Raw genomic sequence first — 288,358 nt, forward strand, 5'->3', positions numbered from 1 at the left:
CCCCATTTTCATTTCATATAGACATTTATGACATACACAACATACATGACATTTATGGCATAGGGACATATAGGTATTTAGTACTGATACATTTGTGACATAAGCGGTATTCAAATATACAGTACTGTTACCCCTAGATCCTGACAGAGTATATACATATGATGGGGAGGGGACTGTACATTAGGAGGGGGTGGGTGGGTGGGAGGGAAATATACATACGGCGGGGAGGGAATATATATGCGGTGGGGAGGAGACTGTCTATTAGGAGGTGGTGGGGGTTTTGGGCATTTACGGTGGCCAGTTTCGAATTGCAGCCTCCCGTAGGTGCTCTTTAAGAGCGGTTTTGAATGTGGGCAGGGATTCACATTCCGTTACAGCTTTGGGTAGGGCGTTCCACATACTGCGGTCAAGTGAGCCGTCTTTTGTTTTTGCGTGGTCAAGTGAGCCGCTCTTGTTTTTCGAGTGCGCGATTAGTTCCAGGTTTACGGTAATGCATTAAAACAAGCCTGGGACGCTGTTGTAATGAACCGACGTGACTTTTGAACACAGTCTCACAAGTAGATCTTACAGAAATACTTAATATGACATTGAATGCGCATCGAATCAATAGGACGTTTAGTCTAATCAATAGGACGTTTCGTATGTGCAGTATTATTGAACATCGAATCAATAGGACGCGCAGTATATTCGATCACTAAACTAAAGCTACAGACAATTCCACAGAGGAACACTTCCGGTGAGAATTTCAAAGTAAAGGATGGCATGTGGTTCATTTCTATTATTTCATAAGTAGTTTATTACACTGCCATGTTTGTACTTAATACTTCTCAAGACTACTTGCACAAATAATATTAACTACTTTTACTGTGTACTTTGAGTAATTTGAGTTTCAAAGTCCTTTTTATAGAACAATGAGTATTTTCGACTAACTTTGATGTGGGATAAAAAAAGATTTTCCCATAAGCACTTTATGAAACTGCCATGGTTGTACTTAGTACCTCTTAGACTACTTGTACAAATTATATGAAATATTTTTACTGTGTACTTTTTGAGTAATTTCAGTTTCAAAGTCCTCAGAATCAGCATTTTCGACTAACTTTGATGTTGGATAAAAACAATTCTTCCCATAAGCACTTTATGAAACTGCCATGGTTGTACTTAGTACCTCTTAGACTACCTGTACAAATTATATGAAATATTTTTACTGTGTACTTTTTGAGTAATTTGAGTTTCAAAGTCCCCAGAATCAGCATTTTCGACTAACTTTGATGTGGGATAAAAAAAGATTTTCCCATAAGCACTGGTTGTACTTAGTACCTCTTAGACTACCTGTACAAATTATATGAAATATTTTTACTGTGTACTTTTTGAGTAATTTGAGTTTCAAAGTCCCCAGAATCAGCATTTTCGACTAACTTTGATGTGGGATAAAAAAAGATTTTCCCATAAGCACTTTATGAAACTGCCATGGTTGTACTTAGTACCTATTAGACTACTTGTACAAATTATATGAAATATTTTTACTGTGTACTTTTTGAGTAATTTCAGTTTCAAAGTCCTCAGAATCAGCATTTTCGACTAACTTTGATGTTGGATAAAAACAATTCTTCCCATAAGCACTTTATGAAACTGCCATGGTTGTACTTAGTACCTCTTAGACTACCTGTACAAATTATATGAAATATTTTTACTGTGTACTTTTTGAGTAATTTCAGTTTTAAAGTCCTCAGAATCAGCATTTTCGACTAACTTTGATGTGGGATAAAAAAAGATTTTCCCATAAGCACTTTATGAAAACTGCCATGGTTGTACTTAGTACCTCTTAGACTACTTGTACAAATTATATGAAATATTTTTACTGTGTACTTTTTGAGTAATTTGAGTTTCAAAGTCCTCAGAATCAGCATTTTCGACTAACTTTGATGTGGTATAAAAAAAGATTTTCCCATAAGCACTTTATGAAACTGCCATGGTTGTACTTAGTACCTATTAGACTACTTGTACAAATTATATGAAATATTTTTACTGTGTACTTTTTGAGTAATTTCAGTTTCAAAGTCCTCAGAATCAGCATTTTCGACTAACTTTGATGTGGGATAAAAAAAGATTTTCCCATAAGCACTTTATGAAACTGCCATGGTTGTACTTAGTACCTCTTAGACTGTACAAGTAGTCTAAGAGGTACTAAGTACAACCATGGCAGTTTCATAAAGTGCTTATGGGAAGAATTGTTTTTATCCAACATCAAAGTTAGTCGAAAATGCTGATTCTGGGGACTTTGAAACTCAAATTACTCAAAAAGTACACAGTAAAAATATTTCATATAATTTGTACAGGTAGTCTAAGAGGTACTAAGTACAACCATGGCAGTTTCATAAAGTGCTTATGGGAAAATCTTTTTTTATCCCACATCAAAGTTAGTCGAAAATGCTGATTCTGGGGACTTTGAAACTGAAATTACTCAAAAAGTACACAGTAAAAATATTTCATATAATTTGTAAAAGTAGTCTAAGAGGTACTAAGTACAACCATGGCAGTTTCATAAAGTGCTTATGGGAAAATCTTTTTTTATCCCACATCAAAGTTAGTCGAAAATGCTGATTCTGGGGACTTTGAAACTCAAATTACTCAAAAAGTACACAGTAAAAATATTTCATATAATTTGTACAAGTAGTCTAAGAGGTACTAAGTACAACCATGGCAGTTTCATAAAGTGCTTATGGGAAAATCTTTTTTTATCCCACATCAAAGTTAGTCGAAAATGCTGATTCTGAGGACTTTGAAACTGAAATTACTCAAAAAGTACACAGTAAAAATATTTCATATAATTTGTACAAGTAGTCTAAGAGGTACTAAGTACAACCATGGCAGTTTCATAAAGTGCTTATGGGAAAATCTTTTTTTATACCACATCAAAGTTAGTCGAAAATGCTGATTCTGAGGACTTTGAAACTCAAATTACTCAAAAAGTACACAGTAAAAATATTTCATATAATTTGTACAAGTAGTCTAAGAGGTACTAAGTACAACCATGGCAGTTTCATAAAGTGCTTATGGGAAAATCTTTTTTTATCCCACATCAAAGTTAGTCGAAAATGCTGATTCTGGGGACTTTGAAACTGAAATTACTCAAAAAGTACACAGTAAAAATATTTCATATAATTTGTACATGTAGTCTAAGAGGTACTAAGTACAACCATGGCAGTTTCATAAAGTGCTTATGGGAAAATCTTTTTTTATCCCACATCAAAGTTAGTCGAAAATGCTGATTCTGGGGACTTTGAAACTGAAATTACTCAAAAAGTACACAGTAAAAATATTTCATATAATTTGTACAAGTAGTCTAAGAGGTACTAAGTACAACCATGGCAGTTTCATAAAGTGCTTATGGGAAAATCTTTTTTTATCCCACATCAAAGTTAGTCGAAAATGCTGATTCTGAGGACTTTAAAACTGAAATTACTCAAAAAGTACACAGTAAAAATATTTCATATAATTTGTACAAGTAGTCTAAGAGGTACTAAGTACAACCATGGCAGTTTCATAAAGTGCTTATGGGAAAATCTTTTTTTATCCCACATCAAAGTTAGTCGAAAATGCTGATTCTGGGGACTTTGAAACTCAAATTACTCAAAAAGTACACAGTAAAAATATTTCATATAATTTGTACAGGTAGTCTAAGAGGTACTAAGTACAACCATGGCAGTTTCATAAAGTGCTTATGGGAAAATCTTTTTTTATCCCACATCAAAGTTAGTCGAAAATGCTGATTCTGGGGACTTTGAAACTCAAATTACTCAAAAAGTACACAGTAAAAATATTTCATATAATTTGTACAGGTAGTCTAAGAGGTACTAAGTACAACCATGGCAGTTTCATAAAGTGCTTATGGGAAGAATTGTTTTTATCCAACATCAAAGTTAGTCGAAAATGCTGATTCTGAGGACTTTGAAACTGAAATTACTCAAAAAGTACACAGTAAAAATATTTCATATAATTTGTACAAGTAGTCTAAGAGGTACTAAGTACAACCATGGCAGTTTCATAAAGTGCTTATGGGAAAATCTTTTTTTATCCCACATCAAAGTTAGTCGAAAATGCTGATTCTGGGGACTTTGAAACTGAAATTACTCAAAAAGTACACAGTAAAAATATTTCATATAATTTGTACAAGTAGTCTAAGAGGTACTAAGTACAACCATGGCAGTTTCATAAAGTGCTTATGGGAAAATCTTTTTTTATCCCACATCAAAGTTAGTCGAAAATGCTGATTCTGAGGACTTTAAAACTGAAATTACTCAAAAAGTACACAGTAAAAATATTTCATATAATTTGTACAAGTAGTCTAAGAGGTACTAAGTACAACCATGGCAGTTTCATAAAGTGCTTATGGGAAAATCTTTTTTTATCCCACATCAAAGTTAGTCGAAAATGCTGATTCTGGGGACTTTGAAACTCAAATTACTCAAAAAGTACACAGTAAAAATATTTCATATAATTTGTACAGGTAGTCTAAGAGGTACTAAGTACAACCATGGCAGTTTCATAAAGTGCTTATGGGAAAATCTTTTTTTATCCCACATCAAAGTTAGTCGAAAATGCTGATTCTGGGGACTTTGAAACTGAAATTACTCAAAAAGTACACAGTAAAAATATTTCATATAATTTGTACAAGTAGTCTAAGAGGTACTAAGTACAACCATGGCAGTTTCATAAAGTGCTTATGGGAAAATCTTTTTTTATCCCACATCAAAGTTAGTCGAAAATGCTGATTCTGAGGACTTTAAAACTGAAATTACTCAAAAAGTACACAGTAAAAATATTTCATATAATTTGTACAAGTAGTCTAAGAGGTACTAAGTACAACCATGGCAGTTTCATAAAGTGCTTATGGGAAAATCTTTTTTTATCCCACATCAAAGTTAGTCGAAAATGCTGATTCTGGGGACTTTGAAACTCAAATTACTCAAAAAGTACACAGTAAAAATATTTCATATAATTTGTACAGGTAGTCTAAGAGGTACTAAGTACAACCATGGCAGTTTCATAAAGTGCTTATGGGAAAATCTTTTTTTATCCCACATCAAAGTTAGTCGAAAATGCTGATTCTGGGGACTTTGAAACTCAAATTACTCAAAAAGTACACAGTAAAAATATTTCATATAATTTGTACAGGTAGTCTAAGAGGTACTAAGTACAACCATGGCAGTTTCATAAAGTGCTTATGGGAAGAATTGTTTTTATCCAACATCAAAGTTAGTCGAAAATGCTGATTCTGAGGACTTTGAAACTGAAATTACTCAAAAAGTACACAGTAAAAATATTTCATATAATTTGTACAAGTAGTCTAAGAGGTACTAAGTACAACCATGGCAGTTTCATAAAGTGCTTATGGGAAAATCTTTTTTTATCCCACATCAAAGTTAGTCGAAAATACTCATTGTTCTATAAAAAGGACTTTGAAACTCAAATTACTCAAAGTACACAGTAAAAGTAGTTAATATTATTTGTGCAAGTAGTCTTGAGAAGTATTAAGTACAAACATGGCAGTGTAATAAACTACTTATGAAATAATAGAAATGAACCACATGCCATCCTTTACTTTGAAATTCTCACCGGAAGTGTTCCTCTGTGGAATTGTCTGTAGCTTTAGTTTAGTGATCGAATATACTGCGCGTCCTATTGATTCGATGTTCAATAATACTGCACATACGAAACGTCCTATTGATTAGACTAAACGTCCTATTGATTCGATGCGCATTCAATGTCATATTAAGTATTTCTGTAAGATCTACTTGTGAGACTGTGTTCAAAAGTCACGTCGGTTCATTACAACAGCGTCCCAGGCTTGTTTTAATGCATTACCGTAAACCTGGAACTAATCGCGCACTCGAAAAACAAGAGCGGCTCACTTGACCACGCAAAAGCAAAAGACGGCTCACTTGACCGCAGTTTCCACATTGTTGTGGCATAATTGCGAAACGTGTTTAGTCCCTTGTTTGAGCCGAATCTGGGTTTAACATGATTTGTTGAGCTTCCTCTGGTGTAGTGGTTGTGGTATTCACTGACCTTTGGGAAGTATTTTGACATGTACATGGGCACTCCGGTCGTATAGTGTATCTTGAAGACCAGGCCCATTGCAAGTTGCTGTACTCTGTCGTCTACTCTAAGCCATCCTAGGTTGTCAAAGTGGGCAGGGGTGAGGTGGGTTCTGGGGTTCAGGTCAAGTAGTAGTCTGACCAGTTTGTTTTGTGATGTTTGTAATTTTGTTTTAAGCGCCTTTGAGGTGCTTTGGTACCATGAGGTGCACGCATAGTCATAGTACCCTTGAATGAGTGCTCCTGCCAGAGTCTTCAGGGTATTCTTGTTTACCAGAGAGGAGATCCGGTACAAGAATCTAGTTCGTTGGTTGACTTTTTTTATTACATTGGATGCCATTTTGTCACAGGAAAGATTTGCCTCTAGGATGGAACCCAGGTAGGTCATTTCGTCTTTCCTTGTGACAATATTGTCACCCACTGTAACTGAGAAGCCGTCGGTCTTGCTGAGTTTGTTATTTGAACCGAAGAGAATGGACTCTGTTTTGCCCATGTGTAATGATAGTTTGTTATCAGCGAGCCATATGCAGATTTTGCCTAGTTCCGTGCTGAGGGTTTTTTCAACCTGCAATTTGTTCTTGTCAGAGACCAGCAGGGCTGAGTCGTCCGCAAACAGGAACAATATAGCTTTCTTAACCAATCTATCTATAGAGAGTTCATATCTTAGAAGAATTAATTTAAATGTTTGATCTGATTTAGGTCTAAATATACGTTGTGCGATTTTTATTTTATTTAAACACAATATGATTTTATTACAACAATAGGATGCATGTCTGATATGGGTTACTATCTTTTATGGGTCGGGAGGGTGGCATGGGGGTTATGAAGCAAAATAGGCCAGTTAATTGAATGGCTTTTTCTGCCACCTAATGGCATTTTAAGCACACTACAACAATAGTCAGTGTCCAATGAATGAATGAAAACTTTATTTAACAGATTGCAGAATGGGTACAATACAGTACGGCTCAATACACACAATTGTTAAGGGAATGCAGACCAGAGAAAGACGTTTGTCTTGTTTACAACAATAGCCAGTAACTTCAATTGAGCTGTATTTATGTGTTTATGATGAATTGAAAATGGGGGACTCTGATGTAAACAAGACGAAAGTCTTTCTCTGGTCTGCATTCCCTTAACAATTGTGTGTATCGGGCGGCTACGTGGCGTAGTGGGCAAGGCGCTCGCCACGAATGACGGAGACGCTGGGCTTGCCTGTTTGAGCCCAGCGCTCCACATTGCTTTCAGTTTAGCTGGTCGTTCATACTAATACACATTGGCCGTATTAGGGGGTGGGAAACTGATGGGTGGGGATCGGGCGTTGTGGACAGCGACTCCTACAGGTCGGTTGGTGCGCCTGCGCAGTAGAATCAGGAAGTGTCGGGGGCAGCGTGAGCCTCCCACGCGTTACTCCTCGCCACTGAGAGATCGAGCTGCGCAGGTGAAAAGATGCGACTGCTGTTACCTCAAGTACCGGAGGGGACTTGTGCTATGTATGACTTAGTCCACATTGCAGCCGGCTTGTGGGAGGCAAGAAACAGCGTTCGTGACAGGGGAGGGTTGAATTGGATGATACGAAATTGGGATGGGAGAAAAATATTAAAAATGGGAAAAAAAGTGGATAAAAAAAAAAACAATTGTGTGTATTGAGCTGTACTGTATTGTACCCATTCTGCAATCTGTTCATACAAATTTCAATCAATCAAGCTATTAGCTCTATTAATGTATTGTGGTCACACCAACCACGATGCAATTATAGATATCTCATTAAAAAAAATATATATATATATATATATACATACAATAGTTATCTTTTAACTGGGTCATCCTGTTTTTACATAGGCAACATTCATTATATGAATGTATTGTGTCACTGGTCACACCAACCACGATCTGTAATTATGGATATCACTCATTAAAAATACACTACACACACACATCCTATATCATTCTATTTCTTATTTTAGTTTTATGTCTTAAAAGACATCTTTGGTCCAAGCTATCAAGACAACTTTACTTATTTTCTTTGTTTCATTCTTCTTGATGAACCTGCTCAACAGTACTGTATGTGTGTGTCTACTCACTGATACGACTGGGTAGGCCTACTCACTGATACGACTGGATAGGTCTACTCACTGATACGACTAGGCCTACTCACTGATGCGGCTGGGTAGGTCTACTCACTGATACGACTGGGTAGGCCTACTCACTGATACGACTGGGTAGGTCTACTCACTGATACGACTGGGTAGGTCTACTCACTGATACGACTGGGTAGGTCTACTCACTGATACGACTGGGTAGGTCTACTCACTGTTATGGCTGGGTAGACCTACTCACTGATACGACTGGGTAGGTCTACTCACTGTTATGGCTGGGTAGGCCTACTCACAGATACGACTGGGTAGGCCTACTCACAGATACGACTGGGTAGGCCTACTCATTGATGCAGCTGGGTAGGTCTACTCACTGTTATGGCTGGGTACTAGGCCTATTCACTGATGCGGCTGGGTAGGCCTACTCATTGATGCGGCTGGGTAGACCTACTCACTGATGCGGCTGGGTAGGTCTATTCACTGATAGACACTATACACTATGTAACAACCCATCATCTACACACACTGCACAGTGCACACACATCCACATGTACACACTCACTTTAAACAAACACTCACCTTACCACTCACTTTATTCACTTTAGATATGATATGATATGATAAATTTATTTATATTACGCCCCTCAACCAATAGTTACATCGGCCCGGGGCGCATCCCGGGAAAGAAAGAGAAACAAAAAAGACAGAAACAATACGAAAACAGAAGAAAATACATGCAGTCCAACCAAGCAGATAGAGAACAGACAGACATAATACACCAGTCATACTACAATACAAGATACACTACACGACCAAGGTACCCATGTACATGTCAAAATACTTCCCAAAGGTCAGTGAATACCACGATCACAACACCAGAGGGAGCTCCACAAATCATGTTAAACCCAGATTCGGCTCAAACAAGGGACTAAACATGTTTCGCAATTATGCCACATCAATGTGGAACGCCCTACCCAAAGCTGTAAAGGAATGTGAATCACTACCCACTTTCAAAAACACTCTCAAAAAACACCTACGGGAGACTGCAATTCGAAACTGGCCCCTGTAAATGTCCTAACACAACCCCCCCCCCAATGTACAGTAAATTACCAAGTATGGTCTTGTCAATATTCCAATGTACAGTTTTGCTTGTACAGTTGTGCAGTGTCCCCCACCCACCCCTCCTACTCCTTACTCTGTATTGTATATTGACTTTACCTACTTTTTACGTCTTACATTTTTTGTACTTACTTTCTTTTTACTGTATGTAGCACACTCTCAGGGGCTCATACAGAAACAAGCATTTCATTATAAAGTATTCTGTATTTTGTTCTGACAAATAAACAAACTTGAAACTTGAACTTGTGAGAAGTGGGTTTTAAGCACAGCCCAATCGCTGAACACAGGATTGGAGAATGGAGCGTTTCAAGGGGTTTTAATGGTATTCCCAAGCAGACAAGTATTACATCCAGAAATGTACAACAGGTATGAATGGGGGGATAACGGGCAGGCGCACTCTAGTGCCACTGCAGACGGGAGACACTGGAAATGTACAACAGGTATGAATTGGGGGATAACGGGAGCAGGCGCACTCCGGTGCCGCTGCAGACGGGAGACACGGTTTCGTGTTTGAGAGAGAGCTGGAACTCCTTGGTAGCTCCAGGGGGGTCCAGACAGGAACACGCTGGCACGGAGGTCCTGGGCACAAGAGAGGGAAGTTAGTACACGGATGATCACACGGGGATGCCTAGCAGGTCTTCAGACTGAGGCGTCGTACCTAGGTAATGATACTAACACCACGACGACTTCTGGTCAGCGTCGTCCGGTAGAAGTAGGGTCTTCATCAACGGGGGATGGGATACAGCTGTGAGGAGTGAGGTGCCTGACAGCGTGTGAATCAGGGGGATGAAGTGCAGCTGGGCTGAGTGACGGGAGGTGAAGGGATGCTGGCCATATAAGGGCGTGAGGCTTCCGTGGTGGAAGGGAGGATGAAAAGGAGTGCGTGGTGGATGGAAGGGAGGATGAAGAGGAGTGCGTGGTGGATGGAAGGGAGGATGAAGAGGAGTGCATGGTGAATGTGAGGGGAAAAGGAGGGGGAGTGAAGTACGCTCGTGCTGTGATTATGACAGAACTTGAGGTCTACTCACTGTTATGGCTGGGTAGGCCTACTCACTGATATGACTGGGTAGGTCTACTCTTTATCTTTATGCTGCATGTTGGCTTTATACTTTACCCAGCTGTTACATCTTCTTTCCTCATTTCCCCACAAACCACTTCCATATCAAAGCCTTGACCTTCTCCCGGCTCAAAGAAAAATATTCAATAAAAGATAAAGGAAACCTTCAAATTCATCCAACTGAAAAGCTATATTAAATATAGATTTGCATTACCAATGGGAGAGGAAAAACAAAACTGATTACCTCATTGGAAGAACATACAGGGCAATGTTTAATTTCATATTTCAAAAGAGTGTATGATGATTGAATGGAGTGAAGATCTAGAATGTGGCAGAAAGGTGGAAGAAATGTCTTAATCTAACCAGAGACATTTCTGTATGAATATAAGTTAAAGAATACACTACACTACAAACTATATATCTGCACCACCAAATGCTGTACATAAAAGGACTCTATTCCACATATAAAAGTCTTCTCTTGTGCTTCATGCAGTAAAAATTATATATTAGAATAATGCAATATGGTATTTAAGCCATCTGTATCGTCTCCAGGACAACACAGAGCTCAGATACCCGTTGGGATGGATTGCTATTTTCTCTTCATTGTTCATGAAGAAGCTTAGGAAGACACTGCCAAGGAAAAATAAAAGATGGTTGATTGATTGATTGATTGATTGATTGATTGATTGATTGATTGAAAACTTTATTAATAGATTGCAGAATGGGTACAATACAGTACGGCTCAATACACACAATTGTTAAGGGGATGCAGACCAGAGAAAGACTTTTGTCTTGTTTACATCAGGGTCCCCCATTTTCAATTCATTGTAACATTTATGACATACACAACATACAGATAAACAGTACTGTTACATCCAGACATTTATGACGTACAAGATATACAAATATACAGTACTGTTTAAGAGACAGAGTTTCTAAAAAGAGAGTATACATTTGAGGGGGAAGAAACTGTTGCAGCCTGTGTTGATATGAGCATCGCAACACTGTTTATTAGCAACGATGCAACAGTCTGATGCGGGCGGCTTGGGGAGGATGCACATGGAGCTGCGTGCTCCTTGGCAAGTGCGCTCAGTGCTAGGCCTACACACAGGGGCGTAGCTGGGGGGGGGGGAGCGAATGATTCCAAGGGCCCAGCACTGGGGGGGGGGGGGCCCAGTTTTTTTTATTCTTTTTTTACTAGACATCACTCAGGTGTATTATTGATGCTCTCATTGATACTATGTTTGTTTCTGAAGTGTGTGTGTGTGTGTGTGTGTGTGTGTGTGTGTGTGTGTGTGTGTGTGTGTGTGTGTGTGTGTGTGTGTGTGTGTGTGTGTGTGTGTGTGTGTGTGTGTGTGTGAGATATATAGAGAGAGAGGGGGGGCTTTGGTAGACTATTGCATTGGTCCATTCATTGAAGATGAACGCAATGCGACATCCTTTACTAGGCTCACCCACCAACAGTGCAGGTGCTGAACTGCTGATCCGAATGTATAGGTAAAAAACATATTATGCGTTTTCATCAATAAATAAATGGCTAACCCTAACTAACCTTAATGTCATGCACTTGTCCTAATAAACTAACCTACACTGTAGCACTCAACACTTTGATGAACATTGTTACTCAGCTGATAAAAGTACCTAAAATTGTACCTCATCCCATTTCTGCTTTGCACTAGATAGTACTGTACATTAGTACACTGCATAGTATTGTGTATTGTATATTATATGGTAACTCAGAACATTGTACATATGTCTATACCGAACACTGTGACCTCATTTTCTTCTTCTAAATTCATGCTATATTATGTTATTATGTTATTTGATACTATCTTGTCTAGCACAGTCTCTGGAGCGTAACAGTAAGAAGCATTTTGTATGAAAGTATTCTGTACTTCTGTATGACAACTATTAAAGAACTTGAACTTGAACTTGATAGATTTGTGCCCTTCCTGATGACTTGTCGTACAGAACTTGTAAGTCGCTTTGGATAAAAGCGTCAGCTAAAATGACAAAATGTAAATGTAAATGTATAGCTCGGCCGAGAAAGTTCAGATTGACATGGGATTGGCCCTTCCTTGTTCAGGCGTATAAAAGTCCATTGGATCATGTCTCCAGCACCCCCACAGCCGTAGCTACAACCACTTACATCAAGGCTCTCATCCACATTCATTAATTTTCTCCCCCACTCTCTCCCATGATTTCAGAATACCCAGGGATGTGCACAGGACTTTAGAGGGGCAGGTGCTCAAAGGCTGAAAAGGGCACTATACCTGTGTGTGTTATAACCGAGCGAGCGTAGCACGCGAGCCCATGCTTTTTGGGGGGTTTTGGTGATCAAATATTGAATATTGAACTATAATAATCAGTGCAGGAGCTCACTTATCCTTGAAAGACACTTTTATCACTGACTTAAAAGGCCCATACATCTCCATAAATGTTCAGGGGGGAGGGAATAAGTGCTTACCCTACAGACCCCAAGAAGTGCTGTATATTCTGTATTGTTTAATATAAATGCATTTTTTATTCCAATCCCCATTTGTATTTGAGATTCCCAAATCCCATCGGACTTGACTTCTTCGTGTCCCTCAATGAGTGTAATACCAGCATTCAACTGTATGCGCCACAGCGGTTTCTATTATCATCATCATCATCACCACCCACGCTATGCATAAAATATAGGTCCGCGGAGAGGCACGCTCTCTCTTTACCTAATATTTTGATTATATCCTGACATTTTTCAAGTTGGAAGGGCAGTCTATATGCGTAACGACAAAAAAAAAATCTCAAAAAGGGCACTTTTTTAATGAGGCTCAAAAAGGCAGGTGCTCAAGCACCACTTGGGCTCTATGTGTGCATGTGCCTGAGAATACCGGTAGTGTTGCGGCAGTCTATGGAAGAAGCCTCTATCCTACAGAAACCTTGGAACAGTTGAAGGGTAGACATTTACACAAGATCAAGGCTGTGTACGGTTAAAGTTAGGATGCATACAGTGCTGTGCACAAATCAAGTTCTTATTGGGGAAACATCCCACAGGTTTGTGAAGACAAGTCAGTATGCAGTTGAGTGTCAGAAAGAGGGGGGGGGGGCTCAGGCCATGATGGAGGATGGAGGAGCTGAGGGGAGAGGGTTTTGAAGAAGTGACTTTTAAAAAGATCTTTAACGTAGCAGAGGACTATTTGATTTTATTTCATAAAGGAAACAAACTCTGTAGGATTTGGGTAGCGTTTTCTTAGAAGATAAAACCATTACAACAAGTATATAGGTCACTTGGACCTTAAGCAGATAATGTGTTGATATGAAAAGAACAGTATTCTTATTTCTGACCTGATATTACGTCAAGTGTCAACATTTTGGTTAGCTAGACTAGATAGATGGCGTCTCTCACAGGGGGAACGAATCTAGGAGAACCGAGGTTGTGTTGAACTTTTGGCGCCAGAAAGGGAGATAACCAAAGGAGAGGGTGATAACAAATGGGCATCTCTTTGGTATTTCACCTTGGAGGATAGAGTATGTTCTTTGGTATTCAGACGGAGGATAGAATATGTTAACATTAATTAAAAGTCAACTAAATCTAACAGGTATAATCTAATAGATTTCTAAACTGGAGAGGCAGGGATGCAGGGTTCCCGTTCATGTAGGGATAGAAGGGAATGAGGCAGCAGACACAGCAGGTGAGGCAGCTTTTAAGAAAGAAAGAAATGGTAAAAAAAAAAATGTAAATGTCTGGCAGCAACGGTTGCCAAATACTTACTGTCAAATTACAGTAAAATACCCAAATTAAAATAAAGTGGAAAAACAATTAATGTACAGATATCTTTTTATTTTAGGTGTTTTTACATGTTTTTCAATGTAATTTAACATTCAAGACAATTAAGCAATGGAATAATCGTGTAAAAAAAGAAAAAAAAATCAATGTGCAGATTACAACCTGGTTCATATTCTGATCAAAAGTAATTTACTGTATTTTTATGGCATTTACACTTTAGAAAAACAAAAGTAATCTGTAAAATAATATAGTGACATGAAAGATTTTTTTTAGAGTGTTTCTTTAGGAAGGAGTGAGTGTAGTTGTAACGTTCTGGGTTCTTGGCTTAGGAACCCAGCTGTCATTCTGGAGTTGTGTCACCTGGTGGTTGGTATTTGCACTTTGTTTGTCACGCCCCATTCCTGATGTGTCACTGATTGGAACTTCACCACTGGTTGCTGTCATTGAGCTGTCAATGAGCTGTCACTGTTAATTGATTGGAATGTTGGTATTTGTGACTATTTATTTACTCTCTGTTCCTTTGTATTTTGTCGAGGTTTCAGATATCCGTACGTGTGGGAAGGAGCTTGTCAGATGTTGCTGAGCCACTCGCACTATTGCTCTTTCTCTCTGTTGACGCCCGGCGTCTTTCCTGACTATACGTTGCTCTGTGTGCTTAATAAAAGACACCTCCAAAGAAAGAGCTTACCCATCTCCGTCTCTCCTTGTCTCCTCCACCATTGGACTCACAACTACTCACCTGCATACGTAACAGTAGTAATATATTTAGGGAAGGAATGATCTAACAATGGTAGCAAGAGTGGGAGGTTGACATCAAGGGCAGGCAGTATTTTTCCATTCAACCAAGGGACAACAGATATAGTGTCACCAACAGGGCAGATATTAAACTGACTAGACTACGGCTAGTTATTTTAACTTGTTGCATTAGAGATTGACCAACTATATAGCAATTTCCATGTTGTTGGTATATGTAAATGCTTCCATTTTATTTTCAATTATATTATTTATGCTTGCACTTGAGACCAGAATTCCATAACTCATTCTGACTGCTCACATATTATTGACATACAATTTCCACAATAAATAAATAAATGTATGGATTTGTTATGTTAGGATAGGTTTTAAGAAACATCAGGACAACTGCACAATTCTAATGAATTTTATATTTTATTAATGACTTCAGAATATCACACAGGATCACATCCAGGGTGGATAAATTAAACTGGTGTACATCGAGTCCCGGTTTGATCACATGCACAAGAAATAGATTCTGCCCTCATACAAAGCATTGAGGAAGCAGACGCACATACTATAGGCCTAACGAAGGTTATCCTATAACCCTAGTTACATGAGTCTTTGTGAGCATTCTGCTCTATGGGAATATACCTAGGTATACCACGTTACTTGAAAGATTCCGCTACATGCACTTGCCCGGCCATGCCCCTGTCCGCCTACAATATGCGAGGGGTGTGACCGTACATCCGCCTTCCCGAGTCTTGACCTTTATTAGGAAGACAGTCAGGGGTCCTCAGTGAGTTGAGAGCAGAACGCTCACAAAGACTCATGTAACTAGGGTTATAGGATAAGCTTTGTTACATTTCGTCTTTGTTTAGGTTCTGCTCTATGGGACACAGGACCGGAGCAGGACGCAGAGAGCCCGACAAATGCACCCGCTGAGGTCCCCTACAACCATCAGAACACCAGGGAGGGTCCGGGCCATAGTGAGGGGTGGGGGGGGACAGGACACTGAAAGAGGGGACAGCACCCAACAAACGCACAGGGTGAGCAGACCGCGGGACAGAAGGGCCCGCGACTAGCCCGACCGCGCGCCCCGCTCGCTACCAGGGAACGTACGTGAAGCATAAGCCCACGTTACTGCTTCCACACCACGTGGGGTCGGGTTGTTAAACCCTGACGTTGCCTGTGAGGTGTCCCGCGGGGTCGGGGTTCCAAACCCCGACCCTGTGGGCGAAGCTTTAGCAGCGGGGCGCGGAGGAGGTCCCAGCCCCATGGACCATAGGCTTAATGTAGGACCTACTTCCAGTGATGAAGCTAAGCTAGGCTAACGGTCCAGGCGTTCCCTAAGCCTAATGCATGCAGAGAGATGAAAAAGGTATGTATCTTCTTGTCTAACTCCAGGGAAGATGTTAAATAAGCTAATTTCCCAAAATGTTGGAGTGTTCCTTCAACCCAGGCAGACAGGTAACAAGAGCAAAGCTCGACCTGCGCCCGGAGGACTGTGAACTACACAGGAGCGCCTAGTGGGGCTGACTGTAAAAACAGTACCCCGACGGCCCACCGGCGCGGGGGGAGGGGAGGGTGTTTGGCATGCCGTGCACAATGTCACAATCTCATGGGGTCATAACCTCGCGGGGTCAGTGTCCCGGACATTTTCAACTCGTAGTGACATTTATATAATCATACCCAAAGGGGAGGGTTTATCCCCACCCCCCCAACCAACCTCGCGTAAGCATGAAACATGTATGAGGTGAAACACGGGGCGGCGCTACCAGCCGTGCGCTGTGTTACAAATGAAAGACACCCATAAGCGTGTGCCCGCTTCATTGTTTTGAACAACCAAACACAACAGCTAACCACCAAACCGTGGGGCCAGGCCATTTAAAAGACCTGTTGGTCTCCGCCATGCGTGAGAGAGGAGCGAAGAAAAAGAGAACCAGCCCCTTATGATAGTGCCAGGTACAAAAGAGTACCCAACAAGGGTCTCCATAACGCCTAACCTTGTGACACCCCGGGCCGACCCGGCATTTCCCCCCCGAAAAAACCCAAGTCCCTCAGGGTACCAGAACAGCAGATCTGCATCCCCGGCGGACAAACGGGTTAACTGACCTGGACCAGCGTGACCAGAACCAGTCCCGTGCCCTAACCACGCCGACATGCCTACTCCGGGAGAAGGGGCATATATGCGTGTCGATCAAAAAACATGAAAAGAGGGTGCCACCCAGACGGGCCGGTGTGAACCGTGCTCGGTGGCCCACCCCAAGGGCGTGAGACCCCTCTACCTATGTTCTGATCTATTTCGTTAACATCCCCCAGATATGAACGAGAACCCGTCGAGAACCAGTAACAGGTTCTCGGAAGAGGACAAACCCTCCATCCCAGTTGCTTTATAAAAACGCTGTTTTAACAACAAGCAACCAAGGCGTACTAGCTACCTGCATGATTCTTATCAGAAACACCCCGAGCTAGCACCATGCATGCGTCGGGACACAACCACATCAATGAACAGGCTCATTTAGACCCTTCATTGAATCCTCAAGGCGCCTGGGAGAACGACAAGAAGGGTGTGGTGCTTCCTATACTCCACACTCTTTTATTAAAAAGAAAAGAAGCACCGACTGACATGAATCCCATTTGACACAGCTGAGGATAAAAACTGTTCACATTTTTATATCCAGTCACCCCCACCACAGAGGATTAGACGGAACTCCCCAGAGAGACTTCCCACGTGAGTCATAGAGTGAAAAAGCCATGGCAATCTTGAGTCATGTGACCAACCGACTCAAGTTACACATATATCGAGCGTAGTGGAACCCACGCTCTATCCCGACACTTTGACAACAACAGACCGTACATACAGGTCTAACTCACGGAAGCCATCGTCAATAGCAACGTGCGTAGTGACGTGTGCTATGACGGGGGGAAACCCAACACTCAACGCCTGTTTAATAGGAGCAGAGTCAGGGAAACCCTTCCCCCCCCCCCCCCCTCCCTGCCAAGTCGCCTAACGGCTTGGCCCTGACTGGACTGACAAGAGATGAATAAACCCCCTGAGAAGAGGGAAGGAGGGGTTTATCCGGTACCCCCTCACAAGCCCTTCCCTTGCACACAACAACAACTTTAGCACACGATACCTTTAGTAGCAATGCTAATGAATAGCGCAAGCTAATACAATGCATGCTAACCACAGACAACTGTGAACAGGGTTTACAACAGAACCAAGTCGCGTGTGTGTGTGAATCCTACACCCGCATCCATGTTGAACATAGAAAAACACTGATAGAGAGAGCGAGAACGACTGAGCCGTGGTACGTGTTCATACGAGCATTACTGCAACCAACACAACAGTGTTGTAGCTCAACATTACTTGTGTAAGCAACAGAACATACAAACCTCTACCTTTATGTGGAGACTCAGGCCGAGGTAGAAAAAACCCTTTTTCAACCGAGTGTAGGCTGCAGACCTTGCTTAAGCTCTTAACATGAACGTAACCCTCCTATCAACCCATACTAGTGAAGATTCACACTTTGCAACCCCATCATATGTTTGGTGAAGAAACACACAGTTTGTTAACAAAAAATACAGTCCCCCTTTAGAGGGGACTTTTTATTTCTGAACAAATCATACGGTAAGGCCGGGAAGGGAAAACAGAGGGGACCGCAGGGGAAAAAAGTCACTGGGTCTAGCGGCGCCTGCCGCCTCGAGCCGCTCGGGATTTGCCACCGCGGGGAGCCCCGGAGGGACGGTAAGCAATCGGCGGCTGGTCTCGACGGTCCCTACCGTCACCTCCGGGCATAGATGGGCCGGCTGTAGCGGAGGCGCTCTCTCTCCTCCTGGCCTTCTTCCTCGAAGGACCAGCAGTGGCGGTGGTGGCAGCAGCAGCCACGGCGGAAGACGCTCGACGACGTGGCAGCCGCTGACTCCACCGGCAACATCGGGAGGGGGAAAATGAGGTTGGAGCACGGAGCGTTCCTCCTGCATCTCTCTGCACGTCGAGGTCATCAACTGCAGGGCCTTCCCGAATAGTCCCGCATCGGAGAGGGGTGCCGTCAGAAGTGGAAGCCTCTTCTTCTCCGGCACACGCGCCTGCTCCAGCCAAAGGTGGCGCTGATTCAGAGTTGCCAGGGCGCGCACTTTCCCAGCGGCTATGGCCTGCAGCTGAGTCAGATGCAGGATAGCTCCTGCCGCCTGGGAGAGCTGGTCATGTTGTACATCACTCTGCTCCATGCCGCCCGTCAATATCCCGGACATGAATCTTGCCAGCTGCGCGATGTTAGACGCGGCAGCTAGAGATTGTGTTCCGGAGATAAATGACTGGTCGCTCCAGTATGCCAACCGCCTAGCCGATTTCCCTTGAGGAACCGGCTTCCGTAACGGCTCCCACACCACCTCCGGACAGAGGAGCGCGGCCATCGGCCTATCAAGCCGTGGCACGCCCTCCCTCATACCGTCGACCAAACCCGCCACCCGCGTAACTTGTACGTAGGCGGGGGTGAGGCCTATGATGTGGGACACCACCTGGCCCTGACGAACATAGGCCCCCATTGAGGGGAAAAATTGGTAGACAACGTCCACCCCTCTCACCGGGCGACGCTGCCATAAATGACCTATGAGATCATCAGGGACAGGAACAGGCAGTGGCTGCGGCAGCGGCACGCCGTTTGCGACTGCCGCCACCGCCATGAGCTCGGGAAACAAAGCCTGCAGTTCCCCCTGCAGACTTTCCTCCACCGAGCCCGCATCCCTCACATACAGCAGGCTTCCACTGGTCAAGGAGCCACACTCCGATGTGGCTGATAGCAGGGCATCCCGCCGACGAGTCAGAGGTTCTTCTCCAACGAGGCGCCCCAAGGAGACATCTCACCCCCCTCCAGTGTTACCTGGACGGGTGGGATACCTGTCTCCACCGGGCCTTCAAATAAGAACCCGTCCGCCTCTACCATGTAATCCTCTGTTTCCATCGGGCATGTAGAGACCGACGCATCCTCACTGGGCTCCAGCAACTCACCAAACGCGGGCCGTTCACGTCTGCAAGCCACCATCTTGTGACGGGAGCGAGCCGACGCAAAAAGTTTGCGTCTCAAATCCCCTGGAACCAAAGGAACCGGCCGCCCAACAGCGGACGATTCCTCGGAAACAGAGGAACCAGAGCCAGAACCAGGCCATCGCATAGGCGACGGCACCGGTGCACCAGCTCCTTGGAGAGGCAAACTACCCATCGGACGCCTACCGGGCGTGGCTCTCAACCACGAGAGAGGCAACAGCCCCACTCCAGGACGTACGACGGAGGCGGAAATGGAGAACCGCTGGTGGAGAGTGGCGCTGCGAACACGACTCTCCGGAGTAGACATTATGACTTAGGTTTTTCTATCGAATATATGAGAGAAGAAAAAAATAAGCACAATGTAAACACGTCTCAACTTTCTTCAGCTAACAACCTCGTCAAGTGGGGATCTACCGAAGGCACTTCCTTGTGGTGAAAGTGAAGAAGGAGGCGAGTAGGTGACCACACACCTGCTTATGAAGGTAAGCGGATGGGGGTGTGGTCAGACGAATGTTGGGATGTAAAGGTACATGGTGGAATTTTTTTATTCAGTGCATGTGCACGAAGTGAAGTACAGTGCAACTGGTGCTGAGCGAAGCCATAACGAAACAAAACCAAACAGAAACAAAACAAAGCTTGTCTAATACAAGTCTTTCATGAATTCAATTTAAGTTAATTGAAAAATTTTCAGCAACAAAACATGTTTATTACTGAAGCCTATTGTTACATTGTTTCAAATCTTAACAATAGTATTAAGATATTATTTATTCAAATTAAAATAAAAAAGGAAAAATGACTTGAATTTTCATTATAGGTTTAGGCCTACGGGGTATTCCCCAACAATTGAGTAGTATATCAAAGATAACTCTCTTCCTTCTACTACTGTTACTCTAGTTCTCTATTACTGTTTCATGTTACTTAAATCCTCATCTGATTGATTGATTGATTGATTGAAAACTTTATTAACAGATTGCAGAATGGGTACAGTACAGTACAGCTCAATACATACAATTGTTAAGGGGATGCAGACCAGAGAAAGACTTTCGTCTTGTTTACATCAGGGTCCCCCATTTTCAATTCATCATAACATATATGACATACATGACATACAGATAGACAGTACTGCTACATCTATACATTTATGACATATCAGATTTGCAAATACAGTACTGTTTGTGATACGAAAAGAGTCCAGAAAAGAGAGTATATACATTTGACGTAGAAACTGTACATTGGAGGAGGTTGGGTAGGTGGGGGGGGGGGGGGGGTTGGGTAGGAGGGGTGGGTGGGGGATACTGTACAACTGAACAAGCAAAACTGTACAATGGAATATTGACAAGACCATACTTGGTAATTTACTGTACATTGGGGGGGGGGGTTGTGTTAGGACATTTACAGGTGCCAGTTTCGAATTGCAGTCTCCCGTAGGTGTTTTTTGAGAGTGTTTTTGAAAGTGGGTAGTGATTCACATTCCTTTACAGCTTTGGGTAGGGCGTTCCACATTGATGTTGCATAATTGCGAAACGTGTTTAGTCCCTTGTTTGAGCCGAATCTGGGTTTAACATGATTTGTGGAGCTCCCTCTGGAGCTCAAAGCCTGATCTGTCTGTCGTCTAATACCTTTCCATAGTTTAAAGAAACCCCATATTTTTTCCAGCATATTTTCATTCTTATTAATTTTGTAAGTTACCTTTTCTTTTTTTTATATGTATGTGGGGATGAGTAGGGATGGATATTGGATGTATACTATGGATGGATGGATAGGTTTACCAGTCCAGGATCAGTAACATCTATACTGGTACTCACTCTTTTGTTTATGTGTTTTTGTTTATGGGTGATGGGGGGGGGGGGGGGGGGGGAGTGTCAAGATTTACAATATACGTATGTACATTTGTGTGTGTATGTATGTGTATGTATGAATACATGTATGTGTGACTATGTATATTTTGATTTGATGTTTTTTATTTTCGTGTCTTACATACAGGTGTATGCCCAGCCCATATGGGCTTACAAGACACATAACAATAAGTATATAATAATATACTTGACCAATTACTTGACAAATGACATTGACCAAGATGGCCACAAGAACAAGAAAATACAATAAAACGTAATATAACACAAGCTGTACGCAATGTATATAAACAAAGAAACAAGAGGAATTCAAATACAATTATATAGGATATAGTGTGTTTTGTCTCAAGTGCCATGCTTTCTCCAAAAATCCTGCAAAACTGAAGATGTCCTCCACAAAAAAACAACTCAACATACAACTCTCTAGCCCCTTTTGTGACTGCGGTGCTGGGCTCTACCGCAGTCACTCTCAGGTAGACCGCGACCACTTTCAAAATAAGGTACCAAGCGTGATCGCGGGGCTCGGGCTGGGTCAAAAATATATCATATATGAATTTCAAAGATACCCAGCGTACAATATGGGTTTAACACAGCCTTACAGTGGGGTCTGGAAGCTCGGAGTTGCTAATAAACAGTTTAAAGGGGCTAACAACTCTCAGACTGCCAAAACAAATCCGGATTTACAATTAGAATTTTCTCAAATAAAGCCCTCCTCAAAGCGGTGTACAAAGGGCAATAAAAAACAAAATTATATTCATCCTCCACCACTCCCAGATCACATCACAAGTCCCACAGGAGGCAATGGGTGTCTCACAGAGTGGGGGTTAGGCAGGAAGTAGCAGCATTAGCTGCACTTCATGAATCATGATGGTGAATGCAAAATGGATATTGTAGGAGGTAAAGGATATCAGAAGATGGCGGTAATGCCCCAAATAGTTGGTGGCCGACCGCCGTAAAACCCCAAGAAGAAGAAGAAGAAGAAGAAGAAGAAAAAGAAGAAAAAGAAGAAAAAGAAGAAAAAGAAGAAGAAGAAGAAGAAGAAGAAGAAGAAGAAGAAGAAGAAGAAGAAGAAGAAGAAGAAGAAGAAGAAGAAGAAGAAGAAGAAGAAGAAGAAGAAGAAGAAGAAGAAGAAGAAGAAGAAGAATGTAAAATGGGTTGTACAGTAGGTGGCGGTATGCGCCTTTATGTGGTCGCGACCCGCCATTAACCCCATAGAAGAAGAAGAAGAAGAAGAAGAAGAAGAAGAAGAAGAAGAAGAAGAAGAAGAGTATGATTGTCGACTTAGAGAGTGCCACATTGATTATTTGATAATAGGCCCACTGTGGCGCCTCTTACGTAACGCTTCGGTCCGTTTGAGCCTATTTGCTATATCAATGATGTTAGAGTCGATTGTCTTTCACTCACAGTTGTCCTCCATCATGGAGAAGCTGGTCGTATCCGCTGTGACAGATATAAACAAACTAATGGCTGATTATTGTGCTGTCGTGCGCTTGGAACTATCACGAGAGAAACACGAGAACGACATATTGAGGGATAAATTGAGACTGGCACAAATTAACCCGCAACAAGGCTCGGCGCTTGTTTCTGATTCAAGTGATCCAAATACCCCACTCAAGGAACATCGACAAGCCACTAAAATCGGTAAGCGGCGTGTATACCGAATGTGCGTGATTTCGTCAATCTATGAAACAATTATACTAAGTACGTTACACGTTTTCTGAATTATAGGAAACAACGGAGTAATAAGGCTACAAGCAGACCCGAGACAAAGCTGTGCACAGAGGGGGGGCTCCGGCTGGAACAACGGAGACTCATCGGAGACGCATACTGGAGCAACGGAGGAGCAGGATGAGGTGCGTTTAGCAGAGCTCATCAAACTTTATTGTTATGGTTGGTTAATAAGCCTGCAATAAAATGTATTTTTCTCATTGCACTGTTTACAGGAGGCGGACTGTAAGATTGAATCGGTCACCATTAAACGTGAAAGACTCCATGAAAAAACAGTTCCTACAGGACAACCAGAGATGAAAGGTGTGTGTGTGTGTGTGAGAGAGATTATTTAGCAAATAAAATAATAATTCATAGAATAATTAACTGATTAATGATAACGAATATGATAACCTGCTAATTTCTTATAGGTCATGTGTCAAGAAGGTTACAACACAACTTGTGTCATACATATTACAACATCTATCACTAGTATGTGATAACCTGCTTCTGCCATTACTTCTGCCAGCTCCTGAACAGTCCTCCGCATCTTCTCTGGTATCTCAGCAACAGCATCCACCTGAGCAGAGCACCAGCTTCCAGGCAGAGTGGCAGTTCCACAGTCTGCCCGAGGGGAGCCAAGAGCTGGACGAAGATGCCACACAGCACCAGCTCGACATCACCTCTAGCCTCGACCAGCTTGCTGATGTGGGCTTCTCCATTAAAAGAGAACCAGACAGCCCAAACCTCGACCCCACAACCCTGGATGAGAATATGTCCTCGGAACAAGACTTTGAGCTCCACCAAGGGATGCTGAGCCAGATGTACCCAGACTATGGAGCACTGTCCCTGGATAGCACCTTCTTTGACATCCCTGGGTCTGGATCTTGTACCTTCTCACTCCCATCGAAAACCCAGCACACCTCAACAGCAACAGACGACCAAGACTTGTCGCTACAAAGGCAACGCATCTCGGACTGTGATATATCTGGTCACCATGGCAACCAGACAGGAAGTGGTGGGAACAGTACTTGCAGTAGCAGTAGTAGAACTTCATTCAGGGACACCCGAGTTGGCGATTGTATGAAATACGTTTGTCATAGTTGTGGGAAGGGCTTCCCTTTTCTGAGCACTCTGAAACGCCACCAGCTCACACACACAGGGGAGAGGACTCAGCACTGCGGACAGTGTGGGAAGAGCTTCATCAGAAGGAGCCACCTGCGGCGCCATGAGCTTCTCCACACGGGCCTTCGGCCTTTTGCCTGTCAGTTCTGTGGCCGTCGCTTCTCCCGTAGCTCCCACCTCAATGTACACATGAAAATCCACTGGAAATGACAGGACGGATCACTGCATTTACTAGCAGTTGTGGGGTGGACTGTTGTTGGTCAGTCTGAAAAAGTAAGTGTGTGTGTGTGTGTGTCTTGGGGGGAGAGTATGTCTATTGACCATGTAATGTGTATCACAATATGGTCAATTGAGATATATCAACTAAATCTTTTACTTAATTTACTTTCACTTCAAAGAATTCAGGCGGCAGGTTTTCTTTAAACATTTTAAATACTGAAAAACTTCTGATATAAAAAGGTTATCCAATATAATATCCAACCATTGGTAAATGGCTGCATTTATATAGCACTTTTATCCAAAGCGCTTTACAATTTGTTCCTCACATTTTACCCATTCACTCACACACCGACGGTGAAGGCAAACCATGCAAGGTGCCAACCTGCTCATTGGGAGCAGTTAGGGGTTAAGTGTCTTGCTCAAGGACACTTCTACACACTGCCCGGGAGGAGCGGGAATCGAACCAGGAACCTCCGGATAACCAGAAGATTGCTCTACCTACCGAGCCACTGTCACCCCCTATTGACAGCTAAATGAGAATACATTTTCCATTCCAATGTTCCTGGTATGATGCATGTTAAAATGATCATATAAAATGTTTTTTTTTGTACGAGTGGGTATGTTAAAGATGCTAAAGAAACACTTTGGCACAATCCTGAAGAATGAACAGGCAAAGCAGATCTCATTCAAAATGGGCCGATGTCGAACCTCCGGTTTATGAGCGATAGTGTCCTTGTGCCAAGCCAGACGACACACATGAAAACACGCCGAATATTAGCAGACTTAATTAAAAAATGTCTCCCATTAATGTGTTTTTGTCAATGTCAATAAAAACATGCACAGCATTGACATTTCAACACACGTCTTCAGTGTGCAACCTCTGCATTCACAACAATAAACATGGAGCTGAAGTAAACCTGAATGTTTTTGGTGTAGACCTTTGTTTGGTTTTTACTACAATGAGTTCTAATTGTTGTATGCACCAGTGGTTTCCTAACAGAGTGAGCACAATGGACCTCATGCACCAACATTCTCGTAAGTTTCCTCCTAAAATAACCTCGTAGGAAGTTCGTAAGAGAAAACCTACGATAGTCCCCCCTGGATTCATCAACGCATGGAGAGGTGCTCTTAAGTTGCCAAAATTATCGCAGCCGAACTCGTTGAATGAAGTACATGTTGGCGTGACATCTTATTTAGTAGTGTCAATACGGGAACAAGGCCACCCAAAAAAAGCCGCATGGGATGAGATAACGGGTGCGTTTAATGTGGTGTCAGGAGAGGAGCGCACAGCGGCTGAAGTGAAAGAAAACGTAATGGTGCGCACGTGCCCAAGGTGGACAGTACCTGGACGTGTGGTGGCACAGGGTTTGAGCATCTGGTCCGGCTCCTCAGTGCATGATCAGCGATATCTTCCAGCAGGAGTATATATGCCATATTGCGTATGTGTGTGTGTGTGTGCGCTGAGCGCAGCTGGCCAGGAGCTCGCAGCTCCGTGTGCATCCTCACCAAGCCGCCTGCACTGGTGCATAGTTGCTAATAAACTATAGATTTATTATATATTATTAAATATATAGCCTACATGAAAGGAATGGGGTGTGCTGAGAGCAGAATGTAGATTGCACTATAGCTATATCTGCACGATTGAGTTTAGTTCTTATTTATTTATTCACTCTAATTTGCAGTGTTTGTGTAGTGACTTTATTTATTTTTGGACATCACGATGCCTTGGTATGACTATAAATGTAAAACATAATTATTAATGATACAAATATTGTCGTATTTATTATCATAATTATTTTATTCAGAGGATGTCTGTAGAATCAACGTGAACACAATCACCAAGGATTTCTCCCAAATGAAGCCCTTAAGAACACAGGCGCACAACAGTCTGTCCGACTTACGACTGCCTTTCTGCACTCGTAAATCCTGCTCTTAGCTACGAGCGAATCCCAAACTTTTACTCCAACCTCATCAATAAAAACACTGGCAACTCTAAGCAGCTCTTTTCCACCATAAACCACCTACTGAAGCCACAATCATCTTCATCCACTGAAGCTACAGAAGAGCGATGTAATAACTTTATAGATTTTTTCAGATCTAAAGTAAACATCCGCTCTCTGATGCCCAGCTCTTCCTCTCTGTTTTCCCCTGCCTCTAACCCTTCGCCTGAGAACTTACCATCTCTCCCATGTTTCGCTGAGGTTCAGCAGAGCCACATCGAAATAACTTGGAGGAATGAAACCATCCACCTGCACCCTGGATCCCATTCCAACTGCGCTGCTCAAGTCATACATCCCCATTCAGTCCAATCATCACCCAGGCTGTTAACCTCTCCCTTCAAACTGTCCATATCCCATCTGCCCTCAAAATTGCCATCATCCGCCCCCTCCTCAAGAAGCCCACCCTGGACCCGGAGGTTCTTGCCAACTACAGGCCAATTTCAAACCTTGCCTTCTTGGCCAAGGTATTGGAAAAGGTAGTTGCCTCCCAGCTTCAGGACCACCTCAAATATAACACCCTCCAGTAAAAGTTCCAGTCAGGCTTTCGCTCATCCCATAGCATGGAAACAGCTCTGCTCAGGGTGATGAATGACCTGCTAATGACAGCTGACGCAGGATCACCATCACTACTCATCCTCCTCGACCTGACTGCAGCATTTGACACTGGACCACACCTCCACAACACAAAGAGGTAGGACTGGAAGCACTGCATCCAAAGTGTTGCCTAGTTAATGGTATTCTGGCTAAATGGATGAGTTTTCTTCTTGAAATGCTCTCCTGAACAGTTATGAATCGATACAAGTTTCAAGTTCAAGTTTCAAGTTGTCATACAAAAATACAGAATACTTTTATATGAAATGCTTTTTTCTGTTTTGCTCCTGAGAGCTAGATGAAAATAGATAAGTATAAAATAGAAAGTCAAAAGTACGTAAACAAAAGTGTTCAATATACATATATACATTTACATTTAGTCATTTAGCTGACGCTTTTATCCAAAGCGACTTACAAGTTCTGTACGACAAGCCATCAGGAAGGGCACAATTCTATCAGCTGAGCAACAATGTTCATCAAAGTGTTGAGTGCTACAGTGTAGGTTAGTTTATTAGGACAAGTGCATGACAGTATGGTTAGTTAGGGTTAGATATTTTTTTTCTTTTTAAAATTCAGATAATGGTTGAAGTGCGTCTTTAGTCGACGGCGAAAGATTGGACGTGTTTCGGCTGTCCTAACTGGGGTGGGTAGTTCATTCCACCATTGTGGGGCAAGGACTGAGAATAGGCGACTTCTCTTTGATGACCCTCCCGGAGCTTGGATAGGAGTAGGTCTGAGGCGGCCAGAAGATGCAGAGCGTAGGGGTCTTGAGGGTGTGTAGTTAGAGACCATTGACTGGCAGAGTAGAAAAAAAGTAACTGAGTTACAATACAATATACAGTACAATGCAGAAATGGGATGAGGTATGAGTTGTAGTGCAAATCTCTTTACCAATAAATATAAAGTGTGGTGAAGTGGGTGCTACAGTGAGTTGTTTATTTAAAGTGAGTGTGTACGTGTGGATGTGTGTGCTGTGAGTGTATTTGATGGTTTGTTACACCATATAAACTCTGACTCCATTGCCTACACCCTGAACTATGTTGCCTATACTCAATTTATACCTACCAACCGCTTTCACTGTCTACCATATACTCTGTATGATAGCATGTACAACAGTGCTGAATATACCATATATACCTATCCTCACCTGTCTGTACTTACCTGCACTTAGTCCCTTGCTATCTATATCTGTACATATCTTACTCTTACTAGTTACGCTGCTGGCCAGTAGTAGTCATACTGTCTCTATTTATATAATACAACTCTGTATACTTATTAGCACTACACTCAGTAGTACTAATTTGTATATTTTGTACCCAGTTTAACCACCTACATTGTATATTGCTGTTGCACTTTACTGCCACATTTGCACTCTGGTTGGATGCCAAACTTCTTTTCGTTGTACTGTACTTCTGCTGTATGATGACAATACATTTAAATTTAATCTAATTTATTATGGTATATAACACTTGTATATAACACACAAATCTTTCTCAGATTTATGATGAGAGATTGAAATTCCCAAACAGGATTTGTATAAATACCTACAAATTTGTCACTTAATTTCTACTCTGGAAGGGGCAGGACGACTATCTCTAGGTCAAGTATAGAAGAGATTCTGGAAAGCTCCACATCATTGAAAGGGATCTCTTTTGATTTATAGTTCTATGTCGTTATGGCTTGCTCAGCACCTGTCTGCATATATCTCGCTTTAGCGTATATACACTGAATAAAAAATTCCACCATGTACCTTTACATGCCAGCATTCATCTGGCCACACCCCCATCCGCTTACCTACATAAGCAGGGGTGGGGCCACACACTCATCTCCTTTGCAAATTTCATCACAAGCTAAGTGCTGCTCACATGCCCACTTGACGTGGAGAAAAATATTTAGTCTGAGGAAAGGAAGAACAAGGAGATACGTTGACATCATATCTTTATTTTCTCTCTCACTATTTTCGAGAAAATACGGCGATATTGTCTTCGTTACTGGAGTGTCTGGATCATTCCGACCTTCAACGTTTTTTTCGTATTAGGAGCTCACGCCGCTGACATGCTTCCCAACTACAATCCTCCTTGCTGCGGCTGGATGGGGTTACCCTCCAGCAACACAGCTGGACTGTAGGACGCACCGACTATTGTGAGAAGCGGTTGTTTCCAGGTTGGGTACGTACTGTTTTGCTTACGAGCTCTGGTTGTTGTTGATGCTGTGGGGGTTAGCTAACAATTTATGAAACGCAGACTCCAGACTAGGGTCCTCTGCTTGGCTTAAACGGCGGTCGGGGGATCTTGGTCTGACGCCCATGATGGCTAATCTAGTGGGCCGCGCTAGGTCCTGGTGATCCCAGGATTCTAGAGCGGATGCTTCTCTGTCCCGTGCAGGCCCCATCTTTCATATACAAATGAAAGTATACCCTAACGAGGAAATGTGGGCATATGATCTTATTTATCGGAAGTTCCATGCTCAAAGGGCCCGTGTATGTCTGGACCACCGTTGACAACTGTGTTCTGACATTTCTTTTTATTTTCCCTGTTAGGGGAGGGATTGGGACAGTGGCCTGTCTGAAGTGTGGCTTGTTATGTCATTGTATACAGTTCAGGTGATAGCTGCTTAGCTTGCGTGCTAGTTTGTGGACTACTGTGTTAGCCAGTCAGCTGTTAGCTGCGCAGCTGTTAGCTGCGGCGTTAGCTCGCTGTGTTTACCAGGCTGGTATACGTTAGCTTGTTGCTATCAGCCGAACGGCTGTTAGCTTAATGCTACACTGTTGAACGTTTTCTGTGACTATAACATGCCTTAAACACTCTGACTACGACGTCATCTTTGACAGAGGATGTTAGTCGAACCTACCGGGAGCCCGGCCGACGAGGACTGCGTCAACATGGAGAACCGTAGCGGCTGGGTGGCGCAGCGACGCTGCCCTCGTCGTCAACACAGGAATGCTATGTTTAAACGTCGGTGCCCCGTTAGCCAGATTGCAGTTCGCTTGGCCTGCGCTCACGGTAGGAAGGTCCCGACCGGACCTTAAACACTTCTTCTTCCTTCCCTTCTAAATGTTTTGTAATAACGATGTTTTCCAAAACGGGTGTTGCTGCAATACATTTAGGATACGACGCGTGTTGTGTATGAATTGTCTTGTCACTGGTATAGCTTCTCTCTCCATACAAATCGGGTTGTTGTTTTACATGTGTAAACATGATCTGGTTAGTTGTGTTGAGAACATCATGTGTGTTCAGGTACCGTGAACTCACAACTAAGGGGGTTAATTAACCTATAAAGCTATGCTTAGTGACATATGAGTGAAGAATGAATTCTTTTCTCAGCCTGTAATGACAATGAACAGTGCGTTCACATATTAACAGGGTTACCTGTTCAACTGGGCCGTATCAAGGGTAAGGTAGGAGGGGTGATCCCCCCGGTTCCCTGGGGCTTCCCCACCCTCCTCTGACATGTTGTTTACAATATATTGTGTCACTGTGTTTGTGGGGATACGATGTAACCCTTAGCTTAGTTGCTGGGGTTGTGCTAACCGCTTGAGAAACTATATTTTCCTAAAGAAAAGATTGTTTGGTCGCTTTTCGTGTGTGCTTAGCAAGGCCTGTGGCCGATACTAATCGAGGATTCTGTATTCTCTCATTATGAAAAACGGCGTTCCTCTGTAGCAAGAGTGTACTTGCCATTTTTTGTTGTGATAACGGGTTGTGTGTGTCTTGTGATCTACAACTGGGTTAGGTTGGCCACAGAAGCACATGTGTAAGTCTGGTACCGGGGCTCTTAAAGGGGCCCTCTCTATTCTGTGTTTTTTCCTTAGTAAAAATCAGATAGCAGGTTAGCACATGAGCTGTGTGAAGCTGTTAGACACTTCATGTAGCTGACTATGACTGTGTCATGCTCTTTTTTGTCATTACATCGTATCATGGGTGTGGGGTCGTAAAGGGGTGAACTGGTAATCCTTTCCTCCCCTTTTTGATTGGTCAGGGGTTAAAACCTCCTGTCCTTCAAGGTTCCTGTCACGTTGCTGTTCGGCACGTTACAGGGTAAGAGGGGGGGGGGGGTGGGAGTTTCCTGGTCCCACGCCCTGGAAGATTGGGCGTGTGCACCGCAGAAATTCCCCCACCATAGAGTACGTCACTGTGCGCGTCTCTGTTGGTAAGACTTCCCTGAGTTGTTCAGGTCCATGTGATGGATCTGTTTCAGGGAGTTGTCAGAGCTCCTCCTCACGAAGCTCCTCCTCGGGCCTTCTGTGAGTTAGGACTCTCCTTCCCTGTGAGGGAGCCTCCTCAGAGTTCAGAGCCTCCTCCTCAGATTGTCAAGGTGAGTAGAACTTCAAAAAGGGGTTCTGCTCTATTGTGTGTGTATTCGATTCAATTCGATTATTGAGTGTGTATTGGTTCAGTGCCTCCTCCTCGGAGAGCCCTACCCCAAATTTTACATAGCTCAATGTTGCAATATATTCTTTTCAATCTATACAGCTCGCGTGGGAAGTCTCTCTGGGGATTTCCGTCTCCTCCCTATGGGAGGGTGGTGGGATGTAAAAATGTAAAAAAAATTTACCCTCAGCTGCGTCACAAGGGATTCATGTCAGTCTGTGTTCTTTCTTTTTTGAATAAAAAGAGGAAGGTACATGAAGCACGACGGCTCCGTGTCGTTCTCCCAGGCGACTTGGAGGAACAATGTTTGGTGAGTTGCTAGACTATCCATTGATGTGTTTGGGTCTCGACGCATACATAGTGCTGGCTCGGTGTGTTTCTGTTAAGGAATCACACAGGGGCTAAGTGCGCCTTGGTTGCTTGTTAAAACAGCGTTTTTATAGGGCAACTGGGATGGAGTTTTGTCTCTTCCGAGCGCCAGTTTACTAGGTTGTCTCGATGAATTCTCGTTCATATCTGGGGGATGTTAACGGAATAGATCTGAACATAGGTAGAGGGGTCTCACGCCCTTGGGGTGGGCCACTGAGCACGGTCCAAATGGGACCGTCTGGGTGACGCCCTCTTTTCATGTTTTAGATCGACACGCATACCTACCCCCTCTTCTGGAGTGGGCATGTCGGCGTGGTTAGGACACGGGACTGGTCTGGTCACGCTGGTCCAGGTCAGTTAACCCGTTGTCCACCGGGGATGCAGATCTGCTGTTCTGGTACCCTGAGGGACTTGTGCTTTTTTCGGGGGGAAAAATGCCGGGTCGGTCCGGGTGTCACAGGGTTAGGCGCTATGGAGACCCTTTGTTGGGTACATATTGTACTCTGCACTATCGTAATGGCTTACGGCCATGCCAACCTGTACACGCCCGATCTCGGACGCTACGCAGGTTCGGTCCTGGTTAGTACTTGGTTGGGAGACCGCCTGGGAATACCAAGTGCGGTGTGCTTAGGGCTGGTTCTCCATTCTTTTCGCTCCTCTCTCACGCGTGGCGAAGAGGGGGCTGTTGGGGTGGTCTTGGACCTCCTCTGGTAACCCTGTGCTTCCCGTGCCGCCGGGCCCGGTCCGAAGTAAAGTTTTGTTGATACCGTAGGCCTGGGATAACCCTTTTTTGAAAACTGAAACACTTGTACTGCGGTATAGCCAGTGTATGCCCGCAGGTGTGTTTGAGTTTTTTTCTTGAGGGGTTATAGGAACAACCACCGTCGGTACCAAGAGGGTAGTTGATTCCCTGGTGTGTTGGAGCAGTGTCAACTCCCGGGTTACCCGGTTGAGTGTGCCCCTGCACGTTCATGACGTCTGCCAATCATGTCAGCCTTCTCTGCCTCGACCCCTCTGGGTGGTTTTTTTTTAATGGAGGCTTTGTCATGCAACAACGCCAGCATACGCCCCTTCCGCCGGGGGGGCTGTTTTCAGCTGACTCCTTTGGCGCCTGTCTCGTCCGCAGTGCTCCAGGTTCAGGTTACAGCCTGTTGCCTGGTTTCCCCGGTGCGCTGCCTGCTTCCGTTGGTTAACCTTCTTTGTGTGCTTACGGCCATGCTGACTGCCTGTTCTGCAGGGTCAGTGTGCCAGGCGGTGTGCTATTGGGGGGAAAGGGCCCGCTCTTGGGAGGGCCTTATCCGAATACGCTGGCGATGTGGGGGGCGGTGTCACTAAGTGACCACCTGGTGGGGTCTTGATGCCTGGCGTCATTGACCTCTCCGGGCCCCCATTTTCCAGGGGATCCAGTCCCTTCAGTGGGTCTGGGTCTTCCTTCGCGCTCCGCTGCTACGGCCTTGCCACAGGGTTGGGTTTGCTCTTGACCCCGTGATTTCTGGGGGCAGTAACGAGGTTGTTCCTTCCGTTCGTTCCCGGGTGGCATGCGGGTTGTGCGTGTGTGTAGTCGTGGGGTCAAGCCACGGTCTGCTCACCCTGTGCATTGAGTTGCTTGAGTGCCTCTTCGCACGGTCAGATCCGTCGCCCTCCTGTGAACCTCCAATAGGGGGGGGTATCCTCCATTAGGGAGGGTCGGGGGGGCTCGGTCCTCCCCGGTCTGATGGTTGTGGGGGGCCTCAGCGGGGTACATTCGTCGGGCTATGGCTCCGCTCAGCCCGTTATGCAGACAGGTGCTGAGCAAGCCATAACGACATAGAACGAAGGGTTATGTATATAACCCAGTTCTATGAGTTCTACGCTGCGGCCCTTGATTTTTCATTGTGGTGAAATTTGTTGGGAAGGAGATGAGTGTGTGGCCCCACCCCTGCTTATGTAGGTAAGCGGATGGGGGTGTGGCCAGATGAATGCTGGCATGTAAAGGTACATGGTGGAATTTTTTATTCAGTGTATATACGCTGAAGCGAGATATATGCAGACAGGTGCTGAGCGCACCATAACTCATAGAACTGGGTTATATACAACCCTTCGTTCTTCCTTGACCCCACTTCAGAATGTATGGCAAGAAGATCTGGGATGTGATTTTAGTGATGACCAGAGGACAGTATGTGTCTCTTTACTTCATTGTCTTGTAATAAAATAATTTAACAGACTTATAGATGTATGTATTACCCCGTTTAGGTAAGATATCATCGTCTAGATGTCATTGTTGTAAAATATGTACAGGGTCACTTATCCATGTTTTCTGGGAATGTAGAAAATGAGAAAATGAGAAAACCTGGCTGCCAAGGTTTGGGAAATTCCATTGGACATATTACACCAATATGGTACAGAACTGGACAGGACACTAAACCCCATATCTGTTAAGATAACCATGTCATATATAGCGAAGAAATGCATCTTGCTTAACTGGAACCAGCAAAGACCTCTCAACACTGAATTTGTTCAAACAAATTCTGATCGAAACATTACAACTGGAACACTTATATTTTTAAGAGAATAAGGGGGATATCTTTCCGAGAACCTCTTATGGACCTCTAACCATCTGCCCAGCCCGGTTAGATGCGTCTTGATTCTATGTAGAAGAGATTATGTACTGTGACCATAGTTTAAAAATAATAAAGAAAACATTTATTCCCAATAATTGTGTATTTTATCACTATTATTATTTTTGTAACATTTTCTTCCTTGAGTTTTATTTTCTCTGTACTCTCCATTGATTGTTTGTTAAAATATGAAAATAAACAATTGGAAAAAGTTTGTTGAATAGACTTTATTTATTTTTTGTAAAAGTATATGTAAAGAAAAAGATTTAGTATACATTTAGGATAGTGTTGCATGCAGAAAATAAAACGATATTCTACAGCTTTTTGAGAGCAAAGTATATGACCATCAAAGACAACACATGACATTATGTTGAGTGTTTTAGTTCTGTTCCGTTAGGGGCTCTGCTTGGCATCACTACTGCACTCCCTCGCGTACGTGCACGCGTACTGAATAAAATTCCACAAATATACCTTTAATACCAGTATTAGTCTGACCACACCCCTCATCAGCTTACCTTCATAAGCAGGTGTGTGGTCACCTGCTCTCCTCCTTCTCGCTTTCACCACAAGGAAGTGCCTCGGTAGTACCCCACTTGACGTGTTGTTAGTTGAAAAGAGTTGTGACTGGTTTACATTGTGCTTAATCTTTTCTTCTCTCACATCTGTTGTACAAGAAAAGGTTGGGTCATAATGTATTCCGCGGAGAGTAGACCCGCTAGACCTACTCTTCACCACCGGTTCTCCATTCCCGCCTCCGTCGTGCGCCTCGGTGCTGGGCTGTTGCCACTCTCGTGGTTGCCGACCCAGCCCGGGAGACTGCCGGTGGATAATTTTCCTCACCGAAGAGCCGAGGGTTCGGTGCCGTCGCTCCGGCGATGGCCTGATCTCGACTCTGGTTCCTCTGGTTCTGGGGAATCGCCCGTTGATGAACGGGGGATTGTTTTGGAGCCGGAGGATTTGCGACGCAAACTTTTCGCGTCTGCTCGCTCGCGTCGCAAGATGGTGGCGTGCAGACGCGAACGGCCTGGGTTTGGGGAGCTGCTGGAGACCAGCGAAGATGCGTCCGGCTCGGGATTTCCGATGGAGACTGAGGACTTCATGGACGAGGCGGACGGATTTTTGTATGAGGGCCCCGTGGAGGAGAGCATCCCTCCTCAGGAGACCCCGGAGGGGGGGGAAATGGCTCCATGGGGCGCCCTGTTCGAGGATGTCGAGGAACCACCTTGGCCTCATCGGCAGGATGCCCTACTGTCGGCCGCATCGGATTGTGGCTCCTTGACCAGTCGCAGCCTGCTGTATGTGAGGGATGCGGGGTCGGTGGAGGAAGGTTCGCAGGGGGAACTGCGGGCCTTGTTTCCCGAGCTCATGGCGGTAGCTGCCGCCGCAAACGGTGTGCCGCTGCCGCTGCCATTGCCTGCACCTGTCCCTGATGACCTCATAGGCCATCTCTGGCAGCGTTCCCCAGTGAGAGGGGTGGACGTTGTCTACCCATTTTTCCCATCGATGGGGGCCTATGTTCGTCGGGGTCAGGCGATGTCCAACATCATGGGACTAACTCCCGCCTACGTACCAGTTACGCGGGTGTCGGGGTTAGTCAAAGGTATGGGGGAGGGCGTGCCTCGGCTTGACAGTCCGATGGCCGCGCTCCTCTGTCCGGATATGGTGTGGGAACCCCTATGCAAGCCGGTCCTCCAGGGGAAATCGGCTAGGCGATTGGCTTATTGGGGTGACCAGTCATTCATCGCTGGTACACAATCGCTGGCTGCGGCGTCTAACATCGCCCACCTGGCTAGATTTGTATCGGGGATAATGACGGGCGGCACGGATCTGAACGAGGTGAAATGCGATCAGATCACCCAGGCTGCGGGAGCTGTCCTGCACCTTTCCCAGGTGCTGGCCATAGCCATGGGGAAAGTGCGCGCCCTGGCCACCCTGGGCCAGCGTCACCTTTGGCTGGAGCAGGCCCGTGTGCCAGAGAAGAAGAGAGCTCCTCTTCTGACGGCCGCCCTCTCCGACGCTGGCCTGTTCGGGAAGGCCCTGCAGTTGATGACCTCAACATGCAGAGAGATGGCAGAGGAGAGATCCATCCTCCAACCCCATTTTCCGCCTCCCGTCCTTGCCGGTGGAGGCAGAAGGCTTCCGCGACGTCGAGCTGTCTCCGTCGCCGCTACCACTGCCTCCGCCGCCGCTGCTGGCCCTGCCAAGAGGGCCAGGGGACGAAACGGCGCTTCTGCCACCGCCGGCCCATCCCAGACCGGAGGAGACGGTAGGGAACGTCGTGTCCAGCAGACTGTAACCTACCGTCCCTCCGGGGCTCCCCGGGGTGGCAAGACTCGAGCGGCGCGAGGTGGCAGACGCCGTTAGGAGTGACTTTTTCCCCTCTGTGTCCCCTCTCCTACACCCTTCCCGGCCCCTCTATGATTTTGTGCCTTAACATTATTTAGTTATTTAATAAAAAGAGTTCCCCGACATAAGGGGGACTGTGTTTTGGCCGAACAAACTGTGTGTTTCTTCGAACAAATCATATGGTGGGGTTGTGTATATATGAATCTGCCCTGTTTTACGTTGTGGGGTGAGTTGTGTTGTGTTACGAGGTTAAGCAAGGTCTGCAACGTACACTCGGTAATAGGTTCTATTTAGCTTGATGCTCCACATGCAGTTAGAACTGGTGTTATTCCATTGCTTTAACTAAGTATATGTGTTTTCACAATGCTGTGTTGTTTAGTTGCAGTAATACTCGTACGCACACTTTTCACGGCCTAGCCGTTTACTCTCGTTCAGCGTTTTTTCCTATGTATGACATAGGCAACGGGTATAGGATTCACGCACAGGCGACTTGTGTTTTGTTGTAAAACCTTTTACATTTCTTGTAGGTAGCAGGCATTGTATTAGCTTCGCTATGCTTTGCTTTCTACCGGAGGTTTTTCAAGATGGCTACGGTTGTTTTTCTGTGTGTAGGGATAAAGGGTGTGTTTTCGGGAGGGGGTGTCGAATAAACCCCTCCTTTCCCACTTGATTGGTTTAGGGGATTTTTTATCTTTTCTGCTGAGCCAGTCAGGGCCAAGCCAGTGCTTGACAGGGGGGGGGGGAGGGGTATTCTACCGACTCCTGTTACATGACAGGATCCGGTAGGTTTTTCCCCGCCCGTTGTAGCGTTGTTGCTATGGCGACGCCTTCCATGAGCTGGTGTCTTAAAGGTGTCGAGGTTGGGCGCAGGGCTCACAGGCCTGCTGCGCCCGGTTTATGTGTCAAACTTGAGTCTATTGGTCACGTGTCTCACAGTTTACATATCTTTTTTCTTGACCATAGTCTCATGTGGGAAGGTGTTTCTGGGAGTGTCTGGTCTTACACTCTGATTAAAAGGAGTGACTGGATTAAAATCATGTGAAAAACAGGGTTTTTACTCCCAGCTGTGCAGTTGGGTCATACGGGTGATGCCTTTTCTTTATTTTTATAAAGAGTTGAATGTGTCTTGATGGATTGGAAATGAGGGTCCCTGATGGAAACAAGACTAACGTCTTTCTCAGGTCTGCCTCCCCTTATCCTATTGTGTGTATTGCCGTACTGGGTTGTACCCTTTTCTGCAGTCTCTTGGGTAAATTTTTTCATTCATTCATTCATGGAGTTGATTGCATCTCGCCCCTCTTGTCGTTTCCCTGGGCGTCTTGGGGATTCAATATGGTGGTCTAAACGGCCTATTGTTGATGTGGGTATGTCCGAACGCACACATAGTGCTAGCTCAGGATGTGCTTTTGGGCCATTGGCTGACTAGCGCGCCTTGATTGCTTGGGTGAAACAGCGTTTTTATGGAGCAATTGGGATGGGGGTTTTTCCTCTTCCGACACCCTGTGTGGTTGTCGATGGGTTCCCGTTCATGTCAGGGGATGGTGACGGAATGGGTCTGGACATATGGGGAAGGGTCTCACGCCCTAGGGGTGGGCCACCGGGCGCGGTTCATACCGACACGTCTGGGTGGCGCCTTTCTTTTTTATGTTGGGATCAACACGCATATCTGCCCCTTCTCCTGGGGTTGGCAGGTCGGCGTGGTTAGGGCACGGGACTGGTTCTGGTCGCGCTGGTCCAGATCAGTTGCACCCGTTGTCCGCTGGGGATGCAGATCTGCTGTTCTGGTACCCTGAGGGACTTGGGATTTTTTCAGGGGGAAAAATACTAGGTCGGTCCGGGTGTCACAGGGTTGAGCGTTATGGGACCCTTGTTAGGTGCGTTGTATTCTGCACTGTTGTAATGGCTTACGGCCGTGCCGACCTGTACGCGTCCGATCTCGTCGGATCTCGACCGCTGTGCGGGTTGGTCTTGGTTGGTACTTGGTTGGGTGACCTCCTGGGAATACCGAGTGCGGGGTGCTGGGGCTGGTCTTCCATTTTTACGCTCTTCTCTTGCGCTTGGCGCTGAGGGGCCTGTTGGGGTGGTTTAACCTCCTCGGGGGACCCTGTGCCCCCCGTATCACCGGGCCCGGTCCGGGGTAATGCTCGTTGACCCGTAGGCCCGGGATAGCCCTGTTGGAAACCGGAACGCGGGCTGCGGCGGTGCCGCAGGTGTGTTTTGGGGTTTCTTTCCTGAGGGGTTATGGGACCAACCATTGCATGGGGTAATGCCTGGGTGGTTGGTTCTCTGGTGTGTTGCTGCAGTGTCAACTCCCGGTTCTCCGGTTGAGGGTGCCCCTGCACGTTCATGACGTCTGCCGATCGTATGGGCTTTTTCTGTGGGCAGCTGTCAGGGGCCAAGTGGTCTAAGGATCCCACTTCTGACATGCTGTTTAAAAGCTTGGTTATGCGACAACGCCAGCATACGCCCCTTCCGCCGGGGCGGCTGTTTTCAGCTGTCCTTTCTGGCGCCTGCCTCGTCCGCAGTTTCCAGGCTTGGGTTGACAGCCTGTTGCCTGGTCTTTTTCCCCGGTGCACTGCCTGCTTCCGTTGGTTAACTCTTGTATGTTATTACCATGCTGTCTGCCTGTTGCAGGGCCTGTGTTCCAGGCGGTGTGCTGTCGGGGTGGACAGGGCCCGCTCGGCTGAGGGGCCTTTGTCCGAATACGCTGGCGATGTGGGGGGCGGGGTCACTAGGTGCCCACCTGGTGGGGTCTTGATGCTGGCATCATGGCCTTCTCCGGGCCCCCATTCCAGGGAGTCCAGTCCTTTTGGTGGGTCTGGGTCTTCCTTCGCGCTCCACTGCTACGGCCTTGCCACGGGGTTGGGTTTGCCCTTGATCCCGTGATTCTGGGGGCAGTGACGAGGTTGTTTCCTACGTTCGTTCCCGGGTGGCATGCGGGTTGTGCGTGGGTGTAGTCGTGGGGTCAAGCCACGGTCTGCTCACCCTGTGCGTTGGGTTGCTTGAGTGCCTCTTCGCACGGTCGGGTCCGTCGCCCTCCCGTGAAGCCCCTAATAGGGGGGATGCCCTCCATTAGGGGGGGTCGGGGGGGCTCGGCCCTCCCTGTTCTGATGGTTGTGGGGGGCTGTCAGCGGGGTGTATTTGTCAGCCAGCGGCTCCGCTTGGCCTCCCTTTGTGCAGTAGTGATGCCAAGCAGAGCCCCTAACGGAACAGAACGTTAGGTTATGGCTATAACCAAGTTCTGTTAGTTAGGGGTGACGCTTGGCATCAGACGGCCGCTGCAGCCCTTGACCTCACCTTGTGGTGAAAGCTTGGGTAGGAGGAGAGCAGGTGACCACACACCTGCTTATGAAGGTAAGCTGATGAGGGGTGTGGTCAGACTAATACTGGTATTAAAGGTATATTTGTGGAATTTTATTCAGTACGCGTGCACGTACGCGAGGGAGTGCAGTAGTGATGCCAAGCGTCACCCCTAACTAACAGAACTTGGTTATAGCCATAACCTAACGTTAATGAATGTTCCAACTTCAAAAGTAAAAAAAAAAAAAAAATGTCATTAGCTTATTTGTTGCTTAACAAATGGTAACTCATGACAGAAATACAATTTCAATACAAGACAAAGTACCAGCCAGGTAGTATTTTAAAACAATACTATATGGAGAGACATCCACGTAGAAGCATTTTCAATCATTTCTGGACAGACGTATATACAAGCACTACAACAGACTATAGTAGCCAGCATCACATGGGTTTGTTAGAATCCTGGTCTATAGGTTCTGTTACAGTTAAAGGAATCATCAGCAGTCACGGAAATGTCCTTAATGTATTTTATTTAGCACGGGCAGTCATTTAAATAGCCTCTAACGTTGTGATAGTCTATTTATGTTTTGAATACTCAATTATTCGTTTTCCAGTTAACTATCTGCATGGATTGTCTCTGATCAGTAACCAACATTGCCATCATGGCTCAGGACTCAGGAGATATAGCGCTTGTCCAGTAATCGGAAGGTTCCTGGTTTGATTCTGGCTCCTCCCACCAGTGTGTAGAGGTGTCGTTGAACAAGACACTTAACCCATAACTGTTCCTGATGAGCAGGCTGGAACCTTGCATGGTTGCCTCCGCCATCTGTGTGTGAATGGGTGAATGTGAGGAATAAATTGTATCTTAAATGCAGTCCATCCCATTTACCATTTATGATGGAGCCGAGAAGCAGGTAGATGTTACACTACACTATAGACCTGAATGTAATCAGCAGTACGGAAATTATTATGAGTCCACCAATGTCAAGCATTCACTATATTCCATATATAATATATATGGAAATATAAAAGTAGGTGTATCGTTATGTTAATGCATGTTTCCCCTGGTGTCTGCAAAGTTGTTAAATGTGGAGGAATTAGTAGGGCTGCATTTTACACACATAATACGAGCAACATACAAACTGATTGATGAGACCCATTATGTGCATCAACTAGGGCTGAACAATTAATCAAAATTGAATTGCAATATGGCCTATAGTGCAATATCAAGATCGTAGGAGGCTGCAATATTTGTGAAAGGTGAAATTTGTGTCTACTTGTGGTGCTACAGAGTTGTCCTGGCTTACAAATGTTTGGTACAGATCCCCGCATAAATCACATCTTGATCATTTTCAAATGTTTTTCAATGAAATTGAGTATTATTAGTTATTATATTAGTATTACCTTCCCGCTAACATCATGAATGATATCACAATTGCAATATCAGTCAAAATAATCAGAATTAGATATTTATTCCCAAATCGTTCAGCCCTAGTATTAACATAGAAAACACTTTTATACTGTATATAAAAATGGGTTAAGGCACTAGGACTGCAAGCTACTCTACACATAGTAAAAGATACAGTAAAACTATAACATGTTTAGTTTAACAGTCCAAACGATGAAGACAAACACGCTTTATATTTTAACTCCTGAGAAAGTACAAGATGAGATTGTATGAAACCTCATGAAGTCCATTTGAACCACTATGTGAAGACTGCTACTGCTGCTGCATGTATAATATATTATGTGTGTGTCCAAAAGCTTCCCACTTCTTTTCTCCTTTCCCTCACGATCATTCGCATCCTAAACAGGTTTAAGTAACTTGGAGGAGACGAGGGAGACAAGGAAATTGTGACTTCCTTTGCTTTAGCATTAGAGACCTTTTTGTGTTTTCAGTTCCTTGGTAATGACATCGTTAGGGCTGGGTAATTAATCACATTTTAATTTCACATTATGATTTTGGCTGCCAACGATTATGAAAACAAGATAATTGACTTTGCCAGGTCATGTGTTTGAGCCAGGTCATGTTTTTCAGTTGAATTATATTTAAAGTTCAAGGAAATCCACTGTTAAAAAGACACAATAAATGTGTGATGTTTCCAACGGTAATGAGTAAACGTGTTAAATAATCGTGAGCAGCTCTGGACGTCGTTCAACATATGAAAACAGGAAAACAGCTGACGATCAGCTGATGTGAATAAGTCTGAAATGTTCAGTACAATGAACTGTCTCCATTGGTTTTAGCATCTCACTGAACTATGGCAGAACAAATCGGGGGACAAACATACAATGCAAAAATCAAAGCCTGCCTCTTTCTTTAGGAAACAACAGTGGATGCACTGCCAGCAATTTCATCTCTACTCTCACCTATAACACCGGCTGTTTCATCTCTACTCTCACCTATAACACCGGCTGTTTCCAAGGACTAGCATAAGTGTTGCATGTGGACATATTGTGTAATTGTTTTGAAACATTGAAAAGGTCTCGCACTAGTGTTCTCTTAAATAAAAAAATGCTTTTTATATATTGAGATATATACAATATATATATATAAATTGTCATAAACTTTCAAGATTTCAATCTTGAAGCCATTTACATTTTTCACCAATATGTATCACTTAAAAGTTGTGCTTTCCTCCTCATTGACGATCCAGTTATCTCACAGCTGAGAAGCATGTAATTCGATTGGGCTGTCATGAAATGTGCTTCCTGGAGAGGATCAAGGAGGGTGAAATCAAGGATTTGTCACCAGAGATGTCACTCATCATATCGCATCAAACATTGGGGTATGACACCTGCACAGTTATAATTTGGCAGCATTTCCATCAATTCTGTCCCCCCAACCAGCGCAATCTAAGCATGCACCATACCCCCATTGGATGGATGGCTGGCTGGTGACTTAGCCTACATTTATTAGCCTTGGAGAGGATCCAGGTGGTTAAATGGAGGAGATGACTGGCTGTCATATCATGTGAGAAACAGCTCAATAAAAAACAAGCCTGCACTACCCATTCAATTTAGTACCACTGTTTGAATGTGCATGTCCCATTTGGTGACTCAGCCTCCAGTCTATCAGCCTTGTAGATGATGACTTTAAAGCAGCCTCTCTAGTCTCCTTCACTACTTTGGACTGGAGGCAACATGGTAGCATGGACACCAGTGTCCAGGTCACAGAGAAAAGGAGGAGGTAGTGGATGCTACCACTGCATGTATCTATAGGCAAGGAGTGATTTGGGGATTTTTGGGACACTGTGTATATCTTACTCCAGCACACCGTTACATCTTTTCATCTTTCTTGATCATGGGCTGCCCCATGATGGTGGCGGGTATGCGGTTGTGATGCAAGAACAGGATCTCGTCCAGACACTCTGGTGGAATGTTGGCCCTCTTCTTGTACGTGGCCCCTCCTCCTTCCTGTAGGTAGGCCTGTGCAGCAGTGCCCGCCACTCCCGGGGCAGCCAGGTAGGCCCTGGCCACCTTGGCCAGTAGGGGGAGCTGTCCCGACTTGGTCTTCCACCACTGCAGGGAATCCACTCCCAGCGACGCCCCTTTGTCCGCTCTGAAAACGGACATCTCCATGTCCACAGACTCCTCCACGGAACTCTGCCTGCTCTGAGGGGCAGAACCGAACAGATCTCCCAGTAAGAACTCCATGCCGGAGAGGCCTCCCTGTGCGGAGGGATCTGCAGACTCATTCTCACCCTCTTCCACATCGCTGTCTTCCTCCTCCTCATCCTCGGGTTCTTTGAAGTTGATGGGAGGCGTCTCTTTCAGCCGCTTGCTCCTCCGGAGGTAGTCACTGTCTGGGTCCAGAGGGGAGGAGTCTCTCTTGTTCTCACTTTGTCTCCCAGCTTGGCTCCGCCTCTTGTCCTCCTTGACAATCCTGACTGCCTCTTTCTTAAGCCAATCAAAAGTGGCCGTCTGTTCCTAAAAGACGATAACGAGAAGTTGTCAACGGTTTTCTTTCAAATATATTTTAAAGATTTTAGACAGAAAACTCCTTTAGCTTGAGGCAATCTCAAACATAAACATAAATCACTAGGTGGTGCAATTACACATAAAGGGACAGTTACATAAGGGACTTCCAAGCAATGGGCAGGTGAATAAACAGATAGCAGCCTCTTGGGATTGATGTCATTCGGTCCAACCATCCCTTGGTTTGACCCTTGGTTGCAAACATCAAAATGTCCTACTGCTAAAACATCTTTCCCATCATGTGCCAATTCTGCTGCCACCAATGCTATAACATTACGTCAAGTGTCTATGGGCCGACTGGCACCTGGTTTCAGTTAAATTACATACCTTTAGCTCCATGAATCCTAGGCCATGGAACTGGGGGTCGAGGGAGCATGCCACACACAGGATCCTGTTAACAACAGGGTTGTCATAGCAACTGGCCAAGCTACGCCGCATCATCCTCTTCACCTCTTTCAAGATGGTAGAGGAATCTCCTGGCCGGGAGACTAGGTGGCGGGACAGCAGGCCGGTGAGGATGGGTTTGATCAGGGAGAGACGGGGGAACGCCTCCTTAGCCAGCGTTCGACACGCCACGTCTAGAGGCTTGAGAACCGACCAGAGCTCTTCCAGAACCTTCCACTCAGAACGCCTGGGAACCACAATGGTGCCTGCTGATGACGTGTTGGAGACAGAGTTCTGGCTAGAGTTCTCGGTTGTATTGGACTCTGAAGCAGTGGGATCAGTGGCGTCTCCTTTAGTCGGGGTCTCACCCCTGATCTCCTTTATCATATCGCAGACCAGATTCTGATGTTTGAGAAGGGTGCTCAGCAGACCGTATAGTGTATTCCAGCTTGGTCGGCTGTGGGCCCACGACTTGAGCTGAACCTGTTCCTGCCTGGACATGGTCAAGGACATGTTCTGGATGGACTGTTGAGACAAGCCTTTGTGTTGATAATGTAGAGGGAAGAGAGTTGAGAGGACACGCTGGAACTGGCCGAGGGTCTTGGAGATGACAGGGTGTGACATCAATTCTTCGACACAGCCCTGAGCGGCAGTTAGAAAACAGGCGATGGACGGGAAACCCTCGTTAGACGAATGAGCGTGTTCTAAACCGGTCAGTTCGTCGGAAGACACAGAGTCCTCTCTCTCCAGGAAGGTCGTAGAGTTGGGATGAGGGCCGCTCCCCACAGGCTCCCCGCTCCTCTCCCTCCTCTTCAAACCCGATCTCAACTTTTCACTTCCCTCCCCTCCTAGCAAAACAAGATTGTACTGGGAGATTCCCCACTCCTGGGCCATAACTTTCACTTGGGCCTCGATCGTTTTCAGGTTGCAGTCTCCAGCTCCAGTCTCTACCAGTCTCCGGGTAGTCAGAGCCAAGTTCTGAAAGCTAAAGCTAGCGTCAATGTAATGTACCCAGAGGGTTGCATACCTCTCGGTGTCACCCTGCCAGTCGTGGAACCAGACGTCCACACTCAAAGTGACGAAGTGAGGCACCTCCCTTTGACAGGTGGGAAGTCGACCACGTCTTCTGGAAGTAGTGTAGTCGAAGTCAATGGGAGCGGTGTAATCAGAGACACACTCCTCATCGTCCCCGCTCCCCATTTTCCTCCTCAACAGCTGCACCAAGCTCCTTCTGCCTTTGCTGTGGAGGTCCCTCAGGAGACCCTCCAGCACGCAGGCCGAGGGCAACTCCCTGTAGGAGGGCAGCAGGGTGTGGATCAGCTGTCTGAAGCCTTCCCCTTCCACCAGGGCTGGGGGATGGAGGTCCCGAATGAGGAAGTTGGCAATGGCGTCACTTGTTTGAGTAACCATTATTTGTGGGAGTGTGCCGCCCGGTTTCAGGGAGAACGGAGAGGCCATGTCCACACAGCTGCTGAAGAAAGGCAACTTTTGACCTGGAGACAAAATTTTACAAAACCTCAATTAGTTGAGTAACTTTATCCTCAGGGGGACAGTGAAGTGACATGAAACTGAACAGTAAAGTTGAAGACAATAGTTACCAGGCATGAAGCTCCTTTCCCTTACGTCCTTGATGACATCGCGCGGTTTAATGTGATGCTTGTTGGTCAGGTGATTCTGTATTTCCGCCGCTCCTCCTGCACAGCCCACATGCTCCCCGCACAACTTACACACCACCTTGCGCCGGTCCAGGGGCTGCCCGGTCGGGTCTGGCTCAAACCCGAAAAAGAACCACACTCCTTTCCGAGCGCCATTGGGGTGGCTAACAAGCTTTTCTGCCCCAGGAACAAAGTCGTACCTTTCTAACTGATGTGAGGCCGAGAACGGGGGCAGGGAAGAGGAGGAGGAGACGGGGGCGGAAGCTGGAGCCGAATCGACGACCACATCCGTGTGCGACATGCTCGTCACATCGCTTATGACGGGCATGGGGCTTTGTGATTGGCTGTTGTCTGACCAATGCGAGGAGCCACCAGCTTCGGGGAGAGTGACCACTTGGATGTCCTGAAGGATCCGCAGGACTGTCTCCTTGTCTCCAACGTCACACTTCATATTCTCACCTGTATATTCAAAGAAAAACAAACAATGTAGAGATGACTACATTTTACTTTATGAGAATATCTAGAAAGTAGGGGTTGGAGAAATAATATATTCATCTAAACAACTGTGACCTTAATTTCTGAATCAATGTGCAAAATTCAATAATTTATTTTCTTAGACCAGTTTTCTGTGTTCTGTGTTATTTTTCCCCTGGCTTTTTGTGCTAATGTATACACAGTAACTGAAGTAAATTATATTGGCTCCTTTATTAATTAAGTGTAAAACATTTAAAAATGTTTTTACTTGGTCAATCGTAAATGGTGCATTTATATAGCGCTTTTATCCAAAACACTTTACAATTTGTTCCTCACATTTTACCCATTCACTCACACATTCACACACCGACGACGGAGGCAACCACGCAAGGTGCCAACCTGCTCATCGGGAGCAATTAGGGGTTAAGTGTCTTGCTCAACGACACATCGACACGCTGCCTGGGAGGAGTGGGAATCTAACCGGGAACCTCCGGATTACCAGACGACTTGCTCTACCTCCCGAGCCACTGTTGCCCCACTTAAAGGTCAACCTCCACGTTGTATTTTTGTTCAATAAACAATGTGGACTAGGCCAACAGTGACTTTCATGAAGAATTGGAAAAAAAAGTATTGAAATTGACCCAGTTTTAGCGTTTTTATCAAAACATGTTGTCTGCCCAACACAATCACCACGCACGTGCATATTTTAATCAATGGTTCATAACGTGCACGTGTAATGTCGTCACAACAGGTATTGGTCACCAGGGGGCTCTGTGACCCTACTCCTGGGCCCTATTCCCCGTACCTGGTTCAACTAAGTCGATCAAGAGTCCCATTATCCAGATTCAGTTAACCCGATGTTTGAAGCCGGGATTTTCCTGTTCCTCGAAGGTGGATTCAGTCTCGTTAACTCGAACCAGACTTGAGACCCAGGATAAGTGCGCGCGGCCGCTTCAGTTGAAAAGCCATCACGTATCGATAGCAGAGATCCTGATTTTCTAACGGCATTGATTGATTAATTGATTTAAAACTTTATTAACATATTGCAGTACGGCTCAATCGCCTCGCCGACAAGTTAAATGCGTTATCTATAGGCTAATTTTAAGTCCCTCATTACCCCAATCAATCAGATTATATTTCTTTAAACTTGCCTGCTGGCAGTAGGTTTATGGAATGGATAATCAAATGAGATCTTGCTAGCGAAAATAATTAGTTAAACTGTTATACAGAACAAGGATACGGCTCTCTTACCCATTGATTGATGTATGGTGGATCTTTTACTTATCTACACTGTGGTGTAACGGTTTCTGCTTTTGACTTTCACACAGGCGGCCCGGGTTCGAATCCCACTTCTCCTAGTCTTTTCCTTCTTTTTGCAATCTAGGAATAATTCAATTTGGTGCATGTTGAGAGCTATATAAAGAATGACATCCTCAATGCATGTAGATTTATAATATTTTAACTTAAAACTAGGCTACTTTTGCGTATAATCATTAATATTATATTCCAAAGAAATTATATTGGAAACGCGGGGTTTCGAACACCGGTCGCCCGGTTGCCAGGATTCAGCACTAGCCGCTGCGCCACTGTGCCAGATGGGATATACTCATTGTTTATGCATTAATGGACGAGAGACCCGTGTTTAGAATATTTTTCTTACCAAAAAATGAAGTTTTATCTCTTTATTCTCAAATGCATTAATGTGACGTCAACGGCTCATTCAATTTCTCAAATCCGTCAAACAGCGCATCTCATCAGACATTTTAATCCCAGTTACAATATCACACAAAAACCACAATCCCCGCATAGACACTTCAATTTTATGCTTGAATGAAACACAATCCGGCGCTCCGTTAAGCAAATCTACAGCGGAGATTAATATATGAAACTAATCAGAGCCAAACGGCCGTTCGGTTTCATTCATTAAAAATATCCCCGCGGGATTCACATTTGCAATGAGCCGTTATTAAAATAACCACATGCAGCGTGTATCGCGACTCCGAGCGCCGTATATGACGTGCATTATTTTATTTAGGACAAAGTAAATCTATAGGCTCAATATGATTTATTATCAGCATTTAGTTCTATTATTATACATTTCAAAAGCCCCCTCTAGGAAAACGAAGCACAGAAACGTAATTCAGAATGGTATAATGCAGATCCTAGACTGTGAGAATCATTTCAGGAAACGAGCTGTCACTTCTTTGCGGGGGCGTGGCCATGGTTCATCCGGCTAACTGAACTTAACCCTGCTCCCGACCAGGCTCAAACTTTTTGATCTGTTGTCATGGTGATTTAGACAATCGAGCTTCGGGGAATGGGAAGGTCCGGCTTAAGTCAGGCTTGACCGAAAGTTATCCGGCTAACTCAGTTATCCAGGTACGGGGAACGGGGCCCTGTGCTCTGGGAGTCACAGGCAGTAGCAAGGAGGCAGAGCATTATTTCCCGCGTTGGGTGCATGATGCGCATGCGCTGTGATCACACCAGGCAGCCAACGCCGGAAATAATGCCGTTTTGAGCAGTTTATAAAAAATATTTAAAATGTTTATTAGCAACGCAGAGCTTTCAAACCATCCCGTATCTCTGTCCGAAACCCTCGTGCAACTGTGAGTACATTTGAAATGTCTCTGTGATACTTGTATAACGAACGGTTCGGCCAGAACCAGTCCTTCATGGTAAATCTAGGTTGGTTTCCTATTAAGGAGCAAGTGACTGTGGATTCACTCGGTGCATCAGTCACGAAAGGGGCTATGATGAGCTTGGCAAGCCAGAGTAAAACAGTTTTCATTCAATCAATCAATAACAACATTAACCAGACTCTCGTTGTGTCTATTATGCTAACGCTAACGTTACCTCATTGTGTCTATTCTACAAGCTTTAACGTTACCTAGCCTCTCGTGTCTATCTGCTAACGTTAGTATTAGGCTAACTAACGTTACGTCCCTAACCCCAACAACAAGCGTAACTAATCAGCGATCTTTTTGTCAGACTAAACTCTCCGCTCGGTGGCAAATTGTGTTGATGTCGGTTTTGTTTCATCAATAAATGAGGCAGAATACACAGTGACTGTATCCTTTTTTATTGCACTTGTTTCTTGCTGCAAACATACATAAGACATCCTACGCGAGACATTAAAGATGGCGGCGTTCTGTTTTCGTTCAGACTCCCCAAACAGTGTCTCTCTTCTGACCAATCAGTGGTCTGCAGTTTTTCACGTGACATTTCTGGAGCTCTCATGCTGATCACCAGCAGCCCCGCCTCCCCACACGGAGACAAACTGAGTACTTTATTTTAGTGGAAAAGCAACATTAGATTCGGCTCATTAATATGCACCTGTGTCCTGTTGTGACGTCGGCGTTTGATAAGCTTTTTTGATTCGCGCGTGCATGTTATTCGTGCGTGGACCTTTTTAACTCTTTCAGAGTGGCATTTCCGGTGTCAAATGGAAAAAAATAAATAATGAAATTATATACCAATGATGTAAACTACCCATAATTGATCAGTAGGGTTTAACCTGGAGGTTGGCCTTTAACAGGGGAAATCATTAAAATCACAATGTATTGAACTTGGATCGAAAAAGATTTGTGATGCATCCGGAATCGTTTGATAATCACATCATAGCCCCAATGCCTGTAATCAAATTGACCCATCCCAAGCCCTGTCCTCTTTTCTTGATCCAGAACTGTGAGATTCCCATCCTACGCTAGAATATATTCCATGCCTTGGATCTCGGGGTAACGCTAAGCTTCACAGAACTCACCCATCCCAAGGCCCAGCATGGCGGCGTAATCCTTCCCAATCGAGACCTTTAGTTCCGCTCCTTCCGGGATAGCCTGGGACACCCTGTAGTAAATCTGACGGTAAAACTGGAACACGGTCAGGTTGTGTTCCTCGTCGCTGCTGGCGTATGTCACAAACCTGAATACAAATAGACCCCAACACACACACCGTCCACACGCCACGCACACAAAACACACCATGGATACCTTACAGTGACATACAGGTCCAGTGTAACATGACTCCATGAGACACCAAGTAAAAAGACATTGTAAAAGAAGTGTACAGAATTTGCAATGGTGGTTAAATCAAAATGAGGAAAGAGGCATTGCTTGGCACACACCTCATCCAGTTTGATTTGTTCTCATCAGACGCGTCTACGTAGTAGAAAGCAGCCTCGTCCCTGATCTGCAGATGGGAGCATTGTTTTAGAAGTTAATGTTTCAGATATTTCACTATGACATACAATACAATGTAAACAGAATGCATATCACTATTGTGTGAGAGTGCACTGCCAACTGATGTTATTATAGTTAACTAAATACAAACATTTTAGTTAACTGAAAAAAAAGAAAAAAAGGTTAATAATACTTTAGAACTAATCTAAACTAACTGAAACTACATTGTGTACTAAAACTAACTAAAATAAAATATGAATATAAAAAAAAGGTTGTAGTAGTTTTAATTATTATAGTTTTATTCTTTTGTCAATTTGGTCAAATTTGTCAACACAGCAAGCATGTTCATTGAGACTGGGATGTCGTAACTAATACTGAAACTAATAAAAACTAAAACCGTTTAAACAAACAAACTGAATCTAAACTGAAAACTAACATTTTAAACAAAATACAAATAAAAACTATAATAACCCTGGTGCCAACTCTCATTGAAAATAACAGAACCTGTATTGAAATGATCTTTATAAATTGACAATTAGAGACAATTTCCTTCATTTCAGATTTAGTGATAGTAATATCATTTGATTAAAGTAATATCTAAGTCTTGTCTTCTAAAGAACCAAAGCAGCCGTTGCAACAGTTAAAAAAGAATAGTGGCTGGGGCTGGGGAGATGGCATTGTGGTGGTCTGCTAAGGGTGTTAAATTTACTTTCAATTTTATTTGTTTTACCATCTGGAAATTACGCTACTAAAATGGAGAGTAACACTTATATTATATATTATTATTACGGTATGTATATATAAAAATATCTTTGTTTTATCTTCGTTTTATTTTAATTTTACTTCATTTTTCTTTTGCGTAGCTTTGTCTGCCACATCTGTACTTTTGTTTAATTATTTAAATGTCTATTTTTTATTTTTATTTTATCTCTTTTTTTCTTTTTCTTTTTCTTTTTTTTCATGTATGTTTGTTGTCGCCCTCACTGGGTGGGATGGGTGGGATTAGGGGATAGGAATGGGGAAGGAAATGGAAGTTGTATAATTTTGATAACTGAAATGTATAAATATGTACTAATTCTTCCAATAAAAAAAAGATAAATCTAAAAAAAAATAAAAAAAATGAGAATAGCACCACACCAATGACTGCTATTCTAGGTCAAACATATTTGTCAAAAACATGACTTGCTGTTTAGTTTACCATGCATTTTCAAATCAATTGGATCTGGCGGGTTATATGATAATGGTTTGGCCTTTAATCTAAATCACATCTGTGAAGACATTGGGTCTCATTCACCAATGGACTTAAGACAAAAGATCAGACTAAATTTGCTCTTAGCGCCACTTAAGAAATGTTCGGGCCGATTTTGGGATTCACCAACCGTCCCTTGTCTTGGATTCGGCCCTAACTAAGAGCAGGGTTTAGGAGAGCTGAAGAGCAGTCTTAAGTTGACAGACTGGTGTGCTCAGTGTTCTTAAGGGCTTTATTTGGGATGAATCCAGGGTTCGAAATTAACGGGGGCTTGGGGCAAAATGCCTGTGAAAATGGACAAAATGCCCTCGAAAATCAGTTAAGGGGGGGCACAAAATGCCCTCGACAGTTTACTAATTATATATATATATTTATGTATTATATATTTTTTACCGGGGAAATCTGTTGAAGTCCGACATATTTAAATATCTCCGAAAATAATTCCCTCACGACCTGTGGTTTGCTGATGAGAATGGCTTGGTGCTTAGCGAGAAGCATGCAACTGCAGAGCCGCAGAGCTCACAGTTGTGCCCGCACAGTGCAATACTCCAATTCAGCCATTGGCAATTCAGCCACTGGGTGGGTGGCGCTGCTGAGCGGTCCCCAGACCGGCCCTGAGAGCGCCGCTGGCTCTGCAGTTGCATACTAATAATTAAAATAATTTAATAATAATAATAATTTAGGACCTGCTCCGAGGTCATCAATTGGCACACATACTATACAATTGTCATTGGTTTCAGCGATCACGCAACGTTGAACCCCACGATAATGTTGCCGTCTCTCTCTGCCAAATTTCTCAGTTCTTCGCTTGATATAATTAATACAAATGTCCAATATAACGGAATTCGTTAGCTCATAAAAATGTGATTATAACAGACTGCTGTTAACACTTTGGCTGCCGGAAAACGCCTAAACACGTCATTCCCGGCCATGCTCAAGTTGCCGAAGACGCTTTACAGCGTCTTTAATATCAATATTTCAAAAATCTGGGATCGGATTCATATTTCCCCTCCGCTGGCCTGAGATCCACCAGGAGGACCCACTGAGCTCTCTGGCGGTTCAGGAGCGCCATCTGGTGGCCGATCGGCGCAATCGCTTAACAGGAAGTGCTATGGAGATTGTGCTGGTCGGCCGTATTACTTCCAGGCACTAGCTATAGGTTCCGGGACTCGATCTCGACACACTACATAGCGATCGATTGCCAATAACTCGATAAACAACATGATTTGGACGTATATACCATTATACAAGCTGGAGATGGACCGGGTAAATCGACATCCCATAATGGTAAAATTTCTACTCTACGATGATCGCCCAACGGCGCGCGGAGACTGGGGTGAGTTTTAGCGTGTAAAGTTACCGTCTTCGATACTAACTGCTATTATCAACATTTGACCCACATTAGATGATTGGTATAACGCTGCCCACGGAATTATAAACGCCCCCTAGCCCATCCGGTCAACATCAGATGACGTGTAGTAACTTCTAGAAGTACGTCTAGTTGGAATTTTTTATATCGCGCTGATTGCCATAAAACTGTATTGCATCATCAATATAATGTATTTGGGGCTATAGATCACGTTCTGGAGAAAGCTGCAGAAAGAGATGAAAACATACTTATACATTAGACCATACTTTACTATGAATATGTGAATGAAAAAGTTTAACGTTGCTACACAATGAACAATACATATAGGACTTTGAATGGGCCCTAATAATGGCAATGTAGCAATAGAATTTAAAAAGTTATAGCCCTGCAAAGAAGGGGACTTTCTCTATAGACAAATAGAGCCGGATAATGAATTTAACCCATGGCAGCCAAAGTGTTAATGTTTAGAAATCATGCCTGTGTTTCCTTCCTGGAATTTGAAGAGCCTGCAATTGATATCAAGCCCTGCCCTCTTTTTTTTATCCTCCAATAACAACTGTTTCTTCCCACGGACAAACTTTGCAATATGTCGTTTTTGAATAAATAAACAAATAAAATGAGGGAAATGTATAGTGTGTGTATGTGTGTGTGTGTTTGTGTGTGTGGGTGTGGGGGGGGGGGGGTGTAAACTAAATGAATAAAAAAATAAACAGTTAAACAGTAACTTTTCACTGTTCCTAATTTTCCTCTGAGGACAGAAATTTGTATATTCAATCAAAATAAACTAGATTTTTTTTCACTTCAGAGTTCTAAATGTCTAAGATCAACACAGCAATGGCTGAGTGGGCACGGCTCAAAAAGTGCTGAAAAAATATGCACAGGGCAACTGGTGGTCAAGGTTGTTTGGAACCTGGAAAGAGGAGTTCAAAAATATCATTCACCTCTTCGAAATAATCGAGGTTCTTCCACTGGCAACAGCCAAAGTGGAGGGATCTTTTCCCCTCATGAACCGGGTTAAAAATGACTGGCGAAACAGGCTGGAGACATCCACACTATACCATTTGATGGTAATTTACCTTGAGGGCCCACCTGAGGGGGAGATGAACTTGGAGCCTGCCATTGCAAAGTGGTTCAAGGCAGGAGATAGGGCGAGGAGGCCCAACATTAATAAGCCTTATGGCCCCCAAGATGCCTCATGCTCTTGATTTGATTTGATTTATTAATTATTTAAGGCTGTTACATCTATGTTGTTCAGGCTGTTACCTCTCTGTTGTTCAGGCTGTTACATCTGTTTAATTTAATTTAACCAAACCTCTAAATTTCAGATTTTGACTTTTAACAAAAACAATTGGTATGATCTCTATAATCAGCAAGCATGATGTACAACCCTTATAGCTATTTTTTTTGCAGTATGCTTATCTTTTGTAGGTTGGTTTTATATGTATTCACAATATGAGCTATGTTGTGAATATGAATAAAATAATAAAATGAAGTTAACTGTTTGAGGTCATTAATTGAGTTGTATTTTTTAAATGATACGGATGTTTAATAACCGTTTATCATAAAAATTCAGTGCCCCCGAAATAAAAAAAAAAAAGGCCCTGAAAATCAATTAAGGGGGCAAAAAAAGCCCTTGATTTTTATTTTTTTCTAACCCTGGATGAATCATATAGGCCTTTTCACACCGGCCGGGCTCCGTGCTGGAGCCGGTTCCCAAACGTAATCTCGTTCGGGAAAGGCTTAGCGGGCCTCAACACGCGAGCGCACACACACGCACACTGTATACGTTTGAAATGAATCGTTCCAGCAAAGTAGGCTTCTATTATTCTAATTACTTGTTTTAATGGGTATATTGACATATTCAAGTCAAGTCAAGAGTTTTATTTGTCACGGCATACAAGCATACAGAGAAATGCGGGATATTAGCATGACATCTGATTTATTGATGCCAATACTGGACGACAAACGCATTTGGCACTTGACAGTTAACTCACATTGTAGTCACTCACAGTTAACGTCACAGTAGGACTTACTACTATGATACCCATTAAAACAAGTAATTCGAATAATAGAAGCCTACTTTGCTGGAACGATTCATTTCAAACGTATACAGTGCGTGTGTGTGCGCTCGCGTGTTGAGGCTCGCTAAGCCTTTCTCCACACATTATGTTTACCTCCGCCTGAGTAACGCCCCCGTTGATGACGGAGACGGTGGAACATTGGTTCTGCTTAAATAGGTGTAAACGCGGGCTGGTTCGGCAGAGAGCACCAAGGTTCAGAGGCTCCAGAAGGGAGCTGGAGCTTGAACCGGAGCCCTGCCGGTGTGAAAGCGCTAATAGTGATTCCTTCATGTCAACTCTACAGGCCTCCTTGGAATTAATGAATCATAATTTAAATAAATATGACAATATTTGTATGATGAAAAATTACGTTTTATATTTAAAGTCATGCCTCAATGACGCATTTGGACTGTACTGTACTACTATAGGGCAGCGCAGTATCTGTGATCGCCTAATAAAAGTAATTAGAATAATATAAGCCTACTGCGTTCATTCATTACGCACGTAGACTATACGCGTGTGTGTGTGGGCGCTAGGGCTGAACGATTAATCGATAAAAAAAAAAAAAAAAAACGCTAAATAATATATATATATTTATTTTTAATTTAACCAGGAAGTCCCATTGAGATACAAGATCTCCTTTGCAAGTTGTTGTTATTGTTGGAACGGTTTTGGAGAGGGAGGTAAGGGGTTTTAGATTGTGTGTTGTGAAGTTTAGACTTCAGAGAGGGAGAGTAAAGTACAGAAAAAAGGGTACTGTTGGGTACCGGTATCGATTCCCAGGTAAAAAGAAACATTTTCAGGCTCGGTGTCCCGAACGCCTGAATTCTTTCCCCACTACATTTCCAGTTCCGCGTTCGCCTTCTGCGCTCTGATTGGCCACTGACGTTTCTGGTCGCGCCAATCGTGTGACGGCAAGTTCTTTCGCCGGTTAAGCTTAGGCACTCTTTCGAAGTTGGTTAAGGTTAGAGTTTGTCTTAGAGCAGGGCGATAGAACACCAGCCCTGATTCCAAACTCCGTCTCTAACCTTAACCAACTTCGAAAAAGTCGCCTAAGCTTAACCAGTGATAAACTAGGTGTTAGGTAGTTTGCTGCTGCTCGAGGCGGAAATGGGCGCGTCACGCGATTGGGCGCACATGTCACATGACCAGAAACGTCAATGGCCAATCAGATCGCACCCGGAACCTTCGGTGGCCAATCAGATCGCAGAACGCGCACGCGGAACTGGAAATGTAGTGGGGAAAGAATAGACGCGTCCCGAACAGACCCACCGCGTAGGCCAGATGCAAGCCGCATTTTACAATAAACCTCTGTGGGGCTGCTTAAAAATAATTATAATTATAATCGCAAATTTAATCGCAATCGCAATATCTGTCAGAAAAAAAATCGCAATTAGATTATTTCCCAAAATCGTGCAGCCCTACACTGGGCGCTGCGGCAGGTGGCCACGAGCTGTGTGATGACAATACATTAATCTAATCTCATTTGGATCACGCTTCCGCTACCTATATCGGCCACCATTTCCACACGGCCCATCATAGTCAATTGCATTATAATGAGCTGGACAGGTGTGTCTAACTATTGATGTCATCATTTTAGCAATTTCATTTGCACACGGCTCTGTTGGCTGGCTTTATAAGGAGCTGCCGGAGGCGTATCTGTATGCAAATGAAGCGTTCATGTTTGTCAATGAGTGACATTCCTCATTGTGGGCATCCCAGCTGGGATCATTTTGGCCACTTAAGACAGCCTCTCCACGCGTTGGTGAATCCGGGTGTAATTGTCGGCGAGTTTGTCTTAGGTGGTTCCAAGATGGTTGCCCTAAGAGAAATCTTATGGCAATGTTGGTGAATGAGACCCATTGTTCCCAAGATGCCACACCGCAACCTTTGTGAGAATCAGGTGAAGCCAAGGGGTGTGGGGGGGAAATTATTTAAAACGATATTTCAAAGTGGCAGAAAGTCCAATACGATGATACTTATTGCAGAATTGTTCTCCATGAGTAGCCCCATCTGGATACATTTGTTGTGACTATACGACAGACGAACGCTCATCAGACAGACCGACGGATAAGAAAAGTTTGGCCCCAACGGTGGCACTAGAGGAAAGGTCATGGCGCCACCAAAATCAACAGGGTTCTTTCTCTAGGATGTCATGAATGTGCACATAAAATTTGAGAAGATTTGGGCGGCTACGTGGCGTAGTGGGCAAGGCACTCGCCACGAAATTCTGGAGATGCTGGGCTCGTCAGTTCGAGCCCAGCGCTCCACATTTGCTTTCAGTTTAGCTGGTCGTTCGTACTAATACACATTGGCCGTATTAGGGGGTGGGAAACTGATGGGTGGGGATCGGGCGTTGTGGACAGCGACTCCTACAGGTCGGTTGGTGCGCCTGCGCAGTAGAATCAGGAAGTGTCGGGCGCAGCGTGAGCCTCCCACGCGTTACTCCTCGCCACTGAGAGATCGAGCTGCGCAGGTGAAAAGCGACTGCTGTTACCTCAAGTACCGGAGGGGACTTGTGCTATGTATGACTTAGTCCACATTGCAGCCGGCTTGTGGGAGGCAAGAAACAGCGTCCGTGACAGGGGAGGGTTGAATTGGATGATACGAAATTGGGATGGGAGAAAATATAGAAAAAATGGGAGAAAAAGTGGATAAAAAAAAAACATTTGAGAAGATTTCAATAAAAACTTGTGGTGGCACCAGTTTGGGGTATACGGTATGTAAATAATAATTTTTTCTTTTTTTGATCTACCTTTTCTCCCATTTTTTCTATTTTTCTCCCATCCCCAATTTCGTATTGTCCAATTCTACCCTCCCCTGTCTCGAGCGCTGTTAGGCCATGCCTCCCACAGGCCGGCTGCAATGTGGACGAAGCCTTGCATCACGTGTCCCCTCCGGTACACGAGGAGGCAGCCGTCGCATCTTTTCACCTGCACAGCGCGATCTCTCAGCGGCGAGGGTCTGCGTGGGAGGGTCACGCCACCCTCGTTGCTTCCTGATTCTGCTGCGCAGGCACACCAACCGACCTGTAGGAGTCGCTGTCCACAACGTCCGATCCCCACCCCACCAGCTTCCCACCCCTAACACTGCCAATTGTGTTAGTATGAACGACCAGCCAAGCTGGTAGCAATGCCGAGAGCTGGGCTCGAACCCAGCATCTCCTGCACTAGTGGCGAGCGCCTTGCCCACTGCGCCACTTAGCCGCCCATATGTTAATAATTCTATCAAGCTCTGCCTACTCACAGCCCAGGCATATTTGAGGCTAGTCTGCAATTGTCCTCTGATGATTTCTCCAACGAAAGGTCCAAACATCAAGCCCTGCTGTAGATGGTACTTGGCGTACACCTTCATCCTCCCTGTCTGCTCTTCGTCTGTGTCTCCGGGACTGGTGATTCCACAAGGCGCACGTTCTCTCCACAGTCGCAGGCAGGATGGCACGGAAACCAGGGCCCTGGAGGGACCCCCCTGGAGCCAGAGCTCCCCGGGAGGCAGCACGGCGTCTGGGATGTAGTTCTGGTTGGGTGTGGTCTGGTTGGATGAGGTCTGGAGAGCAGGGAAGTCCTCCATGAAGTCTTCTTGGCTGAAGTCAAAACCTGGAGCTGCAGATGCAAATGAAGAGGTGGTGAGCATCTGAATTTGCAAAAAACAATGTGAATGAACTATTTCATAGATCAGGCTTCAACAGAATTGCCTAGAACAGTGGTATACAAATATATCATCAGATGTTTTTTCCTCTGTGAAATTGGGAACATTTAAAGTCTAAAAGCCCAATTATATCAACTGAAATAGCCTGAAAAGGACAACTAATTATTTGGTGAAAAGATTCACAATCAAGTTCCATGCATTCTCAACTGCTTTTCTGTATGAATCCCCATCATGAAGATGCCAGTGGCAGTATGCCTGAATTAGCAAAGTATTTTCACAGGAAACCACAACTTCTTTGTTGGTAGTCGTTTTGTTTTGCAATATTTGCCTTCAGCTTCTCTACCTGAAACATGTCGCATTGCAACAGGCATTTGCAATCCCCCCACCCCCTCCTAATACAGTCTCCTCCCCACCGCATGTATATTCTCTCCCACCCACCCACCCCCTCCTAATGTACAGTCCCCTCCCCATCATATGTATATACTCCGTCAGGATCTATGAGGAACAGTACTGTATATTTGAATACCGTATGTCACAAATGTATCAGTACTAAATACCTATATGTCCCTATGCCATAAATGTCATGTATGTTGAGTATGTCTTAAATGTCAATATGAAATGAAAATGGGGGACCCTGATGTAAACAAGACAAACGTCTTTCTCTGGTCTGCATCCCCTTAACAATTGTGTGTATTGAGCCGTACTGTATTGTACCCATTCTGCAATCTGTTAAATAAAGTTATCATTCATTCATTCATTTGAGTCACGATGCGGTACATAACTTTTACTTCTTTTGGCACACAAGGACGCAAGAAACGTCCCTTGCATGGTGCTTTGCATTGTTACTTGTGTTTGCTCGTGTAGAGCAGTGGCTCTCAACATTGGGTCCGGGGATGACCCCCAGATGTCCTTTGAGGGGGTTCAACGGGGTCCCCAAAATGTCACTATTTCATTCATTAAGTCATTACGTTAGCCCATTGAGAGCTTAGGTTTCACTCTCTCCACTGTTAACTCCCCACCGTAATTATATCTAACAACCAAAATCTTCTCAGATTCTCTTCTGAGAAAAAAAAAATCAAATAGGGTTCTGTGGTCTGATGTATATCAATGTGGGCGTCCTTTAGTTGACACACACGTACACAAGTCAGAACATATAAATAAGACAGTTTGAGTTGTTGGAAAGTGTAGGCCATTTAATTTTGACAGTGCGCTAATGGTCCGTATCCACTTCCAGTCATAGCGCATAAACTAGCTAGCACATTGCGGGTCTTTCTCTCTGCACTGAACGCACAGAGATGAGAAGGGTACCTAATCTTCTTGTCGGACTCTGGGGAAGACGGTATATAATCTAATTTCCCCAAAAGTTGTTGTGTTCCTTAAACATTTGACACATGTTACACAAGCACTTGTCAACACACACACAAAATCTCAGGCTAACGAAAGAATAGAAGGCTCAAAGACCTTCTAGTTAGGGCAAGACGCAATACAGTAGCCCCCCAACAGACAAATTGAGAGAACAAGACTTCCAAAAAACAAATGATAAGGCATTTCAACTAGACACTTAACTCACAACAAGGTTGACAAGGTATAAAACATAATCTACTTTATCCAATGCAAAAACTGCCAAAATATTATATGTGGGACAAACTTTTTTTTGGCTGTATACTAACAACTGTTAGCTAATATAGTATACATCCAGATAAAGTTTAAGTATGCACACGAAACACACGACTACATGCAATACGTGTGTTAAGTGTGTGTGTGTATGCAGTAGCTGGATTCAAACAAAGGAGATTGTTCTTCCTGAAGAAGCTCAGATCATTCGACGTATGCAACAGGCTGCTCTGCATGTTCTATCAGTCTGCTGTGGTCAGTGTGCTCTTCTTTGCTGTTGTGTGCTGGGAGGGTTGGGTCAAAGCAACAGAGCCCAGCAAAGCAGGCTCAACAAACTGGTCAAAAGGCCAGCTCTCGTCACGGGGCAGAGACTGGACACCCTGGAGGCTGTGGTGGAGGAAAGGACGAGATCCAAACTCATCCCCATCATGAACAATCAGCCCCACCCTTTGTACGACAAGCTGGCACAGCTAAGGAGCACATTCAGCCATAGACTTAACCACCCCCCCCCTCAGGTGTGCCTAGGACAACTTCAGGTGCTCCTGTGTCCCAACTGCGTGTATACCTTCCGCAACGGAATTCGGTTTCCTCTGATTGGCCGCGACCGCCACGTGACCCGCCCCCCTATCCAGCGCTGCCGCGCGCGGCAGAGCAAGCGGCCGTGGACTCGCTCGCTTCCTCAATTTATACGCATGGAAGTATTGACTGAATGAATGAATGAATGAAAACTTTATTTAACAGATTGCAGAATGGGTACAATACAGTACGGCTCAATACACACAATTGTTAAGGGGATGCAGACCTGAGAAAGACGTTTGTCTTGTTTACATCAGGGTCCCCCATTTTCAATTCATATAGAACGACTACGCCGTAACAAATCATAAAAAATATATACCGTTAACTGGAATATGTTGTGCCTTTACACATATGTTGGATTATGTAATTGGTTTGTCATGACAAACAAATTTAAAAATCGCGATTTACCCGCTGGCTACAACAACACTCAGTGACTGCATGTAGTCAGAGCCAGAGCTCAGCGATTCCGCTCGCGGCAGCACATTCTCGCCGCGGGCTGAGCTCTGGTGTCCGTTGGAGCAAGCCAGAGACAGCCGGCGATGCGATATTTTATTTGTTTGTCATGACAAACCAATTACATAATCCAACATATGTGTAAAGGCACAACATATTCCAGTTAACGGTATCTTTTTTTAATGATTTGTTACGGCGCAATCAATACTTCCATGCATTCGGGACCTCCATGTTTTGGGGGTATTCATCAGACAAATCGGATCCGGGGATTCAGCTCCCATCAGTCGGGCACGAACTGCGGGTTTTCAGCCTCTCCCCTCTCTCCTGGAGCTTAAGGGGGAGCTTAGTACGCCTGCCTCGGAGGAGGTGGCTACAACATCAACACACAGTGACTACATAAAGTTTTCATTCATTCATTCATTCAGTCAATACTTCCATGCGTATAAATTGAGGAAGCGAGCGAGTCCGCGGCCGCTCGCTCTGCCGCGTGCGGCAGCGCTGGATAGGGGGGCGGGTCACGTGGCGGTCGCGGCCAATCAGAGGAACCAGGAAACCGAATTCCGTTGCGGAAGGTATACACGCTTCCCAACTGCTATAAGTCTCCAATCTGGTCGCGGGTTCGATCCCCGTACTAGTGGCCACGGATCTTTCCTTCATTTCACTACTACATGTCTCGTGTATGTATGTGACAAATACAAATCTTGAATCTCAATAACATAGTGGGGTGGCCGTGACCTTAGCCAGCTGGGGTGCTAGTCTGTAGCCTGGACTTCACTGGGCCTACACACACAAACTCACTCACACTCTGTTCAGTTATTATTGCTACTCTTGCACACAACTCCTAACTTATTCAGTATTATAGTTTTTATACTTCCCATGCGTTTTGTTTTTCATTTACAGCCTTGCACATAATTTCTCATTTAACTCATTGCCTGTTTATATAGGCTACTTGTTTCATAACTCTGTACATACTCATAAAAGGATCATCTTATCTTACATACTGTAGTGTACATACATATTGTTTATGCTTCTATCCCCAGGCCATCAGGCTGCTAAACGAACAATAAACACTATGCAACAACCATCAAATGCACACAGCACACACACCCACACGCACACACTCACTCAAACAAACAACACACTGCAGCACCCACTCTCCACACTTTAGATCACACAAACACACTTTACACTTTATATTTATTGATAAAGGATTTGCACTACAACTCGTACACCTACTGTGAATTGTACCTAAATTGCACCTCGTCCCATTTCTGCCTTGCACTATATAGTATTGTATATTAGTACACTGCACAGTATTGTATATTGTATGGTAACTACGTCTATTCTGCATCGAACATTGTACATATGTCTAAACTGAACACTGTGACCTCATTTTTTTACTTCTAATTTTACTATGTTATTTTATTTCATACTTATCTTGTCTTGCACAGTCTCTGGAGCGTAACAGTAAGAAGCATTTTGTATAAAAGTATTCTGTACTTCTGTATGACAAATATTAAAGAAACTTGAACTTATATTATCCCGGATCAACTACATGGGTGCTGCTCACCCATAACTGCATAAATGGACACGCACCCCTCTACCTAAAGGAACTTATCACTCCTCAATCCTCCACCCGTACCCTCAGATCTGCAGGTAGCCTGCTCCTTCGGGTCCCCAGTACCCGGCTCTGCACCATGGGGGACCGAGCGGCTCGGCTGCACCACGCCTGTGGAACAGCCTCCCCATCCAGCTGAGGGCACCACAGAGCCTGGACTCTTGGCCTGAAAAAACCTATGGCCTTTGATTGCTAGCTTTTTCTTTTTTTCTTGTGATTTAATTTTTTCTTGTGCTGTTGTCTTTAATTTTCTGTTTATACTATGTTTTTAACTATGTTCTATTTTTTTTAATTAAATTAATTAATAATTATTAAAATAAATTTAACTATGTTACCCTGTAGCACTTTGGGATCCTAGTGAACGAAAAGTGCAATACAAATACAATTTATTATTATTTTAATCTTAAATCTGTTCTTTTATTTGCTGCACTGTGATGGGGAACATAACTTTATTGACCATGGTCTTATCTGTACTTAAAATAGAATTGCAGGCTTGAGAAACAGCAATAGCATTTTATTGGGACCAAATAAAAAGGGACGGGATTGGGGCTTATTTTTCGCCTGTGGTCTTTATATAATTATATAACGTTGTCTCGTATCCAGCAAGCCGCCATCTTAATGAATGCACAGCGCGACCTTATTGGGTAAATATAGGCCGTAAGGAAATAGCGCAAGGGGGGAACACCAGAGAGAAGGCCTTAGCAGGACTCGAACCCACGCCAGCAGGGACACATGTGGCCCTGGCTCAGGCTGGGGGCCCAACCACCACATCGCCCCAGCAGGCGCCACTATATCTAGGGTCCGCGGTTCGAAAATGGGTTGTGCAGCATAGCAATAGCGCCGAAGTCAAATAGCACCCGATGTTTTGTTGTAGCCCACCTTGAGACTCTGAGTAACTTCCCGTTAAAGATGAAATTGTGATTTCAGGAAATTCTGCACGATGTCGACGCTTCAGATGACTTCTTAGATTGGTTGTATTTCCACCTTTCGCTTGTACAATTTTTCTGCATAAACGACAAATCACCTCGCCTGGGTGTAGAGGTTGTCCCTTTTCATCTGCTTTTAAACCAAAATACATCCAAACGGACGATTTACTTCTTGGTTTATTTACAAGATCCATTGTTTTGTTTTTGTTTCGTCTGCCAACGATACCCGCTACTGCTAGCTTTGCTACTACCCAGCTTTTTTTTTTAACAACACAGAATGAAATCGATAGAAAGGATCCTTCCTCGTGACAATAAAGTAGAACTAATTGGGTATGGGTTGAGTCATCTTCTAAGGTTTAGAATCTAAGCCAATGATTATTTCCTTTATGACATTGCCAAACAGTATCTCTACCAGCCAACTGACCATGAGCATTAAGGTTGTTGGGAGAATACCCGTTCTATTTATTAAACGCTATGCTGTTCTGCTGCTTATGTATTTCCGGATAGAATGACGTCGTCATGAGCAACAAAAGAGCGTCGGTGCCACCCACAGTCCGGCGCGCGCCAAATAGGGTTCTATGCCGTGTATATTATAACCATAGCGCACATGGCATGATATATATATTTGTGGATACACATACCGGTACATAGATACACACCTTGAGACCCCGAGGGCGACATTAGGGTAAGTTCGTATTCTGTGCGATGTCGCGATCTCAGATGAGCTCTCATATTGGTTGTGCTCCCACCTTTAACGCGAACTATCTTCCGACATAAACGGCAAACAGGGTCATCAATATCCCGGGGTTTCCCATTTTCATCGGCTCTAAACCCGAAATACACCCAAACTGAGGATGTACAATTGGGTTTATTTACAAGATCCATGGTAATGGTGCCACCGCTGCCTTCACTTTTAACTAACATGGTGACTAGTAGTTGACCGCATGCACTGGCGCCACTGACTTGCCGTAGCTCGTTCCATCGGAGGGGGCGGTAACAGAACAGTGTGGGCGGTGCATTCAGCAGAGCATCTTTGGCAAAGAGCCTGGCCAATACAATATTTTGAGATATTCATATTGATATTGAGTCAATTTGGCAATTATATGTCTCCAATCCTATGTTTTGAACTTGATATTGGGGCCATTTCTATTTAGATTAGATTGTGCTTTGAAAATATAACTCTTTACCCCACTAGTATTACTACTACCCGTACAACTTCAATTAATAGCCCCGGCTTTTATTTGCTTCAAAAACTTAACTCAACTGGCCTATATTTGGGACAGGCGTCTATATGGGGCAGGCCTTTAATTCCTTTCACACAAAACTCTTGAATAGAATGAATATTACTTGTATAAAAATGAGGCTATCAAATAACATAAATTATGAATCATTCATTCGATTTTGCTCCAAGAGGCAACGCATCTAGGCCAACCTCATGCACTGGGAGAGAGAGAGAGCCCCGTATCAAACACATACTTCTGGTATCCACTGTAGTTGAGCCGACCTTATCAAACCACACAGCTGTTTCATCAATAGCTATGATGTTGTGACAAAATGTGACAAAATTCACCAGCTTCTCTGTGAAGTGCCTGCTATCCCTCTGGGAAACAGTTGTAGTTGTACATCTTCTGGCAGAAAAGTTATTGCGGTTGAGGAATCGGTCAAGCCACCCAGCGCTAGCAACAAAGTCCTCCCCATCCCTGCTGTCAGTCATGGTGGCGTAGACTTCTTTAGCCTTCATCCTGATCATCTTGCGGGAGACTCTGAGATGTCGTGCCCGCATGCTGTGGATCCACTCACACATGTTTATCTCCAGCTCATCACTAGCCTTCTTCCTCCCGCCACCACGCAGTCTTGCCCGTTCGCCGTCTTCCTCTGACAGATGTTGAAGTTCAACTTTATTTTTTCTCCATTCTCTCACTCTCTTGGGATCAACAGAGAAATGTCTTGTTGCTGCTTCACCTGAGTTTTGTTCATCAAATTTTACAACGACAGCTTGAATTTCAGGTCGTACCTTTTTCTCTGTTCCGCCATGGCGATCAGCAAATTGACATTTAAATGCAAGTAAAATAAATAATAAACGGCTTTGTAGCATCAATGGCAACCACATAAACCATTAATGTAAACCCAGCTTCTAAATGAGACCAGCCTTTATTTATCAAAACATGTAGCCACACCCAGCCAGTAAAAGGGACAGGCGTCTATATGGGACTCAGCTTTTAATAAAAGTTTTACGATAGTTGTAGTAAACTAGAAGTATAATATAACATAATATAATTAGCTTAGCCTAGAAGGGGTCCTACTAATCACCATAAAGTACCACAAAGTATACCCCAAAATACCACAAAGTGCCCCAAAGTATACCCCAAAATACCCCAACGTACCATAAAATACCCCAAAGTGCCTGGAAATATACCACAAAGTACCCCAAAGTATACCCTAAAATACCACAAAGTATCACAAAATACCCCAAAGAACCTCAAAGTTCCCCAAAGTATACCTAAATGTACCACAAAGTACCACAAAATACCCCAAAGGACACTAAAACTAAAGATAAGCAGAATGAGCTATATTTAAAATTCTTGAAGGTTAAGATGGTACCTAAGGCTAAAACGATAGAATCTAATGATGGGCAGTTGAGCATTCCAGTGGTACCCCAGCTAGCCAAAAAGCCTGGCCAAAATGGGAAACTGCTGTCTACGTCATATGGAAAATGTACTGTTGCTGGTGTTTAAAGACATACTACTCTAAGCCTGTGGGTGTAGGGCTTGCTCCCATCACTCAGAACAGTGAAACGGGTCAATTTCAAAGTTCTGTAAAAATAATAATAAACTAAGTTGTTGCAATTCAAACCGAGTAGATATCCCCCCAGTAGTGGGGGGGATATGAGTTTCAGTTCTAAACATGGACATCAGCTTAAAAAGGTGAGTCAACTCTGTAGGACTTATTGTCCTTCTAGGTCTCGCTTTTACCATCTCATGTCGGGTGATATATATTATTAATTTAAAATATGTCCTCTTGATAATAAATGGTTCATAGATATTATAAATATTATTTCATTCAGATTTCCCTTTTTAAAATGCTCTTTCATTTCAGTTTATTAAAATGAACACACACTGCTATCTATACCTGCTTTTGTCTCATTGGGATAGTCTACCATAACCAATTAATTGTATTAATTTTGTATCCACAAACATCATGGAACTGTCCAAAACGACAGTTATATTCATCCCAAACTGAAGAACAACTATCCCAAATCCAATAAATGTGGTTTCTTCAGCCTTTTTCCATCTACCGTCCTGGGACTGTCCCAAAATAATTTTTTTGTGCCGTCCCAGACAAAACTGTTATCATTCCGAGGATGTCCTGACGCTCTTAATTTCCAGCCCTGGAATATATGAATGAATGAATGATGGCAACTATTTTTTTCAGAATAAAAAAAAATGCTCCTCACAGTATTTCAGCCATACAGATTTCAATCAACAATACTCAAGTCTGCCAGCAGATGGCAGAAGGGCCCAGGCTTCACACTGTTTGGTTACTGTGACCTTGTGCTGCAGCTGTTGGGAAGGCAGCGCTTCTTTACATACACACACGCACGCACACACACACACACACACACGCTTACACACCCTCACTCAAGCACACACAAACACGGGGGAGAGAGAGGAAAACAAGGCAGTAGCTGAACGAGTGGAGTTGAAACTGAAGCAGTAGGAGCGGTTAATTCTGGCAAGGAGTAAGTAAATCAACATAAACATGATAAACAACGTGTAAACCTTCATAAAAGTTTGCTCTGTGTTGCTGTTGTTGGAGTGTTTAGGCCATATCTGTTGTGTTCTGACACAGTCCAATATGGTTTATGTACAAATTGTCTTTTTGTGGCATGTGTGCACAAGACTATAAAACATGTTATAGACTATGGCAGAGCATGGCTCTGATTTCGTCAAAGCAGGTGTGCAGTAGACGTTTCTCAGGCATAATTAGTGGAGATATCAATTACGTGTGTTAGTGTATTTGTTTGAATTTCAGTATGGTATTTAATGCTACAGTATGTTTTGTCTAAAGAGCACTTATCTGCTCCTTAAATTGAATACACGTTACATGACGTTGAGGTTTCACCTTGATTAGGCACAGTGTGTGTTGTAACTCTACTTTGCCAATACTATGGAGGGTCAATTCCCCTTTACTTGTGTTCAGTTGCCTCAAGAAATGCATGTTTACAACATAGAAGGACCTTTCATACACAAGGTTAGAAGGGTCACTTTCAAAACAAAATCACTACAGAGAACTGATTACCTGTTGAAAAGTGGAATCCATCTAGTACTGGAATGCTCAAACTCTCCAATGTAAATCTACTCACTGTCAGTCAGGTTTTTGGGTTACTTTGACACCAGAATCCACTGAATATTCAGTTAAATCCACCATTTTATTCCAATTGACAGACGGTAATTGGAACAGAGTAATTATCAGCATTATTTCAATGTGTAAAATGATCTCACAATCTAAATTACCTTTTCCATGCAAAGTGTTGTTTTGTTAGTTATCCAAAAAGAACACTCCCTCTTTTTATTTTCCTAATCTAACCAGATCACCCCCTCTTGTTTTATTTGGTAAACAACAATACTTATATGTCACCACAACTGAAATGAAGAAAAAAACATTAGAATTGGTCAATTCACAAAGAAGATTCCGACACAGCTTTCAGTGAGACTCCGAGAGTGGCATTTAACCCCCCCCCCCCCCTGTCACGTGAGAGCAGTGTGCGTTCTGTTTACATAGCAGCTTCATGGTGAAATATGACAATTGGCTTCCACTATCAGGGTGGGGTAGCTTCATAATTTGAGACTGTTATGGTCTACAGTACAGTACATGATACACACACACAGAGTCAACATACTAGTAGGAAACGCACTGAACGATGAGAGAGGGACAGAGGAGACTTCAGCCTGTCCTTATAGAAACATATTACACTGCTAGACATTAATTTCAGGCTGGATAATGTTGTGCTATGTAGCCTATAACAGGAGGCAGCGAGTCAAGTGTCATGGCCCTTTTATTAGCTGCAACCAGCAGCTCTATAGGTCAACCGGTCAGTTGGTCTACAAAATGTCTCCACCCTCTTAAATTTGGCATGGAGGTGTCAGTTGTGTGTGTGTGTCTGTGTGTGTTCATCCCAATTGGCTAATAGGGGGCGTGATAATGGGTGTGGCCTATCACAAAAGGTTGCAGCTTTTGCAAATTCGCGCTTGTTCTTATGAAAATCTGTTTTATTTTACTATGGGTTCCCCATGTTCAGAGTGAGGTTCCATTACCTTACCTAAATATCCTTTATGTTCTTGTTTATAATACTTCATAATCATAATAATTGTTTACAGTGTGAGATAGTAGGATTCCTGAGCATGCTGCTGTTATTTGGTATCCTTGCAACACATGGCAGCAACATGTCCAGCTGTATGTCCACCAGCTATATGTAAGTGACTAGTGATGGCCATGACAGCAGTTGGTTAATGATCTCTATACAGTAAAGCTAGTGTGTGTATCACGTAGTCAGCCTGCCTTGAAGAGATATACAGGGCAGACGAGGCTAGCTAGTGGACAGTTGTTATTGTGGCTAGTGGCAGTGTTTGTTTTTAACACTGCAGGAATTCATCTGAAGGTCAGACAGAATGTATACATAACATCCTCATGGTATCTTTGGATACCACATAATAGAATCACATGTATGCACACACACAGACACACACACACACACAGACAGGGTCTTACAGGGTCACATCTCCACTCCCTGACACACAGCACGTGTTAACTGAAATTGCATTCAACAGTGTTCACAGTTCAATTATTTACTCCTAAAGGGCTCATTCAGTAGAATGACATCCCGAGCCCCAAGATGGCACTTTAACTCGACACTGTTGAAAAACAATGAATTCAACCTGCAATTCAAAAATAAACTCAGTGAATTCCTGCAGTTTAATGCGGGTTCGGTACAAGACCCCAGAACTTTATGGATATCGGTAAAGGGTTTTATCAAGAATAACACTACTCCAGCTCACAGCTCCGGTGTTGTCACCAGCTTGGCTGGCCGTTCACACTAATACATAATAATCTGTGTGGGACAGAGCACACGGTCATCCCTGGTCAAGAGAGATGTCTATGATTTTTTCTTCTACTGACTTGAGTATGATTTTTATGAACAATTTGCAGTGTAAGGTTCACATAATTAAAACAAAATTATCAACAATCCATCAGGATAAGTGGAAGGTGGAGATTTTGAAAAAACCTAAACTTAGAAAATATATTGCAATTAAAAATGAGTATTTTACTGAACCTTATGTAATGTTAAACTTAAAGAGAAGACGGAGGTCTCTGTGTGCCCAGTTGAGGTCTGGCACCCTGCCATTGGCTGTGGAAGTGGGTAGATTCCAGGGCCCTCATGCATCAACGTGTTCTACGCACAGATCTGTGCTTACCCTGTGCGTACGATCATTTCTAAGCAAAGAGTGGGATTCATCAACTTCAACTTGAACTTGACTTCGTGCTTACATCTACGCACATTTCAGACCTGGCGTACCTAGCTCCCAGTGGTAGAATATATTATTACAACAAGGAAATGAGCTTCTGTGCATAATAACACCGGCATGTTCTGTACGAACCGTAGTTCATTATAGTTCATTGTAGAATAGCAACAGTAGTGTAATTATGGTCAAAACCCTATAAATAGCATTTGGAATAATAGATCTTTCTCTCAGAATGAATGCAGCATGGTTTATATAGCGTTATCGGAATATACGGGGTGTAGGCTACTGACTGACTGCGCTCCGCGTAGCTTGATTGATTGATTGATTGAAAAGTTTATTAACAGATTGCAGAATGGGTACAGTACAGTACAGCTCAGTACATACAATTGTTAATTGGGGATGCAGACCAACTTTCGTCTTGTTTACATCAGGGTCCCCCATTTTCAATTCATCATAAATCATAAAGCTCAACTCGTTATTATTCTGCGCAGACCGCAGAAACACGGGAACGTTTTGATTATATTTAAAAGGCTTTACGTTAAACGAAACAAGTGGAACTTCGAAGCTGTAAGCAGAATACAAGTCATATTAATATAGTGTTCTTCCCCCTTTTTACTGTATAAGAAAGAATAGAAAACGCATTGCAATGACACTATAGTGGACAGACTATGTATATGATGGGATTCAAGTTCATGTATTGAAAGGCAGGCTATCATACATGCAGTGAGATTCATTGTTCTTGTATATGCTCTCGTATTATATTGTTTATATAGGCTACCCAATACTGACATCAAAATAGATTGTAGTATGCCTCTAGAAATCATATGCAGCAGGTAGAAAATTGACGGGAGATCCATCGCGATTTGGAATAAAATTGAGGAGAACTTTAATCCCTGGGGTATTAATCAAACAACACGGGAAAAGGCAGTCATATTCCAGCGCGGTCTTTATTAGCCGACAACAAAATAGATGCATCTAAAAATCATATAGCCAATCGAACACAACTAATAAAGGCATTCATATTACAAGCACGGTTATAATGACACACAACCAACGGCAAACAGTGGTCAACGAACGGTCTTTATTAGTATTTTGAGCTGTCCAGGCAGAATTGCAGCAATGGTCTTAGGGAGCCGTTGATATCTGACATCACCGTTTACAAGTCCGCCTTTTATTTATCCCATAAATCATAATACGCGATAGTGTCTTCTTGGTTCGACAGCAGTGAATTCTCCGTGGAGTTTCTCGGAGTCCCGCTCGGGTCGGTCCATTATTTCACATCCCATGGGGGGTGTTTCCTCATTTTCATGACCATATATGGATAATCATGCACGAGCATTGACGGTAGAACAAAGTGGTATTCATCAACACGGAGGACCATAGAGCCTGCGTACGCACGTGTGATGAATGCCGACTTCCCTGTGCGTACGCTAGTTCTACATTCCGTGCTTACGTGTGGAAGTAGGTCAAGTTCAAAGTCCACGTTGATGCATGAGGGCCCAGGGTAAACCTGAGGAGGAGCGGCTGTGTGTTCTGTGTGATCTGGGAGTGGTGGAGGATGAATATCATTTTGTTTTTTATTGCCCTTTGTACACCACTTTGAGGAGGGCTTTATTTGAAAAAATTCAAATTGCAAACCCAGATTTGTTTTGGCAGTCTGAGAGCTGTATGTTGAGTTGTTTTTTTGTGGAGGACATCTTCGGTTTTGCAGGATTTTTGGAGAAGGCATGGCACCTGAGACAAAACACACTGTATCCTATATAATTGTATTTGAATTCACCTTGTTTTTCTGTTTTTCTGTTTATTTACATTGAGTACAGCTTGTGTTATATTACGTTTTATTGTATTTTCTTGTATTTTTCTTTTTTTATGGCCATCTTGGTCTATGTAATTTGTTAAGTAATTGGTAAAGTATATTATTATATACTTATTGTTATGTGTCTTGTAAGCCCATATGGGCTGGGCATACATCTGTATGTAAGACACGAAAATAAAAAATATCAAATCAAAAATCAAATCAAAATACAATTGGCTGTATTAGAGGCAGAGGTGTAGCTCCAGATTCTGGGCCCCATGAAAGAATGTATTTGTAGGCCCCCAGTGAATGCGAGTGCGCACAAGCGGAATTTTTTTTGGCAATTCTTTTATTGATGAAAACGCATAATATGGTTTTTACCTATACATGGATCAGTAGTTCAGCACCTGCACTGTTGGTGGGTGAGCCTAGTAAAGGATGAATGGACCAATGCAATAGTCTACCAAAGCCCCCCCCTCTCTCTCTATATATCACACACACACACACACACACACACACACACACACACACACACACACACACACACACACACACACACACACACACACACACACACACACACACACACACACTTCAGAAACAAACATAGTATCAATGAGAGCATCAATAATACACATGAGTGATGTCTAGTAAAAAAAAAATATCTTTTTTTTGGGCCCCCCCCCCAGTGCTGGGCCCTTGGAATCATCCTAAGCTACCCCCCCCCCCCCCCCCAGCTACGCCCCTGATTAGAGGGTGGGAAAGCTGGCGGGGTGGGTCCGGGTCGTTGTAAACAGCGACTCCTACAGTTCGGTCGGGGCGCCTGCTCAGCGCGGATAGGATCTAAGGGGGGTAGTGTGATCCTTCCACACGTTACACCCTCTCAGTGAGAGTCCGCGCTGCCAGGTGAAAAGAAGCGGTTGATTGGCTAGACGTGTGTCGGAGGAAGCACGTGATACCCCCCACAGTCGGGTAAGTGCGCAGCGACCAGGAAGGGGATTGGGAATTGGCATAACGACTAACATTGGGATGGGAGAAAATCGGAGGAAAAAGGAGGGGGAAAAAAGATATAAAAAAAAAAAAAAAAAGGAATAACACTACTATTTTTGCCTCCAACCTCTGCAAGAAACGTCTATCCAAATTGGTAGAACTGGAAGTGCTTCACTCTTCGTTGTTCTCCTCTTTACAACGCAACTACTCGTGTCAACTGGAGACTCAAATTAAAGTGTTGAAAAAGAAGATTAACTCCATCTTAAGACAACAATCTGAATTTCAAATACGCAGAACAAGACAACATTATTACTTTCATGGCTCTAAACCTAGTCACCTACTAGCTATGAAGATACGATCCAGTGAACAATTTGCTGATATCCCCACCATTAAGGACCAACAGGGAATTGTTATTACAGACCCCAAAAAAATCAACGAGACTTTTCGTACGTTTTACTCAAACCTGTACAAGTCAGAAGTGATCTTCGATCATAATAAACTGGATGAATTCATTGATCAAATTAACTTACCTCAACTTTCAAAGGAAGATGCTAAACGGTTAGATGCACCTATTATACTAGAGGAACTTAGGGAGGCTATATCTGAATTGCAAAGTGGTAAAGCCCCTGGCTGGGACGGCATTCCACCCGAACTGTACCTCTCATGTTGGGATGTAATTGGACCCCTATTACTTGATATGATTCTACACTCAGTCAAAGAGGGGAACTTCTCCAGGGATGTCAATATGGCACTCATATCTGTCCTACTTAAGAAAGATAAAGACCCCACCGAATGCGGTAGTTATAGACCCTTAAGCCTCCTCGGAACCGATCTCAAGCTGTACGCTAAGGTACTAGCCATCCGACTTCAAAAGCATATGACATCTTTAGTTCACCCTGATCAGACAGGCTTCATAAGAGGCCGCCTGATCACGGATAATATCAGACGGTTACTGCATGTGATAGATTCCAGCAAGGATACCGCGCCTCTTACAGCTGTATTATCCTTAGATGCGATGAAGGCCTTTGACAGGTTGGAATGGTCTTATTTATGGGCAGTACTTAGAAGGATGGGGTTAGGACAGGGGTTCCCAAACTTTTCAGGCCAGGACCCAGAAAATAAGGCGTCAGAGAGCCGCGGCCCAATGCACATCGTCAGGCTTTTTTTTCTTTCTTTTTTTTGCCAGGCGACCGATTTTTTTAAGACAAATATCACTTCAATCCTATTAAGTTAGTTCAAGTTAGTTATTCATTATTATGTGCTATTTATGAGAGGGCTAACTTGTTGCAAAATAATAATGATAATAATAATAGCCTCATTAAAATACTATTGTTGCTTTGGTTGTTTTCAGCGTTTTATGTGCATAATCTGTTATTTAGTTTGAAATGTTCGTTGAAATAAGTAGATTTTTAGTTTTTGTTTATTTATTAAGGTAATATAAAACCATATAGTCACATTTTAGAATACAATAGAATATAATTTTTTAATACAACTAGAAACACTGTCCTGGCCTGCTTCTAAGTTCAGTGGTCTGACAAAAGAAAAAAGAATTTAAATTTTTTTTTAAAAAGAAAATATTTTTTTTATTTTATTTTTTTTTGGAAATCATCTCGCGGCCCACCTTTGGGTCGCGACCCCGACTTTGGGAACCACTGGGTTAGGAGATGGGTTCATTCATATGATCAAAGTACTATATACAGATCCATCGGCCATGATTTTAACAGGTAAATTCTGCTCCCCACACTTCCCTGTGTCGTGCTCGTCCAGACAGGGTTGTCCTCTTAGTCCCGGACTATTTGCTCTATCCCTAGAACCTTTAGCACAGTATATAAGACAATCCCAGTTCATAGCGCCGATCTCAATTAAGGGCACACAGCATCACATTAGCCTCATCCCCTCCCCCCCCCCCCTATTTTCCTTGCCCTATTTTTTGTCCTGATTGTAAAGCGACCTTGGGTTCTATGAAAGGCGCTATATAAATTTGATCTATTATTATTATTATTATTATTATTATTATTATATGCAGACGATGTAATATTGTTCATGCAAAACCCTACCACCTCCCTACCTCATCTTCTCAAAGTAATAGATGATTTTGGCAATCTATCAGGATTTAAGATAAACTGGCCAAAATCGGCCTTCCACTTAATGTGACTGCGAAGGCTACCACCCTCCCAGCAAATATACCCATGGTAGAACACTTTAAATGTCTTGGAGTTGAAATATTCCCCACTATAAGCCAAACAGTGAAGTATAATTATTCCGGATTGCTAGATAGGATCACAAATGACTTTGGCAGGTGGTCAAAATTAAAAAACTCATTACAGGCCCGAGCGTTAATAGTTAAGATGAATGTTTTACCCAGAGTTAACTTCTTCAGCTCGATGTTGCCGTTACCCCCCCCCCCCCCCCCCCTGTTGGTTACTGGCAAAAATTACACTCCGCTGCATATACATTTATTTGGAATGTACAAACATCCATGAATAAAAAGATCCACTGCACAGAGAAATAAAGCCAACAGGGGTTTAGCCTTTCCAGACTTCAACTATTACTTTAAAGCGTTCTCTTTAAGACCACTGATCACCTGGTTTGATTCTCAACCATCGGTATCCTGGAGACCATTAGAGGAGAACATAGTGGCACCACATAGACTGCAGGTCCAGGATATAGTGTACACCAACTTATCAATTAAGCAATGCAACTTGAGATATGGCCCTCTTATTATACATGTGATCCGGATATGGCGTGACACACAGAAAAAGTGTACTAACCACCATAAATGGCACAGTCATTCTCCCCTATTTAATAACAATTTACTCCTTATTGCACAACAACCTATCAGATTTCCTAGATGGGAAAAGAAAGGAATACACACATTGGGGGATATCTTCGATGACCATGGTTTCTGCAGTTATCAAGATATATTTAACAAATTTAACCTCACCAGTTCCACTCATTTTTTCTATCTACAATTAAGAGCAGCTTTGAGAGCTCACGGAGGCCATTAAATATTCCACTTGAGCACCACAGATTTCACAAATTCTTTTATGACAAGGAGACATCGAGAGGCTTCGTCTCTGACTTTTATCGCCACTTACTTACGTCCTCATATGAGGTCCTTCCCCTAGACTCGGTTTGGAGGAAGGATATCCCAAACTTGGAAGTAGATTTTGATTGGGATGCAGTCTGGGCAAACGTTCGGCTATCATCACGCAACCCAGATCACCAACAGATTAATCTCAATTTTGTTCATAGGACTTACCTGACTCCTAGACGTTTGCACCTAATGGGTCTCAGACAAGACTCTCGATGCTCCTTGTGTTCAAACGGTGCTCTTGGTACATATATGCATATGTATTGGGAATGCCCTCCTGTTAAGATTTTCTGGGAAAAAGTAACCACTCAATTATCAGAATTTTTATCTCTGACCATACCTACACTGCCTTCTGTATTGTTGTTGAATGATGTTTCTCAGTTATCGACCTCTGTACATGTAAAGAGACTAATTTTGGCCGGTCTTACGGCTTCCAAAAAGTTGATAGCGTCACGCTGGATTCAACCGGATAAAATGTGCCGGAAGGTATGGGTTCTTACCTATCTCAATGTGATTTATCTAGAGATATCCACTGCACAAATTTTAGGTGTTAATGAAGCCAGCATAGCAGTCTGGGTAGCTGTGGTGGAGAAGATAAAGGGAAGCATATAAACTTGTAATTATCTGATGTTAAATGAAATAGTGGATGTATAGTCCAAGTGGGGGTCCTGAGGGGGGGGGGGGAGGGGAAGGAAAGAGTGAGGAAGAGCGAGCAAGAGCACATGTATTGTATTTATTATTTTTATGTCTTTTAATCTACATTTATTTTGATTTAATTACTGGATTATCATTATTATTACTATTATTTCTGTCATTGTCCTGTGATTTATCATTGATTATTACTGTTACTGTATTGTTTGTCTAGTTTCATGTTAAAAAAGGGAAAATAAAAAACATTTGTTAAAAAAAAAAAAAACAGTGTTCATAGTGGGGGCGGCTAAGTGGCGCAGTGGGCAAGGCGCTCGCCACTAACGCAGGAGATGCTGGGTTCGAGCCCAGCTCTCTGCGTTGCTACCAGCTTGGCTGGTCGTTCATACTAACACAATTGGCAGTGTTAGGGGTGGGAAAGCTGGTGGGTGGGGATTGGACGTTGTGGACAGCGACTCCTACAGGTCGGTTGGTGCGCCTGTACAGCAGAATCAGGAAGTAACGGAGGCAGCGTGAGCCTCCCACGCGTTACTCCTCGCCACTGAGAGATCGCGCTGTACAGGTGAAAAGATGCGACAGCTGCCTCCTCGTATACCGGAGGGGACATGTGATGCAAGGCTTGGTCCTCACTGCAGCCGACCAGTGGGAGGCATAGTTTAGCAACGTTCGATACAGGGAGGGGAGAATTGGAGGGCGAATTGGCGAGGCGAAATTGGGAATCGAGAAAAATAGAAAAAGTGGATAAAAAAAAACAGTGTTCATAGTGCTGTATGTTGTCATAATCTATGGGTTGCTTTTTGTTCTGCATCAATGTATATGTAAATACACTAACTTTAAGTTTGCATATAGAACATAAGCTTTTTGCAACTATATAATTCACACTGATCGTTTTTTACTCTAGTGTTACGAACTACACAATACAAATGTTGTCTTCGGTTTAGTCTCACATAGCCACACCCAGGCCTCACAAACAATCAGACTTTTCAACATGGAGTAAGATAAAGGATGGGAGCAGAGTATATTTAGGCTGTATCAAGAGCTATGGCAGAGAAAACATCTCTAATCTTGTACTTAGTATTTAGTGTTAGCGAAGGTAAGGTTAGGGTACGAATCAAGCCTTTAATAATACCACTTGTGGTGTCTCGACACGTTGCTGTAGAATAGCTTACATTGCAGTGAGAAAGATGGCACACACACACACACACACACACACACACACACACACACACATTCAAATGTACAGTACCCTCCACATTGATGTGGCAGCTGCCAGTTTAATTGGAAATGTCAATGTGTCATGAAAGGATACAGTGAAACTCTCTCCCCTCTCTCTCTCTCTCTCTCTCTCTCTCTCTCTCTCTCTCTCTCTCTCTCTCTCTCTCTCTCGGAGAGGAGAACAGATGTCTTAGTTGTTCTCGTTTCCTAAGCACTATTCATACAAGCCAATCCTATAAAAAGTCATTATTCAGTGCTCAGCCGGCCTGTTTGGACTGTTGGACAGGATCCCATTTGGTGGTGGTAGTGATGATGTAGTTTAAACTTCTTGATCATATGTGATATCTATGTGGTATGACATGCGTAATATTATATGGTGCTGCTGCTCACAATTATGAGTTGTATGTACTATGTAGATGGCATGCTTTACTTAAAGGGGCACCTTACCCAAAAACAATGCTGATTTATTTTGCACACAATCTCACACACAAAAACTCTAAACAGTTTTGCACACATTGGACCTCATTCTCGAACATGCTCGTAAAAGGTTTGTACGAACAAATTTACTAAAATCCTCCTCCGGATTCCTGAACGCGTGAAACGGTCTTCGTAAGTGGCCAAAATCATCGCAGCTGGGTTCCCATAAATGAAAACGTCACTCATTCTGGAAGTGGTAAAACGTGAACTAAAGCTGTGTAACTAATTGCATCAACTCAAAACATGCTGCAATTTATTTCACATAATTGAGCTTGGGAACGGCCATCATAGGCTTGCCTCATAATGTCCAGAGCCCTTTGACAGGGAAATCTACCAACACACTTCTCTCTCTCTCTGTCTCTCTCTCTCTCTCTCTCCTTCTAACACACACACATGCACACGCACACATATAGACGTCATTCATACACTACCCCCCCCCCCTTTGTCTCTCTTTTTATCACACACGCACACACACAATCGCATACACATAGCCTTCACTCGTATCTCCATGTCCTTACCCATATCTCTCTGTACACCATATCTATAATATAATCATAATATTATGTAACTCAATGCTCCACATATTTGATCTACTATCATGTATAAATACTTTGGTAGCTCGCCATTCTACAGAGAACTAGGCTATAGCTCCAGTGCTGTAAGCTCGGTCTCTGTGTTGCAACATGTAATTCTGTCGGTAAACTTCAAGTTCAAGTTTATTTATTAGTTGTCATACAGAAGTACAGAATACTTTTATACAAAATGCTTCTTTCTATTACGCTCCAGAGACTGTGCTAGACAAAAATAGATAAGAATAAAATAAGTATAGCAAGTAAAAATAGAAGTCACGTACGTGGACACATGTGTTCACAATGTACAATGAGTTACCATTACAATATAATAATATACAATATACTATATATAGTGCAAAGCAGAAATGGGACCGATGAGGTACAATTTACAGTAAGGTGTAATGAGGTATGGGTTGTAGTGCAAATTCTTTACCAATAAATATAAAGTGTGTTTAGGTGTTCTAAAGTGTGTAAAGTGGGTGCTGCAGTGAGTTGTTTGTTTAAAGTGAGTGTGTGCGTGTGGATGTGTGTGCTGTGAGTGCATTTGATGGTTGTTACATAGTGTTATTGTTCGTTGAGCAATTTGATCCTTGATCCTTAATCAAAGACTTTGTGCCTCCATGAATACTCTGGTCAAATTATTCCACATCACCCATCTCTTTACATGCTAAATGTCTTAAAACTGCATCTCAAATAAAATGTAGGGTCCTCTTTCTAACAACGTGTATAACATTTCTACAGTATGTGGCATCTACTGTTGACCTTGTATCACCCCCTAAATATTCTATCCCCCACACCCACCTCAAGAGGCATTGACCATCTATATAGCCTGTGTTTAACCCACTGGCACCAGTCACTCTATACCTCACAAGCAAGCATGTAGTTGAGGGTAAAAACCCACCTAAAATCACATAACACACATTTTCATTTGTGAAATATAATTTGACCAACTAAGATGATATAAATGCTTGAAATCCATACATTAGAAATGCTGTATTTTTGAGGAAATAAAGATGTTTCATACTGTAAATGTCAGGTTTGGGTGAATTCACTGTCAATGCAGTCTATGCAGGGCATGTAGCACTATAGCTATTGTCTGAAATTTTATAACTGAATTAAATAACTTCTAATATTTAATTGATATATAGTATGATCAAGAATAAGTGTCTTGTAAATGAATTGCAGATTCACTAGACATTTGCAATTGAATGATTTTACCCCAACCTTGATAAACAAAGTGTGTTCTGAAACACATGTTGACAAGCACATCCAATATCAACAAATCTTTACCCAAATATGTTGCAATACATTCCCAAAACATCAGCTTTTTGTGGAGAAGAGCACATGGTTTAAGTAACCTTGGTTAACTTGGTTTGCAATAGCTTGGGTGTCATAGTAGTTTTGTGCATTGAGCCATAGGAAAATTACTCTGTATGATGAGTACTAGGTATCCTCCCATTCTTATGTTGTCATAAGGTGTGTGTGTGTGTGTGTGTGTGTGTGTGTGTGTGTGTGTGTGTGTGTGTGTGTGTGGGGGTGGGGGGCGTGCGCGCGGGGGGGGGGGGGGGGGGGTGTACATACTGAGCTGTGGTTTGTATTGCTCAGTAACCAGCCCTACCATCGGCAGCACATGACCTGTTCTGTTGACTGTTCTAAAACCCCATATGGCACGATGACGTCGATGCTTTCTAATCTCTCTCCTTCCTTCTTTCTCTCGGTGAACCACGTTTAAAGCCAGACCACAGCGCACACTGACCGACACAAGGCATCCATCACTCTTTCCTATTAGTACCTGAGCAGCACGCTATTCCAACTTCAAGTTCTTCATATCTGATAGAATAGTGTGTCCCAGTTAATATATAAAGAGATATATGTACGCTGTGGACAAATGATGGAGACCATGGGTAAGAGAAGCTATTGTTTTATATTTTAGACTAGTCAGTAGGTGGATAATGATTCCATTCAGTGCGGTCATTTTAGCTTTATCCTTACATTGCATAACATTTATGGATCTGTTTATTACATGTAAACAAGTCTTCCACTGATGATTGATCAAAACCATCATAAACATTCTTATTTTGAGATAAACAGTGATGCCTTTTTGGAATTCATACAGTGATTCTCAGATCGTAGGGTCATAACTCAAGGCACTCAATGAGTCATGACTGACTAAGTATATAGGCTAGTTCAAATTTGAAAAAATTAAAACAAAACAACGCCATAATTGAAGTTCACTTGCAATGATTTCGACATGACTGCAGCCCTAGATGAGATAGGCTATGTCCTCATACCATTTCAAACTGTGTGGTGTAGTAATAATAATACATTTGATCAATATATAACACTCTTCTGGAACTCAAAGATCGCTTAGTAGTAAGTAGGAAACACAGATTTAATCATGATTCTAATTCTTTGGATTTATTTGCCCAAGCCACAGCCTGGTCACTAGTGTTTGTGTGTGGATTAGGGCTGTTATTGAAATGTACAAGTTTCAAGTTTGCTGTAGCTAATTGTACCACGCTTAGTTAACTATTGGGAGAGGGTGAGGTGTGAGCCATTAATGAGTACACAGAGAGACACACACACGCACGCATGCACGCACGCACGCATTTTGCACATAATCTCACACACATCCAAAAACTCAAACAGTTTTGCACATATTAATTTAGTTTTGACAGTTATTTTTTTATCTACTTTTTCTCTCCATTTTTCTATTTTTCTCCCATTCCAATTTTCGTATTATCCAATTCTTCCCTCCCCTGTCTCGAACGTTGCTAGACCATGCCTCCTACTGGTCGGCTGCAATGTGGACCAAGCCTTGCATCACGTGTCCCCTCCGGTACACGAGGAGGCAGCCGTCGCATCTTTTCACCTGTACAGCGCGATCTCTCAGTGGCGAGGAGTAACGTGTGGGAGGCTCACGCTGCCCCCGATACTTCCTGATTCTGCTGTACAGGCGCACCAACCGACCTGTAGGAGTCGCTGTCCACAATGTCCGATCCCCACCCACCGGCTTTCCCACCCCCTAATACTGCCAATTGTATTAGTATGAACGACCAGCCAAGCCGGAAGCAACTCTGAGAGCTGGGCTTGAACCCAGCATCTCCTGCGTTAGTGGCGAGCGCCTTGCCCACTGCGCCACTTAGCCGCCCGAGTTTTGACAGTTATTGAGAGTAAATGTTAATTACAGCTCAATGAAATGCTGCTGATAATCTGTGTTTCTGTGGTTTTCTCCATATAATCTTAGGGTTGTTGGGGGTGTATTTAAGTTCACATAATTCATCAAGGGGATTTGACTCTGAGGGCTGGACCAGCAAGGGATGGTATATTGGATTATTATTATATAGTGTATACATTTAATAGTATCTTAGCATATATATATAAAGAGCATCTTTCCTCTACTGAGGTTTGGCGAGGTGAGTGGACTTGTTGTTTCTGTAGTTTGACATTCAACCAGCCTGACACTACTAACCTCCACAATCCTTCCAATTCGGTTGAATTAACCTACTTTGGTTTGAGCTGCTGGACTTCAGACATTTCACCGCCAGCATGTATATATTATTAGCATATATTATGCTACATAAACAGATGGTGTCTCTGTGTGGGTGTGTCTTCACAGGTCAGTGGGTATATTAGGTATATATGATGGGTATATAAGTGTGTTTCCACATCATCCTGCACTCCTCTTCACTCTCCAGAGAAAGAAGTGAGATCCACATTAGAGAGAGACATTAGAAACAACCAGAAGTGGTGCTTATAGGGCTGTCTTAAATACTTCGAAGCTTCGTTCGATGGGCATGGGATTCGAATATGAAAATAAAATTCGAATATATAATTTTTTTTTTTTAAATATTGTTTTATTTTTCTGCTAAATCAACTCTGCCTCTCTTTGTTAATTACAACAAGCAATGCTGTTTGTTATTTAAGATGAGGTCGGACTCGGCACTGACAGATTTGTGTTCATTGTGCTGCTTTTATAAAGCTTTAAAAAGGTTTCAACTTTACAGCACTGACAACGTTGAACAAAGTGCTGTACAAGTCCCACAACATAAAAAAAATATTTATTTCTAATTTTTTTTTGTATCTCGAAGCTTCGAATTAAAATCGAATCTCTGCCCCGAATCTTCGAATTCCAAAAAAAAATCGAAGGTCAGCCCTAAAACACAGTAGGTTTCCCTTTATTTTCAGTGAAGAAATCAAAGTCAAAGTTGATTTGTCACATGCACACATGTACAATGGCAGTTGTGTTATTATTATAATACATAATATTGGTTCTGCCCTGTTGTGGTAGGACCCGGACCGAGGACCGGAGTAAGAGGAGAGTGCCTTGATGTACGGATAGACAACGTGTGAATAAAAGCCAGTAAAGAAACCCTAGCCTGTTTATTCCTAGTTAGGAATACTGGAAACAACTAACATAACAGCAGTGACATGCTTTCTCTGTGAGCCTCAATTGACATTTTGCTCTCATGTTATGCTCAGATTGGGATTCCCTGTGTGAATAATGGTCAATAGACTGTGTGTGTGCATAAAATGCCATTGAAATAAAAAATCATTGTCAGTCTATTGAGAATTATTGCTATGAATTTAGCAACTGAATTGCTTAGAGTCACATTCTGGATTTGAAGAAAGTAATACAAATTGACCTGAACAGTAATCATTGAATGGCAACTGTCTCTTTAATGATAGCTTTTCAACTGCTGTGTGAGAAGACACACACGCTGGATCTGGGTCAGATGGTGTTGGTCAATAACTTAAAAGTCTTAACCTTAGAGTATGAGATGGATGGAGTTTACTGCATCAGGACAAATTTAATAGTGTCAAGTAAGTTGTCAGTGATTATTAGGCTGCTAGGTCTAAATTAACTTTAGAAGTGTCTAAGCTTTGTTGGGTTACTGGCTCTAAATTAACTTTAAATTAGTCTAAGCTTTGTGGTACTCATCATTGTACTGTTCTATGTGGATCTGGTATTCCAGTGCTCTTCATACCAACCTTGGCCTTATAGTCACGAGATACCATGACTAGGGCGCTGTTGCACATCACCTTTTCCCAGTATCCAAACATACCCTACATAGATAAAGTGATTTATCAGTGGGAAAAGTTATTTTTATTTTCCAATCCCGTGCCAAGAGTGACTTCCAGACAGTCCCTCGCCCCTGCCAATAACCCTGTTGTGACCTTTGCCTCCTGGTTCTGATTGGCTGAAGGGCTTATAGAGGGAGTATTTGTGGTAGATGGGACAGGATTGGCCCTAACAGGAGCAGTAGTAAGTGACTCACTGGGGTTGAGTCCCATGGGGTTTTGCTCGTTAGCGCTACGGTGGTCAGGTTGAGGTGTAACTCACAGTCTCAGGCTGGCTATGACTAATGTGACCCTCCAGGCACGTGGAGGGAAGGTTCAGGTGTCGTGGAGGGAAGGTTCAGGTGTCGTGGAGGAAAGGTTCAGGTGTCGTGGCTAGGGATGGGTACCGAATTCGGTACTTTTGAGGCACCGAACCGAAACACGTCGGTACTACCGAGTATCGAATGAAGTGAGAAACCAATTTTTTTTTTTTTTTTTTTTTTATACTTTTTTTTGTTTACTTTTTTCTTTTCATGTCAACGTTCACACGCACAATATATGCTTACCTAGGATTTGACTTGATTCAACAACAAAGCAGTCGGAGCAATGACAAGCCGGAAACTGTCGAAATTGTAGTTATTTGAAGTTTGTATTTTTTTTTTACGACTGAGGTAGGTAAATTAAATTTCTTGAGACTAAAGTACCGAAAAAAGGTACCGTTGGGTACCGGTATCGATTCACAGGTACCGGTACCGGTATCGGTTCAAATGTGAAAGGTACCCATCCCTAGTCGTGGCACCACAGACACTAACTAGCCTCCTGGTTTACCTCTGTATCTATCTCACTGTGTGAGGGCAGGATGAACAGCCTGGTTTAGCTCTGTATCTATCACACTGTGTGAGGGCAGGATGAACAGCCTGGTTTAGCTCTGTATCTATCACACTGTGTGAGGGCAGGATGAACAGCCTGGCTTACCTCTGTATCTATCTCACTGTGTGAGGGCAGGATGAACAGCCTGGTTTACCTCTGTATCTATCTCACTGTGTGAGGGCAGGATGAACAGCCTGGCTTACCTCTGTATCTATCTTACTGTGTGAGGGCAGGATGAACAGCCTGGCTTACCTCTGTATCTATCACACTGTGTGAGGGCAGGATGAACAGCCTGGCTTACCTCTGTATCTATCACACTGTGTGAGGGCAGGATGAACAGCCTAGTTTAGCTCTGTATCTATCACACTGTGTGAGGGCAGGATGAACAGCCTGGTTTAGCTCTGTATCTATCTCACTGTGTGAGGGCAGGATGAACAGCCTGGTTTACCTCTGTATCTATCTCACTGTGTGAGGGCAGGATGAACAGCCTGGTTTAGCTCTGTATCTATCTCACTGTGTGAGGGCAGGATGGACAGCCTGGTTTAGCTCTGTATCTATCACACTGTGTGAGGGCAGGATGAACAGCCTGGTTTAGCTCTGTATCTATCACACTGTGTGAGGGCAGGATGAACAGCCTAGTTTAGCTCTGTATCTATCACACTGTGTGAGGGCAGGATGAACAGCCTGGTTTAGCTCTGTATCTATCTCACTGTGTGAGGGCAGGATGAACCGCCTGGTTTAGCTCTGTATCTATCACACTGTGTGAGGGCAGGATGAACAGCCTGGTTTAGCTCTGTATCTATCTCACTGTGTGAGGGCAGGATGAACAGCCTGGTTTAGCTCTGTATCTATCTCACTGTGTGAGGGCAGGATGAACAGCCTGGTTTAGCTCTGTATTTTTTCACTGTGTGAGGGCAGGATGAACAGCCTGGTTTAGCTCTGTATCTATCTCACTGTGTGAGGGCAGGATGAACAGCCTGGTTTAGCTCTGTATCTATCACACTGTGTGAGGGCAGGATGAACAGCCTGGTTTAGCTCTGTATTTTTTCACTGTGTGAGGGCAGGATGAACAGCCTGGTTTAGCTCTGTATCTATCTTACTGTGTGAGGGCAGGATGAACAGCCTGGTTTAGCTCTGTATCTATCTCACTGTGTGAGGGCAGGATGAACAGCCTGGTTTAGCTCTGTATCTATCTCACTGTGTGAGGGCAGGATGGACAGCCTGGTTTAGCTCTGTATCTATCACACTGTGTGAGGGCAGGATGAACAGCCTGGTTTAGCTCTGTATCTATCACACTGTGTGAGGGCAGGATGAACAGCCTAGTTTAGCTCTGTATCTATCACACTGTGTGAGGGCAGGATGAACAGCCTGGTTTAGCTCTGTATCTATCTCACTGTGTGAGGGCAGGATGAACCGCCTGGTTTAGCTCTGTATCTATCACACTGTGTGAGGGCAGGATGAACAGCCTGGTTTAGCTCTGTATCTATCTCACTGTGTGAGGGCAGGATGAACAGCCTGGTTTAGCTCTGTATCTATCTCACTGTGTGAGGGCAGGATGAACAGCCTGGTTTAGCTCTGTATTTTTTCACTGTGTGAGGGCAGGATGAACAGCCTGGTTTAGCTCTGTATCTATCTCACTGTGTGAGGGCAGGATGAACAGCCTGGTTTAGCTCTGTATCTATCACACTGTGTGAGGGCAGGATGAACAGCCTGGTTTAGCTCTGTATTTTTTCACTGTGTGAGGGCAGGATGAACAGCCTGGTTTAGCTCTGTATCTATCTTACTGTGTGAGGGCAGGATGAACAGCCTGGTTTAGCTCTGTATCTATCTCACTGTGTGAGGGCAGGATGAACAGCCTGGTTTAGCTCTGTATTTTTTCACTGTGTGAGCTGTGAGGGCAGGATGAACAGCCTGGTGTACCTCTGTATCTATCTCACTGTGTGAGGGCAGGATGAACAGCGTTCCACAACAGCTTACTAACATAAGTCCTAATGTGACCTAAATACTGTAAGTCATACTGTATAGACCTAATGTGACATAAATAAGTTATACTGTATATATGCGGCTGAGAGGTATGTAGGCCCATACAAGGTGTTATAAGATAGGATAAGATTGGGGAATTATGTTATTGTCTTTTATTATAGTCTTTATTTGTAGCACACATTGCTACATTGTCATGCAGCAAACGCACACATGCAAGATGGGCAACACACATAGGAAAACACACACACACACACGTATATATTTTGTCACAGATTCAATTTCTCATTGTCCCGTCATCCTTCCCCCCAAGGGCAGCCGGGACCAATCCAAGTGCTCCTGTCTGTCTTCATCAGGGATGCGACAGCGTTAGCGATCTGTTCTGAATGTTTCTTCATTGGGTTTATAGAATAGAATAGAAATACTTTGACTTATGGGAAATTCGGCACTACATGTGTAAACTGTAAACATTTAGGTAGTCAGGAACAAAAGTCACTAATTAGAATAAAAATAAGAATAAATAATAAAATACGGTCCGGGATATACATTCTGTTATGTATATACATTCTAAAATATAAAATATACAGTCAAAATATACAGAAATATACAGTAAGTCTATAGTAAAAAGTGTAAAATGTCAATTTAAAAGTAAAAGTCCAGGAAGATTATGTCATAGTACTGTCACCCTGTGCTCGGTGATGCAGTGAGGCACAGTGATGCGTTATAAAGTCTGATGGCTGTCGGAATGAAGTCTGAAGCTGTTGATTTATCTCTTTCTCTAGAGGGGGAACCCTTGCGAGCAAACTCCACACATAAACCACTTGGCTGATCAATACATTTACATTTACATTTAGTCATTTAGCTGACGCTTTTATCCAAAGCGACTTACAAGTTCTGTACGACAAGTCATCAGGAAGGGCACAACAAGTGTTGAGTGCTACAGTGTAGGTTAGTTTATTAGGACAAGTGCATGACAGTAAGGTTAGTTAGGGTTAGATTTTTTTTAATACTATTATAATTTCTTTTAGATAATGGTTGAAGAAGTGCGTCTTTAGTCGACGGCGAAAGATTGGACGGGTTTCGGCTGTCCTAACTGGGGTGGGTAGTTCATTCCACCATTGTGGGGCAAGGACTGAGAAAAGGCAGGTTCTCCTTGATGATCCTCCCGGAGCTCGGATAGGAGTGGGTCTGAGATGGCCAGAAGATGCAGATCGTAGGGGTCTTGACAGTGTGTAGTTAGAGACCATCGACCAGAGGTAGGCGGGAGCGGTTCCCTTTGCCGCACGGTATGCCAGGTCGAGGGCCTTGAAGCGGATTCGTGCAGCAATGGGGAGCCAGTGCAGGTCCCTAAGAAGTGGGGTGACATGGGCCGACTTCGGTAGGTTTGAGATCAGGCGGGCCGCTGCGTTCTGAAATGGGTTGAAGAGGTGGCAGTGGCCGGGAGGCCAGCAAGCAGTGCGTTGCAGTAGTCGAGGCGGGAGATGACTGTTGATTGGACGAGGAGTTGGGTGGCTTCTTTTGTCAGGAAGGGGCGGATCCTTCTGATGTTGCTCAGGAGGAATCTGCAGGTTCTGGTTGTCGCTGCGATGTGAGCGGAGAAGTTCAACTGGTCGTCGAGGACAACACCAAGGTTCTTGGCGGTCGGGGACGCGGCCTCTCTGCATTCTCGACTGTGATGGACAGGTCGGTCAGGGGGTAGGATTTGGCCGGCAGGTGGAGCAATTCTGTTTTGCTTAGGTTCAGTTTGAGGTGGTTGGTCGTCATCCAGGCAGAGATATCGGACAGACAGGCAGAGATCCGCTCAGAGACGTGGATATCTGAGGGAGGGAAGGAGAGGAAGAGTTGAGTATCATCAGCATAACAATGATACGAGAAGGTAGGGCTGGGCGATATGACCAAAAACGTTATTGCGATAAAATTATACAATTATTTTCATATAATTCGATATCGATAATTATCGTCGATATAATGTCCGTCAAGTTTAATTAACTTCTTATTTTGCTGCGAATGTCTCAAGTCGAGTTGATGTCGTCATCAGTCCGCGCACGTTAGTAGTTAGCAGACAAGCGGAGTATCTCATGACAATAAATATGACACTAAAATACTCTCTTCCGCCACAATATATTGAAACGAACTGTATACCCCACACTACTATAAACGTGGCCTCAGAATTCAAAACACACACATACTCGGCACGTAAATATATAAAACATCGCCGTGCAAGCTAATTAGCCTAGCAAGCCTGTAGTATCTAAGCGGTGTATTCCATGACAATGTGCTAAATATTACACTAAAATACTCTCTTCCGCCACAATATATTGAAACGACGTCCACTGTATACCCCCACTACTATAAACGTGGCCTCAGAATTCACGTCACACACATACTCTGCACGTAAATATATAAAACATCGCCGTGCAAGCTAATTAGCCTAGCAAGCCTTGTTGTTGAGTGAGTCCTACCTCCTTCCGGGTATACTTCGCTCTCGGCCATCTCCTTCACTGATTGGTTGTTAGCTGTTGTGCGTAAACACGTCATCACGTAACGTTGGTTGTTGTTAGTGAGTGTGCTGAGCCGAGGCTGAACGGAGCCAAGCTTGGAAAATCGATATATCGAAACTTTGCGACCACGTTTCATGTTTATTTCGAGGAAATAATTTATCGCGATAGTTATCGTTATCGTTTTATCGCCCAGCCCTACGAGAAGGCATGAGACGTGATAATGTTACCCAGAGATTTAGTGTAGAGGGAGAAGAGAAGGGGTCCTAGGACCGAGCCCTGGGGGACACCCGTCCGCAGGGGGTGGGTGGCCGACAGGTAGAGCTGCCGCGGTATTGATGTTTTCCTTACCGCACACATTTGCAAAATATTTCCTACCGCTGCGGTTATTTGAATTTGAATGCATTTTTTTTGTAGTCTACTCTTTATAGCATATAGCCTGCCTCTAGTCTAAATGTCTATCTTTAGAGGATGACTTTGCAGCATGAATATTGTTTGGGATTCGGCATGCACGCATTCGTTATTAAAAGTGAAACACGGATTCGAAGTCTCCCCTCGGTGTCGCGAGCAGGGGTGGTAGCGGCGCGCCCGCCGGTTACCCCCCCGACCCTTTCTTCTTCTTATTATTATAACGTTACTACTTACTACAAAGGCATTCGATTTGTGGCATTAACGTTAGTATAGTTACACGTTCGTATTTACCGGACCATAGCAAGGCAAGCGTTACTCAATTAATATCTAAGTTCCTTTCTTTGCTCAGAGCGTGCCGAGTTGTACCCATTCTGCGGTCTGTTAATAAAGTTTTCAATCAGACAAGTGTATAGAACGAAGGGCTTTTATTTATAACATTTCGTTGCAGTAAAATCATTATGCCTCGTTCCCTGAGGAGCGACGGCGTCGGTAATCCACTCCGGTCTCCGGTGGGAGCTAACGTACTATTAGCCGTGTTGTGATGGCTGAGATTCAGGAAGTAAAAGCACTGCAAGATGCTCCAAGCATGTGACGCGTATCTCTTCTGACCAATCAGTGGTCTGCAGTGTTTCATGTGACTTTTCTGGTACCCAATAGGGTCGCTTGGAATCTCGACAGAGAAGTAGGGTATATCTGCAGAGCCGCAAGCCCAACGAGAGCGTAATAATAATAATAATATAATAAAAAACAGCGGTGATGCCGGTATTCAGCCCAACGCTGCGGTGGGCATGATGTAACAGCGATACCGCGGTAATACCGATACCGCGGCAGCTCTACCGACAGGGTCCCTCTCCATGACACTTGGTAGGAGCGGTCATTGAGGTATGATCATGTCAGCCATGTCAGCGCAGAGCCAGCCACTCCCATTCCTGCGAGGGACGCAAGGAGGATCTGATGGTTGACTGTCTGTGGAGTGGCCAGTCGGGAAGCCTGACTGATTAGGGTCTAGGAGGTCATTCTGTAAGAGATAAGCAGTAAGTTGGTTGGATACAGCACGTTCAAGTGTTTTAGAAAGGAAGGAGAGAAGAGAGACAGGACGATAGTTGCCTATGACGGTGGGGTTGAGTGTTTTTTTTTTTATGAGCGGTGTGACTCTGGCTTGTTTTAGGGAGGTGGGGACCACCCCAGAGTTGAGGGAGGAGTTGATGGTTGCAGTTAGGAATGGGAGGATGTCTGGTGCTATGGTCTGGAGGAAAACTGGTCCAGCTGGCATGTAGTCGGACGGTTCGACGTTACCAGTGTCAGGGTCTCAGCTTCTGTAATGGGAGAGAAAGATGACAGAGTGAAAGATGAGGTTCTCGATTCAGTATTTGGAATGGGTGGGGGTTGGGAGAAGGAGCTGCGGATGTTCTCCACTTTTTCCTCAAAGAAGATTGCAAAGTCTTCGGCAGAGAAAGATGAGGGGGGAGGGGGTGAGGACGGAGGACATGGTAGCATGCAGTTTACGAAGGTTCTTGGCAGAGGCCTCGATCCTATGGTGAAAGAAAGAAGCTTTGGCATTAGTAATGGCTTTGGAGAATGTTAACAAGAGGTTGTGATATGTGTCGATGTCAGCAGTGAGGCATGACTTTCTATACTTCCTCTCAGCCGCTCTCAGGACCTGTCTTTGTTCTCTCACTGCATCCGTCAGCCATGGACTGGGTGGGGAACGGCGGGCAGGTTTCTCAACGAGGGGACAGAGCTTGTCGAAGGAGGTCGCAAGGGCTGAGAGGAGGGTGGAGCAGAGAAGGTGTCACTCAAAGGTAGAGCGGATAGTATGTCAGAGGAGAGGGTGGAGGGGGATAGGGAGGGCAGGTTGGGGGCAGGTTGCGTCTGAGTGAGACGGTTTGAGTTGGGGTGAAGGGCTTTCGGTTAAGCATGAGAGTTAGTGAGAAGGATATGAAGGAATGGTCAGATACATGCAGGGGAGTTACCGTGGTGTTAATGATGCTGGAGTTACGGGAAAATATGAGATCCAAGGAGTTGCCTGCTTTGCAGGTGGGAGGCATGGCAGTGGGAGTCAAAGGATTGTAGGAGGGAGACCACTGTGGCCGACTGAGATGAGTCAGGCAGGTTGAAGTCACCCATTAGGGGGGTACCATTTTCCGGTAAGGAGCTTAGAAGCATGTCCAGCTCATCTGGGAAGTGATCGAGCGGACCTGGAGTAACAGTTATGTAACAGAGTTATAAACACATAGTGTACAGAGACATATATTCAGGTTGGTGCAAAGTAAGCATAACTGATGTGCGAGGAAAATTATACAGTTGTGTGCTAAAGTAGCAGTTCTGACTGAGCAGTGAAGGAATGACCAGGGGTGATGGTGTGTGTGTGTGTGTGTGTGTGTGTGTGTGTGTGTGTGTGTGTGTGTGTGTGTGTGTGTGTGTGTGTGTGTGTGTGTGTTGCGTGCGAACTGCTCAGTCCAGCCTACTGTCAGCAGCACATAACCAACTCCCAGTATGCGTGTCTGTGACTGGTGAAGTGACTGGTAGTGTTTTAATTTATTTTCGGACATCACGATGCCTCTTGAGCAGGGGTGGGCAATTATTTTTCCTGGGGGGCCGAATGAGCAACTGAAAATATGTTGGAGGGCCGGGCCAAAATTCCAAACTCAATTATGCATAATATACATTTTATTTCTATATAAAAAGCAGTAAATGGCATTGTTTTGACCCCTGGTAAGAGTGTATGTTATAATTTGGCAATTAAAAGGTGAGGTTAGCTTTCAAAAATATCATTTATTCAAATAGAATTTATTTCCAAAATGATAAACAAAATGTGAAACATTAACACTTTGATCGCCATGGTTAAATTCATAATTTACCATCTCTAGCCAGCTCTATTTGTCTATGGAGAAGTTCCCCTTCTTTGCAGGGCTATAACTTTTTAAATTCTATTGCTAAATTGACATTATTATGGCCCATTCAATGTCCTATATCTATTGTTCAGGGTGTAGCAACGTTATACTTTTTCATTCACATATTCATACTAAAATACTGTCTAAAGTATAAGTATGTTTTTATCGTTTTCTGCAGCTTTCTCCAGAACTTGATTTATAGCCCCAAATGCATTATATTGATGATCAAATACAGTTTGGTAGCGATCGGTGCCAGATAAAAAATTTCAACTGGAGGTACTTCTAGAAGTTACTACGTATGATCTGATGGGCGGGAGGTCGTTTATAATTCCGTGGGCAACGTTATATCATTCATCTAGTGTGGGTCATATGATCATCAGAGCAGTTTATATTGAACACGGTAATAATAAACGCTGAAACTTACCCCAGTCTCCTCGGGCCGTTGGGCGATCAGCTTGGAGTAGACAGTTTTCTATTATGGGATGTTGATCTAGATGAACCATTTCCAGGTTGTATAATACTATATACGTCCAAATAACGTTGTTTATTGAGTTAGGGCGAGCGATTGATTATCCAGTGTGTCGAGATGGAGTCCTGCTAACGATCGCGAGTGCCCGGACGAAATATGGGTGAGCACTTCCTGTTGTGTGGAGATCAGCAGTATATCTCAGGTCCCCGGAGGAGAAATATGATTTCGATCACAGATTTTTGAAATATTGATATCAAAGACGTGTTACGGCGTCTTCGGCAGAATGAGCATGGCGGGCAATGACGAGTTTCTGCGTTTCCGGCGATTAAAGTGTTAATAACAAAGGGCATGTATGAAAAAGTGCTATACAAATAATGTTATTATTTTGAGTTTCATATACTATTGAAACAAGGATTTTCTTAGCTTTCTAAAGACATCACATCATCTTATAGCCAAAATAAACAAGACATATCACTGAACTGTGTAAAGAAAAGTGTCCCAGTAGCCTTTTTTACTTTACATGCCTATATTAAACATTTAATGTTTTCAGAACTGTGCAAAAAAAAGAAGAAAAAAATATCAAGTGTCCCATTTCAATTGTTATATTTCCAAATTTTTTTGTTCTTCAGCTCTTTTTATTTTTTCATTCAGTGTGATAAATCCAGTCTCTGTTGAGCTTTAACAAGTCCATCAAAGTCAGGTTGCATGTCTGAGGTGGAGATGCGAAGCACAGCTGCCAGATGTTCATCAGTGAGAGAGGATCTGTACCTGGACTTGGTAAACGTCATGACTGAGAATGTCTGTTCACATATAGGTGGATCCAAAGAGAACCAACATCTTCTGAGCATGTCTCCTCATGTTTGGAAAGTTCTCCTCCTTGAGAGCAGAGTAGAACTCTAGCAGTGATGCTGACTTAAAGTGCTCTTTCAGTAGTGAATCAGACTGCAGGTCAATGAGTTCAAGTTGAACATCAGTGGGTGCACTATCAACACTGCAGGTAAAGGGAGAGGAAACCAGCTGCATTTCATCCTCAACCTTTTTGAAATCTTGAAAACGCCTTGAAAATTCATCATGCAGTGCTCCCAACATGGATGAGTACCTGTGCCGGTGATCAGCTGATGGTTTGACTTCTTTCAGGGTTTTCATGCGTTTGAGATTGTTGCTGCCTAGTTGCCTTGAAATTAATTGCAACTTTGTCATGAAGGCTTTCACATGGCTATGCATTTCATGAGCAAAAATGCCCTTGCCCTGCAGTTGTGTGTTCAGTAGGGATGGGTACCGTTCACATTTGAACCGATACGGTACCGGTACCTGTGAATCGATACCGGTACCCAACGGTACCTTTTTTCTGTACTTTAGTCTCTAAAAACTTTATCTACCTATCTCAGTTGTGAAAAAAGAAATCCAAACTTCAAATAACCACACTTTCGACCGTTTTCGGCTTGCCCCGACTGCTTTGTTGTTGAATCAAGTCAAATCCTAAGCGTATATTGTGCGTGTGAACGTTGACATGAAAAGAAAAAAGTAAAAAAAAATATATATATATATATATATAATTTATTTTTATTTTTATTATCATGTAATCTTTCGCGGGCCAGTCAGAATCATCCCGCGGGCCGGATACAATGCCCAGGTCTGCTCTTGAGGCATGACTGTAAATGGAAAACTGAATCTTTTATCATACAAATATTGTCATATTTATTATTATGATTAATTAATTCCAAGGATGCCTGTAGAGTTGACATGAATGAAATCACCATGATTCCTCCCAAATAAAGCCCTTAAGAACACAGCGCACACCAGTCTGTCCGACTTACGACTGCTCTTCAGCACTCCTAAATCCTGCTCCTAGTTAAGACCGAATCCAGGAGAAGGGTGAATCCCAAAATCGGCCCGAAAATGTCTTAAGTGGAGCTAGGACAAAAATGTGTCTGATCTTTTGTCTTAAGTCCGTTGGTGAATGAGACCCATTGAGCATCCTGATGGCCTGGGGATAGAAGCTCCTTCTGAGTCTCTCTGTGCTGGACATGAGACTCCGGTAGCGCTTGCCTGACCGCAGCAGTGCAAAGAGGCAGTTGTTTGGGTGACTAGAGTCTTTGGTTATTCTCTTAGCCTTGGCCCTGCCTTGGCAGGTAGATGATGGCATCGTCCACACCAATGCAGGCCTAGTAGGCAAACCGCAGTTGGTCTAAATAGTTGCTCACATGCTGTCTGAGGTGATCTAGAACCAGCCTCTTCATAATGTGGGATGAAGTCGCTGAGGACACAAAGGCCTCTCGTTCTTGGACACAAGGACAATGCATGGACTTAATGTGATATGATTTGATATCAGTTGACATAGGGCTGGGTGATAAAACTATAACGATAATTATCGTGATATATTTTAATAATCGATATCGATCGATAATCAAAAAAAAATATATATATATATATATATATTTTTTTTTTTACCTGCAACAGGGCAGTTTTAAAACCAGAGACAGTGGACAGACTTGTCTTTCTTGCCTGCAACTTAAAGTAATGGCTTTGCTTGTCCAAATGACAATACTGACCAAATTGAGATTTATTTTTCTCTTGTCCATTTATTTTGTTTGCTTTCTAATTTTAAATACAGTTTGAAACCGTCTGTACACAGTAGGCTATGTGTGCTAGCAGAGCTAGTCTCCAGTCGCGAGTCACGGTGCACATATGCAGTGGTTTGTCCACCAAAAAAGCGCCAAAAGATAGAAAAGAAACTAGCAGAGCCAGAACTATTCAACTCCCCTGGAGCCACAGCCAGCAGAGAAACCTGTTTACTTTCGCTTTCAAACCAGCTGCAGCCTGAGAACTGGAGTGTGAGGGGCTGTAACACTAAGATGGCGGCAACGACAAAGAATTGCTGCAAAATAAACATACATTTGTTGTTTAAAAATACTTATAACAATATCGATAATTATCGATATCGAGTGATATGATAACATTATCATATCGTTATCGTGATATCATTTTTGGCCATATCGACCAGCCCTAAGTTGACATAATAACCAATATTTATATGACTCTGGATATCGAAACATATCCGTTTAGCCTCCACTGCAGTTTTTCTTTAAGCTAAATAACTAACACGTATCCTTTCCTCAGATGCCCACTACAGTCCAAATAGGGCTATGCCCTTGGGGTAGTTTTGAAAGAAAGGCAGTGAAGATGATACTTAGAGTAGCTAAAATCTGTACCCTATTAACAGATCAGTATCCAGAATGGTACTTAGCACATTGTTCATTGTAACCAGCTTTAGTCACGTTACGTAGTGCACGTATCCAACTGCTGCTCAGTGGCTTCAGAAGACTGGCTCTATTAAGCAGCTCCCAGGTGTCTAATGTGTGTAACTGGATGAGTGTGAAGCAGGGCTCTGCTGGAAAAGGGCAGAATGTGCTCAGTCGTCCTCAAAATCCCAGGGGAAATGAAGCTTTAAAGGGGCAAATGGAAGCTTTCACTGTGGTCTTTAAAGGATTTCCCTGCCCTATGGAACGGACCTATCAGAGCAACAGTTGTGATTGGAGGATCAAGAAAAGAGGGCAGGTTTTTCTTGCAAAAGTTATCTGATTTGTAAAAAGCAACTCACATCGACATGCAATTTCTATATCGGTGCCCACGTCTAATAGGCTAGGTATCATTCAGCCCTCATATTTCATTAGGAATGGAGATGTGCTTAAATCACTCTGTCCTCTGGGTGAATTTGGGGGGGGGGGGTTGTGGAACAGCGCCATGACTTGCCTAATAGGGAAGGTGGTGATGGTTTGTGAAGATGAATTATTCACAACTGTTGAATGTCTTCTCTCGCCCCTCTCTTTTTCTAATCTCACCCCTTACCTCTTACCCCTTATCTCTTACCTCTTACCCCTTACCTCTCACTTCTTACCTCTTCTCTTACTTCTTACCTCTTACCTCCCCACACTCCTCTCCCTCCCCCTTCTCTCTTCCTTCTCCATTTCCCATCCTCTATCCATACCTTCTCTTCTCCTTCAGTGTATCCAATGGGTGGTGGGGCCACCAAGCTGTATGGTGTCTTGACCCAGCCGTTTAGTAGTAGCAGCAGCAGCAGCAGTCCTCTCTCCCAGCCCCACCTTGACCCTCACCAGCACCCACACATGGAACTGGATCCAGCCTTCTGCCAGGTGACTCCTTTGTTCAGTCATTCATCCTCTCACCACTGTCGTTGTTTGAAGCAGCTTTAGCAGAATGAAGCAGAGATACCCAACTAGACAGTGGTGGTGGGGAGTGTCGTATAATGTGTTCTTATACCTCAAATGAGCACACTGTCAGACCGTAAGTACTTTTAATTAGCTTTTACTGAACGTTGGTGTAGGGCTGTCTTAAATACTTCGAATTCGAAATTGTTCGATGGGCATGGGATTCGAATGGGAAAATAAAATTTGAATATATAAAAAAATATATATATATATTTCAAACTTTTTCAAATTGTTTGTTATTTAAGATGAGGTCAGACTTGGCACTGACAGATTTGTGTTCATTGTGCTGCTTTTATAAAGCCTCAAATGACGACTTACAATATTTCATGAAATCTCGGCCCCGAAGCTTCGAATGCCAAAAAGAAATTCGAAGGTCAGCCCTACGTTGGTGTATCACATACAACATGCCGTGAGCATACACAATTGCAGACTGAATCCTACTGAAGTCCCGCCCACTCCCTTATGCTATTGGCTTACACCACATCTCCCTTTTTGAACTGTTTGAATAACATTAACATTTCCCAGTTCCACATGAACATCTTTACATAACATTCACTTACAGAATAAATGTGTTTACGAAACTGGTTAAACAATGCACTCTACGTGTACATTAAAACATCAACATTCACTTACAGAATAAATGTGTTTACGAAACTGGTTAAACAATGCACTCTATGTGTACGTTAAAACATCAAACAATGTTCCTCTCACAGATCTAGTCTATGAGGTCTGACTACCTCTCTGCCTGACCTTGTTCTTTTTGTTTTGATCCACTTTTTCTCCCCATTTTTATATTTTTTCTCCCATCCCAATTTCGTATTTCCAATTCTCCCCTCCCCTGTCTTGAACGTTGCTAGACTATGCCTCCCACTGGTCGGCTGTAGTGAGGATAGAAGCCTTGCATCACGTGTCCCCTCCGGTACACGAGGAGGCAGCCTGTCGCATCTTTTCACCGCAACAGCTCGAACTCTCAGTGGCGAGGAGTAACACGTGGGAGGCTCACGCTGCCCCCGATACTTCCTGTTTCCGCCGTCACCCAACCGACCTGTAGGAGTCGCTGTCCACAACGTCCAATCCCCACCCACCGGCTTTCCCACCCTCTAACACTGCCAATTGTGTTAGTATGACTGCCAGCCAAGCCGGTAGCAACGCAGAGAGCTGGGCTCGATACCAGCATCTCCTGCGTTAGTGGCGAGCGCCTTGCCCACTGCGCCACTCAGCCGCCCTTGCCTGACCTTGTTCTGACTGTGTCAGGGGAGACCCGAGGTGAGTCCATACTAGACAGTACTGGTTGGGGAGAACCAGGAGCAACAGGAATGTCCTCCTGTGGTGTATGACCATGTCGGGCTTCGCATCTCTGTTCAGGCATAGGCACTAGGTGATGACTGTTTCGTCTGATTGTGCCATGTGGCCCGCTGACAAGGTAGGACCGTGGTGTGTAATGTGCAGCTGTCACTGTGCCTGGTGACTTCATATCGGTGACCCACACCGGATCTCCTGGTGACAGCTTTGTGAGATTCTTCACCATGTGAAGTGCTTCGAATCCATCCACCTCTTCTCTCTTTCCTTTTGCTGAAGTCTCCTTAGATCGGGAAGCGCTAGCTCCAACACCGCTGGGAAGGTAGGCACTGTTGTGCGCAGACGGCATCCCATGAGCAGCTGTGCTGGGCTGACACCATTACTCAAAGCAGGGCTCGAGACTAACGATGTCCCGTCATCCCGGGGACGATCAAATATTGATTTGGGACGAACAGAAATCTTTGCTGGGACGCAAACGGGACGGAGAGGATTATTTTTTTCACAGGAAATGTCAATTGGCCGACTGTCAGTGCGCGCATATATTGCTGTCAAATGGTGAATGTCGCGTGCTGACTAAATTGACAGAGTTCACTGAAGTCTAAACGTAGCGTGATTTGCCAAATCCAATGACTATCTCCGCCTCCCAATGCAGCCATACGCTAATCCAGCATCAAGCTCCTACCCACCTCATCAGCCAGTCGCGTTGCAGCAGCGTCACACCACAAATGAATCTCGCATTGAAAAAGAAAAACGTGTTAACAGGTGAGGGAAATCTCTCTTACCTAGGCTTTTTCCACTGGTATTTAACCCTGGTTGACACAGTGAATGACAGCTGGTAATTGACAGTCGCACGGCATGAGACCACACTGTACAAGAACCGCGAAAAGATCAGAATGTTATAATAAAATAAAAAACGCGCTATACTGTGGCATCCTCTCAGTGAAGAGATCACCGCAAACATGCTGCGCTATTTGAAGAGGATAAACAGACCCAAAATGACCAACAGGGAACTGCATCCAGCAATACTACCCCTGAGTCTAAGGTAAGGACACATTTAAATCACAGAAGTGTAACGTTAGTCTATTGGAACTGTATACAGTTATCGACGCGTTCTAGTTATAGCTGCTTATTGCTAGCTAACGTTACTGACTAACGTATCAGACTGCCACTGATTAATCCATAGTTCACACTATTTTATTCTTATTTTTATTATTATATTGTTATTCCTATTTTAGTCCTATTGACCTAAATGTTTATTGTTGTTCAATGTGAGCGATACATAGTCTGCTCTGTAGTGCCGAATTTCCCCTCAGGATTATTAAAGGATTTCTATTCGATTCTATACTAACACGTAATGTTACTACCATTGAGAGTTAATTGGCATAACGTTACATTTATCGAAACGAACACGGAGAAATAGACGACAGGCTATAGGCAAACTTCACTTCAGCTACACAATGAATCCATATTCAGTGAGGAGGGCCCGCTGGAATTTAGCAGCAGTTATCAATATCGACCAGGAGGACAGCGCGATCTAAGGGACATGTTTCATTACTAGTCAAGTGTCATTACTTTAGTTATCAAAGGTGGAATCTCTGGACGCAATGACATTATATAATTTAAAGCTAAACTACGTTTTTCTTTCTTGTTAGAAGAGGGATAACTTATTCAGTTAGATTTTATTTGATCTTTATTTATCTCTAACATTTTCAACCATAAACACACACATTTGTAATAACAAAAAAAACTAAAACGAAATAAAATACAAATACATTTAAATATATTTTCCTATGGAAGGAATAATCAACATGGCTCCAATTGGTTGACTATAACAGCACCGTGACCAAATATCCCTATACTAGCACCTTGTTAAAAACTTTATATATATATATATATATATATATATATATATATATATATATATATATATATATATATATATATATATATATATATATATATATATATATATATATATATATATATATATATATATATTTAATCATAATTATTCTTGTGAAATCTTTCCACCTGGGAGCCTTTTGACTAAATCAATTTATTCTCCCCTTCTCTGAATGGTGTTTCTTATGGCAATAACAACTATAGACGACAAAACCAAAGTAAAGAAACGACATTTGATTTTTGGGACGGTTACATTCACTTTGGGACGGTTAAAATTATATTTCGGGACGGTTCTGGGACGGTGGTGAAAAAAGTTAGTCTGGAGCCCTGACTCAAAGGCGTCGCCCTGTATGCGAGCATGGCTAGATATGGATCTGATGATTTCTTCAGCAGGTTTTTAATCGTTTTAACTGCTCGTTCCGATTCGCCATTCGATTGGGGAAACCTCGGACTGCTAGTTGTGTGCACAAAGCCATAATGTGCAGCGAAGGCTTGCATGTCCTGTCCCAAAAACTGGGGCCCGTTGTCTGATATCAAAGTCTCTGGAATTCCATGCCGAGCGAACATCGATTTGAGGTGAACTATGACATCTGTTGATCTTGTTGTGCCTAGTTTGGCTATCTCTACATACCTGGAGTAGTAGTCAACTACGAGCAGATAGTTGCTACCGTTCAGGGAGAACAGGTCTGCCCCCAGCTTCTGCCAGGGCCTGTCGGGGAGTGTAGTTGGCATGAGTGGCTCACGCGTGTTCACCCGCTCTTCGAGACACACTCTACAGTTCAGAACTAGCTCCTCTATCTGACTTCTCAACCCTGGCCACCACACAGCCTGCCTCGCCCGGTCTCCGCACTTGACCACCCCCTGGTGGCTCTCGTGTATCTTTTCCAATACACTGTTTCTCATTGTGGAGGGGATCACTAATCTCGTGCCTCTCAGTAGAATACATCATGCACACTCAGGACAGCGCGCTCCGCCCAGTAGTGCCTCACCGGCCCTTCTAGTCTGCTGCGGTCTGGCCACCCCTGCACGCAGTATTGCACAACCTGTGTGCACACGCTGTCATTGCCCAGCTGTTCTCTGAGATCATGTAAGTAGTTGCTACTTGCTGGTAGGTTATCCATGATAGAGTCGACGTAGATATTGGTGTCCTCCATCAGCTCTTTGTCCCGTCCTGTGCCGCCGTCCCCCAGAGGCACACGCGACAGGGTGTCGGCTGTAGTGAGACTCCCCGCGACGTGAGTGACGAAGTAAGAGTATCTCATGAGACGCATCCGGAACCGCTGTATCCGTGTTGGGAGAGCGTCGAGCGGCTGTCCTCCTAGCAGGCTCACCAGTCTCAAAACGCAGACCCAGGAATAACGTCACTGAACCTCTCACACGCCCAGGTCAGGGCCAGAGCCTCCTTTTCAACCTGGGCGTACCGCTGCTCTGTGGGTGTGAGAGACCTGGAGGCATACGCTACAGGTGGCCAGACGTCGTCGTTTCTCTGTGGCATGACTGCTCCCAATCCGTATGATGAGGCATCTGCCGAAATCTTCAGGTCACGATTAGGATCATACAGCTGGAGAACAGGTGTTGATGAGAGCTCCTGTTTGAGGTTGTCGAATGCATTTTGCTGTTCATGTCCCCAGACCCACAGGTTCTTCTTAGACAGCAAGTCTCTCAGCGGCTTGTCCTTCTCCGCCAGATTAGGAATGAACTTCCCGAGCTGGTTGACCATGCCCAGGAAACTCCTGAGCTTAGTCATGTCAGTTGGCTGGTCCATGTGTTGAACCGCTCTTGTTTTGTCCGGGTCTGACCTCACCCCCTCCACGGAGATAATGTGTCTAAGGAACTTCACCTCGCGCACGCCAAACTCACACTTGTCCATGTTGAGAGTGATTCCGGCCTTTTGCGCCCTCTCCAGGACAACATACACTCTTGCATCGTGCTCCACTTGAGATGAGCCCCATATGAGGACGTCATCCATATGGCAGGCGACTCCTTCGAGACCCTCTGTGACTTCTGTCACCATACGATTCTGGAAATGTTCTGGAGCAGAAGAAATTCCAAATGGTAGTCGATTGAAGTAGTAACGGCCGAATGGGGTGATAAACGTAGTGTAGAGTGCAGACTCCTTCGCCAGAGGAATCTGCCAGAACCCCATATTAGCATCCAGCTTGGTGAAGAGTTGTGCTCCTGCTAGCATGCCGAGGGTTTGGTCAACTGAGGGGAGAATAAACTTCTCTCTGCACACCGCCTCATTCAGAGGGGTTAAGTCTACACAGATGCGGACCTCGTCCATCGCCTTCTTCGGGGCTACGACCATGCCGCAGCACCAGTCTGTAGGTTCCTCGATCCTGGTGATGACCTCCAGCTGCTCCATCCGTTTAAGCTCCGTCTTGACCTTTCCCATCAATGGGAGCGCAACTCGTCGTGGCACACTGAGGCCATGTCCAGACGAAACTGATTTCGGTTGTATCAGGCAAAGTATTTGATCGTATGCACCAGCGTTTCCGTTAGCCGGTAATTACCGGTATTTGACCGGCAAAATCTGTTGAAGTCCGACATATTTAATCTCTCCGGTCTTAATGTCCGGTGAAAATAATTCCCTGAGTCTAAGCACAATTTGATTATTTGAATTGTATTAAAATAGGCTAAAATTAAATAGCCTATGCGATGAACGAAACGATCATTACATTTGTTTCCTCGTTGCTTCTAATAATGACAACGACGTTGTCAGCGAGAGCTTAGTGCTGGGTGTGCGAACTTTTGTGAAGCTGCAGAGCCGGAGCAGCAGCAGCACAATGCAGTATTCCAGCAGTACTCCAATTCAGCCATTTTCAATTCAATGTTGGGTGGGGGGCGCTGCTGTGCGGTCCCCAGAAAAGAGCCAATAACAGCTGAATCAGCTGCTCTGCAGCGCCATACTCTTTGCAAATAAGTCGTTGCGAGGTGGAGAGAGTCGTCACGCAAATCCACGATAATGTTGCCGTCTCTCTCTGCCAAATTTCTCAGTTCTTCGCTTGATATAATTAATACAAATGTCCAATATAACGGAATTCGTTAGCTCATAAAAATGTGATTATAACAGACTGTTGTTTATTAATGTCGGGCGACTGCCCACAGACACCTATTTGATTTAAAGTCGGCAGCAGCACGAGTCTCTGGACTTATTTTATTTGGAATATAATGACTTTATACGCAAAAGTAGCCTAGTTTTAAGTAAAAATATTATAAATCTACATGCCTTGATGATGTCATTCTTTTGTTTTGTTGTCATTCTTTTGCCTATCAATTGTTTTTAAGCTCAATAAACTCTGACCGGAATTTCTGTCATTTGACCGGTAGATTGAAATCTACCGGACACTGAGGCCGGCAACAATTTTTTCTAACGGAAACCCTGGTATGCACCTTTCATCCACACGGAACTGCGTTCTGGCAGCCTGAAGACGCTACTTTCTGAGACCGGCTCCCAGAGTGTGCAATTCTGAAGACGCCCCCCTTGCATCACCATCTTTACAAGCGATACGAGTCTTTTCCTGAACCGATGACGCGATAGCCCACCTCTCCCTTACCCCGCGTGTGCAAACTCCCACATCACAACAACAATGGCATGTACAGAGTAGTTGCGTTCGTGTTACAGAAGCTATTGAGCTTGATCAGGCTTTTACAGCTAAATGTACTACCACCGTTGACAACAGATTGACATCTCCCTTAATCTGCATGCAAACCCAGCCAACAAAAAAATAAACATGATACATATGTCTTATATGTCCTGGCTAGAAGTGTTTATTAAACACCGGGAGGCTACTGTGATGAAATACACGTTACTAGCTAGAGATTAGCGTCACATAGTGGGCCCTTTTCTGAAAACCCAAGTAGTAGCCAAACACATACTGTTCCATAGCATATGCCTTCAGTTGATCATGACAAATCCTCTCTTACCTTGATGATTAAAAAGCCTCCATAATAATCCTCTGTGACAGCTTTCACACCACTGGCTGATTTGCACACTTTAGCATAATGGCCCATTTTACCACAGTTGTGACACACTACATTTTTAGCAGCACAGTGGCACATTGGATGAGAAGGTTTACCACATCTGTAACAAGACTTATGATCCTCTCCTTTAGGAGGCCATTGCCTTGGTTTAGCCTGGGCATGTGGCTGTCCTTTGTTTATAGCCCAGGGTTTTCCCTTGCTAGCATGCACTGCATCCACATCAATCTTGCTACTACTAGTCATCTCACTCCTTGGGTCAGTCTGTTGTCTTTTAATCTCTTCAAACTGCCTCGCTATGTTAATGGATTTAGTCATGGTTACATCTTTGTCTAACTGCATCCTCTCTGATAGCCCTGTGTCTCTGAGACCAACTACCAATCTGTCACGTAACAGTTCATCGTGCAGCCCCCGTACTCACAGTTTTCACATAAAGCATACAGCGCTGTAATGAATGAGTCCACAGTTTCTGACACTTGCTGCATCCTTTTGTTGAACCTGGCCCTCTCATAGATAATGTTCTTTTTGGGAATAAAGAAGCCATCGAATCCTTCCCTCACTGCGCTGTATTCTTGCTGCTGTTGGTCGGTTAAGTTGAGACCACGCAGCACGTCATCTGCTTCATCCCCCATGCAGTAAACCAGCGTGTTAGCTTCGGTTTGGAAAAGTCAAAAGGTTCTGGATGATTTATAGTGAAAGTCGCGGACAGAAGAACTACCACATTTTGCGCAGGTAATGGAGCCGCTGCTTGTGCTTGACCGTCCATTCATCTCCTCCTGTGTAATGTGTTCTTATACCTCAAATGAGCACACTGTCAGACCGTAAGTACTTTTAGTTAGCTTTTACTGAACGTTGCTGTATCACATACAACATGCCGTGAGCATACACAATTGCAGACTGAATCCTACTGAAGTCCCGCCCACTCCCTTATGCTATTGGCTTACACCACAGGGATGGGGGCTTTTCAATGTCTTTGAATGCACACAGGGCCATACGTGGTCATCAATAGTGTCTACAAATTCCAGGGATGCATGGTCTCATACTGTATGTTTCAGTTAATGCTGTTAAATATGTATGGTTAAAAAAAAATAACAAAACAAACGAATTAAATCAAGCTTTTATCACGGACATGCGTCCCCAGCAGGAGTGGCAGCCCCCCGCCCTGTGTCCCCTGGACCCCCTGGAGCTGCTCAGAGAGTGTGAGGTGGCCCTGAGAGACAGGCCCCCCCGCTTCCACAGGACCTTCATCCGTGTCGGGGACGGAGACAGCGTGCCTAGTAGTCCTATCAGAGTGATGCAGTGGAATATACTGGCTCAAGGTAGGATACTGTCCACTTTGTCTCAAAGGATCTACGTATATCAGGGGTGCAAACACTTAATATAGATGGTTGGCTGTGGGAATAGAAAAAGCTATTGGACATTGAATTATTTAGAAATATAACCAATTGCCATTCGATTCTTAGGTGTGATATCATTGTGGTGTTTGTTAATATGCCTTGTAATTCACAATCACAAGTTACCTCAAAATCACTCCTCAAATATTATTAAAATGCATCAAAGAAAGTAGACCAAATTAAATATCTTGTTACTCTCAGGAACCATTTAGAGGTAGAAGAATTTTTTTCCAGATTTTACCTGTGGGTACCTTTGGCAGCCCAATTGAACTTTATCAACCATTAAATATTATAAAACGTGCCTCTTCTCTCTCTCTCTCTCTCTTCCCTCTCCTTCAGCGCTAGGTGAAGGGGTAGACAATTTTGTCCAGTGTCCCCTAGAAGCCATCAGCTGGTCCCAGCGGAAGTACCTCATCTTAGAGGAAATTCTCACCTATCGACCTCACATCCTGTGTTTACAGGAAGTGGACCACTATCATGACACCTTCCAGCCAATTCTGGCTAGCTTGGGTTACCGTAGCAACTTCTGTCCAAAGCCCTGGTCGCCGTGCTTGGACGTGGAGGGAAACAACGGGCCAGATGGCTGTGCACTATTCTTTGACCAATCACGCTTTGAGTTTGTGGATAACATGAGCTTACGCCTCTCTGCCATGCTGATTCCAACCAATCAGGTATGTGGATGTTGACTAGAATGCATGGTTTTCCACCTTTAGGTCTTTACTATCAGTGCTGTAAGATATATAGCTCTATTGACAAGCTTTGTATACATTACATACTGTATATTACATTACATACTGTATATACAAAGCTCTGTAACGAACCGTTGAGGATTCTGAGGGTTAAGTCAAAACTCGTCCTAACTAGGCGGTCAGGTGGCGTAGCGGAGATTGCGTTCGTCACCAACGCCGGAGACGCTGGATTCGCCTGTTCGAATCCAGCTCCCGGCGCTGTCACCACCTTGGTTGGCCGTCACACTAATACAATTGGCAGTATTAGAGGGTGGGAAAGCTGGCGGGGTGGGTCCTAGTCGTTGTAAACAGCGACTCCTACAGTTCGGTCGGGGCGCCTGCTCAGCGCGGATAGGATCTAAGGGGGGTAGTGTGATCCTTCCACACGTTACACCCTCTCAATGAGAGTCCGCGCTGCCAGGTGAAAAGAAGCGGTTGATTGGCTAGACGTGTGTCGGAAGAAGCACGTGATAGCCTCCACTCTCCCAGACCGACTGTGGGGGGTAAGTGCGCAGCGACCAGGAAGGGGATTGGGAATTGGCATAACGACTAACATTGGGATGGGAGAAAATCGAAAAAAAATAAAAAAAATAAAATAAAAATGGCTTACCCTAGGTTTCAGTATAAAGCAATTTTATAGATCGTATAGCTTTACGCTCTTGGAACTATCCCTTTATCCATTCTAACAATGAAAAACTTTCTCCACATGTACACACCTCCGCCTGGCCACACCCACATCCATATAAGCGGGGTCGTGGCCACACAATCACCTCCTTCCCTACTTTCACCACCGAAAGTGTCTGTATACACCACTTTAAGTTTAGTGCCAAAAGTAGTTAGTAAAGAGAAAGAAAGAGAAAAGAAAGAAAAGGAGCTGCGTTGACATTGTATCTTTGTTTTTTCTCTCACTATTTTTCGAGAAAATAAAGCGATAATGTCTTCACCACCGGAGAATCTAGAAAATTATCATTCTGACCTCCACCAGCGCTTCGCATTGGGGTGCGCGTCGCTGAGCAATCCCCGCCGGCATTGTCTCCAGCTCTGCAGCTGGATACTATGCCTCGGGAGGCGGTCGGCTGTGTGAGAGCTGACGGTCTCCCTGGGCGGGTGATGTTTTTGCGACGCAAGCCTCAGGTGTGTCAGTTGTGAGGGGTCGGCTCCAGGCTAGAATCCCTTCGTTGCCCCTCATAGCGGCGTGGAGGGGGTTCTAGTTTGATGCGCCATGATAACACAGTGCTCCTCCTCAGTGAAGTCGTAGCAAGTTTGCATTGTGTTTTGAAAGGGATCAACAGAAAGCTCAAAGAGTCTCCACAAAGGCCGTTGGGGTGAAAACACAAGCCACTTTCTCGGCCGAGCTATAGTAACTTTTTCGCACCTACTCCCAAACTCTGCATATGCAGATTGATAAACCTAGATCTCTGGACAATCCAGAGAGACTCCATGGGCAATCTAGGCATGCGGATTTGGGGAGTAGGTGCGAAAAAGTTACTATAGCTCGGCAGAGAAAGTGCCGATCGACTTGGGATTGGTCTCTCCATGTTCAGGAGACTCAGGCGTATAAAGGTAATTTGGATCATGTCTCCAGCACGCCCACAGCCATAGCTACAACCACTCCACTGGCCTTTGTAGAGACTTTCTGTTGATCCCTTTGAAAACCCAATGCGAACTTGCAATACTTTGTTTGGACGAGTTTTGACTTCACCCTCAGAATCCGCGGCAGTTCGTTATAGAGCTTTGTATAGAATATGTAATGCAAACAAAGCTTGTCAATAGTAAGTTGTAAGTTATCCCACCTTGTTACCACATTGTTAGTTCTTTACCACTGATTAAATCTATGGAGACGGTGACTTGCCACAAATAGATTCGCTATCAGCTCTATCTTTAATCTTTCAAAATTTTCAGTTGCTATCGCTATCAGCTCTATCTTACATTTTTCAAAATGTTCAATTGCTATTGCATGCACTCATCTGTGTTTCACTACACACATGAGTGCATGCTTACCAACTGTTAGTCTGCAAAACTACTATCACCGACATCTAAGAAGGGAGATTCCCCCTTGAATGGCCCTTCTAAGGTTTCTCTCCTCCACACTGCCTGTGGTGCATTTTTCCCTATTGTTAGGTTTTAGTGAGTTTTTCCTTACCTTCGCGTGGGGTATGTCTGGGAGTGCTTGCATTCATTCATTTATTTGCATTTATTTTAAATTAGTTGGACCTTATGGTGTTCTTGTTTTGTTCTTGACTTATTGTTATGTTTCTTCTTGACTTGTTTAAAGAAGACGTGTCCGGCCCATGGGGACATTAACGTGTGTTGTCGGGCCTTACAAATAAATTTGATTTGATTTGATCCATTCAAAAGATTTGTCATATTATCATGATTTTCAAGGAGATCCCCTTTCAATACCAGGAGACCCCATGCAGGGTCGACGTTGGGGAAACCTCTGAATGTTGACACAGTGTTCCTTTACCCACAGGTCGCCGTGGTGACCGTGCTGCGGTGCCGAGCATCGGGGAGATGTGTGTATGTAGCGGTGACACATCTGAAGGCCCGTAGTGGCTGGGAGCGACTCCGCAGTGCCCAGGGTTGTGATCTCCTGCGGCAGCTAGAGAGCCTCATCCAGAAGCACCATGGGGGACCTGCAGCTCCTCCAGGCACCGACTCCGACACCACCGTGCTCATTTGCGGGGATTTCAACGCCACCCCGACTGAGGAGGTCTACCGGCGCTTTGCCTCGTCCCCTCTTGGCTTGGACTCGGCCTATAAAAAAGCAAGCCGAGACGGTTTAACGGAGCCAGAGTACACGACATGGAAGATTCGGCCTACGGGAGAGTGCTGTAGCACATTGGACTATATATGGTACAGTCAGAACAAGTTAATTGTGGAAGCGGTTTTGGACATGCCAACAGAAGAACAGATCGGTCCAAACAGACTTCCGTCCTATAATTATCCATCTGATCACCTCTCTCTGGTCTGTGACTTTAGCTTCAAAGAGGACTGAAAGATGACACCTTTTAAGTGGTGAATGTCTGTATGAATTAGAAAGCGAGATAAATAGAGCAAGAGAGAGAGAGAGGCAGACTGGATGAGAAGTAGCTAAACGAGGACTACTGAGATGGAATTCTGGGAGGTTCTGTGTCCATACTAGCACCAAACTGGTTCAGTTAGGCCACTCAGGTGCCCCAGGTTATCTGACCTTTCAATTGACCGATCTCAAACCCGCCCTCCTTTCTTGATCCTCCAATCTCTAAATCTGACCCGTGGTAGTGAGTGTGTTTGTATGAACACCCTGCTGTATGCTGCTGTAAGATTATCATTCAACAATGTGCACTACACTCCAGAGCCCTCATTTATCAATGCTGCGTACGCACAGATATGTGCGTAAACCGTGCGTACGATCATTTCTAAGCAAAGTGTGGGATTTATCAATAGGCTTGTTTGAGATTGGCTAAGGCCAAAAAACAGGCTTGCGCAGTTTTTACTACCACCTTGCCAAGCGTGTTGCATGGCGGTTAGAATGTCGTCCGACTTGCTCTGGAAATCTGACTAGGCGAGCCACGGAAATCCACGGGAGCAAGCCATGCGCAGTCTTCAGGGCTAGGCGGCGCAGTACCTCTCCACTGACTGCTTGATGCAATGCATGATAGGAAACGACTTGCTGTGCTCTGTGCAAAGCGCCATTGGCTCAGAAAAGTTGTCACCACCCACAAGGAAGTTATGAGACGTCAATCAGATAGACGTCTCATTTATTATTATTATTGGATACAGGAGTGTGTGTACCAAGAGCTTCTTCAAATAATGTTACTCTATCTTATCCATCATTATTCCAAGATAAACTTCATGAACTGTCAGACAGACACCAAATTATTTGTATCAGAGTACTGACATTCACAATTGAACGATTTACACATTCCAATACACAATAGTTGGTGATTGCTTCAAGTCGATTCTACAGACGGACTGTTTCTATCATCGGAATTAAATAATTATAATGATAATAAATACAACAATTACATTTAGCATTTATAGTCATGACTCAATGAGCAATCTGAGCATTACCGCTCGTATGTATAGTACTTCACTAAGCCGTCTGGCTCACAGTTAACCCAATCGTGCGATATAGTGAAATAGACTAGAATAGATGAACGAATTCCATATAAATCTATAGTTCATTAACGATGCAGCAGCTGATACTGTATCCTGCACACACACACGCGCTACAGCAGCGATTCACGACTCCAGATGATAATAATAATAATAATATAAATGAAGACTTGATTCACATCAATTTGTGTGAATGAGTGAGTGTTATAGTATTTCTACCTGTTCTCATTATACCCCCCACATAAAATCCAAAGGATAATTAGCTGGCCAAACATTATCAGTGCGCTCTCGAAATGATAATTAGCCGAAATTATAATATATAGGCTATATCTCATTGCACACATCTTACATGATAAAGCGTCTGCTGAATAATTCTGTTTTGCCTCAATATATACTGTATATAATTCTGTTTTGCCTCAATATATATATATATATAATTCTGTTTTGCCTCAATATACAGTATATTTAAATATATTGATGCAAAAGCAAAACAGAATTATTCAGCAGTGTGTGTGTGTGCATGCGCTGCGGCAAGTGGGCAGGAGCCCGCAGCAAGATGGTATAAATATGGAATATTAATACTGTCTATTCCACTATAGGTATATAGTGTGCTGTGTGATGACAATATATTTGAATCTAATCAAATTTTGATCCGTCGCAAAGCGCTTCCTCGCTACCGTTGAATGTGGGGCAATGCCGAACCTCTATTTCTACACGGCTCGCATTATAATGAGCTGGACAGGTGTGTGTGTGTGTGGGGGAACGTGAACGCGATATCTTATATCTGCCATGCGAGACTAGGCGAGGCTAGTAAGGCTTGTTGTCAACTCTGAAGTGTTTTCTGACTCCTCCCCTGGCTGCAATCGTCTACTCTCGCTTGTTTTCGAGGCAAGCCGAAAGTAATCTCAAACAAGCCCAATGACTTGGACCAACCTGACCCAAGAGGAGCGCAATTATAACGGGCTCACGCACGCACAAGAGCCCTTTAGAGTGCAGTTGGCCTGCTTGTTTGGCACGGGGGGCAGACGCAGAACACCCACAGAGTCCAAAAAACGCGATTAAATATTGTTTAAAATAAAAAAGCTAAATACTATTATTTTGTGTGTCATGTTTCCAATTAACACTATGGTTGCCTAAGGTTAAATTCATGATATACCATAGATTGCCAGCGCTATTTGTCTATGGAGAAAGTCCCCTTCTTTGCAGGGCTATAACTTTTTAAATTCTATTGCTACATTGCCATTATTAGGGCCCATTCAAAGTCCTATATGTATTGTTCATTGTGTAGCAACGTTAAACTTTTTCATTCACATATTCATAGTAAAGTATGGTCTAATGTATAAGTATGTTTTCATCTCTTTCTGCAGCTTTCTCCAGAACGTGATCTATAGCCCCAAATACATTATATTGATGATGCAATACAGTTTTATGGCAATCAGCGCGATATAAAAAATTACAACTAGACGTACTTCTAGAAGTTACTACACGTCATCTGATGTTGACCGGATGGGCTAGGGGCCGTTTATAATTCCGTGGGCAGCGTTATACCAATCATCTAATGTGGGTCAAATGTTGATAATAGCAGTTAGTATCGAAGACGGTAACGTTACACGCTGAAACTCACCCCAGTCTCCGCGCGCCGTTGGGCGATCATCGTAGAGTTGAAATCTTATCATTATGGGATGTAAATTTACCCGGTCCATCTCCAGCTTGTATAATGGTATATACGTCCAAATCATGTTGTTTATCGAGTTATTGGCAATCGATCACTGTGTAGCGTGACGAGCCAGAGTCGCGGGACCTATAGCGAGCACCCGGAAGTACTACGGACGTAGCACAACCTCTATGCCACTTCCTGTTAAAGCGATTGCGCCGATCGGCCACCAGATGGCGCTCCTGAACCGCCAGAGAGCTCAGTGGGTCCTGCTGGTGGATCTCAGGCCAGCGGAGGGGACATATGAATCCGATCGCAGATTTTTGAAATATTGATATAAGGACGCTGTACAGCGTCCCCCGGCAACTTGAGCATGGCCAGCAATGACGTCAAAACACGTTTCATGGCAGTCAAAGTAAGATTGTTCACAACGAAATGCTTTCCACCTTCAATTTGTTGGTTAGATGACCTCCGTGATTGTTACATACCCCAGTAAGGAGACGCAACACAAGGCCACAGACAGGGTAGGTGAGGGTGCAGTGACACAAAACCAAGGAAACAATTTGCAAAATAATAGTATTTATTTATAAAACACAGCAACACAGATCAAGGAGGACTACCAGTGGCACCAAATGAAATATAAAAGGAAATGAAATCCCACCCCCCCTTACAGGCGCTGACGCCCAAAAGTACAGGTGGTGGTGCTCACTCTAAGGCTGGTGTCTTTAACATCAGGTCACCTACGTGATGCAAAATGTAGACCCCAGGGTATCTTCCTGTCCTCAATTGTCCCTGTGTGCGAAACAAAAGATGAATACAAAAGAAAGACAATCACCATAGGCTGGGTGCTAAACAAATATACAAAGGGTTAAGGTTAGACAGAAATGTGCAATAAACTATAATGACCTAAATACAATACAATAAACCAGAGCTTCAGGTACCAGCTCTACACCAAATACACAACACTGACAATAATTCCTATGCTAACAAATAATGAACCAGAGCTTTCACCAGCTCAGTGAAGTTTTATAGTTCGCTTATAGCCATTATTCCACATTCCACAATAACAAGGCATGTTCGCATGGGGGGATCAATTACCATTATATGGTTGATTAGGGGCAGTTCTGTATGCAAATACTTATAAGCGTGCACAAGCATAGACTGTAAGAACAATAGCTTGATCATGTATCAACGCGGACGAGTTTTCTGTGATTAGACATTCTAAATTCCGTCCGTAGGAACAAAAATAGAACACTTTCTATGCATTATTGATAAATGAGGGCCCAGGTGTGCTCACAAACTCACTGGAACCCATGGGATCAGGATTATTTTGCTGCAGTGATTTCTTTATTCGACATGTTTTATGGAACAAATTGAAACATCTCATCACAAATAATTTCAAAGAATATGCTAAAATACATTTGAGATGTTATATCAGCACATCATCCACATAGGAAATATTGTGCCACTGATACCGATTCCAACCATAGGCTGCTTTGTTGTACAGTATTCTGTTGCTTTTCTATGGATGTGTAGTCTATATCACTTCAACACTCTTTCTCTCTCTTCTTTTTTCTCTATCCTTTCTCTCACCATTATCTCTCTGTCTCTCTTTCTATATATATTCTATCTCCTTCTCCCACTCCCTGCCCGTGATTTTCTTCTAATCCCTCCAGCTAGTCCTGCTCTGTTTGCCATCTTCATTACCTATATCACTGGTGCTTTTGACATAATTGATCTAAAATCACTTTCTTTGTTTTTTTATTTCAAGTACACAATGTTCTTGTGATATCACCTGGATATTACAAGCTCATGTATCATATTTTACAAATTAAATAATGGGATAGTGTTACTGCAATGTTTCACAAGGTTAAAATAAATGTGTGAGTCAAAACAAAACCTAAAGCTATTTAATTGCATATATTGGGAAAGTGGTGAGTCGCCATCTAATGGTCTTGACCATTCATTCCATTCCCATAGCGATGCTTTTTTATTATGGATTAAAAATCAGTGAGACATTTTGCAACTGTACATAAGCACATGTGCTTTGTGTAAGATAGAAAAGTGCAACATGTTGCTGAATGAAAGGACTAGATGCTTTTCCACAGTTGTACGGTTCCATCTTTACACATAGCATACAGTTCAAGCTTTCACTGATTTAATACATAATCAAAATGAGTCCCTATGGTAAACTTCTTCCCCCTGCCTGAGCATTCATAGCATGTAGTCGTTTTTAAGTTTTGATTCTACATTCTGTTTGTGCCACTGTGTAGTGTGTACTGATTGATTGGTCTTGATCCCAAAACTGGCTAAGACAGCAGCAGCATATGGACATCTAAGTCGTGTCAGTTTGCACAACACTGTTGGATTTACAGATAAACAGCATCATAAAACAATTGTGTAAAGGCTGTTTCTATATCGTTAAAAAAACATTTTTAATTGTAAAGTTCAGTGACTACACCTGTGATGAGACCAAATATTCATGTTGTGATTTTGCAGTATGGCTGTTATTGCACTTGATTACCACCATTGCTCCGTGACATATTAGGTGCAGGGTTAACAAGATCCTGCGTTGGATTTAGCAGGGGATTTCACCACAGCGCTATGGCTCAGGAGGTAGAGTGGTCATCAGGGCCCAGGAGTTCAAAACGTTTAATCCCTATCTGATTGGATCAGATTTGGATTTTGGGTAGTTGAAAACCAAAAAACAGGATTAGGATCACTTTGATATCCGATCAGATCAGGAAATCAAATCCAAGCTTTAATCTGGATCAAATCTTCAAAACGGGTAGTTCAAACTGACACAGGATTGGGATCAGTTTGATCAACAAAAAAAAAATGGATTATCTTGATCTCACCAGAGGGTGGATTTCCAGTGGATTACCAGAGCAAAATGTACTATACAATTTATTAAAAAATATGTTTCAATATAAATAAGATGGCAAAGTTTGTTAACTGAAATAATACAAATAATTTTGCCTTCATGGCAAATACATTTTATTTTTTAAAAGATTTGTTTTGTGGTGGCCTATTTTGTTTTCAACCAAATGTTGATGACATAAATGTTTATGCTCATAAAGGTATCACAACAAAGATTGTCAATCACAAATGTAATTTAAATTAAAGAGAAAATATCTACAACAAAAAAAAAGTCCATCTGTCATCACCTTCAGCAAACTGAAACCAGAATTCAGCTCCTCAAAGCACGCCTGGATAATCAGCTGGCTTTGAATGAATGTTTTATGTTGTTACCCTAGTGGGAGTATTCTTTTTAATTACAATTCCATTATGATTTTGTTCTTTATGTATTTATCAATACAATTAGACATTATAGATGTCTATGCAATGTGGTCTCTTGTCTTCCTTGTATTCTTTTTCATATCCACTAGATGGAGATCGGTAGGATTAAAGCACTGATATTCAGGATCTAGTCATCTTGAAGTCTGAATCTCGATCAGGGTGATCCTATCCTGGATTGCTTTGAAATACCGGGACAAAATCTGGCAGAGTTGTCTGATCCTGGATCACAAAAAATGGGATTTAAAAATGGGATCGGATCAGATAGGGATTCAAAGTTTTGAACTCCTGGGCCCTGGTAATCAGAAGCTTCCCAGTTCCATTCCAGCTCCTCCCGGCAGTGCGTCGAAGAGTCCTTGAGCAAGCAAGCACCTAACTGCTCCCGATGGTGTACGGTTGCCTCAAACATTGCTGTGTGAATTGGTGAATGCGAAACATAAGTTGTAAACACACCGATTTTGGCCAAAACGGTTAACATTTCTGTTATGGCCGATGTCGATATGATCTGTATAAAATAAATAAAACTAATTTCTATGGTAATCAAGTGTTGCGTTTACCAAAGTGCATGGCCAAAAAAAATAACGCACACACAATGGCAGCTAGACAATGGAATAACCATAAATTGTTATTGGACCAATGCAATCAATATGCCCAGTTTTGCTCATCAGACCAATACCGATATGGTCACTCATATATTGTGCATCCCTAGTTGTAAAGCGTGTTGGATAAAAGCACTATATAAATACAGTCCATTTACCATTTCACAATATTTTTCCCTGTAGGAGTGAATGGATGGGTCATGTTTGATACTTATACGACTGTTTGAACACTACAGTATTTGGGACACGATAAGCCAACAACTCATCCATGTCTTACCTTTATATACCAGTTTTCTATTAACAGATTATATTTGAAAAGAAAAATGTATCAACACACCTGTTCATCAGGTTTTAAATGTCATTTTTATATTTCAGTAAAATCTACATGAATACACTTTGAAACAAGAGTACAACAAAATAGAATACTTCAAATGTTGAATATACAAACAGTTCAGTCTGAACACAAACATCTTCCCTCTTTTTAGATTACTAAGAAAAAGCACAAAAAAACGTAAAAAGGAAATGTAAGGGCAGAGACGAGATGGCAGTGAGAAATCCTATGTCAGCCATGTGATCTTACCTTTCCAAGCACCAGGGAACGTAACCGGGGGACCCACAAAGATGGCGACATTGACCATAATCACACCTCGGTGGGTAGAAGGTGGAAAGAAACCAACCTGAGCACGGCATAAGAACATGGCCACAGTGTGAATATGGTCAATTATACTCAGCCAAGTTGGATATATTGGTTGAACGGCCTCCGTCCTTATCGCCTCTTTAATTCAAATACGGGGGTTAACGACAATTATGTTAATATTTCTAATCTCCTTTTCAATGCGTTTTACATCCTATAAAATCAGTAACCCTATATGAATTCAGACTTTTCTCAGACATTTCTTTTAGCACGTGTTTGCTGCCAGGCCACATGGTGTCGTGGACAGGACACGGTAAGAAGAAGACGTGTCCGAGGCCCTTTCCCTTGTAGAGATAAATCTCACGTTCGCGAGCAGAGATTTTCCCGACCACTGGTGAAGAAAAACCTAAAAGAAGACCTCATTTATTAAAATGGTCTTAAAACCTTTTTGAACACCTTTCTAAAAACAGACTGAAGCTTTAGTTATACAACGGCTGCTCTGATTTAAAGTAGTATATGACCATCTTCCATACAGTACCTTCTATCTACAAATAACAAGTGAACTCCAATTTGAACAAACGAATGAGCTTTGCAATTTCCTCCCATGAATGTGGCTCAATAAGCGTCACATTCTACAAATACACTTGGTTGGACATGATCCTAGATACGCTAATTAAGATATGAAGACTTCAAATTCAATCACTAGGCTATCAGGTTCCTTTCAAGTCCTGAAGGAAACATAGGTTTTCTGGGCTGATATAAAATTATAATTAGGGATGTCCGATATTATCGGCCTACCGATATTGGCATTAAAATGTGATATCGGAAATGATCGGTATCAAAATATATATATATATTTTTTTACATTTATTTAACCTTTATTTACCCAGGCAAGCAAGTAAGAACAAATTTATGATTTTATTTATTGTCAAAAGTATGCATAATGTTGTGTTAATTCCACGACAAGAGATATGTAATGTTAATTACCTGAAATTATTCAGTTTTTGGGGGGGGGGGGGGGACCCTGCATATATCGGTATCGGTTGATATCGGAAATTAAGAGTTGGACAATATCGGTATATCGGTAAAAAAGCCAATATCGAACATCCCTAATTATAATATATAAAAATATTATGGGCCACTTCGCCATAGTTAGTCATTAACAATTTAACCCGACGTAGAGCCACAGCTGTGATGTTTCCACATCGAGTGAAATGTTAAAGATCCCCCTCCACACGTATTTCTAACACTTTAAAAATTGTATATATCGAATAACATTGGTATGGTTTTTCCACAAATAAAATTTCAATAAACTACTGGCAATTGGCTTAGCAGCATCCCTACACCCTTGCCTTCATTGAGAACGCAAGGATGGATGAACACCACCGCCCCCTCACATCTTCCCCCAAGCTGGTTTCTTTTTTCACCCAGACGCAAAACACTTCTTAGTTTACACAATCTTGTTAGAACTGCGAGATTTGAAGAGATTCTTTTGTGCATAGATCACTAGATGTATCAACTTATAATACGAGTTTCACATTGTTAGCATTTCCTGGATCACAAGTGTGGCCAGCTAGAAGAATGAAAACTAACAATTTGTATAGTCAAATTGATGCCTCCAAAAGCAGTAAAAGAAATTCTGAGTGGAGGGGACCTTTAACCACTTTGGCATGATTTCTTTTTATGTACGTACACCACCACGTAAGATCACATTTGATTGTAGGACCATCCTATAAATGAGGCTCCAAGGCATTCTGCAAAACAGGAGCATGCTATATTCATGACAGCAATTCCTATGACCGTTTAACTGCCTGACAGAGGCTGGAAACATAATACAAATGTAATTTGTCCTATTTTCAATAATACTGTGCTTGGTACAAGGTATCAAAAGAAAACAAAACAATTGTCAGCTTATTGTACAGAAAATACATGGGGGGGGGGGGGGTCTAAATTCAAATCTAAGGCTGTTATGTTCTCACCTTAAGTCCCGTAAACTGTATAGTAGAGAATATATATATAATATATACAAGTCCCTTTTTCTGTGTTATATCTCTTTCCTTGTAAGAGCTTGTCTTAGCTCCTCCGTCTTCTCAAGTGTCTTTCTCACTCATACGTAGGACTCTCATAGCACCAGCCACACAAGATCTGCACAGTGATAGTCAAGAAAAACAAAGAAATTGCTGGTTTCAACGTTTGCAGATGCAAAAGAATAAACAAAACAAAAAGAATTCCATACAAAGCACAGCTTCCTTGTTTTCCCAAATCCGACTTGTATCGTTCCCTTGCCAGTTCACATTTTGGTTGGTTCTAATCATTTGCTTTGTTTTGTAGTGTTTCAGCTTCTGTCCATTTTTCAAAGTTTGAGTCACTCAACTGAGAGAGGGCACAAATGTGGTGATCAAGGTTGGTCCCTTCGTTGTGAAGCAGTCCCTTAAAAAGTCTTTGTGTGGGTTCCTATGTTGCTGGGGTTTTGTACGGGCCGGGACTCCGTATGTTAAAGGCTCTACTAGAAGAAGTTCTTGTGTGGTTCTGAGGGAGAACCCTGCCAATACAGCGAGGGTCAGGTCAGCCGGTATGAAATCAGGTCTTAAGAGCTCAAATAAAAGGACTGGGGGGGGGGGGGGGGGTCTTTTAAAGTCTCTCAGACTGTTGCTGGTTTAAAAAAAAAACTCATAAGGGGGGGGGGGGGGCGACTAATATCAGGGATGTACAAACTAACCCTCTCTGACAGAGAGGTGATGGAGGTTGATATGGGGGGTTAGCGAGAGGGGTTTCAACACTCAGGCTCATTCCTCTCCATTTGGATGACCGCAGGGACAGCCTCTACAGCTGCTTCTGGCTGCCTCTGGTTGGGAACTTGAATGGTTTGGAGCTGCACCTGGTTCTGCTGAACTGCCACCGACAGAGGTACGTGGACAGCTTGGACCTGGATGGCCGCCACTTTCATGTTCTCCACCCCGACTCTACCGGCCGCCGGCGCTATTCTTCCTCCCATCACCAGGTCAGAGGCTTTGATGATGCCACTGATAATATGCGGTTGCGCTGTGGTCTGATTGGCCGTCGTTACGGTAACCACGGCCGTTCCACTGCCAACGCTTCCCGCTTGTGACACCAGTAGTGTCTGGTGTTGTGTCTGCTGCTGGTGGGTGGGCATGGCTAGTCTCATCACCTGTGTTCCTGGGGCCATGTTGATGGGGGCCAAGGCTCGGACGGTGAGGGGGCCTCCGAGGAGGCTGATGCCCGCTTGGGTGGCCCCGATGCCATGTCTGGTGGAACCGGTGATGCCTGTGGCGGTCTGGAGCTGACACTGGGCCAGCTGGTGGGCAGGGATGGTGATGATCTTGGCCAGCTGGACGGTGATCTTATCTCCGTTCTCTGCTGTGGCTGGTACCATGGTGGGGATGGTCTGAATCAAAACCTGAAGAGAAGACAAAAGGACGAAGTCAACTAAAGGTGACAAGGACGGGTAGAAAGTTAATGTTCTTTACAATCTCCGCAGAGCAGCAAACTAGCGGAAAGTTGACAAACCTTCTGGTGGGAGTTGGCGCTGCCCGTGGCCGTGCCAATGGGAGAGGCGTTTGCGAGGAGGGTGGTGTGGCCAGTTGCCCCAGTCGTCCCTGGTGCCTGCTGCACAGCAACCGCGGAAATCTTTTGCCCAAGGGATGTCGTCATGACTACTGGCACCTGCATGGCCACCCGTACCGTTCTGTGGACCAAAGGTCAAACAGGAAATGGACTTAGTGATATTTATTCGATATTTCCATTCATTATCCATCCAGGGAGCCTGGTGTCATCATTGGGAATGGGTCTGAGCAATGTTCCCTCTAAGGTGCGCCCGTGCGCACATGGCCAAACGCTCCCGTGCACATCTGAAATCTGTTGCACACAGAAACGTTTGTGTAAAAAAATAAGACGTTTGTTTGGATGCACGTACTCATGATAATTCACACGTTCTGGGGCCCCCAACATAGCGTTCGCTCTAATTGGCTAGCTCTTCGATACGATCCAACCTATTGCGTGGCACCACAGAGAGACATTTTAGTATCGGCGTCTGTGATTTGTCTAAGCGTTTGGCGCTTCCTGAATCCGCAGCAGCCGTAGTGGACGGCGAGTGCGAGACAGTAAAATAATAATGACGACTAGTCAGCCTCCATTTCAAGCGTTCAGTGCAGACTGTGAAAGAGGGTTTAGCTTGATGAATCGTATCAAAACAACATCAAGAAATCGTCTTCAAGTGGAACATCTAGACGAGTTAATGCGAATCAAGTCAAAGCTGCAAGCAGACACAGACGGTGCCACCACCATCAGCCTGGACAAGGTGTACAACCACTGGAGAACTGAGAAGGACAGACGGGAAAAATAAGGTAACATATTAGTTCCTGATCAGATATGTGCGTGTTATACTGTCTGTCACTGATTAGGAATTATCATCTGAATCATAAAGAGCTTGTTTTGATCAGTTGTAGAACTGCTAATATTAACATAATTTTGTTTAGTCATGTTTGTATTTTCTAGACCAAGACAGTTTCAAGACTACAATATTAACACTTTGGTCGCCAGGCTTATATTCTTAATATACCATCCTCCGCCAGCTCTATTTGTCTATGGAGAAGTTCCCCTTCTTTGCAGGGCTATAACTTTTTAAATTGTATTGCTAAATTGACATTACTATGGCCCATTCAACATCAAGTATCTATTGTTCAGGGTGTAGCAACGTTATACTTTTTCATTCATACTAAAATACGGTCTAAAGCATAGGTGTCAAACTCACGGCCCGCGGGCCAAATCCGGCCCGCCACGTCATTTGATGTGGCCCCCCAAGAGCTCAGGTATATAAAAAAAAAAAAAAAAAACTTTTTTTTAACATTAATATTGGGTTAAAAAATAGCAGTGTTAAAATAATTGTGGGTTAATGCGTTAATAAAGCTTTAACTTTGAATATTACACATTCTTACACATACATGTATGTTGAACATCTGAGGTAACAAAGGAAAAAAGCCAAAAGCACTTACTCCTCAGACATTCTTTGACAATTTTACAGCCCAAAATACAAAAAAGATCCAGGCGGAATAGGTAACAAAGGGTTGAAGAAATATTGTCTGAACTGTCAGATGCAAACTGGCTGTGTGACATAACCGAGCATCTCGCTCAATTGAATAAGAAGCTGTAGGGACGCAAACAAGTCCCACCCAAAACTTGACCAATATAGTTGTGAACTGAGACAACCCTTATTTTGTTATTTTTGAGTACAGTTACAGTTGTGTGTTCATGCAGACACATAATAGCAATTTCATTACGAATTGAAAATGGGGGACCCTGATGTAAACAAGTCGAAAGTCTTTCTCTGGTCTGCATCCCCTTAACAATTGTGTGTATTGAGCTGTACTGTACCCATTCTGCAATCTGTTAATTAAAGTTAATTAAACTATCTTCCATTAGTTGGATGTATGGCCTCTGCAAGGTTGTGTGCAGCCATTTGTTTTTGTAACATCTGCTACATCTGTCCCACGTGTTCTTTGCAGCTCACAGTTGTTAGTTCTGCCCCTCTTGACTGTGACAAAAAGGTTTTGAACAAACTTAATGTCATAGCTTGTATTTGATGATATTCTTCTTTGTTATTTACTTGAATGGTTTGATCATTGATTGGTGGAGTAATATGGGGTTCTGATAAACTAAAATTATTTGTTAAAATAACATAAGCTAACATATATTTTTACATTTATGCAAATGAATATGCAATATGTATAACTTGAATAAGTAATAAATACAGAAAAACCATGTTTAACAATATGTAAATGTGTAGCTACATTGATTTTACATTACATTAACATTTATACGGTCTTTGGCCCTTTGAGGGCAACCATAATGCTGATGTGGCCCTCTGTGAAAATGAGTTTGACACCCCTGGTCTAAAGTATAAGTATGTTTTTATCGTTTTCTGCCCCAAATGCATTATATTGATGATCAAATACAGTTTGATAGGAATCTGCGCGAGATAAAAAAAATTCAAATGGACGTGCTTCTAGAAGTTACTACTGATCATCTGATGTTGACCGGATGGGGGGGGTCGTTTATAATTCCGTGGCCAACGTTAGATGATTCATCTAGTGTGTGGGCGATATGATCATTAGAGCAGTTAGTATCGAACACGTTAAAAAATAACGCTGAATTGTCAGCCATTATTCTACTCGGCTAATAACGTTATCTCCCCGCCAGCCACATTGACAAGTACCAGCGCTTATACATTACTGGCAAATGTCTTGTTGCACTTGTGGCAACAAGCGTTGTCCGCATCGACTTTAGTAAAATAGACCCAGACCTTTGAACGTTTTGTTCTGTTCGCCATGCACTCGTCTGTACTCTGCAGCACCCGTGTGTGTGTGTGTGAGTGAGTGTGTGTGAGCACAGCCCGCTCCTCGCGCAGGCAGAGACACCGAGGCAGGAGAGATATAGAAAACGGCCAACAAGATTAGTTTGGGACGTTTAAATTCCTCAAAAAAAACCTCCATAATTTCTCGAGTACCAATAGCAGTACCGATGACGTCGGAGCTTATAAAAAAAAAAAGAAAAAAAAAAAGATTTGATCTAAAAAAATATATATATATACCGGTAGATTAAAAAAAAATTATAATACAATAAATATCGGTTATCGGTATCGGTTATCGGCTTGAGGAGCATAAAGTTATCGGTATCGATATCGGTGTCAAAAAATCAATATCGTGCATCCCTAATTGTGATTGGTCAATAGCGCTGTTACCCGTATCAGCGGTCATTATTGTGCGTTGCCCATGACAGCGGTCAGTTATCGAGAAATAACTGACCGATGTCAGGGGCAACCGAGCGCTATTGACCAATCACAATCAAGCATTTTGGCGAATGTTAAAACGCCATGTAATAAAGCTACATAGTAACTTGTTGACAGCTGTAAGACAACTGCATATGACTAGGGCTGCAACTGACGATTATTTTGTTATAGATTATTCTGTCGATTAATCTATCAATTGGTTGATTAATATACACGATTAATTGACCAGAATAAACTACAACAATTAGCAATTGAACATTTTTAAATGATTAAAGTTTTTCAAGTGCGGTACTATCCTATGGTAACATGGGTAGTTGCCGCTCTGACACCACCTACTGAATACCCAGAGTAGAAGATGAGCCATGAAGTTTATTTATGTCTATAAATGCTGTGTAGTGTGGAGGCCTACTGTACATGAGTAGGGTGAGTAACCTACATGCCATTACTGCTTTTTATCTGACTCATTATAGCTACTTTATCATCTTGAAATAATATAACACCCGCCCATTACTATGACATTGTTTATCATTACATACAATTTATCTATGCTGAAAAACGGGGAACAAAATGTACTTTTTGGCTTTAGATGGAATCACAAACAGTGGTTTAAGAGAAATTATTTATATTTCGAACGTTAGGTTTCAATTTAAAAATAAAACAGGCAGTAATAATACCTTCCGTTAGGGGTGGACGGTATAAACGGTATAAATTTGTGCTACGGTATGGATTTTGACTATACCTTGTGACCGGTAGACTAGCAGCTAAGTCACAGCAGTAGCAATGACGTTAACGTTACTTGACGATTCACTCTGCGTTTGCAGTGGTCGTTGCATAGTGTTTAATTGTACTGAGTTTTTCTCCACTTGTTCACGGACCTTGCCATATAGTTTTGGCATTTCAATTTGGCTAAGGAGGCTGATAGGAGACTTGCTTTAGCACAGCAACGGGCTAACGTTAGCCGCTAAGCTAACGTTCTAACGTGACTCTGCGGCACCAGTTCCATTAGTGAGGAAAGGGGGGGGGGTATATTGAAGAGGCTTGAAAACAGAGGTTCAAAGATAACTTCACATTTATTAGGCAATTCATTTCTTTATATCGCTTTATCCATCAGGCTGCTCTCGTTTCCAGCTCTGTGTGTTGACAATCCTGGTGTGACATCATCACCTACGGCATCTTAGGAAGCTCAAACCTCAAACTCAAACCCATTACCCCTCTCTCTCTCTGTTGTCAAACATGTACACTAAAGTTAAGTTATGTTGGAGTTGTATTGTTTGAGTTGTTTGAGGGAAAGAAACCTCCTGTCCTGCTGTAGTTTTTATTTTCACTTTGTGCCACTTGATTTGATTGTATTTCATGAAAAAAGTGTTTTTCAGAGATGGAAGTAACTTGAGAAAAGGTTTTGCATTTTTCTATTGCAGTTTTGCACAATAAATGTTCTTAAAATAGCTCTGTACTATGTGAAATATGTCCTAGTAATACAAGAGTAAAGTAATAGCTGCCATACCAGTGTTTTACCCCTTCAGAAGCATTTATATAGACATTTTAAGATAAATTAATATACCGCGATTAGGGGTGTAACGGTACACAAAATCCACGGTTCGGTACGTACCTCGGTTTTGAAGTCACGGTTCGGTATTATTTTAAAAAAATTCGCTTTTCATTTATCTATTTATTTTAGGGCCGTCTTAAATACTTCGAAGCTTTGTTCGATGGCACAAGCTTCGAACATAAAAAAAAATAGACGTTTGAAAAAAATAATAATAATAATAAAATACTTCGCTTTGTGTGTGTGTGTGCGCGCGCGCGCGCGCGCGCGCGCGCGGGGCCATTGGGTGGGGCCGTGGGACACATACACTGGAGGAAAGTAACCCAGCTCAGCACTGCCCAAATTATATCATCACTATTGCCTGTTTGAAGGATATCATCCTCAAACACATATACACCTACATGCCTTGTAGAATTCCACACATAAGAAAGAAAGATACTGGGATGAATAAACAAAATAGGAAATAAAATGTAGAAATGCATGCAATACATAAATAAATATGAATCTCCATATATGAAATAGAACATTTAGATAAGGTGCTACTGAGATGTTTTGGTGAGTTCTTTGTTTTTTTGTGGAAGTAGCCCTTCTTACAAATGCATGAACATTCACTGATAATTGGTCTGTAGTGGAGTCTACTAGGGATGCCCCGATCACGTTTTTTGCCACCGATACCGATCGTCGTGAGCCATATCGGCCGATACCGATCCGATAGTTTTTGATTAAAAAGAAATTTAAAATCTTTATATAATTTTTTTTCTTTTTTTTATAAAATATATATATTATATAATTAGACTTGTACTTGTATTATCTGCGAGACATCGCCACCACGCAACAAGCTCCACTGTCTGTGTGTACTCTAGTAGCCTCCAGCTATGGCCAGGATTCTCCGGAGCTGCACCCTATACTCGAGTAGCCTGCAGCTACGGCCAGGATTCTCCGGAGCTGCAGCTGGACCCTATTGATCATATTCAACAACATGCCCTCAGCTCAAATACGTATCGAATGAGTGTTATAAAACATTGATATCAGGAGCTATCTGTGGCTACTGCTGGCCGGCTATATAACGTTGATACAGCGCCTCAGTGAACTATTTAGTTCAGTGGGACATTTCGTTTTGAACAGTGAGCTGGCGTCAGCTAACGTGAGCTAGCTGAGGTATCATACACGTCTCTACTAGACTTGCTGGAGCGTTTGTTGATGTCAGGAGCTATCGGTAGCTGGCCGGCTAGATACCGTTCGGTTAGACAATGCCTCATCATGTATTGGACTGGAAGTGAATAGTTGACTGGGTCATTTTGTAACGGTAGCTAACGTTAGCTCAGGGAGACGCCGTCCTCCCGTCCCACTAGACTAGACCCGTGTTTACATGCGCGCAGGAGGGGCTGGAGGGAGGAGCAGACGCCGCACCACTGTGTGGGAGTGAGTGCAGCTCCCGGTGTCTGAGACAGAACTCAGCAAGTGAGATCGGTTTTGACGATCGGCGAAAATAAAGCATTATCACCGATCACCGATCGCATATTTATACTGATTATCGGCCGATAACGATCAGTGGCCGATCGATCAGGGCATCCCTAGAGTCTACAAGGTCTACATTGCCGGACCATGTAGAATCCGGACCTTGTAGACTGACATAATTCTGTGCATAGTTTAGTCTACACAGGCCATATTTCAAATAATCAAAATCTTACTTCATTCATCTTAAACATTCTTGATTTGGGGGATTGGTAGTTCCCATAAAATCTGAAGTTGTTCAAACGACAACAGCGATCCACCTTGAATTAAATCACACAGCCGAGTGAAACCTTGTTGGCTGCGTCACAGTCACGAAAGGGGCTACTTAATTAATTAATCCAATCCACTTTATTTACATTTAAAAACAACAAAGTTGACCAAAGTGCTGTACAAGTCCCACAACATAAGATTTAAAAAAAAAAAGAAAAAAAAAAAAAAGAAGCTTCGAATTAAAATTGAAGCTCGGCCCCGAAGCTTCGATTGCCAAAAAAAGCTTCGAAGGTCAGCCCTAATTTATTTATTTAACTGTATTAAACAATATAAAACGAATTGGCCATAATTCACTGAGCAAACTAATGCTTACTGCTGTAACCTACTAATAACACTTAAAGTAAATCTGAAGCTTATTATATAACAGATGCCTTGGATAAATCATGGACAACTGTAGCGTGTGCTTGTTTATACATAGCCCCTTTCATGACTGTGATGCAAGCCCTGCTTGAATACAGGGGCAGGGCTTGCATCAGTCACGAAAGGGGCTTGTAGGGCTGTCTTAAATGCTTCGAAGCTTCGAACATTCGATTCGATGGCACAAGCTTCGAACATTAAAAAAAAAATCGAAGTTAAAAAAAAAAAAAAAAAAAAAAAAAACATTTTTTTTTTTTTTACTTCGATTTGTGTGTGTGTGTAGGTGTGTGTGTGTGTGTGTGCGTGTGTGTGTGTGTGCGTGTGAACTACCCATCCCAGTTAGGACAGCCGAATCCCGTCCAATCTTTCGCCGTCGACTAAAGACTCACTTCTTCAACCATTATCTGAAATGATTAAAAAAAAAAAAAAAAAAAAAAAATCTAACCGTGACTAACCTTACTGTCATGCACTTGTCCTAATAAACTAACCTACACTGTAACACGCAACACTTTGATGAACATTGTTACTCAGCTGATAGAGTTGTACCCTTCTTGCTGTCTTGTCGTACAGAACTTGTAAGTCGCTTTGGATAAAAGCGTCAGCTAAATGACTAAATGTAAGTGTGTGTGTGTGTGTGTGTGTGTGTAGGTGTGTGTGTAGGTGTGTGTGTAGGTGTGTGTGTGTGTGTGTGTGCGCGCGCACCTTGTAGAATTCCACACATAAGAAAGAAAGATACTGGGATGAATAAACAAAATAGGAAATAAAATGTAGAAATGCATGCAATACATAAATAAATATGAATCTCCATATATGAAATATAACATTTAGATAAGGTGCTACTGAGATGTTTTGGTGAGTTCTTTGTTTTTTTGTGGAAGTTGCCCTTCTTAAAAATGCATGAACATTCACTGATAATTGGTCTGTAGTGGAGTCTACAAGGTCTACATTGCCGGACCATGTAGAATCCGGACCTTGTAGACTGACATAATTCTGTGCATAGTTTAGTCTACACAGGCCATATTTCAAATAATCAAAATCTTACTTCATTCATCTTAAACATTCTTGATTTGGGGGATTGGTAGTTCCCATGAAATCTGAAGTTGTTCAAACGACAACAGCGATCCACCTTGAATTAAATCACACAGCCGAGTGAAACCTTGTTGGATGCGTCAGTCACGAAAGGGGCTACTTAATTAATTAATCCAACCCACTTTATTTATAGAGCACATTTAAAAACAACAACGTTTACGAAAGTGCTGTACAAGTCCCACAACATAAGATAAAAAAAAATTAAAAATTAAAAAAAGAAATAGTAAAAAAAAATATGTTTTTCTATTTTTTTTTCGAAGCTTCGAATTAAAATCGAAGCTCGGCCCCGAAGCTTCGATTGCCAAAAAAAGCTTCGAAGGTCAGCCCTAGGGGCTTGTTTATACTAGAGGTGGGCATAGATTTTATTTTTTTATCTAGATTAATCTATCTGCAATCCTGGAGTTAATCTAGATTAAAATGGCCCAAATAATGACCAGAGGAGATTTATCCTCTCCTCTTCATCTGAGGAGTCACTAGCTGTTCTATCTCCTTGTTCAACAGCATGAACATGTCTCTTCTTTTTGTAATTTTTGTAATTTCCACAATGCACAATTCACAATGCTGCTGACTGCTTGCTCACACACAGACTGCTGCAGAAGCAGGTTTCTCAACAAATTCAGTGCAAGCTCAGTGTAACAGTTCCATGAATGAATGAATGAAAACTTTATTTAACAGATTGCAGAATGGGTACAATACAGTACGGCTCAATACACACAATTGTTAACACATCCTGCTGTCCACAACGCCCGATCCCCACCCATCAGTTTCCCACCCCCTAATACGGCCAATGTGTATTAGTACGGACGACCAGCTAAACTGAAAGCAAATGTGGAGCGCAGATTTCGTGGCTAGCGCCTTGCCCACTACGCCACGTAGCCGCCCCCGGCACTCACATATTGTTACGGGACTCTAGACACACATCGTGTATATGGATCGCTGCCATAACTCAATAATTGGCGTTTATTATTATTATACAAACCGGAAATGGATCGAGTCGATCGCCGTCAAATAAGAGGGATCTTTCTCCTCCAGTCTCATCGGTGAACGGTAAGAGGACGCTGACGTCATTTTCAGCGCGTTTGTTTATTATTATTCATGCAAACTGCTCTGATGAATATATCACCCATACTACATAAAGCATTATTTTATACAATATTTATATTCTAGACGGTATTTTCGTATGTATCTATGAATGAAAAAGTATAACGTTCCCACATCCTGAACGATAGATAATCGATGTTGAATGGAACATAGTAATGTCAATTTAGCAATACAATTTAAAAAGTTATAGCCCTGCAAAGAAGGTAAACATCTCCATAGGCTTAGCCTGGTGGCAGTGATCATACATTGATGGATATAAGTGTGGCAGTTAATGTGTTAAAGGGATGCAGACCAGAGAAAGACGTTTGTCTTGTTTACATCAGGGTCCCCCATTTTCATTTCATATTGCTCCACATTGTCATCAAACGGTCCAATATTTCCAATAACCCAAGCCATTTCTGTTGTAAACACTCACGATAGTCCAGTCGATCCTTCCTTTAGTGTGTAAAGTGGATTTCCTCCTCTTGTAGATGTTTCCAAGTGCCGCCCGAGCAACGTGAGCTAACATGCTAACTCGCTAAGCTAACGTTAATAAGGTAAACAAAGCTCCTGACAGACTTCTTCTTTCTTGCATTGCGCAGATTCAGACGTCCTCATTGCCAAATTGTGTTATATCCTGAGGACTTCTTAACCTCACCTGTATAACAATGATTACCGGACCACTACTTTAGTTTGACACATTATTCTGACTACAGCTCCGGTACATACTTGTGCAATCACTTCCGGGTACCACAGCGAACTACGGCAAGTATTTAAGGACAATACAGACCCAACTTTGAGAAATAGATTAACGGCGTCAATTGTATTATCGCGCGATAATAGTCTTGCGTTAACGCAGCACGTTAACGGCGTTAACGGCCCAGCTCTAGTTTATACAGAGCTGGTGGTATGACTTGCTGGCTGAAATACGGACGAGAGGGAACTAGGTAGCAGGGCTCTATTACTCTCTATGCTCTATGTGCTTAAACTCAGTGTTCTCGACAACGGAGTATGGTCGCAGATCTGCTGCTATAAAAACACCTATGGCGTTTGTTATTGCTTTGGCCCGGTCTGAATTAATAGCGAGATGCTGCTTGAATGCCACAGGGAGCTGGGTTTGCACTAGGGTCTGTTTCTTCCTTGTACCAGTGATATTCACATTCGGGTGATGCCGTTTCAAATGCGTGATAAAGTTCGCAATAAAGTTGAACAATGCCGGCACGTAGCCCCTTTCGTGACTGTGATGCAAGGCACTAGTCATACTAAGGCTAATATGCTATGCTGAATTACAGCTCTCGTTCAGTGTAGCTGCGTGGGATAAACAAACAACATCCGGTTAGTTGTGCACAGGGAACAAAATAAGTACCAGCCAACCGCCAATGGCTGGTAAAAAATCTGCCTGGCTGGTAGTTTTTAAAATCTACCAGCCAAATGGCTGGTAAGTCAAAAAGTTAAGTTTGTTCCCTGAGAGCAGAGCTACACAGCAGTGCGCCTATTTTGCGAGCCGAAATAAGTCTGTGGTTTTTTCTTCTTCTCACAACGGGTCAAATGCATCTAACATGCATTGCATCATCGCCATTCCTTTATGCCCACATCGCCCGAAATGAACGTTATGTTAGCGTAAGCTAACAAGCTAATCCTGATCAGCGGCAGAGCCATAGAGAACAGCAGACAGTGTGGACTGGGGAAAGGGAAATGGGGGGGGGGGGGGGGGGGCACTCTCCCTTTCTCTGTGTGTGTGCGTAAACTGAGGATTACTGAGGATGCACAGATAATGTTGATATTCAAATATAAAAAGGTTTCGAGAGGAGTGGAAGTTTGAAGACAGACTAGACTACAATATGATGCGGGGGTGGTGAGTTGAAACAGTGTGTGTGTCCCCGACCCCACTTCTATGTTTCAATAAATTATTTGCATTTAAAACTATTAACGCTGACTCATTCCTTCAGTCCACTAAAAATTATGCTAATATTCCTTATGTTGTTTATGATATTAATTGAAAATAGCATATGAGAGTATTATATAGTAATAATAACACATGGCGATATACTAAAAAGCTACTTTAAATTTTTGGCTGTTAAAAAATCTGCCTGGCTGGTAGTTTTTAAAAATCTACCAGCCAAATGGCTGGTAAGTCAAAAAGTTAATTTTGTTCCCTGGTTGTGCACGTTATATTAGGGCCGGGGGGAATTAAGTTCAGCAAAAAAAGGTTCCGTACCGTTGCAATCGTTCGGTGCACAGCGCGTACTGTACCGGAGGACCACATTGAGGCGGTACAGTACGTATTCGCGTACCGTCACAGCCCTAACCGTGATATATACCGTTATCGTCTATGCTTCAAATTATACAGTGATATACATTTTTGACTAGAGTTGTTCCGATACCGATACTAGTATCGGAAATGCCGCCGATACTGCCTAAAATGCTAGTATCGGTATCGGCGAGTACACGTAAATTCTAGCCTCCGATCCCATGATGTAATTTATCTCCTGCCGAGTCCTGCGGAGAGTGAGGATTATAAAATGAACATGTTTTAAAGTGTGATGCTGTGTCATTTTAACAGCAGATACACTTTCTTAAATTCCATTGTCCCCGACAGTGCGGTGTGACGGGGAGCTCGGACGGGAATCGGGATGTGTTTGGCTGGTGTTATGATAGCATTAGCTGGAAAGATAGCTAGTTGGAACAACATCCGCTTTTAACGTTACATCAAATCAGATGATCGCCTGTCCTTTCTCCAGGACCTAACACTGTCCGTGACCGTCTATCAACAATAATGCACCCACGGTGAATTGTATTTAAGTTAAGTAGCTACGGACTAGCGTTAGCTGACTATTACTAACGTTATCTTAATGTCGATGCGGGAAGGCGAGCTAGGTCAGTTAGCTTAGCTTGATAACGTTACCGTGTCTAAAGTTGGTGCTATTCACATAATCCAGCAATAATGGCTGCAGACCTGCAAGCAAAGTACAGCAAGTGCCAAAGGATAAGAGTCTGAGGCGGAGTTTCAAAAGAGAATGTTGAATATTTATTTTGCATCAAAAATCACAACATGAACGGTCTATCTGCCACTAGCTTACAGACTGAATAGGGTATATCTGCAGAGCCACTGAGTAGCGAGTGCAACACCGTTTAATGTCCGTGTGGATCATTGGAGTAGGGTATATCTGCAGTGCTGCAGCCCATACTCATTGATTAATGATACTAATACAAATCTATACAATCACCTGTTGTTGAATAAATACCATACGTTCTAGTTATTACTAAAAAAAACAGTATAACAGTATCTAAAAAAAAAATAAAAAAAATAAAGTATAATTTATATAATTTTTTTTTTTAATTTTTTTTTATGCACCGGTATCGGATAAATATCGGTATCGGCCGATACCCAAAGCTTAGGTATCGGAATCGGATCGGAAAGGGAAAAATGGTATCGGAACATCTCTATTTTTGACCATACCGTCCAGCCCTACCTTCTGTCACTTTTCTATTTGACAGATCAATGTTGCTGTTATTTAGCGCATCACTCAAACATACTTTTGCTGGTTGGGACTGATCCTGAGCTCCTCTCCAGTGTCTAAGGGGTTAAACACAAAAGATCACCACTAGACCCTTCCTTCACATGAAGTTAAATCTACTCTACTACTAGAAATGAAAGTTAAACTTTCAATGTTCTGTACTGCGAAGTCCGTGCACACATTTATATGTTTATAATGTTGTCTGACTAAGTATTGATAACATATTTTACAAATTAGTTAAGTTTTTTTTATTTGATCAATGTGGGCACCAAGCAATTCGGGGGTCTGCGACTGATGATCAGAATCAAGGGGCAGTGAATTTCTCCAGACCTCTCTTGGCAGAGCTTGAGATGTATAAAACAAAGCGGGGCTCGCAACTCACTTGTTGTTCCAAGGTGTTTTAATTGACAAAAAGGCAGTAGATACGACGTTTCGACCGACCTTTCCGGTCTTCTTCAAGCAAGAGCTTGAGATGTAGCCAGCAATAACCTCCCCCCCCCCCCCCCCTCAACTCCAACCCACATATCAAACCAAAACAACAAAGTGCAATACCAAGAGGGCTCTTTTGCCTAGAGGTCGCTGTTTGACTGCATTACAGATTCTACCTGTAATAAGTCATTATGCAAGCAGATAGTGTATATCAAAATAAAAAAATGTGTAATGTAGCCAGCCCTAACCTAAACACAAACACACAGCTTATTGAAAAACAGAAGTCTAACCTGGGCCCAGCGGCAGTAGGGATGATAGCCGTGTGAGTGTGCTGCATTTGGCTCCCGTCTGGCGCAGTGGAAACGGTCACTATCCTCGGAACCCCTGCTGCCACCGCTGCCCCTCCCCCCGCTGCCATCTTGTTGCCCTTGGCAACAGGGGAGTGTACCGTTCCGGGTCTGTTCCCGCCCCTCAGGATGTTGGGCCTCTTGGAGGTCGAAAGCTCCGTCACCTGCAGGAGCATGTCGGATGAGGGCAGCACACGCTCATAGGACGCTACCGTCTCCGAGCCAATCAGATCGTCAGGACTGGGAACGTCGGCTTTGTCGTCGTCGATGATGACGATGTTCTTGGGCATTTCTTTGAACTGGTAGACCAGCCGTTGTCCCTCTACCTTGGCGAGGATACCACGCTGGTAGTAATACCTGAACACAAAGACAAAAGGGATACAAGTCAACCCTCCTCTCCTGCATAAACCCTCTACACACACTCCACCCGAGAGCCTCCACCTACTAGACATACTCACTGTTCTTCACTTGAGTCTCCACCTACTACACACACCCTCCTCATCCGAGAGCCTCCAGCTACTACACACCCTCCTCATCCTCACCCGAGAGCCTCCACCTACTACACACCCTCCTCACTCACCGGAGAGCCTCTACCTACTACACACCCTCCTCTTCCTCACCTGAGAGCCTCTACCTACTACTAGGGTGACCAGATGCAAAAAGTCCAAAAGTGGGACAACAGTAAGATTTTGGTGGGACAAAGTGGGACAACAGTAAGATTTTGGTGGGACAAAGTGGGACAGATAGATAATGTACATTTTTGTATTAGAATAACTGCCATGGTCTTCACTGAATAGATTTAAATCAAAGGTTAAAGGTTAAATCAAAATAAATACAAATTAAATACCACCTAACATCTGTTTTAAATATTCAAACGTCATCACTTGACAGGAATGTCTTGTGTTTGATATTCCCTGTTAACACAGAACTAGGGAAAACAGTGTAGTATAATACAAAAATAATAATACAAATAAATTGTGTTTCTATATTAGAATAACTGCCATGGTCTTCACCGAATAGATTTAAATCAAAGGTTAAAGGTTACCACAGTCGGCTGACCTGTATGAATGGGAGTGTTGTACTGTGTGATAGACACTTGTTATCTCAGCTGCAGTGACCTTGTCCGTCTGGCTATCATTGTTTGGTTTAAAAAGAAACGTATGTTTCTTTTTGGTGAGCCACTTTCAAGTGAGACTCACATCCACTGTGGCGCTTCAAGTCGTATTCTCCTCCATGCGCAATTGAAAATGAACTATGACACAGAAAGCCTGCTGCGGATTGCCTGCCATCTGCCTCACCCAGTCATGTGTCGTTTGCCAGTCTTGGTTGTAACTGCAGGTCCGTTTATTTTTACTGCTTTCCATCTTGAACTAGTTTGCTTGTAATGTTGTTGTGTTTTTTTTGACCAATCAGATTTGCGATATGAGGTAGCGTCACGACTCAGTCTCAGTCACGTCACAAGCAGGCAAGCAGCGCGCTAAAGTACTATAACCAATCAGAGCAATGTGTGTGGACAAGAGGCGGGTTGCTACATTTACTGTCTGTAGGGAGGGGCTTTTAGACACATGTTTTTTTTGGCTTCGAAAAGAGGGACATCCTCTCAATATGAGGGACGCGGGACATTTGGTCAAATGGTGGGACAGTACAACCAAAAGGGGGACACCTGGTCACCCTACCTACTACACACCCTCCTCTTCCTCACCCGAGAGCCTCCACCTACTACACACCCTCCTCTTCCTCACCCGAGAGCCTCTACCTACTACACACCCTCCTCTTCCTCACCTGAGAGCCTCTACCTACTACACACCCTCCTCTTCCTCACCTGAGAGCCTCTACCTACTACACACCCTCCTCTTCCTCACCTGAGAGCCTCTACCTACTACACACCCTCCTCATCCTCACCTGAGAGCCTCTACCTACTACACACCCTCCTCTTCCTCACCCGAGAGCCTCTACCTACTACACACCCTCCTCATCCTCACCTGAGAGCCCGACCCATGGTCTCGTAGTTCATGTCCGGCTTGTTCTTGTGTTTGCCCCAAAGCTTGGATACGGCCTTGGAGTCGACCAGTTTGAAGATGCCCTTCTCTCTTTGGGTCCACTTGATGTACCTGGGACACGTGTTCGTATCCTGGAGCAGGTCCAATAGGAACTCCCACAGGTAGGTGGTGCTACCCGCTGGACAACATACACACACAAATGACCCCTTAGTATCCAGATGCTATGTCACTTACACCTTAAAACTACTTTTCAAGATGTAGTTTGTCCAGATAGAGCAAGAATAGAGAGATGTCTTTTGTACCTTTTCCTTCTCTAGGCTTCTTCTTGATGCCCAGGTCCGGTGAGCCACTGGACACCGACGTCTGGTGCGTCTTTGGCCTCCGTCCGGCTACAAAGAGACAAACAAATTAAGTTATTCCATCAGAAGAACTGACTGATACATGCTTAATTCTTTTGACTAGAAAGGCCAACTTGGGCTGGAACAGCACATTCAACCACCAGATGGTGCTCTAGGTTTGTCTTCAAGGGACTGTAAGAGCTATAGGGATGGCTAGTGTGACGTCACAAATTACTTCCGTGTCCACTAGCATGTTTGGTCTAATGCGGCCAATTTAAACAGCAATGGCTACAGCCCAGGAACCGGTCACCCTTTCTATTGTGACATCCTACTTCGCTGACTTCTCAAAGTCTGTGAAAAAGGGTGTCAACTCGTATAACTTATTTATTTATTATTATTTAATTTTTTAAACAGTAACAGAGGAAAGCGGTAGTAAGAGACTGTTTTGTTGACATCATTTCTATTGCTGCAACATGGGACACAGCACTGCACCATTTTACTGCCTTTGAATATCCCGTCTGGAAGCAACAGGACATGGAAGTGGTGTTTTGGAATATGATGACGTAGTGCCTAGCCATCCCTATATAGGTCTTGGTTTGAAGCGGGAGAGCATCAGTCACAAACCCATCTCCATAGAATTTTCCCTAAAATGTAGAATTTCCATAAACATAGTTTCACATCAGTCAAGAATACTCTGAGGTGATAAAAATGGTGAAGTATTGTGGAACTGCAGTTGAAATTATAAAACGTTCAAGACCTGAGTACTTTGGTGGTGGTGGTGGTGAGAGCTCTTTTTGTTAAAACCAATTGTTAAAGTACCCAAGATTCCTTCCCTCCAAAACCCATGAACCTAGGGCTAGGTGATATGGCCTCAAAATGATATCGCAATATTTTTACATTTACTGTAAAGCACTTAAAAATGCTTGATTTAACCCTTTGATGCATAGTCACGCCAACATGATGATTATAAATAGTCCCTGCAACATAGTCTGCATTAAACAACGAAGATGCTTTAAAAAAGATCTAAAAGAGTAGTCTACTGACAGAAATGTATTAACATCCAAGACAATTTATATAAAAACTCTTGGGTGCCTAAGACTTTTGCACAGTACTGTCTTTTTTTATCCACTTTAGACAAAAATACACACACACACACTACTGTGAGAAAATAATAATAATTTCTATTATCAGGAATGTTATAACATCCTACTGGTAAACAAAACACTGTAAAGGTGTGTGTACATTAGGGCTGTCCCCGACTAAGGATTTGGATGGTCGACTAGGATTGGCCAAAATTTGCCGTTAGTAGACTATTGGTCGACTTCGCTTCTAGGCCTCTTTTCTTTTGGAAAGAATGATAAAAAAAATATATATATATATATATATTTTTATTTATTTATTATATTCGACTAAGAGGTTGGCCAGTCGACTACGGCTCCTTTGGACCGATTAGTCGACTAATCGATTAATAGGGGTCAGCCCTAGTGTACATCATGTGTATTAAATATATATTTACTTTAATTGCATGAAACATTATGATGTATTCTCTTATGCCGCTTTCCCACTGTATGCATGCCCCCCCCTCTGGGTGTGTGTGTGCGTGTGTGTGTGTGTGTATGTGTGCGTACAGTGACGTAAATTAGGCGAATGTGTGTGACTTTTTTCTGTGAGAGGGAGAGGAAAGCGCAGCGCTAAAGCAAGTCTGATCTCAGCCGCGGCGGTTTAGAAACTGACATGACAACATATACTAGGCTTACATCCAAATACAGTGTTTGTGCAAAACATCGCGATGTCCACTATACGTTTCAGAAGTGTATCGTTAAGGCAACTGTACCCGATATTTATTTAATATCGTCATATCACTACATGAACCTCAGTAAAATCGACAAAATAGCTGTTATGAATATGTGAAAAGCTTAGTGAAGAACAGTCTCTCTCAACATGGAGGCTGAAAAATGCATAACCAATGACCATTACAGTAAGATATTGAAAACTATTTCTAAAGCGGGGGAGGAAAGGAACCGTAAGGGAACATCATCTAGGAGTTATTGTGAACACTGCAACGTTGCTCTCTGGTAGAGCCATATGGAATCCGCGATCACGGAAGGAATCGCGGAATTGAGCAATAAAAATGGAATCAACTATAAAACAAAAGAATTACATTTTTTTTTTTTATACTTTCTTTCTTTTATGTTGTGGGACTTGTACAGCACTTTGTTCAACTTTGTCAGTGCTGTAAAGTTTAAACCTTTTTAAATCTTAGACAAACAAAACACTTTGCTTTCATGAAATATTGTAAGCCGTCATTTGAGGCTTTATAAAAGCAGCACAATGAACACAAATCTGTCAGTGCCGAGTCCGACCTCATCTTAAATAACAAACAGCATTGCTTGTTGTAGTTAACAAAGAGAGGCAGAGTTGATTTTGCAAAAATATATATATATATTATTTTTTTTCTTTTTTTTTATTTTTAATAATCGAATTTTATTTTCATATTCGAATCCCATGCCCATCGAACGAAGCTTTGAAGCTTCGAAGTATTTAAGACAGCCCTATTAAATGGACTGTTATATCTTATTAAATTGTGGACATTTATTCATTCCCACTTATTAGACACTATTTCTGATGGAAAAATGAGCGTACAAAGCAAAATACAGAATTCTGAAATATTAAAACGGAAAAAACAGAATTTGGAAAAAAATAAAATGGAATTTGGAAAAAAATAAAACGGATTTCATATGGCTCTACGCTCTGGTTCTGAGAACGGGGCACCAGAGATGTCACTGTCGCACTCGTATAGCACCGACAGTGATGGTGCGTCACTCGTATAGCCCCGACAGTGATGGTGCGTCACGCGTATAGCCCAGACAGTGATGGTGCGTCACTCGTATAGCCCCAACAGTGATGGTGCGTCTCCTTCTTACCTTTCCTCTTCTTGACGGGCTCGGGCTCCTCCAGCAGGCCCACTTCCATCTCCACATCCTCCGTGGAGACCTCCACCACGGTCTCCGACATCACGTCTGGACGCATGGCCGCATGGAGGAAGTCCGGCGTCACGACACATTGCGGGACAAAGAACACTGCTTGGTAGAAGAAGGAGAGACAGAGGTGAGTATGTGAAAGGTCGGCTGTGGTTCAACACTTTGAGGAAAATACTCGACTATGAATTAGGGATGGCACCGATCCGATACTCAGTATCGGTCCGATACTGGCCAAATTCACAGGATCGGATATCAGAAAAACAGGAAGATACATGCCGTAAAGCGTGCCATCATGTGAACAGTAGTAGCGTGACAACGTTAGTGTTAGCTAACTGTGAGTCAACTTGTTAGCAGCACGCTGCGATCATGTCAGCTGTGTAGTTATTTTAAGCGCAAAGAAGAAAAAGGCAAAACAGCCTGTGGTGTTATGTTAATGTGTGTGCGCAAATACGACACGGAGTACAGGCCACCGTACTGGGGTCACGGACAGGTACTCGGAGCAGAGTAGACTAGGAGCGGATAATGACAGATCTGTATGGTGGAACTACGGAGCGAACAGAATAAAGACAGTCAAACAAATACAGACAGAGGACTCGCATGTATTCTAGTGGAATAACACGACACAGCCGAGTGTAATATCAGCAACGCAAGTATTTCTAGCAGCAAACTTCAACACTGCAGATTCATGGAAAGGGAGTATGCAGAGTTCATACAGGCAACGAATGCAAAGAGGAAAAGTTTTTCCGCAGCAGCACAAGAAACTCCCTGCAGACGGTAACAAAGCAAAGCTGATAGAGAAAATAACCAAATTTATTGTGCTGGACGACCAGCCCCTTTCTGTTGTTGAAAATGTAGGTTTCCGATGCTTAGGCTCGCTTCATGTTGCCAAACAGGCATTTTATCTCCGACACGGCTATCCCAAATAAGGACAAGCAAGTGTGCACGTTTATTTCTAAATGTTGAGTTTTTTTCAAATGTAGCCAAGAGTAAAGACCATAAACCAATAAAAACAGCAGTCAAAGTCTATATTTTCAGCACTATGTTTGTTTGCCAATGATTTTAAAATCTCTGCGAGGACAGGAAGCCGTCATGAAATCACTGTAGTCTTATTAACTAAAAGATTTGAACAAAATAAAAAGCAGCAGCACTATTGCATAACATGTATGCTATGCATTTCTTCCTTTAGGCCCTAAAGGAAGAAATACATAGCATATATCAGGGCTATTCAACTGGCGGCCCGCGGGCCAGATCCGGCCCGCGGGATGATTCTGACCGGCCCGCCAAAGATTACATGATAATAAAAAAAAAAAAAAAAAAAAAAAAAAAAAAAAAAAAAAAATCTTTTAATATTTTTTTTTCTTTTTTCTTTTTTCTTTTCATGTCAACGTTAACACGCACAATTGAGCCAAAAGTCACTCAATTAATGACAGATTTCATTGATAAATTGAGGGAAAACTTTGCAAGTCGATTTGATGAATTTGACATGTCCAGAGAATTGATGCATTTTGTGAGCAACCCATTTGCCAATGTAGCTGCTATTTCCACAAAAGGACAAGAGTTCCTTGCATCACTTCACATTGATGAAGGTCTCCTGCAACTTGAAATAATTGACATGCAAGCATCATCTGCTCTGAAGCAGGCACTTGAGAATGAATCCACCACAACATTTTGGATAAAGTGTATTCATGTCAAGACATTCCCCAAAATAAAAACGCTGGCAATATCTGTGAATCCAGTTTCTCTCACATGAATGCCATTAAAACAAGCAACGTGCCTCCTTGACAAATGAGCATTTGCATCACTGTTTGCGGGTAGCCCTCACTTCCTATGAACCCTCTTTCTCTGCCATTGCCCAGTCAAAGAAGTGCAATCGCTCTCATTAGATGTGTGTATGTAGGCTAGGCCTGTCTGCCCCCCACCCCCCTGATGTTTGAGAGTTAAGAGTGGACAATAAGTGCTAATAAGATGCTGTGATTTGCTGTTGTTGCACAGACATGAAGCACTTTTTCATAAGCTCAGCTGCACTATAAATGTGTTTTTTTGTTCAAGTGTTGATGTTAGAATGTTCAGATGCACATCATGCACTTGTTTGTTTTTTATTTTATTTTTATATTGAAATGTTGAAGAGGAGATGTTGCAGTTGTTGCACAGTCATAAATGAAGCACTTTCTGCAGGAGATGTTGCAGATGTGGCACATAAATGAAGCACTTTTTTTTGAAAAGTATACTACTTTTGCAATGTAGTTAAATAAAAGTTGTGAAAATGTGGTTGCGTGTTGTGTCAAGTGTACATATATTCATAGCACAGGGAGGCGCCGTGGCAGTCCGGCCCCTGGCCCCTTGGGTTTCTGACAATGTGGCCCCCTGAACAATTTAGTTGAATAGCCCTGGCATACATGTTATGCAATAGTGCTGCTGCTTTTTATTTTGTTCAAATCTTTTAGTTAATAAGTTAATAAGAGACTACAGCGAAAAAAATGATGAAGCATGATGTTTTATAGATGGCTAGGATAAACATATGTTTTTGTTTAAGAGCGGGGAAGGGGGCCAGTATTGGATGGGTATCGGTAGATACTCGAGGCTGTGATATCGGTATCGGACATGAAAGAGTGGTATCGTGCCATCCCTACTATGAATATCTGACGCACTATTAACCTCTTAAGCCTGATCGGCCTGGTATCGGGCCGAGATTGATTTCACATCACAAATATATCCAATAATACAGTCCGTATTAACGGTTAATTGATGGTGTTTCTTTTTCAAATGTAGCCAAGAGTAAAGACCCTAACCCTATCAAAACAGCAGTCAAAGTGTATATTTTCAGCACTACGTTTGTTTACCAATGTTGTGAAATATGAGCTCATAAAAATCTCAGCGCATTGCATCGGAAACCGGATGATTTAGACGTGACTATGCGAGGACATGGCACTGTCATGAAATCATTGTAGTCCTAAGAAAGAGGAGACCATGGGCTTTTGATGGACGTCAACATTTCATAAAACTACACTGCTCACACCAGCCAAGGGCTGTCTTAAATACTTCGAAGCTTCGTTCGATGGCACAAGCTTCGAACATTAAACTTTTTTTTTGCCTCCAAAATCTTGCGCCTCCATTCCAATGAAACGAAAGTAAGCGGCGCCTTCCCGCCTCCATTCCAATTAAACAAAAGTAAGCGGCGCCTCGACTCCACCTCTCTACAACAAGCACGTGGAGATTATCTGTGTTGAAAACAACAAGGACATGTGCAGCAGACATGTCGACGAAGAAGTCATCAGACGTGTGGTTACACTTTAAAATATGCAAAGACAATGCTCAAAAAGCCGAGTGCCAGATATGCCAGAAGAAAATGGCATATCACAACTCTACAACAACTTTGTCAAATCACCTAAAAAACGTAAGCATCGTTGTACATGACGGCGACGCCACACAAAACATAAGGCTATGCCTATGCTGCTATGACTAATGTGTTACCAAGTTGGCTAATTTAATTGTAATCATCTGCTTTTGTAGGTGCATTGGCCGAAGCTTCGAATTAAAATCGAAGTTCGGCCCCGAAGCTTCGATTGCCAAAAAAAGCTTTGGAGGTCAGCCATGTGACCAGCCGCAGTCAAACCTGCAGCCGCTTGACGTGAAAAAACAAATATTGGCATGAAAATCGTGATTATATCTCACAGGTCGAACAAACCTCAACGTCATTGCCATAAAATAAAACATATATTGTTTCTTTACCTTTCTGTGAACGTCTAGGAAAAAATTACGAAGCTATGGATATTATAATAAAGTAACTGTACTTACAGTAGATTTCATTCACGGAATTTGCTGCCCTGTAACGTGCGCCTGGCGGTACCAAATCCAGATTTAACTCCGATTGAAAAGAGGATCTTTAGATCCATAGATGCATGACTTGGCCATAATAAGGTTGTTTATAGGCCTGATATTCTATATTCATATTTCAAATTGCATGTGTCCGGAACTCTGGATGGTAAAATTCAGTACTGTATCTACAAAAAAACCTGTAAATCATCTGCCTTTTGTTCATTTGCTTAGATTTTTTGTACACTCGATCTCAAGAATATGTTTAAAATAGTACACTCATTTGAGTAATAGAAAAGGGGTAGGATTAAATAAGTGTATACTTCTTCCTACTCCTTTTCGAACATGCAGATTGAGTTGTTTTGCTTTTTGTTATTGTTTGTTTGTATTCATTGCATGTTCGAAATAAAGATTCAAATCAAAAAAGAAGGTGCTGAATTAATAAATGTTTCACTTTGTCAATGTTAGCATGGTGGTCACCGTCAAAGATGGAAAACAAAACAAATAATAATTTATATTTTCCTTACAATTTACTCAAGCATAGTAACAGACACAATATTTCTGACACTGGGAATATATTTCCTGAGGTCCATAGATTGTCCCTAGATACCAAGAACATGCAAATGGACCTTGTAAGAAGTGGAGCAATCTTCCATTTACTTGGGTATGTACTTTTAGGTGAATTTTCTGAAAATATGGCTAGGGCTTAAGAGGTTAACATAACTTTAGTTGTGCCGTTTTGAGTATTTTCAATATGGGTTACCTGGACTGCGATCTCCTCTGAGGCTACAATGTGAGTCCATGTGTAGCAGCGCCTCCGCTGCCTCGATGGTCTTGTCAGAGCAGTGGATACTGCTGCCATGGACAGATGCCTCCACTGAACAAACAAACGTTTATAAAAAATAAATAAAAAAATGTGTCAGTCTACATGGAGAGTGCAAAACAACAACTGGCCAAACCTCTTGGAACAAGTCTTTGGTGCTTCACTTGCCAAATGCTCTTCATTTTATTTACTCAAAACATTTGCATGACAACAAAACATTGGAAAAAGCCATTTGTTAACCTTCACACCTGCAATCCCATCAACATAGTAAGCAAACACTATAGACTAACACTAAGTATTTGGCGCCCCCTTGTGATATGCCTAGTTTGTAGTTTGTGTTAAAACCGGTTTGGTGATCCTCAGAGCCTAGGTCTTTGATATTGTGACCTAAACAGTCAATATGAGCCGCAAACACTTGGAAGTTAGTACCCTGTTAAAAACCTGAATGGTTTAACCCCTTGCCTCCTTAAATTAAGGTAGTAGTCTCTGGACCAGGATATCACAACATGACCCAAATGGGATAATCAAAGAGTCCAAGCTGTACCCGCCTGATGTAGGAAGTCCCAAGATGGTTCCGGGTAAGGTTGTCATAGAAACCACCATGACTAGACAGCTGCCCACTGACATAATTTCATTGAAAAGTAACTGGTGGAAAAGGAAGTAGAACCCAAGTCCAACCCATATTTAACTGGTATGTGCTATACAAATAGCTAAGTTGGAAAATTAAGGAAGGATTCCTTTCTATTAAAATGGTATTCAGCCTGTTGTTAAGGAAATGGTACGCATCCCATCTAGCACACTGAGAAGACACCCAGGGCACCTGCTGTTGTTGTCAATCACCGGTGGGGGGGGCATGATGATATCGCATTGCAAACTACCCTGTCCATGTTTGGCTATCTGACTGAGGCAACGGGAGAGAACAGGGCTATTTATAGGTTGTCCCACTCATTCAGACCTTCACAAAAACACAACACACTAGAGTAGGCACCACAGCAGAGACCCTATAAATTGCAGGGTGGGCCTTGAAACTAGGCATAAGCGCTGTAATAAGCCCACCAATAGGCTGTTAGTAAAAGCGTCCAGTGTATTCACCTATATAGTTGCTAAATGTACAACAAAGTGTTAAAACATATATACAAATATTTTAATAAGACTAATCCTGCGCTTTTTAATCTAACCGTAATGTCCTGACATAAATCTGTTATACGATTGGAAATGCAGAACATATCAATAATACATAAACATATTTTTTGTATCGTTTCACTTGCATTACCATTTGCTAGAATATAAATGGTATCTTGTATAAATATTTAGTAGCGCCAAGAAAAGCAGCAAGTCCGACAGAAAGTAGTGCTGTCCCTTATGACTTCCGTGTTTACACTCTTCATCCTTTCCCTCCAGTTCTCTTCGAAGACGCACACAAACCCCCGTCACTCAACACCCGCCCCGCAGCTTATTGGCTCGTTCCCCGAACAGTACCCGCCTTCCTGCGAGGCTGTGTCACGCCTCCCTCACACTGTTGGACTAATGAGCATGTAAATCACACACACTCCGCCCCCACGCACAGCAATGCTTCCGCCATCAGAATGACCAAAAATACTTGACAAATTGCAATTAAACAATACATAAAACACGTTTCGTTTGCACCAGACATTAAACAATATAAATGCATTCAACTACTATGCGGTTAAATAACACTCGCATTTGCTGAGTTTCTACGAGTGAATATCACCGTTAAAGCAAATTACTTTACGGGGAAGAAAGCAAGTCTGCTGGGCGATCCCGGGATAACGGAGCAGGGCAGACTAACGTAACCGAAGAAATAATAACGAAATGAAACCAGACCCAAAAACAACGCATTAAGTGGACGAAAGGCAGACACTTCACAACAGTATATAATATTATTGACCAATTGTGGTAGCTGTGGGGTCGTTACTATGTAATTATGAGGATTATTACCGTTTACCCAATTTTTTTAAACGTAAGAAACGAGGGACATCCATGACGAAATAATAAAATATGGCAACAATAACAACAATTCACATTTATTTGACCTTCTAAAACAGATACATGTTGTGGGTAAATAGTCCACATGCCCTTCCGACTCAGACAGCGTGGCAAAGACGTAGGAAAGACAACATCTTTGCACTTCCTGGTTTCGCAGTAGCAAACTGAAAACAGTTATTATGAAAAATACGGAGGCGATAAACACCAATTCCAATATGCAGATAGAACTATATGCAGATTACCATCTATACGTGCAGCATGGAAAGGCAAACAGAAAATGTTGCAGTTTAAACCGGGTGTGAAGAATTCGTGTAGCAACGCCATGCAGGTTGCTACCAAGGTGATCACTTCCTGATTGCCCTCCATTACTTCACCAAAGTACTTAACGGAATGGGGCACAGCGGTCGCCGTTAAAAAGCAACCTGTGCGCTTCAACGATCACTCCTGGGACGAGGTTATCAATAAATTCCGATGCGTTACCTGCTCTGATGAGCAGATCGAGTTGGTTAGCGGGCCCCTCATGCAGTGAAGTCGCCATGTTCTCCCCTTGCTGCAAATTCACATCGACTTCTCACTGAATCGCATAGGCAGCTACTAGCTCATATCACTCCGCCGCTAAAGGAAATCTCCTCAAATTCAACGACACTGAACAGCGGCAAGAGAGATATCCTTCCGCTGCCGTACACAGGAAATCCTCCGCCCCCGATTTCTCTCGCGTCGAAAGGACGTCAACAAAACACAGGAAGAGAAAATCCCCAACGCAATCGAGTGGACAATTTTTTTTTTTAAAACTCTATATTGAAATATTTCAATATATTAAACAAAATATCACATTCGAGCCGTTAATTTATATTAACATTTATGGAATGTTGTGTTTTACTGTCCATTATCATAGGTATCCTATTCTGTATCAGTGGAACAAATACATTTGATACAAACTGGCCAAACCATTGCAGGGGGAGGGGGCATCCAGCTTAGCATGTAGGGGTAATACTGTAGTTAGTCTGTGTAATATATTATTTATTTATTTTTAATTATTATTCTGTGGGCAAGTTGACTCAGCTAGAACACATTTTTATTTACAGTAAAACATGTTCTACTTACAGTAATGATGACCCAGGAGGATAGTAGCTGCAATGGGGCGGGAGGGTTCTACATATACATGCCCACACCTGGGACCTATCTGGTACAACCACAGCCTTCTGCCACTGGGAACTGAGCAGCTCAAGTGGAGCAGTTGGAGGTTTAAGTGCCTTGCTCAATGACACACCTTGACACTGGGGGGGGGGCATCTAGATTTCCCCAGTCTTTCTGGGGAGTTAAAACAGGTGACCTTTCAGTTACAAACCTACTTCTCTAAATGCTATGCTGCCTCGCAAAATAGAATAGATAAAGTGAGAAGAGAATCATGGATAGGTTTACATTTATTTGAAAATACTATATATATACACACACACAAAAAATTATTTACATTAGTAGACCCTGGACCAAAAATGGGGTGCGGTTCTATTTCTGACGTGTCCCAACATGACAAAAGCTGCCTGGATCCCACAGAAATAATAGTTTTAAAAGTTTAACAGCACCTAGTGTAGAGATAACCTCAAAGGTACCTGTTAAAGCTGTACTACGTAGTTTTGGGAAGGGAATTTTAACCTCAGAGAAAGGGGTGTTTATGGCCATAACTGAATAAATGATCCTCAGAGGAAACAATCCCTGGAACAATGTTTTTCTTTTTTTTATCTACTTTTTCTCCTCCTTTTTCTATTTTCCTCCCATCCCAATTTAGCCGTGCCAATTCTCCCCTCCCCTGTCTTGATCGTTGCTCGCATGTGCCCCCCACTGGCCGGTTGTAGGGAGGATAGAAGCCCATCACATGTCCCCTCCGATACATGTGGAGGCAGCCAGTCACATCTTTTCACCTGCCAGCGTGGACTCTCATTTGGTGAGGAGTAATGTGTAGGAGGCTCACACTGCCCCCGCCATTTTCCTGACTTTGCTGTGCAGGCGCCCCAACCGACATGTAGGAGTCGCTGTTCACAACGACCAGACTACCACCCTTCGACTTCCCTCCCGCTAACTCTGCCAATTGAGTTAGTATGACGGCCGGCCCAAGCCTCCGCTGACAGCCGGATTCGAGACCGGTGTCTCTTGCGTTGGTGACGAGCGCAATGTCCGCTGCGCCACCCAGCCGCCCTCCCTGGAACAATGTTTGAAACTAGAAAGCTCCCTTGAAATGTACCGTTTCATTGCGTTGTTTACATGCGCAGAGTCTACAGTTTTGTTTGCTATCCATACTTAGTTTATTATACAAAGACACATGTTTCATTATGATGTCTACCGAATTATCATTATGGCAATGACCACAGTGAAACACCAGAGGGGGGGTAGTAGTTTGGATTTATGATGACATAAGCTTGAGTACTAATTATTAAAAATAAAGTCAAATGCTTGTTCCATGAGTAATCTTTCCTAACAGAATTACACAGTTCAGCTTTAATTGAATGGGAATAATGAACAAAATATCCAGCAATGTGAAAATATCTTCTATTACTTGCATGCAATTATTGGAGGTGCCATGATGATAGATACATGCAGTTATAGAACGGCAACAAATTAAGTCACAAATGGTGTTTGTGGATGTGTGAATTCATGTTATATATATACATTGAATATGCAATAATAGGGCCTCCAATCTCAGGGATTTACATTATTGAATGTCTTTTACACACCTATCATGACTGTCCATAGAGCCTTTATTACTCAACAATAGCCACAAGGTGGCAGTGTTGAGCTCAATAATAACAAAACAAAAAAGGCCAGTATCTATCTTTCATTCTCTGTCCCACACTTTACCATTGCTGTGGACCAGTCACCAGCATTTGTGACAGACAAAGGCTATAGTCCATCTCAGTCCAAAGAGTCAATAAACCACAATGACAAAGTGTACAATGAAAACATTACTCATCAACAGTCAGGGAGAAAAATGCACACCTTTATGAATTCAGTTAATTTGTAAACCTGTGATATAGGCCTAGTTTTATGTTAGCCTACCAAATGTTCAATATATCCCTTAAGGTCATGATAGTCTTCATTTTAAACCACAGTTTGCAATCGTTATTCCAATTGCAAGAAATATTGCTCCTAAGTGTTGCCAGAAGGATTACATCATTCAATTCATGACATTATTTTTCTTTATGGTAAGCATTGTTGCATAAGATAAGGTGTAGCTATGGGTGTACAATGAAATACATCAGGGGTAGGCAAGGTAGGCCTGGGCCCACCCACTTGGCACTAAGATCCATTCAAACAGAGGGCTTCTTTTTTAATGAACTAATGACCCTGCCAGCGCAGGATCAAAGCTTGACCTGTCATCAGGGGAGGGAACCAGTTCGGGAAACAAAAATGAAAACCCGATAAAGAACGATACTTTTGTTTGAACGGAAATGTAACTGGGAACAAAAGTGATTTAAATGTTCAGGAACGTAATGAAGGTTATCTTGTTATAACCCTAGTTATATGAGTAATAGCGAGCGCTTTGCTCCATCTAATCATATCCTAAAATGAAAGCTTTCACCACGTGTACACCTGCCCACCTGCCTGACCACTCCCACATCCGCTCCTATAAAGCGGGGTCATGGCCATACAACAGCACCTTCCCCAGTCTTTCACCGCCGAAACGGAAGACCGTGGGGTCCTCAGTGATTCAGAGCAAAGCGCTCGCTATTACTCATATAACTAGGGTTATAAGATAACCTTCATTATATTTCGTTAATAGCTTACGCTTTGCTCTATTGGAACACAAGAGCTGAGCAGAGCGTAAGCCCGACAGATGCACCAGCTGAGGTCCCCTACAACCATCAGAACCGGGGAGGATCGGGGCCCCCCCTAGCGAGGGACGGGAGGGAGATCAGACACGACTGTGCGAAGAGGGTTTAGCGCCTCAAACGCACAGGGTGAGCAGACCGTGGGACTTACCTTTGTTTAGAAGGGCCCGCGAATCCCACACGCCCGCGCATCCCACACGCCACCAGGGAACGGACGTGAGCAAAACCCCCGTCACAGCCCCCAATATCGCGGGGTCGGAGTGAAAACCCCAACCCTGTGGCAAGGCCGTAGCAGCGGAGCGTGGAGGAGGTCCCAGCCTCAGGCCACCCCGGGGCTAGGACCCCCTGAAAAAAGGGGCCTGGTGAGGTCTATGAGGCCGTGGCATCGAGACCCCACCAGACGGTCACTGGTGACACCACATCGCCAGCGTATCGGACAGGGCCTAACCCAGGTGAAGGCCCTTCTCCCCTTGGCACGCCGCTCCGAAGCGCTCCCAAGGAGGTTTCCCCCCCACAATAACGTGGGGCCAGCCGGCGCACCGGGGAGACAACCCTCCAAGGAGGCTGATCCCTCAATCCAGGCCGACAGGTCCCAAGAGTAGAACTCGACCTGCGCCCGGAGCACTGCGGACTAGACAGGCGCCTAAGGGGCTTACTGTAAGAACAGTATCCCGGCGGAAAGGGTGTTCCGGTATGCTGTGCACCATGTCACAATCTCCACAAACCCTGACCCTGCCAATTTATTAATCCCGCGGGGTCGAGGTTCAGAGAAAGAGTTTGACACAATTGGCAGACGTCATGAAAGATGCGGGGGCATAGTCTCGGGCAGCAGGGGTCAGACCCGGGCTCAACCTGAGAGTCGACTCTGCTACCAACACACCGGGGAGACAACCACCCCCCTATGTTTATTATAACAGGAGGTGGGTGCTCCCTTTTTTTTGATCCACTTTTTTCTCCCATTTTCAATTTTTCTCCCATCTTAATTTCGTATCGTCCAATTCAACCCTCCCCCATCTCGAACGCTGTTTCATGCCTCCCACAAGCCGGCTGCAATGTGGACGTGTAAGCCATACATAGCACAAGTCCCCTCCGATACTCGAGGTAGCAGCCGTCGCATCTTTTCACCTGCGCAGCGCGATCTTTCAGCATCAGGGGTCTGCGCTTTGGAGGGACACCGCCCCCATCGCTTCTTGATTCTACTGCGCAGGCGCACCAACCTACCTGTAGGAGTCGCTGTCCACAACGTCCGATCCCCACCCATCAGTTTTCCCTCCCCCTAATACTGCCAATTGTATTAGTACGGACGACCAGCCAAACTGAAAACAATGTGGAGAGCTGGGCTCGAATCCAGCGTCTCCAGCATTGGTGGGGTGTGCCTTGCCCACTGCACCACCTAGCCGCCAGGTGGGTGCTCCGTTAAAGGAAAACTCCAACATTTTGGGAAATTAGCTTATTTGCCATCTTCCCTGGAGTTAAACAAGAAGATACATACCTTTGTTGTCTCTGTGCATGCGTTAGGCTTAGGGAACAGCCGCTCCGTTAGCGTAGCTTAGCTTCATCACTGGAAGTGGGTCAGACTTGTACCCTGACGTTGCCTACAGTGCCCTACAGTCACGAAATACACTCCAAATACAACTCCAAAACGTTCCTGTAAACATGTTGTGACCTGTGTATTTACCACATGGAGAAATAAAAAATAATTGAATTCGACAATTACGTTTTCTAAGCAGATATACTCTGAACTATTTTTTGCCGAACCACTCCTCTCGGGGCGCAGTCAGTGATACGTCAGATACTTCCTAACGTGACGCCGTGTTTGTTTACATTCTCATTTCATTCAAAGGATCCGAACCGATTGAAGTTTATGGATACCATGACTTAAAATCCTCTTACCTTGACGATTAAAAGCCTCCCCAATTTAGAAAACAGTATTCCCATGGCTGGTGTTGATATGCTGCACGCTAACGGAGCTAACCAACAACCGGACACTCAAGCAGATAACGAGGGTAATAACTTCCGGTCGGGGGGGTTCCAAAATAAAAGAGCGACGTCTATAGCAGCGGAAATACGTTTATTTTGTACATTATCTAACGTTAACACGAACCTAAACTAACTTTAGGTTAGTTGTAACGTTAGTTTAGGTTCGTGTTAACGTTAGATAATGTACAAAATAAACGTATTTCCGCTGCTATAGACGTTGCTCTTTTATTTTGGAACCCCCCCGACCGGAGGGAGGGGATGCAGACCAGAGAAAGACGTTTGTCTTGTTTACATCAGGGTCGCCCATTTTTTATTCATATTGACATTTATGACATACTCAACATACATGACATTTATGGCATAGGGACATACAGGTATTTAGTACTGTTACATTTGTGACATATACGATATTCAAATATACAGTACTGTTACCCATAGATCCTGACAGAGTATATACATATGATGGGGAGGGGACTGTACATTAGGAGTGGGTGGGAGAGAAATATACATACGGTGGGGAGGAGACTGTACATTTGGAGGGGGTGGGTGGGTGGGAGAGAAATATACATACGGCAGGGAGAGAATATATACATGCGGTGGGGAGGAGACTGTCTATTAGGAGGGGGTGGGGGTGGGGGGTTTGGACATTTACGGTGGCCAGTTTCGAATTGCAGCCTCCCGTAGGTGCTCTTTAAGAGCGGTTTTGAATGTGGATAGGGATTCACATTCCTTTACAGCTTTGGGTAGGGCGTTCCACATTGATGTGGCATAATTGCAAAACGTGTTTAGTCCCTTGTTTGAGCCGAATCTGGGTTTAACATGATTTGTTGAGCTTCCTCTGGTGTTGTGGTCGTGGTATTCACTGACCTTTGGGAAGTATTTTGACATGTACATGGGTACCTTAGTCGTATAGTGTATCTTGTAGACCAGGCCCATTGCAAGTTGCTGTACTCTGTCGTCTACTCTAAGCCATCCTAATGAGAGAAATCTGTGGTGGTTTTCAATGTATGTGATGTATAGATTGGGGGGAGATGACCGCATCTAAAGGGGCCGGGTCAGAGAGGTCGAAATGTGCATGCTGACGGTTTGAGCGGTGGAAGAATAGCGGTCTAGTGGCTGGCAGTCAGTGTTAGCCAGCAGAATGTTTACATTCCGATCAAGAACACAACAAGCTGATACAGCGGCAGGAGACACAGGAGCGAGGCGGAGAGGTTTGACATCATGAGAAACTGCGTTTTGAAATGTGAAAGGTTATTAGCAGTTGTCATGACAGCGCGTCGCATGACAACCAGGAGAGGGGCGGGGCCGTCGTTGCTATGGCGAAGATCTATAAATCGAAGTGTTTCCGGGTGTAAGGCAGACTAAGGGCAGACTACAATCTGACTAGGACTGAGATCAGACAGAAGAGACTCCCTCCTCTCATCACAGAGAGGGGGGGGGGGGGAAAGGATGTCACATCATCATTAGCTTCGGCTAACACAAGGAGAGTTTTGGCTAACAACCAGGCCTGACCACCTTTGGACTGAATAGCAGAAGGACGATAGCAAGGACAATACAATTTGATAACATCTGATTATGAGGTTCTGTTTAGTTAATAAACAACGCACTTCCAAGAAAGGTATCATGCTGTCAAGGTGTTGAATTCTTACGGGAAAACGTATTCACTATGGCGCGACCCCGGTCAGTCGCCTCTGGTTTAGCTCCGCGACGATTGTGCACACTTTTAGCTATTATGTTTGTTTTTTCTACTTTTTTTTATTAAAACATCACTGGCGGGTACGTCATACCAGACACTTATGGACCTAAACTCCGGACTCAAAGAGGAGTTTGGAGACACTTTATGCCTAGAATGGCCAACGGAGATCAGGCGGGACAACGTCAACAAAGACAAAGGAACCGGCAGGAAGAGGCACAGAGGGAAACGTGGAGGTATCAGGCTGAGGCTAAAAAGATCTGCTTACCGCCCAGCAATTCCATCCATCTTTCTGGCGAATGCACGTTCGTTGGAGGGGAGGATGGATGATCTGAGAGCGAGGGTCCGCTTCCAACGTGAGGTGAGAGACGCTAACATCATGTGTTTTATGGAAACATGGCTCAAGCCAGCGACTCCGGACCGGGGCATCTCTCCCTCGGACTCCTTCACCGTCCTACGAGCGGATCGCACGGCAGCCTCCGGCAAGAGCGTCGGCGGTGGGGTCTGTCTCCTCACGAACAATGGCTGGGTTAATCCCAAAGAGGTGCATGTTCTCTCACGCTCATGCTCCCCAGACATGGAACATCTTTCAATTCTGTGCCGTCCGTTCCATCTCCCCCGTGAGTTTACCGCGGTCATCATGACCGCTGTATATATCCCTCCACAAGCGAACACCGGCAAAGCGCTGGCGGAGCTACATGATCATCTCAACAAACACCAAATTAAACATCCAGACGCGGTGATGATCGTAGCTGGTGATTTCAACCAGGCCAATTTGAAAAAAGTGATGCCGTCCTTTTTTCAACACATCGCCTGCTCCACAAGGGGAGGAAACACACTCGACCACTGTTACACCCCGTTCAGAGCCGGCTACAAGGCTGTAGCGGCTCCACCATTGACGGGGGCTACAAGCTCGTCCGACCACGACTCCATCTTGTTATTCCCCGCTTACAAACAAAGATCACGTGACGCCGTCGTGTCACGTGAGACAAACAAATTTACCGACCAATCAGAGGCCACGCTTCAGGCCGCTCTCGAGGACACAGACTGGGGGATGTTTCAAGGAAGCGCCAGTGACGTCAGCGAGTTCGCGGACACCGTTGTGAGCTTCATTACAACACTCGCTGACAGTATTGTCCCCATGAAAAAGGTGCGGGTCTTCCCAAACCAGAAACCGTGGGTGGACAGTACAATCAGAGCAGCTCTGAACTCTCGCACCACTGCTTACAACCTGGGCAGAGAGTCAGGAAACATGGAGGAGTACAAGGCTACAGTCTATACTCTGCGCAAGGCTGTAAAACTTGCAAAACGGACATATGCTGATAAACTGGAGACACAAATGGCACAAAACGACACAAGAGGCTTATGGCGGGGACTGAAGACAATAACTGACTACAAAGTCAGCGCCCCCTCAATGGGGAGCGACGACGCCTCTCTTGCGGACAAACTCAACTCTTTCTACGCTCGGTTTGGTGTAGACAGTGGCGCCGCTAGCTCAACGGCTAGTGACGTCACTGGCGCGCCGGCTGTTGTGGAGGGGGGGGGGGGGGGGCAACCGCGGGGGGGCGGGGACGCTCTCTCGTTGTCGGAACACAGTGTGAGAAGAACATTTATGCAGGTGAACACCAGGAAAGCGGCTGGCCCAGATGGTATAACAGGACGCATACTTAAGTCCTGTCCCAACCAGCTAGCCCCTGTGTTCACCGCCATATTTAATCAGTCCCTGGCGGAGTCAGTGGTCCCTGCCTGCTTCAAGATGTCTACCATCATCCCTGTACCGAAGAAACCCTCCCCAACATGTCTCAATGATTACAGACCGGTGGCACTCACCTCTGTGGCCATGAAATGTTTCGAGAGGCTGGTCAAGGATCACATTTGTGCCTCCCTCCCCAGTGATATGGACCCTATGCAATTTGCATACAGGACAAACAGGTCCACTGACGACGCGGTCTCCCAAGTACTGCACAGCACCCTCTCTCACCTTGACCGCCAGAAGGGGGGCTATGTGAGACTGTTGTTCATTGACTACAGCTCAGCGTTCAACACCATAGTCCCCACCAGACTGGTGGACAAGCTGATCGAGCTGGGTCTGAGCTCCGCTCTGAGCGCCTGGGTACTGGACTTTCTGAGTAAAAGACCCCAGGCGGTCAGGGTGGGGGGTCAGACCTCCAACACCATCACCCTGAGCATCGGGTCCCCCCAGGGCTGTGTTCTGAGCCCCCTGCTGTACTCACTCTACACACACGATTGTGTGGCCAAGTTCAGCTCCAACTCCATAGTGAAGTTTGCAGACGACACAGTGATGGTGGGGCAACGACGAGAAGGCCTACCGGGAGGAGGTTGAGGTACTGGAATGCTGGTGCCAGGACAACAGCCTGCTCCTGAACATTGGTAAAACCAAGGAGCTGATCGTGGATTATAGGAGAGGACAGCAGGAGACACACACACCACTGAGGATAAACGGGGCTACCGTGGACAGGGTGAGCAGCTTTAAGTACCTGGGGGTCCACATCTCAGAGGATCTGACATGGTCAACACACATAGACTCAGTCGTAAAAAAGGCGAAGCAGCGCCTCTACCACCTGAGACAGTTAAGGAAGTTCAGAGTATCTGGGAAGATACTCCAGTCCTTCTACTCCGGAGCTGTAGAGAGCATCTTGACTGGAAACATCACTGCCTGGTATGGAAACAGCACGGCACAGGACAAGAAGGCCCTACAGAGAGTGGTGCGCTCAGCCGAGCGTACCACGGGTATTGCACTACCTCCCCTGCAGGTTCTATACAACAAGAGGTGCAAATCCAGAGCCTGCAGAATAATGAAAGACCCTCACCACCCCAACAACAGCCTGTTCCAGCTGCTGAGGTCAGGCAGACGCCTGCGAACCCCAGCTACTAGGACAGAGAGGCTTCGGCTCAGCTTCTTCCCCCAGGCCCCAGAGCCTTGAACACTGAACACTGAGTGCCACAGAACACTGAACTCTCCACACACAAGCACACATGAGCACACACACGACACGCACGCTGTACACGCTCGCACACTAGCAGCCACTTTAACATGAGCAAGCACACACTCATGCTGCACACGCCCACACTTATGGCCACAAAGGAAAGGTCACTTTAAAAATAGTATAGCAACAGTAACAGTGTATTGCACTACCAAAGGACCTAGCATGTCCTCCATGCTCTGTAGATAACTTATGTACAAATACCAATATGCCCTACTATGTTACCTGTTTATTGCACAATGTTGTTTTATTGGATTCTATTATATGTTGTACTACTGTATTGCACATCGTTGCGGGCAAGACCACCCGCATTTCATTGTATACTTGTATGCCGTGACAAATAAAACTCTTGACTTGACTTGATTATGCCGCGGATTGCACTAACGGGGAATGATACGGTTTTATCAGCCAGTATGAGGAGACGTCGGGGGAATCAAATACAGAACGCAGAGTCAGTGGATGGAAATGAAAACACAAGCCAAACAGACAACGACATGATACCGGCTGATTGATCAGAATCTAACACTAGGTTGTCAAAGTGGGCAGGGGTGAGGTGGGTTCTAGGGGTAAGGTCAAGTAGAAGTCTGACCAGTTTGTTTTGTGATGTTTGTAATCTTGTTTTTAGCGCCTTTGAGGTGCTTTTGTACCATGAGGTGCAAGCATAGTCGTAGTACCCTTGAATGAGTGCTCCTGCCAGAGTCTTCAGGGCATTCTTGTTTACCAGAGAGGAGATCCGGTACAAGAATCTAGTTTGTTGGTTGACTTTTTTTTATTACATTGGATGCCATTTTGTCACAGGAAAGATTTGCCTCTAGGATGGAACCCAGGTAGGTAATTTCATCTTTCCTTGTGACAATATTGTCACCCACTGTAACTGAGAAGCCGTCAGTCTTGCAGAGTTTGTTATTTGAACCGAAGAGAATGGACTCTGTTTTGCCCATGTGTAATAATAGTTTGTTATCAGCGAGCCATATGCAGATGTTGCCTAGTTCCGAGTTGAGGGTTTTTTCAACCTGCAACTTGTTCTTGTCAGAGACCAGCAGGGCTGAGTCGTCCGCAAACAGGAACAAGTTGCAGTCACAAGCTGACAACATGTCATTTGCATAAATTAGGAACAGTAGCAGTCCTAGTATGCTTCCTTGTGGAACACCACAGCTCACTGTGAGGGGGGGGGGGGATAGAGTACCGTTTACCTCCACCATCTGTTCTCTCCCCTCCAGGTAGGATTGCATCCAGCTCACTGATAAACTATCAAAACCAATTGCTTTTAGCTTGTCAATCAGAATGGAGTGATTGACAGTGTCGAAGGACTTTTGTAGGTCCAGCATGACCATTCCGCAGTATTTGCCCGCGGCCACCTCTTGTTTGATGTGGTCGTTCAAATAGAGAAGGCATGCGTCAGTGGAGTGGGATGTTCTGAAGCCAGATTGGAATTCGTAGATTAGATTTCTTTCCGCCAGGTACTTTTCGACCTGTTCGTAGACTATTTTCTCCATGACTTTCGAGATGGAGGTAAGAATAGAAACAGGGCGGTAGTTGCCTGGGTCTAATTTGCTGTCCTTTTTGTGCAGAGGGGTCACTCTCGCAATTTTGAAGTCCTTGGGGACGTGTCCCTGTTTTATGGAGAGGTTTATTATGTGTGTGATGACTGGGGTGATGGCGGCTGCTGAGTCTCTGAGGAATTTGGAGGGGATGTTGTCATGGCCAGTGGCCTTGTTAGGTTGGAGGGCGCTCAGTTTTTTTTAGTACCTCATCGGTTGTTACCATTTCTAGTTTGAAGTCGTCTTTGCGGACCCCTAGGTTTTTGTAGTATGCTACTATGTGTTCTACCCCATAATGCCCTGAGTGGGAGGGTAGTTTGTTTACCAGTGTTGTGGCTATGTTTGTGAAGAAGATGTTTAAGTAATTGGCTACATCCAGCTTGTCTGTGATGAGCGTGTTGTCCGTCTTTATGTTTATGTTTGAGAATCTGGTTTTAAGTGGGGCGGCTAGGTGGCGCTCACCACCAATGCAGGAGACGCTGGGTTCGAGCCCAGCTCTCCGCATTGCTATCAGCTTGGCTGGTCGTTCATACTAATACAATTGGCAGTATTAGGGGGAGGGAAGCTGATGGGTGGGGATCGGACGTTGTGGACAGCGACTCCTACAAGTCGGTTGGTGCGCCTGCGCAGCAGAATCAGGAAGCGACGGGGGCGGCGTGCCCTCCAAAAACACAGACCCCCGACGCCGAGAGATCGCACTGTGCAGGTGAAAAGATGCGACTGCTGCTTCGAGTACCGGAGGGGACACGTGATGTAAGGCTTAGTCCACATTGCAGCCAGCTTGTGGGAGGCATGGCCTAACAGCGTTCGAGACAGGGGAGGGTAGAATTGGACGATACGAAATTGGGATGGGAGAAAAATAGAAAATGGGAGAAAAAGTAGATAAAAAAAAAGAATCTGGTTTTAAGTTTTTTACTGCAGCCTATTTGATTATTGAGTAATTTCCAAAGTTCACATGGTTTGTTTTTGTTTTCCTCAGTTTTGTCATTGATGACATTTTTTTTGCGGTTTTTATCATGGTGTTTACGTCATTTCTTTGTCTGTTTCTTTGAATTTTTTGTTCAACCACGTGGGCTTGGAGTTCACCGTTTGAGCTTTTGGAAAGCTTTGTCTGACTTTTATGAAGTTCAGAGCATTTTTTGTCTCTGGTATTCATAGCGGCCAGTATTTCAGTGTGCATCCATGGCTCAGTACAATTTTTAACCCTGGTGGTTCTTAGGGGTGCCATGTTGTTGAGTATTGTTGTGCATTTGGTTTTGAATCCAAGCCATGTTTCTTCAACCTGTGTACCACTGAGTTCATCTGACCAGTCCATGCTGAAAGAAACTGGTGTTTTTGGGTGTTTTTCAATGTATGTGATGTATAGATTGGGGGGAGATGAGAGCATCTAAAGGGGGCCGGGTCAGAGAGATCGAAATGCGCATGGCTTGCCTTAGCAGAGGGTGGTGGAAGAGGTGGTTCAGAGTGAGCAGGAGTCACTGAATAGCAGCACACTGACCGAGCGGGATGTTGACATTCCGATCTAGAACACAACAAGCTGATACGGCGGGCACAGAAGACAGGCAGAGCGAGGGAGAGGGTTTGACAGTAGAAACTGCGTTTAAAATGTGTGAAAGGTTATTAGCAGTTGTCATGACAGCGCGTCGCATGACAACCAGGAGAGGGGTGGGGCCGTCGTTGCTATGACGAAGATCTATAAGTCGAACAGTGTTTCCGGGTGTGAGGCAGACCAAGAGCGACTAAGGGCAGACTACAATCTGACTAGGACTGAGATCACACAGAAGAGACTCTCTCCTCTCATCACGGAGAGGGGGGGGGAGGAAGGATGCCACATCATCATTAGCTTCGGCTAACACGAGGATGGTCTTGGCTAACGACCAGGCCTGACCACTATTGGACTGAATAGCAGAAGGACGATAGACTGAACACACCGAAAGATCTTTAGAATAGATCTTACAAGGACAATACGAATTGGTTCCCATCTGATTATGAGGTCTCCGTTTATGAAAATAAACAACGCTTCGGGCGGCTACGTGGCGTAGTGGGCAAGGCACTCGCCACGAATGCGGAGACGCTGGGCTCGCCTGTTCGAGCCCAGCGCTCCACATTGCTTTCAGTTTAGCTGGTCGTTCATACTAATACACATTGGCCGTATTAGGGGGTGGGAAACTGATGGGTGGGGATCGGGCGTTGTGGACAGCGACTCCTACAGGTCGGTTGGTGCGCCTGCGCAGTAGAATCAGGAAGTGTCGGGGGCAGCGTGAGCCTCCCACGCGTTACTCCTCGCCACTGAGAGATCGAGCTGCGCAGGTGAAAAGATGCGACTACTGTTACCTCAAGTACCGGAGGGGACTTGTGCTATGTATGACTTAGTCCACATTGCAGCCGGCTTGTGGGAGGCAAGAAACAGCGTTCGTGACAGGGGAGGGTTGAATTGGATGATACGAAATTGGGATGGGAGAAAATATATAGAAAATGGGAGAAAAAGTGGATAAAAAAAAAAGAAAATAAACAACGCTTCTCCTTGTAAGGTATTACGCTGTGTCGAGTATCGAATTCTTACGAAGGTGGAGAATTATTATGGTGGCGGATCGCACTAACGGGGAGAGATAAGGGTTGTACAGCCAGTATAGGAGACGTCAGGATCATTAAAATGACACAACGCAGAGGGAGTGGATGGAGAGATGATAACACAAGAAGACATGATACTGGCCGATTGATCAGAATCTAACAATGTTCTCCAGTTCTTGGTTAAAGGCCTCCTTAGAGTAGGTTTTGAGGTCTCTAGATGTGACTGTTTTGTGACAGCCAGCCTTCCGTTTTAGCTTTTTGCGCGTACAGAAAATCATATAATCGCATGCTATCACCCCTTTATTGGAGATCATGGACTTGTCAGCAGGGAGCCGGTCTACAAAAGACACAGACACGGGTCCTCACATGACGAGCCTGGGAATAACAACCGCGTCAATTCTGCTCCTTATGTAAGAGGGGAAGACAGCGGTTTTCCCAGAGAGACCTCAACGTGAGTAAACAATTGAAAAAGGTTCATGTAACACATTGGACCAAGACTCTGAGGAGGAGATTCTGAAACTCAGAGGAGGCTCTGAAACTCCCTGAGGAGGAGGCTCTGACCCAATATACACTACTGGTAGGGAGCAGAGTAGAAGACAATTGTCTCTACTACATTGCACAACCTATCCTTTACAATGACAGCGGTCTGCAGCACAGGCCCTGTAACTCACGGACATGTCTCTTGGCCAATAAGAAAACGCGCTTGTGCTTCAATGGCCTCTCGAGCCTGGGAATAAAAATGTGTCAATTCTGCTCTTCATGTAAGAGGAGAAGACAGCGATTCACCCAGAGAGACCACAACGTGAGTAAAAACAATTGAAAAAGGTTCATGTAACAATTGGACCAAGACTCTCTGAGGAGGAGACTCTGAAAACTCTGAGGAGGCTCTCACACTGAGAGGGAGGTTCTGAAACTCAGAGGCTCTGAAACTCCCTGAGGAAGAGACTCTGAAGAGGCTCTGACCCAATATACACTACTGGTAGGGAGCAGAGTAGAAGATAAATAGTCTCTACTGCATTGCATCACCTATCCTTTACAATGACAGCGGTCTGTAGCCCTGTAACTAACGGACATCTTGGCCAGCAAGAAAAAGCGCCTGTGACGTTTTCAAATGGCCGGGGGAAACCTGTGTCCCACCTATCCTGATTTGGTGTGGGAGACAGGAAAATCCCCCCCCCCCCCCGTGACGACAGAGAGAACGCCCTCGACAGGGAGACTGATAGGTAGAAAGGCACAACCTCTCGGCTAATCAGTTTCGTAAGGATATAACTATATCCGGGAGGGGGGAGGTTTATTTTATCCACCCCCTCACCACCTCACCCCTGATACGACACCAAAAGAAAGCAGAGCCACAGGCGATAACCTCGTTTTTGTAAAAAAATAACTGGCTTTATCCACGGCTCTGGCTTATGTGTGAAAACTTGCCACCCGTTATTTTGATCATCACCCTTAACAGTTTGAGTGCCAGCCATTAACATGGGAAACATGGTTAAATGCCAGGACCCACTTCAATGATAGCGTTGTGAATGCATAATCTCGCATAATTATGGCTATGTGTCTAATCTGCCTGTCGTTTATCAATGACTTGTTTGCAGTCAACATTGTCGAAACGGATTTTTTTTTTAATTTAATTTCTTTTAATCGGTTCATTTTTGTTTTATAGCATTTTGAAAAGCCCTCGTTTTTCAGGAAAATATATAGATTCCGTGATAAAAGGCATTTACTGGAATATTCTAGCATACACAAAAACGTTGTCATTTTTCAGCCTATTTATGAATCGTTTTCAAATAAACGCTAGATTATCGATAGTATATGTGTACTTATGCACGCTATAGAAGCGGGCTGAAAAATCGATTCTCTCATTTCCTCATCAGCGATCACAGCCACACACACACACACACATTGATGAAATATGAATTCAAATCGCCAATAAATAAAAAAAGACAAACAAACGCTATATAGCGCCGAGGGCACTCAAAGGTCGGCATGAACTAACGACAAAACGCATCCGTGGCACTCAATGTGTTAAGCAAAAAAAAAATATCAAGCTAAAGAGAGGGACTCAAGGCCCTTGGTCAAATGCCACTATGTACAACTCTGTAGGATAACACCCAGCCAGTTGTAGACTCAATGCTACGTTTCCTAAACGTTACATGAAACACGCACACAACTTCTCATCATACAATAAAAAAAACCAGTTAACTTTTACTCGCGTAAGAAGAACGCTGTTTTTAAGTAGAGAAAAGGACATAAGCCTTGGCCAAGTGCTAGAACTTACAAGCCTTGCTAAGCTATACAAAATAGCGACCAACACAATTTTCAAAGAAAACTGCACAACACTCCAAGCAAGAAAACGCAACCCCAGCATTTGTAGCTGTGAGTTCACATAGCACACGTCGTATCTCCCAAAATGCAGTGAAGTAACACACGTTTTGTTAAACAAAAACATTGTTATTAACCCAAAACATTCGGGAGGGGGAGGAAGGAAGAGTGGGGCATAGTGTAAAGTCCTACCTGACCACCGGACGCAGGATGAACAAATGACTGGTCCACCATGTTGACGAGGCCTCTCGCTGGCAGGGCCAGAAGCGGCGACAGCTGGAGCCTCGCTCCGGCGTGACGGCCACATCCTGCGGCCGGTCATGGTGCAGGCCGACGACATCTTCTGCCAGAGATGACGCTGAGTCAAAGTGCTCAGGGCCCGCTACTTCCTCACGGCTAATGCCAACGGTTTTAGCACAAGCTAACAGCTAACGCCAGGCTGACGGTTAGCATCAAGCTAACGTTTCCAGCCTTAACGCAGCAGCAAGCTAACGGCTTAGCCTAACCGGCTATCGACAGCCACCAACTAACGCAGTAGCAAGCTAAAGCGGCTACTACTGAAGCTGTGTAACGTGAGGAATAGCGATACAGGCCAAACACTTCAGACAGCCGACTGTCTCTTCTTCTTTTTATCCAAAAGAAAAAAGGGAAGGCAACACACGTCCCTCTCACAGAACGGTGTTACCAGATACAGCGGCATCGGCAGATATTCTCCTAATGAAACACTGAGCTTGCATCCTCCACGCCGGGAGCTTTCGACTTGAAAAGCGGGTCCAGCGTGGTGGCAGAGGGTATCCATCTTCAGAGACCGGGGACTTGAACCCCAGACTCGGAATCACGGCCCCAGGAAAACAAAGCTACGACCTCTCTGAGGAGGAGCACTGTTTTATCGTGGGGCATCAAACTAGAACCCCCTCCATACCGCTATGGAGAGGCAACGAAGGGATTCTTGCTTGGAGCCGACCTTATGCAAGCTGCGCAGTTGCCCCCGCACAACTGACACACCTGAGGCTCGCGTCGCAAAACATCACCTGCCCTAGAGAGACCGTCAGCTCTCTCAGCCGACCGCCTCTCGCGGCATAGTATCCAGCTGCATAGCCGGAGCGCAACGCCGGCGGGGGAACTGCTCAGCGACACGCGCCCCAATGCGAAGCGCCGGTGGAGGTCAGAATGATCATCATCTTCTAGACTCTCCGGTGGTGACGACATTATCCTTTCTTTTTCCCATAAATTAGTGAGAGAGGGAGAAACAAAAGAAAATGCCAACACAGCTCCTATAACTAAACTAACTACTTTAACACTTTGAGGGCCACGCCTGGTTTTCCGTTTTACCGCTTGAATGCCACCATCGGCGCCAATGTTAACGTTAATATCACCTAATCTATGTTTTAAATTATGGCTATGTGTCTAATCTGCCCATCGCATTATCAAAGACTATTTTCCAGTCAGTGCTGTGAAGGCAGATTGTTTTTTTATCGCGTCGTTTCCGTTTCAGAGCAGTTAGAAAAGCCCCCGTTTTGATATAAAAAACAGCTCATTCTGGAGCATTCTATGAAAATCGTCTTTTAGTGGAATATTCCACAACGTTGATATTCGTCGGCCTTTTTATGAATCGTTTTCAAATAAACGCTAGATGATCAATATTATACGTGCACGCAAGCACATTACGGCCGCGCACTGATAATCGCTCCGTTGATTTCCTCACAGACTTTTACAGTGAAACCGAAAGAAGACATTTCACAAAACAGCTTATAACTTCATCAAACTTACTCTGATTATCCTACCACTGATAACATAGAGTCCTTACCTGACATCAGATGGTATCCAACTGGTATATTCCAATTCCTGATTACCATTCGAAAAAATCGATAAGTGTATGGATCCAACGCGAGACTGTAGATCTCCATGATCCGCGGGGATCTGAGGCTCCAGAATGAACTGTGGTAACCCCGGCTGGATCAGTGAACTGGAAAATGTGGAGTACCGGATTTTTTCCCCCATTCATTTTCATTGAGTCCATTCCAAAATCACTTATGTCATCTGGGAGACGACAGGGGGCGCTTTTTTCCACAGTGATCACCGGTGCAGCTCGGCTATACTCGGGTAGGCTCGGGTGATGCAATAATTTTTCAGATCGAAAAAAAAAAAAAAAAAAAAAAAATCAGAGAAATCTCGTGAGTGGCATTCTACGTCACTATTAAAACCCAGAGAAATCTCGTGAGTGGCACTCAAAGTGTTAACACTAAACTTAAAGCAGTGCTATACACAGGCTTTGTGGTGAAAGTAGGGAAGGAGCTGTTGTATGGCCATGACCCTGCTTTATAGGAGCGGATGTGGGAGTGGTCAGGCAGGTGGGCAGGTGTACACGTGGTGAAAGCTTTCATTTTAGGATGATTAAAGGGATAGTTCCAATAGAGCAAAGCGTAAGCTATTAACGAAATATAACTTTTATTATTGAGGCAAGCAACCAGTTAATAACGTTTATTTTAGTTTCCAAAATGAATAGCCTACATTGTTATTAACCTCATTAACAGCTCCACTGCTCCCTTTCTCCACTTGAAAGAAAAGCCTTGATGTGTGTGTCGCCCTGCGGCTGCGCCCCTCACTCACTCCTCGACAGAGCCACGACTAATGTTAGCAGCACTACTAATATGAGTTCAGTGACTTCCTGGACGCGTTTTATAGAAGGCATTAGGCACTGTGTAAACAATCTTTGGAGACACCTTGTTATCGATGGAGGCTGTCATCCTTGATCCATTGCTGAATGAATGAAATGAATGAATGAATGAAAACTTTATTTAACAGATTGCAGAATGGGTACAATACAGTACGGCTCAATACACACAATTGCATGCAGACCAGAGAAAGACGTTTGTCTCGTTTACATCAGGGTCCCCCATTTTCAATTCATAGTGACATTTATGACATACACAACATACATGACATCATGACATTTATGGCATAGGGACATACATGGCATAGGGACATACATGACATAGGGACATACATGACATGACATACAGGTATATAGTACCTGTTACATGCTTGGCAATAAACGTTCAGATCTTTCCAATGTTCTGTTGTGATCTCCTGGATAGCTGCCTTTTAACATTAGTCAGCTGTCCTTTACAGTAGCCTACTTCCCTACCGACCTGCATCCCAATAATAAAACTCTTTGCTTGCATCGCGTTATCTTAGGTTTCAGAACCATGTTGGCTCAAATCTAAAGGTACGTTGATTGATTGATTGATTGAAAACTTTATTAACAGATTGCAGAATGGGTACAATACACTACAGCTCAATACACACAATTGTTAAGGGGATGCAGACCAGAGAAAGACTTTTGTCTTGTTTACATCAGGGTCCCCCATTTTCAATTCATCAGGACATATATGACATACATGACATACAGATAGACAGTACTGCTACATCTATACATTTATGACATACCATATTTGCAAATACAGTACTGTTTGTGATACAAAAAGAGTCAAGAAAAGGGAGTATATACATTTGACGTAGAAACTGTACATTGGAGGAGGTTGGGTGGGGTTGTGTGGGGGGGGGGGGGGTTGGGTACATTGGGATATTGACAACCATACTGGGTCATTTACATTGGAGGTGGTTGGGGGGGGGGAGAAACACTGTATAAACAAGCAAAACTGTACATTGGGGGGGGGGGGGACACTGTACAAACAAGCAAAATTGTACATTGGAATATTGACAAAACCATACTAGGTAAATTACTGTACATTGGAGGGGGTTGGGTTAGGACATTTACAGGGGCCAGTTTCGAATTGCAGTCTCCCGTAGGTGTCCCTTGAGAGTGGTTTTGAAAGTGGGTAGTGATTCACATTCCTTTACAGCTTTGGGTAGGGCGTTCCACATTGATGTGGCATAATTGCGAAACGTGTTTAGTCCCTTGTTTGAGCCGAATCTGGGTTTACTTCAAGCTAGCTAACTTTAGCTAACCAGTCCAGTTATAAGGCTAATCTGTATGATGGAAAGTTGACTGCCAAACTAGCAGTACAATGACAGCTGTCTCCAACAATGACCTAGGCTATCTTCAAAAGTAATAGGTAATCGGTTCAATTAACGTCTCCCTCATTCACTCATCCCTGTTTCTGTTTTTTCCAAATGTTTATCAGTTAGTCTAATAAGCTATAGCATAAAATATGCTTAATGTGTTGAGAAGTCAGACATGCTGTCAGGTGGTTGACAGGTTCTAAACAAGCCATTTGATGAAAGAGGAATGTTATGAAACGTGGGTGTATATACTTTGAATATGCAATGGAACCTCCAATCCCAGGGATTTAGATTATTGAATGTCTTTTACACACCATATCATGGCTGTACCATGACAAACTAAAACTAAACTAAACCATGAAGCCTTTATTAGTCAAGAATATCCAGATGGTGGCAGTGTTGAGCTCAATAATACCAACACAAAAAAATCTATCTTTCATTCTCTGTCCCACACTGTACCAGTGCTGTGGACCAGTCACCAGCATTTGCGCCGGACAAAGGCTAAAGTCCATCTCAGTCCAAACAGTGAATAAACCACAATGACAAAATGTACAACAAAAATAGTACTCATCGGCGGTCAGGTGGCGTAGCGGAGATTGCGCTCGTCACCAATGCAAGAGACTGCGGTCTCGACTCCCGGAGTCAGCATTGCCTTGGCTTGGGCTGATCGCTATACTAACTCGTTTGGCTGGGTTAGGGGGAGGGAAGCCGTGGGTGGGAAACTGGCGTTGTGGACAGCGACGCCTACAGGTCAGGTCTGGGCGCTTGCTCAGCGGAGGCAGGACTTGAGGAAGGCAGCGTGACCTCCCACGCGTTACACTTCACCAATGAGAGCCCTCGCTGCCAGGTGAGAAGAGAGCCACTGGCTGTCGCCGCACGTGTCGGAGGAAGCGTGCGGATACTTCAGGGTTCCCTTGTACCGACCAGTAGGAGAACATGCGCACAACAACCAGGTAGGGGAGGGGGGGAATTGGCACAACGACTAAATTGGGACGGGGAGAAAACAGAGAAAAATCGGAGAAAGAGAGATACAAAAAAATAAAATAAAAAAATAGTACTCATCAACAGTTAGGGGGAAAAAAGCTGCAATATTTTCATTCAAATTCACTCCAATTCCCAAAAGTTTTGTTTTTGTTTTTCTTTTAACCGATTCTGAACTTTATCTTAACAATTTAAGGACCAGCCACATAGTGTTTCGGTGCCATGCGTTGTGGACCAGAGGCACGTATATAGCCATGGCAAGTTGTTATTGTTTTATCCATATTAATAACCGGATCAAGATCCCCGATCGACTCTGCAGATCTACCCGCCTCTGTGGAATCGGCAACATGCAATACCGGCCAGATCCTCTTAGGGGCGCCATCGCTCCACTGCAGTATCATTGTGGGCGAATGGAATTCTTTTTTTTTATACCCTCCAACGGAGTATCATATTACTCTGATCACAAACCAACAGCATGCACCGTGTATCACGTTTCGAAGCGGAGATTTCACCATGGAATAAGGGGATTTATCATCAACCAATGGACATATCGATCTACCAGATGCCGACCGATAACGGGGAAATGCTGCCGGGTATCACACGGGCTGACGGTAAGACATTTATCACCTAATTTATAGCCGGATCGGAGCTTGCTGTGCAACGCTAGCAATCGATCTGTGAATGTGGCTACTTACACGGACACTCTATTGGTAATCAATAATACTAATCGAAGTCCCCCGCCGCCCCCCTTTCATCCATAGATGCTCTGGGATAGTCCGGATCATAAGCAGTTTATGTTATTTCATTAGCATATATACAACTGAAATGCCGTTGAATATAACGTTAGTAGCCTTTAGCTCTATAACTAGCTTTCCAGAAAATAGATGATCTGCGATAAAGCTTATATTCACGGTGCTATAAAATGACAACCTACTGATGGATTTTTTTTCCTTTAAGCCATACTGAAGGGACGGTTTATGCACTCAATTGACAATGAGAATGGACAGATAGCAACACTATAAAGTATAGATATAGCTGTTAAAAAACCCACATGTTTGTTTACATTCCCCGGTCCTCTAGCCACTAATTAGACTAAGCCCATCGGTCGTCAAAGTGTTAACACTTTCAATGCCCACCATGTGATAACACGTGTTATCAGCCCGACGCCTGAATGCCCACAACGACAATTAGCGTGTTATTTTTTTATTAGCGATCTGAATTCATATTTCATCAACCGAGTCTCCCGTTGGTAAACCAGCCCCATCAGGAGCTCAGATGTGAAAAAACCGCCCCCTATCGTCTCCCAGATGGTAATGCACCCTTTTGGAATGGACTCAATGAAAATGGATGAGAAAAGAAAAATCCGGAATCCACATTTTACTTCTCAGGCATGTAACCCGAGCCGATCGGATTCATTGTGGACCCTCAGAACAGCGTGGAATACATATGTCCAGTATGCAGCGTTGGATCAATAAAAGCGATCGATTTTTGGAATGGCGATCAGGAATTGGAATGATCTTTTTGGAGAACATCTGATCTGAGGTAAGGAATCTATTTTACAAGTCTTGGGATAATCAGAGTTGTATTCGCTGAGATCTCAGCGTTCACCCTATGTGTGATGGGTCTGTATGTGCGCGATCGCTTTGAGGAAATCAGAGAATCGATTTTTCGCTTATAAAGCGTGCAAACGTACACATATACTATCGATAATCTAGCGTTTATTTGAAAACGATTCATAAATAGGCCGAAAAATGTCAACGTTTTTGTGTATGCCAGAATATTCCAGTACAGGGCGTTTATCATGGAATCTTTTTTATTTTCCTTGAAAACGAGGGCTTTTCAAAATGCTATAAAACGAAAATGAACCGATAAAAAAACAATCCGCTTCGACAATGTTGACTGGAAAACGAGTCATTGATAAGCGACGGGCAGATTAGACACATAGCCATAATTTAAAACATAGATTAGGCGTTATTAACGCTAACATTGAAGTGGATGGTGGGCATTCAAGCACTAAATCGTGCGCCCCCTGCTGGCACTGAAAGGGTCCAAATGTTTGAACCAAAACAAAAAAAAGTCTAACGTTTTTAATCAACCAATACAATATGGTTTCAGTTTCCTCCCTTGCCTGTCATTGAATACTGCTTCTTTGACTACGTCACCAATAAAACTACTATTAGACACATCTGGTTTTTCACCAGATTTTTGAGCGGCAGTGCATTTCACAAATGCCAGTAGCCAGCAAATGCTTCCAACATAGGCATAGAGACAGAGGTCCCACCCAAACCAGAGTGTGTTTGTTTGCTATGTGACTCTTGGTTGTCGCCAGTCTTCTCCCCTTTCTCTCTCCACTATAACCTCTCTAGTAGAGCAGAGATGAAGTACAAATCATGCTTGAAGTGACATTGCACTGTGGTACAAATCATATTTCAAAACACTCGCACTGGTAAAACTTAATGGGTTGTAAAACATCAGACAAAAGCTTCTCCTAATGTACTTGTTCATGGTCACCGCTCGTTTTTGTCTGACTCTCTTTATTGATCATTTAAAACGGATAACATTGCTTTTTGAGAACAAATGCATGTGAAAACTATAAATGTTAGCACAGTGCAAACTCACGTGAATTAAAAGGGAAAAGCAGAATCTCTCACCGGCCTCCTGAGTCTCCACCTCCTGCTCGTCTCCCACATCCTGCATTAGGTAGGCCTCGTTGTCGTACACCAGCACCTGGGCCGAGAAGCCCTCCACCAGGCCGGCGCCGGGCACCTCCTCCACTATGACTGCCGCATACTCCTCCTCACCGTCCTGCAGCTCCTCATAGGTCTCCTCGGCCTCGCACTCGCCCTCCGCCTCCCCGTCCAGCTGCACATCCACCTCACACTCTCCCTCCTGCTGGGCAGAGAAGAGGCATGGAAAGTAGGGATGAATGAGGGAGAAATGAATGAATGAGGGGCTTATTCCTGTCCCAGCTTGACTACGGTGACACCATCTATAGATTTGCCTGTCCCACTGTTTTGGCTAAACTTGACCCACAGCAAGCACTGAGATATATATCAAACACACCCTATATGACTCATCATTGCACACTGTATAGCCTAACTGGATGGTCCTCACTTACCATCACTTACTTACGATGCAGCACTGGTTTATTTTATTGTATAAAGCCATTTTAGCCAAACTACCACTGTATATATGTAATTAATAGATCACTAAAGCAACAACTAGTGGTTTCAAGTCCTGTGATCAATAGATCACTAAAGCAACAAATAGTGGTTTCAAGTCCTGTGATCAATAGATCACTAAAGCAACTAATAGTAGTTTCAAGTCCTGTGATCAATAGACCACTAAAGCAACAAATAGTGGTTTCAAGTCCTGTAATCAACAGCGCACTAAAGCAACAAATAGTGGTTTCAAGTCCTGTGATCAATAGATCACTAAAGCAACTAATAGTGGTTTCAAGTCCCATAATCAATAGATCACTAAAGCAATAAATAGTAGTTTTCAAGTCCCATGATCAATAGATCACTAAAGCAACAAATAGTGGTTTCAAGTCCCGTGATCAATAGATCACTAAAGCAACAAATACAGTAATGGTTTCAAGTCCTGTGATCAATAGATCACTACTAAGGCAACAAATAGTGGTTACAAGTGCCGTGATCAACAGAACACTAAAGCAACAGATAATAGGGTTCAAGGCCCTGTGGGTTCAAGTCCCTGTGATTGGTAAATCATTTACATTTAGTCATTTAGCTGATACTTTTATCCAAAGCGACTTACAAGTCATCAGGAAGGGTACAACGCTGAGTTACAATGTTCATCCTACAGTGTAGGTTAGTTTATTAGGACAAGTGCATGACAGTAAGGTTAGTTAGGGTTAGATTTATATATATATATATATATTTTTTTTATCAAGGTTTTTTTATTTGAGATTTTGTTTTTACAGGTGGTCCCACATGGGCCAAAAGAAAATAAAAATAAAATAAGGCCCTCCCTCCCTCCCTCACCCCTATACCAGACAAAATCATTCTACAATATCTTAGATCGTTTGTTAATCATTGTTTTTCCTTTTAGCTTTTAAATCACCCGACAGCAGTCACATATCCCTTGTATTCTGCAGATAGAGAAGAGGAAAAGTAAGAACATAATAGGAAAAATAACCCGTAACAAGCTGAGACCAGGGAAGCCAGTCAGATCGCCTCAGTCACATTATCCGCTTCCATACCCTCAAAGAAAGTTAGGAAAGGATCCCAAATATTGTGGAATTTTTCGGTACAGCCTCTGATAGTATACCTGATCTTCTCCAATTTAATATGATACATGATCTCTCTCATCCAGTGGCCGAAGACAGGTGGTCTCGGGTCCTTCCATTTGAATAGTATCAGCCTTCTGGCCAAAAGTGAGCAGAAGGCCAACATTCTAGATTCACACCATCTAAAGTGGATGTCCGCTGGGGCCACTCCGAACAATGCAATATATGGTGATGGCTCCACTTCCTTTCCAGATATCTTAGAGAAGGTGTCAAAGATGGTCTGCCAGTAAGTGTGTAACTTCGGGAACGTCCAGAACATGTGGAGCAGAGTGGCTGGAGCCTGTCTACAGCGGTCGCATAGAGGGTCTATGTCGGGATATATCTTAGAGAGCCTGTCTTTAGACCAATGCAGTCGGTGTACAATTTTAAATTGGATAACCGCATGTTTAAGGCAAATGGAAGAGGAGAAAATCCCCTGTATTATTGTAGTGGAAAATGTATAGTTTCTATATCATAAGAGATCATAATTACATCATTACTATCGATCTCAGCCTTCCACAGAACTCTGTAATATATTAACGTTAACAGACCTCTGTGGAGGGCTGTGTTTGTCTGCACCAAACAAAGGCATAATGACATATCCCGTGCAGAAGCATTTGGGTCATGATCATAAGATCGTATGATGTTAGGGAGAGGATACGCCTGTTTAAACTTGTCATGTGATCAACTGTTCTAGAATGTCTATAAAATGTCAATGTAAGGGGAGGGACGTCTCTCTCTTCCTCCTTCTCTGCCGGCGCCGGCTCTATATCAATTTGGTTCTGTATCAATTCGGTTATGTATCAATTCTGTTCTGTACTCTTAAACCAATGCTTTAAGTTGAATAAAACTTCTGTCGATAATAATTAAGACCAGCCTCGTCTGCTTTTCCTTAAGAAGCCTTCCACATTATCTTGTCCCATGTGACCTCTGTGATTGGTTCACCTAAGTCAGTCTCCCATCTGCCCCTGAGGAGGTCTAAAGGTGTCGAGTTGCTTCTATTAAGTAGTTCATAAATTCTGCTTATAGCCTGTTTCTGGATCAGTTTACAGTTCAAGATTGAGTCTAAAAGGGAGGACGGAGGACACACTGGGTAGCAGTCCGAGTTCGAAGTTACGAAGCTCCGGAGTTGCAAGTATCTATAGAAGTGTGACCTAGGGATCTTGTATTTCTGTACTAGCTGATCAAAGGAGGCAAAGTTGCCGTCTATATAGAGGTCAGACAGCGTAATCACTCCACTCCCAACCCAACTGTCAAAGGCCTTATCCATCGTTGATGGGACAAACATGTGATTTCTTGTGATCGGAGCAGCCAGTGATAGTTCCCTGAGGGAGAAGGTTCTTCTAAATTGGTTCCACACTTTTATCGAGTGGATGACAACTGGGTTCGAGGTAAAGCTAGATATAGGCTGTGTGAACGGGAGCTTAGCACATAACAAGGCAGATAGGGAGGTGGATTTAATCGACGCACTCTCCAGTACTGTCCACCAGGGGGCTGTGTCCTCCCCCCTTACCCAGTATAATAACGCTCTTATGTTTGCTGCCCAGTAGTAGTAAATAAAGTTTGTAAGCGCCATCCCACCCATTCTCTGCAGCATAGATCTTTTGATCCGGGGCGGTTTTTTGTTCCAGATAAAGGAAGATATCTGGTTGTTTATCTTGGAGAAGAATGTTTTGGTCAGAAAGACTGGAAGACTCTGAAATACATATAGAAATTTCGGCAATACATTCATCTTTATTGTGTTGATTCTCCCACCCAGGGATAGCGACAGGGGGTCCCAACGTTCAATATCTCTCGCCAGGTTGGACAGTAAGGGTTGATAGTTAGCCATATATAGGTCCTTATGTTCATGCGTGATCCATATCCCGAGGTACTTGAACTTTTTAGGGCTAATTTTAAACGGGAATGTGCTCAGAGGTATCCGATCCGCCGAGGTGCCAACGGGCATCAGTTCGCTTTTTTGAATGTTGATTTTGTATCCGGATATTTTGCTGAAGTCCGCAAGTAGGGTCATCAACCGAGAAAGACTCGTTTGGGGTTGTAATATGTACAGCAACATGTCGTCCGCGTAGAGCGAGACTTTATGCTCCGAGCCCGTGCGCATGATCCCTTTGATATCGGTATTCTGCCTCAGAGCCAGTGCAAGGGGCTCCATTGCGATCACGAAAAGGAGTGGAGATAAAGGACATCCCTGTCTCGTACCCCTATGGAGTTCAAAGTAGGTGGATAGATTGTTGTTGGTGCGAACGGCAGCCATCGGAGACGTATATAGAATTTTAATCCAAGCTATGAGTTTAGGGCCAAACCCAAACCTCTCCAGGGCGTGGAAAAGATAGTCCCACTCCACCCGATCAAACGCTTTTTCCACATCAAGGGAGAGGACCACCTCAGGTGTTCCGGGTGGAGAGGGGCTATTCAGGATATTTAGGAGGCGTCTGATATTAAAGAAAGAGTACCGATTCTTGATGAAGCCTGTTTGGTCCGGCGAGATAATCGAGGGGAGAACCCCCTCCAGACGACGGGCCAGAACCTTAGCGAGAACCTTGACATCGGTGTTAAGGAGGGAAATTGGACGGAATGAGCCACATTCCAGGGGGTTCTTGTCTTTCTTAAGGATTAAGGAGATAACCGCTTGGCACATGGTCGGAGGAAGAGAATTTGTCGAGAATGATTCGTCAAATACGGCTAGCAGCAGTGGGGACAGCTGGGTTGAGAATTTTTTGTAGAAGTCTGTAGGGTAACCGTCTGGCCCCGGGGACTTGCCACTCTGCATAGATATAATCGCTGAGGTAATCTCTGCAACCGTAAGTTCCTCCTCCAGATCTGCGGCCCTCTCCGGGTCGACTGTCGGGACGCGGAGGGTCCTATAGAAATCGTCTAGCGTGGAGGGCCCCACTTGAGAGTCCGAGGTGTATAACGATTGGTAGAAAGTTTTAAAGCTTTTATTAATTTTAAGGTTGTCAGTGGCTTTTGAGCCCCGCTCGTCGTTGATAGTGGGGATGGACTGGTTGGCAGTTCTTTGTCGCAGCTGATGGGCAAGTATCCGTCCGGCCTTCTCCCCATGTTCATAGTACCCCTGTCGCGTTTTAGTAATGAGGTACTCAGCCTGTCGCGTTGACAGGAGGTCAAACTCAGTTTGCAGCGATATACGTTTTTTCAACGTGTCGGTTGATGGCGAGTGGCTATGTAGTCTATCTAGCTCCAAAATCTCGTCCGTCAGTTGCTTAAGGCGTGCCGTGTTTATCTTCTTTTGGTTGGCGCAATATGAAATCACCTGTCCCCTTAAGTACGCCTTCAGTGATTCCCAAATGGTTAAAGAAGACATTCCCGGAGTCTTATTAATGTCGAGAAATAATGTAATTTCCGAGGTGATGAAACTTGTGAAGGCTTCCTCCGACAGAAGCAACGGGTTGAGTCTCCACTGGCGGTGGCCGAGCCGTGTATTCGGGATACTCATTTTCATAACTAAGGGACCATGGTCCGAGATAACTATCGCTCCGTATTCGCATTTGGTTACGAGGGGAGTCTCTTATCCAGGAGAAAGCTGTCTATGCGCGAGAAGGTATTATGGACCGGGGAAAAAAAGGAGTATCCTCTGGATGTAGGATTACGAAACCGCCACACGTCAGCTACCCCATATGATTTAAGAAAGCGCTGGATTGCACGGGACAAGCTAGACTGTGGGGCCTTCCTGGGCGAGCTACGGTCCAGCACCGGGGAGAGTGCACAATTCATGTCGCCGCCAAGGATGAGATGGTGCGAGGTCATATCTGGTAGGCGGGAAAAAAGGCTGGTGAAGAACGTAGGGTTGTCCCAGTTTGGTGCGTAGATATTAGCCAAAATGACCGGAAATAAATGCAGTTTCCCCACCACTATAATATAGCGCCCTGCAGGGTCGGCCTCTACACTTGACATAGTAAATGGCGTGTTTTTATCTATCAAAATGGATTCCTTTGTGTGGAAGTTGGAGTGATACATCTGTCCCACCCATCCTCCCCCCAGTCGAGCATGGTCCGCAATTTTTTAATGAGTCTCCTGTAAAAACGCTATGTCTGCATTGAGTTGTTTTAAATGTGTAAGTACCTTCTTACTCTTTACTGGGTGGTTGAGTGATTTAACATTCCAACTCACGAAAATTGACAGAGCACCCTTCCAGCCCCATGGTATCACCCGTGTCGATCATAGTAGATGAGAGAGGCCATGCATCTGGAACCTATAGAGAGCTCAGCACAACTGCAGGTGAAAAGCAAAACAGACGTCTGATCAGTTAAGCATGTTGAATGTACAAGTCCGGTAACCCCCCCCCCCCCCCCCCCTGACACCTATAAAAAACAAGGTGCCCAAAATACCCTTCAGAAACTAATCCACACATAATGTGCTTATGTTGGAGGTGTTTTACCTATGGAGCCAGCCGCTCAGGCCCCCGTCGAGCCCCTTAGGCAAAAGAAAATAATAAAGAGAAATAAAATAAAAATAAGAGTAAAAAAAGAAAAAAAACGTACTCAGATCTTGGTATTATATAAGGTCTTCAGCTGTCCAGTGGGATACACCCAACCAGGTAGGGTAATATAGGTGGCAGCGGTGAACGGTAAGCATAACAATAATACATTAACATTAACAACCTCACATCAAGCAGGCCCTGAAATAAGGCAAAACATCTTACTCCCGAGCAAGGGCAACCAACATGCCCCGTTAAACACAAAAAAGGGTGCCTGATTGGGCGATATAGAATAAAATAAATTGGAAGAGGTGTGGGAGTGTGCGTGTGTCCATGCGTCTACAAATGGGTGTGTACCTGGGCATATGCCCTTCAGTGTTCGTGCATTTGCGTGCACGTGATCCTATGTGTGTGTGTATGGATGTATCGGGCACAGCCAAGGTGTAAACGTATGGGTGTGTAGGCGTGAGTATGTGGGTCCGTGCCCCCGTGTCTGTATAATGTGTAAATGTGTATGCGTGTCTTAATGTGTGTCTGTGCATGCGCGTAGTGCGCGCCCACGTGTGTGTAGTACGCCTAGAATCTCTAGATAGTGCATCCATTAGGTATGGGGGCGCGTGCGCCATCTTAGGTGTGAGCATGCGTGTACATATTTATATGTCTGTATGTGTATACACACATTGTCCTATTGGGGCCAAAATTATACACTGTTCACATCGTCTGTACATCATAAGTATAGGGCAACGAATTTGCTGGAGGTTGGTGAGTCACTTAGCTTGGTAAATAGTGTCCAGTGGTGTCCTCTCAATGCTAGGCAGACGATGCTACACATAAATGATCACACAGTAGACATTAGTCTAGCCTCTATATATATATTGTCCTGTTGTAGTTAATATGATACATTGTTCATATCGCCTGCATATCATAAGCAGCACGTACACACAGACACATCTCTCTTTCTATGTGGTCTCACCCGCCGCTGCGTGCACAATGTTCTTTCTGACGTAGCTCATTGCCTCCCCTGCATCAGTGAACTCTCTCTTTTCCCCCGTGCGTGATGCGAAGTCGGGCTGGAAAAAGAATGCTGTATCGGATGCCTTCACAGCCGCGTAATATCTTCCTCACCTCCGTAAACGCAGCCCTGGCCTTCGCGACGCCCGTGGCATAGTCGGGGAAGATTGCAATAGACATTCCGTTGACCTGTAATGGAGCCTTAGCTCGCGCCCGTCTCAACACCTCGACACAATCCTGGTAATAGTGGAGTTTAGCCACGATAGCACGGGGCTTCCCGTCTGGCCTCTTCGGCCCCAGTGTTCTATGCGAGCGGTCCACCAGCACTTCATCGTCCATTTGCAGCACGTCTCTCAGTAGCTGTGAGACCGATGCAGTGGAGCTTGAGCCGTCCGTCTCAGCTACTCCAAGTATCCTCACGTTACACCTCCTCATCCTTCCTTCCATGTCGTCACATTTTACCCTGAGACCAGTCATCTCCGTCTTTAGGTCTTCGACTGTGACTTGTAGCGTTGCCACCTCGTCCGACCACCCTCCACGTCCTTAACCGCAACCTCCATTTTGTTCATGTCCACACGCAGTGTCGCTACACAGCTTCGCATTTCCTCCTTTATCGCTTTCAAATCATTTCTGATAAGGTCGAACTCTTTGGAAAGTGCACCTTTCAATTCCGATTGTATTATCTCTGCGATTTCGGATTTCAGCGTGAGGAGAATCTCCGTCTTTAAGGCTGTGGTATCCACGCCGGCCATCTTTGACGGTGTGGTCGGTGGTGGCCCAGAGGCGGAACCCGAGGCTTTCTCAGGCCTACTTGTAGTCTGGACGTATCCGTATTTGCGAAGGTTTGATGCCATCTGTCCGTGTAAAAAATGACCAACGGTTTGAACAAATGTACCCTGAGTAAGATTCACTAAGTTATGTAAATCCGTAAGCTTATTAAATTAAGATAAAACAACAAAAAGTAGAGACTCGACAGGAGCGAGAACAAAAAAGCTTACTACTCCATTGCTCGCCTAGCCACGCCCCCATATATTTTTTTACGTTTTTAGAAATGTCAGATAATGGTTGAAGAAGCGCGTCTTTAGTCGACGGCGAAAGATTGGATGGGTTTGGGCTGGGGTGTGTAGTTCATTCCACCATTGTGGGGCAAGGACTGAGAATAGGCGACTTCTCTTTGATGACCCTCCCGGAGCTTGGATAGGAGTAGGTCTGAGGAGGCCAGAAGATGCAGAGCGTAGGGGTCTTGAGGGTGTATAGTTGGAGACCATTGACCGGAGGTAGGCGGGAGCGGTTCCCTTTGCGGCACGGTATGCCAGGTCGAGGGCCTTGAAGCGGATTCGTGCAGCAATGGGGAGCCAGTGCAGGTCCCTAAGAAGTGGGGTGACATTGGCCGACTTCGGTAGGTTTGAGATCAGGCGGGCCGCTGCGTTCTGAATGAGTTGAAGAGGCTTGGTGGCAGTGGCCGGGAGGCCAGCAAGCAGTGCGTTGCAGTAGTTGAGGCGGGAGATGACTGTTGGGTGGCTTCTTTTGTCAGGAAGGGGCGGATCCTTCTGATGTTGCTCAGGAGGAATCTGCAGGTTCTGGTTGTCGCTGCGACAAGTTCAACTGGTCGTCGAGGACAACACCAAGGTTGTTGGGTCGGGGACGCGGTCACAGCTGCATTCTCGACTGTGATGGAAAGGTCGGTCAGGGGGGAGGATTTGGCCGGCAGGTGGAGCAATTCTGTTTTGCTTAGGTTCAGTTTGAGGTGGTTGGTCGTCATCCAGGCGGAGATGTCAGACAGACAGGCCGAGATCCGCTCAGACGTGGATATCTGAGGGAAGGAAGGAGAGGAAGAATTGAGTATCATCGGCATAACAATGATACAAGAAGCCATGAGACATGATAATGTTACCCAGTGATTTAGTGTAGAGGGAGAAGAGAAGGGGTCCTAGGACCGAGCCCTGGGGGACACCCGTCCGCAGGGGGTGGGTGGCCGACAGGGTCCCTCTCCATGACACTTGGTAGGAGCGGTCATTGAGGTATGATGTCAGCCATGTCAGCGCAGAGCCAGCCACTCCCATTCCTGCGAGGGCCACGAGGAGGATCTGATGGTTGACTGTGTCGAAGGCTGCAGATAGATCTAGGAGAATCAGGACAGAGGAGAGGCCTTTCGCTTTTGCTAAGTGAAGTGCCTCTGTGACCGCAATGAGGGCCGTTTCTGTGGAGTGGCCAGTCCGGAAGCCTGACTGATTAGGGTCTAGGAGGTCATTCTGTAAGAGATAAGCAGTAAGTTGGTTGGATACAGCACGTTCAAGTGTTTTAGAAAGGAAGGAGAGAAGAGAGACAGGACGATAGTTGCCTATGACGGTGGGGTTCAGGGTTGGTTTTTTTATGAGCGGCGTGACTCTGGCTTGTTTAGTTGAGTGAGGAGTTGATGGTTGCAGTTAGGAATGGGAGGATGTCTGGTGCTATGGTCTGGAGGAGTGGGGAGGGTAGCTGGTCCAGCTGGCATGTAGTCAGACGGTTCGACGTTACCAGTATCAGGGTCTCGGCTTCTGTAATGGGAGAGAAAGATGACAGAGTGAAGGATGAGGTTCTCGATTCAGTATTTGGAATGGGTGGGGGTTGGGAGAAGGAGCTGTGGATGTTCTCCACTTTTTCCTCAAAGAAGATCGCAAAGTCTTCGGCAGAGAAAGATGAGGGAGGGGGTGGGGGGGAGAGAGCTTGTCGAAGGAGGTTGCAAGGGCTGAGAGGAGGGTGGAGGTTGCCATCTCTGTGGGGAGAGCAGAGAAGGAGTCACTCAAAGGTAGAGTGGATAGATAGTATGTCAGAGGAGAGGGTGGAGGGGGATAGGGAGGGCAGGTTGCATCTGAGTGAGACGGTTTGAGTTGGGGTGAAGACCTTTCGGTTAAGCATGAGAGTTAGTGAGAAGGATATGAAGGAATGGATACATGTAGGGGAGTTACCGTGGTGTTAGTGATGCTGGAGTTACGGGAAAATATGAGATCCAAGGAGTTGCCTGCTTTGTGGGTGGGAGGCATGGCAGTGGGAGTCAGGTCAAAGGATTGTAGGAGGGAGACCACTGTGACCGACTGAGATGAGTCAGGCAGGTTGAAGTCACCCAATAGAAGGAGAGGGGTACCATCTTCCGGTAAGGAGCTTAGAAGCATGTCCAGCTCATCTGGGAAGTGATCGAGCGGACCTGGAGTGTAACAATGGTGAGATTGAAAGGATTAGAGACAGATACTGCATGATATTCGAGAGAGGAGAGTGACAGTTCTGGGAGTGGTGTTAAGTTTGTAGCCCATGAAGGAGATGTCACGAGGCCAGTGCCTCCACCCCGTCTGGAAGGTCGAGGTGTGTGAGTGAAGTTATAGTTTGTAGATAAGGCTGCAGGTGTTGATGAGTTATTGGGAGTTATCCAGATCTCAGTTAGAGCCAGGAGCTGCAGATTTTGACTATGGGCGTAGGCAGTAATGAAGTCAGCTTTCTTGACTGCTGATTGACAATTCCATAAGCCTCCCCGTACTGTGACAGGTGTATTAGTGGCTGTAGGAGGGTAGGAGAGATTAGCCGAGTTGCTAGCAAACTGCCGTGGGTGGGTTGAATCTGTTCTGGAGGAGCAGATTGTGGATATAGGTATGAGACACATTGTGGTGTCAAGAGTGGCAGGGAGAAAGGTGAAGGGAGTAGGGAGGAAGCGAGGTAGTAGAGAAATAGCAGAGTGGGAGGGAAAGGACATTTTTTCAGAGTGGAGTGAAAGATAGGATTATGGGTGTACTTAGCACTAGGTGGATCCCATTATGGTGTACTTAGCACTAGGTGGGTCCCTCTGCGAAGAACTCCAGGAAAACTCCTCTTTGTCCCTCGACGCTTCGCTGATGCTAAGCCAGCAAGCCTTTAAATCACTATCACTAATTACTGCTGTCTAACACCTGGCCCTTAACCTGTTCCACCCGACGGGACCGGTACCGGTCCCGAAATGGCATCTGGTCATAAATCAATATGTGTTGCATAAAGTTGCGATTTTAATATCAAACGTATTCAAGTATTAACATCACTAACACTTCACAAAAGCATGTAGAATGTATATTATCATCAATACATTAGTTTAGGAATAGGTTAAAAGTGCCATTAGATAGATTAAACTTTTCGATTTGGTGAAGTCTAGTCGCGAGGGCGACCATTTTAGAACATTTTAACCGTGGGAATTGTAGTCTTTTTGCGGCCATTTTGTAGAGGACATGCATAGCTGTCGATTTTTCGAACTACACTTCCTGGACGTTTATATGGGGTTCAAGGTTCAGAGCTCTGTATGAATTATTTCAATAACTGTTATTATTCAGGATAATAAGCCACAAAAGGTAACGTTTTTGACAAATTTTAAAACAGTTAGTTTCTCTTCCCTATTGTTAACATGTAGGAACAATTAGATCTGAAATTAGTTTCAAAACGGTTGCACTGTGGGGGAAATTAAAAAGTACAGTAGATTTCATTATCTGTTCTTATGCATGCCTGGTGATACTAAATCCAAATTGAACTCGGGCATTTGAAAGATAATATATGTATATATATATATATAAATGTGCGAATTGGCTATAATAAGGTAATTTATAAGCATCATATTCTATATTCTATAATAATATTTCAAATTGCATTGGTCCGGATAGGAGAATTCAGTACTGTATCTACAGAACCTTCGGTTTAATCATCTTCCATTTATTAATTTCCTTAGATTTTTCTTTACACATGATCTCAAGAGGGTACTGAACGAGATCAGTGGCAGTTTTTAATGTTTGGTCATTATTAGCATGGTGTTATTCACTGTCAAAGATGCAAAGAAAAATCACAATTCATATTCTCCTTTGTTTCATCACAATTTAAGCAAGCCTAGTAATAGACACAATATTTCTGACACTGTGAATACATTCCCTGAGGTCCATAGATATCCCTAGATACCAAGAATATGCAAATGGACCTTGTAGAAGTGGAGCAATATTCCATTTACCTAGGTATATATTTTAGGTGAAAATAGTTAATGGGGCACTTAACAAAACTAAATGGCCGTTTTAAACACGCACCTTAATCAAGTCAGCTGGTTCCTGAAGTCTTAGTTTTAAGATTTCACTAAATAACTTAAAATGGCTTACCCTGGCGTTCAGGTGGCGTAGCGGAGATTGCATTCGTCACCAACGCCGGAGACGCTGGATTCGCCTGTTCGAATCCAGCTCCCGGCGTTGTCACCAGCTTGGCTGGCCATTCACACTAATACAATTGGCAGTATTAGAGGGTAAGAAAGCTGGCGGGGTGGGTCCGGGTCGTTTTAAACAGCGACTCCTACAGTTCGGTCGGGGTGCCTGCTCAGCGCGGATAGGATCTAAGGGGGGTAGTGTGATCCTTCCACACGTTACACCCTCTCAGTGAGAGTCCGCGCTGCCAGGTGAAAAGAAGCGGTTGATTGGCTAGACATGTGTCGGAGGAAGCACGTGATAGCCTCCACTCTCCCAGACCGACTGTGGGGGGTAAGTGCGCAGCGACCAGGAAGGGGATTGGGAATTGGCATAATGACTAACATTGGGATGGGAGAAAATCGAAAATAAAATAAAAAAAATAAAATAAAAATGGCTTACCCTAGGTTTCAGTATAAAGCAATTTTATAGATCGTATAGCTTTACGCTCTTGGAACTATCCCTTTATCCATTCTAACAATGAAAAACTTTCTCCACATGTACACACCTCCGCCTGGCCACACCCACATCCATATAAGCGGGGTCGTGGCCACACAATCACCTCCTTCCCTACTTTCACCACCGAAAGTGTCTGTATACACCACTTTAAGTTTAGTGCCAAAAGTAGTTAGTAAAGAGAAAGAAAGAGAAAAGAAAGAAAAGGAGCTGCGTTGACATTGTATCTTTGTTTTTTCTCTCACTATTTTTCGAGAAAATAAAGCGATAATGTCTTCACCACCGGAGAATCTAGAAAATTATCATTCTGACCTCCACCAGCGCTTCGCATTGGGGTGCGCGTCGCTGAGCAATCCCCGCCGGCATTGTCTCCAGCTCTGCAGCTGGATACTATGCCTCGGGAGGCGGTCGGCTGTGTGAGAGCTGACGGTCTCCCTGGGCGGGTGATGTTTTTGCGACGCAAGTCTCAGGTGTGTAAGTTGTGAGGGGTCGGCTCCAGGCTAGAATCCCTTCGTTGCCCCTCATAGCGGCGTGGAGGGGGTTCTAGTTTGATGCGCCATGATAACACAGTGCTCCTCCTCAGTGAAGTCGTAGCCTGGGGCCGTGATTCCGAGTCTGCGGTTCAATTCCCCGGGTCTCTGAAAAACGGATACCCTCTGCCACCGCGCTGTCCCCGCTTTTCAAAACGAAAACACCCGGCACGAAGGATACGAGTTTCATTATGAGAATATCTCCGGGCTCAAGTCGGCTGCAGCCCGCGTACAACGGGGCTTACTGCCGATGCTGCTGTGTCTGGTAAACACCGTTCTGTGAGAGGGACGTGTGTTGCCTTTTTTCCCTTTTTCTTTTGGATAAAAAGAGGAAGAGACTGCGGCTGTCAGAAGTGTTGGCCTGTATCGCTATTTCTCACGTTATACAGCTTCAGTAGTAGCCGCTTAGCTCGCTAGTGCGTTAGTAGGTGGCTATCGTTAGCCGGTAGAAGCTAACTGTTAGCCAAGCTAACTGTTAGTTTTTTCCTATTTTTAGGTTTTAGTGAGTTTTTCCTTACCTTCGCGTGGGGTATGTCTGGGAGTGTTTGCATTCATTAATTTATTTTGCATTTATTTTAAATTTGTTGGACCTTATGGTGTTCTTATTTTGTTCTTGACTTATTGTTATGTTTCTTCTTGACTTGTTTAAAGAAGACGTGTCCGGCCCATGGCGACATTAACGTGTGTTGTCGGGTCTTACAAATAAATTTGATTTGATTTAGCTGTTAGGCTAAGTCGTTAGCTGGCGGCTATGCTCGGCTAGAAACGTTAGCTTGATGCTATCAGTTAGCCTGGAGTTAGCTGTTAGCTTGTGCTACAACCATAAGCACTAGCCGTGAGGAGGTAGCGGGCCCTGGAACTCTGACTATGGCGTCATCTCTGGCAGAAGATGTCGTCGGGCCTGCGCCATGACCGGCCGCAGGAGGGGGGCGTCACGCCGGAGCGAGGCTCCAGCCGTCGCCGCTTCTGGCCCCGCCAGCGAGAGGCCTCGTCAACGTGGTAGACCAACCTGTGTTTGCCGCCATTTCGTCCTGCGTACGAGGTGCAGGTAAGGTGTCCGTAGGACATTGCCCCACTCTTCCTTCCTCCCCCTCCCGAATGTTTTTGGTTAACAACGATGTCTTTGTTTAACAAAACATATGTTACTTCACTGCATTTGGAGATATGACGTGTGCTGTGTGAAAATGTTCTTGGTTCTAGCATTGGCCAAGGCTTATGTCTTTCTCTCTACCTAAAAACAGCGTTATTCTTTACGTGAGTAAAAATGAACTGGGGTTTTTTGTTGTATGATGAGAAGTTGTGTGTGTGGGCGGCTATGTGGCGTAGTGGGCAAGGCGCTCGCCACAAATGCAGAGACGCTGGGCTCGCCTGTTCGAGCCCAGCGCTCCACATTGCTTTCAGTTTAGCTGGTCGTTCATACTAATACACATTGGCTGTATTAGGGGGTGGGAAACTGATGGGTGGGGATCGGGCGTTGTGGACAGCGACTCCTACAGGTCGGTTGGTGCGCCTGCGCAGTAGAATCAGGAAGTGTCGGGGGCAGCGTGAGCCTCCCACGCGTTACTCCTCACCACTGAGAGATCGAGCTGCGCAGGTGAAAAGATGCGACTGCTGTTACCTCAAGTACCGGAGGGGACTTGTGCTATGTATGACTTAGTCCACATTGCAGCTGGCTTGTGGGAGGCAAGAAACAGCGTTCGTGACAGGGGAGGGTTGAATTGGATGATACGAAATTGGGATGGGAGAAAATATAGAAAATGGGAGAAAAAGTGGATAAAAAAAAAGAGAAGTTGTGTGTGTGTTCATGTAACGTTTAGACAACGTGGCTGGGTGTTAACCTACAGCGCTGTAAATAGTGGCATGTGAGGGCTTGAGCCCTCTCTTAGCTTGTTATTTTCTTTGCTTAAGGGTAATGGTAAAAATAACGAGTGGCAAGTTTTCACACATAAGCAGAGCCGTGGATAAAACCTGTTTTCAAACGAGGTTATCGGCTGTGGCTGGCGTGCATGATGTAAAGCTTTTACTCTACAGGTGAGTATGTGCTTCATCTGGCGCGCCATGCACCTGTTATATGAGTATAGCGAGCGCTCTGCTCTATTGGAACTAGGGCTGTCTTAAATACTTCGAAGCTTCGTTCGATGGCACAAGCTTCGAACATAAAAAAAATATTTAAACAGGAGACAGGCCCTTAACATTTTACATATTAACATATTACGGCACGGTGGTGTAGTGGTTAACACTGTCGCCTCACAGCAAGAAGGTCCAGGGTTCGATTCCCGCTTGGGGACCAGGTTTCCATGATGCCAGTTACCCAGGTGGGGTATCTCCCAGGCCTTTCTGTGTGGAGTTTGCATGTTCTCCCCGTGCTCGCAAGGGTTTCCCCCCCGATAAGATAAACCCAATGGAAAAACATGCACAACAATAGATCGCTAACGCTGTGGCGTCCTTGACGAAGACGGACAGGAGCGGCTCACGCTGATGCCTGTCTGCTCCCGGCTGCCCTTGGGGGGGAAGGACGACGGGATGGGTTAATCGCAGATACGAATTGCATGCATGCATCGCATGTGTGCCGATTGATGACCTCTGAGCAGGTCCTAAATTATTTAACACTTTAGCGTCCGCACTCTTGCGGCGATTTATGCCTCAGAGGACAGAGGATTGTTTACAAACCGATGTACTTTCTAAGAGCTATATATATCATTTATAGTATTGCTATCTGTCCATTCTCATTGTCACTTGAGTGCATAAACCGTGCCTTCATAATGGCTTAAAGAAAATAAAAATCCATCGGTTGGTTGTCATTTTATAGCGTCGTGAATATAAGGTTTATCGCGCTTTTCGTCTCTTCTTTTTTTCAGAAAGCTAGATAATAGGCTAAACGTTGGCGCCGTTATATCAAACGCCATTTCTGCTGTATATATACGAATGAAATAAAACAAACTGCGTAGCATCCGGACTATTACAGAGCATCTATGGATGAAATGGGGGCGGCGGGGAACGCCGATTAGTATTATTGATTAGCAATAGAGTGTGCGTTCAGGTAGCCAATGTCAGTGATCTATCACGGTTTTAAAACAATGTCCAATCCAGCTGTAATTTGGGGGAATAGTATCCTACCGTCAGGCCATGTGATCGCCGGCAGCATTTCTTCATTAGTCATCGGATTCTGGTAGATCGATATGTCCATTGGCTAATCATAAATCCCATTATTCCAGACTGAAAAATGCGTTCGGTAACGTGATCAAAGATGGAGGGTTGTTTGGAATCGAGGCTCATATGATCCGCCCACAGACTGTAAAAGAAATATTTTTTTTAAATCCCCTCAATGATACTGCAGTGGAGCGATGGCACCCCTAAGCGGATCTGGCCGGTATTGCATGTTTCGAAAATCAAATATGTGGGTAGGTCATGGATCTCGATCGCGGACTTTAATAGCGTTATAAATATGGAATAAAACAATAACAACTTGCCACGAGTATATACGTGGCTCTGGTCCACAACGCATGGCACCGAAACACGTATATACTCGTGGCTGGTCCTTAAAGTGTTAATGGGTCACTTAACAAAACAACTGCTGTTTTTAAACAGGAAACAGCCCCTTAACACATTGAGTGCCAACGACGAGATTAGTCGTTTTAACTCGCCATGTGTTGAGTGCCAAGGCATGAGAAAACCCGTTTTTTTAATCGTTATTTCTTTTATTAGCAATATCCATTCATTTTTCATCCATCCAGCCTGACGTTATCATTGGGAATGGGTCTGAGCTCGAAAAGGGCAAATACCGCCGCCTATTGTCTCCCGGATTTTATTGCACATTCTCTTTTTCTCTGGCAAGCAGTATCTGTTACCACATTCACTGGGGAGGCTGGGAGCAGCTTTCGATTATGTGTTTGACTATAACGTTGGATCAATAAACGCGATCAATATTTGGAATGGCGATCAGGAATTGGATTAATCTTTTTGCAGAACATCTGATGTGAGGTAAGGACTCTATTTTACCAGTTTTGGGTTAATCAGATGTTTTTTTCACAGCGATCACAACGTGTGTGTGTGTGTGTGTGTGTGCGTAACGTTAGCGATAAGCACGGCATGGATAATCGATTTTTCAGCCCGCTTCTCTAGCGTGCATAAGTACACATATACTATCGATAATCTAGCGTTTATTTGAAAACTATTAATAAATCAGCCGAAAAATGACAATGTGTTTTGTGTATTCCACTAAAGAGCTATTATCGCGGAATTTCTCTGGAATTAATAGAACTATACTCGTATTCAAAACGGTATAAAACAGAAATGTACCAATGAAAAAACAATCCGTTTCGTACATGTTGACTGCAAGCAAGTCATTGATAAGCGAGGGGTGTTTTAGACCCATAGCCATAAGTTAAGATATATTAAGCCTTCGCAAATTTCCCGACCTCCCATTGACTTCCTTATTGGGACGGTAGCCCTATTATGGTCAAAGGGGAGTGGCTCAGGGCACCCTTGTGGCGCATACCATAGTGCCTCGCGCGCCTACACGGCCGACCCGGGTTCGATCCCAGCCCCCGTCGTTATTTGTCGCATGTCCTCCCCACCTCTCCTCCCGTTCGCCCTCTCCTCTGTCGGTCCTGCGTGGCCAATAAAAGCTGTAAAAATGCTAAAAAATTATAAAAAAAAGGGGAGTGGCTCTGAATGTGTTAATGGACACTTAACTAAACAAAATGGCCATTTTAAACACGCCCCTAAACTAAAGCAAAATGTGTTAATTTGTGACTACTCTTTTTAATTAGGGATGTGGGTGATTTAAGGTTTTAAACTGTGTGGATATCAAACGGGGAAGAAAGTGGGTAAAGGCGTTTTTAACCGGTTAAGCCCTAGCCATATTTTCAGAAGATTCGCCTAAAAGTACATACCCAAGCAAATGGAAGATTGCTCCACTTCTACAAGGTCCATTTGCATGTTCTTGGTATGTAGGGACATCTATGGACCGCAGGGAATGTATTCCCAGTGCCAGAAATATTGTGTCTGTTACTATGCTTGAGTAAATTGCAATGAACCAAAGGAGAATATAAATTATTCGTTTTTTCCCCCATCTTTGACGATGAATAACACCATGCTAACATTTATCAAAAGTGAACAATTATTCTTGAGATCAAGTGTACTAAAAATCTAAGCAAATGAACAAAGGGCTTTACATGGTTTTATGTAGATACAGTACTGAATTTTGCCATCCGGACACATGCAATAAGAAATGTGAATACAGAATATCAGGTGTATACATAGCTGTCAACATTGGCAGGTGAAAAAACTTGAACATTTTAGCCCCGCCGTGTATAAATTACCTTATACAATGGCATGCAAATGTCTTGATTCTGATTGGCTGAAACAGTCATGTTAGCCGTTGTTATTTCATATAACACACTCCACGTGACCCCAGAACCTGCCCACAAACGAATTACTTTTCTTTTCTTTTTTTTCTCGAATGACTCCGCCATTCACCCTTTTTCTGAATGAAACCAAGATGGCGGACAATAATCTTTATGAATGGATGTATTGATTTCGTCATAACGACTCATTCAAAAATGATACAGTCAACTGGAATAGGTTAGTTGTTTACACACATATGTTGGATTATGTAATTGGTTTGTCATGACCCATTGTCAAAACAATAATAAATCGCGGGATCTATATGAAGTGTGTTGTTAGATGGCATTCTTTGTAGCACCTCCCTCTGCCTGTTCCAGCTAAGAGGCAAAATAACGACAGATACTTTTGTCTTAAACTGCACTATAACCGGGAATGTTAAACTGGAATATGTTAGTTGTTTACACATATGTTGGATTATGTAATTGGTTTGTCATGACCCATTGTCAAAACAATAATAAATCGCGGGATTTATATGAAGTGTGTTGTTAGATGGCATTCTTTGTAGCACCTCCCTCTGCCTGTTCCAGCTAAGAGGCAAAATAACGACAGATAATTTTGTCTCAAACTGCACTATAACCGGGAATGTTAAACTGGAATATGTTAGTTGTTTACACATATGTTGGATTATGTAATTGGTTTGTCATGACCCATTGTCAAAACAATAATAAATCGTGGGATTTATATGAAGTGTGTTGTTAGATGGCATTCTTTGTAGCACCTCCCTCTGCCTGTTTGTTCCAGCTAAGAGGCAAAATAACGACACAGATACTTTTTTCTCAAACTGCACTATAACCGGGAATGTTAAACTGGAATATGTTAGTTTTTTACACATATGTTGGATTATGTAATTGGTTTGTCATGACCCATTGTTAAAACAATAATAAATTGCGGGATTTATATGAAGTGTGTTGTTAGTAGAGATGTTCCGATAGCATTTTTTCCTTCCCGATCCGATTCCGATACCTAATCTTTGGGTATCGGCCGATAATGATACTGATCCGATACCAGTGTATACATTTTAAAAAAAAATCCATTTTTCTCAACTTTGACTGCCTAAAAACCCTTGCCTCATGTCTGGTCCAGTGCCATTTAGACTACGCCATCAGCTCATGGTACTGGAGCCTTAACAAACCCCTCCAACATAAACTTCAAACAGCACAGAACAAACTAATCAGAGTAGTTTTAGGCCTAAACTCCAGAACCCATATAGGGAAGACTCAGTTTTCACAACTCCACTGGCTACCAGTGGAGGCCAGAACCAAACAGCTACAGCTAGGGATGGTCCACAAGATTTTAAACAGGAGAGCCCCAACATATTTTAACAACCACCTTGAAATGATTGCACACACACACAACACAAGAGGAAGCCTGAGAAATGTAGTCCCCTGTAAACACAACAGGAAGATAGGTCAAATGTCATTTATTATTTAAATTGTTTTTATTGGTTTTTTAAACATTCAACAACATTATATACATACGTACAAACATACATACAATACATGACTACATATAACCGCACAATACCTAAAATAAATGAAAAATAAAGTAGACAAAAATAAAATAAAAATAGTAAAAATAATCAAAGAAAATTGCATTGTTCCCATAGAGGTTGTCACTTGCCATATAGAAATTGCCTATCCTATGCCTGAGCATCCTCTGCCGGGAATTTTAGATTGAAATAATCCAGAAATGGCTGCCAAACTTGGAAGAATTTCTGGGTAGAGCCCCTGGTGGAGTATTTAAGTCTCTCAAGTTTTAGGTGTGCCATCACATCTTCGACCCAGCGTCGATGTGATGGAGGGATGGCTGACTTCCAATTAAGCAAAATAAGGCGTCTAGCCAACAAAGAGGAGAAGGCCACAGCATCTGTTTGAGTGACAGATACCCTGATTTTGCCAGGGAGCACTCCAAAAACTGCAACCAAGTGGTTGGGGCTGATCTCCCTGTCACACATGAATGAAAATGTTTCAAAAACAGAAAGCCAGAATCGGGATAGTGATGGGCATGACCAGAACATATGGCAGAGAGTGGCTGGAGCCTGATGGCACCTGGGGCATGTCGGATCCACATCCGGGTAGATCTCGGCAAGTCTTCTCTTAGAGAGGTGTAGTCTGTGAAATACCTTAAATTGGAGTAATCCATGTCTGATGCAGACAGATGATGAATGTATTCTTTTAATTGCCAATTGCCAAGAATCTTCAGGGATTTCAAGTCCCATATCCTTACCCCATGACTCCCTAATACGGTCCAGTGATGGGGATGCCATCACTCAAATGTCATTTAGATATAGGGGTGCAGTGGAGTGGAACAAACTACCACTCAATATCAAGGAAACCGAGAGTGCTGCAGTGTTCAAATCAAGGATAAGGGAGCAGCTGTTTAGCAACCTGCCACTGTAATGTTGGTGCGACTGTATTATGTGTTGAACCTCTTGTGAACGACGAGTAATGTCTCTATGCACTTTATTGATGAAAATAATTATTGTTTTTAATGCACCAATGAACATGAATGATGCTTTTTATTAAAAAAAAAATTAAACTGAAACATGAATACTACTACGAATGCACTTTAGATTATGCACTAAGAATGCTCAATGCACTTCAGATGCCATTGTGCCACTTGAAACCAGTAACAACAGGGACAACGATGGAAATAAGTCCTGGACTTTTCGTTTTATCCCTGACAAGGCAAATACAAAGGTTGATCTGTACGTTTGATTACAGTCTAGAAGAAGCCTTTACAACCAAAATGTTGAAGTATCAACTGTTAGAGCATACCATATCACAACTGGGCTACAACTGTAAACTTTTAGTCTTCATATTTGGAAGCCTGGGTCATGTTCATAAGTTGGGTGTTAGAGGCCTTCAGATGGCCGGTCTTTCGAAGGGAAGAGCCAAACAGTTGTCAGCTATTATTGGCAGCCGCACAATTTGGAGAAGACGCTGCTATCTGTACCCATGAGCTGTGTGTTGATTGTCAGGTTCATCATCCATGTGTGTGTGTAACTTTGGTTGCCATTGCCAATTTGGGCATGAATGTATCAGAATAACCCACAATGTACAAGTGCACTGATAATATTTGTGTCCTTTAAACATTGTCTTTATGTGGACATAAATAAAGATTCTAAATGTGTGTGTGTGTGCGTGTGTGTGTGTGTATGTGTGTGTGCATGTGTGTGTGTGTGCGCGTACATCTCACCTGCTGAGGGTCCTCCACGGCTGTGACATACTCCACCACGGTCCCCCCGCTGTCGACGAGCACCACCGAGGTCATGATTCATGTTCCCTAAAACAGGAGCAGCTCTTACTGCCAAGGCATCGACACAGCGCCTCCACGTGGTGGCCTCCGGCACTGCAGCCAGTTGACACCTGGAGTCAGAGAGGAGAACACAGGCCACGTTCATTACTTTACCAGCCAAACTGATTTATAGATCAAACAATGATGATGATGATGATGATGATGATGATGATGATGATGATGATGATGATGATGGATGATGATGATGATGATGATGATGTGCCACTGGCTGGTAGAGTAGACACATTTATTAGCCACAAACAAAGATTTAGAAAGATTTAGCTGGTGTTATTTTCACACCCTTGTCTGCTACAATGAATGATGAACTACATAACATTTCTTTAATTGCACCGTGTTGAGTGCCCACAGACCCCTGGCCCTGGAACCACATGCACCCACTTATTCTCTCAAGTTCCACTCAAGTTCTTCTCTCCTGCAGCTAACCTTCCCCGTTCTCCCCACGTTCAGCCTTCCCACTGTCCCAATAAAGAAATTATACAAAGGGGAGTGAACTGCCCACACTCCTTTAATAAAAAGAAATGCACCACTGTTCACAAAATAAAGCAAAGGATAAATATTTGTCTTTTCTGAAGCATGGGCTATTTCCCTGCAGACAAAGCCTTATCTTGCTATTGCTCTTTCTCTCTCACTCAGTCTAACTCAAACTATCTCTCTCTTTCCCTCTGTGAAGACATACTCCCCCTCTCCTGCTTGCTGGGGTCCGCAGGAAGGGCCTGTCTGCCAAGGCAGGAAGTTAGGGCTCAAACAGGAAGCTGAATCAGTCTGAAACACACACAAACATACTGTACCCCGTCCAATTTTTATATAATTCTATGTGTCCAATGGGCGACTGAGGGAGAGCTGAAACCATGGTAGGTACGGTGACAGTTGCTAGAACATCGATCACACTATAAGAAAAGCCAACCTGAGCACCAGGGTAGATAAACATAGGATAAAAATAGAGGATAAAAATAGGATCAAGGATATAAATAAACTTTGGGACGAATTTGGGAGGAGAAAAAAAGCATGCTAGACTAGTGTTTCAATGATTGGCGTTTAAAATTAAACTACACATTTTGTGTAGCGCACACAATTCTTATTAAAGTTCAACAACATACACACAAGGAAACTATAAAAGAAGATAGTTCTTCAGAATCCATCAGAATACGGGCGGCTGGGTGGCGCAGCGGACATTGCGCTCGTCACCAACGCAAGAGACATCGGGTTCGACTCCAGCTGTCGGTGTTGACTACGGCTTGGGCCAGTCGTCATACTAACTCAATTGGCAGAGTTAGCGGGTGGAAGTCGATGGGTGGTAATCTGGACGTTGTGGACAGCGACTCCTACAGGTCGGTTGGGGACTCCTGCACAGCAGAGACAGGAAATGGCGGGGGTAGTGTGAACCTCCCACACATTACACCTCGCCAATGAGAGTCCGCGCTGGCAGGTGAAAAGATGTGACAGGCTGCCTCCTCGTGTATCGGAGGGGACACGTGATGCAAGGCTTCTATCCTCCCTACAACCGGCCAGTGGGGGGCATATGCGAGCAACGTTCGAGACAGGGGAGGGGAGAATTGGCACAGCGGGTAATTGGGATGGGAGAAAAATAGAAAAAGAGAAAGAGTGGATCAAAAAAAATTATAATCCATCAGAATACCAATGTTCTATGCTCTGCTTGGTGCCAGTTCTATTGAAATTCAGAAAAAATTATAATATACAGGCTATCTGAGGAAATATAACTATATTTCATATCAACCGAACCAATATATCAAGCGTTAGTTAACAATGCAACAAATTGCTGGTGATTCTGACATCCAAGGTAATTAACTTGTTTAAACTAGAATGGGTGCTCATTTTATCACATATTATGTCTGCCGCATATGCTATAGTGTATAGTGGGTCAAAACGTTTTATATCATCTCTAGTGGCCTTTTGATTTGAAGCTGGAGTCCCTCCCAAAAGCCATATTATGGCTGATGCATACAAATCTATTCCCCTCCCCCACCTGGGACAATCAGACCACCTCTCTTTGTTCATGCTCCCAAAGTACACCCCACTCATCAAACATGTGAAGCCCTCAGTCAGGACAGTTACAATTATGGCCTGAGGGGGCAGACTCTGAGGTGCAGCAGTGGTTACTTACAACACACAGACTGTTTGCCACCCAGGCCACCCTAGACTCCACACCGAAATTGACTCCTATATACCGCCTCCGTTGTTGACCACATCAATTCCAATATTGATAGTATCACCACCCTTAAACAGATCACTACATTCCCCAATCAGAAGCCGTGGATGAACAAATAGGTCCGTTCACTACTAAAAGGCATGTGACACTGCTTTTAATATGGTGACAAGCAGACCTACTGTGCAGCCAGGGCTAACCTGAATGGGGGAATCAAGCGGGCCAAGCTCAGCCACAAGCTAAGGGTTGAAGAGCACTTCAACAACTCAGACCCCGGACACATGTTGTGGCAGAGCATCCAGGCCATCACGGATTACAAACCCACCAACAACTCTCCCCCAACCAAACACTGACTTCTTCCCTGATGAGCTCAATAACTTTTATGCTCGATTTGACAGAGACAACCAGCCCAAGGCTGCCCTCCCGGCTGCCCTCCCTGCCGACCTCAAACCCCTCACTCTCTCCCCCACTGTGTACTAGGGATGGGCGTTCATCGATTACTCGTAGCTATGAAAAAAATCGGGGGGGGGGGAATATCGAAATTATAAATGTTTGATATTTTTTTTTTACATATCTTTTCACATGTATGTGTAAGATTATAACTGTTGGTTTGGTGGAACTGTGCTGAGCAGCTGTCCGGGGTCTTAACTGACATCTTCAACCGGTCACTAGCCCAGTCAGTTGTCCCAGTGTGCTTTAAAACCACATCCATTGTGCCAGTGGCGCAAAACTCCTCTGCCTCGAGCCTTAATGACTTCCGCCCCGTTGCACTCACGCCCATCATCACGAAGTGCTTCGAGAGGCTGGTCCTGGCTCACCTCAAATCTGGCCTCTCACCCTCACTGGACAGTCACCAATTTGCCTACCATGAGAACAGGAGCACAGAGGATGCTATCTCCTCGGCACTACATTCCGCCCTCTCCCACCTGGATGAGAGCAACACCCAATGTGATAATGCTGTTCATCAACTTCAGCTCAGCATTCAACACCATCATCCCCTCCAAACTCATCTCGGCACTTGGTGACCTTGTGAAAACCAAAGACTTTGACATTAACCCCTCTGTCTGCAACTGGATACTAGACCTCCTAACGAACAGACCTCAGTTCGTTAGGATAGACGATCTCACCTTCTCCACTCTCACCCTGAACACCAGCATCCTGCAAGGCTGCATGCTGAGCCCCCTCCTCTACTCCCTCTTCACCCATGACTGCACTCCTATACATGGTACCAACACCATAATAGTTTGCAAACAACACCTAATCAAAAACAACGATGAGTCTGCCTTAGGGAGGAGGTCTAGCACCTGGTAGGAAAACAGACCACAGTATGAATGCTGCCGTTAGGAAAACAGACCACAGTATGAACACTCCTGGTAGGAAAACGGACCATAATATGAATGCTCCTGGTATGAACGCTCCTGGTTGGAAAACAGACCACAGTATGAATGCTCCTGGTAGGAAAACAGACCACAGTATGAACACTCCTGGTAGGAAAACGGACCATAATATGAATGCTCCTGGTATGAACGCTCCTGGTTGGAAAACAGACCACAGTATGAATGCTCCTGGTAGGAAAACAGACCACAGTATGAACGCTCCTGGTAGGAAAACAGACCACAGTATGAATGCTGACGTTTATAGCAAGTTTTTCTTTTTGTCCAAAACCAGGGTTGATAGACATTCTAAGCTGTGTTTATACTGTATTTAAGTATTAAAAACTTAAGTATTTAAGTTACGGCCATTCTCAGCTGTGTTTCACTATTGGCTATTTGGTGATTTGGAGGAGAGAGAGAAAGGGCTCAGCCACTCACTCACCTATGAGAGAATGCTTTGCATCGATGACACTGCGTGTCCTTGTTTAACGTTATGCTACATCAAGAAAATGCACAGCAGAGCCAGACTCTGAACCACTTAACCTCACGACAACTGCCGCTGCAACGGGGAATTCAACCCAAGTCAATGAGGTTAAGCTTGTTAGTATTTAATGTTACCAGTTAATGTTAGACCGTTTGATGTTAACACTTTGACGACCGATGGGCTTAGTCTAATTAGGGCCCTTTCTCACTCACGTTTGGGGATCGAATCACTGCTCCCGGGTAGGGCTGGGCGATAAAACGATAACGATAAATATCGCGATAAATTATTTCCTCGAAATAAACATGAAACGTGGTCGCAAAGTTTCGATATATCGATTTTCCAAGTTTGGCTCCGTTCAGCCTCGGCTCAGCTCACTCACTAACAACCAACGTTACGTGATGACGTCCTTACGCACCACAGCTCAGGACTCAAGGCTGCTAGGATACTTAGCTTGCACGTCGCTGTTTTTATATATTTACGTGCCGAGTATGTGTGTGGCGAGAATTCTGATGCCACGGTTATAGTAGTGTGTGATATACGGTGGACGTTGTTGCAATGTATTGTGGCGGAACAGAGTATTTTAGGGATATTTACTAGTACATTGTCATGGAATACATCGCTTGTAAACGAAGCTGGCTAGGTTAACTAGCTTGCACGTCGCTGTTTTTATATATTTACGTGCCGAGTATGTGTGTGGCGAGAATTCTGATGCCACGGTTATAGTAGTGTGTGATATACGGTGGACGTCGTTGCAATGTATTGTGGCGGAACAGAGTATTTTAGGGATATTTACTAGTACATTGTCATGGGATACACAGTACTGCTCGCTCTGGCTAACGTGCGCGGACTGATGACGACATCAACTCGAGACATTCACAGCAGAAAAATAAGTATATTAATAGCCCGTCCATCGGCGCCGGGCATAAAAAGTTAATTAAACTTGACAGACATTATATCGACGATAATTATCGATATCGAGTTATATGAAAATAATTTTATAATTTTATCGCGATAACGTTTTTGGTCATATTGCCCAGCCCTACTCCCGGGAACGGGGGGGAGTGTTCTCAGCTAGCCTTAGCTAGCCGGCTGGATAACGTTACACAATGCCTCATGTATTAAACTAAGTGAATAGTTGACTGGGTCATTTTGTAACGATAGCTAACGTTATCGCCACCACGCAACAAGTCAAAATGCTCGCTATCTGCAAACAGCTCCACTGTCTGTGTGTATACTCGAGTAGCCTCCAGCTCCAGCAAGGATTCTCCGGCGCTGCAGCTGGACCCTACTGGAGCTAACGTGTACTAGGTAGCTACCTATCCAACGGAGGTATTATGCACTACTAGACTTGCTGGAGCATTTGTTGATATCGGGAGCTATCAGTAGCTAGCCGGCTAGATAACGGACAATGCCTCAGTATTAAACTAAAAGTGAATAGTTGACTGGGTCATTTTGTAACGGTAGCTAACGTTAGAGCAGTCAGCAGACTGCCCGGCCCGACTCTAGCCTCTCTGTTTACATGGGGTTGGGAGGGGCTGGAGGAGGGAGGAGCAGCGCGTTGCATGTCTGTGTGCTTGAGACAGCGAGTGAGAACTCCGCTAAGAATTGGATCATGTTATTCGATCGGTTTTCACATGACTATTTCGTTGGCCGCCACATGGCGGACAGACCTCTCAGTCCCACCCGCCAAACGTAAAATCTGCCCGCAAATGGCGCTTGGCGGGCTTTAATTTCGCTCCCTGCGTGGCTGGTCCTTAAAGTGTTAAAGAAAGTTACTGTTGTTTGCTTGCTTGCTAGAAAAGAAGCCAACATTACCACCATACAATGAGCTGACAATAACATTACCTATGAGGAGTCAAAATTCTGCTCTTGAAAACAAAGTATCCCTTCCAGCTTCCACAGATAACGTTAGCTGTGCAGCAGATTCAGGTAATTCCCTCTGTTAGAAATCGGTGTTGGTTGATGAACATCTTACTTGTTTAAGCCAGATAAGAGATGAATACAAATAATGTACAATATCTGCATTTGTTAAATCAGATGCCTGTTACTACTGTACCACATAGAAGTGCTTCCCATGCTGTTCTGACATTGCACTGTTCTCTCAGCTATGTTTTTGCAATCTCTGATTACACATCAAAACGGCATAGTTTTCTTACTGCATCAGTCATACAAAATATTATGTTTTTGACTTTATACAGATATATAAATAAATCATAAACATACAATGGCTCATCATTGTCATAATTCGTTTTGCTGTTCTTATCTAATCTGAACAACAATACATTTTGGGATGGTGAAAAAATCTGGCAAATAGAGTAGAGCACAGAGTGCACTTAATCACAAAAGCACTCATATGCAAGGCAAGATTTGGAAGTTTGCATGACATACATCCTGCTGCTTTACAATACAGAATGTCTGTGTATGAGCTGAGGACTGGCTCGGTCATTCTAACTGTTCAGTGACAAGTGTGTACAGGCCTAATTGATGAATCAGGCAGGGATGGAGTTCCTCAGAGGCAGATGTGGGATCAGCTTCATGGAACTCCTCTTATTCAATTATTCAACAGCACCCAGCTGACCCTGATCTAGGACCTGTGCACACTGCTTCACTGGAAGAAGGTCAACTACAGTTTCAGGGCATTCATCCATGTGCAGGTATTCTGCGATACAATAGTGACGGACCGTCCCAAATGTGTTGCACTTCTTGTTGTAAAACATCAAGAATTTTACCAAAGTTGCAGAAAGTGTGAGACCTTTGCGGAATAGTGACGTTCAAATTCTACACATCTGTATATGTTCCAATAATTACGAAAGGATATACCATAAGATTACTATAACACTATATAGTCCCTTTAAGTTCAGTTTGGTCTAACGGAACGTAAACCAAATGCGTCCACATTTTTATAGGATTCTATCACATTTTCATAACAATAGCACCCTGCACCGTTTTCATTGAGGTTTCTTACAAATTAACAATGCTCTATGTTGTCCTTTATATGCCGATTATCATTAGAATCTTAAATTGTACCATATGTCCCCCTTTAGACAACATATGTAACGCTACCAGCGCAGTTCTGTTAAGATAATTAGTTTACCATTCACGGTCGCTATACCGAGGTCGCAGTAATAGTTTACCGCTGTTCAGATCACGTCGAAGAATATAGACACATCCCAGTGACCTGCGACCTGTGCTAACGCTCTTGGGAAATGCAGTGTTGTAGTTTAACATTTTCACCTTTTAATTTTAAACCAATGCTGCCATCTACTGACAACAGAAAGTGTTGTCTAATAGTCACCTTGAGAGACACTTCCGTATACAGCATCGCCCCAAACCCATTCTAGAGATTCCCACTTTTTACTGGGAGTGGGGCGTGGCCGTATTTGGTCCCAGACAATAAGAGTGGCTGCAATTGGTCACCGTGACGTTAAGTCGACCAAGACTTGTTTGTCAGTTAGTATTTGTTTTTGCTGAATGCTGAATGTATTATTTTCTACAAATAAGTATTAATTAAAGACACACATTTCTGACACACCCTTCTAAAGAGGTGCCCTCAAATGATTACATGTGGAAAACACAATTTGACAGATTATCATTTTTTTTTATCTACTTTTTCTCCCATTTTCTATTTGTCTCCCATCCCAATTTCGTATCGTCCAATTCTACCCTCCCCTGTCTCGAACGTTGTTAGACCATGCCTCCCACAGGCCGGCTGCAATGTGGACGAAGCCTTGCATCACGTGTCCCCTCCGGTACACGAGGCAGCTGTCGCATCTTTTCACCTGCACAGCGCGATCTCTCAGCGGCGAGGGTCTGCGTGGAGGGACACGCCTCCCCCGTTGCTTCCCGATTCTGCTGCGCAGGCGCACCAACTGACCTGTAGGAGTCGCTGTCCACAACGTCCGATCCCCACCCACCAGCTTCCCACCCCTTACACTTATTTTAGGGTGATATTAGTACATTGTAAACAAGGCTGGCTAGGATAATTAGCTTGCACGGCGCTATTTTATAGTTTACGTGCCGAGTGGGTGTGTGGCGTGAATTCTGAGGCCACGGTTATAGTAGTGTGGGGTATGCGGTGGACGTCGTTGCAATGTATTGGGGCGGAGCGGAGTATTTTAGGGTCATATTTAGTACATTGTCATGGGATACACCGCTTGCTCTGGCTAACTGCTAACGTGCGCGGACTGATGACGACATCAACTCGAGTTAATTAAACTTGACAGACATTATATCGACGATAATTATCGATATAGAGTTATATGAAAATAATTTTATAATTTTATCGCGATAACTTTTTTGGCCATATCGCCCAGCCCTAATTTAATGTTACCTCAGGATACCACTGTCTAGTATTTAGTTGGTTAGCTATTTAGTAGCATAGCATAGCTTGTTGGCTACAGCTCAACACCATGCCATGGGGATACTATTTACTAAATTATGGAGGCTTTTAATCGTCAAGGTAAGAGAGGATTTGTCATGATCAACTGAAGGGGTATGCTATGGAACAGTGTGCTTGGCTACTACTTGGGTTTTCAGAAAAAGGCCAGCTATGTGACGCTAGTATCGTGTATTGCATTACACAGTTGCATCATCCCGATCAAGCTCAATAGCTTCTGTAACATGCAACTACTCTGTACATGCCATTGTTGTTTAATAATAACTCCTGGTGTTATGTGTTTAATAGACACTTCTAGCCAGGACATATAAGACATATATGTATCATGTTTCTTTTTTTGTTGGCTGGGTTTTGCATGCGGATTAGGGAGATGTCAATCTGTTGTCGACGGGGGGAAAATAAGAATGAATTATTTTCACAGGGCATTATGACCAGAGATTTAAATATCAACTGATTTTCTTCTGGTAAAAAAAACAGGAATTACCGGATAATGGAAACCCTGCTGCCCAGTGCCCACTGTGCCCAGTGTATGTATCCAGACAATAGTTCACATTTAGGACCATAGTTATGCGGGGTAAGGGAGAGGTGGGCTATCGCGTCATCGGTTCAGGAGAAGACGTGTATCGCTTGTAAAGATGGTGACGCAATGGGGGCGGTCTTCAGGTGTCTTCAGAATTGCGCACTCTGGGAACTGGTATCAGAAAGTAGCGTCTTCAGGCTGCCAGAACGCAGCTGTGTGGCTGAATGGTGACGATCAAATACTTTGCCTGATACGACCTAAATTGTTTTAGTCTGGACATGGCCTCAGTGATTTAAGATTTAAGATTTGTTTATTAAGGGCAATGCAAATGAATGAACATCATTTACATGAGTGTATGCATAACATCACAGCATGATAAGGACGTAAATATGCCGGGAATAGCACAGGGCTAATTTCCAGTTTCCACCCGTAGTCCCCACCATTAATAGGTTTGAGAACACATCTTAGGCCCTGTCCACACGAACGCGGGGTTTTATGTAACCGTGATTTAATGTGCGCAGTTGCACTGTTCGTCCACACGCAACCGGGTTTTTGGAACACTGCAACCGTGATTTTTTACAACCGGAGTCCAGGGTGAAGTTTTTGGTGCATCCCGGTTGCAGTGGTTGCGTGTGGACATAGTAACCGAGATTATTTCCAGTGTTTACGGCAGAGCTGTCTTTTTCTGGTCTGCATCCCCTTAACAATTGTTTGTATTGAGCCGTATTGTATTGTACCCATTCTGCAATCTGTTAAATAAAGTTTTCATCCATTCATTCTACTAGCGTTAACGTTACTAGTACAACCAATAGCGAGCGATATAACAACATTAACCAGACTGCTATATCAACAATGTTTGTGTCCAGCAAGATAGTCTCCCATGTGTAACGTTACTACGCTAATGTACGCTAGCCGCAATGCTAACTATTATAATGGCACATCCCAATCACATTAGCATGTAAGCTAAAAAAATCTGCAATCTTTTTGTGGGACTAAACTCTCCGCTCTTGGTGGTAAATTGTGTTGATGTTGGTTTTGTTTCATCAACAAATGAGGCAGAACACAGTGAATGTATCCTTTTTTGTGTATTGCACTTTGTTATAGCTGAAAACAAAAAATTATGCTAATGTGCTAAGCGAGCAATTTAAAGATGGCGGGTTTCTGTTTTGTGAAGGACGTTCCCTCATGTGACGCGTTCAACCCTTCCGATTGGTTGAAATGGCCTTCATGTTTGATAGGGGTGTAACGGTACACAAAATCCACGGTTCGGTACGTACCTCGGTTTTGAAGTCACGGTTCGGTATTTTTTATTTATGAAAAATTGCTTTTCATTTATCTATTTATTTAACTGTATTAAACAATATAAAACGAATTGGCCATAATTGACTGAGCAAACTAATGCTTACTGCTGTAACCTACTAATAACACTTAAGTAAATCTGAAGATTATTATATAGCAGATGCCTTGGAGGATAAGTCGTGGACAACTGTAGCGTGTGCTTGTTTATACATAACCCCTTTCATGACTGATGCTTGAATACAGGGGCAGGGCTTGCATCACAGTCATGAAAGGGGAGCCCTAGTTTATACAGAGCTGGTGGTATGACTTGCTGGCTGAAATACGGAATGAATGAATGAAAACTTTATTTAACAGATTGCAGAATGTGTACAATACAGTACGGCTCAATACACACAATTGTTAAGGGGATGCATACCAGAGAAAGACGTTTGTCTTGTTTACATCAGGGTCCCCCTAATGACGAGAGGGAACTAGGTAGCGGGCTATATTACTTTTAACATGTGCTTAAACCCAGTGTTCTCGACAACGGAGTATGGTCGCAGATCTGCTGCTATAAAAACACATATGGCGTTTGTTATTGCTTTGGCCCGGTGTGAATTAATAGCGAGATGCTGCTTGAATGCAACAGGGAGCTGGGTTTGCACTAGGATATGTTTCTTCCGTGTACCAGACAGTGATATTCACATTCGGGTGATGCCGTTTCAAATGCGTGATAAAGTTCGCAATAAAGTTGAACAATAACTGGCTTGTCAGTTAGTATTGACTCGCCATACTAAGGCTAATCGTTCAGTGTAGCTGCGCGCTGCGTGGAATGAACAAACAACATCCGGTTAGTTGTGCATGTTATATTAGGGCCGGGGGGATTTAAGTTCCGCAAAAAAAGGTTCCATACCGTTGCAATCACTCAGTGCACAGCCCGTACTGTACCGGAGGACCATATTGAGGCGGTACAGTACGTATCCACGTACCGTTACACCCCTAATGTTTGAACTACATCGCCACCTATTGCTTTGGCATTGTACTATATGTATATTACATCAGTTTAAACCAGGGTTCGAAATTAACGGGGGCTTGGGGCAAAATGCCCTCGAAAATTGACCAAATGCCCTCGAAAATCAGTTAAGGGGGGCAAGAAAAGCCCCAGACAGTTTACTAATTATATATATAATTATATATGCTCTACAGTGCGAGCATTTCCCTCGTATTTGCCCCTAATAATATGTGTGTGTGCGAACCGGAAAAATCATTTACTTGCAGTGTGCGAGACGAGTGAATATTACAAAACAGCTCCGCTGTTAATAGTTCAGAAACTGGACTGAAATTCAGTTTTTGGGTGGAATGCAAGGAGGGAGGGAGGCGGGGCCCGCTGCGTGTTACAGGTACTTGAGAGGTGCGAACACAGACAGACAGAGAGCTCTAGTGTAACATTAAGTTACACTGCTATCTTAACGTTAGCAAGCTAAGCATCTGCATAGCGCGACCTGTGTAACGTTAAGTAACTTGTGTTCGGCGGGAAAAGACCGTTCCATTTGTAACACAACTCCAAAGAATAACATCCAAATCCGATCCCGATGCGCATTTCCTTCATTTCACAGCGCTGAGCGTGCAACGTATTTCATTGATCGATCTGGCCAGAGCCTATACTCACAAACGTTCCAGTGCTGTCTTCGGGATGATTTTAATCCAAACGTCCATTCAAAACTTGTATTATGAAATAATTCTGGGATGTCTGACTATTTCCCTATGCATTGGTGCGAGTTCAGCTGACAGTCCATAGAGTCCATGACATAAGTTCATGAGATGCTCTGTTCTTTTGTTGTGTTTGAGGTGGATGTTGTTGCGTGTGTGGGGTTTTTCATGTATCAATTTGAAACAAGCCTCTTGACTGTTGGAATTAGGGATGTTAAAAATAAAATAGCTAATAATATTATTCAATATTAGACATTCATTGATCCAGAGGCAACCGGCTATTCGTCTGCTATTTGTAGATATATCAAGACAACAACACAACTTGCCCTCAGGGACAATCATATTTAATCTATTTAGATAGAGTATGTACCGGTATGTATTATTTACAGATAATTGAAGGTACCTCAAAACATGAAACCAAGCCATGTCACACATCGTGTGTGTGTGTGTGTATGTGTTACTTGAACAATTGTCACTGTGCTCCTAAATTTCTGTGTGCTCCTAAATTTGTATTTAGATTTTATTTATTAACATTTTATTTAGGAGCACATGTGCTACTTGGGAAAAAGGTTAGCGTAGAGGCCTATATATGGAGACATTAACATTACGTTAACAAACATAGGGACGAAGACTGTAAAAAAAAGTGTCAACAATGTTTTATAATCTTTATGTTAATTTTCATTATAAAATGTTGTGCCCCCGAAAAACAAAAAAAGCCCCCGAAAATCAATTAAGGGGGGCAAAAAAAGCCCTTGAATTTTTTTTTAAATTTCTAACCCTGGTTTAAACCACCCGTGTGTACAGAGGTTTATTTTTTTTAAAACCTCTGTGTCAAAAATACCCATGATCGTGTGGACTGGGCCTTGTAGGTTGGATCCATCTCCTGCAAATCCCACCAAATGTGTCGATTTGCAGTTGTGTCAGTTTGACGGACCCTCTATTTTAATTTGTGTAATATTCCACCAGCCTAATGCTGATGCAGCCTACTACATGATTGCAAATTTGAATGAAATGCATGGGGAAAAAGCTGAAGATTGGGACAGAGTTGCTTTACTGTGTAATGATCTATTGCACCATAAGAAATGCTGTTTATGTATTCAAATGTCAGAGAGAGAGCGAGAGAGAGCGAGAGAGCGCGTGAGAGAGAGAGAGAGTGCTTGAGAGCTGCAGTGTGTGCATGTTTCCCTTTAAATGTTCAATGAACTGGCACCAATCTGACTGCATGGATCACTTTAGCCTAATGAATGGGAAACAATCAGACACCACTATTTGATATTAACTAATTTGGCGAAATCTCTCTATTTCTTTGAATGTGTTATTGCAGGCCCAAGTAAGATCTAGCCTATTTTAATCTCCAAAAATGATTGGTCTTTTGCCATACATCAGACTGGCAAAACGTTAATTGAAGAAAATGTTGATCGCCACGCCTCTATTTTGATTGCACCACGCCTCTTTTAGGACAAAACACAAGGATATAAATCACGCCTGAAGACCATCGTTGCCCAGAAATAGTCATTACCTCTTAGTTTTAGGTCACTAAGAGATTCATAAGCGTAATATTAATTGTCAAGGTAGGAAAATTAGGAAATATATTGCAGCTGGAAATAGGCCTGCAAACAGATCAAACCTAACTTTTGAACACTCAATGGTGGCCAGTAGGCCTGTCACGATAACACATTTTGCTGGGCGATTAATTGTCCCAGAAAATATTGTGATAAGCGATATTATTGCGGTTTTGAGATTTTTTTTTGAGAAATGTATTTCCCAAAAGTTTTCAATTAACATTTTTATTTTTTTTACTAATATAATAATAGCATAATAATGCAAGGAAACCGTTTCAAAGTGCAATAAACCTTTATTTAACATTGGAAGACATTTTAAATATCCTAAATAAAAAAATGCTCAGTTTGATTGTTTATTATAAAACAAACTGAAACTGGAAACAAGCCCTCTGTCTGGCTTTTTGTGTCATCCTTTTAACATGTACATGAATTATTAATGTACCTTGCGGTACCATGTATAAAATGTTAAAGGGGAACTATCTTATAAATGGCCTTTTTGAGTGTTTAGCATTGTTTCCTAGCTATGTGAACTTATATTAATATGATCTATGTCTCAAAATTCTCATATTGGCGCATTCTTCCAATTCTCCTCTCACAATATTCACCCTCACTGAACTGAGTCGTTTGAAAATGTGCCTATATGTGATGTCATATAGTCACTGCTGCATGTTAATGTTCAGGCTAAGACGACGCTGCGCAGTGGTTTAGGAGCCCAGGCTCAAAACAGCTCGAAATCTTGAGGTAGAAAAATGCTGTTTTTGAGGACTTGATTAGAAATACAAAACAATGAATAAAAAAAATATATATATTACAGAGGTGTTCCATAGACTCACAGGAATTGTGTAAAAGTGCCCAAATAGTGAAAGAAATAGTAAAATAGTTCCCCTTTAATAAAGTATGAGGAAAAAACTGTGGAAACGTAATAAATAAAAAGGCAGTGAAACAATAATCAAATAAACACCAAAATATATACTATCTCTATTGGAATGGAGACTTCAGCACAGGATAAACTAGGGATGGGCAAAAATAATCCAGATCGATTGATCACATGATATACTCGAGTACTCATGGAGGAAAATGCTGTACAAAATAAGCGTCTTTTCCGGTGTTTTAGGGTGTTTTCACACCTGTAGTTCGTTTGCTTTGTTCCGATTCAGGGACTATTATGATACAATTGTTGCACTTGATTCTTAGTTCGTTTGTGTTCACACGGCTGTGTTCACACGGACCAAAACAAATGCACGCGCGAGCAAACTATCACTCATTGGTCAGATTTTGGGGTGTGCCCCCCCCCCAACCCTGAATCTCCGCGTTACATTGAAATCGGGGAGGAGAGAGCGGGGGAGCAAATTAATGAATGTGGATGAGAGCCGTGATGTAAGTGGTTGCAGATACGGCTGTGGGGGTGCTAGAGACATGATCGAATAGTCTTTTATGCGCCTCAATCTCCTGAACACGGCGCGAGCCATTCCTAATCGATCAGAACTAAATCGGCAGCGAAAAAGCCCATTTTAAAGCACCTATTATTACCCATGCACATGCGCAGATTGCCCACAGAGTCTGGAGACGCGAGATGACGCACGAATGAATGTGGACTGTTCCATCAGAGGGGGGAGCTTCGGTGGCCAGTGTCCTTTCAGCCGACCAGGATAATGAAACAATGATCCCACTAAATGGCCAGAAGCGTCTTATGGCGACATCTACAATTACCTCATTGAGTCTCCAGGTAGACTAATGTTTATATTTAAGTGCAGCGGTCTGTAGCCACTCACATTACCACCGAAGCTCCCAGATGGAACAGTCCACATTCATTCTCTCGGTGAGAGAGAGAGGGAGAGAGAGAGTCAGTGAGAGGGAGAGAGAGAGAGGAGGTGTTGTCTCGCACGGTGCTGCTGTTGCAGCGTCACTACAGTCACTAAACTTTCTGTACACTTGCGTGTTCTCCAGCATCTGACGAATGTGATCGTCTGCCCAAATATCAACGAGGCAGTGTACCGAGTCATCGCTGCTCCACATTGACCCACGGCTCACTATTATTATTATTGTGTCGGTTTGCTAAATCGATTGCATTCTCACAGCATACGAGTCGCGTCGGGTTCGTTTGAAAATGCGCCGAGACCACCCTCTCTAGGTGGTCTCGGCCCGCTTGTTTTGTTCCGCAACAGAATGTGATTGCTGTGTTCATATATGCCCAACTGAACCGAAATAGCGGGTAAACGCTCCAGGTTTCGGATCAACAGCTCCAAACGAGCCAGGTGTGAAAACGCCCTTAGACTTTTATTTTGAAACCCACCCACCGGTCCGGAGCGGAAGTATTGTTGTTATTATCTAGCAGAACGTATTGAGCGGACAACTTGTCTCGTCCGGTTCTGTGTTTTTGAGCTAATGATAAAACAAATGTTGAGATTGTTGGTGAACAACTAACTTTAGGTTAGTTTTAACGTTAGCTACTAACGTTAGATGCAGCTACTACAGGCAATCAACGACGAGGAGGAAGCGTCAAAGCCGTATATAATAGGATAGTAGCCCTGTGGTGCGTAGGCATGACTCGAAACTACCTGTTATAATAAATTAATTCATGTTTAACTTGTCCCTGTGTCCAGTCCTTTGACTAGCCCCACCCGTTCATTGTAAACAATGATGCATGTAATTGTATTAACGTTATTCTGTGTTGTAGCTATGCTATACGTTGTATTTCGTTTGCATTTAGCTAATGTTGATAGCATCAACGCTAGATCTTTAATCTTTATTTAGCAGTCCAGTTTCTCCGGGCAGTAGCGAGTAACTACTTGGGTCTAAAAATAGCTACACTACAAAGATCGCTACATGGTTAAAAGGAGTAACACTATTGAGAAATGTAGTTAAGCTATGTGGCGTTGCTAGATAGATAGATAGATAGATAGATAGATAGATAGATAGATAGATAGATAGATAGATAGATAGATAAACTTTATTGCCATTTCAACACTGTTGATTGGGATTTGTCTTGGTGCCACATACAGTACAGACAATGTTAAAAACATACAATATAAAAACACAAGAATACAATCCCCACAATAAAGTTTTACACAAACAATTTAAAAGAAAAAATGCTACAGTACCTAAAATAAATTGCTCAGTGTTCCAGTTTTAAAGTGCATATTGCCTTAAAGTGCATGTTGGCTGGTGCTAGCCCTTGTTGTGCAAAGTGCCTGTACATTTGTACTTGAGTTCAGGTGACGGACAGCCTCGGGATATGTACTGTTTTTAAAACGGGATGTCCTGCACCTGAGACTTTGGAGTCTTCTGCCAGAGGGAAGGGGGTTAAAGAGGTTGTAAGCAGGGTGAGAAGGGTCCCTAATCACCTTTTCCCCTTTCCGCCGGATTTGTGTGGCATAAATGGAGGCCACAGAGGGGAGCTCACAGCCGATGATTTTTGACGCTGTGCGTACAGTTCGTTCTAAATGTCCCCTATCATGGACGGTGGTGTTTCCGTACGTTTAGGTGTAGCTCCCGTGCTGTACTCTGTAGTAAGGCCAGCGGCCCCCCACACGGAGAGTGACTGACAAGGGGTACTGGTTCCGCCTCATTAAAACAAACGCGCAAATAGCAATTAATCGCGCCCGTCAAAATCATTGCATTCATTTTAATTATCGCGCCGATTAATCGATTTATTGCTTATCGCGGCAGGCCTAGTGGCCAGTGTTGGAAAGTAATTGCTTGACTTAACATGATGCACTAACAAAACAAACTTTTTAAACAATGTAAGCATTCTGCCATTTATGCAGACAAAGACAATGCCGGTCAATAGGAACAGTGGACCTCGTTCACTAACATTCTCGTAAGTTTCATTGTAAACGAAGGGTTATGTATATAACCCAGTTCTATGAGTTAAATGGTGTGCTCAGCACCTGTTCTGCACTGTACTTCACTTCGTGCACGAGCACTGAATAAATAATTCCACAATGTACCTTTACATCCCAACATCCGTCTGACCACACCCCCTTCCGCTTACCTTCATAAGCAGGTGTGTGGTCACCTACTCGCCTCCTTCCCAAACTTTCACCACAAGGCGAGATCAAGGGCCGCAGCGGCGTCCAGGTGCTGAGCGCACCATTTAACTCATAGAACTGGGTTCGTTCTATGTCGTTAATGGCTTGCTCAGCACCTGTTCTGCAACAGGGGCTGAGCGGGAGCCATAGCCTGACCAATGTACCCCGCTGAGGCCCCCCACAACCATCAGACCGGGGAGGACCGAGCCCCCCCGACCCTCCCTAATGGAGGATACCCCCCCTATTGGAGGTTCACGGGAGGGCGACGGATCCAACCGTGCGAAGAGGCACTCAAGCAACCCAACGCACAGGGTGAGCAGACCGTGGCTTGACCCCACGACTACACACACGCACAACCCGCATGCCACCTGGGAACGAACGAGGGAACAACCTCGTTACTGCCCCCAAAATCACGGGGTCAAGAGCAAACCCAACCCCGTGGCAAAGCCGTAGCAGCGGAGCGCGAAGGAAGACCCAGACCCACTGAAGGGACTGGATCCCCTGGAAAAAGGGGGCCCGGAGAGGTCAATGACGCCAGGCATCAAGACCCCACCAGGTGGTCACTTAGTGACACCGCCCCCCACATCGCCAGCGTATTCGGATAAGGCCCCTCCAAGAGCGGGCCCTTACCCTCCAATAGCACACCGCCCGGCATACTGACCCTGTAGAACAGGCAGTCAGCATGGCCGTAAGCACTCAAAAGGTTAACCAACGGAAGCAGGCAGCGTACCGGGGAAACCAGGCAACAGGCTGTAACCTGAGCCTGGAGCACTGCGGACGAGACAGGCGCCAAAGGAGTCAGCTGGAAAAACAGCCCTCCCGGCGGAAGGGGCGGACGCTGGCGTTGTTGATCACCATGACGAAGCCTCCATTAAAAAAAAACCACCCAGAGGGGTCGAGGCAGAGAAGGCTGACACGATTGGCAGACGTCATGAACGTGCAGGGGCACACTCAACCAGGTAACCCGGGAGTTGACTCTGCTCCAACACACCAGGGAACCAACCACCCTGTCGTTACCAGATGCAGTGGTTGTTCCTATAACCCCTCAAGAAAAAAGGGTTATCCCAGGTCTACGGTATCAACGAAACTTTACTTCGGACCGGGCAAGCACACAGGGTTACCAGAGGAGGTCCAGAAGACCACCCCAACAGCCCCCTCTCCGCCAAGCGTGAGAGAGGTGCGGAAAAGATAACCAGCCCCTTATGATAGTGCCAGGTACAAAGTACCCAACAAGGGTCTCTATAACGCCTAACCTTGTGACGCCCCGGGCCGACCCGGTCTTTTTCCCCACTGGAAAAAAGCCCAAGTCCCTCAGGGTACCAAAACAGCAGATCTGCATCCCCGGCGGACAAACGGGTTAACTGACCTTAGAGCCATATGAAATCCGTTTTATTATTTTCCAAATTCCATTTTATTTTTTCCCAAATTCCGTTTTTTCCGTTTTAATATTGCAGAATTCTGTATTTTGCTTTTTACGCTCATTTTACCATCAGAAATTGTGTCTAATAAGTGGGAATGAATAAATGTCCACAATTCAATAAGATATAACAGTCTTTTTTAATGTTTTTAAGTGCTGCAACTCAGAAACACAGTTCAATTTTACACAATATTTTTCAATTAATATTGTGACAAAATAAAAATACATATTTCAAGTGTAAACAATAGATACAGCTAGCTACTACTGACATTATCACAATGACAACGTCAGTAACCTAGCTATATCTATTATATTGTGATGAAATATAGTAATGCATAATTTAGGCACCTTTAGTTTAGTTTATTTCGATTATAAAGGACGGTGTATAATGACAATCGTTTGCATTAAACAAATGGATGGGTGCACTAGATTTAGCAAGAAGCTATCATTTCCATCTATAGTCCTATGTACTGTAACGTTTCATAGCTATTTAAGTTTATTTAGATTGTAAAGGGCAGTGTATAATGACAATCGTTTGCATTAAACAAATGGATGAGTGCACCAGATTTAGCAAGAAGCTATAATTTCCATCTATAGTCCTATGTACTGTAACGTTTCATAGCTATTTAAGTTTATTTAGATTATAAAGGGCAGTGTATAATGACAATCGTTTGCATTAAACAAATGGATGAGTGCACCAGATTTAGCAAGAAGCTATCATTTCCATCTATAGTCCTATGTACTGTAACGTTTCATAGCTATTTAAGTTTATTTAGATTATAAAGGGCAGTGTATAATGACAATCGTTTGCATTAAACAAATGGATGGGTGCACCAGATTTAGCTAGAACTTCTAGAAGCTATCATTTCCATCTATAGTGTTTTGGGAAGCACGGTGTTTCCCCTTGTTTTTGACATGCCCTTTCGAGACCAAATGATCATCGCACGTATTTTTGCGGGTCCAATCACAGTATGTTGACAATATTTACAAAACAACTTATCGCCGGAGGCATAAAAATCATTCGGATACTGCTCTGCTCTGAATTTAGGGTTTAGTGTGGTATTTCGTAGCTTTTTGGATGCTGTTAATACCGGAGCAGCTACACGCTTGGACATTGCTGTGTTGTTGTGAAGCAGTGTGGAAGTGACGCGGGCGGTGTAACACGCTTTAGCGTCCCGGTCATGTTTGCTTTGCACCAAACGTTCCACCGTTATCCCGAAAACGGAATTACAGTCCAAATTATGGCAAATTCTGCAATATTCCACGTTTAACCCTTAGAAGTCTAACCTAAATAGCTCCTCCTCCTGAGAATTTCCCCCTTTTTTTTTGTTACATAATATAAAATTACAGATTCATACCTTCAAAATAAGCCATCAATTGTCAAATTTGAGACGATAGTTTTCAATCAATGTCCTATCAAACATTCTGGTAAAATCCTAACACCTTTTCAGTATAGGACTTTGAACTAGATCCAAGTTCATTCAGCTATCTGATGAGAGAACTACACTCCCAGAATTCAATGTGATCATTGTCACTAGAACCATTTCACACCTGGAGCAAAGGCCCAGTCATTCCTTTGTTATTCCAGTGAATGGACCCAGCAGGAGGCCTAGCCTAGCGACAAGCGGCCACTACATAGTTGGGTATTGAAAAAATGCTCATATCCAAAAGTAGTAGATAGATATAGGTCATACATGTAGGTATGCACATGTCCTAATATACTAACCTACACTGTAGCACTCAACACTTTGATGAACATTGTTACTCAGCTGATAGAGGTGTGCCCTTCCTCAATAAAGCCAGAGAGAGAGAGAGAGAGAGAGAGAGAGAGAGAGAGAGAGAGAGAGAGAGATGGTATTTACAGTACTGTACCATATCACATACCATATCACCTTTTGCAGCATACCATGATTACTTATATTGAGATGTTTCAGTACAGTGGATGGTACAGTATATACAGTAAAGTACAGTATATATAGTACTGTAAGAAAAAGAAGCAAACCAATAACAATTTGTGGTTGTATTTCTCTAGAATGAGAGAGAGAGAGAGAGAGAGAAAGAAAGAAAGAAAGAAAGAAAGAAAGAAAGAAAGAAAGAAAGAAAGAAAGAAAGAAAGAAAGAAAGAAAGAAAGAAAGAAAGAAAGAAAGAAAGAAAGAAAGAAAGAAAGAAAGAAAGAAAGAAAGAAAGAAAGAAAGAAAGAAAGAATTATTATTGCAGCGATTTTCACTGTTGACTTTTATTTTACTGGCCATCTTTGAACATGCCATATTTTTCTACTAACTGCCTGCTGGCAAAACTATGCTACTCGCTACAGTACCTGCAGATTAGACTACCTGTATATGCGCTGTCAACTCTCGCTCTGACTCCAACCCGTTGAAAGAGACAACACGCATTTCGTGAAGACCCGCCCTACTCTGCCTCTGATTCGCAGACTGTGGGTGGGGGGGGGGATTCTGACGGGACTCTGAATATGATTGGACCAAAGCAGTAGACAGACACAGGCAGTTGGAGCAGTGCAGGCGGACAGACAGGAGCAGAGGAGATAGCGGAGAATTTCGAGGATACCTGCTATACGCACTGATGACAGGATATATTTCCTTCCACTTGGTATCACTCTCGAATCACGTTTCAACCACTAACGTTGCTGCCATGAGCCTTCGCTATGGTAGCCTACAAGTGATAAAATAAATAAAACGCCCAACTCGCTGTACAAGAAATTCCTTCTGTGTGTGTGTGTGTGTGCTCTACTGGGCGCACCTTTCTACTCTAGAAAACTGCGAGATAACTCATCATAACTCGTACACACAAGCACTCTGTCTCTACTCATACAGTAGTTGATGTTTTAGCGCGACGTGGGTATATACACGGGCGAGGATGAAAAGCATGTTAGACTACTTTTTATTCATAAGTTAACGTTCCGTCGGGTCCGCGTGTATTCTCGAGAATGATAATAATAATAATGCAGGACCTCTTCAGATTATATTATCAACGACAGACAGTGAGAAAACACAACCCCCCCCCCCTCTCGCGCTGAAGAATATGCATATTAGATCACTCAGTGATTAACACCTATGCGCTGTGTGTGTGTGCGCGCGTGCATGTACGTGACGCGTTGTAGTTTCGGGGGAATACAGGGATATTTAGAACTATACAATTGAGCAAGAATTAAACATATTTACAAGTCGTATTATGTTTAGCAAGTAAGGATACATATAGATTACACTATTATGCACTCGAAATTGTCTTTGTGCTATTTTTACAGATTTTTGAAAAACGGGACTTCCTGAGCATTTGTGAGAGATTCTAATTCTTTTGTTCTCCGCCCACGGGAGCAATAGGCCCCGTTGACTTCTAAGGGTTAACAGGTAATTCCATTTTTATTGCTCAATTCCGCGATTCCGTCCGCGATTCCGTGATCGCGGATTTCATATGGCTCTAACTGACCTGGACCAGCGTGACCAGAACCAGTCCCGTGCCCTAACCACGCCGACATGCCTACTCCAGGAGAAGGGGCAGATATGCGTGTTGATCTAAAACATGAAAAGAGGGCGCCACCCAGACGGGCCGGTGTGAACCGCGCTCGGTGGCCCACCCCAAGGGCGTGAGACCCCTCTACATATGTTCAGATCCATTCCGTTATCATCCCCCAGATATGAACGAGAATCCGTCGAGAACCAATAACAGGTCGTCGGAAGAGGAAAAAACCTCCATCCCAGTTGCTTTATAAAAACGCTGTTTTAACCACAAGCAACCAAGGCGTACTAGCTACCCGCATGATCCTTAACAGAACACCCCGAGCTAGCACTAAGCGTGCGTCGGGACACAACCACATCAATGAACAGGCTATTTAGACCTTTCAGTGAATCCCCAAGGCACCCAGGGGAAACGACAAGAGGGGTGTGGTGCTTCCTATACTCCAACTCTTTTTATTAAAAAGAAGGAAGCACCAACAGACATGAATCCCATTTTACACAGCCGAGGGTAAAAACTGTTTATATTTTTACATCCAGTCACCCCTATCACAGAGGACTTCAGACTGAAATTCCCCAGAGAGCCTTCCCACGTGAGTCGTAGAATGAAAAAGCCATGGTAACTACGAGTCATGTGACCAACTGACTCAAGTTACACATAAAATCGAGCGTAGTGGACCCGTAAGTCCTACGCTCTATCCCGACACTTTGACACAACAGATCGTACGTAAAGATCCAACTCACGGAAGGCATCGTCATAGCAACGTGCGTAGTGACGTATGCCATGACGGGGGGAAACCCAACACTCAACGCCTGTTTTTAATAGGAGCAGAGTCAGGGCAACCCTTTCCCCCCCCCACCCCCCTCCCTGCCAAGTCGCCTAACGGCTTGGCCCCGACTGGCCTAACAGGAGATGAGTAAACCCCCCTGACCAATCAGAAGAGGGAAGGAGGGGTTTATTCGACACCCCCTCACAAACCCTTCCCCCTGCACACAATAACAACTGTAGCATATGATACCTTTGGTAGAATGCTAATGAAATAGCGCAAGCTAATACAATGCACGCTACCCACAGATAACTGTGAACAGGGTTTACAACAAAACCAAGTCGCGCGTGTGTGTGAATCCTACACCGCATCCTATGTTGTACATAGAAAAACACTGATAGAGAGAGCGAACGGCTGGGCCGTGGAACGTGTGTATACGAGCATTACCGCAACTAACACAACAGTGTTGTAGCTCAACATTACTTGTGTAAGCAACAGACCATACAACTAGCCTCTACCTGCATGTGGAGTGTCAGGCCGAGGTAGAAACCTTTCTATAACCGAGTGTAGGCTGCAGACCTTGCTTAAGCTCATAACACGAACGCAACCCTTCTATCAATGTATACTAGTGAAGATTCACACTTTGCAACCTCATCATATGTTTTGGTGAAGAAACACACAGTTTGTTAACAAAAAATACAGTCCCCCCTTTAGAGGGGACTTTTTATTTTCGAACAAAATGATATGAGAGGCCGGGGAGGGGATTAACAGAGGGGACCACAGGGGAAAAAAGTCACTGGGCCTAGCGGCGCCTGCCGCCTCGAGCCGCTCGGGATTTGCCACCCCGGGAACCCCCGGAGGGACGGTAGACAATCGGCGGCTGGTCACGGCGATCCCTACCGTCTCCTCCAGGCGCAGATGGGCCGGCTGCAGCGGCGGCGCCCTCTCTCCTCCTGGCCTTCTTCAAAGGGCCAGCAGTGGCGGTGGTAGCAGCAGCAGTCGCGGCGGAGGAAGCTCGACGACGTGGCAGCCGTCTGACTCCACCAGCGATGTCGGGAGGGGGAAAAAGAGGTTGAAGCACGGAGCGCTCCTCCTGCATTTCTCTGCACATCGAGGTCATCAACTGCAGGGCCTTCCCGAACAGTCCAGCATCGGAGAGGGTGGCCGTTAGAAGAGGACCTCTCTTCTTCTCCGGCACACGGGCCTGCTCCAGCCAACGGTGGCACTGTTTTTTTTTTTTTTTTTTAATACTTATAACAATTCGATAATTATCGATATCGAGAAATATGATAACATTATCATATCGTTATCGCAATATGATTTTTTTCCATATCGCCCAGCCCTAACAGACGGTATGATTTTCAATACCGTGACGTCACAGACTGTGCGCCAACTCTGTAGTGCACGGCACGCGCCAGCAGAGGGCAGGGCAGTCTGTCTTTCCCTCTCTCAGTCAGAGCAGAGCTGAGCAGGTGATGCAACGCGCATGTTCCGTTGGGTCTTTCATCTTGCATGTGTTAATCTGCACGATAAATAAAGACTTATTCTTCTATAGAATGCGGTTATGGACCGTTTATTAACCATGGGCCCACTTCCAGACATTGGATTGAGACATTGAGGAATCGGGAAACGGAGCGTTTTTCGAACGTTTTGAAATTGATTCGTGCATGAATGTGGACTCAGGGACACATTGTTTGGGTACCGGTAAGTAAGTTATGTTATGGTTAAGCGATTGGAAGATGAACGTATGAGATATGAATGCTGGTGGTAGTGTATGTTTGGTAAAGCGTTCCTGTTCGACTGTGTGTGTGCGTATTGGCTTCACGATTAGTACATTGGTTTAATAGCTTAAGCTGGGTTTTGATTATCACTTAATCAATGCAGAATACATTTTGTGCGTCTGTATGTGTAGTTGTGTACTACTGTTGTGAGTTTGTGAGTCATATTGCTCTAATGTCAGCCTCCGTTATACGCTCCGTATGACTCGTTTCATATCTGTATCGAATGTGCACGCTGGTTTGTATACTTGGTAACACGGGTCGCTAAGGAATGTAGGCTCAAGGTTGAAGAGAGTGCACTTTTAGGTTGAAAGAACGGCCCTAATGTCAACGTGTTTCAATATAAGCGTTATGTATGGTGATAACGAGTATATTGTTAATTTAACTTATCTCCGCTTTTTTAACAAATTTTGCTTTTGTTGCTGGTTGATTCTCCTCAGCTTCTCTCTGGTACTATAAGAGAAGATAAATATAACACTTTAAAACCATTTGTTTATCTTTAGATCAGACATTTAAAAATAACTAAATTATCTAATCTAAATCAAACCCCTCTTAAAAACAAAAACCTGTTTAACCTAGCCATCTATAAAACATCATGCTAAAACTGTGAAACAAACTCCCCTAAAGAAAGAAATACATAGCAAACATGACTCAGTTATGCAATAGTGCTGCTGCTTTTTATTTGGTTAAAACAACAACTACAACAATTTTCATGACGGCGAGAGAGAGAGAGAGAGAGAGAGAGAGAGAGAGAGAGAGAGAGAGAGAGAGAGAGAGAGATTTCTCCGGAGCTATGCTCGGACTCTGAGCATTTAATAACGTTACATTTTCAACAAGATCGCTGCTACTTAAACACTTCATGGAAACGGGGTAACGTTATGTCAAGTTCATACGTGTACTAGTGTAGTTAGTATGAACTCGACTTAATGTTACTCCGTTTCCATGAAGTAATTATAAAGGTGGCCAGCTAGCTAGCATAAGCTAACGTTAGCTAATAGCTGTATCGTTGGCACTGCTCTGTAACAATGCTTGCAAATGGGCATCGTGGCATCTTTAGCTTTTCCCGAAACGGGGTAACGTTATGTCGAGTTCATACGTGTACTAGTGTAGTTAGTATGAACTCGACTTAACGTTACTCCGTTTCCATGAAGTAATTATAAAGGTGGCCAGCTAGCTAGCATAAGCTAACGTTAGCTAATAGCTGTATCGTTGGCACTGCTCTGTAACAACGCTTTAGCTTTTCCTTCGTCGTTTACTTCAAACCCAAAGTACTTCCAAACACCACTTCTGCTGTTTTCTTTATCCACAAGCACAAGTTGCGGAGGCTCTGCACTGGCCATATTCTGAGCTAAAATCTTTGTTTACAAACTGAAGACAGGTCTGTGAGGAAGAGGGGCAAGCGTGCTCTGCAACAGCGTGTCTGTCTGTCAACAACTTGCGGTAGAACACTGCGAGCAAGCCAGCTGGTATCGATACTGCAGAAAGTATCGATATTCCGGGAAATGAGTATCGAAACCGTTTTAAATATTCAGTATCGATATTTCGATATTTTTGGCAACACTAGTTAGTAGTATATTGATGCAGGTAGGTAGCTGATGTGATGGACTTGTGGAAATGAGAGAAGTTCTGAAAGTTAGGAGCGAGCGTTTATTAGGAGTAACGCGATTGGGCGTTGAGAGAAGCGTTAGTGGCCAATCAGGCCGCATAAACCGAACACGGAAGGACAACTGCCTTGGGGAAAGTATTCACGCGGAGGGGACACATTTGGGGGCGTGGTCAGTGGCAGAGGGTGGCTGTTGCGTATAGTCGTAAGGTTGCGGGGTGGGGGAGGGGGGCCTTCGTAGATTTAAAAAAAATCAGTTGTGCAAGTCAATTTTGGTGAGTTGTTTCTATATACAATTCACTTATGACAAGTCATAAAGCCGCGCGAGTCTCGGAACGTGAGAGAGAGAGAGAGAGAGAGAGAGAGAGAGAGAGAGAGAGAGAGAGAGAGAGAGAGCACTATTTATTATCTACAATGTATAAAACAACAGCCTAGAGGCTTTTAAATACAACAAGGTCATACTAAGACAGATATTTCACAGACACCAAGCAATGCTGTTGCATTTCATGGCAATCACACAGACCATCGTTCAGTTTCACACCAAACTTTGAGGGGAGGGGTGCTATGTATTTGAGCACACCTGACGACATGGCTGTGGTCGGTACTTGTCTTTGCATGACAATGGCTCAGGTCGTCAGAGACCTGAGCTCAGAGATGGAACAAGCAGCCGTTTTCCGTGTGGTCAAATAGTGCCACGTCGCGTCACCGTTTATTATCGTGTAACATTGTTTTGGACGGTAAAAAAGTGCAGGGGACAATAACTGCCTTCTGAAAACATGCAGGTGACATGTCCCCCGTGTGTCCCCCCCATAATTACGCCCGTTTGCAGTGTTTGTAGGGCTTTTATTTATTTTTGGACATCACGATGCCTCGTTGAGGCGTGACTATAAATGTACGCAATCACCATGATTTCTCCCAAATGAAGCCCATAACCTCTTAAGCCCTAGCCATATTTTCAGAAGATTTGCCTAAAAGTACATACCCAAGTAAATGGACAATTGCTCCACTTCTACAAGGTCCAAGGCATGTTCTTAGTATCTAGGGCCATCTACTGTATGGACCTCAGGGAATGTATTCCCAGTGTCAGAAATATTGTATCCGTTACTATTAGTGTTGTCACGATACTGGAATTTCAACTTCGATACGATACCTTGAAAAGTATCGATACTTCGATACCATTTCGATACAAAAAAAAATATATATATATATATATATATTTTTTTAAACAAATTTAGCTTTTGTTGCTGGTTGATTCTCCTCAGCTTCTCTCTGGTACTATAAGAGAAGATAAATATAACACTTTTAAAACCCTTTGTTTATCTTTAGATCAGAGAGAGAGAGAGAGAGAGAGAGAAAGAGAGAGTGGCTGCTGGAGATTTGAGGTCTACTGAGCGCACCTTTCTAGTTATGACCCGAAAACAAGGGTACTTGAGAGAGAGAGAGAGAGAGAGAGAGAGAGAGAGAGAGATTTCTCCGGAGCTATGCTCGGAGCATTTATTAACGTTACATTTTCAACAACATTGCTGCTAATTGGACACTTCATGGAGGCGGGGTAACGTTATGTCGAGTTCATGCGTGTACTAGTGTAGGATGGGCTCCACTCGACCTAACGTTGGAAACGGGGTAGTTTTGTCGAGTTCATGCATGTACTGGTGTAGTGTGGGTGGGCTCGGCTTGACGTTACTCCGTTTCCATGAAGTAATTATAAATGTGGCCAGCTAGCTAGCATAAGCTAACGGAGGAACGACAGCTAACGTTAGCTAATAATAGCTTTGTTTACAAACTGAAGACAGGGCTCCCGACTGTGAGGGGGAGGAGGCTGCAGCAGCTTGTGTCTGTTGCCGGTCTCTGAGGAGGAGGAGGAGGAGGAGGAGGAGGAGGAGGAGGAGGAGGAGGAGGAGGAGGCGGCGGAAGGGCAAGCGTGCTCTGGCAACGTGTCTGTCTGTCAACAACTTGAGGGAGCAAGCCAGCTGGTATCGGTACTGCAGAAAGTATCGATACTTCGGGAAATGAGTATCGAAACCACTTTAAATATTCAGTATCGATATTTCGATATTTTTGACAACACTAGTTACTATGCATGAGTAAATTGTAATGAACCAAAGGAGAATATAAATTATAATTTTTTCTTTTCATCTTTGACAGTGAATAACACCATGCCAACATTGACCAGATATGAAAAATGTCCACAAATTCAGTACAGAATTTTGCCATCCGGACACATGCAATTTGCAATATTAATATAATATCAGGCCTATAAATGACCTCTACTGAGCGCACCTTTCTAGTTCTCTTTCATCCTGTCTGGAAAGTACAAACACATTCACTACATACGAGTTACACTCTTACAATTGATATGCATATACCTTGGAGATCCCAAAAATAGGTTAATCACAAACACTCAAACAGGACTAGCGAGTTATATTCAAACTGGTATTACAGGACATACAAGACGGATGCAGGAATATGGCTGCCATCTCACCAAACATACAACTACGAATAAACTAAGGCCCACATTACAATCAATTTAATTAAAATGCTTCTCACGTCGGACTTGATATTTTACTTCCCCAAGTACATTAAAAATGAATGAATGAATGAACGAATCACTGACAAGTCAGAACAGAGCAGTCAGTGCCGGCCCATACCAACGAAGAACAGCAAAACCAACAAAGTACAACCTTAGTTTGAACTCTCTCTTACCAGGGTAAACAACAAGGAGCATGACTCCATTCCCAGCTGACGGGAGTTGGACAGGGAATGTTATTCCAAGTAGTGAATGACTCACAGGGTCTCATGATCACTTTGAATAATGTGCAGACTCATTCCAACAAGCCAGCATTCCCACATTGGATCCAATGGACACATTCCCAGAAAGATGAGTGGAATTCCAAACTTGCCTTGGTCAAAGAGGAGCCTGTGATATTATCCACTGAGTTGGTTTGCATTCATGTAGCTGCCTTTCAACTAATCGAATCCGTCCAAGGAGTGGAGGAGCAGGACAAGAGAGAACATGACAAACATTCTGGATCCAAACTTTCTCCATCTATCTTTCTTTCTCCCTCTCTCTGACATTGCACTCTTCTCTTCCGCCTTTCCATCCATCCCCCTCTCCCCTCTTTCACTGTCTGCTCCACGCGGTAGAAGGAGCCTCTCAGCGACTCAGCACTTCTCAGCCTCAGCCCTGCCCCCAGATCACATGAGGGTGGAACAAACACACACACCATCACATGATCTTCCAACAACAGAGCTTTTGTTTCCAAGTGACCAAAGCTGCTCCTAACGATACAACACCCTGCCTTGTTACCCTACCCTCTGCTAACACACACACACACACACTGATGACATGGCTAGTAAATACACAGTAAAGATCATATTCCTTCCTTCCTATCCTGACCATTACACACTGATGCAAGAAAGTGTTAGGCAACAAGTCCTGCTGTGCCTCGTTTTGAGACAGGAAACAAAGGGCTGATGATGATATTGTGAATTTTCCCAGTGCCCAGAGATGGTGTAGCTGGTGAATCAAACCCCCTGGAACCAAATGTAGGAGAATTGAAAATGTACAACCAACAATGATTCCCCTTCTGTCGTTCTCTTCCCTAGGTCTCTCTTTTAATTTGTGGTACCGTTTGGTATGGCTACTGCCTACTTCTATTAGCATAATGTTTAAAGGGTGGTATGGTATGGCTACTGCTATTAGCATAATGCTTAACTGGTGGTATGGCTACTGCTATTAGCATAATGTTTAACTGGTGGTATGGTATGGCTACTGCTATTAGCATAATGTATATCTGGTGATATGGTATGGCTACTGCTAATAGCATGTCTAACTGGTGATATGGTATGGCTACTGCTATTAGCATAATGTCTAACTGGTGATATGGTATGGCTACTGCTATTAGCATAATGTCTAACTGGTGATATGGTATGGCTACTGCTATTAGCATAATGTTTCAATTGTGGTATGTATTTGGCATAATAGCTGTCTTGTGCTGCTGGGACAAAAATGCTTGTTTGGTCGCAGCTTTCGTTACACAGTAGCGGGTGTTGGTTGGGCTTGACGTGCCGAGACAGCTTGTACACAACCCGAAACCTGTCTGGCCTCACATGGTATGAGGCTGCAATCCATTACCTGGAAGACATACGGAGTGCCAGAGAAGTACAAAAATATCATCAGGAACTCCTATGAGGGGATGACCTGCAGGGTGATTCATGGCGGTCAACCGACCAACGCCTTCCAGGTAAAAACTGGAGTGAGACAGGGCTGTTTGTTGTCACCATTTCTGTTCCTGCTGGCAATAGACTGGGTCATGAAGCAATCCATGGCAGAGAAACTAAATGGCATACAATGGACATTATGGACGCAGTTAGAAGACCTCGACTTTGCAGATGACCTGGCCCTTCTCTCTCACACCCAGCAGCAGATGCAGGAAAAGACAAGTACCATCGCTGAGAACTCTACTCGGCTTGGGCTTAACATCCACAGAGCCTGGGAAGAGCAAGGTCATGAGAATCAATGCTGACAACACATCACCCATCATTCTGGAAGGAGAAGCGTTGGAAGAGGTAAACAACTTCACCTACCTGGGCAGCATGGTTAACAAGCAAGGTGGAACAGATGCTGATGTGAGAGCTAGGATTGGCAAGGCCAGAGGAGCCTTTCTCCAACTAAAGAACATCTGGAGCTCAAGAGACATTTCCATCACAACCAAGATCAGGATCTTTAACACCAACGTGAAGTCAGTCCTACTCTATGGCGCTGAGACCTGGAGGACCACTGTCACCACAACCAATAAACTACAAGTTTTCCTAAACACCTGTCTGCGCCGAATCCTCCAGATTCGCTGGCCTAACGATCAGCAACAAAGACCTGTGGCAACAAACACAACAGCCAGCAGAGAAAGAGATTCTCCAACGGCGTTGGAGATGGATTGGCCATACACTCCGTAAACCATCCCTGAGCATCACAAGACAATCTCTCAGGTGGAACCCCCAAGGGAAAAGAAAGAGAGGCCAACCACGAAACACCTGGCGCGGAGAGTTGGAAGATGATGCCAAGAAGATGGGACACACCTGGGGCCAGCTTGAGAGGTTGGCTCAGGATCGGGATGCTTGGAGAACCCTTGTTGGTGGCCTATGCCCCAAACGGGGTAAAAGGCGTAAGTAAGTAAGTAATTGGCATAATGTCTAACTGGTGATATGGTATGACTACTGCTATTAGCATAATGTCTAACTGGTGATATGGTATGACTACTGCTATTAGCATAATGTTTAACTGGTGGTATGGCTACTTCTATTAGCATAATGTTTAAATGGTGGTATGGTATGACTATTCGTATTAGCATAATGTTTAAGACTCATTGTTGTACGACTTTGAAAGAAATATAAAATGTACATTTTAATGCATAAAGAATTGAAAATGTAATCGAATTGTGACCTCAAAATCTAAATGTTTTATAAAATATGTGTATGGTTACACCTCTCCCACACCTGTATTGGGCATCCTGTGTGCGTCTAGCGGTGGTGATAACACTGGCCAACTGTTTGGGTAACATTGTTGGGCATAGTCGGACAAGCGAATGTCTCAACACATTCATACCGATTCCATGGCAATCTCTTGTTGCCCAGCTAAATTATATATATTTTTGTATTAAAATATTGTATATTTTTCCCACATCAACAAGCACACTGCCCTATCCTGGGCCATTAATTGAGTTTAAATTTAAATTACAATTTTGGCTTCCTGCGATCATGAAAACAAGATAGAGATAAAATGATTATTGTCTGTGCGAGTGTGTTCTCATTTTGTCTTGTGTTGTGTAAATGCAGTGTACCCTTCCTTCACAGCGATGCACTTCGACCACAGTAGTTTCAGCTCATGTTGAGAGGGAGGAGGGAGCAATGGCATGTTTCTCCAGTTATATTGAATATTCTTTCATAACTTAGAACAAGATAACAGAAAGGCATTGTTCGAAAAGAAAGGTCAAACAAAATCAGTAGTCGTCATATGATGTTCTCAAATCAACAATGCAATCGTGTTTAATAATCATGATTTCAAGATCCATCAAAATAATCATGACTATGATTTTTGCCATAATCGAACAGCCCTACTATTGTTGCGCAAAAGGTTTCCTAGTGTATGGCCAACTCCACTAGTAACAAACGCCCTTCTCCCCCTTAATACAGAGGATGATGAGTTATTATTGGAGGAGGGTAATTATTTATTGGTGACCCAAAACATGTAGGAATAAATGTCAATACACACCTTCCGACACTGCATAACAAACAATAACACTGGTAGTAGAGGGTAGAGATTACTGGTGTTTTAAACCAGGACAACAGCACACACTAAAACAGAATGTGATTGTCATTCACACGATCTGTTCAAAATAGTCTACATGTGTGGGGCTGGAAGTGTTAAGGGCTTAACTGTAATCACTGGAGCTAGGTGGGCAGGTCATCTTCTCCCCAGACCAGTCTCGACACTGACCATACAAGTTGGAAATGGCACCAGCAACACTAATAATGATTTATCCTCAATGACACAGCAGCTGTAACTCGCTCGCACCTTTCAAACGTGTCACCGAGAGTCGGTTTTTGCAGCCCTTCTCGCCAACTAAGTATAATGAAAACACTCGGCTACTACCTTGCTTAGTGGAGTAAACACGGCGTGCATCACAGTCACTACAGGGGCTCCAGAAGCACCTGAGCTCAGCACACAAGCAGCAGCGAGCAGGTTGTTTAGCGGGGCTAACGTTAACAAGACTGGGCTTCAACCCTGCTGGCAGCTACAGTAGCTTAGCTTATATGATGAAGGAATTAGAGCGAACTTCAGTAACGTTACAAGGCTAGATGGGAATTACAAAAAATATATATCTTATGAAACTTTTTATTACAGTTAGTTGGTTACACGGTCTTACCTTGAAATTCCTTTTTTCGCTATCAACTTCAGGTCTCAGATAATTAAGTTGACGCTAACTGGCTGGCTAATGGTAATGTAAATCTAACTGGAATGTTCTGTGTGTGTGTGTGTGTGTGTGACACACAGTAACCTCTCTGTGTTGTTGCCTGCCTGTCAAGAGTCCCGACGCTAAACGTTAGCTAACCTACTTTCTTCGCTATGATGACGACGACCACTGAAATAACCGGGCGGATGGTTTCAAACAAAACAGATTCGCGTGTTGTTATTTGGGGACAATTCACCAATAATAAATAAACACAGGCTCCCGAGTAAGGGTGGTCTTCTTCAGCTATGTTGTGAGATTCAGGTCAAACCCCACAGGCTCTGCCAGTTGCTTCCAGCAAATTACACCCGTGACGTCACACCACAGAACAATGGCCTTCCCCTATTTTGGAGCGACAGAATGTTCTTTTTGTGGTGGCAAATCATACATATCTCTACAAATTATATCGAAAGAAAAGGTTTTGTATAATAAAATACTGAGCTGATGTTTTTTGTTTTTCCTTTGCTAAATATTATTATTCTTGCTTCCCCATCTTTCCTCAAATCAACATTATATTGAGTATGCTGATTTTAAGTATGCACACTTTGGTATGGAACAATATAAAACACTAATCCACCCGCCAAAAATGTAATCTAATAATGGACTAAAAACCCAGCCTGAAGATCAAATGAAAGTATTTGTCTCCACTTAGTGGTGATGAATGGAGTGACATTGATTGCAGGGGCACAATGTGATAACAAGATGATGTGACCATTTACATTTAGTCATTTAGCTGACGCTTTTATCCAAAGCGACTTACAAGTTCTGTGCGACAAGACAGCAAGAAGGGTATAACTCTATCAGCTGAGTAACAATGTTCATCAAAGTGTTGCGTGTTACAGTGTAGGTTAGTTTATTAGGACAAGTGCATGACAGGTTAGTCAGGGTTAGATTTTTTTTTTTTTTTTTTTATCATTTCAGATAATGGTTGAAGAAGTGAGTCGAAGTGAGTCGAACAATGAATGAACACTACACAACAACCACCAAACGCACATAGCACACACATCCACACGCACACACTCACTTTAAACAAACACACTGTAGCACACACTTTATAGCACACACCCACTTTAAACAAACACACTGTAGCACCCACTCCCCACACTTTATATTTATGGATGAAGGATTGCACTACAACTCGTACACCTTACTGTAAATTGTACCTAAAATTGTACCTCATCCCATTTCTGCTTTGCACTAGATAGTACTGTACATTAGTACACTGCATAGTATTGTATATTATATGGTAACTCAGAACATTGTACATATGTCTATACCGAACACTGTGACCTCATTTTCTTCTTCTAAATTACATGCTATATTATGTTATTATGTTATTTGATACTATCTTGTCTAGCACAGTCTCTGGAGCGTAACAGTAAGAAGCATTTTGTATGAAAGTATTCTGTACTTCTGTATGACAACTATTAAAGAACTTGAACTTGAACTTGAGTCTTTAGTCGATGGCGAAAGATTGGACGGGATTCGGCTGTCCTAACTGGGATGGGACCAGATGGGATGGGACGGACAGATCATTGGTTGAGTTTATATACCTCTTTATTGAAGATATGAATAATGATAACACTGTAATGTTTCAGGTTCAACTCACTGAACTGGAACATTATTTAGCATCAAACACTAACATGCACAAACAAAGATATGAGAGACTAATAACTCAATTTCATGCAGAATCCTTGTTCATTTGTTACATATTCAAATATACAGGTGTCAATATATACATGTTAGTTTGGAATGATTTCTCTCCATTGTATAATGCAATGCATAATACAGAGTATGGACCAATATTAATATAGTTGGCAATACTATTGTACACACATTATAGATTCACACACATACAATATTACTAGGTCTATAGTACACAGGGGACTGAAAAATATGATTCAGTAAAAAAAAAATCTAGAATTTCTAAGTATAATTTAGTGAATTAAGTAAGCAAATATCCATCTTTGAACCAACAAATCGTTAGAACACTGGATTATAACAACAATCACTTCCATTCCTCGAAGTAACCTCCATTACGTTCAACCGGTCATGAAAAGCTTTGAAATAGTGGCACCTTAAGTTACTGAGACACAATGGAAATATAATGTACATGTAACCTATTTATCATGCTCCAGCTTCTAAAACAACCATCCATAACCTCACAAAGGTGCCCTCCTTTGTATATTAAAGTGTTATTAATTAACCACCCAGCAAAATTTGTATGATTATAAAACCCAGCTCATCTGGTTGCTCAGACCATTTAAGGATTGTGGGGGTGTGGTCAGATCACGCTTGATTGACAACTCCCTTTCAGCTCAAGTGCCATTATTTTCCATTCAATCACTAAAACATTTAGCTATAAACTACCAAATCTATCAAATGGACCCTACTTGGTTAGAAAGCTTGACTAATCTACTAATTAGCAAACTAGGTTATACCATCCAAATCTGTGTTTTTATTTAACTATACCTCCCAGAGTATGGCGCTAATGTTTTAGCATTTTCCATTCACATACACTTTTGAGCTACTTATCAACTCCGGGAGAACCATGGTAATGGGCTCTAGTTTTTATTTAGTGTTAGGGGAGGGGTTATGCTAAGGATGGCTCCAGTGTGTCATTGAGCCATAATTTCAGGCCCGTCTGAAAAATCCTGAACACAAAAAAGAACCGTGAGTAAAAACTATCTCCACAATTCAGTACTACATGGTTCACAGTCTTTTCACATGTTTTCAGCAATTATTTTCCAACATGTATAATGTGTTTGGAAACAAATCTCTGAATTTACTTTATGAAAGCATCTGAGAATTATAAAGATAAAGAACACAGTAGTACATGATTCATTCCATAACTAATTATCTTCTGCGTGTTATTTGTGTTGGTCATCCTGACTTGACTGACTGATGGGTGAATATTTCAGAAGGCACATCTGTCTTACATCTTCTCATGACTGGGCCATCACCACCGCCATACTCTCTGTGGCTGAAATGAAAACAAAGCAGCGACAACAATAACAACAGTTTTGTTTGGTAGAAATGCATCAGCTTACTATATCAAACCTATAGTGAAGGGGACCTGAGTTCTATGCATAGAGTCAGAATAAGTCGAACGGATGTATGTTAAGGTTCCTGTGAAGCCTGTCAACTTTGGTTGGTGCAATTTTCTTTTATTTGCTAGTTCAACGTTAAGTTACCGCAACTGAACATCAGACGTTGTAGAGGGATCTAAGAAAAGAAGAATATGACTATGACTCTAGCCTCATCAACGCTGGGGCGTCTAAAATGCAGCTATCAAAGAATGCCACTAAGCATGGAGATGTATAATCTACTACAAAATCTATGCAGAGTTATAAATGGCTCTGGTATCCATGTCTCTTTCTTTTTTAAAACTCTTTACCTTCTCAATTGTACTATTACATCACTGAGCAGCTTTTTACAGTCCAGAAAGACGCCTGTGGCTCTGTGGGCATAGGCACAAATACAATAGATCTAGTCAGAGCCGTCACGTATGCTGTTAAAGGGGCACTCCACCAAAAAACAATGCAGATTAATTTTACACATAATCTCACACACATCCAAAAACCCTAAACAGTTTTGCACACATTCATTTAGTTTGACTATGGCCACCAGTGACATCATCAGGGACATTGGGTCATTGTGTTGCGTTAATTACAGCTCCATGAAAGTATGTAGATGAAAAATAGCAATACCATGTCTATTCATTGAGCTGTAATTAACACTGATGGCCATATTCAAACTAATTTACTCTGAAGTGTCAAACTAAATGAATGCATGCAAAACTGTTTAATTTTGTTTTTGGATGTGTGTGAGATTATGTGCAGAATAAATCAGCATTGTTTTCTGGTGAAGTTCCCCTTTAACTCTCTACTATAGCCACAGTTTCCCTCCCTCCCTCTACTTGTAATTGATCTTGAACACAAAAAGAAACGTTGCTTGTTTCTTCTTTGTCCATGTACTTATTCATTGTAGACTAATAATCAATATTAGCCTAAATCTTTTCACTGTGCACAGCCCTCATTTTGGTTACTTGCCATGTTGGTGACACTAGAACTTCAGCTCATCCCATCATAGCACTTTTTGTAAGTTGCTGTAGATAAGAGCATCTATATGTCAACATATCAACTTGCCGCTCGGAATGTACATGCTATTAAATGGCTGCCTTTCCAATACATCTATGGACCCTGCAATTCTAGAACACTAACTCTAACCCATACACATCAACAATAAAAAATATTATTTCTGTACAAATGTGGTCTTACTTTGGCCTTCTACAGATGACACGTCCTCATTGGCCTCCTCTGCTCCCCCACCGGCCACCTGGACCTCCACTTCCTTTTCCAAGTCAGCGGGTGGTGCCAACTCCTCTCCTACCACAGCCATTTCTGCTGCCTCAGAAGCAGGGACAGCAGATTGGCAGGAATGACAATGTGTGGCTTCTTTGTCTGGTTCCTCCGACACTGATTCAGCTTCAGCAGCTAAAAGGACTTCCAGATCCAATCCAGCAGCCTCTTCTGCTACTGCTTCCTCCACTACTGCCTCAGCTTCAGGAGCCTCTTCTACAGGACCAGCCTCCTCAGCAGGAGCCGCCTCTTCAAGAAAAGTAGTCTCCTCAACAGGAGCTGCCTCTTCTACAGAAGCCGCTTCCTCAACAGGAGCTGCCTCTTCTACAGAAGCCAGTTCCTCGGCAGAAACTGCTTCTTCAAGAGGAGTAGTCTCCTCAGCAGGAGCTGCCTCTTCAAGAGGAGTAGTCTCCTCAACAGGAGCTGCCTCTTCTACAGAAGCCGCCTCCTCAGTAGGAGCTGCCTCATCAGTAGCACTCTCGTGTATAGGGGCAGCCTCCTCCGAGACATCCTCAGTTGAAGCCTCTGGCTCAACTGTAGCTTCTCCCACCTCATCCACTGCAGGGTCTGTATCAGCACCCTCCTCAGACAGAGGTGCAGATGCCTCCTCTGTGCCCACCTGCTTGGTAGGTGAAGCTTCTTCTTCTTGTGAGTCATAGGTAACATTTGCTGCATTTTTCTCTGAGGGAACATCAACCACAGTAGCAGGAACCTCCTCAGACACAGGCTCCTCCCCATCAGCTTCAGCTGGAATTGCCTCTCCAACAACTTCTCCCACTTCAGATTCTTCAAGTAATTCTTCCTTGGCGGCCTCTGTCATTTCTGCCAGTAGTTCTAGGACCTCCACTACAGGTTCTGAGGCTTTGGGAGCCTTCACAGCTCCCATTTTCCAGGTTTCACCAACCGAAGCAGCTGCAATTTCGACAGTAGATCCGGCAAATACCTTCACAGCTGTTAAGAGGCCTGGAAGAGAAAATTCAATGGACCATTATGTTTTTAAGACAGATAATTTAAGTAGAGCTCATGCGCTCAAATGGTCCCCAAACAAAAATATGGCCGACATACCTACTGTAGGCTCTTCTTTCAGCACCACACAAATTATATTATGGTTCTGTCCAAGTTGTTTAGCAAATGTGCCACTTGGTTGAAGCTTTCATTCAAAGCACCTTACAGGACCATCAAATATTTAACCCTGGCAATGTCAATGTCAAGCTTCACCAATTAAACTCAACAAGATTAGACTTACCATGGATATATAATGTGGTATTCTGAATATGAAAAGGCAACATACTCAGTACATTTAGATGGGTAATTTAAATTTGTTTATTTTTCTAATGTTTAATGATACTTTGGTTCCCTACATTACTGGTATCCAAACTGGTTTTCTGTTGTTAATCCCCATCTTTGATGAAGACGGCATTGCCCAACGCCATTTCTTCAAAAGTTGCCAGTGTCATTTCTCAAACACAAACGCCAACAATCCAGGTCTACTGCAACATAAAAACAGTATGCTTTATAGCAAACATAATATGGTCACTGAATGCTACAGAAATCAGATGCATTAATGTAACTAGTCACACAGAGGTAGCATTGTCTTGTAATTCTTCAACAATATCACAATTAATCTTAGAGTAGCCTTTTTACTTCATTTATGAGATCTTGTGCTGTTTTATACACATAACTCTTACCTTAACGAGTTCTCAAAGGTGGTACAGAATTGCCTTGGGATTGGGGAATTTTCTACAGGATGCTATTTGGCCAGTTCATGCCCCTTCTCTTGGTATAGCCCCTTGAACAAAAGTGAAGCATGTATATCTAACATAGACCGACATCTGTCTCGGACCACAAATCTTGAGTTTCTTGTCAAAACTCTAATCCAGTGTCAGGGCCTTAATTTCTGGTTTCACACAGAGTAATCGTAGACCTAGATTTGGGCATTTTTCAAGGGAATCTCAAGGATTTGTTTTGAACCCTCAGGCATCAGTTTAATTCGGTAAGGACAAAAATGGCCACTTCCAAAAAAACTGCTATAAAAACATTAGATTAATCTTTTCTGCACAAATCTCTTTAGCCCTGCTCAAAACTACCAAACATTCAATAATTTTGATGATTTTAACCCTTTAAATGCCTGTTTGATTACTTGATGTCACTGTTGAGAAAAAAAACTAAAAATGACATTAATTAAAAAAAGATCTCAAATGAAAACCTAACATCACAGAATGCATGATTATATTTTGTAATGGCTGAGATTAAAACATGTGGTTTTAATGGGAGTTATGAGACATTCGTCCTAAAATGTTGTGCATTTTAAATCTGATGCTACACAGATTAATGCATCAAAGTCAATATTTTGGCAAATCTTTGACATCCAAGACTGATAAAAAAAAAATTATCCCAACATAACTCATTTGTGTTAGTAAGAAATATTATCACCATGTAATCAAAATGGCATTTAAAGGGTTACTATTGAATAATGATTCAATAGGAGTTTTGATCAGGACTGAATTTGATCAAAAGATTTAACCCAAAAGCAGAAAGAAATGTGAATCTGTACTATTTGTATAGCAGTTTTTTTTATATCCGATGCTACGCAAACTAATAATGCATCAAAGTCAATATTTTGGCTAATCAGACATAATCCCAAAACTGATAAAAAAAAAAAAAAAAGGCCACCCAACATTTGTTATAAATAACAGCAGTGACATCAAGTAATCAAACAGGCATGTAAAGGGTTAAAATCCCCAAAATTATTGAATGTGGTAGTTTTGAGCAGGGCTGAAGTTGTTTTAAGAGATTTATGCAGGGGGGAAAAAGCAGAAAGAATATGAATGTTGTTTCTATAGCAGTTTTTGGAAGGGTAGTACATTTTCAGTGTTCTATTGATCCGGTAAAAAAAATGCAAGACTTTGATACAAAATATTGTGCTATATGCATTACCACAGCCAAAATGATGGCCAGGTGAAGAGGAATAATTTGCCCAAATGGACAAATTTCCAGTGCTGCATGAGGGTTAAGATTAGTTTTATGGAATTCAGCGCAGTTATCGTGTGCTGAGTGTGAAAGGAGCTATGGGAGACTCAAAGCACCAGTAGGACTGAGCCATCAGGATTCCCTGAAGATACCTTTGTAATCTAGGATTAGGCTTAATCCACGTCTGTGAAACAATTAACTTTCACTGATAAAAACTCTTAATCATAATATAAAAAACCTAATTCGTCAGAAACTGAATTCAGTCAGGCTTTAGAAAATATTAAAACAAAATTGTTTAAAGTTACAGTATGAAAGATTATTTGTTAGAATGTTGCTCAAACATCTTAAGCAACACTTATTTGCTATCTTCCCCAGTCAAACAAGAAGATTCATATACATTTTATCTGTGTCCCCAGGGAAAAGCCAAGGTGCATGCTAGCCTAGCTCAATGACGAAGCAGTATGAAGCAGCTAGACTAGCTCCATCAAAAGTGAAGAAATAAAAACGCCCAACAACTCAAACTGATGCATAGTTGAACATTTATATCTTGTCTAGACTCTGGGGAAGGTGGTAAATAAGTGCATTTCCCAAAATGGGAGTGTTCCTTTAACAGACACAATGACTCAGTTTACTGTAAGCAAGTTTCGTTGAGTAGTGCATTGATATTCTAGTCTACTACAAGTCTACACAATCCTCATTGCCGGACTCTGCTGAATGAGGACCTCATAGACTCAATCACTAAAAGTGCTGAATAACACATTTCCATTTGAGCATCTAGGGGGAGCCACACAGTGAAACTTAGAATGGCATATCTATGCACTGCTGCTACAACAGTAACTGAAACTCGCCCACAATAGACCCAAGTGAAGTTGTACTTGTGGTGTGTGGTTGCAACTACATGGTCCCCATTCCAAGTGACTGAAACTCTTGCATACTGTAACTGCAGAATGCTTCTAAATTTGTCTCTCCAACTAGTTTAGCAGGATCTGTCAATGTCCAACCTTCACAAGTTACAACACATTTCTTTTGACACATTGTGTCGAGAGCTCATGTTACAATCCTCAGGAGCATGGACATGGCACAGACACCTAGAAGAAAGGAAGATTCTACACTAGGGAGGCTAGCATAGGAAGGGTGCTGAAGGATCCTAGTGCACAAACTGCAGCCAATAACTTGTGTACCGGTATGTCTGTGTTTGGTAGGCTACCTTTTGCATAACGTGAAAAGGAGATAGGATCTCCTTGGGGACGTGGTGTCATCAGACTGTACAACAACTTACATAAATGTCTAAGTAATCGCAAACATTTTCATATGAAGTAATTTTTTGCCACTCTCCATTACCAACTGAAATGCAATAGTGATTCTACCTGGAACCAGTTCATAAATACCTTTACAGTTTCCGTTTTTAAACACCGGTGTCTGGTAGGACATTCCCCGGATAATCACCTGGCACACGGAGCGCTACGTTTTACAAGCAGCAACAGCAGTTTGTTTGGAATTAATAGAAGACTTAATTCAGAAGTTAGCATACATTTTCTAGATAGAAAGCCAATACAGTGCAAAAACACAACTGCAATGATTGCTCATCACTAATAGATGTTTCCAAATAAAAATTAAAAAGAAAAGGTTCCAACTCTGGTTCCTATTACATGCCAAAAAATGCAATATAGGGCCAAAAACTGAATGACAATGTCTTTTATTCAACGACTTCAACTTCCCTTATTATTCATTGATAACGCTTCTCAAACATTCTTTCATAAACTCTAAAGCGCATTAGTCATAATGACAACAATGAAACACATACAACATGTCCACTGCTGAACGATGCAGGCGGATGGGAGATTATGACATGTGTGGTTTCTAGAGTGTTCCCTTAAAACATTATAATTTCACAGTTAAGAAAAAGATACACCAGAACAGAACGCCACACAAACGAGAAAAAGGCTTCGCGATTCGGGAGAGAGGGGAAAAAAATGGTGAAAGACAGAGAGGGTCACTTTTTAAAGTGAATGTGTGTGTTGTCATCCATGAGAGCAGCATGCGTGTTTAAAGGTTTGACATGTATCCAAGACCCGGGTTAGGCTTGTAATGTGAACGACAGATCAGTGCTGACAAAAATGGAGGCTCCAGACTTTTTAAGCCCATGAGAGGTAAGGCTGGCCAAGTGGTCTGTTACGGTTGAAGTGACGGCAGACAGTTGGCTGTGAACAGTAAAGAGGTAAGGGTGGCTGGTTTTGAGGTCACGCCCCAACTCTAGCACAGACTGGATGGATCAGTTTCATATGGTTTTCTAGCGGATTCAACGTAGTGTTCGGGTTGGGGAAACCTGATCCGCAAATCTGTGCTTGGGGCGAGGGTGACCCACTCATCCCTCGAAGGGGACTAGAATGTGACAAAGAAGGATTAGACGACAATTATGTTACAAAGAAGAGGTAAGTGCCAATATCAGGAAGACTGCATGGGATCAAATGGCTCTAGATTTTGCTTTTAGGAGAAAAGGTGGTGTATGGTATTTCCTATATCCACATTTCAAATATTATTAATACAGCTACAGCAAACATTTGGATGTTTCACGTCCCGTACGATGTTAAACAATGACAACATGATTGTCTAATCCTTCTTCATCTCATTTTAAGAGCCGTTTGGGGAGTAATCACAAGCAGGAGGAGGAGGAGGAACTAACAGGCATTTGGTCACATTTTACAATAAGATATGGAAGAATTACAAAGCAGCACTTCTTACCATATCCAAAAAGTATCCTTGCATATCAACCATAACCTGTCTATGTACTTGAGATCTGTAGGTTAAATAAACCCACCCTTATTTTCATCTGAATTTAGCCAGGTGTTCCAACTGGTTTGGAGTGAAAATAATAATAAAATAAAAAGAAAGAAAAGGTGGAAATCACTCTATTTTAACTATTCAGACAAAAGACAGAGGTGCAGGCTTGTGTCCTGATTTAAGGGGCACTTGGAATATATTTTTTTGACAGATTTGATTAAATCAGGGCTCAGGACAACATTTGGTACATTCATCAATTCTTAGCTCCATCCTTTACACCCCTCAACTGAACCATGCTCCATACAACTGTAGTAACGTAGCCAAACCGTCCTCTGGATTTACTCAAGCAGAAACTGAAGTCTCCAAGTAGAACTGAAGTGTCCATACTAGTATACTGGTAGTCTAACTTTGCAGCTTGTCAGATGTTGGTAGTTTGGGTTTGTGCAGGGTGAGTTGGAGTAAGGTGGACTGATGGACCCTGAACGGGTACGAGTTAAGCAACTGGATGTGAAGACCAACACCGTTTCCCCAGGGATTTACACATCTTTTAAATAAGAGGGGGAGGGGTCAATCAATGCTCTTTGTCTGGGCCCACAGGAGAGGGACACACCACAGCTAACTCCTACCCTTCCCTTCCAAGTGAACCTAGAACCTTTCAAGCCTTATGCTGCCACCTCAGCAGCAGGTGCGGCCACAGCCTCAGGGGCTTCTGCCACAGTCTCAGCCTCAGCAGGGGGGGGAGGGACTTCCTCTACTGCTGCCGTACCAGCACTCTCAGCCGCAGGGGCCTCAGCGGGCGGCGCCTCCTCGACAACCGCTTCCACGACAATGGGAGCCTCCTCAGCAACAGCCTCTACTGCAGCAGGCTCTTCTGCTGCTGCGGGTTCTGGCTCCGCCGCAACCTCAGCGACGACCTCAGCAACGACCTCCAAAGCGGGCGCCTCCACAGCGGGCGCCTCCTCAGCGGCCGGGGCAGCTTCCTCAACTGCAACGGCTTCGATGACTGGTTCGACGGCGGCCTCTGCCACGACTTCTTCCGCTGGAGTTGCAGCGGGTTCTTCAGGAGCGGCGACCTCCTCAGCGATAGCCTCGACGACAACCTCAGCGGCAGGTGCCGCCTCCTCCACCGGGGCGGCGATCGCCTCAGCTACTGGTGCCTCCTCGACGGCTGGAGCTGGTAGAAAACAAGAAACGGTGAGGAAGAGAGGGATGCACTTCATACAGTACTTTTGATTTGATCAACTAGGAGTGTGAGCATTAAACATGAAAACAAACAAATGAATAAGCATTCAACAAGACAAGATGGAATGGTATTTGATGTGGAAGTGCCAGAACGAAGTTTGCCCACAGAGTTATTGAAGGTTGTCGCTTTTGGCAGCTGTGGCACATGGCGCAGCCTCTGGAGGATTATCTTTAGCAGTAATATCACGAACATGCCAGGCACCATGCGTGCGGATGAACTGCAGGTGACCAGGGTCATACTGGGGTCAAACAGTAGTTCTAATCCTCTCAAATACTTCAGCTTAGGGCTGGGCGATAAAACGATAACGATAACTATCGCGATAAATTATTTCCTCGAAATAAACATGAAACGTGGTCGCAAAGTTTCGATATATAGATTTCCAAGCTTGGCTCCGTTCAGCCTCGGCTCAGCACACCCACTAACAACAACCAACGTTACGTGATGACGTGACGTGCATACGCACAACAGCTAACAACCAATCAGTGAAGGAGATGGCCGAGAGCAAACGAGATCCGGAAGGAGACCCTACTACAAGGCTTGCTAGGCTAATTAGCTTGCACGGTAGGGGTGGACGGTATGGTCTAAAATTTATATCACGGTATAATCTGAAGCATAGACGGTAACGGTATATATCACGGTATCATCGTTTTTGATAAAAAAAATTTTTTTATTTTATATAATTTTTTTTTTTTATAAAATATATATATTATATAATTAGACTTGTACTTGTATTATCTGCGAGACATCGCCACCACGCAACAAGCTCCACTGTCTGTGTGTACTCTAGTAGCCTCCAGCTACGGCCAGGATTCTCGGAGCTGCATCTGGACCTATACTCGAGTAGCCTCGAGCAGAGCTACGGCCAGGATTCTCCGGAGCTGCACCTGGACCCTATTGCCATAACGTTACTTAACTGTGCTCAGCAAGCCCTCAGCTCGAATACGCATCGAATCAGTGTTATAAGACATTGATATCAGGAGCTATCTGTAGCTACTGCTAGCCGGATATATAACGTTAATACAACGCCTCAGTGAATTATTTAGTTCAATGGGACATTTCGTTTTGAACAGTGAACTAGCTTGCGTTAACGTGAGCTAACGGCTAACGGAGCTATCATACACGTCTACTCTCTACTAGACTTGATGGAGCGTTTGTTGATGTCAGGAGCTATCGGTAGCTGGCCGACTAGATACCGTTCGGTTAGACAATGCCTCATCATGTATTAAACTAAAAGTGAATAGTTGACTGGGTCATTTTGTAACGGTAGCTAAGCTAACGTTAGCTCAGGGAGACGTCCCGTCCCACTAGACTACCAGTAGACCCGTGTTTACATGCGTGCGGGAGGGGCTGGCACGCCCACTGCGCGAAGCCTCCTAAATAACTTTTTCCAGTTCGCATGACGTCATTGCTATTTTAGAGCTGCACTACCGGTTACACGGTATAGGCAAAATCCATACCGTAGAGCAAATTCATACCGTTTATACCGTATACCGTTTATACCGTCCACCCCTATTGCACGGCGTTGTTTTATATATTTACGTGCCGAGTATGTGTGTGTTTTGAATTCTGAGGCCACGTTTAAGTAGTGTGGGTGGGGTATACAGTGGACGTCGTTTCAATATATTGTGGCGGAAGAGTTTTAGTGTCATATTTATTGTCATGAGATGCTCCGCTTGTCGGCTACTGTTAACGTGCGCGGACTGATGACGACATCAACTCGACTTGAGACATTCGCAGCAGCATATGAAGTTAATTAAACTTGACAGACATTATATCGACGATAATTGTCGATATCGAATTATATGAAAATAATTTTATAATTTTATCGCGATAACGTTTTTGGTCATATCGCCCAGCCCTACTTCAGCTAGCCTCGATTGACCTCGCTTGGCACAGGAGAACTCACAGGACGCCAAGTCTCAAGCCCCAACCATCCACAACGGCACTCCGGTTGGGCCAAAACAATTCTAGAGTATTTGATAAAGAATTTGAAATACCCAAAGGACGATGAGGGATCACAAGCCAGTGAGCTTACTGGTGGTGGGTCTAAAGCCCAAAGCAGCGGATTGTAAAACATGTCAAATTAATGTTAGCAAAGAAGATAATCCTGGAGACAGAAATACATTTGCGGTCCTAACGGTTAAGACTTATTGATGCTACCAGCCACTCATAACACGGTTAGGAAAACAAGAGGCAAAAAGACTTCAGATTTTTGGCATGGCAAAAATGACATGGAGTGGTGTGTGTGAGAGTGAAAGAGATTTAGTGTGAATCATGAAGGACTTTGTTTGCAGGAGAAAGCATTAAGGCACATTTTTGGCTGAATTTAGATGTGCTTAGAAAAAGCAAAAGCAGGTTAAGGAAACATATGGCTTCCAGTGCTCCCACAATATACATATAATGGAGGGGAACGCGTGTGTATACTTGTTATTTATACAGATATGTCAATAGTGACCTATGCATCATTTGGGAATGAAGATTAATTTCATGCCAGCTCCCTTGACAAAACCAGTAGTGACGGAGACAGTGAGTAATCACAGGCATGTCAAGCAAAAAAAGAAAACACCACTCACCTGCTGCTGCCTCTGCCTCTGAAAAAAATACAGAAAAATAAGTTAATTAAGTGGTGTTTACTCATTGTGTGTACTCATTAGAGATTGTGAGCCTATTCTCTTGAACATTTGTTTTTCAAATTATTGCCCTTGGCATCAATAATGGCGTGTAGAGATTTAGCTGAATTGGTTTAATAAATGCATTTTGCATTTAGTGCAATACAAATAGTGGAGAAATACAATACTACCCAGCTATGGATGAATCTAGCCTAATCAACCCTACCCAGTCGTGGATGAATCTAGCCTAAACAATATTACCCAGCTGTGGATGAATCTAGCCTAATCAATACTACCCAGTTGTTGATTAATCTAGCCTAATCAATACTACACAGCTGTGGATGAATCTAGCCTAATCAATACTACACAGCTGTGGATGAATCTAACCTAAACACAACACTACCCAGCTGTGGATGAATCTAACCTAAACACAACACTACCCAGCTGTGGATGAATCTAGCTTAAACATAATGATACCCAGTTGTGGATGAATCTAGTCTACCTAGCTGTGTATGGTGCAGGACATTGACCAGCTGGACCCATGTAAACCAATGAAACTGGAAATGCAGCCCCATTAACAGGCCAGTCCACTAGTCTGGGCATGTGGCCATCATTCCCATACCACCTCCATAGACAAATTGATCTCGGACAGAATTAAATCAGACAGGCAAAACTAATCTTTTGAGGGTGATCATTCTACCATGTTTAATATTTGGGTGGCCATACACTGCCTCTAAATCCTCAGATTCACTACTTCTGCTCTCAGGAACTGAGCCAGCTAGGCCAGTCAGCTGGATGTTAGGAGTGTCTGGGTAGGAGGAACTATTCCTTTACCAACTGAAAAAGGAACTCTGAACCGTTTAGTTTAGATAGTGAGTGAATGCCAGGACATTTGACAGGCCCAAATCATATAAGTAGAAAGGCCATTTATATATGTGGGTATACACGATGCATCAAGGTGTGTACTGGTATGCGCGCGTGTGTGTTTTAACCCTGTCACTACCACACTACAGAAGGTTAACCTTTCACTACCACACTAGACGGTTAACCGTCTGTAGTGTGGTAATGAAAGGGTTAACCCTTCGTCGTGTGGCAGTGAAAAGGGTTCATTTACATTTAGCTGATGCTTTTATCCAAAGCGACTTACAAGTTCTGTATGACAAGTCATCAGGAAGGGCACAACTCTATCAGCTGAGTAACAATGTTCATCAAAGTGTTGAGTGCTACAGTGTAGGTTAGTTTATTAGGACAAGTGCATGACAGTAAGGTTCGATTTTTTTTATTTATTTCAGATAATGGTTGAAGTGATGCGTCTTTAGTCGACGGCGAAAGATTGGACGGGTTTCGGCTGTCCTAACTGGGGTGGGTAGTTCATTCCACCATTGTGGGGCAAGGACTGAGAAAAGGCAGGTTCTCCTTGATGACCCTCCCGGAGCTCGGATAGGAGTGGGTCTGAGACGGCCAGAAGATGCAGAGCGTAGGGGTCTTGAGGGTGTGTAGTTAGAGACCATTGACCTGAGGTAGGCGGGAGCGGTTCCCGGTATGCCAGGTCGAGGGCCTTGAAGCGGATTCGTGCAGCAATGGGGAGCCAGTGCAGGTCCCCAAGAAGTGGGGTGACATGGGCCGACTTCGGTAGGTTTGAGATCAGGCGGGCCGCTGCGTTCTGTATGAGTTGAAGAGGCTTGGTGGCAGTGGCCGGGAGGCCAGCAAGCAGTGCGTTGCACTAGTCGAGGCGGGAGATGTTGATTGGACGAGGAGTTGGGTGGCTTCTTGTCAGGAAGGGGCGGATCCTTCTGACGTTGCTCAGGAGGAATCTGCAGGTTCTGGTTGTCGCTGCGATGTGAGCAGAGAAGTTCAACTGGTCGTCGAGGACGACACCAAGGTTCTTGGCGGTCGGGGACACGGTCACAGCTGCATTCTCAACTGTGATGGAAAGGTCGGTCAGGGGGGAGGATTTGGCCGGCAGGTGGAGCAATTCTGTTTTACTTAGGTTCAGTTTGAGGTGGTTGGTCGTCATCCAGGCGGTTAATAAGTTGGTAGTGTGGTAGTGAAAGGGTTAATAGTTACTCACCTGCTGGCTTTGCACCCAGGTCACCAACTCTGTCGTCATACCTCGCACTGTCACCCTTCACTGTCTTGTAGGCCTGTAAGGAACGGAGGGAGGTAAGGAAAGATGAGCGCATGTCAAGGAGCATAGCAGGATTTCAAAATGGCCACTTTTACAGTGCCATAGAGGACACTGTTCTCTGTACCCAGCTCCACGACACATTTAACATGTACATTGCTAAAAGCCTTGTGACAATTCACATCAACACCGTTGTGCTCGAGCGGTGAATGAGCCTAGTCCAACAACCATTATCTGCAGATGTCAATAACAGGGTTTTCAGAAAGCACAATACACTATAGAGGATCTATACTCCAGTCATTTCAGTGCCTAAGCTGTGGCAATGTTTACTTAATGTATACAATGTCTCATCCCAGCAGTAACTGGCTCTTAGTTTGGGCAAAAAATGGCAGCCAGAAACAAGTGCTGTGTCTGAAAACCCTCTGAGGTATGGCCTTTTTAACTTTATAATGGTTGAGTGGGCATTTTTTGAGCCCCTTCTGTGCCCTTAAAAATCACCAGATGTCTACTGTATTTAGGGTTTTATTGAGTATGCTTAGCATGGTTACTTTCAGGAAGTGGTACTCTCCAAAAAAAAGAAAAAATAATGACTTCACTGACGTACCCTACAAACAAAAACCACCAATAAGCAGCCAATCCCATGCTGACAACCTTTCAAGTGTAAGTAGATTAACTGTTTATCTTCATCTGTTCAGCACAAATTATGTAACGCCCTACTGTTGACATTAACTCATTCAGCGCCATCGCTTAATGAGCCAGGGGGCACTAGAACGCCATCGCTTTAATCAATGGGGAGACTGCGAGATTTGCGAGTGCTTAACACTTTAATCGCCATGGGTTAAATTCATAATTTACCATCCCTCGCCAGCTCTATTTGTCTATGGAGAAGTTCCCCTTCTTTGCAGGGATATAACTTTTTAAATTCTATTGCTACATTGCCATTATTATGGCCCATTCAATGTCCTATATGTATTGTTCAGGGTGTAGCAACGTTAAACTTTTTCATTCACATATTCATACTAAAATATGGTCTAAAGCAGGGGTTCCCAAACTTTTCAGGCCGGGACCCAGAAAATAAGGCGCCAGAGAGCCGCGGCCCAATGCAAATAGTCAGGCTCTCTTTTTTTTTATGCAGCCGATTTTTTAAGCCAAATATCACTTCAATCCTATTAAGTTAGTTCAAGTTAGTTATTCATTTATATGTGCTATTTATGAGAGGGCTAACTTGTTGCAAAATAATAATGATAATAATAATAGCCTCATTAAAATACTATTGTTGCTTCGGTTGTTTTCAGCGTTTTATGTGCATAATCTGTTATTTAGTTTGAAATGTTCGTTGAAATAAGTAGATTTTTCGTTTGTTTATTTATTAAGTTAATATAAAACCATATAGTCACATTTTAGAATACAATAGAATAGAATTTTAGAATACAACTAGAAACACTGTCCTGGCCTGCTTCTAAGTTCAGTGGCCTGACAAAAAAAAAAAATAGATTTTTTAATTTTTTTGGGAAATCATCTCCCGTGGCTGCTCGCGGCCCACCTTTGGGTCGCGACCCCGACTTTGGGAACCACTGGTCTAAAGTATAAGTATGTTTTTATCGTTTTCTGCAGCTTTCTTCAGAACGTGATTTATAGCCCTAAATGCATTATATTGATGATCAAATACAGTTTGGTAGGAATCTGTGCGAGATAAAAAGTTTCAACTGGACGTGGTTCTAGAAGTTTCTACGCATCATCTGATGATGACCGGATGGGCGGGGGATCGTTTATAATTCCGTGGGCAGCGTTAGATGATTCATCCAGAGTGGGTCATATGTTCATCAGATCAGTTAGTATAGAATACGTTAGAAAATAACGCTGAATCTTACCGTGGCTTCCTCGCGCCGCAGGCAGATGAGCGTGGAACAGATTTTTTTCTATTATGGGATGTAGAAATGCCCGATCCATTTCCAGGTTGTATAATAGTATATACGTCCAAATAACGTTGTTTATCGAGTTAGGGCGAGCAATCTATTATCCAGTGTTTCAAGATGGAGTCACGGGAGCTATAGCGAGTGGCCGGACCACATTTGGATGAGTACTACCGGTTCAAAGGTTAATATCCGGTTGGCGATCTGCCGATCGGCCACCAGATGGCGCTCTTGAACCGCTAGAGAGTTGAGAGGAGATCAGCACTGTGTCTCAGGGCTCTGGAAAGGAAATATGATTTCGATGACAGATTTTTGAAATATTGGCATCAAAGACGAGTTACAGCGTTTTCGGCAGAATGAGCATGGCTCGGAATGACGTGAAAACTCGTTCCCGGCGATCAGTGTTAAGATATATCTTATAGCTATGGGTCTAATACACCCGTCGATTATCAGTGAGTTGCTTCCAGTCAACATGCACAAAACAGATTGTGTGTTTTCTCATCCGTACATTTCCGTTTTAAATATGAGTAGTTTGTGATTCTTAGTAATCCCAGAAAAAGACGCAATAATAGCGTTTTAGTGGAATACACTAAACACGGTAATTTTTCAACCTGATTATCTAATCTTCCTGAAATCAACGCTAGATCATCATTATTATCCTTCCTCGTGCATACATGAAATGGCCCTCGTAGCGTGGCGCTCCCCCCCCACCCCCACCGCAGCCAACGGTGAAAAGCCACACACAGTGATACTGGGTGATTTTACTGAACATTAGGTTCTAAAAGCATAGTGTGGGTAGGCTAGTGGCTTCCGTCTGAGTATAGGTACGGAGGGACTTCAGACACGGCCCAAGTCTCATGTTGTGGAAGGATGTTACATTTCGTTCTTGTTCCTGTTCTGCTGGACAACTCATCAATACTTATTGTATCACTGAAAGCTTTTGCCACATGCACGTACTCTTCCTTTCCCTCATCTTTCATTCGGAAGCGTTTGGCTACAGGCGCACTTTAACTCATCACTGCCAACAACAATTATACTCGTTATTGGCCGCCAATCGTTGAACGCCAACAACGAGTATACTCGTTATTTGATCGTTATTTCTTTCATATGTTATGGTGGATTATGCCGTCGAGCAAATGGACATTGGATATACCAGATGGCGATCAAACAATTGGAATATTCTTTTTGGATTACTCCCGGCCATAGGTAAGGGCGATTTGACGTTCATTTTAGCTTGATCCTGCAATGCTTTTGTACCGATCGGGCGTTTTTAGTAGGGATGCACCGAATGGGAAATTCTTGGCCGAAACCGATACCGAAAATAGAAAACAGTTGGCCGAAAACAAAAAAAATTGATTTTTTTTTACCAATGTTGTTCAGCTACCTGATTATGGAAAAATATATGATTATGGCAAAACTTAACTTAAATAATAAATAATCACTATTATGAGTCTTTTTGTACTGTACAAACAGTACTGTATTTGCAAATCTGGTATGTCATAAATGTATAGATGTAGCAGTACTGTCTATCTGTATGTCATGTATGTCATATTATGTCCTGATGAATTGAAAATGGGGGACCCTGATGTAAACAAGATGAAAGTCTTTCTCTGATCTGCATCCCCTTAACAATTGTGTGTATTGAGCTGTACTGTATTGTACCCATTCTGCAATCTGTTAATAAAGTTTTCAATCAATCAGAGAGAGAGAGAGAGAGAGAGAGAGAGATAGAGAGGTAGATAGATAGAGATAGAGAGAGAGAGAAGACATGTGACATCTGTGCTCTACTGAGCGCACCTTTCTAGTCCCCAGATGAATGTGCTCTCTTGACTTTGGCACAGTAGACGCGCGACGTGTATGCTCGAGAATGATAATAATAATGCTCTTCAGATTATATTATCAACGACAGACAGCGTCAATGTGAGAAACACAACCCCCCCCCATCTCGCTCTGAAGAATATGCATATTAGATCACTCAGTGATTAACCGCGACGGGCATATAGTAAATAAGGATATAAAGCATTGCGGAGTTTACATAGAAACAGCGCGACTCCCCCAAGTCCCAAGAGGAGTTTTCACAGGCTGCAGAACGCAGGACTGAAGAGCTCACGTTAAGCATGTAATGACTGAAGCCGCGTTTTGATGACATCATCACAACAACACGCGTTAGGTTACAGGTTGTTTCTGTTTCGGTGATATATTTTCGGTGAAAAAACTCTTTCGGCCGAAAGGGCATTTTTGGCCATTTTCGGCCGAACGGTGCATCCCTAGTTTTTAGTGTTGAATACGAATGCCGTTACAGATAGGGATGCCCCGATCGATCGGCCACCGATCGTTATCGGCCGATAATCAGTATAAATATGCGATCGGTGATAATGCTTTATTTTCGCCGATCGTCAAAACCGATCTCACTCGCTGGGTTCTGTCTCAGACACCGGGTGGTGCGGCGTCTGCTCATCCCTCCAGCCCCTCCCGCACGCATGTAAACACGGGTCTAGTCTAGTGGGACGGCGTCTCCCTGAGCTAACGTTACAAAATGACCCAGTCGCCTATTCACTTTTAGTTTAATACATGATGAGGCATTGTCTAACCGAACGGTATCTAGCCGGCTAGCTACAGTACTGATAGCTCCTGATATCAACAAATGCTCCAGCAATAGTCTAGTAGAGACGTGTATGATACCCGTTAGCTCACGTTAGCGCAAGTTAGTTCACTGTTCAAAACGAAATGTCCCATTGAACTAAATAATTCACTGAGGCGTTGTATTAACGTTATTTATTACATGGCGTTTTCACATTCGCCGAAATGCTTGCTTGTGATTGGTCAATAGCCCCCCGACAGCGGTCATTATTTTTCAATAATCAATAATCACTTTATTTGGGCTGACAGAGCCACAGAACTGCGATTTGTCAAATGAATTAGGTATATTGTTAGTAAGTTAGCCATGTAATAAGCGGGATAATGTATAGCTTTACTCGGTCATTGTCGCAAAATAATTGACCTTCACTGACGTTTAAAACACCTCGCCGAAGCGGCTCGGTATTTTAAACTACGTGTCGGTCAATTATTTTGCGACAATGACCTCGTAGCTATACATTATCCATTACATATCCGGCTAGCAGTAGCTACAGATAGCTCCCGATATCAATGTCTTATAACACTGATTCGACACGTATTCGAGCTGAGGGCTTGCTGAGCACAGTAACGTTATACCAATAGGGTCCAGCTGCAGCGCAGGAGAATCCTGGCCGTAGCTGGAGGCTACTCGAGTATAGGTCCAGCTGCAGCTCCGGAGAATCCTGGCCGTAGCTGGAGGCTACTAGAGTACACACAGACAGTGGAGCTTGTTGCGTGGTGGCGATGTCTCGCAGATAATACAAGTCTAATTATATAATATATATATTTTATAAAAAAAAAATATATAAAATAATTTTAATTTTTTTTAATCAAACTATCGGTATCAGATCGGTATCGGCCGATATGGCTCACGACGATCGGTATCGGTGGCAAAAAACGTGATCGGGGCATCCCTAGTTACAGACAATCAAATAATCAGAAACGACCCCCCCCCCCCCTTTCATGCATTCATGATGGAACATAATACCTATAATGTGGATTTGATTCCGGAACAATAGCGGGTTCAGGCAAGAAACGGCAACGTCTACAATGGAATCGACGTATACTGCCATAGCTATAATATAGAATATAGATTTAGCTCTACAAACAAGGCGACTAACTCCCATCGTTAGCTTTTTTTCTTGTTGCCGTTTCTACCGAGACGCCATCACCACCGAGACCCGAGAAGCCTTTCTTGGGGCTCCACCAGCGCTTCCTCCGTACAACCCCCGCCGTTGGCCGCAGGGTCTCCCTACTCCCGTGATCAAAGCGGGAGGGTGAGCCCCGGCGGCGTGGAGTGAGTGCCGCCCGGAGGCCGTTGAGCGCCCCTCACTCGTGAGGAGGATCTCCGGCCCCGGCGTCCCCATCAACAGACCCCCGACCACGTCCTCTCTGGACGATTTGCGGCGCAAGCTCTCTGCCTCTGCTTGCTCCCGCCGCTCAGTGGTGAGCAAGTATGGCGGGTGGTCAGGGGAGGAGTACGCAGGACCGCAGGGTTCAATTCCCTTCGGTTCTGCAGAAGAGCTGGTGCCAGAGGTAGGGATGGGAATTGATAGGATTTTATCGATACGATTCCATTATCGATTCTGCTTATCGATTCGATTCTTTATCGATACCCTTATCGATACCTGATCAATTAATAATTTACATAAATAAATTGGAAATGCAACAGAACTACATTTACATTTAGTCATTTAGCTGACGCTTTTATCCAAAGCGACTTACAAGTTCTGTACGACAAGCCATCAGGAAGGGCACAACTCTATCAGCTGAGCAACAATGTTCATCAAAGTGTTGAGTGCTACAGTGTAGGTTAGTTTATTAGGACAAGTGCATGACAGTACGGTTAGTTAGGGTTAGATTATTATTTTTTTATTCAGATAATGGTTGAAGAAGTGCGTTTTTAGTCGACGGCGAAAGATTGGACGTGATTCGGCTGTCCTAACTGGGGTGGGTAGTTCATTCCACCATTGTGGGGCAAGGACTGAGAATAGGCGACTTCTCTTTGATGACCCTCCCGGAGCTTGGATAGGAGTAGGTCTGAGGCGGCCAGAAGATGCAGAGCGTAGGGGTCTAAGCTGGTTAGAATAACAGCATCTTGCAACTTGACATTTCTGATTGTCATTTATTGTTGAGCCCCCATGTCAGAAAAATACAAAAACTGTAAAAAATAAAACATTAACTATAGCCTACACTTAAATAAAATAATGTATTTTAGATTCTCTTAAAATGTTTTTTTTTTTTTATCCACTTTTTCTCCCATTTTTCTATATTTTCTCCCATCCCAATTTCGTATCATCCAATTCAACCCTCCCCTGTCACGAACGCTGTTTCTTGCCTCCCACAAGCCGGCTGCAATGTGGACTAAGTCATACATAGCACAAGTCCCCTCCGGTACTTGAGGTAACAGCAGTCGCATCTTTTCACCTGCGCAGCTCGATCTCTCAGTGTCGAGGAGTAACGCGTGGGAGGCTCACGCTGCCCCCGACACTTCCTGATTCTACTGCGCAGGCGCACCAACCGACTTGTAGGAGTCGCTTGTTCACAACGTTCGATCCCCACCCTTCAGTTTTCCCTCCCCGTAATACGGCCAATGTGTATTACTGCGGACGACCAGCTAAACTGAAAACAATGTGGAGAGCTGGATTCGAACACGCGAATCCTAGCGTCTCCACACTGGTGGCGAGTGCCTTGCCCACTACACCACCTAGCCGCCCAAATGTATTTATTTTTTTTATTCTTAAACTAATTTAATCTATTGAATAACAGGTCGTTATTCCTCTGACTTCTGTCTCACACACACACACAGAGCTCCCTCCCCGGGCCCCTGTCCTATAAGGTATTGGCTTGTGTTGCTACACGGACACATTTGTATGTTGCACCACCACGGTACTTCCTGGCTTACAGTGTACAGACTTGTAAACAAACACTCCGTCTCTTATTATATGTGAACTAAAGAGTACAAGGTTTACACAACAGCCCCCACCTGCTGTGTTATTGTATTTGTACCTGTACTATCCGCTGTCAGCTGTTTGTCTCTCTTTGTGAGCTTGATTAAATAGCGTTAGCTCACGTTAGGTAGCGTTAGCTCCGTGACTAATTTGAGCTCACCCTGAACTAAATCAATGACTAGGTTCTAAAGCATTCAAGTAGTTTTCACTGCACATAGAAGTAGCCAAACAGCGGGAGCATTTCGGGAGCATATTACCAAAACCCAGGCAATTTCGAGCCCTTAAGGAATCAAATAGAGTCTGCCATGGCTACATGCTAACGTTATTGCGCAACTGTAGGAAAAACCTGGCAGCGATAATGGAATCGAAAGTCACGGGAGCCACACCAGGCATCGGCCAATTAGGAACCGGTTCCCGTTTTGATTCCCATCCCTAGCCAGAGGGGGACCTTGCGCTCTCCTGCCATCACATCCGAGAGGATTACATGGGAGGCGGGGGGTTTCCGCTTTGATGCCTCGCTGGCAGAGTCTGGGTTAGATTCCCCGACGCCAATGGCGAGATGCCTCGTCCTAATACGCGAGACGTAAGCACAGAGGAAGAGAGGCAGCAGATGGAGCGCACCTCGAGGGGAGAGCCCAGCAGCGTACCCCGGGGGATGCACCGCACGCGGCAGGAGGTAAGGGACGTGGGACTGAGCCTAGGCTGTGTTCCCCCTTCCTCCACCCTCCCTCTTCTCTTCTCCTCTCTCACCTAAACCCCCATATTCCCCCCCAAAAAACTATGTTTCTTTCAAATAAAAAGACCCTCTTTGAGATTGGCAGGTTTTTGTTGAAGCAACGTGTAATCAATTTCACTAAAAGTGTTTTGTGTATACCTCGAACGGAGTGGCAATGAGGGCTCTGCTGCCTTTTTCAGACTCATGTGGACACGTTTTAAACAAACGTAGACCCAGAAGAGTGGGGCTGGGGTCCCCTGCCATAATAACATCACAGGTTTCGAGTTTTCTTATTGGCCCCAGGGGTATGCCCGTGAGTTGGGGCCTGCATAGTTCAGATCCCAACTCACGTTGTCGAATGAGGTCTCTGCGGGATAAACTGGCGTCTTCCCCTCTCGTGAGAGCGGAGTTAGTGACGGGTGGTTTTTTCAGCCGATTTAAATGGGCATAAATGTAAGGGTCTGTTCCCCGTTCTTCGATATCAGCGGTTGGTCCTAAGGGACCGATGTCAGCGCCTGGTCCCTTATTTGAAATGGCCATCTTAGGGACCAAGCGCGCCCTGGTCTGTCTGAACGGCATAGCAGCGTTTATGTGGTCAGCCAGGAGGGAGTTTACCTCTGCCGAGTGCCAGGCGAGCGCTGCTCGTGAAAATGAATCTGCCAGCTCGAAGGCTTGCTGCATTTCCGGGGGGAAATGACGGGGCAGATCAAGCTTTTTTTTTATCAATAATCAAAAAATTGCTGCCAAAACTTTAAAAGATTTCTGGGTAGAACCCAGAGTGTATTTAAGTAGAGTATTTAAGTCTCAAGTTTTAGGTGTGCCATCACATCTTCGACCCAGCGTCGATGTGATGGAATGGCTGACTTCCAGTTAAGCACAATAAGGCGTCTAGCCAACAAAGAGGAGAAGGCCACAGTATCTGATTGAGCGACAGATACCATAATTTCACCATCCCCAGGGAGCACTCCAAAGACTGCAACCAAGTGGTTAGGGCTGATCTCCCTGTCACAGATGAAGGAAAAGGTTTCAAAAACAGAAGGCCAGAATCGGGATAGTGATGGGCATGACCAGAACATATGGCAGAGAGTGGCTGGAGCCTGAGGGCAGGTCGGATCGACATCCGGGTAGATCTCGGCAAGTCTGCTCTTAGAGAGGTGTAGTCTATGAAATACCTTGAATTGGAGTAATCCATGTCTGATGCAGACAGATGAGTGTATTCTTTTAATTGCCAAGAATCGTCAGGGATTTCAAGTCCCATATCATTACCCCATGACTCCCTGATACGGTCCAGTGATGGGGATGCCATCTCTTGGATATCACTTTATAGTGAACTCACTATCCTCTTCTGTTTTGAGTCTCCCTCCAGCCACTTATCCGGTTGAAGTACAGGAAAATAAGCAAAATACCCCGCACCTGTAAATATCTGAAAAAATGTGAGCAGGGAATGTCATACCCACCTACCAATTGTTCAAAGGACATAAACAGCCCTTCTTTAAACAGGTCCTTCACCTTCTTTAGCCCCTTTCCGTTGTTTTGAATGCTGTATCCATGAGTGAGGGCGTAAAATGTGCATTAGATGCAATTGGGAAACAGGGTGAGGCTTGTTTATATTTGAAGTGAGTCCTAAACTGTGCCCATATACGGAGTGAGCCAATCACCATGGGGTTATTTGTGAGGCGCTTTTTACTGAGTGGCAGTGGAGCACACACTAGTGAGGATAGTGATACCGGGTGAGCGGAGTGTTGTTCCATGTCAACCCACACCATTCCGCCTTCCCCATGTGATGCAGCCATCCAATATGTCAGTTTATGGATGTTTGCCGCCCAATAGTATTACAAGAAATTTGGGAGTGCTAATCCTCCATCCTCTTTTGGTCTTTCCAAGAATGCCCTTCTAATACGCGGGCGGTTTTATTCCAGATAGGTTGAGATGAGATGAAGTTGTCTAATTCTTTGAAAAAGGATTTGGGAATAAAAACGGGCACCATTTGAAACAAAAATAGGAACCTGGGCATAATTGTCATCTTGATTGAGTTAATCCTGCCAGCTAGTGATAGGGGAAGTGTTGACCAGCAAGCAAGATCTTGTTTAGCCTTAGCTTAAATAAGTCACACTTGCGTGTCACAGTCACTCCCAGGTATGTGAAAGACTCAGAGATTATCTTCAGTGGGTACGCCCCGAACGACATCCTTTGAGCTAAATCATTAACCGGAAACAACAAGCTCTTAGAGGTTAATTTTGTATCCTGAGATCTTGCCAAAATTTAAGATAATATCCAGTGCATTTGGGATGGAAACATGGGGATCGGACAGGTACAGGATCAGGTCATCCGCATAAAGTGATAGTGTATGTGTTTGGCCGCCGCTAGCAATACCGGCAAGGCCTGCATCGCTCCTCAGAGCGACAGCCAGTGGTTCAATGGCGAGATCGAACAATAAGGGACTCAATCCGCAACCCTGTCAAGTGCCCCTCCCTATCTGAAAGTATTTTGAAATAGTCTTATTGGTTCGGACCGAGGCCTGTGGTGAAAGACCCTAATCAAAGCGCCAAAAGTGGGCCCGAACCCAAACAAAGTTGTGAAAATATATTCATATTCAATGCGATCAAACGCTTTCTGAGCATCCTGTGGTTTTTTATCAAAACGTGTACCTCCCCCACCGATAAAAGTTTTTTTTTTTAAGAGGAGCGTCAGCATTGGGGACCCGGGACTCATCCTGGTCGCGCCGAACCAGATCAGTCCAACCCGGTGTCCGCCGGGTCACAGGCAAGCTCTGCTCGTACAATATATTCTGTCAGCCCGAAGGGCCCTGTGCATTTCCGGGGGGAAATGCCAGGGCGGAACGGACGCCACGGGGGCTCCTCCGCCCCCCCGCTCGGCGGGTGGTCCACCGAGGTACTGTTTTTTAGCAGTCAGCCCCTCTAAGCGCTCCTGTGTAATTTGCGGTCCTCCAGGCACAGGTCGAGCCATGCTCCTGCTACCCGTCAGCCTGGGTTAAGGGAGCAACCTTCTGTTTTGGGGTGGTTGTCTCCCCGGTATGCCGGTGGCAGAGTCAGCTCACTGGCAGAGTCCGGGTTCGACACCCCGACCCCACAAGAGCATGCCCCTGCATGATTATGACGTCTGCCAATTGTAGGGGTGGACGGTATGGTCTAAAATTTATATCACGGTATAATTTGAAGCATAGAGATTTATAATATTTTAACTTAAAACTAGGCTACTTTTGCGTATAAAGTCATTATATTCCAAATAAAATAAGTCCAGAGTCCGTGCTGCTCCCATTGCAAACAGCCGGGCTGGATGCTGGATTTTGCTAGAAGCTCTGCGGCTCTGCAGCTGCATGCTATTCGCAAATCCACTGCTTCCGCCGTCCTCCCGGCTCCCGCTGCAGCCGTCGTTATCATAACACTACACGCATATCATAATGTTTACAGCAAACTGTAGTTGATCACCAGGTATGTTTTTATTAATGTAGAATAATTCATATAAGAAAAACGATAGGGACATCTCTTACCTTTCTCCACTGGTTAAAAATGCCAGGAACTGAAATTGAAACTTGCTGTGCGCCGCGGTGATATGTGTTTATTATGAAATGACAATTGCGTGTTGACACGCCCACTGCGCGAAGCCTCCTAAATAACTTTTTCCAGTTTGCACATATCTATGATCTATGACTAATTCTATCTATTTTTAGGGGCAAATGCGATTGAAATAGTCGCGCTGTGGTTACATGACGTCATTGCTATTTTAGAGCTACTCTACCGGTTACACAGTATAGTCAAAATCCATACCATAGAGCAAATTAATACCGCTTATACCGTATACCGTTTATACCGTCCACCCCTAGCCAATTGTGTCAAACTCTTTCTCTGAAGCCCGACCCCGCGAGATACAGGCTCACTGGCAGAGTCAAGGGTTCTTGGCAGAGTCAGTTGACTGGCGGAGTCGGGGTTCGGGACCCTGACCCCGCAAGATTATGACCCCACGAGATTATGACGTTGTACACAGCGTACCGGACGCCCCCGGTGGCGTCACGAGTAAACGCCTGGAGAGTAGGCTTGGGCGGTATACCAGGGTATTTAGAAATCCCGACGGTATTGAAAACCAATACCGTCAAAATCACAGATCCGTTTCAGTTTATATTACAGTGAAACGGAGTTTTAACAGTGGTTGGTTGTAGTGCACTGCACACACGCGCCAGCAGAGGGCGAGACCAGTCCTCACTAGTGGAGTGAGCCGCAGAGCTGGTTGTCTACACACAGGAGGAGGAGGGGAAACCCCGCTTCACTGGAAATTAAATGAGAGTCGAGACACGCTTACCGTTGCTGCCTGGTGCTGCGGGCTAACTGGCTGTTCTGAGAGCTAACTGTTGTGTATGTGTATCACAACGGTGGTCACGCTTTACGGTAATGTTGTGACAGTGCTGTGAAAATACCGTAAAGCGGTGTGGTAACGAGAGTGTGTGTTGTTGTGGACTGGTGGAGCAAGCAAATAAACGGTAAAACGTTACGTCGCAGTCCAGTGCGTTTTTGAATACACAATACTAACGTTACTAGTACTAGGGTGCTGCGGGGCTCCTGGCTACCATTTTGAGAGTTAACGTTAGTATTACTAGGATGCTGCAGGCTTCTGGCTACCATTCTGAGAGCTAATGATATTAGCACTCGGATGCTGCGGGCTAACTGGCCATCTCCGCGATTTGTTTACTTGGTAATACGGGTTGCCCCCCCCCCCCCCCCCCCCCCATGAAAAAAAAAGTCATACAGTCATATACCGTACACCGGGGTATTAGGTCATCAAGGTATGACGGTGTGAAAAAAATTATACCGCCCAGGCCTACTGGAGAGGTCTCAATGCCACAGCCTCGTTGACCTCACCAGGTCCCTTTGGTCAGGTCCTAGCTCCTGGACTCGGTGGAAGGCCCTGCCCTTGAGTGGTCCATGGGGCTGGGACCTCCTCCGCGCCCCGCTGCTAAGGCTTCACTGGCGGAGTCAGGGTTCGGAACCCTGACCCCACGAGATGCCTCACGGGCAGAGTCGGGGTTCAACAACCCCGACCCCACTTCGCATACGTTTCCCTTGTAGCGAGCGGGATGCGCGGTGGGATAGACGCAGGTCCTTTTTTCCCACAGTCTACTCACCTTGTGGGTGCAGTTACCTTTTTTTGCACAGTCAGTGTCCTGTCCCTCCCCCACCCCTCACTAGGAAGGGTGGGGGGGCCCTCCCCAGTGTTCTGATGGTTGTAAAGGGGACCTCAGCGGGTACATTTGTCGGGCTCTTCGCGTCCTGCTCCGCTCCTGTGTCCAGCAGAGCAGAACGGGAACAAGAACGAAATGTAACGAAGGTTATCCTGCTATAACCCTAGTTACATGAGTTCTTGTGAGCGTTCTGCTCTCACACGCTGAGGACCCCTGACCAGGGTTAGAAATTAAAAAAAAATTCAATGGCTTTTTTTGCCCCCCTTAATTGATTTTCGGGGGCTTTTTATTTTATTTCGGGGGCACTGAATTTTTATGATGAAAATTAACATAAGGATTATAAAACATTGTTGACACTTTTTTTTTTACAGTCTTCGTCCCTATGTTTGATAATGTAATGTTAATGTCTCCATATATAGGGCTCTACGCTAACCTTTTTCCCAAGGAGCACATGTGCTCCTAAATAAAATGTTAATAAATAAAATCTAAATAAAAATTTAGGAGCACACAAAGAAATTTAGGAGCACAGTGAAAATTGTTCAAGTAACAGAGTTTATTAACTATTTATCACATGCATATTATACTGTGCGTGTGCACACTATGAATTGAAAATGGGGGACCCTGATGTAAACAAGACGAAAGTCTTTCTCTGGTCTGCATCCCCTTAACAATTGTGTGTATTGAGCTGTACTGTATTGTACCCATTCTGCAATCTGTTAATAAAGTTTTCAATCAATCAAACGCAAAGGATATCGGTTGTCAAGCTGCTTTTGTATGTTGTAGTGTTGTTATGATACCAACATTTTGACTTTGATACAGATAGGAAAGGTAATGGAATATATTATTAGATGACAGAACATTGAAAATTCTTTATACAATTATTTAATTCATTATGAAATAGAAATTCCGTTTTTGGGTGGAACGTTTGTTGCAAGGAGCTAGGGAGGCGGGGACCGCTGCGTGTTACACACAACACGGAGAAATGTCCAAGCGTCTAGCTGCTTCGGTGCGTCGTTAACGTTAACGTCGGAAGAAATTCCCCACTAAGCCCTAAATTCAGAGCAGAGCAGTATCCTAATGACTTATGCTTCAGTCGATAAGGTGTTTTGCGATTTCTGTCAACATACCGTGGGGACTGGACCCGCAAAAACACGTGCGAATATCACTTCAAAAAACCATGTCAGCCGGATTCCTCTTTCTCCTCGTCTCTCTTTTGCTCAAAATAAAAATGAATGGGCTTCATGGCTGGCTGATTTTTTTGTGTTGTCTGATTCTGAATGTATAACTTGCCTAAGCCGGTACCGTGACTTTGTTTTCGGGCGCTACTGTGATTGGACGTTTATGCGCCTTGTGTAATGTGGGACTATTAACAGCGGAGCTGTTTTGTAATCGTCACTCGTCTCGAGTAAATGATTTTTCCGGGTCGCGCACACACATATTATTAGGGGCAAATACAAGGGAAATGCTCGCACTGTAGATCATATATATAATTAGTAAACTGTCGGGGGCATTTTCTGCCCCCCTTAACTGATTTTCGAGGGCATTTTGTCCATTTTCAAGGGCATTTTGCCCCAAGCCCCCGTTAATTTCGAACCCTGCCCCTGACTGTCTTCCGAATGAAGGTCAAGACTCTGCAACGAAGAGTACCGCCACGCTCTTCGCTTATGTACATAACCGGAAATGGGCGTGGCCGGGCAAATTAAGGTGCATGTGGCAAAAGCTTTCAGAGATACAATAAGTATTGATGAGTTGTCCAGCAGAGCAGAACGCTCACAAGAACTCATGTAACTAGGGTTATAGGATAACCTTTGTTCCCTATTGGTGGGGGTCTTTAGGAAGGATGTTCCCTAGTGATGGGGGTCTTTAGGAAGGATGTTCCCTAGTGATGGGGGTCTTTAGGAAGGATGTTCCCTAGTGGTGGGGATCTTTAGGAAGGATGTTCCCTAGTGGTGGGGGTCGTTAGGGGTTCCCTATTGGTGGGAGTCTTTAGGAAGGATGTTCCCTAGTGGTGGGGGTCTTTAGGAAGGATGTTCCCTAGTGATGGGGGTCTTTAGGAAGGATGTTCCCTAGTGGTGGGGGTCTTTAGGAAGGATGTTCCCTAGTGGTGGGGGTCATTAGGAAGAATGTTCCCTAGTGGTGGGGGTCGTTAGGAAGGATGTTCCCTAGTGGTGAGGGTCTTTAGGAAGGATGTTCCCTAGTGGTGGTTGTCTTTAGGAATCTCACAATATTGGGGCGGCTACGTGGCGTAGTGGGCAAGGCGCTCGCCACGAATGCGGAGACGCTGGGCTCGCCTGTTCGAGCCCAGCGCTCCACATTGCTTTCAGTTTAGCTGGTCGTCCGTACTAATACACATTGGCCGTATTAGGGGGTGGGAAACTGATGGGTGGGGATCGGGCGTTGTGGACAGCGACTCCTACAGGTCAGTTGGTGCGCCTGCGCAGTAGAATCAGGAAGTGTCGGGGGCAGCGTAGGGCTGCACGATTTTGGGAAATAATCTAATTGCGATTATTCTGACAGATATTGCGATTGCGATTTGCGATGCGATTATAACATATTTAAAAAAAAAATTACAAGAAGAATGTTGCTGCTTTCTGTAATCGGGTCCCAACTGCAAAATTACTGTATTACCCTGTATTATACACTTTTACTATCATGTAGACTATTCTGCTTTGTGTTTACATGTGATGTATTGTATACATTAGGGCTGGGCCAGGGTTCGAAATTAACGGGGGCTTGGGGCAAAATGCCCTCGAAAATTTACCAAATGCCCTCGATAATCAGTTAAGGGGGGCAAAAAAAGCCCCCGACAGTTTACTAATTATATATATAATTATATATATGCTCTACAGTGCGAGCATTTCTTCGTATTTGCCCCTAATAATATGTGTGTGTGCGAACCGGAAAAATCAATTACTTGCAGTGTGCGAGACAGACGAGTGATTGTGAAGATTACAAAACAGCTCCGCTGTTAATAGTTCAGATTGAAACTGGACTGAAATTCAGTTTTTGGGTGGAATGTTTGTTCCAAGGAGGAGGGAGGCGGGGCCCGCTGCGTGTTACAGGGAGATGCTTCCAGGCACTTGAGAGGTGCTGCGAACACAGACAGAGCGCTCTGCTCTCATCAAGCATTACACTGCTATCTTAACGTTAGCAAGCTAAGCATCTGCATAGCGCGACCTGTGTAACGTTAAGTAACTTGTGTTCGGCGGGGAAAGACCGTTCCATTTGTAACACAACTCCAATTTGTAACATCCAAATCCGATCCCGATGCGCATTTCCTTCATTCCACAGCGCTGAGCGCGCAACGTATTTCATTGATCGATCTGGCCAGAGCCTATACTCACAAACGTTGCGTGTGTGGGGTTTTTCATCAATTTGAAACAAGCCTCTTGACTGTTGGAATTAGGGATGTTAAAAATCTAATAATATTATTCAATATTAGACATTCATTGATCCAGAGGCAACCGGTTATTCGTCTGCTATTTGTAGATATATCAAGACAACAACACAACTTGCCCTCAGGGACAATAATATTTAATCTATTTAGATAAGAGTATGTATGTATTATTTACAGATAATTGAAGGTACCTCAAAACATGAAACCAAGCCATGATGTCACACATCGTGTGTGTGTGTGTGTTACTTGAACAATTGTCACTGTGCTCCTAAATTTCTGTGTGCTCCTAAATTTGTATTTAGATTTTATTTATTAACATTTTATTTAGGAGCACATGTGCTCCTTGGGAAAAAGGTTAGCGTAGAGCCCTATATATGGAGACATTAACATTACGTTATCAAACATAGGGACGAAGACTGTAAAAAAAAGTGTCAACAATGTTTTATAATCTTTATGTTAATTTTCATTATAAAAATGCTGTGCCCCCGAAATACAAAAAAAAGCCCCCGAAAATCAATTAAGGGGGGCAAAAAAAGCCCTTGAAATTTTTTTTTAATTTCTAACCCTGGGCTGGGCGATATGACCAAAAACGTTATCGCGATAAAATTAAAAAATTATTTTCATATAATTCGATATCGATAATTATCGTCGATATAATGTCCGTCAAGTTTAATTAACTTCTTATGCTGCTGCGAATGTCTCAAGTCGAGTTGATGTCGTCATCAGTCTGCGCACGTTAGCCGACAAGCGGAGTATCTCATGACAATAAATATGACACTAAAATACTCTCTTCCGCCACAATATATTGAAACGACGTCCACTGTATATCCCACACTACCATAAACGTGGCCTCAGAATTCAAAACACACACATACTCGGCACGTAAATATATAAAACAGTGCCGTGCAAGCTAGTTATCCTAGCCAGCCTGTTGGTTCTAAGCGGTGGATTCCATGACAATGTGCTAAATATGACACTAAAATACTCTCTTCCGCCACAATATATTGAAACGACGTCCACTGTATATCCCACACTACCATAAACGTGGCCTCAGAATTCAAAACACACACATACTCGGCACGTAAATATATAAAACAACGGCGTGCAAGCTAATTAGCCTAGCAAGCCTTGTTGTTGAGTGAGTCCTACCTCCTTCCGGGTCTCGGCCATCTCCTTCACTGATTGGTGTGTGTGCGTAAGCACGTCATCACGTAACGCTGGTTGTTGTGAGTGAGTGTGCTGAGCCGAGGCTGAACGGAGCCAAGCTTGGAAAATCGATATATCGAAACTTTGCGACCACGTTTCATGTTTATTTCGAGGAAATAATTTATCGCGATAGTTATCGTTATCGTTTTATCGCCCAGCCCTAGTATACATGCACATTTATTATGTTCTTGTGTGATGTATCGCACATTTTATTGCTGTGTGATGTATTGCAAATGTTATTGCTGTCATCTTGGCCAGGTCTACCTTGCAAAGGAGATCTTGTATCTCAAATGGGACTTCCTGGTTAAAAAAAATAATAATTTAATTGCAGGCTTGGCGATTTGATAATTGCATCATTCCAAATCGCGATTTCGATTAAAAAACGATTAATCGTGCAGCCCTAGGGCAGCGTGAGCCTCCCACGCATTACTCCTCGCCACTGAGAGATCGAGCTGCGCAGGTGAAAAGATGCGACTGCTGTTAGTGTTACCTCAAGTACCGGAGGGGACTTGTGCTATGTATGACTTAGTCCACATTGCAGCCGGCTTGTGGGAGGCAAGAAACAGCATTCGTGACAGGGGAGGGTTGAATTGGATGATACGAAATTGGGATGGGAGAAAAATATAGAAAATGGGAGAAAAAGTGGATAAAAAAAAGGAATCTCACAATATTTCGATTTATATGATCATGATTCAATTCAAAATAATTATTGATTCAGCAATAAGCTTTTATATTGTGCAAGTCTTTCTGCTCTGTTAATCTTCACTAGGATTTAGCAAGGCAACTATTTATTGTCCTGAAGTCATGAGAAAGTTAAAACCATATACTTTCCATTATCCTGCCTGTACCACCCCTCCCCCTCCCCTGTGCTGCCATGGCCGCAGAATTTCCCCAAAGGGATTAATAAAAAGGAACATCTCTCATATCACAAGACTGAATTTAGTTCCCCCTAACATTTAGTCCCCACCTAGCATTCCCCACAATTGACTTCAGGCCATTCCAGCCCTTTAATTCTAAATGGCTATAGTGATGTGAAAGCAAAGGACAAGAACCCTAGGCTTGTCTCAATGTTTCCTGCATTAACATACACCCATTATGTACAGAAGCTTTGGCTAGTGTGCAGTTGTGTACAGCATGGGAATTCAAAAGCATGACCAAATTACCACCAATTATTTTTTGCCACTGAAACAGATCTTGTTCTGAAATCCTGCAAGGTGCGAGTTGTTGCAGGAAGACAACTGGAAGCTGTGGAGCATGGAGACGTCCTATATCCAACCTCTTCGCTAACATTACCACAAAACGTTTGTTGCACAGCTAGCTTAGCGGCGTCATCTAAAATTCTAAAAGATAATAGCGTTTGAGCATTTCCAAATTGTGCCAACAACATGTTGCCCACTATGCATAGCATTCATAGACTAGTATTATACGAACATGTTGTTCAATGAGCGGAGAGACCTGCTGCTGCTGCAGACAGAGTGGAGGTAACTGACTGTTTTGACTGACAATAAGCATAGAGTATATTGCTGTGCATTGTTATTTCCGCGGAGTGAGACATAATAAAATCGGTAGTATGGCGTCGACTATGAAATGTCACCAATTTGTATATCATTGTAATGTTACTTATGTTTTTCGTCTTTGCAGTGAAAATCATTATGTCTGCTATAAGCTATTCTCCCTCTTTTCTGTGTGTGTCTATGACTATAAGCTACTCTTTTTTACATGGATTAGGCAAATTTTTTTTTTGATCCACTTTTTCTCCCATTTTCTATATTTTCTCCCATCCCAATTTCGTATCATCCAATTCAACCCTCCCCTGTCACGGACGCTGTTTCTTGCCTCCCACAAGCCGGCTGCAATGTGGACTAAGTCATACATAGCACAAGTCCCCTCCGGTACTTGAGGTAACAGCAGTCGCATCTTTTCACCTGCGCAGCTCGATCTCTCAGTGGCGAGGAGTAACGCGTGGGAGGCTCACGCTGCCCCCGACACTTCCTGATTCTACTGCGCAGGCGCACCAACCGACCTGTAGGAGTCGCTGTCCACAACGCCCGATCCCCACCCTTCAGTTTCCCTCCCCGTAATACGGCCAATGTGTATTACTGTGGACGACCAGCTAAACTGAAAGCAAATGTGGAGCGCTGGGCTCGAACTGACGAGCCCAGCGTCTCCAGCATTTCGTGGCGAGTGCCTTGCCCACTACGCCACGTAGCCGCCCATGGATTAGGCAAATTTATTAACAATTCTGATTCCTGAGCCTATTTTATTCAAAAAGATATTTATTTACAAATGTATATAATTCTTTTTAGTTTTTTTGTATCTTATGGGTAGTGCTTGTTTGTCACAAGCACTACCATAGCGTGGAGTGGAGAGATAACACATAACAATACATGGAGATATAATGAAAAGCCATTTATAATGGATAATAAATATATAAGGATAGTAGTAGGCCTAACGCATTTGAAAAACATGTAAATAATTGTAAATAAATAATGTTAAATTGCAAATTGATTCAATTTGTAAAATGTGTTTAGATTAATCGACTAATAACATAATCTTTAGTTGTAGCCCTAGTGTGTGACTCGTTATTGCTGCTGCCACGCTCTTTAATTAAAACTATGAAGACCGGAGCCCCGCGGCGATTTAGGCCTCAGAGGACAGAGGATTGTAAACAAACCGATGTACTTTCTAAGAGCTTTATATATAATTTATAGTATTGCTATCTGTCCATTCTCATTGTCACTTGAGTGCATAAACCGTGCCTTCATAATGGCTTAAAGAAAATAAAAATCCATCGGTTGGTTGTCATTTTATAGCGTCGTGAATATAAGGTATATCGCGCTTTTCGTCTAGGCTTTTCTGCAGGAGGCTGCAAAAAAGGCTAAACGTTGGCGCCGTTATATCAAACGCCATTTCTGCTGTATATATACAAATGAAATAAAACAAACTGCGTAGCATCCGGACTATTACAGAGCATCTATGGATGAAATGGGGGCGGCGGGGAATGCCGATCAGTATTATTGATTAGCAATATAGTGTGCGTTCCGGTAGCCAATGTCAGTAGTCTATCACGTTACAATGTCCAATCCAGCTGTAATTTGGGGTAATATTATCCTACCATCAGGCCATGTGATCGCCGGCAGCATTTCCTCACCAGTCATCGGATTAGATCGGTATGCACATTGGCTAATCATAAATCCCATTATTCCATGCTGAAAAAAACGTTCGGCAAGCTGATCAAAGATGGAGGGTCTTCGTTTGGAATCAAGGCTCTATGATCCGCCCACAGGACTGTAAAAGCATATATTTTTTTAATCCCCTCAATGATACTGCAGCTTGGAGCGATGGCGCCCCTAAGCGGATCTGGCCGGTACTGCATGTTTCGAAAGTCACGAGTATACTCGTGGCTCTGGACCACAACGCATGGAATCGAAACACGTATATACTCGTGAACGGACGCCATAGTGTTAAGGTGCATTCTAAAAATGTATTTCCCTAAACAATTATTTTAGTAATTGATGCAAGTACTTGATCCGAGACAACATTCCTCGTGCCCATCCCTACTTGATACTCACGTAGACCACTGCAGCGGTGAGGCCTCCACCACACAGAACTAGGTATGCTAGGTTGGTGGACCCGCCGGGGATCCCAAAGGACATTTGCCGCGCTGGAGCAGCTGGAAAGAAACACAGGAGACAACAATCAGGGGTCAGAACCAACAAGGTCACTCATTTTGCATAATGAACAGGCGTACATTTATCTTTTTGCATATATGCTGTGCTCAAATGTCCAATTGACCCATCTCAAGCCCGTCCTCTTTTCCTGATTCTCCAATCACAACTGTTATGGTAAATTTGATACATAATCCTTTCATCTTTTTTAGTCTTTATTCTTTTAACTGTATGAAGCACAATTTCAGAGGGGTCCTACTAGAGCTGCCGCGATTACCGCATTACCGCGGTATCGCTGTTACATCACGGCCACCGCAGAGTAGGCTGAATATCGCGTCACCGCTGTTTTTTATAATAATAATAATAATTTACCCTCCTCTCGTTGGGCTTGCGGCTCTGCAGATATACCCTACTCGTCTATCGAGGTTCCAAGCAACCCTATTGGGTACCAGAAAAGTCACGTGAAACATTGCAGACCACTGATTGGTCAGAAGAGAGACGCGTCACACGTTTTTACGTCCTGAATGTCAGTTCATCACAACAGCTAATAACGTTAGCTTTAACTCTCCGCCGGAGTGGACTATCATCGCTCTTCAGGAGTACTAAACGAGACATAATGATTTTACTGTCTGCAACGAATGTTATAATAAAAGCCCTTCGTTCTATACACTTGTCTGATTGAAAACTTTATTAACAGACCGCAGAATGGGACAACTCAGAACGCTCTGAGCAAAGAAAGGAACTGAGATATGAATAGAGTATTGCTTGCTATGGTCCGGTAAATACGCTGATGTTATTGAACGCATAACTATATAATGTCAATGCCACAAAACGAATGCCTTTATTATAAAGTAGTAACTTTATAGTAATAATAATAAGAAAGGGTCGGGGGGGTGCCCGCGACACCGAGTGAACTGCGCATCCGTGTTTCACTTTCAATAACTAATGCGTGTTTGCCGAATCCCAAACAATATTCATGCTGCAAAGTCATCCTCTAAAGATAGACATTTAGACTAGAGGCAGGCTATATGCTATAAAGAGTAGACTACTACTAAAAAAAAAAAATGCATTCAAACTTTTTTTTAAATTTTTTGTGTGCGTGCGGTAAAAACCGCGGCGGTAGGAAATATTTTGCAAATTTGTGCGATAAGGAAATAATCAATACCGCGGCAGCTCTAAGTCCTACAGAACCAAGTATTTCACTATAATTTACCTTGTATGTGACAAATAAAGTTAATAAACCACTTGAAACTTTTTCAGAAGTTGTCACCTGGTTGATTTGGGGACAGAATGGTGTATTTCTTTTAGTGTCAACTATCCTTTAAAATAGGAGAAGTCTGGGGTCATTTTCAACCTAGACTGGCGATGTTTGAACAAAAACGTGTGAATTGGAACACAAACAAGATCTGTTTTTCTGAATCTAGACAGTCACTTTTCTTTTTTACTCCAATGATTCTGAAAGGAGATATTTTCTTTAGGGTTACTCTGGTGAAAATAGTGTCTAGGTTGAAGAGAACTCTTATCATTCAGAGGATGGAAAGATATAGCAGTGGCCACTGGCCAAGCAAAACACAGAACTGGCCCTTTAATTAAGACTGTTTGGACTATGACAATTTGCGCATTGCATTCAAGACACCAGACACAAACAAATACTTCCTGCTTCAAGACAGCATTTAAATTCATATCTAAAAAAGGTCTTTCACCCATATCGGTTGAAAATGGTGAACAAACTCAAATTTGACACATACTAAACAATGACAGGTAGGTAGCCCAATATGATTGCATACACCGCCCACCTGCGACTAGCCACAACTGACAATAGCAAGGGGATTTGAGGCCTTCCATAAACTCTTAATAGACCTACTGTTGTTTGTGGATGGGCAAGCATGACTGGAGTGTCCTGTCCGGTAAAAAGATTGACTAGTGTTTAGAGGATTGCCAGTGGTGCATTTAGAAGAGGACATAAATAAAACTACCCTTAACCCCCAAACACCATCGTGGCCTAATCCCTTCCTAAATCACATACACAAACATGCCTACACGGCTACACCCACACAGAAGCACAGCTTTAAGCTGAAGCACAAACGCATAGCTGACAAAAGAAAGACACAAGCATGAAAACACACCGAGCCACTAGCAAAAATGGACAACCCCTTTCCAGTAAATTTTACAAGACTGCACAGATATGCTGCACACATAGCTTCTTGGAGATGGACGCAAATGTATATGTACAATAGGGCTGGGCGATATGACGATATTATATAAATATCGGGTACAGTTCATTAACAATACACTTTTTAAACGTATCGCGGATATCGTGATGTTTTGCCCTCGCGTTAGAGGCCGCCGCGGCTGAGATGAGACTTACAAGCGCAGTGCTAAATGCTTTCCTCTCTCTCTCTCGCCTCTCCCTCTTGCAGAAAAAAAAAGTCAGTCACACACACACTTGCCAAAATTACGTCATCTACACGCACATACACGCACGCAAGCGCACACACCTAGCCAGAGAGGCGGTGGTGGCTCGGTGCTAGGGATGCCCCCTGAAACCCAGGAGTAAACTCCGGCGTTAACGGTACTGCTATCTGTAAGTTAGTTTATGAGCGGATTAGCTACGGAGCTAACAGAGTGTACCATGCATCTGCGACGCAACAGTGGCAGCAACAGTGGACACGGAGTAATGTTAACGTTATGTGGAGTTCATACTACACTACACGTATGAACTCGACATAACGTTAACGTTACTCCGTTTCCATGAAGTGTTTAATTAGCAGCAATCTGTTGTTGAAAATGTAACGTTAACCGGAAAACCGGAAATGGAATGAGAGGACAGGAAGCCGTCATGAAGTGGGCTTCTGGCCCTTGTAGTCATATATATTGTAGTCTTTTAGTCTTATTAACTAAAAGATTTTAACAAAATAAAAAGCAGCAGCACTATTGGATAACTGAGTCATGTTTGCTATGTATTTCTTTCTTTAGGGGAGTAGGACATTTGTTTCACAGTTTTAGCATGATGTTTTATAGATGGCTAGGTTAAACACAGGTTTTTGTTTTTAAGAGGGGGGGTTTGATTTGATTGAAGTTTATTTCAAGTATGCAACACAACAAACAAACATCAAGTACAGATATAGCCTTAAGCCGTTCAAATAATAAATGTATACATACATGTAAATAAATAAATAGTTACAATATGTAATCTAATCATCTAAATCTAATCTAATATATAATATAAAAAAACGAAAGGCTAAAATGCTAAATATATAATCTAAGAATCCAATAATCTAAATCTAATATAAAAATGCTAAATGCATGAGTCTTTTGTCTTTAATGTTCGCTTGCAAACTCAAATACTGTCTTGGTAAGCCTCATAATGAATTGTTTGGGTAAAAAAGGAAAAACATTGTGATGTGTATCGTGTATCGGTCTGCTCGTTCGATAAGTGGTTCCTTTGAAGTGTACATGGTCAGATACAGCCTTTTGGTGTGTTGTTTTTTGTTTGCACACTTGCAAGTTTGCATTTTCCGACAAGCTAGCTAGCCCGGTCGGAGCAGTGAAAGAACATAATGTACAGAGCAGAGGCCAGCCTCCACCACTCCCTCCCAGCCTCATTCACCATGTTAAGGGGAATCACATTTCATCCTGTGCCTTTGCAGAGAGCACACATGCTTATCAATATACAGATATGGGGTTATTGATCAACTACTGTTTTGGTATCAGTATGTATGTATGTATGTTTATGTATGTATGTATGTTTAAAACATGCATGCCGGTTTGGTCAAAGACAATATTGTACAAAGGGGGACTAGAAGTGTACTTCTTTCAATGAGATCATTCAAGGTCACCTTCACCTGGTGTCCTCAGTAAAATGAAGGTCACTCACCTATACCCATTACTGGGATCAGCGACGTCCCAAAGAGGATGCATCTAACCAACCAACTAAACTTTAAAGCAAGCCTGCCGTTTACTCAAAGAACCCAGAACAAATACCTACATTAGACAATCCTTTTTCCCAACAACTTCTACATCAAATGTCCAATGGCCTTTATATTATGTCCTTTACTTAAATAACACACCACACAGTGCCGCATGTTAAGCCACAGATTATTGAGGATGACAACTTTTAGAGATGAACAATATCTTATCAAGGATGCTGAGACAACCTTACAGTCTCCTAACCCTACTCCTGATACAGAAGCAATGACACAGCACTGTGACTGTGGACAAGGCCAAGTACATGGTATTTATAAAAGGTAATCACTTAATCCCAACCAGAGGTCAAAGCCTGACAAAAACGGACACACATGTCAGACAACACAACACGCTCACAGGCGCAGTCAAGATGGCCACCATAGCCTCCATGACACATATGTGGACATGCGTGGTAAGTGGACATGCGTGGTAAGTGAACATGTGTCTGCGCACATGCGAGTTTGTGTGAGAGCTATGTATACACAGCGAGTCGGCAGGATCACAGAGGAAAATATGTGGGCCTAGAGCACAGCTGGGATAGGCCAGGCAAGAGTAGGCCTAGTAGTCACCTAATAGGGAGAGAGAGTGTGTGTGTGTGTGTGTTACGGTTATGCAAGTAAAGGACAGCCTCTGCCTCTGCTTTCAAATGAAAAACGAGCCATTCACATCCCCTGGCTTTCACACACTTGGGTGCTCACAAATGCAAGCAGACGCATGCGCAGACACAAACACCGTTCCACCTCCCCCACTTTTATTTTTGACACAGACGAAATGCTGTAGTGTAAACCCTGCATGATAATAACTGACAGCCCGGATGATACTATCTAGTGAGTTACTGAATCTCGAGTCAGCAAAATGACTGGCCGCCTCTGTATAGTTAGGCAGCGGTGATGGGTATTGGGTATACACACAGCATCTACATTGATTGTCGAATAGTCGGTTGTCTGGAGACATTTGCAGAATCTTTCAGGGGTTTACCAGTAGCTTTTTAAACGGGAATTACACCAGTCGCCCTCGGGGTGAATTCCACAAGCAACGAAGCATAAGTGATGTTTAAAATAACGACCTAGGCAAGAACGAGTGAAAAGGGAAAACAACCTTACAAAAGGGTCAGGCCTCAAATCTCCTAAGCTTACGCGCAAACTCCCGTTTCGACGATATGGGATGATTCAGAACTAAGCTTTTTAAAAGCCAAAGCCCACAGACAACTGCACTCGACGTCGAAGCGCCTTTGTTCCTATAGAGGCCAGGTTCACCCCCCCCCCCCCCACGTTCCCCATGCACGTGCAAGTGCTAGGCCACTGTGTCGTAATCTCAATCATCGCTTTTAAACAGTGGTTTATCTTTAAATATTAACCTATCCATGCATTGAATGCAGCGCCGTTATATAAAACATAAAACTATTATTCTCGTTGTTTTCCAAGAGTGGTGCGTTGTTTCATAAGTTAACTGTGCAGAACTGTGTGTTCCAAAAGCAGGACACACCTCCCTGACAGTGCGTTCAGCTACAGCGACAGTGTGGGGGGCGGCAGCGTCTCAGCCACATTGATAATGTTGTCTATATTTAATGACACTTTACATTTTAAGCGAGGGTTTTCAGTTTAACAAATCGTTACTTATATAGCATTATTGGTGACCAACCCATGGGACCTAACGTTATATGAAAGCATTCGATTGCTAAATTCGAGCAACTGTTCCTGTTAATTGTTAGAGATTAACTACACGCGTACGTAGTCACTGCATTGGTACGGTGATGATAAATTATAACTAAAATAAAACTAAACGTGCAAATGTTGAAATAGCCCACATATAACTCACCATTTCTGGATGATGGTGTGACTGTCTTTCGTGCCAGGGGCCCCAGTCTCTGCCATGCCCGTCTGCAGAACATCTTTGCTCAGTTCCAGTGGGCAAGCAAGTGCGTGTGTGCGTTCAGCAGGAGCGTCTCGAGTGAATGAGGACAGAAAGACACAGTGTACCAGCAGCAAGCCGATGCTGAGCAGCAGAGAGGGTAGGGTATATCTGCAGAGCCGCAAGCTGAGCAGCAGAGAGGAGGAGAACACGGAGTCTACCCCCTCTCTCTCACTGTATGGCCGACGTCACGCCCCTCAGAGGCTAAAGGTCGCATAACAAGTGTTTTGTGGGAAAAGAAAGAGTTTGAACCATATATATCTATGGTTTGAACAGTATATGTTCTATGTAAAATGCTCATATGATTTATTATTCACTCAAATGTGATGGCTTGCAATAGGGATTGTTTTATGACGTTAAAGTCACAATCTAGCCAGAAATAACGGCCTAACGTCACCTCAAGGACACTGGTAACTGGGTCTATACTAGTGTCACTTAAATCTCAAATTGATCACATCAGACAGTATTCAATTCCAATCCTAGTTGCATGTATGAGCCGTTAAATTAGCAAATGTATTTATCGGCGGGCTACCTGGTTTTAAATTGAATTCACTACGATTGAAACAACTATATCTGTATACGGTGTATGTCATAAATGTCATTATGAATTGAAAATGGGGGTCCCTGATGTAAACAAGACGAAAGTCTTTCTCTGGTCTCTGCATCCCCTTAACAATTGTGTGTATTGTACCCATTCTGCAATCTGTTAATTAATACAGTTTTCAATCAATCAATTCAATCAACCACTTAATTGTCTATGCCTGCAGAACTATTCTGTAAGGGAGTTAAAGGGAACACTCATTCCTCACGTCGTTTTAAGTGGATTGGTAACTTAGTTAGAAAGGTCGTACACGGGGAGTGATTGCATAATACAGTAGGCCAAATGGCTTTGACTTTCAGACCGAAGTACGTTCAACGTAAAGCGTGGCAGTGGATGTATAGGAAGTGGGTGGAGGGAGGGAGGGCCAGTGAGAGTGAGAGAGAGAGAGAGAGAGAGAGAGAGAGAGAGAGAAGCAGCGACAACAATGCAATGCGCCAGCATGTGCAGACAGAGACCTCCACCAATGCTTAACCATCAACCAACCATTACTTTCACACTCAACATTTTACTGAGTAGATGACAGATTCGAGAGTTGGCTATATTGCTGGTCTTTGACGCCGACTATAAAACCATGTTTAATCTATCAACAATGGTGATATTACCACACATGATACTAAATAACTCACAAGTAGCACACCACATGATGACATCCTGTTTACTAAATTTAACTGGATCTGGGCCCTGGGGTCATACAGCTTGACTTATCAACTAAATAACCTAATTAATACATATGGCTACCATTGGTTGGATATCACAAAGGGACATCAAATATCATGATCAGACAAGCTGTTGAGTTCATGCTTTCTGTTTTGAGAGAATAGCGCCACCATGAGCCCAAAACCACTGAACTTGAATCAACCTTGTAAATAATACATGAGACACCCTAAGCAAGTGTCATGAGAATCACATAAAAAGGGATTTTCAAAGGATCAAAATGGCAGATAATCCATTATGACTATGCCTATAACTAATAGGTTAGTAGTAGATACACTCATTTAAAAATGTAAAGCTTAGCTGATGGTGTCGCAAGAGGAAAGGTCATGGGTTCACCAAAATCAATAGGTTTCTTCCTCTAGGGGTCATGAATGTTCACAGCAAATTGTATGGCAATAACCTTTCACACAACTAACATGTCAGGAGATACGCTTGTTTGAAAATTTAGTTTGGCCTAATGCTTGTGTAGTACTCTCAAGAATATGTGCATAATCTTGTGTAATTTTTGCAATTGTTTATATCTAATTATTATGATTAGAAGAATTGTGGTAAACTTCATGTTGCCAGCTACATGCTAATATAATTAACAACGTTCACATTTACTGTGAGATGGAAAATTGGTTATACAGGAAGTTAAGAGTGGAACCTATATTAGTTCAGGTGATGCGCCAGGTCCCCCTAAAGTGACGGTTTCCGCCCTCTCACGCCAGAGGAGATTTGGAGTAGAACTGAGCAGGTCGTGTCTTCATTCCTCTTGATTACTACTCTATGCTTTCAGGTCAGTACACTTTGAAAAGTACAGGAAACACTACCGTTAGAAGTTATAACGTTATGTGATATGAGTAATGAGAATTGTGAAATGAGTTGAATGTTTAATAACGTCAATAAGAATGTGAAGTATGTTATGTGAGTGCACATTGCGACCAGCCTTGACCATGAGGGGAAGATGGCGTTTTCCACGTTATACTGACAGCACGCACTTGCCGCTGGGTTATAGGAGACGTTATGATATTAAGGTACATTGTAACATGTTTATTCAACACTGGGCCCTGAACACTTGACTAGAATGTGGAATAAGGTTATTTTTTTTGTATCTACTTTTTCTCCCCATTTTCTATTTTTTCTCCCATCCCAATTTCGTATTATCCAATTCTACCCTCCCCTGTCTCGAACGTTGTTAGACCATGCCTCCCACTGGTCGGCTGCAATGTGGACCAAGCCTTGCATCACGTGTCCCCTCCGGTACACGAGGAGGCAGCTGTCGCATCTTTTCACCTGTACAGCGCGATCTCTCAGCTGCGAGGAGTAACGCATGGGAGGCTCACGCTGCCCCCGTTGCTTCCTGATTCTGCTGTACAGGCGCACCAACCGACCTGTAGGAGTCGCTGTCCACAACGTCCGATCCCCACCCACCGGCTTTCCCACCCCCTAATACTGCCAATTGTATTAGTATGAACGACCAGCCAAGCTGGTAGCAACGCCGAGAGCTGGGCTCGAACCCAGCATCTCCTGCGTTAGTGGCGAGCGCCTTGCCCACTGCGCCACTTAGCCGCCCTGGAATAAGGTTATTTGACTATAATGTGGAATGAGGTTACTTAACGAAAATACGAAATAAGGGTAATTACAATCCGTGAATTGAGTCCTAATGCCGGAGGACGCACATGTCACAAATGCACTGTCAGAGCTTAATGCTAATGAGACGCCATTTTGTAAAGTTTAATAATAATAATTCGGGTAAAGGAATATTTCCCATGAAGTTTAAGAGCAGTCTTAAACTACGACAAGTAAGTTGAACGGTTAAAGTATGTTTATCTATGGTGTTCATTGAACTAGTGGGATTTTTTTTTGTATCTACTTTTTTCTCCCCATTTTTCTATTTTTCTCCCATCCCAATTTTCGTATTTCTCCAATTCTTCCCTCCCCTGTCTCGAACGTTGCTAGACCATGCCTCCCACTGGTCGGCTGCAATTTGGACGAAGCCTTGCATCATGTGTCCCCTCCGGTACACGAGGAGGCAGCCGTAGCATCTTTTCACCTGTACAGCGCGATCTCTCAGTGGCGAGGAGTAACGTGTGGGAGGCTCACGCTGCCCCTGATACTTCCTGATTCTGCTGTACAGGCGCACCAACCGACCTGTAGGAGTCGCTGTCCACAACGTCCGATCCCCACCCACGGCTTTCCCACCCCCTAATACTGCCAATTGTATTAGTATGAACGATCAGCCAAGCCGGAAGCAACGCAGAGAGCTGGGCTCGAACCCAGCATCTCCTGCATTAGTGGCGAGCGCCTTGCCCACTGCGCCACTTAGCCGCCCGAACTAGTGGGATTTGTGACGTGTGACGGCCTGTTGTTTCAATAGTACCATGTAATAGTACCGACACTACTAATACTGTTATACCGGTGGCACAGACGCCAGCCACTAAAGGAGAAATGTGAATATGTCGCTTATGATTTAAGTGAATATTTTGACAACCATTGATATCGAAACAAAGGAGAAATGTAAATGAAAGTATATGATGAAGTGCATATTTTGGTAACTATTGACAGTGATAACCGGAGGCACTGAGTTAAACTACAAATGTAAATATACTATATGCTTGATCAGTGATGTTTTGTTCGGAGTTAAATAAAACTCAGAGGAGATTTGGAGTAGAACTGAGCAGGTCGTGTCTTCATTCCTCTTGATTACTGTCTACTCTTTTTTTTTTTTTCCACTTTTTCTCCCATTTTTCTATATTTTCTCCCATCCCAATTTCGTATCATCCAATTCAACCCTCCCCTGTCACGAACGCTGTTTCTTGCCTCCCACAAGCCGGCTGCAATGTGGACTAAGTCATACATAGCACAAGTCCCCTCCGGTACTTGAGGTAACAGCAGTCGCATCTTTTCACCTGCGCAGCTCGATCTCTCAGTGGCGAGGAGTAACGCGTGGGAGGCTCACGCTGCCCCCGACACTTCCTGATTCTACTGCGCAGGCGCACCAACCGACCTGTAGGAGTCGCTGTCCACAACGCCCGATCCCCACCCATCAGTTTCCCACCCCCTAATACGGCCAATGTGTATTAGTATGAACGACCAGCTAAACTGAAAGCAATGTGGAGCGCTGAGCTCGAACAGGCGAGCCCAGCGTCTCCGCATTCGTGGCGAGCGCCTTGCCCACTACGCCACGTAGCCGCCCGATTACTGTCTACTCTATGCTTTCAGGGAGTGAATGATGACCGACCGAAACATGATTTGTGAAGGTACCCGATAGCCTTGGGACCCGTAACACTTGCAGTAAAACATGCAGTACATATTGTCCTCAAATACACACAGCTGCCTCGTTTGAGGATGACCTCAGACTATTACAACACGTTTGTAGATCTGTGAGGTTATAGGTTGTTGGCAGGGTTACTCCATAACTGGTGTGGGTGACCAGACGTTGGCCTTAAAGGAACATGCCAACTTTTGGGGAAATTAGCTTATTTGCCATCTACCCTGGAGTTAGACAAGCAGATATGTAACTGAGGGGTACAATTCCCTGACTGTATTGATAAGTATGGTATCATTAAACCACTACCGCTTTATGTACTTTAACTACTGGCCATACAGTACACGATATCTAAATATGATGAACACTTTCCCACAATGAAATCGGGTCCACACAAAGGTAATAATCAAATATTTAATATATAGCAAAAGGTACATATAATAGTTACTATTACATTTATGATTTGAATGCACTTGTAAGGCAAATGAGTACTCGTAGGCAAATCAACACTGAATGTCCAATCTCTGGTTACGCAGGAAGCAAGTATACAACCTGGCTCTTAGGGAATTATAACGATGGCACACTTAATGATTATAGCTGGATATACTGTAGGGGTCCTCCCGGTTGTAAGCCGGTAGGGGGGGTAGGAGAGCCGTCGGCAGTATCCCGTCTGGTCAACGATGTCTAGGGAGACTTCAAGTACAGAAGACAGTGCAGTAGAATCTTGATCCACAGATGAATACACCTTGGCTCTCTTGTAGGCTGTAGCTGTAGCTGTAGCTGTAGGTCCACAATGAAGAAGAAGCGAGGCGACCTCAGTCTGGTCTGAGCGCCGTCTCACCTTGACTCCTTTCGGGGTAAATCCAACACTCACCGGTGTTGGCGATTATCCGCTCCACAAATCAAAGTACCAAAGCAAATATATATTCCATGCCGCATAGGGCTCAGCAGTCGTCGGGTAGGTAATCCAATGTACAGGTCCACTCGGTCCTCGCCTAGAACTCCTCGGATGAAAGCACCACGTGTGGTCTGCCCAACCTGGTTAAGACTCTAGATAACACGAGGAAGCGATGGGGATGCTGTTCACTTTAGAACTCTAACCGCACGATGCACCATACATAATAGACTATTATTACTTAATAGAAATACGGTGCCAAACTCTGACAATTCAGCTATTAATTCGCACGAGGTCTCAATGCTATTCTAAGGCCAAACAGGCCATACTACACCGCACGCGGTATCGTGGGGTGAGGCTTCACGTTCTGTTACTTAGTTGGGTAGAAGGGTAAAGGACTAAGGGTAAGAGGACTTCTACATTTACTTGCGCCATATTTATATGCACGGTGAACAAATAGTGCCACTCTCCTTTCGGTAGCCGTATTCCTGCGCAGAGCCGGGGCTAGTAGGGACATGTTTCGTCGGTACCATTGAACTTGGCTCCAAGGGGCTTGTCTCCTGGCGCCAGGTCCTTGTCCAATAAGAGAATGAACTATTATGGGCTATAGTAGACTAAAGGGATATTCCGTGTATATGTACAAGGAATATACAAGGGATATCAAACGATATACAAATACTATTCAATATATATCCATAAATAAATATATATATTCGGTTTAATCTGATCCTTCACAACAGCCGCCCCCTAATTAGTCCCACCTAATTAGCTAAGCAGAGACAGATTAACCGCACTGTCCACTACTCAATGTCCGCTGTAAGGGTCAGTCAACTCACAAAGTCATAGGGTCATGGTCGTCATCGATAGTATCGGGGAGCCTTGGCAGTTCTATAAGCCTCGCCACGGGTCGGGTGTAGGTCCGCCCTTGGACGAGCACTTCAGCTGCTCGGACTTTCCATCGGCACCGGTGATCACTTTGCTTACGCGGCCAGCCGGCCACATAGCTCGGGGTAGTGACTGGTCGATAATCATGACGACTGTTCCTTCTGTCAAATTGTCTCTCTCTTTCACCCATTTCTGGCGGGTCTGTAGAGACGGTAGGTAGTGGAGTAGGAAGCTGTTCCAAAACTTGTCAGCCAGTACTTGACTGTACCTCCACATTCTTCGGCCGTTCGCTTCTTCAGGCCTGTACATTGTCTGGGGTAGCGCGGGGTCCAGCCGCCCCATCAAGAGTGTGTTGGGGGTGACTGGGTCGACATCTGCTACATCACTTGAGACGTAACCGAGGGGCTTTGAGTTCAATACTCCCTCGATCTCCGTGAGGACTGTCATTAGGACTTCTTCCGCCACGGTCTGGGCCCCAAGCGCGGCGTACAGGGCTGTCTTTATGGAACGTACTTCTCGTTCCCAGGTTCCACCGAAGTGAGGTGCGTTCGGGGGATTAAACTGGAAGTCAATCTGGGATGGAGCGAGGTGGGTCTTAAGTTCTGGGCCCATAGCTTGGAAGCTCTCTCTCAGCTCTCTTTCTCCGCCTTTGAAGTTTGTCCCGTGATCAGACAACAATGTAGACGGTTTTCCTTTCCGCGATGTGAATCTTCGGAAGGCCATAAGGAATGAGTCTGTGCTCATGGTTGGAAGGAGTTCGATATGTATCGCTCTGGTGGTCATGCATTTGAATACAATACCCCACCGCTTCTCGGTTCCTCTTCCTCTCTTTATATACAGCGGGCCGAAACAGTCCATACCGGTGGAGTGAAAAGGCTTGTCGCTGAGTCGGAGGCGACAGGGAGGTAGGTCAGCCATCCGGGGTATACTGGGCTGGGCTCGCCACTTACGACAGTCTAGACAGGTTCGCTGGAAGCGCCGCACTGCTTCTCTCCCTTGCAGTATCCAATAACGACGTCTGATCTCCGCGAAGACTCTCTCTGCCCCTGCGTGGTGCACATCCTCGTCGTATTTCTTTATAATCAGCTCTGTGACCTTGTGTCGGCTGTTCAAGACTATCGGGTACTTGACGTCATCCGGTAAGTCTGGGGCTCTCCGCAGACGACCACCCACTCTGATGAGATTATGGGCGTCGCTCTCGGGGGCTAGGTGGAGCAGTCTGCTGTCTGATGGGACGGGCTTTGCTCCCTGTAGACAGGCTAGCTCATCGGGGAACGAGTCTCTCTGGGCTCGTTGTAGTAGAAGAAGTTCTGCTTCTTCGTAGTCAGCTGCTGAAATGTCAGTTGTGGGCTGAACCTCTGGGTGGTGCCACAGAAATGTCTTTAGCTGCGCACTCTGTAGGGTGAGGCAATCGTCTAGATCGGGGTCTGTGGGGACGAGTGTGTGTGTCAACCCACAGAACATAGATTTCTTGTTCTCTGCCTCCTCTTTACTCGCCTCCCGTGGGGTGGGTGTAGGCCACTCTTCTTCGGGGAGCTTGAGAAACTCTGGTCCGTCACTGTAGAGGTTGTGACGGGTGAGGTCATCCAGGGACATTCCCCGGGTGATGACGTCAGCTGGGTTGTGTTTGGTGTCCACATACCTCCAGCTCGCTACTTCTGTTAACTCTTGAATCTCGGTGACTCTGACTCCCACGAAGACCTTGTATCTGCACGAATCAGACCGGATCCATGTGAGTACTGTCGTGGAGTCTGACCACAAGATTGTTCTTTGCACCGGGATGGTGAGTTCACGTTGGATTAACGTGGCGAGCTGCGCTCCTGCTAGGGCTGCGCAGAGCTCTAGACGCGGGATAGATTGTTGCTTTCGTGGGGCTATTCTTGAGCGAGCCAGGATGAAAGCAGTATGTATTTCTCCTCCCTCCTCTCGGGCACGCAAGTAGGCCACCGAACCGTAGGCTACTTCGGAGGCGTCGCTGAATACGTGCAGGTCGATCTTGCATGTCTCTGGCCTCACTGTGGGTGGGAAATAGCTGCGGCGTATATTAACACCTGGGAGTGAGCGGAGTTCCGTCTCCCACTCTCTCCATGTGGATGCAAGGTGTTCGGGTATGGGATCGTCCCAGCCCTGGTCCTTGTCCCATAGCGCTCTTACAATCATCTTTGCCCTGGTGGTGTAAGGTAGAATACATCCCAACGGGTCATATTGTCTGGCGAGTGTTCTGTATACACTCCGTCTGGTGGTCGGTATTGCCGTCGACCTTCCCTGCTCCTTGGTCAGGGGTTTGTGTCTATAATGGAGCGAGTCTGTTTTGAAGCGCCAGACTAGTCCTAGTGTCATTTCTTGGGCTTCTCCTGGGATGGTCGCCATCCAGGTGTCACTGCTCGCTGCCTTGTCCTCTGGGGAGAGGCTGCGCAGTACTTGCGGGTCGCTGCTGGCCCACTGCCTGAGATCAAAGCCGCCTTTGATCAGGGAGGCGCGGAGCTTGAGTAGGAGAGCCTCGGCTTCTTCTGGCGTCGAGACGCTTTGTAAACAGTTGTCCACGTAGAAACTATTTGTCACACTTTGTTGGACCTCTTCATCTGCTGCTGGGTCCTCTGCGACGTGTTTTTGTAGTGCAAACGTAGCACAGCATGGGCTGCATGTGGTTCCGAAAGGGAGGACTTCCCATTGATAGATGGCTGGGTGCTCATCTCCGATCCTCTCTCTCCATAGGAACCGCAGCAGGGGCTTGTCCTCCTCCACTAGTCTCACCTGCAGGAACATCCCTTTGATGTCGCCGCTGATAGCTACCTTGTCCTGGCGGAAGCGTAGTAGCACGCCTAGTAGGGAGGGGCCGAGTGTTGGGCCGGCCAAGAGTTCTTTATTCAGATTTTGTGATCCGATCTGGTAGCTGCAGTTAAACACAATACGATCCTTGCCGTTGTGGTGGACCTTGTGGTGCGGCACGTACCATGATTCGGTCGTCTGATCAGCCTCTTTAATGTCAATTTTCTTTATGTGTCCCGCTGTGATTAGCTTGTTAATCTCAGCGCGGTACACAGCTTCTTGAGCGGGGTCTTTGGCTAGGCGCCGCTCTGTGTTCAATAGATACCGCTCCGTTGCCTCTTTTGTGGCGTGAAAGGTGGGCATTCCCTCTCGCCTCAGGAGTGGAGTTGCGTATCTCATCACTCCGTTGACTGTGACTCTCTTTGTCCCGTGCTCGAGGAGGGCTATAGCGTAGATATCTTCCTTAGAACGGATGTCTTTCTTTTCGTTCTTAAAGGGCATTGTCTCTAGTGTCCATAGCCTCTCGACATGCTGCAGGAGTGTGGTGTCTCCTTCTGTCGCTCTGGAGTGGAGGCAGCTAGTGGCTGCTGTTCGGTTAAGAGACTTGGCGAGGGGGCCTTGTAATGTCCATCCTAGGCGGGTCTCGACTGCTGCAGGGCAACCTCTGGGTCCTGTATGGACCCGGTCTATCGGGACTATGAGGTCTGTATGGTCGGAGCCTATCAGCAGGGTCGGGGTGGCACCGTCTATGAGCGGGATAGGGAGTTGACGCAGGTGCACATATTTATCCATCAGCTTGGCGATGGGGTAGGTGTACTGCGAGAGTCCTATTTCTTGGCTGGTGAAAGCATTAGTAATCCTATACCGTCTCTCGGGCTGCCCGCTTGCTGCGATAGTGAAGGAGACATTCTCGCCCTTTATCGTCTTTAGATCTCTTCTTATTGTCCGAATCGTCATTTGGTTCTCGCTCCCCCGCAGCCCCAGCTGGGCCGCAGCGGACGCGAGGAGAAGGGTCTTCTCTGACCCGTCGTCAAGGACGGCGTAAGTGTCCATGACCTTATCTTGGTAACTCAGTGTTACGCGGACCACCTTTAAGAGCACCTGGGCGCCGCTGCTGCTAGCGGGGTCAATGTACATAACACTTGCCTTTGTGCTGCTGGATGGTGCAGGCTTTCTTTTGTTACTGTCGTGTAGGACATCTAGGTGGGCTCCGTCACACCGACTACACCTCTTCTTGAGGCGGCACTCGGCTGCCATGTGACAGCGCCTGTTGGACTTTATCCAGTGACTCACTTCTTCAGCGGTCATCTTCTTGAACAGGTCGCATTGTGACAACCAGTGTTCCTTCTCGCAGTACGGGCACACCATCTTCCACTTCTCTTTAATCGAGGGGGTACTGTGGTTCTTGCTGCTCGGTACTGATTCTGATTGGTGCATGACAGTCACCGATCTTCGGCCATCGTTTGCTCTCCTAGGTCCCTCTCTGGAGCTTGGTGTGCTCCGCACGAACGTATCCAGCCGTAGGCTGCTGACTTCTCTCGCCAGGAAGTCGGCTAGGTCTAGGAGGGATGGCTCGGGACCGTTAGGATCACGGTGGTCTCTTTGCCGCCTGAAGCGCTCCTGTCGGGCGGGCGGCAGCTTCTCTAAAATCCTCTCGACGTTCGAGTTTGCGTATAGTTCGTGCATACCCTTTTCTCGTTGTGCCCCCAGCATCCCTACCAGGGATTGTACTTTGATAGACAGGTCGTCTAGTGAGCGATTGTCTGTTGCTGGGGGTAGGCGGTCAATATGCCTTATCTCTTGTATTACGTAATCCCATATACGTCCATATCTTTGGTCTAGTGCTGCTAGAGCCGCTGTGTATGGGGTAGTAGAGGTGGCATAGGCCAGCGCTATGTTGTGCGCTCTGGGCACTTTCAGGTGCTTCAATAGGATTGCATACTTGTGGCGTTCATCAGCGACATCCACCATCATTGTCTCTAAGCACATCCGTAGCTCCGTGTACTGTGCTCGGTTCTCATGGGTGAAGTCTGGAAACGTCGGTGTGCCAATGTATGACGCCGTGGATGGCTGGCACATCGGTGAGCGTTGGAAGAGAGGCCTCCTGGGCGAGTCTCCTCTTACGCCTCTCGGTGGGCTGGTACCGGCAGGGTACCATGGCCCGCTGGTCCAGGTACTATTCCTCGGGACTGGTCGTGCGTCATGCTCACCCGTGAATCGAGTCGGGGGTCTGTAGCGCAGAGCCGCGGGGGTATAGCCTGGGCTGTACTGGACCTCCTGGTCCTGTGGAGTGATGTGCTGCTGTCGGGCTTGACTCTCCTCTTCTCCCTCTTCTTCCTCTGTCAGGTCTTCTAGATCCTGTAGTCGTCTATTTAGCCTCTCCGCGGTGTCTGCCGTTCCTTCCTTGTAGCTGGGTCTCACTTGGACCGGTCGGGGAAGGAGTTCGGAGGGGGGTGTAGGCTCTCTCTGGTGGTCGGGCTCAGGGTCGCTTAATCGGTTAGGGGAGGGTGCCCTTGACCCGTGTCTTGACGAGGCCCTGGAACCCCTTGTGGAGGGAGGGGGTGTTGCCCTGGTGATCAGCTGCTCCATTAGCTGCGCTTGTAGTCTGTCGCGCTCGGCTTGTAGTCTGTCGCGCTCGGCTTCGCGCTTGGTGAGATCTGCTTCTCTTTGGGCACCGGCAGCGGCACGCTGGGTGTCGGCCCGGTCTCTTGCCATATTCTCTTCCGTCTGAAGGCGTCTCAGCTCCAGACGTATGCGCTCTTCTTCGCTCCGTTGCTGCGCTTGGAGGCGTTCTCTTTCAATGGTAGAATGTTCGCGCTCGCTAAGCATCTGTGCTTGGAGTTGTTCGCGCTCGCTAAGCGTCTGTGCTTGGAGTCGATCGCGCTCCGTAGAGGCTGCTAGGCTGGCGAAGAACGCCTGTGCCAGCATCCTCTCCGCCTCGCTGGGGGAAGACACTGGTTGAGGTGAGCCGCTCCTGGCAGTACCCGTTGGGGATGCGTTCCCCTGCGGGGAGTCCTGGAGCTCTATCTCCTCGGCGCTCTCCTCATCCTGTTCCATGCAGAGTTCCATCTCTGGAGGGTTGTCTTCCTCCCGGAGCTCTTGGGGGACTACTTCTTCGGTCTTCGCGGGGGGTAAAGTCGTGTCAGTTCCCTCCTGGTCCCCACCGTGAGCTTGGTCAGTTACATTAGAACCCACTAGGGCCTCTGTGGTCGGGGTATCCTGGTTGATAGGGTCGGACATAATTTTACTTTCTACTTTTACCGCGTTTACCGTTTGTAGAAGGCTAGGTAGTATACTGGCAGCGTAATCCTCTAAGTACTGAGGTGGCTGTCGTCTACGCTGCGGGCGTTCTACTTTAGGAGGACCGTTTCGTGGAGTGTTCATCATAGGCCATTTCAATATTAATACCACTATATTAATATTACACTAATTACCATCCGGCTCGAAGGACCAATTGTAACTGAGGGGTACAATTACCTGACTGTATTGATAAGTATGGTATCATTAAACCACTACCGCTTTATGTACTTTAACTACTGGCCATACAGTACACGATATCTAAATATGATGAACACTTTCCCACAATGAAATCGGGTCCACACAAAGGTAATAATCAAATATTTAATATATAGCAAAAGGTACATATAATAGTTACTATTACATTTATGATTTGAATGCACTTGTAAGGCAAATGAGTACTCGTAGGCAAATCAACACTGAATGTCCAATCTCTGGTTACGCAGGAAGCAAGTATACAACCTGGCTCTTAGGGAATTATAACGATGGCACACTTAATGATTATAGCTGGATATACTGTAGGGGTCCTCCCGGTTGTAAGCCGGTAGGGGGGGTAGGAGAGCCGTCGGCAGTATCCCGTCTGGTCAACGATGTCTAGGGAGACTTCAAGTACAGAAGACAGTGCAGTAGAATCTTGATCCACAGATGAATACACCTTGGCTCTCTTGTAGGCTGTAGCTGTAGCTGTAGGTCCACAATGAAGAAGAAGCGAGGCGACCTCAGTCTGGTCTGAGCGCCGTCTCACCTTGACTCCTTTCGGGGTAAATCCAACACTCACCGGTGTTGGCAATTATCCGCTCCACAAATCAAAGTACCAAAGCAAATATATATTCCATGCCGCATAGGGCTCAGCAGTCGTCGGGTAGGTAATCCAATGTACAGGTCCACTCGGTCCTCGCCTAGAACTCCTCGGATGAAAGCACCACGTGTGGTCTGCCCAACCTGGTTAAGACTCTAGATAACACGAGGAAGCGATGGGGATGCTGTTCACTTTAGAACTCTAACCGCACGATGCACCATACATAATAGACTATTATTACTTAATAGAAATACGGTGCCAAACTCTGACAATTCAGCTATTAATTCGCACGAGGTCTCAATGCTATTCTAAGGCCAAACAGGCCATACTACACCGCACGCGGTATCGTGGGGTGAGGCTTCACGTTCTGTTACTTAGTTGGGTAGAAGGGTAAAGGACTAAGGGTAAGAGGACTTCTACATTTACTTGCGCCATATTTATATGCACGGTGAACAAATAGTGCCACTCTCCTTTCGGTAGCCGTATTCCTGCGCAGAGCCGGGGCTAGTAGGGACATGTTTCGTCGGTACCATTGAACTTGGCTCCAAGGGGCTTGTCTCCTGGCGCCAGGTCCTTGTCCAATAAGAGAATGAACTATTATGGGCTATAGTAGACTAAAGGGATATTCCGTGTATATGTACAAGGAATATACAAGGGATATCAAACGATATACAAATACTATTCAATATATATCCATAAATAAATATATATATTCGGTTTAATCTGATCCTTCACAACAAGATACATACCCTTTTCTTCTCTGTGCATGCATTAGGCTTAGGGAACAGCCGCACCGTTAGCCTAGCTTAGCGTCATTCACTGGAAGTAGGTGTTTTTTTGCATCTGTGCCGGTGAATAACACCATGTTACAATTGTGCTGGAACCAAGCTCGCTCACTGAGCTCATTCAGCACCTTGTTGAGATCAAGTGTACAAAAAATCTAAGCAAATGAATAAAGGGAAGATGAGTAAACAGAAGGACTTGTAGATACAGTAATAAATTATAATCCATTTGAATTATGAATTCATATTTGACCTTGAACTTGACCTTGACCTTATTATGGCCAAATCATACATCTATGGATAGGGAAAAGGCTCCTCTTTCCAATGGCAGTGTTAAATCTAAATTTAGTCATTTCCTCACGGTTTTACGATAAAAGAGATATAATTAGCATTCGATAAATTCTTATTTTCGATGCGCCACTTTGCCGACCTCTAGCGGCTCGGGTGTGCATTTCTTTTAATACAATAATAGATAGAATTAAAGCCCTATTTGTTGCCTGTCAATTGCCCTTTCAGGTGACAAAATCCGTTCAGCGGTTCTCGAGTTACATGCCGATATGTGAGGCGTGCGCCAAAGTACACATTACCACCCCGACCTCCGGGGGCTCTAGCTCAGTCAATCATTTGGCGATCTCGAAGATCTTTGGACAGGGTTGTAGCCAATGAGTGTGGTTTTCCAATGATACCCCATGATATGATAATTGGGGATCTAATAAGGTCTGTATTGATCGATTTATGATAAAGAAAAGCAGGGTCCCCCAATTTGGGGACCTTACGGCTTAACAGGTTTTAATTAGATAACTTTTGATCCAGTCTAGTACTACTCCCCTGGTGCCATACTTTTCCAATTTGTTAATTAATATATCATGGTCGATTTTGTCAAATGCTTTTTTTAGATCAATAAATACTATTGTTTTTTGTCTATGGCATTTGTGATTTCCTCTATTGTTTCTATTATTGCCTTGATCTGTTTGCTCTGAACCCATATTGGCTATCAGAGAGTATCTAAGAAAGCATCTAACCTGTTAAAAAGTTTTTCGAGTACTTTGGAGAATTGTGGGAGTAAAGAGACAGGTCTATAGTTTGTGAAGTGGTGTTTGCTCCCAGTTTTATAAAGTGGTATGGCTTTAGCTGTTGTCATTTAATTTGGAAATGAATCAGTTTGAAATGATAAATTGCAGATGTATGTCAATGGTTTTGAAATCCCAGCAAGGACCTTTTTCACTAATGTCATATCAATGTCATCACAATCAGTGTCCTTTTTGTTCTTACATTTATTTACAATGTCCAATTTTTTTTTCATCCACTGCTTTAAAAAACATTGAACTAGGATTTCTCTCCAACAATCCCTACATTTTTTTACCAACTGTCCCAGGATCAGGATTTTTTTTGCAAGATCGGGACCAACACTCAATTTATGATAAAACAGCAGGGTCTGGTGCGGCTGGGTAGCGCAGTGGAGAATGCACTCGCCTACCACCGCAGAGACTCTGGGAACGAATCCAGCTGTCAGCGATACCTCCGGCTTGGTCAGTCGTCCCTACTAACACAATGGCAGTGTTAGCGGGTGGGAAGCCAACGGGGTATGTGTCCTGGTCGTTGTAAACTGCGGTTACTACTGGTCGGTCGGGGCGCCTGTTCAGCAGGGAGAGGATCGGGGGGAAATAGCGCGAACCTCCGCATGCGTTACATTCCCCCAGTGAGACTCCTCGCTGTCAGGTGAAAATAAGCAGCTGGCTGACTCCACATGTATCGGAGGAGGCATGTGGTACACCCTCCCTAGGCAGACAGTGGGGCAATGCGCGCAACGATCAGGAAGAGATTTGGCATAACGACTAAATTGGGATGGGAGCAAAATACAGAAAAAGTGAGAACAAAAAAAGTATATAAAAAAAAAAAAAAAGCAGGGTCCCCCAATTGGGGGGGGGGGGGGGGGGGGGGAATCCGAGCGGAATACATACACGCATACATTCATCCAAATAGAATATGACTGATATATTGAGGTCCGAGCCTTGAAATTTTGCCTCTATCTTATTTTTATACCAGCGCCCGTTTCCCTATGCTTTTTATTTTGTTGTTGTTGTTCTTAGCTCTATTCAATTAAAATCTTAAAAAAATTTCTTATGTGCCTCATGTTACGGTCCACAACCCTCTCTGCCACCGTCACACACCTCCGTGTCTGTCTCACCCTCTGTGTCTGTAACACTCACTGCACCCCTCTACGAGCGCGCGCCAATCGGCACAGGTGATAATCATCATCACGCTGATGGATGGAGACTCTGCACCTGCCTGCTAATCACCACACACCCTTCAAGATACCTGGATCTCCGTGCATTAGCGTCAGTCAGATCTTCGTTTAAGATGGCCTGGCAAGTATCTTTGACATTTCTTCTTGTGATAATGTTTTTTCGTCTTTTCTGTGTCAATCCTCTTCCCGTTGTGTTCCCGTGTATCCACCCTTCCCGTGATTTCTGACGCCTCATGTTATTGTGTTTTTGTCAGTGTGTTTTTCCTGTGAAGACTTATTTAGTTTTTCTCCCTCTGTGTCTTCACAGCTCCACTCCCTTGCTCTATACCGGTCACGGTCATCCGCCCGCCAGGTTCAAGACGCGCACACACACACCGCACTGGTGTTTTCCACTTTTTTCAACATATTATTAAATGCCCTTCAGGGTTGAACATTATCCTGTTTCCCGTGTTGTGCATTTGAGCCTACCTGTTACCAAGTCCTAACACCTCAGTTGCTATTGCATGTACATATATGTGTTTTATTACACACAGAGACCTGGAGGCAGACACCAAGACCATGAAGATGACCTGGAACCAACTGGAGAGAACAGCTCAAGACAGAGATGCTTGGAGATCACTTGTTGATGGCCTATGCCCCAGAAGGGGTAGCAGGCGTAAGTAAGTAAGTAATATGTATATACATACCAACTATTCGCCTGTTTTATTCTCCACCCATCGATCATCCATAGCAACACTACATTATCACCGACATCCAAGTTGGGGGATCCCCCTTTGAACTGCCCATCTAAAGTTTCTCTCCTCCACATTGCCTGTGGTGCTTTTTTCCTATTGCTAGGTTTTCCTTACCTTCATTTGGGAATGTCTGGGAGTGTTTCATATTTGGATTTTATGGTGGATTTTGTTCTTGATTTATTGTGATGTTTCTTCAAATAGATTTGATTTGATTTGACAGGTGTGCCGGCTTCTCATGCTACAAGAAAATAACAGGCTATTGAAATGACTAACTATGTGCAAAGGACCCTAGCATACCATATTATTAAATGTACCTGTTGACAGAGTCACCTGGGGAGCAAACAATAACTGGTCATGACAACGAGGTCCTCTTTAGCCTTAACTGGCGTGGTTTATTTTCTTATGCACATTTGCACGAGACCTACTCTCCTTGAGAGTTAGAGTGAAAGAGACAGATGGGGAGGGAACATTCCCTCTTATACCTGCTACATGACGTCAGCTACAATAGCTGCGTCTCCTTACGCCTATAGCGCCCTCTTACTGTGGAACAGTTAAAGTGCAGTTACATACAATCATATTAACACTTACACTTAACACTCCCACTTATGAATGACGTGTATACTGTACAACAAAAAAATACAGTTCAAAAGAACATGGCAGTCAATATTACATAACAGGCAATATTTTACACACCAAACATGACCCCTGCAAATCTTTCAATTTCAGTTTGGAGACAGGCTTGGTCATAGCGTCTGCAACCATGTCATATGTAGGACAGTAAACAAGTGT

The 288,358-nt window shown here is 43.9% G+C and overlaps 5 protein-coding genes across 12 annotated transcripts; 2 read left to right on the forward strand and 3 right to left on the reverse strand.

Moving 5' to 3' along the window:
• Nucleotides 1-23,015: 23,015 nt before the first annotated feature.
• Nucleotides 23,016-25,722, forward strand: LOC311232092 (uncharacterized protein). Its single transcript, XM_084318781.1, has 4 exons — nucleotides 23,016-23,412; nucleotides 23,500-23,624; nucleotides 23,715-23,802; nucleotides 24,008-25,722. Exons 1-4 carry the CDS (start codon nucleotides 23,145-23,147, stop codon nucleotides 24,811-24,813), a joined length of 1,287 nt encoding a protein of 428 aa, XP_084174907.1. The 5' UTR covers nucleotides 23,016-23,144; the 3' UTR covers nucleotides 24,814-25,722.
• A 14,853-nt stretch (nucleotides 25,723-40,575) lies between these two features.
• On the reverse strand, nucleotides 40,576-64,738 carry LOC311231429 (E3 SUMO-protein ligase ZBED1-like). The gene is made up of 7 exons (XM_084318008.1): nucleotides 64,528-64,738; nucleotides 58,986-59,341; nucleotides 51,007-51,071; nucleotides 50,647-50,804; nucleotides 46,356-46,871; nucleotides 44,701-46,250; nucleotides 40,576-44,325 (listed from the first exon to the last, which is right to left on the reverse strand). Exons 1-7 carry the CDS (start codon nucleotides 64,724-64,726, stop codon nucleotides 43,675-43,677), a joined length of 3,495 nt encoding a protein of 1,164 aa, XP_084174134.1. The 5' UTR covers nucleotides 64,727-64,738; the 3' UTR covers nucleotides 40,576-43,674.
• A 3,534-nt stretch (nucleotides 64,739-68,272) lies between these two features.
• Nucleotides 68,273-110,600, forward strand: noctb (nocturnin b; the record flags this gene model as incomplete). Of its 2 annotated transcripts, none has more annotated exons than XM_084318676.1 (5): nucleotides 68,273-68,313; nucleotides 98,075-98,223; nucleotides 106,622-106,799; nucleotides 107,214-107,545; nucleotides 110,076-110,600. In XM_084318676.1, coding segments are annotated over exons 1-5 (1,185 nt in total). In that variant the 5' UTR covers nucleotides 68,273-68,312. The 2 variants fall into 2 exon arrangements, with proteins under 2 accessions (XP_084174802.1, XP_084174803.1); XM_084318677.1 differs by having other exon boundaries at nucleotides 106,625-106,799.
• Nucleotides 110,601-117,375: 6,775 nt separating this feature from the next.
• Nucleotides 117,376-227,124, reverse strand: LOC311232210 (ETS-related transcription factor Elf-2-like). Of its 7 annotated transcripts, XM_084318934.1 has the most exons (11): nucleotides 226,886-227,124; nucleotides 193,289-193,458; nucleotides 171,400-171,640; nucleotides 144,739-144,852; nucleotides 140,106-140,264; nucleotides 137,146-137,232; nucleotides 136,826-137,021; nucleotides 134,787-135,200; nucleotides 121,416-121,593; nucleotides 121,057-121,305; nucleotides 117,376-120,032 (listed from the first exon to the last, which is right to left on the reverse strand). In XM_084318934.1, the coding sequence occupies exons 2-11, from the start codon at nucleotides 193,361-193,363 to the stop codon at nucleotides 119,991-119,993; spliced, it is 1,755 nt and encodes a 584-aa protein (XP_084175060.1). In that variant the 5' UTR covers nucleotides 193,364-193,458; nucleotides 226,886-227,124; the 3' UTR covers nucleotides 117,376-119,990. The 7 variants fall into 7 exon arrangements, with proteins under 7 accessions (XP_084175060.1, XP_084175057.1, XP_084175056.1 ...); XM_084318931.1 differs by having other exon boundaries at nucleotides 117,376-121,305; nucleotides 140,106-140,261; nucleotides 171,400-171,637; XM_084318930.1 differs by having other exon boundaries at nucleotides 117,376-121,305; nucleotides 171,400-171,637.
• An 8,856-nt stretch (nucleotides 227,125-235,980) lies between these two features.
• LOC311231431 (uncharacterized protein) lies at nucleotides 235,981-270,658 on the reverse strand. Its single transcript, XM_084318010.1, has 5 exons — nucleotides 270,503-270,658; nucleotides 264,623-264,723; nucleotides 243,005-243,077; nucleotides 240,898-240,915; nucleotides 235,981-238,255 (listed from the first exon to the last, which is right to left on the reverse strand). The coding sequence occupies exons 1-5, from the start codon at nucleotides 270,573-270,575 to the stop codon at nucleotides 237,744-237,746; spliced, it is 777 nt and encodes a 258-aa protein (XP_084174136.1). The 5' UTR covers nucleotides 270,576-270,658; the 3' UTR covers nucleotides 235,981-237,743.
• Between the last annotated feature and the right edge of the window lie 17,700 nt (nucleotides 270,659-288,358).

The sequence above is a fragment of the Notolepis coatsorum genome (genome assembly GCF_963971535.1).
Source record: "Notolepis coatsorum genome assembly, chromosome: 7".
NCBI lineage: Eukaryota > Metazoa > Chordata > Actinopteri > Aulopiformes > Paralepididae > Notolepis > Notolepis coatsorum.

What these genes read in the sequence shown, in the direction of transcription:
- LOC311232210 (XM_084318928.1), bottom strand. Translation starts at nt 193,363, where the DNA reads ATGACCTCGGTGGTGCTCGTCGACAGCGGGGGGACCGTGGTGGAGTAT. An exon ending in CCGTGGAGGACCCTCAGCAG is followed by an intron (nt 171,641 to 193,288) that starts GTGAGATGTACG and finishes TTCTCTGCCCAG; the next exon opens with CAGGAGGGAGAGTGTGAGGT. An exon ending in GGTGGAGACTCAGGAGGCCG is followed by an intron (nt 144,853 to 171,399) that starts GTGAGAGATTCT and finishes TTGTTTGTTCAG; the next exon opens with TGGAGGCATCTGTCCATGGC.
- LOC311232092 (XM_084318781.1), top strand. Translation starts at nt 23,145, where the DNA reads ATGATGTTAGAGTCGATTGTCTTTCACTCACAGTTGTCCTCCATCATG. An exon ending in CAACGGAGGAGCAGGATGAG is followed by an intron (nt 23,625 to 23,714) that starts GTGCGTTTAGCA and finishes CACTGTTTACAG; the next exon opens with GAGGCGGACTGTAAGATTGA. An exon ending in AGGACAACCAGAGATGAAAG is followed by an intron (nt 23,803 to 24,007) that starts GTGTGTGTGTGT and finishes TACTTCTGCCAG; the next exon opens with CTCCTGAACAGTCCTCCGCA.
- LOC311231429 (XM_084318008.1), bottom strand. Translation starts at nt 64,726, where the DNA reads ATGTATTTTGGTTTAAAAGCAGATGAAAAGGGACAACCTCTACACCCA. An exon ending in AACAAATCAAACTGGATGAG is followed by an intron (nt 50,805 to 51,006) that starts GTGTGTGCCAAG and finishes ATTTGTATTCAG; the next exon opens with GTTTGTGACATACGCCAGCA. An exon ending in GGAAAGGAGCTTCATGCCTG is followed by an intron (nt 46,251 to 46,355) that starts GTAACTATTGTC and finishes TTTTGTCTCCAG; the next exon opens with GTCAAAAGTTGCCTTTCTTC.
- LOC311231431 (XM_084318010.1), bottom strand. Translation starts at nt 270,575, where the DNA reads ATGTTCTGCAGACGGGCATGGCAGAGACTGGGGCCCCTGGCACGAAAG. An exon ending in CACACCATCATCCAGAAATG is followed by an intron (nt 264,724 to 270,502) that starts GTGAGTTATATG and finishes GTTTCTTTCCAG; the next exon opens with CTGCTCCAGCGCGGCAAATG. An exon ending in TCACCGCTGCAGTGGTCTAC is followed by an intron (nt 243,078 to 264,622) that starts GTGAGTATCAAG and finishes CGTTCCTTACAG; the next exon opens with GCCTACAAGACAGTGAAGGG.